Source organism: Corvus cornix, chromosome Z (genome assembly GCF_000738735.6).
Source record: "Corvus cornix cornix isolate S_Up_H32 chromosome Z, ASM73873v5, whole genome shotgun sequence".
Classification (NCBI taxonomy): domain Eukaryota; kingdom Metazoa; phylum Chordata; class Aves; order Passeriformes; family Corvidae; genus Corvus; species Corvus cornix.
Genome location: NC_046357.1, coordinates 49,776,100 through 50,027,494, shown reverse-complemented (window position 1 = coordinate 50,027,494; position 251,395 = coordinate 49,776,100). Strand labels below are relative to the sequence as shown.

Here is a 251,395-nt window from a genome sequence, read left to right as displayed (position 1 = left end):
TGTATAAAGTCCTGGTGTCTCAGAGGTGTCAGTGAACAAGAGGGAAAACAAGCACTGGCACAGACTGGGTGATGCCTGGGATGATCTGCCTGCAGCAGGGACTAGACCCAGTGCCTTAGAGGTGGCAGAAAGAAAAACACTTCCTGGGAAGAAGGTGGCATGTAGACTACACAGAACTGAACACACCAGGTTGGTGTGGGAGCCTAGACAGGCATGTGCACTGAAAGTGTTCAAGCTTTGGTTATGTGCTCTGGTAAAAAACAGAACAGTGAGTCTTGGGGGTATTTTGAAGGTTTTACTGCAGAAAGTGTAAAGGATGCATCCCATGCTCTTTTTGGTTCAGGATCCTAGCAGATTGGCCTGTAATATCTCTTGGACATGATCCAGATTTGAAATTATCAAGGCTTCACATAGTGTTGTAAGAAGATATTTGCAGAGATTTATTGAACTCTAAAACTGGAAATTGGGATGAGTAAGAATTACTAAATCTTCTTTCAGATCTTTCAGTGCATTTTAAAAACATTTGATTCATCTTTGTTCAGACATTGAAGACAGTATTTTCAGTGACTGTACTTCTTTCAAAACTATAATTTCAAAATCTGCCTCAAATGAACTATTGGCAAAAGAAGGAAATAATTTGATTCAGGTATCACATGCATCAGTATTGTTTTGACATGAAAACTTGGAGTTCTGGGCCTAAGGGAAAGTAGTGTGAGAACTGCTTTGAAAATACCAAATTACTGGTGAAGAGCAACGGTTGTACATCACTGAGCAAAACTCACACTAACAGCACATTAATGCTTGTTGAATACAAATGCATTAGATTATCTTTGCCCAGTTCAGACATGGACATGTAATTACTGTTTCTTAAGCAAATGCAAAATATCTGTAAGTTTTTGCATTTTATTTTTGTTGAAATAAATTATACAGTTAGACAAATACAGCTTTGCTGTCTCAAATTTTGACGAACTGCTAAACCTCTTTTGGCTCTCCAGAGAAAGCTTTCAAATTCTCCTTTAATTCCTGGGTTTGCTGACATGTAAATTTTGAATAATGACCTGCAGCTTCATTTCCTACAGTCTGATTTTAAGGGCTCTAAAGTCTTGTTCTTTCAAAGCACAAAGCATTTACTGACATGCTAATTCTTACCTTGGTTGAAGGAAGAAAAGTGGTTATTGTTGTAAAACATTATAAGCTCCCCTTCACACTTGGTCATATTCTTATATTCTTGTTTCCAACAGCATCAGTGACATTTCATTGCTTGGCTGTATTGGCATATCATATCTTCAAAGATCATGAATTCTCTCACATGATGGTAAAATAATGACAGAGCTTAATAATGCCTGCTGACCAGTAAGTATCATAGCATTTTGTGACCCTTTTATAGCTTATTTGACCAATGAAAATGAGTAATGGTTTGAGCCACTGTGCGGAAGATCCTTTTCTATGGAGCAGATAAACTGACCTGAGTAACAGTGATTTCAAGTAGGTGGGTGAACCACAGTGCTGCTGTCCAATACACTATTGATGGTGTTACATGAAGATAAACTAGTAAGATGCTTTTATCTGCAATTGCATAAATTGATTCCTAATTTCCACACAAATGAATCCGTTTTGTTGGATCTTCCCTTGGCCTTCTTAATTGTTGATCAGACCAAATTATATGCTGTGATTTTAACTGAAATAAACTGTTTAGATGATCCTTTCATCCCTTCATTATTTTGCTTCACAAGAGATAAAAGCTACTGGTCTGTTACAAATCAGATAGTGTTCATCTGTGTTCAGCTATGTATCCAGGAAGCACTTGTGCCTCTCACTGACAAGATTAGTTTTTTCTCTGTTGAGGTCAAAATATATCTCATGGTTATCCGATGTTTTCTCTGATTATTGAAATCATAGGAAGGCAATTTGGAGTCTGGAAGCATAACTGTCTTGACCGGTTCTAGTAAGATGATCACATTTTTAGAGCGCTTTTAACTTCTTGTCATCGGTGTTAAACATTAATTGCCCCTTTATGGTAATATAAAACATACATTCAAGGAAATGTGGATGAATGTAGTACCTGTCTCTGAGATGGATGTGCAGATCCACAGAGGCCAGCACAGGCAGCTGGCCTCTTCTGTAGAGTACTAGTTCTGGACTGGAAACACTGGGGCACCAGATCATCTCTTTTGGCATTCACTCTCTGATCATTCAGGACAAGGGAAGGGAGGAGTAAGCAGCACTCCTTAGACAGTGCTAACAAGATTGCTTGCATATGCTCTGTGTTGCAAGGGTTGTCCTATGAGGGTTAATATGAAGAGCTCCGCATATGAGTGAGCTGACTTTATTTCATTTAGTTCCCATCCACAGTTTCAGTAGGTGGGGCAGCTTTAATAAATTGCATTTCATGGGCAGCATGAGAATGCTGCACTTTTTCTGTCATGCACTTGTATTCTGCTTCGTTAAAAAAAGAAGAAAATAATCAGTTTAAGAAATTTTGCAGTTAATGTGTATAGTATGATGCCATGAAGATTTTTGCCTTTTCTTTTATACCCCTGTTATATCTTTTTACAACTTCTCTATTCTTAGTGCTTTTTCCCTACATTCTTGGACTTGTTTGTTCAGCTAGGAGACTAAACATTTTAGAAGCTCCGTAGGTAGGGGTTAGTGTGCCCCAGACCCCAAGGTCCTCTCCAGAACACATTCTGTAAACCAAGATAGAACCATCCAGGGGAAGGTTCCTTGGGGAGGGGGGGGCCTCATTCAAGCCTCTCGTTGGGGAATTTTTGATAGATATGCTAATTAGTAAAGACCTATAATGTTATACCTGATCTTTTGGGGGTGCATTGCGGTGTGCATTTTGGTGCATTCGACCTGGACGCAGTGCACCTAAGGAGCCTTAAAATAAATGCCAAGGTAAAATCCCTTTTTCCCTTCTAACCATGTTTGACTCTTGGTTTTAAGACCAGGAAAAGGCATCAGTTGCTGGCGACCACGAAGGTACCCTAAAGACCTTGAAACTCGCAGTCTTGGGTTGGAACACATCTTGCTTTGCCCCTCTCTCTGCCGGCAAATTACACAGGGGCTGGAGCAACGATCCAGGACTGTGACCAGGACTTTAGGACCCAGCACGGAAAGGAAGGTGAGTTAAAAGGGGACCGATATTACCGATATTACCAATATTTTGCCAGCACTAGGGAAGGAGATCTCCGAGGGGTTGGAAAGGTTGGGGGCAGAGAAGCCCATGGAAGGGGAAAGCTTAAACCTTTCCCCTGCAAACTGTGGAAAGGAGGGGATGCCCTCTGTGCAGTCCACAAGAGCCTAGAGGCTGCACCCTACACAGCCGCAGGAGTGGCTCAGAGGTTGGCTGGTTGGTTGGTTGGTTGGTTGGTTGGTTGGTTGGGATGTGGAGTGGCTGTGGGCTTGAATCCTGTTGAGACCAGTTTTTCGCATGCGCGCCTTTACTGTTTCCTAAAATGAGTTGCTTTTTAGTATTTTGAAGTGCTGTTTTGAGGTGTTTGTGTAGTAAGCTAGATAAACTGCCCAGGAAGTCGGAATTACGAGGCCAGATTGCAGGCTGAATTCCAGAGTTAAAAGCTTCCCTCTGGCAGAGTTTTCCTGTCTGTGAGCAAACATGGGTGGTGTTTTTTCAGATGAAAATGAGAAAATCCCTCCTAACAGCCCATTAGAGTTAATAATAAAACACTGGAAATGGCTGACAGAGCCGACACGTGAGAGTTAGACTGTCCACACGAGTTTGGCCGACTTTAAAATTGTCAAGGAAGTTGGCCTCGCTTTGGTAGTTTGGAAAATGATATCATTACTGATGGTAGAACTGAGATCATTACGTAGATTTGATGAATTAAGATATGCAGAGCTTTTTACTAGTATCTGAACAGAGAAGAAGCATTTGCGATAGAGAAGGACACTATGGAAGTGACTTTAAGAAAGAGGAGGGGAGGGAAAAAGCTGCAGCAAGCTAGCTCGCATACGAATACAAACAGAGAGATCAATATGACAGATGTGGATATGGTGGCACCAGCTTTGCGCGATGGGGGGGTCTCCCCCCCCGTTCAACCACCGGGAGAGCCCGCACAGGTGGGGGTGGGGCACAGAGGAGCGGGACAGCCGGTGGGGCAGAGGGTGGAGGGACGGCGGCTCCACCGCCTCCGCCGCTGGGGCAGCCCGCACACGTGGGGGATGGAGGAGCGGCGGTGCTGCCGCCTCTGCCGCTGTCCGAGCAGGGGCAGGGGAGGGAGCAGGCAGCCCGCTCCAAGCCAGCGGAGCGGCGCGGGGCCTCCCCCCCCCGCCAGCCTTGTCAGGGCGGAGGGCGGGCACGCCACCACCCCCTGACCACCCCAGAGGCGGAGAAGGTGGGGACTAGCCACCACCCCCTGACTTTTCCAGAGGCGGGGACAGGGGAGGGGAAGGGGTGGGCTGGCCACCTTTCCCCGCATACCCCGAACATGGAAGTGAAGGCAGAAAGGGGCGCGGGCAGTTCTGAGTGCCTTCCCCAGTGCGGTGAACTGCAAGTTTCCGAGCCAGAGACAGGAGGAGCCGCTCGCTCCCCCACCCTGCGGCGTGGCCAATGTTAAAGCAGACGGGATGGCCCCGACCCAGGAGGCTCTTGCAGAGCTCGGGATGGGAGAAGCTGCTTGCAGCCCCTGCCTCCCTACCCCTCCACTGCCGCAAAGAGCGAGGCAGTTCCTGATCAACATTCGGCTGGAACAATCTTTAATACCAATGAAGTAGGTTCAATTAAAAGCGAATGGGATGATTTTGATACAGATGGTTCTCACGGGGAGGGTGGTAGAAGAAGGGGCAGGGTAGCCCGAGAAGCTTTGAGAGCAGTCAGTCCCATCTCTAAACACACAAGGTCCAAAACAGATAAAGGGGGGGAGGAAGAACTTGTATTAGAAGCACCTCTGAGACAGGCTGTGGGAAATCAAGGAGTGATTTATATAAAAACACCGTTTTCCTTCGGAGAATTACAGCAGTGGAAAACTCAACTGGGAAGTACAGGGACAACCTGGAGAGAGTAGCTATGCTTGTAGAAATGGCCATAAAATCCCATAACCCAGTTTGGGGTGATCTAAATGTTATGCTAGATGAATTATTGGATAAAACAGAGAGAGAAATGGTCGACAAAGCTGCTATATTTGCTATAGAAACTTGAACTGCATCTGGGACTCTCCAAGGGCCAGTTAATGACATTTATCCCCTAGCGAGCCCTGGCTGGGATCCCAATGTCCCAGAACAGATGGAAAAGCTGAAGCGATACCAGAAATGGGTGGTTGTTGAGTTAACAACGTATTCTGTGTTAAATACTTTAAAAGGTAAACTGAGTCAAGACACTGTGGATGTGATTGGAGCTACAGGGGTAAGTGAAACAAGGCCTTTTCTCCAACCTTTAAAATTTGAATTGGGAAAACACTGGGTCATTCACTAGTTCCTGTATATGCCAAATTCCCCAATGCCATTATTGGGTAGAGATTTATTGGAAAAATTGGAAGCAGAAATTAAGTTTTCCAACGAGGGGGGAGTGAAAGTTATAATCCCAGAATCTAAAATTATCAAAGCAGCTGCTATACTTGTACAGGAATGCCATGGAAAAATTCCCAAAGAAGTCGAAGAGGCTGTCATTCAAATAGTGTGGGCCAGTGATTCTGCTGGGAGATCCAAAAAAGCTGAACCTGTGAGTATCACACTCAAAGCAGGGGCTACACCAGTAAGGCAAAGACAATATCCTCTGAAATTAGAAGCTCGCAAGGGATTAGTGCCTGTGATTGAAAAGTTTCTCAAATTTGGGTTGTTAGTAGAATGTGAATCCAGGTACAACACACCAATCTTGTCAGTAAAGAAAGCTGATGGTAAAAGCTACAGGTTGGTACAGGATTTGAGGGAGATTAACAAGATAACAGAGGACATACACCCAGTGGTAGCAAATCCTTACACACTTTTGGCAACACTAACAAATGAATTAGGGTGGTTCACTGTTTTAGATCTCAAGGATGCCTTTTTCTGCATTCCTGTGCATAAGAATAGCCAAGAACTCTTTGCTTTTGAGTGGGAGAATCCTGAAACAGGGAGGAAGACCCAGCTCACCTGGACAGTTTTACCACAAGGATTCAAAAACAGCCCAACCATATTCGGAAACCAGCTGGCAAAGGAGCTTGAGGACTGGAGGAAACAAGAACCAGGAGGAGCGGTTCTCCAGTATGTTGATGACATCTTGATAGCGGCCAAGACACGAGATGACTGCATGAAGCTCACTGTAAGTCTGCTGAACTTTTTGGGCCAAAGTGGGTATCGGGTCTCGAAAGAGAAGGCACAGGTTGCCAGGGAAACAGTAGTATACCTGGGCCTGGAAATTTTCCGTGGACATCGCCAACTCAGCAGAGAACGGAAGGAAGCCATCTGCCGACTTCCAGAGCCCCATGCTGTAAGGGAGATGCAGGCCTTCCTGGGAATGGTAGGTTGGTGTCGCCTGTGGATATCAAACTACGGTATACTGGTGAGACCTTTATATGAGGTCCTTAAAGCAGCTGAAAAGGGGACAATCATGTGGACAGAGAATGCCAGGGCTGCATTTAAACAGCTGAAACATTCCTTGATGTCAGCCCCAGCTCTGGGGCTGCCGGACCTGACTAAACCTTTTGAACTCTTTACACATGAGCGACTGAATGTTGCTCTGGGGGTACTGGCACAGCACCTTGGAGACCAGTGAAGAGCTGTGGCCTATTTTTCAAAACAACTAGACAATGTAGCCCAGGGTTGGCCAGGATGCTTGAAAGCTGTGGCAGCAACAGTCCTTCTGATACAGGAGGCCCATAAATTCACCCTTGGGCAGCACATTGTCGTGTATGTACCTCATGCAGTGATAAATGTGCCGGAGCAAAAGGGGGGACACTGGCTTTCCCCTAGCAGGATGCTCAAATACCAATCTGTGTTATTAGAACAGGATGATGTTACCCTAAAGACAACTTCTGTGGTAAACCCTGCGATGTTTTTATCATCTACATTACTTGACAGTGTGCCTGAGCATGTTTGTTTGCAGAGAATAGAGGAAACTTATTCCAGCAGACCAGACCTGAAAGATGTTCCTTTGAAAAATCCAGACTGGGAACTGTACACTGATGGGAGCAGCTTCATGAAAAATGGTACGAGGATGACCGGTTATGCTGTAACCACCTCAGATAAAATCATTGAGGCAAAAGCCTTGCCTCCAGATGTATCATCACAGAAGGCTGAACTCATTGCACTAACGAGAGCTCTAGAACTGAGTGAGGGGAAGAAGGTGAATGTAGGGACTGATTCCAAATATGCCTTCAGTGTTGTTCATGCCCACGGAGCCATTTGGAAGGAACGTGGCCTGCTGACTGCTCAAGGTAATGAAGTTAAGCATGCTAAACAAATTCTTGCACTTTTACAGAGCATTTGGAAGCCTACGTGTCATAGGTTAGCAAGCATAGTCCCGGAAGGGATGTCCTTGCTAAGGGGTGCTTACAGTTTCCTCTGGGAACTGATAGAACCTATCAGCTGGCCAGTTTGAATATGGACAATTCTTTAAGCCACTTAGAGTTGTGACCACCTCTGTGATCCACATTTAAGAATAGGCAAACTCGCCCTCCAAGCTCTCTCTTGTTTCCGGCACTGGCACAGGTGGCTGCAGGCCCCGTGTGGGGGCCAGCGGGCCCGGCCAGGCCCTGCTTGGGCCAGGCCGGGCCGGGCCACGGCCATCCTGGAGCCGATGGACCTGTTCCAGCCGTGGAACCCCCCCCACTGCCTTGCCGTGGGCAGCCGGAGCGGCTCGGCTCTCCCCCCTCTCCACTTCGATAAGAAAAATTCAACATTCCAGCTGCAAAGCTGCAAGGCCGAGGTGAGATTAACCCTTTTATTGCTGTGAAGAGCTGAAAACCCTAGGGAAGAGAGAGAGGAGATGCTTAAAGCTGAAATTCTGTTGTGAAGCTATGATATATCAGAGTATCCCGTTGTAATTCCATGAAGATATGGGGGGTGGAGTGTTCAGCTCGTGAGCAGAAGCACCTGCGCTGAGATAGGCAGATGCTGACGCAGCTGTAATTTCATGAGAAGTTTGGACAGGGAGAGATGGAAACGATGAGGACTTTTGCTCCAAACGGGAAAGGAGAAAACCTCAGTCCTTAGAGATGAACCTGATGAGGACTTTTGCTCCAAATGGGAAAGGAGAAAACCTCAGTTCCTAGAGATGCTCCCAGAGATAGTCCTAACAATGAAGATGAGGAAGACCCTTTGCTCCCAGGGAAGGAGAAGGGCCTCTGTTTTTGTTTCTGAACGGCTCAACCTTAAAATTGTACCCCAAAAAATTTCAAGAGTGGACCCTTGAACATGGGAAAACCAATTGCTATCGGTGTGTGACCTTGAACAAGCTGCAAGTTGGGGGAAGGGACTCACACGCAAGCAGAGAGACTCCTCTTCCTAAATGGACTGAACAATATTTGGAAGTGGGCGGCTGTCTCGTTGTGATAATGTTTTCATAGCATGAGCAAGAAGAGACTTCTCTTTCTAAATGGACTGAACAAGGTTGTTATGGCAGTGGTAAACAGACTGAACATCTGAAGGGTTGTCTCTTTACATTGTCAGTGGGAGAAGGGAGGAAGGTGGGGGGAGGAGGAGAGTTCTGAAGGTGGTATAATTTTTTTTTCTTTCCTCTTTTAGGTCTGTTAATAAACTTCTTTATATTCTTTCAAGTTTGGTGCCTGCTTTGCATTTCTCCTAATTCTTATCTCACAGAAGATAAACAGTAATGAGTATTTTGGACCAAACCACTACACTACGGAAGTGGCTATCATGCATTGCAAGGGTCATCAAAAAGGGAAAACAGCCCCTGAACTGGGAAATCGTTTTGCTGATGAAACAGCCAGGGGGATTGCAGAAAAAGGCATTTTTGCAGTGGTACCACAGAAAGAGATAGATTTATTTACCCCAAAAATATGATCAGAGGGATCACAAATTAATTAAGTTCCTTAAGGCTGAAATCAAAGAAGGTGGGTGGGCTGTTACCCAGTAGGACAATTTGTAGTTCCACCCCGATCCTTCGGGAAATAGCCCAGCGAGAGCATGAAAGTACCCACTGGGGAACAGAAAATCTTTTAAAACATTTGAGGAAAGTAGTGATAGGGAGAGGGATGACTGATACTGTACAATCTGTAACAAGCAAGTGTGAAACCTGCTGTAAAAACAACCCTGACACAAGCAAGAGACTTGTGTTAGGAGTGACAAAGACAGGAGATCTCCCAGGAGATTTCTGGCAAATAGATTTTGCTGAGATGCCACGCAAAGAGGGATGCAGGTATATACTGGTACTGGTTGACACCTTCAGTGGATGGCCTGAGGCTTTCCCCTGTCGCACCAACACAGCAAAAGCAGTAGTGAAAGCTTTGCTCAATCATATAATACCAAGATTTGGAGTTCCTTTGGGAATGTCATCAGATAGGGGACCACATTTTGTTGCAACAGTGGTTGGGGAAGTTAGCAGGATTTTGGGACTTACCTCTGACCTGTGCACACCATACAGGCCCCAGGCACATGATAAGGTTGAATGCATGAATAGGACCCTAAAAACCCAGATTTGCAAGAGACATCCATGACATGGGTTCAAGCCCTGCCTACAGCCTTGCTGAGAGTCCACATACAGCCAAGGCGAAGGGACAACATAAGTCCCTATGAAATATTATATGGCAGGCCATACCAGGTTCCACATATCCCAGGGGAAATTCATATGAGAGGTAAAAATGATTTGCAGAAATATTTAATGGCTCTGAGTTCCACTTTGCAGAAGTTCCAGAGATTCGTCGTGTTATCCAAACCAATAGGATTGGACGCACCTGCTCATCCATTCCAGCCTGGAGACTGGGTCTACATCAAGTGGTGGGACAGTGACCCCTTGCAAGCCAAGTGGAAGGGACCATTCCAAGTTTTGCTGACCACTTTTACTGTGGTCAAGGTTGCTGGCAAGGGACCGTGGATTCACTACTCCAGGGTGAAGAAAGCTTCTGCTCCCGAAATCACCGAGAAGACAGAGACTGATACAAATCAGAAGGATACAATTTAAACTGTTTTTTACATGTTTGCTGTTTGCCCTACCGGTAACCATGGTTCAGGGTTCACCCCATGATTTGCATAAGACTCTGGTCTAAAATGTGTCCCGGCTTCTTATGTGGACCAAAGTGGGAGAATTAAGAAAGATTTAGGTGAAATTTAGAAGGGAACTCAAATTCTACATGAAGTAGCTTCCAGAAATAACACCTTAAATTTGATAAAAATTTTGATACCCTCACCTCATGGTTACCAAACTAGGCCTGGGTAAAAGAAACATTTATAATAGCTGTAACTGTGGTTATTATCTGTGTAATAGCCTGTGGAGCAGCCTGTTGTGTAAACCGGTTCTGTGGGTAAAGAATAGAGTAGAGTAGAGACTAGACAAGGTAGAGTTTTGTTAGTCTCTAAAAAGGGGGAAATGATGCCATGAAGGTTTTTTTGCCTTTTCTTTTATACCCCTGTTATACCTTTTTTACAACTTCTGTATTCCTAGTGCTTTTTCCCTACATTCTTGGACTTGTTTGTTCAGCTAGGAGACTAAACATTTTAGAAACTTCGTAGCTAGGGATCAGTGTGCCCCAGACCCCAAGGTCCTCTCCAGAACACATTCTGTAAACCAAGATAGAACCATCCAGGGGAAGGTTCCTTGGGGGAGGGGGGGGGGTGGGGTGGGTGGCTCATTCAAGCCTCTCATTGGGGAATTTTTGATAGATATGCTAATTTAATGTTATACCCGATCTTTTGGGGGTGCATTGCAGTGTGCATTGCGGTGCATTTGACCTGGACGTAGTGCACCTAAGGAGCCTTAAAATAAATGCCAAGGTAAAATCCCTTTTTCCCTTCTAACCATGTTTGACTCGGTTTTAAGACCAGGAAAAGGCATCAGTAAGCATTTTAAATAAAATTTGCGTTCTTGTATTTGTTTCTAGTTTCAAAGTGTTTGTCACAGCCAATATCCTTATAGGCAGCAGAGAATGAATCTCAGTGAGGTCAGTGAAGGCCCGGGAGTGAGGAAAGGACCATGTTTCCTGTTCCATACACTCCTCCATGTTGAGCCCTGGGGAGCAGCTCAGGCTATGAGCCTTTGTTTGCACCTCAGACTGCCAGTTAGTTGAGCAGTCACTACCTCTGTCCTGGACAACAGTGTGTCAGGAACAAGTCAGAGATGCTGACTGTATTGGAAAAAACGTAAGCCAGACTAAATATTGCTAGCTTAGCTCTTCACTCTGGAAGGGATAAGAATATTTTCTTCATGCAAGCTGTAGTTCTGCCCAGATCTCCTCCATGTAAGGAATGAGGTCAGAGGAGTAGTGCTTTGTACATCAGATGAATCCCTGATACCTCTGTCAGGAGCCATGCCTTGTGATGGTGGGTCTCCACCATCTTCTGCCCTTCTAATTTCTAGCAAATTCCTGCCACTTCCAGCTCATACACAGCCTGGAGATAGGCATCACAGACACCAAGAACAAAAAAAGACCTTTCTCAAAGTGAGTTTCAAACTTGGGGTGGTAAGAAAACCTCAACAAAAACTTTACCCTACCTGGAACTATACTGAACACTGGCCTGAGAGAAGAGAAGGGATCCTCTTGGGAGCAGAGATGAAGCAAGAGAAGAGAAAGGTCTTTTTTTGTTCAGAAAAGATCTGTATGAGAAGAGAAGTAAAACAAGACCACACTTTCAGGATATTCCCTTTCAGGGGAATTATTCACCATTTGGCCATTTCTGGAGCAAACTCTGTTCAACTAATCAGTGATACAATTTATTCTTTGCAGCCAAACTACCTACATGAATAAAATTATCATTGTTTCCCCACATCATCGTTATGGATTGCAGCAAGCTAAAATATCCTTGGAACTGGATTTAGGGCAAAAGAAGTGAAGTACATCAGATAAATGTAGAAAAAAACCAAGGCTGTAAGTGTGAACTGATACCTTTGGAGCTGTGTTCACTCACTGTCTGACAGGATGAATGACAGCAATCCCAGTTTCTTAGGTAATCTGATACTAGAACATAATCTTAATAAAAACCCACCCTAATTAAAAAAGATACAAAGAGCCAAAAAGGAAAAGCATAGCAGAATCTCCCTTAAGCAAGAGAGCATAGTGTATCACTGAGGATGCTTGCAGTGAGGAGTTTTCTCAGTTCTTACTTGCAGCAGCACACACTGTGTGTAATCCTCATTGCAATATCCAGTGAGTGACTTGGAGTCCTTTTAATGTTCTCCTGCAACTGAACTGCATGTCCCCATATACAGTCAAATGTCATCCCTGGATCTACCCATTAAAATCTGTTTGGCAGCCTACTGATTGATTCCTTTGTAGTCAGAAGGACAGTCTGGAAGCTCTTCTGTATGTCAAGACAGAGGATACAAGGTCCTGAGTGACCTCAAGCACTGCTGGGCAGTGCTGCTCTTACCTGCTGCTACAAACCGCACCCAAATGGGAATGCAAAGCATCTCAGGTAATTTTAGTGTCTTTCTGTCTGAACAGACTGTGTTTGCTAGGATTGATGGACCAGGTTTTGGCTGGGTGAGTGTCTCTCTCAGCGCTGAAGTTGGTAAGTTTTAAGATCCATCTTGTGTCTGAGAACAGAGAAGTTTTAAATTAATATTTAGTTTAAATACTTAATATGAAAGAGAAGCCAAAGGTGGAGCTTATTCTGGTGCCTGGAGCAAAGTTCATGCTTTAACTACTATGTTAGACGAATAAAATCTACCCTTGAGTTCCTTCCTGATGGGCCTGGATATGAATGTGTAAAAGTATCTGAGCAAGAGGTCGTATCCCTGTGGTATAATGATATCAGCATGTTGGAAGAAAGGAAATCTCCTATTAATCAACCTTATTCCAGTGTGCAAGGTCACAAAGCATGAGCTTGGTACCTCATTCTGCATTTCATAGCCCTGTCTAAATCAAACCCAGGCTGCAGACATGCCCGTACTGTGTTACTTGGCAGAGTAGCCCCGTTGTCCTGTCTTCAGTCAAGTGATTTCAGTGGCTTCAAATGGGACAGAGCTTTCAGCTGCCATGTTAGCCCACTTCTGCATCCAAGGCATTAGTCCTTGAAAATGCAGCCCTTGAGAGCTCTGTCAACCTCCAGATAAAGCAACCATATCTCTTGTATGAAGAGATACAAGGGATCTTCTTACCACTTGTATGAAGATCTCCTCTACCTCTTGACTATCAATATATGTGTGTGTGTATGTTTTTATATATACACACACACACATACATATATATATGTTCAACAAATACTTAATATTACGGCGTCCCGCAGTGGTAGGGAGGAGAGGAGAGATCCAACAGGCAGGAATTGTGCAGCAAGATTGATTTATTTAATTATTTTACAAACTCTTTTATAGACTTTTTTCTTCATAGTCTAATTGGACAAAGGATCAGCCACCCCCTGGCGTGATTGGCTAAAATCCTAAAACATCCATTGTCAAAATATTTTTCTACTGTACCATAAACAAAGCTCTGCAAGGTTGCAGGTGTTCATAGTTTATAGAACTCTGCTAATCTCTTCCGTGAGAGAGAAAAGTATCTCATGGGACTGGAAAGAAGCAAGAAAAATTCTTGCTAGCGCAATATTGTATCCACAACTTAATGGCTTTGATTAAAAGCATTTTATGATTTCTTTACAGAATCCTTCTGATGACTTGGTGACCAGTCAAAGATGCAAAGATTTCTTTACATAATCTTTTCTCCTTATTTCTTCCTTTCTCCTTATATTTGTCCCATATTTAAAAGCTGATCCTTTACCCAGTCTGGGAATACAGTGCAGCAGTAATCCCCTGGTTTATGGACATAAGGATGAGGAAGAACAGGAAAACACAACTGTGGCAACCTGTAACAAGACTTTGTCTTCTAGGAAGAGCCTACTTGGAGAAAAAGAAAAAAAAAGAAGTTGATTTCCAAAGATTTAGATTAGATGATTTGAAATGGAATGGCTGTCCATGCCTCTCCCCAGTTCAAGTTAGCAGAAATCCCGCTGTTATGGGTCATACTAACAGCACATTATCTGAAAAATGCAGATACCTGTCGGTAGTCTCTAGTCTTTAATCCATCAGATTTCATGAACATGATCTCTGAGGACAGTTATAAGCCCAAGTAATAAAAGCGATGCATCCCACTAAGTCATAAACTGGAGTTCTGGTACTCCCTTGGATTTTGTGAAAACCTTCTTCCAAATTCACCAGTTTCTTCTTTGAACTCTTTGCTGATAGAGTCTATCTTTTACTGATTTTACCTTAGCTCACGGAGCTAACTGGTTTTGCTCACAGCTTTCCCTTCACTCTTTAAGTTGAATTTAATATTCTGCCGTGTTCTTTCCCTATTTGCTACACATGCATTCTGTCGACTTTTCAAAAGAAGGGTCAGGAGTTGCCGTTTTTCTGTCAAGAGTCCTCTGTTGGTGTGCACTTTTGAAGGACTCAGTACAAATCTTAAAGTCAGTAAAAAATCATTCACAAGTGGATTATACTGTGTAGAATTGCACTATTCATCACAATGACACTCAAGGTCACTCCTGGTGGTATGGGGAAGTGGTGAAATAAACCAGCTAAACAACTGAGAAGATCAGAAAACAGTAAGATACAGAAAAGAGGAACGGAAAGGAAAGGAAAGGAAAGGAAAGGAAAGGAAAGGAAAGGAAAGGAAAGGAAAGGAAAGGAAAGGAAAGGAAAGGAAAAAGGAAAACATCTCTGGATCCTTGGACACATGAAGTGCATTTCTAATCCACCTTTATTAGCTAATCAGTCCTGCTATGAAAGAAATGTTTCCCTTGCTACTTTAAGTGATCATGTAAACTTTCACTCTACAGATGTTTTGCTGCATTAGCAAGAAGATCTTTCTGTTATCGGTGAGTACAGTCTGTTTATTTGAGTACACAGTGGTTTTCAGTCCACTTTTGAAAAGCAAATAGGTTTGAGAATGTCCTAGGCAATATGCAACAGCCTTATAAATTAATTTTACTATCTATAAGGAATGATGTTCAAAAGTACAGAAGGCTGAAAACATTGATGTTTCAGAAATATCAAAATTTGAAGCAGATTTTTATAATCAGAACAAAAAGGCCAGCATGAAACAGCATGGCAAAAACCACTCAGAGTCTTGTCTACAAATCTGATGAGATTTATGATCTGCAGTCCTGGCCCATGCATTTTTGCAATGCTGAAAAAGCAAACACAAGGTAATGGAAAACAATTATGAGTCATTCCTTTACTTCAGAGGTGATTAATGTGACACGGTCAAGTTAAATCCTCCGAAGAGACATCAGGTATGTTTTCCACTGATGGGTTTTGTAAGCATGGGTTTGATATTCTTGCACAGGAGATTTTAATTTCCTGCTAAAAGATATGGTTCATGATCAAAACCAAAAATATATATAAATACTAGCTGCTGAGCTTGTAAGACTGATGGTTTTCTTATCAGCAAATGATAAGAACACAGCACATCTTTAGTTTTATGATACAAGTAACTGTGAAGTACCAAAAGCATGCAGAACTGAATTGAAATATTCTAATCGACTATGCTGCAAAGGATCTAATAGCATCTCATCAGACTACCATATTCCAGGTCTGTGTGTGCTCTCAGTTTAAAAACTGAAAGTATTTGTTGCTTTAAGTGAAAGACAGAGTGGCACTCAGAAATACAGGCTACAAAAAGGATGAACTCAAAAATACAGAGGTCCTTAGAAATGCTGCCAAATGAAACTGTCTAAAGCCCAAATCCACCCACCTGGATTGTCACTTTGTCACCGTGCTTGCAAGCATTATTGAACCCTCATCTGGCTCCCTGAGCGTATTTGCAAGCTTACTGGTGTGGCTGCAGAGGGCACAAAGTTACCTCACTAGTTTCTCTTGGCACATGTCACTTAAGGTGCTAATCCAAGAGCTCAAGACTGTCTTTCATCCAGTTTGTCTCCAATTTCTAATGGGAAACATGTTGTGTGGATGCTTTGCCATTACTCCCATCACTTCAGTCCTAAAACACCTCCATTCAGACTCACGATTCCAGTTTTGAGTGTGCTAAGTTAGCCCAGCTCTTCTATTGCCTTTCTCAGTTTTCAGCAAATCAGTAGTTGGAGCAGCCTCTCCTTTGGACGGGAGCTGAGCCCAGAGGTTCCCTCCAGTGTAACTGAGCCTACTTTTATGGATGGGCTGGAGGGAAGTGTTTTGCAGAGGTTACTTCAAATTTTGTTTTCCCTTACCTGTCATCAGGATGTCAGCTCCCAACTTAACTCGCATCCTATTTCCGTGTTCAGAAAGGCAGAGATTGGTTATTTGAAACTAATTTTTGATGTATTTAGTGCAGTTACATTCCTCTAAGGTCACAAAATCAGGTACTGTCCTACCACTCAAAGCCTGAAGTGAATGTGTTTCTTGGGATATGAATGCCACCCATGCAAAGTCTGTTCACTCCTTGTTTCCCTCCATTTCCTTAATATCACACAGGTGAACTCAGAGCTGTGTACATCCACATCCACAGATGTGTCCCGGTTCATCATCCCTCTGCAGAGGGATATATCTGTATTGAATTAACCATTTGCAGAAGTATTTAGCACTTTTATGGTCAGTTTGTTCCTAGGGAAATACTGGAAAAGCTCAGTGATCTCAGTGTTTACCTGACACTTAATGAACACATTTTTGGACACAATCATTTTGGCATTTGGAAAGGGATGACTCATTTAATAATAAATTTTTAAGAGCACTTCAGCAGCTTGTTCCCACCTGATCACCTCTGAGTTTATCATTCGTTGCATCTTTTCCCCCTCCACTTTTCACAGTGCATCTTCATTTCCACATTTATTTTCTTTTCCCAGATTTCACCCATAGCTACCTATATCCATACTCAGCATACAGAAACGTGTAGTGGCTGCTCAGACTTCAAAGGGTCAATGTTATTCCGTTCTGTGTGGCAGATGAGCTGATGTCCTCCAGGAGCTGGATTTAGGGTTTGGTGGCCCTGGAAAGGCGAGAGCTGAGCAAGCAGGTGGGGCTCGGCTCCTTCTGGCATCATTCTGTCATGTGGACTGCAGTACTGTGACTCCTGCTTAAACCCCTGCTAAAAGCCTTTGTTTATCTTGTAGGTAAATTCCTTTTCCAAGTCACCATTTCTCAGATTGCTCTCTGACACCTACTTGTTCTTCCCCATGGAGAGCTTCTGATACTAAATTTCTCTCAGTCAAAGCATATAATTTAGTACATTCTTTACACCAACCCTGAGTTTAGCGTGTCTTCACCTTTACTTGTTCTCACATTACTCATTTACAGAGATAGTTCTTATTTTCTATCAGAATTATTTTTCAGGAACACATAGTGTGACAGGTCTCTGAGGATTAAATTCCTAGGTAGTCTTCCAAGGATTCCTGGTTTCCCAGTTCTGTGTTGTAAATAAACACCAATATGCTAATCAGATTTTTTCTCAGGTCTATGTTAATCTCAGCTCTTGGGCAATGATTTCTTGCTTTGTCGGGAAAGTGTGAGGTGGGTGAGTATGTCCTCCTTTATTCACCCAACTATTTCTCTTATCTGTTGTTTTTAGCATCCAGACAGCATAACTGGAGTTTTTTCCTATCTTCATTTCTCTTTGTTGTGTTTTTGGTTTTTTTTGTGGTGTGGGTTCTTGTTTCTGTGTGTGGCTTTTTTTTTCTCCTGTTTTTTTGGGGGGACTTTTTTATCAGCTTTTGGTGTTACTATTTATACAACCTGTATTCTTAACTTTGATCTGATTGTTAGGAAGTTTGCTCTCTTTATGCAGGATCCCAAGTATCAGATGTTAGACTGTACTTAGTCCTCTAGTACTGCTCTGTTACACTGAAGGTCCATAAAAGAGGAATTGCTTTAAATGTGCTGCCCACTAAAGATAAAGATAGCTCTTAATTCACCTTTTTCCTGAGAGACATCTTCTGGCTGCGAAACCTTTTACAAGGATATAAAGGGATAGGGAGTTTCTCATAAAAGAGAGGCCAAAGGCTGTTTGAACTAAAGCTTAGCCACATGGACTTTCAGTCTCAAAGATTTTTGCTTCTCCTTGCAAAGGCCTGAAATAAAGTCAAAGGATGAAGCTGAATCTTGAATTTATAGACACATGATTACTCACAACTTGTGGACAGAACTACTGAATGTGCCCCTTGTTGATGAAGTTTGAAGGTGCCCAAGAAGCATCCATCTGATGGGATGTCCAGGCAGGATAGCTTTTATGCTTGAAGAGTGTTCGGAAGTACTTTGGCACAGATCTAGGCTTCTGGTTTGTTTTGTTTTTTTTTTTTTTTGAAGGGCAGATTGTGCTCACTTAAATTGTTTTTTATATCTTTTCAAATTGATATGAATTCATAACCTTAGTCCTTGGGGTCTGTTGCTGATTTGGAGTTGGGAGTGGGGTCAGAAAGATAGAGAATTTTTATTTGAGTGGAGTTCATTTCACCACAAAGTGCTGTCAAATTATTTATCAAGTGTCACATATATGAGGTGAAAAGAACTTTAGTGTTTCAGGGATCTGGCAATATCTAAAAGGGTGACAGAAAGGTAATAAATTGGACAGGGAACTAAACTATTACAGGATCTTGTCTACTGCCTCTGTTAAGATCCATTTAAAAGGCATTTAAAGCATTGCCAGCTTAAATAGATGCAATACTTGCTCACATCCCCTGTTGGATCCAGAAAGTTAAATGGTCAGATGAGGTTGGAGGCAGATGAAAAATTATTTGCTGCTTTGAATTCCATCAACCTTCATCTGTGGAGTTATCTTAACCCATTGTAAAAACCTTAAAAGTCAGTATGTGACAGTGGTGTCTAGTAATGTAAGTAAAAAAGAAGAAGAGGATCTATTCTCTGACAGTAATAAAATCCACATGCAAGGCAGTACTTATTCTTTGTTCCATAAAAGCCAGATAGTCAAAGCACAGCTTCAGTGTCTGCCTCATTAGCTAAAATGGAACCTAAATTGAAAGGGAAATAAAGTGTTTGTTTGTTTTGGTACATCTTTTAATATAGATAATCTTTTCAAGGGAAATCAACCAAGCGGGCTGGCTTTTGGAGAGTGGATATCTGAAAGGAATAGCACTTCCCAAGACTTCTGTTTTAAAATCATGCCTCTCCTTGAATACTGTAAAAGTAGCTAATTGTAACTGATAGTAAAAATAAATAATTGTGTAAGAATTTATGTTGTTACAATATGAATAAGATTATGGCCCTTAAATTCAGTTGAGATCCAGATTTGTTATGTAGAGCCCATTAATGCATTATTAATTAATTATATAGTTAATGCATTATTAATGATCTGTTTTTAATAGTGTTTGTTATGTCTTTTGAATCCAGTTTTTTCCTAATTAGGGAACCTGGGGTGCTGCCACATAGGATTTCTTGAGGAAAGGATATCCAATGTCTGTTCCACAGCAAATGAAAATAAAAAATGGGAACACAGGCAGGTCAAAGCAGTGGTGTGCAGAGATACCTGGGCTAGGTGGGGTGCTGAAGTAGCCGCAGAAGATCAGCCCACTGCACAGGCTAATATATTTTGCTTCTCAGCAGAGTTGTGTAGACGGATGGATAAACATGGAAACACTACAGAAGCAGGTGCAGGTAGCTCTGCATAGCCCTGCAGTGGGCCATGAAGATGTTTTCTGTTATTGCAATGTAATAAGAACCCTTTTCTGAAATAGTTTCCTCTGCTGTGATGATGTAGGGTTCACTTAGTCTTGGCAGTCTGGAAGATGTTGAAACAAAAATATTATTTTAGCTAAAATAATGGTTTAAGATCACAAATTTGGAGACCAGTGGTGACAAATGATTCATTTTAAACTTTAAAAGAATCATTTGTATTCTTCTCCCTCTCATCTTCTGGCTTCATCTTCCAGTACTTTGTAAATAATTTTAAAGCAATTTCCGTTTTCTTTTCTTATATAACTGGTCACTCGTACAGGATTCAGGGTGCTGTGTGGAGCAGTTTTTATTTGCACTTGATTTTATCTGACTTGTAATTTTTTTATACTTTCTTTAACTTTTGGGATAGGATTGCCTGTACAATGACAGAGTAAGGCAGTCTAGATTCTGAAAGGGGCCTGTGGGTACTACTCTCCTGTGAACTGAAATAATTCTGGTTTGCACTGAGACTGCTTACTTATTTGTCAAGCTTCCAGGAGGGAAGTGGCAGAAGCAAATGCTCTGACTGCTGAACTGCAGCTGGGTGCTATTCGTCAGGATAATGTCATGCTAAGAACTGCCACAGAAGCTCACTCTGAAGGTGACTCCTATACCCATTATTTCCAAAAGTAGCACTGTCATCATTTCTGTCTGGACCATACACACACGGCAAAGAAAAATTAAGGTGGGTGTCGGCTGTCAGAAGACTTTTAAGTATATCTCTTAAATATACTTAAAGAAGAAAACTTTCAGCTGTTTCAGACTTCTGCTGGCTGTGTTTGTATGTCTGCAAGCCAGATTTTGCCCACACTAGCCAGTGACTTAGAAACCACCTATCTGAAGCCTGTAAGGCAAAAGAGAAATCTCCAGCAGAAGTGATTGAAGTCCCACCCAGAATTTATTCCCGGGTTCCTGGGCTGATGCATTATGCTCTTCCTCAGAGGGAATCTGAAAAGCAGTTATCTGCTTTATAGACCAGTATAAGGTAAGTCTGCAATGTTTAGCAGATGTGGTGTTTGGAGTAAAGACTTCCTGCTGTGATATCTGGTTAGTCACTGTACATTTAACCAGCAATCTGTAGGGTGCTTGCATAACTACTTATGCTTATCTGGAATGGGAAGAATAACAGCTCTATTTCTCTCACTCTTATCTGTTACCCCTGTATAAACCTGCAGGCTAATACATGGAAAGAAGCTAAGTTAGAAATGCAGATGAAAAAGTGCAGGAGTTCTTCCAAAAGGCTTTTTTTCCCTCTCGATCTATTTTTAAAAAAACTTTTGTCCTGGAGAGGGGCTGATGTGCATTGTCAGTGAAATTGCACCTCTCAGCATTGAACAGGAACATGGAGGAGGCTCATCTGTCATGTTCCTCAAACATCACAGTGAAAAGATGATGTACAGTTGCCTTGGCCATCAGAGGGAAGGGATGCGTTTCATGCTCTGTAACTCATGGGCAGCTGACAAGGTTAAAAACATGGTTTCAAATCTGCCAAGTTAGATTACAGATTCGATACTCACTTTAAATTTTTAATCCAGAGTTTTGACAGAACTTCCTTCAGAACTTTGCTATGAACATCCTTCAGACTTGTTACACAGTCTGGCAGCTTGAGTGAGACACTACCCTGTCACTTGAGGTCATGGGTACATTAGGCAGAGCAATGAAGGAGTATGTATATTTTTTTGGTCTGTATTGACTCTGTTGGGATGTTTGCTTTCTGTTCTATAAGCATTCTTTTGATCCAGTCTCAGCTGCATTTTCTTGTATAATATAAAGATCAGAAAGCTGACTCGTACTCAGATTCTTTGTTGGAAGAAGATTACCCAGGTTGTTTCAGAACTTCCAGAAATTAGACTCATTCCATTTGTTTCTTCTCAGAACAGATGGTGGAGTAGAATTTGAATCACTGAAGTGATAGTGGGAGAGAAGTTACAGTGGGGAGAAAAAAAGGGAATTGAAGTGAAACTTTTCACACTTTCCTTTTTTTTGCTGATTCCCAGCTTTTGTTTTTATATGAAGAGTTTAATAGATCTAGCTTTCATATTTGTCTCCATTATTCAGAGAACTATAAAATCAGATGGATAAAATCGAGGATATTCTGTACTTTCACTAGATACTAAATGGATACTCCTAAAGCATTAGACTTTCACCTCATGACTTGAGTTCAGATCTATTTTAGTGGGCTGTTCCCTTCTTTGTGTACATTCCCTGAACTGACAGAGCTAAAATCAGAATTAATTCTCCCACTCTTTAAAATGAGATGGATGTATGAATTTAGCATGGAGTCTGAAGAAGGCACTTCAAAGCCACCATCACTACTAAAACTGAAGCCCTGGATGAGAACTCAGTCTATTTCTGAATCATCCCTTTAAATTATTTCTGTGGAGACTTTTTAAATTTATGCTTCTGTATTGTCTGCAGTTGTAGAATCACAGACCAGGCTAACCCAAGAAAATAGCTGGCACAGGGCAGTCACGGAGATGGAGGACTGCACTCTGGATACCAGTAGAAAAGGCAAAGCTGAACCCTAAGCTTCTCTCTGCTGGGTCTGATTTCCTTTTATCAGTGGCCCTTGTACATGGCACAGAATATCCTGAGAGAATACATGAATTACTGTGCCTTGAGCCTCTGTGCCTGCAGCTCTCTCACTGACACCAACAAAAAACCAGAAATGCATTGCTCCAGATTAGATGAATGAGAGACTTCCCCATCCCCCACTCCATAAACCAGTAAATGTAGTGGGATTTTTTTGTTGTTGTTGGCTTCTCTAATTTCTGTTGTATTGAATCGCTCCTCTTAATGTACCATGCACAGAGCTGCAGAGGGCTGAGAGCTCACATCCCCTGTGCAGGAGGCTACAAGCTCCTGCCTTCAAACACGTTGTGGGTGGGCTCTGCAGGCTGACCGGACATTCACTACATATGTATTGTTTTCTTCCTCTTTTGTTCACGTCTCAGTCTGCTCTCTCTGCTATTATGTGCCAAACCTCAGTGCCTCAGGCTCCCAGTGAGTATCACCTCACCCCTGCAAGGGTCTCTTAAGAAGCTGGCTGGGATACTTGTAGCATAGGCACTCGATACAAGGTTAGACTGGATTTTTATCTTCCTTCACTTGATCTGTCTTGACTTACATCTGTGCTTTAAGCTGTGCTTCTGGGTCACTTAAGTAGCACTGGGGTTGTTAATTAAGCTTGTCAAACTGTTGTCTGGGGTAAGAAGTCTAAACATGGTTAAAAAAAAATCTATAAGCTTCCAGGGACAGATTGAAAAAAGCACTTACAGAAAGTGCCTAAATGGAGAGATGTGAATAGCCCTATAGACTTCAGTGGGATTATGGATGCAATTAAAATTACACCTGTGATAAAATACCTGGCTGCACTGAAGTCTAGTCAGGGGTTTCTCAGAGCTTCAGCCGTCCTTCTGCAGCCCAAAGCCCTGGGTGGTTTCCAGGGGCTCATCTGCAGCCCCAGTGTGGTGCAAATGCTAACGGCCATGCTGTGCCATCGGCCTCCCCAGCAGCCAGATTTCATTTCAGAAACCACAGATCTAGGCTGGGAGGCAGACAAAGGTGAGAGCATGGCTTTGCACGTGTCTCTTCTCTTTTTCTGGTGGATGAGCAGCACTACCAGACTTGCTGGCTCAGTGACCTGTGATGCACTGGCAGATGCAGCCTCAGGGCTTCAGATCTGAGTTAGCCATGCTCGTCCCTTGCCACTCTTCCCAGTGATTTTCTGGCAGGGAAGAAAAGCGAGTTAGATTGATGCACTTTTAGGCAGCATTCATGCTAGCTTCAGGAAACACAGTTGTGGTCAGTTTTATCTCAGTGCCATCCAGTACATGAAACAGCATAAAGAAAGAAGCATAAAATGCAGAATAGTAAGAGGAAAATGTAGTAACACAAAAAAGGGCGAATTCAGAGAAGGACTATAATAGAAACATAAAAATAAAGGTGTCACAATTCATCACTGTGAAGGTAAAAAGGTGAAATTATTTAGTTTAACCCATTGCATACTGCTCACATGATTTTCCACCTCTCAGATATTTCAGATTGCTTTTCAACCTCTTTTCAAGCACTTCTAATGATAAAACATCAATTACAAGGCTGTTATCACATTGCTCTTATGGTTAAAGTTCCTTATTGCATTATTGAAATGCTTCAGCATACCATTGCCACCTTAAATACCCATGGTGCATTAAACTGTAGGTGTTTGTGGGTTACTGTAAATGTCTCTGCAAATAAAGGCTTAAACAGCTCTCTGTTGATTCCCTAATTTAGTTATCAGAAACCCTGCCTCCTCCTCCTCCTCCTGCCTCTGGTCTCTCTGATTCCACACAACCTCATTAGCTACTAACCTTTAAATGCTCCCCCTGCCCCTCCAGCTCCAGAGCACTCTCCATTAAAAGAGACAGAGCACGCAGTTGGAAGCTTTTAGCAAAGAGATGAAATTATGCCTTCAACTTCCCTAGGTTTCATTTCCGCTTAACAAAAAATCAGCCTGAAGACACTGGAGTCTTTCTAGGGATCTTGTCATGAGCAGTGGGGCATCTCAGGTGCCTGTGGTTGGACTGTTAATGGCAATCCCAGATGGTCATTTAGGAGACCCAGGGCTTGGCTTTTCCACTGAACAACTCAGTTCTTCTGAGTATACTGTCTGCTCCTCTGTTCAGAACTGTGAATCATCTCTGTGGAGCCTGATCTAAGACCCCTACTTCACAGGCATTTCCTCAACATCTAAGGCAAGGACTTAGTCCTACTTGATATTTTTTAAATCAATATTTCATTAAGCAATGCTTTTATGGCATTTCAGCATTCATCTACAGTAATTAATATAAGCCTTTTATCTGTGTAAATCAAAACACTTTGGGAAAGTTGGAGTGCATAGAAACTCTGTATTAAAGATGAAGAAATATGAATCATGCAGAGGGATTATGTACTTTGCCCAATTGCCCGACCAATTAACAGATTAAGTCTTAATCCAGTTCCATATCCACAGGGCCATGCTGCCAGATTTTATCTCCTAAATGTAAAATATTCTACATCTGAAAAAAACTAATCAAGTTAATGACACAGGCACTTTGAAATTCAAGCAATACTTACTTTTAATTAACTTAACAAAAAAATTAGTTTGATTAGGGCGTTTTTCAGAAATATCTGTATTTCAACCCAGTGTAAGATTTTCAGTTAATGACATGTTTAACACTCAACTGTTTGGCAACATGGTTAATTTTCCTTATTTTAATGTTTCACTCTGGTTGTCTGCACATGCAACTGGGAGAGAAGTCTGTGTCACAGAGAAGCCTTATTTCTAAGGTGTTTCATCACCAAGACATAAGTGAAGAATACAAGTGGAAAGCAATGTTTACACAAACTTGATGTTCTCTGATTTCCCTGTCCTTTTTTTTTCCAGGGGGTTAGCAGCTTTCCATTTCATAGCAGGAAAACAACCAAACCAGAGGGACTTCACCTACACAAATGCATTTGTGAGATAATTATTCAGCTGATATTACAGAGCTTAAAAACTCTCAGACATCATGGTCTCTGAAGACTGAATTCATTATATCTTAAACAAGACAGGATTCTCCTTTGGGAATTTTCTGTCTGCCTGTTTTTCTTGTATATATATATATAGTTTATCTGCTTAGGAATGAGGCAAGGAGAATAGATCAGCTCAAATCTGTTGATACTTTTGACACTTTATTTTTTTCTTAATAAAAAAAGAGAAAAATAAAAAAGTTGCTTGTTATTAGAAATATAACCTACTTCTCATTATGTAGGCAGGCACATGCTTCTCTCCTCAGCTGAGACACGAGGCCCTATTCTTAGCTCCACTTTCATTTACGTTGTGCCTTGAGGCAAGATGCACAGGATATAACAGCTCTGCAGCTATGACTGGTTTAAACTATGCAAAATTAGAGCTCTCTCTAACATTACAGGCAATTTTAAGGGTATGCAGAAGGATGTTAGAAACCTGTTATAGAAACCCTATCCAAAGATATGTAACCCTGACAAGCAAGAAAGGAATATTAAAAATATTTGGAAATATTTGAATGCAGTCACTCAGAGGGGCACAGAACCAGCCTGCTGCTTCATCCTTGTGGCAGCTGAGAAGCGGGAAATGTTTGCAGTAAAGGGTCAGCTCCCCAGTGGATTGAGCTTATTTGGTTTCACTGTTGTTGATTTGCACAAACTGACAAACTAGACAGATTTGACAAATTGACAGACTCAGAGCATTCACCTGTGATGGATGCAGTCAACCTCCTTAACCAAACTAACAGTGGTTCGGTACAAACTCCAAAGAAGGTAAAGATCTGGGCCATAGGCAAGACAAAATCTCCCCCAGGGAACCCACAAAGGGGCAGAGTGACCCAGGGAGCATCAGTGCACATGAACTTGGAACACCAATCATGCTGTTGATGCAACCGTAGCAGGTGGTTTTCCCAAGACTCATATGTGTGGGTACAAGGAGTCTCATGCTTACCTTTCCAGCTGTATGCCCTTGAACTGTGAGCCAGCTGCTTTATCCCATAACTATGACAGCCTAATTGAGCTCTCCCTGCTAGGCTCTCCCTGCATAAGTGTGATCCCCACTGGAGCTGGGATGCCTCTCAAGGTTTGAGATTCTTTAGCTGAGATTGAGAAAGCCTTCCTTACCCAAGGCAGAGAGATCCCTTCTTTGCAACAGATCCTTGGTAAGTGGCTGATAGCACGCTAAATTAATGCTAATGAAATCATGTAATTGAATCCTTTAGATACAAACAATTGTCCAAGTCTGAGATTAAGACTGGCCCTAGCTGCAGCTAGGCTTCATCATGAGTTTAGAAAGCAAGGGGGTCCACTCTGAGCCTCATGACTCAAGGGGAGAGCCTCCCGCACCCTGTTGCATCTTTGCAACTCTAAATGGATTCTAACTTGATTTGCCTTTGTGTGTTTCATCCATGTGGTAGGTAATAGAGTGAACCTTGCCACTGAACTTCGTTAATGCACATTTTTATAAAGTTGTATTAAACCCGTTTTTGCTAATATCTTTGATGGTGATTCCTTGAGTGACCCTAAATTATTAATTTGTGACATCACCACTTGTTATTTCTCCACTGTTGCTTCAGCACTACCTATTACTCCTTTCTCTAAGACCTGCACCTTACCTACACCTCCCGTCTCTGTACATGGGTGAAAGGGAAGCGGGCTAAAAACTGTCCTGGGAATAATGCCTTCATTATCCCAAAAAAGTCCAAATTAGTTCACAAACATCATAGATTATTTGGCTCTTGGTAAAAGAGTCAATCTTCCCGGTGAAAATTCTGTCCCATATTGTTCTTCACTCGACCCCCAAGATGTTGAGCAGAAGAAACAGTATGGAGACAGTTCTTATTCAAATCCTGAAAAGTAGGTGTCAACTTGCCTGGCCATGGCTTTGCAGTCCATCCTACAATATCCAAACCAGCGGTTTGCCTTGCGGAACTTAGCTAGTTACCGCTTGTGTCTGGGAAGTGTTCTCGGGAGGTGAAGTCCTGGTTGCTTTGGCCTGGGATATGTGCGGGAGACATCGTCCTGCTGGTGGCGAGGCCAGGCTGCATTGTGGAGGTGCAATCTGTTCCACCTTACACCACAGTGAACATCTGTTGTCTTTGGAAGCTGTATATTTCTTCCTAGCCCAAAATGGGTGGCAAGATCCTTCTCCCTCCTTGTGAACTTCTTGAAGATTCCCTTGAAGCCCCTGAGCAGAGGAGCAGCTCCTCCAGGTGCCTTGAGGGGGCCTCGTCCCATTTTGGGGGGAAGACAAGGAGTGAGAGGAAATTATTTGTTTCTCTTTCTCCCTCACCACCTCTCCAAGTGTGCTACGGACACATGGGGAGGGCATGGATGGTTTGGCATCAGTCCCCTCAGGCACAGCTGCTCCAGAGCTTGGCACAAGGCTGGGAGCAGTGGCCATGGCTTGAAATACTGACTGGTTCAGCACTGGTGCCAGCAGCAGTTATTCTAGTTCCTAGCTTAGGGATTTGGAAATAATTTCCCCCAGGTGAGGACTCTGGCAAACAGGGGTTTTAGGCCTTTAAATTACAGGCATCTGCAATTTGAGTGTTGGGTGTGTAAAGAGTTGGAGGCGACTTGATCTGTGACCATGTAAATCAGAGGGCTGATTAAGCCAGTGGCATATGTCTCCATGAGGAAAGACTCTGGCTTCAAATCAGTATCCCTGGCTGTTACTGAGAGTGAAGATAAAGCATTGATTTCATCACCACAACAAGGTTTTCAGCAATTAGAGCTATTGGCATGTCTTGCAGCTGGTGCTGTAGCAAAACTGCCAAGATCTGGACATTTCCCTCCTCTGGATAACAATGATAGATAAAGATGTAACTTCATAACTGACCAGGCGGGGATTTGTATGCTCACTGGGCTTTGTTCACAATGTTTCCTTGCGCAGCACAAAATCGTCATCTGTTGTCTGCTTGCTCTTTTCCTTGTTATGCCTGAAGATCTACCTATGCCATACTAATACCCTGCACCAAAAAGCTGCAAACAGAACCAGTGCCATTTCTGCTGCCAGGGCATATACACACAGCCTGGAGCATTTATGTGGGACAAGTCAGTGACTTGACATGGCTATGTGATGACAAAGACATCATCAGACCTTCCTTCCCCTGGATTTCATGTCTTCATCTCTTACTGAAAGCACTTAAGTAAAACCTGGCTGCTGTGGTGTCTTAGATTCATTACATAGTAGCTCTCCCCTTCTATGTTAGCTCAATGCCAAGACTGCTAAATGGTGTTGGAGGAAGCATTCCACTACAAATTCTTTATTTGGGACATTCTCTGACAGGTCAGAAAAACTAAAATACCCTTTGGTAGCATAGGTGCAGGGTCAAAGCTGAGCTACCAGGTGAGCTGGTATTGATGTACCTCACGGCTTTTTTAGGTTGGTGGTTCCAGAGTCTGTTTTGGATGCTGAAAATAGCTGTGCTGCTGCAAAAGTGCAGTCTTCAGGAAGTAATTTTATAAACATTAGAGTGGCTCTGCTGTGAAAAATAATCCAGGAAAAGGGGTGGTGAAGGGTATTTATTGTTTTTATTGTATTTATTGTTTTTAATAACTGGTTGGGATCCTTATGTGAGGCTGTGTCTTCTGCATCATTCTGCACTGTCCCTGGTAAAGGAAATGTGAAAGCTGATGAAATAGAGAAAACCTTTTTCTCTTTCTCTTGCTCTCAATGGTGTCAGTTTTACGCAACTAGAAAGCAGAAGGCAGTAAGAATCTATTTCAGTCACCTGAAGTCAGCAGAAGCGACAATTCACAGAGTGAGCAGGTTCATTATGTGAGAAGGTGCTGCATTTGCAGTCAGTTTTCAGTGTGGAATTTCACCATGATTTCTCACTCACAGGAACACATGACTGTTTGGAAGAAAGACATTCATTTTCTCCCCCAGGAGTAACAACTGTCCAGATGCAGGGAGGTAACTGCCAAGGACCTGACTGCTAGTCTGTGGTGGTTTTTAGGTAAGGCCCCTTTACCGCTTGCTAACCCTCCCAAACTGGAACTCAGTCCCCAGACTTGGCTGGGCAGAAGTTGTCTCTGGTACGAGGATTCCCTGAAAACTGTAAGTGAGATGCCACCAGAACGGTGCAGCATCTTCCCCATCATGACCCATCCCTGCATGTCCCTGATCAGTAAGAAGACCCTCTATCTTCCTTGCATGTTTTGTCTCAAATATGATGGAACTACTCAGTTTTCAAAAAGGGAAACTCCAAGATAGTCTTTATGAATTTGGGGCTGCCCAAAAGGGGAAGGGGTCTGTCTTGGGTAAGAACAGTTGTAATTAGCCTGAATCATGAGTTCAAACCAAGCTGGACTCATTCTCTTTGTCTAAATAATACGGCCATGCTGACAGTTCCCACCTGGACAGTGTAACTGAAAAACAGAAGTTGAAATTAAATTGATTGCTGTCTTTTGTGCTGTGTGTTCTGTTAAGGCACTCAGCTCTTCTTACCAGTTGCTGCCATCTCTTCACATGCCAATGGCATTTTGCTCTGCTCTGGTAATGCTTCAACTCCTTCCTGCAGACCCCTCTCCCTTGGGCAACTCCCATGAAGAATTGGACTGCTCAGGATGGAAGTTATGAGAAGCAGGAAATTGATTAGCACTGTCAGGCAAACCCCATCCTCCAAAATGCACGTGGCCTACAGGCAGAGGTGGAATGCAACACCAGCGCTGGGTTTGTGCTGTCTGTCCCCTCACCCACCAACATCCAGTTCAGTCCTCGGGAACCAGACCCCAGCCTGGACTGCAGCAACATGGGCTCCCTTCCCTCTCTTACGCACAACTGAGGTGTCATTTCCCCTGCTCACATCCATTCTGCAACAGTGGCGATCACTGGGGAGCACAAATGTATCATTGTTTCCATAGAGCCATGGGATACTCCAGGAAAAAAGAAATCATAGGCTGGTGCCCTGGGAAAAATTTCCAAATTAGACTTCAAAGCTGGATTGGGTAGGGCCGCTGGCAATGACTGCTGGAAAATAAAAAGGTGTTCTGTTTCCTTGTATGTGTAGCTCAAAGTGCTGCATCTTGGATAGTAATTACATTCATCCAGGTTATTTTACTATTCCTCAGGAAAAAAAAATTAAATTCCTTAAAAATATGTTTTGTGTTCTAATCTGGCAGTGTGGCTTTCCTGAAAAGAGGCAGTTAGCTCCAATTTATTTTCAGCAATTCATTGTAAAACAGTTGTGGGGCTTTTTCCCCCTCACAACCAATCAAAGTGGTCAAAAAATAAGTCAGTCCTCGGAATTAGTTATTGGAATTAGTCTTGACTTCACATGTTTTTAGGCCTAATTAAATATTCATATTAGGTCACTCTTAATTGTCATTTTGTCATTAAAAACATTAAGGTTTAGTAAGTGATTTTTTAATTAACTATTCTATGCAAATGCTTCTGTCAAAACTTAATTGTAATTTTCCTTGTAGTTTATTTATGGCACCTCTATAGCATTGAATGTTACATCTGAATTGACCAGGTTTTATATTTGCTCTTATTATTCTTCATAGAATCACAGAATCATAGGATGATTGGAAGGGACCTTAGGGTTCATCTTGTTCCAACTCCTCTGCCATGGACAGGAACACCTCACACTAGACCAGGCAGCTCAAAGCTCTATCCAGTCTGGCTTTGAACACTTCCAGGGATGAGCATCCTCCTCTTCTCTGGGTGTCCTGTACTGGTGCCTCACCACCCTCACAGTAAAGAATTGCTTCCTAATATCTTACCTAGGTTTCCCCTCTTTCAGTTTGTACCCATTACTCCTTGTCCTGTCACTACAGTTCCTGATCAAGAGTCCCTCCAGCTTCCCTGCAGGCCCCTGCAGATACTGCAAGGTTGCCATGAGGTCTCCATGCAACCTTCCCTTCTCCAGGCTGAACAGCCCCAACTCTCTCAGCCTGGCTTTGTAGGGGATGTGCTTCAGTCCCTTTCTTGACTTCATGCCCCTCCTCTGGACTTTCTCCAACAGTTCCATGTCCTCCTTATGTTGGGGACACCAGAACTGGACGCAGCAGATGGGGTCTCACCAGAGAGAGGGGCAGAATCCCCTCCCTCGCCCTGCTGCCCATGTTGCTTTGGGTGCAGCTCAGGATACATTTGGTTTCCTGGGCTTTCTGGGCTGCTCCCCAGTGCCTCATCCACCAGCAAACCCAAGTCTTTCTCTGCAGGGCTGCTCTCAATTACTTCTCCACCCAACCTGTAGTTGTGCCTGGGATTGCCAGATGCTATTATACCTCGATAATGAGCCTGGTGGGAAAGCCTGGTGAATATGAGATAAATAGGTCATGTATATATTGTCAAGACTGAAGCTGAGAAATAGCTAATTAGACTTTTTCTCCTTTGCTAAAAATTGCTGTAAATTTATTGTTTTATCCTGGACAATAGTTGGTACCCTTCTTAAAAACAATGCTAGCTGAACTCAGTATGGTTTGACTTGGTGAAGAAATAGAGTGTAGGGTGAGAGGAGAACTTACAAAAACTGAAGCATTCTTCAGCTTGGTAGAAAAGTGAAAGGCTGCAAAATTTATAGTACTGTACTGACCATGGTCCACTGCTGCTTCATTCATAAATATCTATATTCTATGTGGTTTTCAAGCAGAAACAAACCTTTGCATGAGTTAGATCTCATTGGACTAGCAGCCAAATTAACTTTAGAGTTCTCAGACCAAAAATAAATATTTTTTTGAAGGAAGCTGAGGAAAATGCACCACTTATTGCCATTGAGCATCTTGACACCAGTTCAGATTTCAAGCTGGCTATCCACTCAGAAGAAGATATATTTGTTTAAAATTAAACATGCCAAGAATTAGACTTCAAGGGGAACAAGGCGAGTTTGTTGTTTCCACACTGGAAATGTCTATGTCTGCACCAGTGAATTTTGGCTCCCTATATTTCCTACTTAAATTAATTGCTAACCATGCTAAAATAGAGCAATTAGGGCCTGAAAGCTCTGATGCAGTGGTTCTTGGTGAGGGAACTGGGGAGTGGGACAGGGGAGGGAAGGGTAACTAGCGGCAAACCAGCCTTTATTGGAGGTAGAAAAATAACAGGAATGCAAGAGAGCTTGGGAAAATGAGGTCTGGTCTTTTAGTGAGCAGACTGTTGGGCTCAGATACAAAAGTTTGCTGTGTGAAAACCTGGGATTATGCAGTGGGATGAGGGAGACGAGCCTTGCCCCAGCACGTCTCTCGCAGCTGCGATGGACGTTGCTGCTTGAGAGGTATCTGCCAGGATGGTATCTGTCATGTCTGTGTTTACAACAGGATTAGAAACACCCATTTTAAGGGGTCTGCAAATCAACTGGAAAAATTGGCTCGGATCAGGAGCCTGGCTGACAAAGCTATGCTCTTAAAGCAATTGTAAAAAAAACAGATCATCTGCTTTTCAAATCACAGCAGGAGAGCAAACAAATGGGCCTATTTTCTGGTTTATTTTTTTCATTTCCCTGGTTGTGATTGCATAATACTGGATATTTTATATATTTTAAATTAAACCATTGACTGTTGTTAATTAAAATTTGAGATATGTGAGAAAGAAGTGTGAATATATTTAGTAAAAAATAAACGGATTGATACTACAGTGTAAGCTTTTATAAATGTGGAGCTATATTTTGGTGTTGTAGCCAGATTGCAATATAGTATCAAGGTCAACGTAATTTGAAAACATCCAAATAGATTTGGAGCAGGAATGGGTGGGTGAAACACTATTCCCAGGGTATTTGGAAGACCACAGTAGATAATAATGATGATCTCTCTGGCCTTAAAATGCACCTTCTCTGAAGCCTGCCTTCCCTTGCAGAGACCCCTGCAGCCCCAGAGGGCTGGCTGGGTCTCTGGCAGGGTGTGTCATGCAGAGCAGCTCCCCTCTCCCCTACTGCCACGGTGCTGACCCACAGCGGGGCATCGGGAGCAGCCCTCTGCAGCCCCGATCCTCACCCAGGCACAGGGACTCCCCTGGTCCTGTCAGCACCCTGCAGGGGATGTGGGCCACGGGAGACAGCGAGCCTGGTGAAGCCAGGTCCCAGTGCCCCGGTGTGCTGGTGCCCAGGCCTGGGACTGCAGCTGAGCTCGTGCCCTCCACCTTGGCCATTGCTGTGCTCTGTGAGTCCAACATCCCTGGATCACCAAAGGGCTGGATGTGCCCCTCAGGACGTTCATAGTGTTATCTTTCCCTGAGCATGCACTGGGCTGGGTGGTGGGGTGGGAACAGCATAGAGTGCTGCCCAGCTGGCATTACAGCTCCTGCTGCAACTGCATGTGGGGCAAACACCCTTGTGAATATGCACTTGTATTTCCAGCAAAAGAGATATCTGTAACTTGGTTGTTTGTGAATGAGCAATCTCTTTGCTCATTTAAATTGTCTGTGTGAGACCTCAGGTGGGCTCTGGTGGAATGTCTGTATTCCAACAGGGTCTCCTGATACGGCTGGGTGCCTGCAGATGGATGTGCTTGTGAGTGAAGTCTCCTGGCAGCGTAGCAGATCACTCAATTCTTTGGTTTGATTTGGTTGCCTTTGGCACAGTGGAAGTACAGGAGGCTGCAGCTTGTGGTGTAGCAATAGCAAGAAAGTCTCAGAGGGCCACTTATCTGTGAACTGAGCACAACTTGTGCCATTACTAGCAGCAGTGAAATATGGGACCTTGAAACAAAGCCTGCTGTTTCTCCCAGTTGTTGGCTGAGGCCTGTTTGTACAGGGAGAAGAATGGCAGCATCAAATGAGCAGGATTACTGAGGAAGAAAACATAGCAACAGCACAGCCTTGTCACTTAGTAACAAGGTAGAATTATGATGAAGAAGGAGGGAACATATATAAATAAAATATTCAGGAATATACATATTCATTAAAATGATACCCAGAAAACAGAAAGAAGAAGGGCAATAGCTAAGCATCTAAAAATATTCTTTAATGAAAAAGAATTTTAAATATCTGTCTCTGCTGTTCAGAGCTCTGTGATGATATTACCTTCCCACATGAAGCTATGCTATTTCAGGTTCCCCTGGTTTCCTCCCCCCATCTCCTCACCTCGACTATAAGAGAAGTCTGACAGATGAGCTTGAAAGGGTTGCTTTTTGTTCCCAGACATGTGTTGCTGGTTTATTATCCTTACTGTGTCTATGTGAGTAATGTTCTTTGTGTCGCCATGCCCAGTGCTGATGAATACACAGTGATATATTTCAGCTCTAAATGGCATCCCAATTAATTTGCCTGCTACAATCACTTGCTGTGGGACCAAGAGCATGTTCATTGTTTTGATTGCTTTCCTTACCTCCTGGATCAGAAGAGCAGAAGATGAAAAAACAATGCTAGTAACTAAATAAAACTCTTCCTGTCCTTTCCACACCTCTACACTTAAATTTATTCATAAGATGTCGTCTTTAATTCAGGAAAAATAAAAAAGCCAACAAAGAAAATCCAAGCCCAAAATCAAAACCTCAGTGATCCAAAATTCAAACCACTTTCACAGAACAAAGAGTGAGAGCTTGGAAGCAGTTGCAAAACAAGATCTTGTGTTATTAGATGTTGTTCTTCTACCTTGCATATTTAATCAAATGCCCAAGTCTGTTCCCACATGAAGTGAAAGATTAATCATTGCACTTATAAATCATTCTCCTCATCTCCCTTTCATTTGCACTGAAGGTGCTCTCCGGTCTTTCAGCACTGTAGAAGCTGCTACCCCTTATCTCCAGCTTTGCATTTTCTAAGGGCTGAAGTTGGGATTGCAAGTAAATGTTAAACAGTCACCTTTATTCCTTATTTTATGTATGGTAAACTGATCACAGGGCTTTTGTCTTCAATCCTCTGCTTTTAATAAATATTTTACTTTCCACTCCTGAAACACTTGTTATGAATTTTCATGAGCAACTTCACAAAATCTTCTTAACATCTCTCCACATGAACAGGGGCTTCAAAAGCACTGTGCTGGCCAGGCAAGGGTCATCTTGTATCTGGTTTTTCTCTCTCCAGTCGAGTACTTTCAGGGATTCAATGGAACATTTAACATAAAGAAAGGTGTTGTTCCAGGCTCCATTCATCTCTGTCAATAACAAATGTTTGACATGACTTGAGGCTACATGATGTGCTTGTGTAGCAGATAGTTTTGGTAGATTCCTAAGATAAAAATTGCTCCTGTTTGGGAAATACTCAAAAGAATTCACATTTGTATTTGGATGTGTACCAAGATCACATTTGGTGTTTTCCATCTGAAATTTTCATAGTAAACTTAGCAGCATGTATTTGAAGTATAGATGCATTTAAAGCTTATCTGATGTATAAATATTAATGTGATCATTTTGTCTGTGCAGCACCTGTCCATGGTTCATAGAGGTGATGAGGAGCTACTGGGGCAAATAAATGACCCTCATGTGAAAAGATCCACTGGCAGACAGCAATGCCATTGTCAAAAAGCTGAACAAATTCTTTGCATGCATTGGCGTTCACTATGATGGGGACGCTGTGAATGGGGAGGGAGTCTGAGGAACCACCTCAAATGGAGGTGTTGGGAAAAGGCATGTTAGGACAAATTGATAAACTAAACATTAACAAATTCTCAGTACCAGATGGTGTTTACACAGGAGTCCTGAAAAACACACACCACAAATAAGAATTTTCTGAATTGCTAACTATGTGTAATCTGGCACTACTATCAGCTCTGGGTTTAGAGGGAGGGAAGAGGGAACATGACGCCAGATTTTGAACAGGGCTTCAGGAGTGATCCTGGGAAGTAATGGTCAGTCAAAGATTTCACGGGTAGTGGTCAGATTTGGTTGGAAGTTTGAGAAGAAACACAGGTGTGGAGAGGAAGGTCAGGCTTGACAGCCACAAGATTTCTCAGAAGGATATAATGACCATACACATTGTGCTTGTTCAGGCTGTGTAGCTTTCAACATGGCCTTAAGGGAGCAAGAAGGGCTCATAACAAATGACACTTACTATGGAACAGGAGAGTTTACTTATGGGCTAAACCCCAGAAAAAGGAGGGTTGGAAGAAACAGGCACCTCATACATGAGGAGGAGGTCCTACAGACACAAGACCTGGGTCTGATGTTCAGCATCTTCCTAAGTGGCCTGGAGAAGGTGATACAAGCAAATAGTGACCATGTTTACAACTGATGAAATATTATTCAGGATGACCAAAACTAGTGTTGACTCCAAAAAGCCACTGGAATAGTTCACTGCACTAAAATGAAATTCTGTGTTAGGGCTGTCAGGGAAAAAGTGACTACTTATATAAAATCATGATCTCTTAACTCAGGAGAAAAGTGAAAGACAGCTTGAGTCATTGTGGAATGTTTGCTAAAAGCATCCAAGCACTGCTCAGTGGGCAAGCTGGCTGTTGGATCTGGAGTGGAGGCAGAGAAGTGCTTTTTCCTGTGGTGCAGAATTGCATTTTTGCTTCTCCATATTGGGGATGCCAGAGTACCCGTGGGGGGTGGGGTGGGAGTTATCTGAAGGAAGAAGACTATGGGGAGCAAGTTAAACCAGGCAGCATGGCTACACCTTCTGGCACAGCCATGTCTCAAACTGGCAGGAGCACAGGAGCAAGGCAGAGGCACTTGCCCTGTTCCAATAGCCCCTCTGAAACCCTCATTGCAAGCCTTAGATGGCTCTGTTTCTTGGGATAAATGGGACTTTGGTATGACATTTTTCAAGGCAATACCAAATTGCTTTCAAGGGTTTGAGATGGGTTTGAGTTGAGTTATTACACTCAGGAGAATAGAAGCATGCTGGTGGTGGGTAGGATGTCTGTCACAGCTTACACCTGTAGCTGGGCAGTTATGGTTGAGACATACCTAACCAGCTCCTAATCAGAGGGGTTTTTTTTTTTTTTTGCCAGGACTTGTTTTATGTGCTGGTATTTGAACTTTGATTAGGTGTACTCAAAGGTGTCCTGTCTTATCTTACTTCATTCCCTGTCTGAAAATAACATTGTTTGCTTCCCCTGGAGAAGTAGGACTTGGCTCTCTGGTGTCCTAAAATTGCCTGCAAGAAGAAAAAATAAAGACCAAAATGAACAATGTATGTAGCTGCTTTTACCAATTATTCTGTATATGATTTATTGCCTGATTTTCAAGACATGAAGAAAGCTGTTAATGAGAATATATTGGATGGATTACCTTATTGTTTTTATCCTGGTGACTTCCTCTTTTTATCATGTGGGAGAGCAGTGGATTTGCATCTATTTGGCATTTGAAATGTTCTGGCTTTGGCTGATCTGCTGCTCTTTGCAGTACGATCCAGACTAAGAAAAGCCCATTTCAGTTCTTAGGACAGGTGCAAGATTAAGCATCAAGCATCTCATTTCTGAAATTGCTTGTGATTGTTGTCTCCTCCACAAATGTCTGCATAGCTAGCAATTAACTGCATCCAGAGATCAAATGTTAAATTGTCTCAGACAGAAATTGCTATATCAGAGCTTAGTGCTACTTGTACTGTACTTTAACAATCAGGCACTTCCACTGATCTTTCTTTGTCTGAAGGTGAAATAACAGGCTGGGCTCACTCTGCTGCTGAGAGAACAGAAAGGGAAAGAAACTGACGTGGTGAGTTGGGGAGAAGCACAGGTTTTATGGTCCTGAGATTGTAACACCACAGGAAAACGTTGCTGTTTTCTCTGTAGGGCTAGAAGAGTGAGAGAGGGCTCCTCACTGGACTTGCAGATGTGGCCTTGACCGAAGTGCCACAGCTGCCTCCCTCCTGCATGATGGTGGGGGAAGCCCTGCACTGGCTCCCCTCTGGTGTGGTGTGGAGCCTGGGGCTGGCCATCTCCTGGCAAGACAGGAGGTGACAGCTCCATCCACCCAGCTGGGGGAAGATGGGACCCAGCAGGGAGAGAAGGCCTGAGTGTGGCCCCCCTCATGCTGCAGGCAATGTGGGCTCAGGGAAGCAGAGGGCTCCGTGCCTTGGCGACTTTTTTCCTGTGATTTGCAGAGAAGCTCCTGATGTCTTCACCCTTAATTGCCTTAATTAGTCCATTATCCTCCTCCAGGGGAATTTTCCGCAGAAAGAGAAGATGTCATTCCTTGAAACGTTTTACTGGTAGACCAAAAACTCCACTGTCAGCTTTTTTCTTTTATTTTTACTATATTCTAAGTGGAGCTATCGTGTTGACAATTTAGCATCTAATCCTATTGCTCTAATTCAGTCATTTGCCTGTGCATTAGGATAAGAATGATTTGCATAACAGCCTTCAGTCTTCTGTTTAGCAACAAAATATTTTGATTTTTGCTTAAGTGGGATCAAACTGCGAACAGGCTGGAGAGTGATCCCAGGGGACCTGCACTGATTCTGGCACTGCTGGGGAAGCTGTGGCTGCTCCACTTCCCTGCCGGCTGCCTTGCAGGGAGCTGGGGCCTTCTGGCAAACGTCCCTTCTTGGGAAATCTGAAAAAAGAAGAGGAAAATGTCTTGCTTGCCCTAGTCATGAGTGGTTATATTCCACTTGCCTGTATTTATCACTTTCTGCAGCACTGATAAGGATTGTTTTAGCAAGTCAGCCTTTATGTGCTGTTTTCCTTCCTTGGAGCAGAAGAGGTTTGTAAATGAGTTGTAAACCTTCCACTGGACTGGCAGGACTGATAGTTTTTTGCCTACAGGAAGACAGTCCCCGAAGAGATATATACACCGGATTTTCCTGGTGAGAGCTGGAATTGTTCATTCCCTGTTTGAAGACTGGAGGGCTTGGCATGGCCAGAGTTGCTGTAGGTACCCCCAGAAGCCCCTTACCGAGCTGTGAATGCCCCTGCCCTGTTGCCCAAACAGTCCTGCTCCCACATGCTAAAGCACAGCCCTCATCCCATGCTTCCTGTACAGTGCTTTGTAATTCTGAGATGTCATTCTTCCAGTTCACCCCATTTAGTCTCTTCTGCTAGGCATTTTTATTTTGTTTAGCGGCTAGATTTTATACATGGACTGCTCTGTAGAAATTTGTTTCCTGTGGCTGGCAGATAGCATTTGCCCAATTGATTAAGTATCCTGACTTACAAAGGTAGAACTGCCATATGTGACTGTAGGTACCTGAAAAGTTGTAACCCCCTGCGGCAGATCATTAACTTCAGATCAATAGGAAAATCACTTTCCCCCCCCCCTTTTTGTAATATCTTTTTTTTCCCCAGTGTCCAGATGCTTCTCAGGGAGGTGTTTTCAGAGAGAGCTATCATTCCTCTAAGACAAAATTGCATTATCAAAGTACTTCTGCTGGTAGTACTATGAAAACGCTGAAATGAAATGTGAATTTAGACATTAAAGACATCCTTAATAAATGAGGTAGATTTCTTCAACCTCTCCTCTTTTGAATTGTACTTCTTTTCCTGGGACAGAATATGGAGATAAAGAAATGTTTCTACAAAGAGCATGTTTTTACAACCCTCCCTCAGCTTTGGTGCATATCCTCCTGAGGAGGACTGTGGGATCATACCATTTGCAGATGTCCATGTCATGTGATGTTCTCCATTGTATTTTAACATATATCTTTTTATTAGGATGTGATCTATCTATTTAGTTAAAATTACTACTCTGTGAGGGGAAAAAACTGTGAACATTTTAATTTTCCAGAGGCTGTTGATAGCCTGGGGTTTGTTTGTTGGAAGAATGTATTTCAATGTTTTCTCCTCTTTCCTGCTAAATTATATGCAAACACTCCTTCTGAAGGTAAGCAAAGTCCATTTTTCATTTTGAAGATAATGCTGGGCTGTCCCTGTCTGCATGTCACCTCTTCCACGAATTTCCCCAGTCCTCTTTTAGCATCTCCCTGTGCTGTGAGGTGGAGGTAGTGGTAGGAGCAGCTGACCCATCCTGTGGCTGGGCACCCTGGAGAAGGGAGGTTGGCTCAGGGGCTCAGGGACTGCCCAATCCTGGCGTGGTGTAGAGGGTTTGGAGCTTTACTGCATTGCTGGCTCCCACAGTGCTCCTGGATGAGGGGAGGAACAGAGAAAGTGGTAGGTCTCTTATGAACTGCTGGATGTTTACAATGAGTTCTGTAGCATTTATTACCTCTGTCTCTCATTTATTACCGCTGCACTTTCAGACACAGGAACTGGCATGCTTGGACAGTGGGGAAGCCACTCCTGCAGTAGGTTTGGGTCACTATGGCACTGATCCTGCTCATTGCACAGCCACCGCCAATGGCATGTGTTAATACAGCTCAGTTTCTTGGATGGGAAGCATCCAGGTCCCAACGGTGTCCCAAGCTCAGGCCGTTGTCTGCATTACATAATTCATTCCTGTTAATGGGTCATGCTATCTTTCTTCTGCACTAGAACCTACTCAGAAAGAAAAAGTGGTCCCCCTGGTTCACAAAGGGTTAATATTTTCAGTCCCAGGCCCTTTATTTTTATTTTATTTTCATAGCCTTAGTCAATACCATAAAGTCCCCAAATCCCTGGCAGTCTTTACCACAGAGATAACCACACAATGAGCCTATCTGCACATCACAAAGAGCCGACAGTAAATTTACAAGTACTCCGTGGGATATGGGGCCTCGTTGCTGATAACCAGCTTTGGCATTGAATAGGAGCTGTACACTTATGCCTTCTTTGTTGTGTTACGTTTTTCCCTGCAGATAGCAGCTCATTGTGGGAAAAGGCAAGGACTGCTGCTGGAGCACACTCAGCGCCCTTGAAAACACATCTGTACTCTGTCTCAGCTCTCCTGCCCAGTTTAGTCAGCACTGGTGTTTGTTTCTCTTTCTCTTTTTGTGCCTTCTCTCCCTTGTCTCTGCTAATAATTTCACAAATTCTATCTTATGGGGCAGAGATAATTTCTATTGAAACTGGCTGAGTTGCACAAATTTTGAGGTGTTGTTCCATGGTACTCTGGTTTTAATCTGTGTTGATGTTAAGAGCCTCTTCTCTGCTGAATGCTTGCTGGGGTATGAAGCATCTGCTTAGCTGTTATGTAAAGAAACATATTTATTAGGTAGTTAGTGTGATCACATAATCTTGACAGACACCAGTGGCTGCAGTCACAGTTCCATACTTTGTGAAGCGGGAGGATATATAAGCAGGGAGGCAGCAAAGCAAAAGTGGGCACATTTCTGCTGCTGAAGAACACCTTGTCAGGATTGTTTCCAAAGTCTTTTTTCTGGAAAAAAAACCATAGGGTCATTAGCTATCTGTGACAACAACAACTGAGGCAGGGGTGGAGTGACCACTCTGTGTCCAGTGCTTCTGAGCTGGACAGGCACAGGGCAGGGTTGCAGGTGATGCAGTGTCCAGGACAGGGGCAAACGACAGGTCTGGTCTGCTGGAGAAAGGTGCAAAAGACCCTCAACCATCTTAGCTAGTGGGAAATGATGATGTCCACGTAGGAGGTGGGGGCGGAGCAGGGGCATGAATCATTCCACAGAATGGCCAAGTCTGGATGGAGTTTTTCTGGGGAAACAGGGGATTCCAAGGAAGTATAGTGAGGATGATGGTCAAGAGGAGTTTCAGAGCATCCTTGTTGAGGCGTTCAGCAGTGAGTGGCTCCTTCAGGCTGATTCCTTAGGTTTTAACTTTTATATTTTTCAAATTCTATACTGCTTAGTGTGTGACTCTGAAGTTTCTTGCAGCCTGTTAATTTCTGCTCTCTCATGCTAGGTAGACATAACAAAGCCTCCCCGGACCTGCTCTCCAAGGACACCCAGACCATCCTAGGCCCAAAAAGTATAAACCAAAGAGGCTCTAAGGGGGGCAAGCAGAGGGGAAATTACATCATTAAACGGAAGCTTTAACTGGAGAATCAACCCTGATGTGCCAATGAACCAAACCTATAAAAGTGTGAAGAACTCATGACCTGTCATCCATCTTGGGATCCATCTTGGCAGTAGCCTCTGGCTCCCCAGGGGGTACCTTTGAAGGTGTTTCAAATAAATACCCACCTTTATTCCCTTATTCCTGTCTAGTCTCTGTTTCTAGAAGGCCTCTTAAGGCATCAAGGCACAGTTGGTGACCAACAGGCTGTGTCAACTGGTTACTGCCCTTGAATAGAAATGTTTCAATCCCTTGTGCTGTTCAAACTGCAGCAGAGTTGATTTCAAACGTACACAATTCTTAGCAAGGTGTGTGCAGGAATGGGCAGGGACAGGGAGGAATGTGTATGGAGAGATAGATCCCTGCACATGCATTATCGGCAGGACTCCCTCTGCCTGCAAGGCCCAGCACTGGTGAGTGGTGGGGCCTGTCGGGAATCAATTCCACTGGAACAAATCCGAGAGATTCTGAGCTAATTGTGCACAATTGCCCCCAGGGGAGGAATTTCCTCAAAGCATTTCAGCACAGAGCTGATGAAGGCCACAGGCTTGCTTTGTTTCCCCCATCCAGGCAGGAGCCAGAGGCTGTCACCCGCAGATCTCTGGGTTCACTTTGCCCACAAGACTCCAGTCCAGAAATTGGAATAATCTGCACTTGTGGGAGAAGTGCAGGCTAGAAATCTCCCTAAGCATTTCAGTCATGCAAAACTGTCACCTTTGATTTTCAGAAGGCTGCTACCCCCTTACCATCTGCTCCTGGTGCCACTTCCCTCCCTGGAGACACCCAACAAAATAATAATACGGATTTTTGCATGTGAGGCTGGAGATGATAAATAGCAATCCTTCCCACAGCAGCGGCACAGTATGTGAAGCGCAGTCTGTAACATTAGACTATAGGAGGCTCAAGAGAGACAGAAGCAATGCCCTGCACTTCCTTGTTGCCCAGCTTGTCCTAACGAAAATCCCAGTGCTCCAGCAATGTGGAAATTCTGCTGTGCTTGTGGTCTGTTTCCCCAAAGAAAAATGATGGCAGGAAAGGCTGAGCTACCTGCCAGCTCTGAGGAAAGTGGTTGCTTATGGAGAACAGGCTGAAAAATAGTTTTCTTTCTGTTTCTTCCATTTCTTAATGACCTCTGTTATACTGTCAAGACTTGCAGTGATTTGGAACCTTGGTGTCAGGCAGGCCAGCTAAATCTGTTGACTGGTTTATATACATATCCAAAGTGTTGTCCACCCACATGATGCAGGCAATTCCTATAAGGAAAGTATGAGCCACTTCTTTGGGCCAATTCCTCTATTTAAATATTTCTGTATCACCTGAATTCCCAGTATGCATTGCCAGCATTTCTGAGGTTTCTGGAAGGGATAACATCAGCAATGAATAATTACAGAGAAAATCCAAGCCTATCTATGGATTTTTTCTAAATTATTCAAGGATGCAAGAGTGTTTCATGCAGCATGAGTGAGCTCTGAAACTGTGCATAGGTGAACCTACCAACATGATGGAGTAATGGTGTACAGAGCTTTTGGAGGAGTTGCTCCTCTTAACCTGTCACATTTGATGATGAGAAGGCAAAAATATTTTCAATTTCTTTTTCACTTCGCTGGTGGTTTAAAACAAGACAACCCACCACCCTAAGATACTTTTTCTGTGCTCCCCTGTCATGACAGAGGGATGAAACTGGAATACCTCAAACAGATGTATTAAATAGTCTCTCTCCTGTCACATGGCAGTCAGAGATGACATCCAATTCTTTCCTCACACACCATATTAATCTCTTTCTGAATTTGGAATTAATTGTAATAACCTGACAGAGCTCTAGAGATTTCTGAAAAATAAATCAAATCTGTTGTCAGTTTGCTCTGAATTTTCCATGTCTCTAGTGCCTGTTGAAGAGAAACCTTTTAAGTATGTTGTAATCTGCTATTAGACATTTCTCAAATTAGCATTTTCTGTAGCATCATGTGTGAATTAGAGTTCTGTTGATACTTATTTTTGTACTAAGCTGGTTATGTGATACATTAGGTGCATGCCATTGTGTCCATTAGCATGGATTTATTTTCAGCAAGTAAAATGTAAGCAGTTTAAAGGATTTTGCTAGCTGGTGATGTTCACTTTGGTATGCATGGATGGATAGTGAAGAAGGCGTCTTTTCATTTAAACGTGATACCCTTTGGATAGGTCTTAATTTGCTTCACTCTGTTTACAGGGTGTAAATTCATCTATAAGTAATTCTTCTGCCAATCAAATCCTCTTTGCAGCACAAAACCACGTAATGAAATAATAGTAGTTTCAGTAAATTTATGTTAAAATTAGCACTCTAATTTCTAACATATCTTAATACCTTACAAATATTAAGACATTTATGATAGGGTTATTGATAGGGTTTGTGATTTTCAGGTGTCACACTTCATGCCATTTTTTTCCACACTTCCACTTCTACCCTTCCAATAACACGTGCAATTGTTCTAGAGAATGTTACAAACACATCACAGGAGGATCTGTACTCTCAGTTCACCCGCCACATGCTGGGTAATAGCATCAAAACAGCCTAATCTTGTGGAAGCAAACTGACTTTCTGTTTAGAGCAATATTTACAGAGACGTGAGAACTGCAGCCAGCACTCTCACCACTTGTGCAAGGATGACCATTCTGCTGTCTCTAGTTCCTCCCCTCCAGCAATTTCGGCTCTGTCCTCCAAGTTTTACCCAGTGAAGCACCAAGAAGGGGGCTTTCCAGCTTTTTGAGCCTTGTGCACGTTTGTGCTGTGTTGCACAGAAAGCTGCTGTGGGAAGGCAAGCTCATGGTGCCGAGTGGCTGACAGCCACTGTGCCGGGCTACAAGCCAGCACTGAGCTATACATGTCTATCCCACACAGTTACTGAAGTTTGAGTGCATCAGTGGACATATGGACTAGTTTCAAATTTTAGGTGCAAGTAGGGAGAGGCACAGCATTTGGAGAGGTGAATGCTTTGGGGGTCAGGATGTGCCCTCTTCTTTAACTAAATGAGTAGCTGATTAACTGACCAAGTCCACAAGACAGTGCTTGGCCTTGCAAAACCTTGTTTGTTCCTCTGGCAAGACGAACAATGTTTGTTTTGATTACAGGGTGGCAGGACTACCTCAGGAACACATTACAGGGAGGAGGAAAAGAGGCACAGATGTATCAAAGGGAAGGTCAAAGAACTTGCTTGGAAGCGATTGACTGTAGGGGTTCCTGTGTTTTATCAAAGTTGCGTGCTCTCCAGCCAGCTCTGGAGAAAGGCCAGAAGAGAGGGAGAAACACAGAGACCCTTCATATTTTTACTAGCTTAATCTTAAGCATGGTTTTTCTTTCTTTACCTATGTCTTCAAAAGAATAAACTATCCCATCTGTTCTGAAGGTTGTGATTAAATGTTTCTGCATTCATGCAGCTTGATTTAAGAATGGTGTGAAAGTAATTGGACAGTGAGGTCTCTTCCAGCAAAGTGCTGCCAAATCCATCCTGTGATGAAGCAGCATCTATCTCCCCTCTCTGTGGCTTTTGCTTGCTCCCCTTCACATTATCAGGTTTCAGGAGGGAGCAATGTCTCTCCCTGAGTGTGGTACCCAGGAAGGCTTTGCCAGCTCCCCATGTGTGTGTCATGGCATTGCTTGACCACAGGAGCTTGCCCAAGGTGAAAACAGTGAGTTTCCTCGGTTGACAGACTCAGGAAAACCAACCCTGGCAGGAATCTCAGCTTGTGGCTTGATGATATGCCTGTGCCTTGCACCAGCTCCTCTAGATGCTCAGGAGACCCTTGCTGTAGGAGTGTCTGTCCTCCTATTTGGCTGGGGATGTGTGTGGGCCCACATAAGAATCCAGTCACCATACAAGCAGCTGATGAAAAGATGTTATTTATCATGAGGTAGAGGTCAAAACTGCACCAGCTTTGGCAGAGCAGTGCTCACAGTTTGATCTGAGGAATGTATCATTTTCCTTTCAGAAGAATCTCTCAGTGCATATGTTATCTGCTATGTCACCTAGTAGTTGTCATTGGTGAGATAAAACTGAGGTTTGCTGTGGAGTGGGTGAAATGAGAGTCATAAAAGCAAGTGATGGACCCAAGGTGGAAGGTGAGACCCTGTGGGGCGGGTGGGAGAGGATCCCTGCAGCACTCAACAGCCTTTAGGAGTCACTGCCTGGAGCTGATGGAATGTTGGGAAATGACACCTACAGACTGTACAACACCTACTCTGGGATGTTCACAGGGTGGCTGTGAGGATGGACAGGTCTTATGACTGAGGAATCAGAGACAGAGGAAGAGGTATCAAGGATGAGTGAGAAGGAACAAGCCTTGGAAAGCAGGGGATAAGGGATAATAGGAGGTAAGGGATAAAAGGGGACAGATGTACTTGAACAGGAATGGCAAGTACACTTTTCAGAGTTGATTGACTCTTCTGCTTGCTTGTGCATGCATGTGCTCTCAGTGCCAGCTGTGGGAGCCAGGCCATGGTCAAGAGGTCACCTGCCCGACTAGGATCCTGGCACCTGGGAGGACACAATGTGTACAGTTCTCCTTGGTGACTTGTGTGTGTTTGTGTGTGTTTGTGCACAAGAAGCTCTGAATACCAGGAGCTGGAGTAGGGCTGGGGTTTGTAAGGCAGACAAGGAGGCTTGGGGTCCAGGATCAGCTACAGCAGAGACTGCCTAAGGCCACTTGCTGGAAGGAGAGAAGAACCATGATCAGGCCACATGCATGCTTCCCATTTAGATGAGCACTCTATGTGTGTTAGGAAGCTCAGCCTTGCTGCTGGGTGGATCTGGGGATGCAGAGCAGCAGCAGCCTCACATCTGTCAAGCATCTCTTCAGCAACTCTGAGCACTGGGATTATTCAGTAATTCACTGATTACCTGAATATTGGAGTAGGGATCATGCTTATCAGTGCTGCTGCAAGGAGGCTGAAAGTCTGGATTAACATTCCATGTAACATTGACAGTAGAGATATGGACTGAAAAAAAATAGGATATAACTCAATCGGGGTGAATCTGAAGTATAACACATAAGAAATAAACCAGCTGCACTAACAACAGTGGGTGAAAATATAGATTTAAATGGAAATAGACAGCAGTACACAGACACGGTATTAAGTGACAGCCCACCTGCCTACAGCACATGAATGGGACTGTAAGGTGGTGTAGTGGTTTGGTTCAAAATATCCATTACTTACTTATTTTCCTTCTGTGAGATAAGAATTAGGAGAAAGCAAGGCAGGCACAAAACTTAAAAGAATAGAAAGAAATTTATTAACAGAACTAAAAAGAAAAAAAAAGTAAGAGTCAGACTAAACCTTCAGAACACTTCTCTTCCCCCACCTTTCTCTCTTCTCCCACTGACAATGTAAAAAGACAACCCTTGAGATTTTTTCAGTCAGTTTACCATCTCTATAATAATCTTTTTCAGTTCACTTAGGGAGAGGAGTCTCTCTTGCTCATGCTGTGGAGACATCTCCACAAAGAAGTTCTCTCATGGCTTCAATGTCACAACGAGACAGCCGCCTGGGATGGTTCTCTGCTTGCATGTGAAAGGCCCTTCCCTTGACTTACAGCTTCCCCCACAACTGCTTTTGAGGGTCCAATCTTTAGCTAATGGGGTACCATTTTAAGAATGAGCTGTTCAACAGCAAAGGTTCTCTTATCTCTGGGAGCATCTTCATCTCTAGGAACAGAGGTCTTCCCTGGGAGCAAGGGTCTTCATCACTTTCATCTCTCTCTGTTCAAGCTTCTCGTCAAATCACAGCTACTTCAACATTTGCTTGTTTCAGCACAGATACTTTAGCTCACAATTGCAGTTTGAACGCTCCAGTCCCCATACTTTCATGAAATTACAACGGGTACTCTGATGTATCATAGTCCACCACCATAGCTTTACAACAGAATTTCAGCTTCTAGGTTTGAAGCATCTCCTCTTTCTCCTTCCTCAGGGTTTCAGCTCTTCCTTCTTCACTGACTTTGTGTCTTTATGGTGTTTTCTTCACGTGCCTTCTCCTTTCCTCCTCCTCTGAGTCGGGAGAGGATTGATGTCTGCAGGCTTCATCTGTTCTGGAGGAAACTTACAGCACTAAAAGGGTTCATCTCACCCGGGCCCCACAGCTGGAATTCGCCTCTCGCTGTTTCTCGCATGATCGTTGCCGGGCAGCGGCCTCAGATGAATTTCGGCCGCCCTGGGTGAGGGCCGGCCCGGCCGAGCCGCGCTGCTGGCCCGGCCCGCCCGGAGCGGGGCCGCGGCTGGAACAGGGCTCCGAGGCTCCGGGGTGGCTGTGTCCCGGCCGGCCCGGCCCGCACTGAGGGCTGCGCCCGGTGTCCAGCGAGCAGAAGCGGCTGAGAGATCTCGGCCAAGATGCGCCACAGCCGACCCGGCCCCGCTGGGCCGCGCTGCGGGCCCCCAGCTACCTGTTCAAAAGCCAGAAGCAAGAGACGTTTCCCGGTTTTGTTTGTTCTTAAATGTGGATCACAGAGGCGTGTCAAGCTTCTTAAGTGGCTTTAAAAAGTTGCCAATATTCAAACTAGCCAGTTAATTGGTTCTATTGGGTCTGGAGGAAGATGCAAGCACCTCTTTGCAAAAGAATCGCTTCTGTGGCTATTGGAGCCCTCCTTAACTGAAAACCCAAACTATGCTAAACAATGACAGGTGGCAAGGAGATACGATACACATTTTCTGCTTCACACAAAAAAGTTCCTCAGACTACTGGGTGCAATTTTGGACACTGCGTCACAAAAAGAGGGTACCTTACTTGCTTAGAGCCAAGAGGATGGTGGGAGTAGCATAGGAAGCTAGAAAGCATGAAAAAAATTTGAACAAACTGTGCTTCTTTAGCCAGAGAAAAAAACTCCCACTGGAGATAGGATAACCTTGAATCAAAACCAAGTTGTGGTAAAGGGGCTGCTTGCACTTGATGTTCTTGGACAGGCAAGAAATGCTGCCAGGAGAGACATGGAGATCCTGGAGCAGGTCCAGCAGAGAGCTGCTATCAAATCTGGTCAGAGCTATCAGAGCTGGTCAAAGGTCTAGAGTACCTCTCTTACCAGGAAAGGCTGAGAGAGTTGGTCCTGTTCAGCCTCAAAATGAGAAAACAGAGATGAGACCTCATCAATGTCTCTAAGTATCTACAGGGGGGGTGCCAAGAGCATGGACAAGACTCTGATTGATAGTGCCCAGCAATAGGACAGGAGGAAATGGGCAGAAACTGATGCACAGGAAGTTCCATCTGAATATAAAGAAGAATTTATGGTGCAAGTGACCATGCGCTGGAACAGGTTGCCCAGAGAGGAGTTTCCCTCACAAAATATACTCAAGAAATATCTGGACACAATCCTGTGCTCTGTGATGACCCTGCTTGAGCAGGGCGGTTGGACCAGATGACCCACTGTGGTCCCTTCCAACCTGACCCATTCTGTGATTCTGTAAACCATAACAGAAGAACCACAGAACCACAGAGGAGGACAGATGAGGCTGTGGAGCTGGCTGCCAGTCCACAGGGCTGGTGGGGTCTCCAGTGCCCCAGGGTTGGTGCCATCAGGTAGGCACCTACTAGAGGTGGCCCTGGCACACAGCACCCCTCACAACCTAGTGTCCTCTGTGGACACCTTGAAGAGGTCACATTCCCCAGTCTGTGCATGCCATTGCTGGGAACACAGGCCAGGGTTTCCTATCTTCACCAGCAGAAACGTACAGACCACAGTGAGATGAGTGCTGGAAAGCACCAGGCCTCCCAGGCTCACCCAGCTCTGGGCTCACTGTCAACTGAAAGTCATGCTTCCCTCTAAAACTCTGCCGACCTGATGCTGTGTGGGAAACAAAGGGCTATTGAAAGCTGCTACTAGAAACAGATGAATACAGAAAAGTGTTGCCTCCAGGCTTAGTATATAGGTCAGGTAAAAAGTACAGTTACTAACCCTTTGTAAATAAGTAATTAGGGCACTTAATGTAATTGAGTAGCATAATGAATAGTAGCAATAGAAATGAATTGCAAAACGCTCCTGTCCTTCAGAGAAATGCATAGGTACGCAAAAAGCATTTGCTGGTATATGTTACTGTGTTTGTGAGTGAGAGTAGTTATCAGAGAGACAGAAAGAAATCTTAGGTTTTCCACTCCGGTGTCGTGCTGGGGCAGATTTAGTTCCAGCAATACACTTTACAGTATTTTGTTACAAGAACTATCAAAGGTGGGTGAAATATATACTTTTTAGACTCAGGTCCAAGAGGCTCAGTGGGTGTAGGCTGACAGAGCGCTGCTGAAGGCAGCAGGGGTGTGCCAAGTTACGCTGCCTGAATTAGCTAATGCACACCCAGGACAGCACATCCTGCTGGGCCCTGCCAGCCTCTGCGAGCTCAGCAGATTTTGTCATCAGTTGGAAGAGTCGGTGGCAGGTTTTGGCTGTCTTGCCTCCACCTCCCCCTCCGCCACCACCCTGCCTTTCAGTTTCTTGCTGGCTCTGTCCCCTGGCCCTGTAATGAGGTAGCATCTCCCTGGCTCAAAAGGTGTTGTTATGAGTCAGTCTGTTAAAAATATCATGAAGTGACTGGGTATCACAAGGAGAAAAACCCTTTAATTATCTAATGTTAGGCTATTGGAAGCTGTTCCTGGATATCAGAGGGCTAGATATATCTGAACTTCTGTAGGCTGAAGTGTGAAGATACGGTTTCTGGCATATAATTAATGTTTATAGAAGTTTCATAGACATAGCTCCTGAATTACTATGAGACTCAAATATTCATGAAGTATAACCCTAAGGGAAGCAGAGTATCTGGATATTTAGCCACTCCACATTTTCTTTAATTAAAAATTACCTTTTTTCCCATTAATATTTCATGTCCTGTGCTTGCTGAAGGCCTAATTCAGTTGCTCTTCAACTGTATAGCACACTGTTCATGCTTAACTGTGGTCAGCCCTGCTTGAGGAAGGATGGGGAGTTTGATCCCAATAGTGTCCCTCTGGTGAAAAACCAGAAGACAGTCCTTCTACCTGCAGAGAGGTCATAGCTGGTGTTACCTCTCAGGCCTGGGCCCTACCTCTTGCACACCTGTGATGTGCTCACCAAGCCTTCATATACTCCAGAGCCCAGGATGTTGGTCCTGACAATGATCAAGAATACCTGAAGAGAGTTGGCAGTATAGTATGTTTGTATTTTATGTGCTCATTTTTAATATGGTTCCCTCGGGTGACTTATATATTTCTAATTTATTTTATGTATAATCTTCTGTGCAAACTACAATTACAGATTTCTGTACTGCCCAACAATGCAGTTGTAAAGCACAACAGTAAATAATATCTGAGTGAGCGAGAATACATGTTTTCAGATTTGAAAAGAGATGGGGAGTCAATCAGGCATGTAAATGTATTTAATCTTCATAAAGGAACTTGTGCTCCAGAAGGATTTTACCAGTTTCTCCTTTACTAGGGTTTCTCCTTTAGGCTACAGAGGATCAAAACTACCTGGAGTCCTGGGCTGTAGCCAGGTTGCAAGCAGTCATCCCACACCACCATCTATCCAAGGGAAGGAGCAGAAGAGACTCAGTGTAGAGCAGGATATAAAAGAGCTGCAATGTAGAGCAGAAAACCTTCCCCTGCTGAGTCTTTCCTTCCTCCAAGGTGCAGTCTCATTGCTGTGAGTGGTCTGCAAAAGAACATTGCTCACCCTGGTCTCTTTGCTCTGGTTTCTAACATCTTATCGGGTGTCTGAGTGCAGCAGCTCAAGTTGCAAAGAAGGGGGAACACTCAAGACAGTGTTAAGAGTAGCTATGCATGCACATAAATCATGCATGTGAGTCCTGAACCATATATGGAACTGCAGAAGACCAAAAAAATCAATTCCTACAGTTCAAATAATGAGACTCTTCTATTTTTAAAAAATATCTAGGTTAGCTAAGATTTATTTGAAACAATCTTAAAAGACAAATAAAATCATATGATGAAATAAAATTAAGCCTGCTAAATGGAACAGCATTTGGGAAATAGCCTGTTTTATAAAACAAAAGGGTGGATAATTCCTCTCTGACGCATAATATTGGTCTAACAGGAAAGACTCACTCAGTTTAACAAAGAGCTAATTCAATATATTTGTGAATACAAGTAGGGTTGTTTCATGGATGTTTTCAAAGGAATTAGTACTTTTTTCTTTCTTGAACTTTTAGCTGAATGTGGGCTGAAGTATTTCAGGACTAGGTTAAACATAGTTTAAAATGTCCCTTTTTAAAGCTCTCCATCCCCTAGGTTTTTGCTGTCATGTCTTTCTGCTTCTAAGTAATTGAGAAATCTTTGAACTGCTTTTGTTATGTGGTTTGTTTGTGTGCTTTTATAGGTTAAAAGCCTCTGCATTCACATTTAACTGTGCGGGAAATGTATTATTTTCCCTGAAATAAGCTTAGACAAATGCTTTCTGTTCTCCCAAGCCTGGAGTCCCTCAGGTATTTTACGCTTTAAATAATCCTTCCGAATGGATGAAAAATGCCTTGTAACTTCCTAGCCAGCAGGGCTGGTGAGGTAGTCTGGTGGGATTTAGGCATAGTAGTTTTCTCTTGACCTGTGCCCTGTTCTTGGGTTCTCAAGGACAGGAGAGGATGGTATCCTGGCACTTTGTAGGAGCCACTGCTGATGCTGTGGGGCTTTGAGCACTGCCACCATGTGTGTTTAGACATCTTCTTCCTGGCCATCTTCTGCTTTGTTTTTTCTCCATACACTAAGACACCCCAAAAGACAGATGATGATCCTTCTCATAAGCCCAGCTGCTTTCCATCCCCCCTGACTTCTGCCATCCCTGGAGTGCTCTTGGTGAGCAGCCCTACAAAGTGTTTCCCTCCTGCAAGGAGAGTGCAGGCCTGTCCAGGCAGGTGGCAAAACACACTCAGCCCCTCTGGGGACTGGAGATCTGGTTACAAGAACCACGTAAATCCCCAGATTTTCTTATCGCTCTGGCCACAGCTGTCTGTGCTTGCTCTTTCCCTCCCCCCCAGCCCATGGGATGGAGATGAGGGATGTGAGGCGGGTGGTGGGGGGCTGTGAGCCCACGTGTGCCTGCCCAGTGATGGTGGGGGCAGTGCAGGGATGCACGCATTAACAACACGGCTGCTGTAAGGAGGGCTTTGCTTTTCCAGTGAGTTAGCCCAGACAGTGTGATTCGATGCAGAAAGCTGTGCCTCACCTAACCTCATGCTTTATTAGGCTATTTCCCAGAGCGGCTGTGCATGGTTAAACAGACTTTGAACCCTATTACGTGACCTTTCAGGTCCTTGCCTGCCAATTGAGTTGCTTCCCACATGCTACTCTCCCCATTTACAGCTAGCACCAGACCTTGCCCTCTTCGTAAAGTATCATGTGTGTGACCTACTGCCATTTTAAGTGGAGCTTGGCTGTTACCAGCTATCCCTACACATATTCCTCTTTTACTGAGAGATCAGGCAAAACCAGATGTGTTCACAACTTGCTTTTTCTGTTCCTTCCCCTAAGTAGCCTAAATCCTAAAGCCAGGATTTTCCTCCTTGTACTGATAAATAGATGTACTGATGAAGAGAGATTATTGTTTGCAAATAGGTCCTACTGTGCTTAATTTGCCTGTCACCAGTGCATAACACTCTTTCTAAATTCAAGGCTGTCCCTAGGGGCTGGCTGGGGGCAAAAAGCCATAGTGCTTTATTTCCTTCATGTCTGTCCCCAGAATAATCAGGTTATAGGTATTTGCTCCCAATATGCAAAAGCATGGAAAGAATAAAAGCTAAGAAACTGCTAGGGACCCATCCTCCTCTGCCTGGGTAGTCTCCACTTCACTGTGGCATTCCCTGGGGCTCCTGTGCTAGGAATCAACCATGGTTTGTATGCTTTGCATTTCCTAAGGGTTGAAGTTTGTGTTATAAGATCCTTCATGCTCTGCTGCAATTTACAGGTTAAGTAATAATAGGATAATTATTTGGTGTTGCTTATTCTTCCTATTAACATGTGTTGAGGTTTAACCCCAGGCAGCAGCCAAGCCCCACACAGGTGCTCATTCACTATCCCACCAGCAGGATCAGGAAGAGAATCAGAAGGCTAAAAGCTTAGAAAATTCATGCATGGGTTGAGATAAAAACAGTTTAATAGGGATAGAAAAGCTGCACACACAAACAAAGCAAACCAAGGGTTTAATTCACTGCTTCCCATGGCATCTCCAGGAGAGCTGGGCCCCATCACACATAACAGTGACTTGGGAAGACAAACACCATCACTTCAAATTCTCCGCCATCACTTCATGTTCTCTTCCTTCCTCCTTCTTCCCCCCACTTTAAGCACTGACCATGATGTCACATAGTTGGGAATATCCCTTTGGTCAGTTGGGCTCACCTGTCCTGGCTGTGTCTCCTCCCAGCCTCCCATGCACAGCCAGCCCTCTTGCCAGCGGGGCACAACTAACAGCAGAAAAGGCCTTGGCTCTGTGCAAGCCCTGCTCAGCAGTAACAAAAACATCTCTGTGTTATCAGCCCTGTGTTCAGCGCAAATCCAAAACACAGCCCCACACCAGCCACTTGGGAAGAAAGTTACCTCTACCCCAGCCGCAACCACCACAGCATGAACACAGTCAATCAAAAAGACCTAAGCAAACAAAGTCCTTTAATGTGAGAAAATTAGATGAAAATTACATCAATTGTACTGTTTTCAGTGAGTCTGGAAAAGGAATCAAAGAATATTTTAGATATTTAGGGGTTTTACCTCCGAAAAGCAAAAGGAAGAAGGCCCACAGTCATGTTTATAGCTTTTTTTTTTTTTGCACATCTACAAGATGTTAATGGTAAGTGAAAATACTGTTGATTTGAGGACAAGTAGGAATATTTTTTCTGTTCTGATATCTGGTTTATTTGAGATACACAACAAATGCCAAAAGAAAGCAATTTTTCATAAGGAAAATTCCTGTTGAGGGATGTGCAGTATTTATTCTTTTGACCATGATCACTCTTTGTACTCAAGCATGTTAGAAGATAAAAGTCAAGAGCACTTTTGCCTACTGTTCTGACGTATATCATTGCTTGTCCACCCCACAAAATGTTTGGTGTGTCAGAAGGGCACATATATCCCACTCTTGGATCCTCTTGGCATTGTTTGTAGTGGAGGAAACAGTTTTTCTGTGTGATGAAAGCAGAGCAAACTGGTGTTTGCATCATTGTGCCATTATTGCCTTGTTTTCTTGTGATGAAACAAGTCCAAGGTTCACCTGCTTATCAGTGCTGTCAAAATTGCCTTTTAAGGGATGATATTTTTTCCTTTCTTCTTTTTTTTTTTTTTTTTCAGCTGCATGTTTTGGGAAGGGGGAACATGAATACCGTGGTTCCTTTGGGTCTGAAATGTCCTGGTACACTCCCAGCCCTTTCGGCAGACACTGCTGCCACAGCTGGGGACTGGAGCTGCAGCTTTCTGTTTTTTGAGGAGCCCTCCTGTCCAAAGAAGAAGGCTGAGTCTCTGCCTTGTTTTACATGAGCTGACACAATTAGGTTGTGTGGTTGAAGAAGCTTCAAATGTAAAGTTTTACATAAATAAAACATAATAAAAAAAATCAACAAAAACCCTTTTAATGACAAAGGTAATTGTGACTTGCAAATGAAGAAATGCTTTACAAGTTGCTGAAAACTAGTATTGTGTTTTAAAAAACAACTTGATTGCATAAACTTCCTTAAAAGCTGTTTTTTTGTTCAGTGCCATGGCTGCAAAGACAGCTTGGGGGCAAGGCTGAGGGCAGGGAAAGCAGGTGCTGCTTTTGACTTGGCTGCTGATGGAATATAAAACCTGAACTAAGTCACTTCATCTCTGTTTTGCCTTCCACCTCCTTGGATTTCTGACCTTGGTGGGTGCCTCTTTGATATAAGCTACATCTCAGCAGAGCCCTGCACATTTTAATTCTTGATAATTAAGTGATCTCAGTGTGGCCCCTGGTAAATCACAGACTATTAAATTGTCTGGTGGTCTCCCTGCTCATCCCTCAGATGAAGGAAGGTGCTGGGGAGGCTGAGCCACCTCACACCCCTAAGGCCACATCCCAGCAGCCAAAGAGCATGCAGCCCATGCTTTGCATGGTGCAGAGGTGTTGGGACATTGCTGTGACATCCCTGGTAGCCGAATTCTGTCCTTCAACAAGGTCAAAAACCACCCCACTTCCTCTTCTGCATGCACTGACCAAGACCGCCACCTCTGTGTTTTTCTACAGAGACACAGCTCTCACTACCTCCCTTCAAGCTGAGGTGCAGACTGAGCCCATATGGCATGTGGGAGCCAACCTTTCCCTGCATCCCACCTGAATTACCCAGTTAGGGTGGTAGGTTCCTGCAAACCCAAAAAATCCCTGAGATGTGGCATTCAGCTCAGCTCATTCAGCAGCCACAAGCCTGTCCTGCTCACTGTTCCATGCTGGGTGACCAGTACAGGCATCTTCAGACATCTTGTTGAAGTTTGTATCTTCTTTTGGAATATTGATTGAAAACATATTAAATAAGGGTGGCCCAAGACTCAGTCCCGTGAGAACCCTGCTGGATCTAGCCCCATTAGTAATCATACTTTAGGATTTACCAGAGATCCAGTTTGAATTTATCTTCATGCACAATTTATGCAATATTGTTTTGGAACCAAAACATCCATGTCTAGAACTTAGTGGTGTTTGAAAAATCATTGAATGATAGAACGGCTTGGGGTGGAAGGACCTTAAAGGTGGGAACCTTAGCATAAACCAGAACTTGGTCTCAAGGCAAGATTTTTTCCATGCTCTTAAGACTCTCAGAAAGATATATGAACATAAATATGGCAAGTGGTTGTACCATATCTGCTAAAAGTCACAGTGGTCTATGCAGTGTTTGGAGGCCAACTAGCAGGTGAAAGTTCACTGCTTCTACCATTTTTTTGTTTCTTGTTCTTGTTGTCTTTCTGGCTACTCTTTGGTATTGGTGATGATATGACTTAGGAGATGCTGAAGGCTTGAAGAATACTGATGTCAGCCTGACCAGGGACATTCAAGACAGGAAATGTGTTGCCCATGGACAGGGCGAATGAGGCAGCACAGCCAGCTGTGATGGCCGGTGCAGGATGCACAGGGCAGTGGGGGACATGCGAGGTGTGAGGACTTGCACAGGGGCACTGGGAGCCTGCAGATGGTGTGAGAACAGTGCAGAAAGAGGAGCATAGCCCTTCCTTGTCTGTCTTATACTTACAGCGTAATTAGGATCACATAAATGCCACTGCTGTTAACAACCATGGTGATGACTGTTGTATCAGAAAAATCCCCCTGCCGTCTGCCTCCCAGGTGTTTGCACTTACATATCACTTCCCATTAAAATGGTCTGCAGCAAGTGCCGGGGGTGTCAGAGCTGGGTGATGAAATTGAATTAGTTTGAATAACTGAATAAGTTTTAGATCTTGGACTGACAGCTTGTTCATATAGATCTTAACTGCCCAGCAGCATAATTTGCATTACCCAGGCATGGCTGTTCAGAGCGGCAGGGCTGTACACGGCTGGTGCTTGCTTTTAACCTCACTGCTGTCAGGAACCCTGCCTAGCAGAGACACTCAAGTGAGAGAGACACAGCCTCAAACAGAGTAATTGCAAATAATCCTTCCTTCCTTCCTTCCTTCCTTCCTTCCTTCCTTCCGAATTCCTTCCTTCCGAATTCCTTCCGAATTCCTTCCTTCCGAATTCCTTCCTTCCGAATTCCTTCCTTCCTTCCTTCCTTCCTTCCTTTCTTCCTTCCTAATTCCTTCCTTCCTTCCTTCCTTCCTTCCTTCCTTCCGAATTCCTTCCTTCCTTCCTTCCTTCCTTCCTTCCTTCCTTCCTTCCTTCCTTCCTTCCTTCCTTCCTTCCTTCCTTCCTTCCTTCCTTCCGAATTCCTTCCTTCCGAATTCCTTCCTTCCTTCCTTCCTTCCTTCCTTCCTTCCTTCCTTCCTTCCTTCCTTCCTTCCTTCCTTCCTAATTCCTTCCTTCCTTCCTTCCTTCCTTCCTTCCTTCCTTCCTTCCTTCCTTCCTTCCTTCCTTCCTTCCTTCCTTCCGAATTCCTTCCTTCCTTCCGAATTCCTTCCTTCCTTCCTTCCTTCCTTCCGAATTCCTTCCCTCCTTCCCTCCTTCCCTGCAACAGGGAAGTGTGCAAATTACTGCAGAAAACAGCATATATTCTGATTCTGCCTGATCCTGCACAGCACAGGCACAATGCTGAGGAGGGGGAAGTTTCATAAAGGCCTTTTGTATATCTCGTTCTGAAATCTGGCATCAGCAGATGAAATGAAGACTGAGCAAGCAGATTTTGAAGAAATATTTAATAATTTATGATGTACTTGGCACTTGCATAGCACCTTTCATCCATGGTTCTTAAAAGACTTCAGAGATGTCAATAAATGATACAAACAGAATAATGTCTTATTATAATAAAGCCATTTTGCATGTTCATAAAGAGGCAGAAATTGCATTTCTAGAAGAATGAACTGTTTTATGTATAACCAAAAAACAGGGAGTCTGTAAGAAAGTGGGACATGAAAGTAGAAAACTTAGTTTCCATCTTCCTTGTAAACTTTTGGAGGAAATACAAAGCTTTAAGCAGAATAATAATAAAAAAATACCTTCTTTACTGGCATTTATTACCCACAGTGCTTGTAAGGCCTACATTTGTCCTCCTGCTCAGTACCCTGTCAGCTGAAGGGGTTTTACCTCTCAATAAAGCAGAAAACTGAAGCCTCCGTGATTAGGCTCACCTGGAAATATTTTTCTTTTATATGTTACCAATAAATAAGAAATTGTTTGTAAAGCCTTTTTTCCCCAAAGGCAAAACAAGTAATGGATGACCACAAAAATCAGAGGCACCATAACCTGAGTCTCCTCTGGAGTTTCATTTTGTTTTATGATTACATTATTCCTCTCCATCATCCAAAGTATACATGGACATATTAGATTAGCTTAGTAGGTGTATGAGCTTTTGCAGCTAAAATTTCCAAAAGCCCTTTCAACTTGTGACAGTTAGGCTTTAATGAGGCATAAAGAAACACAGAGAGGAGAAGTCTGAGACTCAGAGCATGGTACTATCCAGCAGTGTCTGCTACCCAGCAGGACTGGTCTCACTTGGTGCTGCTGTACCCTATAGAAATGTCCTTTAGCTGATGGTAAATACACCAGAAGTTCATCAAGTGGCAGTGTGGTGGATGTATCTATGAAGGTGGGTTCAAAAAAAGTCCAAAAATTTCCAAATGGCCTTCAGTGAGATTTTGTGACTATTTTACTGTAATTTTTTACCCAGAGGGTAATAAAAGCACCTGACTCTGGCTTGTGCATGCTAGTACTTCACATTGAATTAAATGAAAGCTAAGAAATTAAATGGAACTATTCAGAAGGAAAATTCTTTAATGTACATAGCCCTTCAAAATAGAATGTTACATGAAGTACTTACCATTAAAAACATTGTTATTCACCAGCACCTACCACATAGTGGCATCTGAGATATTATTCTGATATGCTATTCTAAACAGTCGGGTTAACTGTGGTTTCTTGGAAAATGCATGGGTTTTAATTGCAGTAACATTACCTGCATTAATGGACGGGGTAGGATGTGGGTAAATGTGTACTCCTGCTTTGGGCTGTCCAGTGTTTTCTGCTGCAAGAGGCTGTTTGCTGCTGTTTATGCATCACCAGGCTTTGTCCAGCAGGAACACAGTGGCCTGAGCCAGGTGAGTGTTTTGAACTGATGCTGCTGTGGAAGTGCCACGACCAGGGGGCTGTGCAGCCATGGTGAAGCAGCTCCTCTCTGCCCCATCTGAAAGCCTCAAACACATTCTCATTTTAAAGTTTCAGATGTACTTTGCAGCAGTGCAAAGTTTTTGAATGTAGTGGGGGATTAAGGTGATGTTACGCCAGTGAAAATCCTTTTCACACTGACTAAAACACACACGTGATCTGAATAAGTTTGGTGGCATCTGACAACAACTCTTGATGGTCTTATATGCAGACAGACAACCTTTTATGTATTTCACCATGTAGCTTTGTGTAGGCTATGCCCAGCCACTGCCCTGGAGGGATGTCTGCTGAGATAAGGAGACGGAGCAATCTCCCAGCAGGAGCGCCCCTGGGAAGGCAGTTAATTTTCAGTTACGGGTGAGAAGAAGACAGACCCAGAATCCTCTGGGAGACCCTATGCAGATCCTTTGTAACCCATTGGCCCTTACCCTCTGACACCCACCCCCTGTATCCCTATAAAGCTAGCCCTCTGCCCCTACGAGACAGAGAGAGTCCGTCCCTGGCCTCCCCTTTGTCGGGCCAATAAAGCTGTCTCGTGCGGAACAGCTACACGGGCCTCTCGTCTCTGCCTGGTCTGGCCTGGAGGCTGCCCTGCAGAGCTGAGCTGAAATCACAAGCTGATAATCACTAAAGAGCTGACAGCTTCTGCATGGGCCCTCCTCGCTAGCAGCTGACGGAAGACACCAGGCCTCAGGAAGGCGATTCCTTTTGGGACCATCTCTCCGGACTGGTCACGTCTTCCTCAGTCAGAGCTACTGACCCCTCACTAGCTGTAATAGCTTTGCATTCCACTTTTGCTTTCCTGGCACTTTGCCTCTCTTTCTTTATGTTTTATTTGGCTCAATTCTTGCTTCAGTTATAGAAATCTGCTTTCATTTTTAATGTAAACACATAGGGTATTAAAAAACCCCCATAAAAATATACAAATACCTGATGTTAGAGAGCCAGGCTCTTTTCAGTGGTGTGCAGTGACAGGACAAGCACCAGTGGACACACACTGAAATACAGGAAATTCAGCTTAAACATAAGAAACTATTTTTTACCGTGGAGGCAATCTAATGCTGGAATAGGTTGCTGAAACAGGCTGTGGTGTTTCCATCCATGGAAATGCTTGAAATGCAAGTGGACATAGTCCTGGGCAGCCAGCTCTAGTTGACATTGCTTGAGCAGGGGAATTGGTCGGGATGGCATTTACAGGTGCCTTCCATCCTCAGCTGTCCTGTGAGGCCTGTGAAAACATCTGGTTTCTGTAACATGCACAAATATATGTTAAAAATGATGACTTCATTATGTGGTCTGGGAACCTGGGTTTATCTCAGCCAGTCCATGCTGCTGCTCAGAAGAGTTTGGCTGACCTGTGTTGGGGGGGTGTTTCAGCTCTCCAGTGCTTCCTCTCTGGCACAGCCATGGCCACAGGAGGGACTGAAAACATCCTGAGATGAGAGGAAGGAGGAAAAGGATATGGTTCAACTCCAAGTTGTTGGGATTGAAGATCTTCCAGGTCTCCTTGGCAGACCTGCTGTTCAGGGATGGCAAGCACCCTCCTCCCCTGTGCCAGTGCTGAGGGGCACATATGACAGGAAAAGAGAGCAGGAAAAGAAAGGCATTGCCATGTGCATCATGCCGGTCATGCTGTCGACTTCTGGGTCCTGTTCTGCAGGACCTTCCCTCCATTCTTTAGCCAGGAGCACAGAACAGCCCTAGGAAAGGGACAGCAGCTGAAAAAGCTGTAGGTAGTAGCTGGCACTAGCTTTCACTTAAAATAAAAATAAACACACACAAACCCTCCACAAATAAATGGAGAGAAAGGCTAAGTGAAGAACATCAAGCTGGTTTGACAGCCGCAGTACAGCTGATGACTGATTAGAGAGGTATCTTCACCTAGGCCCAATTACAATCAAGTGTTTAATTGCTTCTGGCCAGCATCAGCCCCCTGGGCAGGAGGCAGCTGGTTGCCTGCAGTCCTCATTCCCCAGAGGAGTAGGGGAAAAACTTTTCTGGCTCTGTGGATTGTTTGTCTTTGGCACAATTTGGAAACAAATCACTCATCATTTTTATTGCTCTAAATATTACACAGTTATTTTTCCTTTAAGTGAGGTTACCTTTAATTAGCAGCATGAGTGAAATCATACCCTCTATCTTAAATTACTTAAATTTTGTCTCATTGGGTTATTTATTTTTTGTGGGAAGGTAGCAGATTTTCTAACACCATCTACTCCTACCCTACTCATTGAAGAAGGCTGCTGCTGCAAGTCCCCCAGCCCCTGACATTTCTTCCTCCTGTGACTCTGCCCTTCATACTTCATTTCTGTGGGAGAGGTGAGGTCTCTGAGACTACTGGGCAGCTTGCTGTGCCTCACCCCAGCAGCAGTGCTTCCCTGCTTGCATCCACCACAGCCAGGATGCAGTATACTGGGGCAGCTTTGCAAACCCCCACTGCTGTGAACAGGTTACATGTTGCTGTACCAAGAGCTGAATATTGGCAGTTAATTTGTCACATAATCTCAAGATGAGTATTCTTTTTAATAGACATAAAATATATTTAAGAGAAGCTTAATATATCATTAATATAATGTAAATATATCTTTAATATCTTTAATATCAATGTAAACTACATGAGTATTTATATCTATATTATTGCATATATTTTCAGATATATGTCTGTCAATCAATCAATCAATCAGTAAAGTTGGAGTTTTATGATCAATTCACTGTAGGAAAGTGAATTGAAAGCAGAAGTTCCTTGGTGCTGGAGGCATCCCGTTTTCCTTCCTGTGCCTTGGCAGCAGGATGTGCTGTGAGCACCCAGGCAGTGCCAAGGGCAGGGCAGGAGCTGTGTGGAGCTGTAGCTGCAGGTGGAAACACACCTCACCAGAGAAGGCAGTGGGGGGCTCTGTGGACCCCTCCTTGGAACAGATGGTCCGTGGCCCTCACCCCCTAGGGCAGCAGGCTGCTTTCCTTCCTGCTCTCACACCAGCAGCTTCTCCTCTTATTCTTCTTCCATGCTGTGGGAAGGTTCAGTTTTGTTCCTGGGTTTTTTTGCTTGAAAGAGGAATACCCATGTGCCTGCCTTGTTTGGAATTTCTTCACAAAAGAGAATTCTTTTCCATTCAACTCCCTTTCCTTTTATTTTCTGTTTCTGCCACCAGACTCTCCAGGCTTCTGGAGTTGTGCCTTTCCTCAAACCTGCCAGTTATGCCGGGCAATTCAGAGGAGAATGTATGTGACAGTGACCTGGGACCTTGTGACTGCCCCTGTCCCTGCTGTTGGTTTGCAGGTAGCCTGGGACAAAATGGCTTCAGTCCTTACTTTGCCTGCTTGTAAAATGGGTCATCCAGCCTACTCTCCTGCATCAAAGTAGTCCCAGTAGGGCACGTAGCAATATAAGAGGGAAAGGAGAGAGAAAAAAAGGATTTAAAAGGAAACAGCCTGAATTAAGCCCATTTTGAAATACCTGAAGGTTCCCTGTGTTCTCCAGATCAGGTTGAATGATCTGTGGATGCAGACAGACTTCCAGGCTAGAAGGGAGCAAAGACTACTTTTGTGTAACCACCACAAAGGACTGGGAGCATCCTTGCCACTGGCTGATCCTTGTAAGCCATACCCCTTCCTGCAGCTTCCACAGCACCTGTGTTTTGCAGTGCCAGCCACAGGAATGGCAGTGGCACTCAGGTGTTCCCCTTCTCATGAGGTGAAGGTCCCACAGACATGCCAAATCTATCTAAAGCACTGCCTGGATGATCTGAGCTAGTGGGGCAGCTTTTCATTTCCATCGTTAAAGCAACGGGGAAAGGCCACATACGTCTTTACCTAGGTCAGGGGAGAGTTTGTCCTTTCTCTTATATGACATAGTCACAGAATCCAAATATGAAAAATTAGTTTTTATTGCTTTTACACCAACTCTAACTATAAATAAAGTCCTCTCCATCATTAGAGCAGCTAGTAGTTCAATCTTCAGGTAGACTTGTTTTTCGTACTTTCATTAAAAAATTAGGATGAACAAAAAAACTGCTACTGAGTTGCATTTGTTATACAAAATGGCATGCTCATTTAAAAGCAAATACTCTGGAGACTACTTAGTTTTCTGTCAGTCAGCCTAATTAATGCATTCATATTCTGTTTATCAAGTGAGATCTTGTATCAGCTATATTTATGGGTGAGATGGGACTGTCTAAACAATCTGTATTGAGCTGGTTACACTGGGAGACAGAACCAGAACTGCAGCCTGTTCAGCTCCAGACTCCTCCATTTCAGAAAGCCCCTTCTTGAAAGTCAGGTTTCCCTTCACTGACTAATATTTGGTATGGCTTATAGAAATAAGTGTGTTTATCTGCATAGCGTTTTTAAACTCTAAATGCAGGTGTACTAGAGTTAGGAGATACTTAAGCACACAAGTTACACTAAAGGAGAGCTCTTTGAATGTAGATGTGAATTATTTAAATCTTCGGTAACTGGGCACTCTGAATAAAGTGTTTATGACAGTAAGGAAGCGGGATGCATTTCTATTCAGAAAGTGTTTATATAACTGTGGTGCATCAATGTGGGCTTAATTACCTGCTGATCTCAAACATGAAATCTCAGTTAAATGCATTTTAATCCTATTAGTACAACAGAGCCAGTACAGCAGAGGATGAACAAAACAGTGCTACAGGCTGCAGCAGCCAAGCCCTATTCCTTTGTCCTTGGTGTTTCCAACACACCATGGGTACAGCTACTGGATGCGACACAGAGTAACCGATACGTCCATTTAGTGGGACATGAACAAGGAGAGTGGAAGCAGGCCCTGAGTCTGCAATTTACCTTCACAGGCATGGCATGGCCTTATGCCTGTTCAGCTCTGTCAGGTAGCTCCTTTAGATTTACTGGCTTGGTGGGCAGTTGTTCTCATGGAGTATCAACTGCTGTCTGGCCTGGGTTAGTTTAGAAGAAGCTCAGTACCATTCTTAATGTGGTTAGCAATGTGGTTTCTTCAGGAGGGGCCTTGTGGCCCTGCCCAGAAAAGCTGTCATTCTGTTCCAGTTTTAAAACAGGGAGCTCACTGGATGGAATTGTGCTTCAAGTCAACTGTTTCCGGGCCAGCATCTGTGTTGCCAGCAGGAATGCACTCCAACTCTTCCAGAGAGCACATCTGGATCCAAATGCTGCTCTCTCCACTACCTGACAAATTCAGGAGTTCACCAAAGTTCACATTTCTGCACCAACAGTAAATTTCAGCTCTTTGCTCACCTGCTGCTTCGACTATTCTGTGCTAATAAAGATGAGTTAAACTCTCAGGACTGTTCTGTGAGTTTTCCCCCATTTGTCAGTTAGCTGCAGCACAGAAATTCTCCAGGATTTCGCAGGACCAGAGACAAATACATCACCATGCGCACTCCAGCTTGCCACTGTCCCAGACTTTGCTTGAGGAACAAAGGACCATCCTCTGCAACAAGGTAGTAAAACTGAGCAGCTGGAGTGGGGAGGCAGCAGTAAAGGATCAGTGCACTGGGTGTGTGCTTTCCAAAGATTCAGTCTGGTTAACTCGGGGAGGTTTGTTGGCTGAGGTTGATGGAGACTGTCATCTATGAATGACACTGCTTAAATTAAGTGCAACTGTTTCTGAAATACCTGTTTGCCCTTTCTCCAAACTAGGCAAATGGAGCCCTAGCATCTAAATCATATCCCCAGCCAATGGTCTGTTGCAAAGCAACTGCTTGTAAAATACCCTGCAAGAAATGGGGTGTGCCTTTGCTTCAAGCCATGCTGGGGCTTTGGTCCTGTCTGTCTGGCTCTGCTGCCTTGCATTCAGTGTTGTAGTGCTTCTGCTCTCAGGCCAGTATGCTTTTGTAACTGGACATAGTGCTGGGCAGAATTGCATGGGTCACAGCTGGAAGGATGACAGACACAGCAGGAGCACTGCACAGGGTCATGTATTGTCTAGCTAAGGACTTCAGCATAGTGGGGTGTTGAGAACAGCTGTGGCTGGGGAAAGGGTTTTATACATCAACATTTCTGCAGTCTTTGCCATGTACAGGAAGTGCATGTAATGGTATGTCACTATTAGTATCTATGACAGTAGGAGAGATGATGAAAGGGAATGCAGCCAGGTAAATTCAGCTACCTCTTGTTTGGATAAACAGCTGAGTTGCCCCAGTTAGGAACTTTGCATTTCTGGGGACACACTGCTTACACATAGGGAAGTGCTTGTCTCAGATGGGTGGATTATTAGCCTTTAATTAAGGAAGATCAGACACATGTCCAGATGTCTGAATAGCTTTGAAAAGCTTTGCAGTCTGTGGATATCTGCTTTAATCCCATAAATTTTTGTTGTGTGGTATAGGCTCCACACAGATGAGAAACTGCACTGGATCAGGCATGAGGACTATCTGAAACCTGAAATTTGGCTCTCAGCATTTTCAGTCATTGTTTTTTCTTTATTGTGAAACCACAGTGCTACAGATGAAAGGACTTGGTTTCTATCAACATTTTTCTTTTCTGTTTAGAGAAGAGATTTGATTATCAAAGAGGAAAATGTCCTTCAGACTGTGGGTTGCTGTGGTATGGGCCTGTTCTGTTCCTGTGAAACCATCAAAAGGTAAAATTGGCCAGCAATACCATACACCACACCAAGAAAAGAGAAAAAAAAGAGGGTCAGGAGAAACACACACTAGCGCACACAAGTCCTTGAACTTCCACAAAGAGATATCATGTTACATTTTGCAGTGTTACCTAGGAAACCATTTTAGTGTAAAAGGAACTCTTTGTCTCCTGCTCTTTGTAAAATTGTTTGAACCACCATATCTCGTAAAAGGTTGCTTCACAGACAATTTATGCAGCATTTAATAAAAGCTCAATCTGCAGTTTGCTGCACCATAAGAAGCAATATTTCTATCAGCAGTCTGAACACTTTAAATTGTATTTGCTGAGAATTGATAAGATTATGTCATAATTTCCAAAAGTCAGAGAAACAAAATATTCTAGTTGTCTTTTTCCTTTTTTCTGACATGGAATGTCTTTCTCTAGCAGCAAGGCTGTGTATATATTTAAAAAAACACAAAGAACACCACCCCCCCCCACCCCCTCGCCAAAAGGCAGAAATTGCTTTAGGAAGCTCTTATCAGCACCTTTTTACTGACATGTTCGCTGAAGCAAAAGTACATTTTGGTTTCTGTTCCTTTGAACACAGAAGAGGCTTGAACAGGATTTCCGCAATCACAGCTCTCACTCCCCGGTGTGGGCCATTGTGTGGCGGTGCCTACGTGCTGATGTGTGCCACCTGCTAGTCCAAATCCAGCAAAGGATTTGGAACAAAGGGCTTATCTGCCTGAACTACCTGTGCCTGTCACTCAGGCTGGGCTTCCCCCAAACAGGGCAGGTTCTCAGCTGGTGCTGGTGGGGGATTTGCTGTGTAGGAGGGGCAGCCTGCTTGCTCTGGAGGGTGCAACCATCCCAGTCCCACTCTGCAGAGAGGGTGAAAACCCTGAATACTAGGGCAGGGCTTGCAGGCCAGAGAAAGAGATGGGTTTCCACTGAGGTCTTTGCCAGTTATTGTCTGTTATTTATCATCTCTCTTTAAATCCAGCACACAATGTCTGCTATTTCATCTTAAGGAGGATAAATGTGAGGACTCCCAGGGCCACCATGGCTGCCAGCAGGCTGTCCTGTGCTTCCCCAGCACTTTGTTTAAAGAGCTGACCTAATGAGTTTTGCTCCCTCCTGTAGTCCCTGTCATTTACAGTTGCTATAATTTCCTGTCATAGCTACTTTTTTCCTCCGCCACCTCCTTATGATATTGCAGGATTCATCTGTAAGGCTGATGTGCTCTGACTGCAGCATGCTAGATTTGTCTTCGTCTTAATATATTATTTATGATGCTATTATTCCTTGCAGTGGACTGCCTGCCACGCTCTGTATACAGTTGCTGGTCTTCCAAAGCATCATGGCCAGCCAAAGAAAACACTGATATAATTGAATTAACAGTGGTTCTGTTAGCCTTAATAGAGTTTGTCATGAAACACTAAGCAGATGTGACAATGATCTTGGTTAGTCATATTTTTGTCCCTACTCCTAGACAAGGTAACTGTTAGCCAGATCAGTGGGGAGGATAATTCTCCTTTGCTGATCAGTAATTGCGCTTACCCAGACATGTGGCAATCACTTTGGACTGATGGCTGAAATAAGCCAGGGACTTGAATAGCAGAAAGTTTTATATTCTGACAATAAACTTGGCTAATTAAAACAAGATGCAGATGGTACTGCCACCTAGCAATTTTCACCTCACTGACTCCAATTATAGCCTTTCCCTACTGACTTACACTGTTTAAATTACATTCAGGGGATAGATGACTATTTACCTGTTTCTATTCATACAAAGATGTCTAACACATCATTGTTCTGCACAAGGCATGTGAAGATGGACTTAGTACTTATTCTGAAAAGTGTCTTCACTTTTTATAAGAAAGGGAAAAAAGTAATAAAAAAGACTACTTAGAGACTCATTAGCAGACACATGCATCAGCAGGAAGCATATGAATATTACACACACAATGCGTCTTTCTAACACTTGTTCATTGGAGCAGGTGCCATACTTCTGGGAAATTAACTTTAATTGGATAAATAGAAAACTGGCCGTAACTAAGATAGTCTAACTGACTTTCTTAGCTTATTATTTTCGTTAGACACTCTGAAATGCTTGATGTTGATCCCTTGGGTGACTTTCACTGCTCAGAGTAAACGTTTACAAGGAAAGGGTTAGACAATTGGTCATCAAGAATGAGTTAGGTTTGCTTGATCTTGCCTCAGTGCAGCAGGGTGGATAAGACTACCACTTGAGCTCCTCCACATTGCTTTAAACAAGCTTTAGAAACAGGCTTTAGGGAGCAAAAATCCGTGCCTAATCCCGCGAGAGAACATCCTGCTAGTTCTGTGGCAGAAGAATGATCTGGAATTGCATCCCCAAAACTACTCTGGCCATCATCTGGACCATGTGTTGTGGTTAATGCTGATGCATTACTGTTATGGCACTTTATTCTGGCAACCCTTTCCATGCAAACCAGCCACGTGTATTGCCATCCTGCTAGCAGCAAAAGTGCACTGAACTGAGCATGCTTTTCCCAATCGCCTAATTTTTTTCACATGAGGAGCTTTCAGGTGCAAAATATTTCCTGATGTAGAGCTGCAGTGGGGCAGGACTTGCACTTATCTTTGAAATCACACTTGTGGAGTTTGAAAATGTATGTCTGTTGGAGGGAGAGGGGAAGAACTGGGCAGTGGACCAGGATTTATTTACAGAGACCCATTGTTTTGAGTTATTCAGCTGGGTTCCATTCTGTGTAAAAATACGTATGCAAATTAATGCTGATAGGAAAGGAACTTCCATGCATCCTCGATGACATGCTAAATGAGGTCAATGTGAGTACCATTAATAAGATGAGTAAGATGACACTAACTTGAGTGAAGTGCTCAAAGCATCCTTGCTTTCTCTTGGCTTTCCTGTTTGTCCTGTTCAGCCCCAGGGAGCTTCTGCACTGTGGCACCAGAAGCCCCTGTAGGGGACCGATCTCATGATTCAAACAGAGAGTGAGTAGCTCAGTGGTCTCCTCCCCTGCCAAAAGCCACCACAGTGGCACTGCTTCTTCTGGGTGGGGAGCTGTGGGTTCTCAGTGGAGGGACCATTCCTTGGCAGGGTGCTGCTCTGGGTGCCTGCGCTCTGCTTGGCTGGCCAAGACTGCACCAGGGCAACATGTTTCCTTCAGTTCCTCTCCTAATCCCTCCTGCCCAGCAGACGGCAAGACAGGTCTCTGTCAGAGGATCTGTGCATTCCATCTGGGAGTACACCTTTGGGGAAGTGTTGCAAGGGAATAGTGCTTTAAGGGGCTAAGTTCAAATCTCCCTTTGGCAGAAGGTTTTGGACATGAGCAGAGCAGTTACAGACCCCGAATAGCTGGTGCATCAGGGCACCTTCTTGCTGTCCCTCCTTTATGCCTGTGTTTTACATGGACTTTCCTTTCACTGGCAAGAGATGGAGGAGCTGTGCAAAACGAGACATCCAGCACCACTGCTGGGCATTCTTGGGCCCTTTTCTCCAGGCTTATCATTGTTTATAGGGGAACGTTTATATTAATTTTAAAATAGAGGTATATTAATCTTTGAATAGCTTCTGTAGGTGCTGCTGATACGAAGCATTTTAGACAACTATAGACAAAGGAATTTCACAAAGGATTGGCTGCAGGACTGAAAATTATACAGGTCCCTAAGCACCTGGAGAGCTTTTGCTTTCCCATTTGCTGCAGCTCTGGGAGCGTGCAGGTCAAACGCAGCAGAGAGGAGCACTGTGTGACATGTGCAATGTCCTCCGTCCCCAGGCTAGAGAGTCCCTCAGCATTACTCGCAGCACGCCCCAGTCCTGGTAGACATCCTCCCTGCGTGCACACCACACATCTGGAGGCCAGTGTGCCCAGCTTGAAGGGATCCTGCATGGGGAAAAAAACAGGCAAGTATGTGGGCAAGGCACTGAAAAATGATGTCTGCAATGCTCTGCATTTGCATGCCACATACATGGCACATATCAGGAAGGCAATAGGTCCTGAACAGGGTGTACTGGCAGGGCAGAAAAGCCCATATATGATCTGAGCAAGGGTAAATTACTGGATTAGATCCCTTGTTTCTATGGGGTCACACGGTTACAATGCCTACTCCTCTCACAAAACAAGTCCACTAAACCTAGTAATGGACATAACCAATGTTTATTTGTACCATAGTTAGTGGCTGTGCATAAGTGATCCCATTACACAAAATCAGGGTGTAGAATCACATATGTTTTAATGAATCTCAGGACTAGGTAGATTTTACACTCTTTTGTTATTATGTGTTTATTACTATTTTCTTGCAGAATAAGTCTCAGAAAACATCCTCTAAATCAGGCCTGTGAAGCACAACAGATTTATGCCTGCTGAAGGAAAATACAGGGTACTCTGTTATTAATATGTAAAGTCTGGAGATGAAGTAACATCTGTATGATGGTCTACTTTGGTGGACCACGTGTTCTTAAATCCCAGCCTTCCTCTTTTTAACTATTAAGTCTGTCATAAATATTTGATGACGAACAAGCTTATAAAAGAAAATGCAAAATATGAATAGAGGGAGAGCAAGTGTGTGATTTAATTTTTAATTAATTACCAGCATCTAAAGTCCATCTTCTGTAACAGGCAGAAAGTAACAAATTTCTTCCTCACTGTAACCTGATCTAAATGATGAACATTGCATTTATTTGTATTTTTTAAAGGAAAAGGATAAATCATCATAGAAACAACAGAACCAGGAAACAAGGTAGAACAGTCTGGTTTTATTACCATATGTAATCAAGAGCTTTTATTTCCCATCTCTCCTCCTTTTTCTTTTTCTTTCCTGCCTTTTTTTTTTTTTCTTTTACAACCGACATTAAGTTGTGAATCATATGTTAGGGGGATGTGGAAATGAAGGGAAACTGGTGACATCACAATACTTTACAACTTTACAACAAATGAGAGTCTGAATTTGTTGCATCTACCAGTGTATAGCAAGGGTGGAAAGCAAAGGCACACATAGGTTCATGAACCCCTCAAAACAGAGGGTGGAAGGGAACTGGGGTTGGGAAAGGATGAAAACAAAAGACCCACCGAATACAAAATGAACATTTCGAGGTCAACCCAGTAACTGCGCTGTATGTTGTGAAGGCAGGTCGCTGCACAAGCTGTTGCCATGATTATCCATCTCTATATTTTGGGAGAACGCTTTGAGGGATAATATCAAGGGAACCCTGCTTCAGGGGCTTGGAGCTTGGTAAAAACATTGTTAGTTGGTTCTTTTTAAAAAAAAAAACCTTGCTACCTACTGTTTTCAAAGGGTTTTCAGTTTGTTTTTATTAAAACAACAACATTGCTTTGGATACAGATCTATCTACTCCAGTCTGCATAGTTCACTACGGGTGAACAAAACTGTTTCATAAAAGAAGCCATGATGAAATGAAAGAACATGCAAGCACCCTTGTTACACACTTTGGTGTAGACCATCCAGACTTTATATATACCATCTATAAGCTAGTGGACTTAAAGTCTGTCTTTTCAATCATTCAGAAACAGAACCAAAACCCTGAAAAACAAATGGAAGTATAAAATTTTAAAAAACAAATTGAAACAGAAACAACCACCTTACTCAAACATACTGTTCAGTAGATATATATATATATATATATATAAAAAGCTTAGAAGCGATCCCCATCATTTTTCTACAGTATGTTGACACAGTTATTGTAACAGATTAAAAACACAGCTACGTTTTTGCATAAACTGAAAGACTGGAAAGGAACTTACACGCCTGCGCACACACACACGCACAAACCTGTGCGTGCGCACACTCCCACGCTAGCTACATGCACAGTCACACCAAAGAAACAAAAGAAAAAAACCCCACGTTTTTCCCCAAAGAAGTATATGCAGCATCCTTCTGGAGCAGCAGGTAGCTACAGCAGGAGCCTGCCTGCCTGTCCTAGCTCCATGTGCCCTGCATGCTGCAGGATGTGCGGCTGGGCTTTCTGCAGGGCTTGGCCCCTCTCACCAGTGCTGTCCCCTGCCAGGGGACATACCAGCTCCATGGACAAGGGTGTTAGTCATTTTCCTGCTGCCAGTGAGAATGATCTCCACGCTGACATGCTGTAAAGGGGGAGCGGGAGGTGGGGGAAGGCAGAACCCCCAGCATGGTGCCTTGGGAGCATCACTGCCTGTGGATGGTTTAGAGAGAGGACTTGGCACAGCTAGAAAGTCAAATTGGAGGGTATGGTGCTAGCCTAATTTCTTTAGGGATGTGGGGTTACGACAATAACCACCACATTCTTCTTTCAATGTCTTTACTCCAGTTTTTGAAGGGGCTTGGAGGAGGAAGGATCAATAAATATTTGCATTACTCAAAGGGGAAAAAGAAAAAGGTTTTACATACTACAGCTCACAAATATACACAACTGAGGGTGTAAGGCACAAATTTACATGTGGAAGAAAACAGGCTATTCACAGATATATTCCCACGAAAAACCCGTGTGATAAGACCATAATTTATGCATGGTAACAGCCGGCATATTAGCTAGTTCACACTGTTTGAGGATTTTGTTTGCCGTCTCACATGCAAGGTGAAATGAGATGGCACATCACAAGCTGGTGCCTTCACAGAAAGTATTAGCTACTGACAAAGCCATGTTGATAGCAATGGTGCACAGATGTGCAGCTTTTAAGTTTCGCTTGCAGTTGCTTTAGAAGTTATGAACTCGCGGTATTTGTTGCTGTCTTAGGTCAGAGGCCCAGCCAGCTAATTAGCTGAGAGACTTAAATAGATATCCCCTTTTTTTTTCAGCTAACCAGGCAGTCCAGGCACAAAGTTCAGAAATCCAGCTCCAACTAATCTAACTCAGTGAATTTCTTGGAAAAATAAAAGAGTTCTAATTACTCCAGTTAATGGGTTTCACGTTAAATAGGTATAACTTTCAAGGTACTTCTCTGAAAAGCTGCTCATGGGATGATAATGCAGGTCAGTTCCTTAGGAAAAACAAAAGTTGAACAATAAATAAGAGGAGTTACTCATGTTAACAGTCACATGTTATTCATTAAAAGAGAAGGGTAGCAGAAACCTATGTTGTAGTTTGCCCAACCTGGCATTTAACTGCTGTGACCAAATGGCTGTAACACTGAAGGGCATCATTTCACAGTACCTGCTAGTAGTAAACTTCTGCCATTGTTAAGTCAGAGTTAGCTTTATCAATTGGTTTTTTTTCTTTTTTTTTCTTCCTTCTTTTTTTAAAATTTTTTTTTCTTTTTTTACGTTTGTGTGTTTTTTACATTTGTTTTGCTTTTCAGAGCACTCTTTCCCAGTTCAGGAATGCACTGTGCAGTTGGGGGCAGGGGGTGAAATGTCACAGTCATTTTCACCTGTGTGCTTTTGGCTCAATGTTTGTGATGGAGGATTAGTCTTTTGAGCAAAGAACTGGCAGGTTGTAGGGGTGAATCCTGCAATTACAAACCTTCAACCATGGGTCATATGGCTCGGGTTTAAAAAAATATTCCACTTTTCCCAGAGAGCAGAAATCCAACACATCTTCAGCTTGCAACAACTATCTTCTCAGAGGAGCGAGTGATAACAGTTGCAGAACACTGGCTTCCAAGGGCAACTTCTGTGTAATTGCCATCCTCCTCCCGCTCCCCCTCCCCCCTCTGATTATGTACATGCATCGTTGGGCTTCATGGATGTGGAAAGCGGAGCAAAGGAAGGTTTGGGAGGTACGTCTGGCTTTAGCGAGGGCGTGCGTTTCAAGCCTGACCTCGTCAGTGAGTTGTAGGCAGTGAGACTTGGCTGCCGGGATACAGTCACAGCCTGTGCCTGAGCAGCGTGGACCTGTATGGAGTCCACTCGCTGCGGGGCCGGCGGTGGGTTGTCACCCCGGCTGAAGCTCTGATTGCGGGAGAGGTGGGACGAGTTGGAGGAGTTAGTGTTGTTTCTTTTGAGGGTTGATGCCTGATGACTTCTCGTGAGGGAGTTTGTGGGGTAGCTTCTCTTGTAGTCCACGTTGTAAGCAGAAGAGTGCATCTCCAGCCGCTTGCTCAGGCCGCTCTGTGACAGCGAGGCACCCGGGGGCCCCAGGGATGCCTCCCGCTGGGGGACTTTCGGTGGCATGCTGTCAAGATTTTCCACCAGGTTAACTCCGTGGCTGGGGCTTTTGCTGCTGAGGTGGTCCTTGATAGTTTTGTACTCAAGGGTGGCATTCTGGTCCTCCACAGACATCTGAGCCCCATCGCTCATTTTTGGCTGGTCAACATACTCATGCTGGTAACCTTGCTGGGCTATGGGCAGGACCACAACACTGGGGATGTGGCTGGGAGAAGCCCTGAGCGGTAGGTCAGTTGGGATCACTGGTGATGCCATTGAGGGGATATCTTTTGTGCAGGCATTGATGAGGTTCTGGTTTCTCTCCCATTCCCTACTGCCTCGGCTGGGCTTTCTCTTCTGTTGCAGGGTTGGGGTGGACTCAGGGGTTGGCAGGGCAGCCAGGTCCAGATGGTGCTGGTCAGCTTTGATTAGCATCTTGGCAGTGCTGCCTGGGGTAGTCAGCTTGCCATTGTGCATCAGAGGTGTGAGGATAGCTTCAGGCTTTGGCTCCTTGGACTGAGCATCCCCAAAGAGGCCACTGAGCTTGGAAACACTGCTCATGGAGCCACGGCGGGAGTGGGTCAGCTCCTTCTCCTTCCTCTGCACAGCAGCCATGTCTCTGCGGCGGTGGTCGCAGATGCAGTACACTATGATTCCCGAAAAGACGGCCCCCATGACAAAAGCAAGAATAACAGCAATGGCCAACAGGGTGACTGGCACCAGCTGATCATGACCTTTCAGGTAACTCTCGCGAATCACTCCTGCAATAGACAGCATACAGTGGTTAAACAAACTAAGGACGAATGAGGAGCGGGGAGGTGGGGGAGGCTACTTATCATTAACTACTTTATTCAAAGGCATGCCCCTGGGAGGTTGGTTTGTGTTTTGCAGGGTGATTTTGTTTATCAGCTTGCTGATAAAATTTGGAGACATACTGTACCTGCCAGCTACATCTTCCATGTGCAGCCTTCAGCTTTCAGTACAGCTTTCAGATCTGGAGCTGAAGACTACAAAGTTCAGGAAGGGAAAGGGAATTCACTTGCAGGACAAATACAATTGGTTTGAAATCCTGGCCCTGGGCAATTCACACTGACTTCAGCAGATCAGAGCTATTAGCTCTCCTCCTCTGACATATTGCTCATTGCTGACCTTCCTCTTTCTGATCTCACCTAGGCTAATACCATCTTATTTTTGTAAGTAATCATCTTATTTATGGTAAGTAATTCTCATTGAAAAGCCTTTAAAGGGAGGAGAGGAGATAGAACCTCAGCGAATACCAGAGAAGTGTATTCCACATTGTTTAAGGCTTCTTTCTCTCTCTTCATTCTGTTTTCTCTGTCATGTGTTTTATAAGTCAGTGTCACATGCCTGAGCTTCAGAAGGATGCTTGAGTAACTATGAAAGAGCAGAGTGTTGAAATTTATTGAGCCTGCTAGATGACTGTCCTTGCTATTTTAATTTTAAAAGCTCTCTCTTTTCTGAACACATGAATAGGTTGACCTCTGTGCTGAAGCCTATGCTTTCTTTTCTAAAACACCTGACTGAGTGCCTTATCCTATGGTTCTGTGCTGTGGTCAGAGGTCACTGTCAAATCCCACTTGGCCATCCAAGCACCACTGTCTGAGGAAGTGTCTTTGGCAGAGTGCACCTCCTCCATCTGAAGTCCCTAATGCAGCATTAATGAATACTCTGAATTTCTGAAGAAAGTCAGTTTTTTTCTGTTATAGGCACCAGGCCAGCAGCACTAATGAAACACAAGCAAAAAGCCTGTAGTATGTTTTTTTTCATTTCTGGTTTTGTTCTTACTGCTTACAAGGAGCAGCCACAGTTTGACAAGGAACTAAAGGAACATCTCTCCCATCTCTTCTTCCAGAGAGGGCCCGAGTGCCAGGGGATTAAAAGCTCCACAGGGGATTAAAAGCTCAAAGGAAATGTAATACTTGTCCTTATTACAGAAGAGACAGCAAGGCAGAGAATACAACTCCAAGGCTCTCACAAGACTTTATGAAGACACAAAACTTTCACATTGTAAATCAACTTCTAAAATAAGGTCTTTTCATATGTTTTGTACAGAAGGTATTTACAATGCAGAATTAGAACCAAAATACCTCTCACCAAACTATCTTAAAAGAATACTTAAAAGTTGCCACTATCTCACAGAAGCCTTTGTTAAGTATTCTGGATAGATATAGTATTGTTCACATTTTTCTGTTCCAAGTTAACTGCAGCATTTAGGTGGAAAAGGGATATTTGTTTACAAGAGATGAACTTCATATATAAAAGCAAAACAGCTCCTGAAATCATAAGCACCTGCATGTGACATCACAGCTGGGTGCCACAGAAATTATTGTGCTACGACAACACAAAGGATTATGATTTCACAAGGAGAATAAATAGCAAGAGCAGATGATCACTTAAGAAAATAAGAATCCGGCATTCATATAAATATCCTAATAGTAAAATGTAAAGGCAGGAAAGTAAAACTCAGAAAACAACATAAAATTAGAAACAATCTTCAAATTAAGTGTTTCTAAGAGAACCCTTTTTTAAAGCCCAGCAGCTTCTTCAAAGGCAGATTCTACTATTCTTTGTCATCAGCACTTAACAAGCAGCAGTAAAACCTAGTTCTGTAATTTAAATCCACGTACAAAATTGCTATATGTAGAAGCACAGTCTAGTGGTTACAGCACAGTCAGCAGGAACTATATTTCACTGCAAACGTGTTGGTCTCCTGTGGTCCTTCACCTGCTGATATTCACATGCCAGACTCTGCAGCATTTTGAGGCCAAATTTACTTAAACTTGTAAAACTGTTTGCAGTGATTAACTGGAGAATCAGATACAGTCTTAAATGGATGGGAAGAATGGTCACAAAGTTAAGAAAGGCTTTGCCTTAAAAATCTGATTTAATAGATTTCTATGCAGAGACTTCTCAGGCATGTCCCTTTGAGCACTTGTCCAATGTGTCTTGCATGGAAAAAACTCAAAATCCCTGCTCAGTGCCTACCTAAGGGTGTAAGTACCTACAGTCAAAGCCAGCATGGGTCCGTGAAAGGAAAGTCATATCTTACTATCGTATCTTACTTTTTTCACTGAAAGGGTGGTCAGTCATTCAAACAAGCTCCTATGGAAGTGGTGGAATGATCATCCCTGAAAGTGTTCAAAAAGCATGTTAATGTGCCACTTGGGAACATGGTTTAGAAGAGATCATGGTGGTGCTAGGTTAAAGGTTGAACTTGATCTCAGAGGTCTTTTCCAACCTAAATTGTTCTATGATACTATGATTCTAACATTCTTTTATATATAGGCTGGCAGCAAGATGCTGGAGTGCAGCCCTGTGGGAAGGGAAATGGCATTTTTGGTTTATGGTAAGCTCAATATGACTCAACTATGTGCCCTGGTGGAAGAAAGGGCCAACCATATACAAATATTGGAATGTGCCCAGAGGAGTACAACAGAACTGGGGAAAAGACTACAGGGCATCAGTGATGAGGAATGGCTGAAAATACATATTTTTTTCAGCTTAGAGGAGACCTCATTGCTATCTAAAACTTCCTCATGATGAGGAGTGGAGGGGAAAGTGCTGCTCCCTCTCTCAGGTATCTGGTGATAGGATGAAAGGGAATACCTCAAAACTCATGTCCATGCCTGACATTTCCTACTGGCTGAGGGAAACTTCAAGTTCTGCACTCTCAGTCTTTTGCTTTAGGCTAAGTCCTACTCTGTCAGTGATAGCCTTCAGCACAAAACTGCATCACTGCATACAAAAGCAATGTGAAATCTTCAGTTTTAGGTTATCAATAAGTATCAAAACATTAGCACTCACATTACAAAATTGCTACACAGTCCAGACTGAGTGACCCTTTGTGCTCATGAAAGGGGTAGTTGAAATGAAGTGCACCCTGCAGATGTTTTATACACAGAAATTTATGACTGTCTTAAAACAGCCTGATTCCAGCTATTTCCCCTTGAACTCAAACCTTTCTGATGTTTATTACGTTTTCTACACTAAAAGATATTTAACATTAGTGGCTTTGCTCTAGGCAGGCAGATCTTCTCTGGACACAGTGTCAGGTTAATATATAGTTTATTTTTTATCAGGGATCGCTTCCATGTGTCATTAGTTATGCAAGCAATCCCACTAACTTAAATGTAAATAAAATAAAATAGGCAAGATTTGACCCTGCATCAATGTCTGTGGAATAGGTAAAACCAAGCAATAAAAAAGTAGGAGAAATGCTCAGCATCCTACTGTCATGACCACAGGGTGGGTGGGGGTGGTCTGGAATTTAATATGATATAGGCTGATAATGGTGGTTGTTGTCTATCAACATATTCAAACCTTAACATCAGCAGTAACTGCCTGCACAGTCTGGGATGAGTAAGGAAGTGTGTGATCCCAATCATGTCAAGTTTGAGGGGAACTTACAGACTTCATTGTGTGTGCTTTTACTTATCCTGCAATTCTTAAAGAACCGCACAGTCCACATGGCAAGTCCAGCATCCTTCATTTGCACTCATTATTCAAGGAATTAAAATGAATGGAAAAAATAATCAGAAAAATCTAGGGTCTACGTTTTTGAAAGACAAGTAAAGTATTTGGACTCCCAGCTTTGAGGAAATACTTGCTATTAAAAAATCTTACAGCTATTTATTATCTGACATAGTTTTAAGACATTATGTACTGGAAAACTGACTGGCCTGGCTTCATAGAACCAGACTGTAAAATATGTCTGATATAAGTATCATCATATTGTACTTATTTAATAATACAGTTATTATTCTAAATTAAATACTTTTAAAGTGTTATGTCTAAACTTTCCTGTTTGCAACATATCATTTACAAAACTGAAAAGACTTTGCTTATTTCATTTTAAGTGGTCTGAATCCATACTCCTGACTATTTTCTCTAGTGTATGGAGACCTATCACTTTGGGTAACAACAAACTATTCTTTTGAAAGGGATAGTTTTGACAGAAATACCTATATAAACATTGTACTCCAGAGACGTGTGATGGTAAAAATAAATCAAACCCAAAAATGTTACAAAGACATAGATGACATCAAATATGTGCACCTCCAAAGATCGTATCTTACATGTCATGTCACTAATGCCACAAATATGCTGACACTGACCTCTCTGAAGTCTTCCATTTAAGTCAAGCTCTCTCCCTTACAAATCACAGCTGAGCTTACAACTTCAGGGTCTTCCTCCCTGTGATGAAGTATTACTTCTGGCTACTAAAAGAGCCAGTCTAGTCACCTGATATTCTCCCTTTTCCATGGCTATTCCGATTCCCATAGACAACCTGATCCTTCCACCTCCATTAACTTTCTGTAATTTCATCCCACATCCTTTTGTCTGCATCTCCTAACATTGCCATTCATTTTCTCAGTCAGTATACCCTGTGCTGTAGCAGTCTGGAACACGCAAGCAAAATCACCTCTTCTTACTCATCTAATGAAAGAGAAGACCTGATATGGTATTGTGTTATTCTGCTATGCATAATTAATTCCTTCTTCCAGCAGAGCTTCTAGGTAAGGTACACAGTTTGGGCTGGCTGGTTGGTAAAGAAGACATTTAGAAGAATGTTTTCAGACCTCCAAAGTGATTCAATTCTGAAATGAGCTAGTGTGTGTACAAATCACAAGTAGAGCACTGATCTAACTAAAGGTAGTTGGGGAATGACCAAGGAGACATTACATTTTATGTCAATAATACTTATTCTTTTGTTAAAGTTCTGGAAGATGTGAAAAGCAGACTTGTGGAATGTCTCTGGGTAAAAATAATACAGAAAAGACCAGAGGTTATACAAAGATATAGGTCACTTGTATGCTAGATTATCATAAGCAAGAAGGTGAGCCTCCTTCTTTTCACCAATTAACAAAAGTATTCAGGCTTTTGGACAGTACATATGCTAAAAAAAACAAGTTAAAAAGCAAGATGTGCAGAGTGCTGAAAAGAGTACTGTATGAAGATGCTGATGAAGCTATTCTGGAGATGCTCTGCTCCTTCTAATTCTAATAGGAAAGAAGTTCCAAGGGCAGAAATGTAATTAAGATGAAATAATCACAAAGGAATAGAGTTCATAATTCTAAGGAATACATGGCATGTGCATAACTTGTGCATAATAAGAATAATGAATATCAACATAAAAAACTTCATTAAAGGAGGATAGATAAGGGAAGACATGGAGAATGAATTATTTACTCCTTTTCCTGCTGCAATTTTCAACAAAAATTCCCACTCTGATCTGCGATCAGAAATGTAACAAAGTTAGGGAGTAAGTGTTGACCATGATAGAGAAAAGAAGTAAACCTATTTAAATAATACACATTTTTGAATTGTCTTAAGAAATTTGTCCCAAACTGCTTAACTAGCCAAAGCAATTTCTAGACACAGTAAGGTATCTTGGACAACACTGGAGGAAGTACAAGCATAAAGAGCCCTGGAAAAGGACAAGTATATTACATGCCTTTGTGAATAGCCAAAGGGTGGACCCAACCAAACACAGACCTGCCAGCACAATCTTTAGAATGGAGATGACACTAGTACAAGTAATAAAACAATCAATTTCAAAGTAATTAAGAAGGAAAAAAAAAGGAAAGCAATTTTTCCAATAGTAAATTCCATTAAAAAAGACAGATTTCCTTGCTTGGCAGGATAAATGGCTTACTTTTTGTGGGGAAGGAGTAAGTATGATAGCCTTTGACTTCTCTAAAGTCTTTGACTTATCTTCTTAGAAGTAAATGAAAGCGAGCTACAACCTGCTAAAAAGCTGCAGTTGCACAGTGCTGACCAAAGGTTTCCCTGGAAAGAGATCTGAAGTAAGGTGTCTGTCTCAGGAGAACAGCAATTAACAGAAATCTGCAGAAAGGACACCTCCACTCCAGAGGCCCAGCAAAAGCTGTGTCCTTTTAGCACGTGCAGCATAAAAAGAAACATCTCATGATGAAGGCACATTTCCTTGTCTCACCTGCGATACCTGTGTGACAGGAATGGCAGAATATCAAGAAAAGCCCCACAATCACAATCCTTTCAGTTCTGGCGTATGCTTTGCAGTGAGTACAAACTGAAATTCCAGCTTGTAATCCTCACAACTGGTCGATGAATGAAAACAAACAGCAAATGACTTCCAAGTTTGAATAGCTTGATGGGAAGCTGTTTTAGTGATACAAGAGTTTGGATGCTACCTTCTTCCACAACTAGGCTGAAGTTGGTGAGGATAACTCAAAGGACAGAGCCATATCTGGTCTGCCACTGCAAGTTCCGGTGCGTGAATAACAGCTACCTGTCCTGAAAAGTAACACCTTTCAGTCTGAGCACTGCAGTTTGCTGTAGTGTGGAGACAAAGAAATGATTTATGGCTGGGAGCAGTGTACCCTGAGCAATGAGAAGACCACATGCCACGTGCACCACGATCGCTTTGTGATCAGATCTGCAGGGAGCTGTCACTGTCTGTCTTTCCAAAGTTGCCTGTAACAGTTGGTAAAGTAATAACCCAAAATGGTGATACACATGAAACTTGAAACACTGAAGTGGGAAATGAAGAATGATGTTTTGGGAGGGAAATGAGGGAATAACTATCAGGAAATAAGGTAATATTTATCTCCTGACCACATATTAAGAGCAGTTGAGGAGTGAGTGCCATTGCTGTGTTAAATGTCACCTCTCTAAATGGGAATGAGCCCACTTCTATCTCCAACAGCTACAAAATCACTTGAGACTTTCCACAGAACAAGTCATTGTTACAGAAAGGCATAATGATTTCTTTACTATTGTTATTTAAGGGAAAACTCAGCAGTTAATTTCATTCTTCAGTACAAGCTTCTCTGTCAGATGTACATCTCCCTCTCCTTAGGCTTGCAAGAAACACTGGTAAAAAAACTCATTATGAATGGAGGTTTTTATGGGCTTCAGAATACCTTTTAAAAATACCACTGAATAGGTTTTCAACTTGTGTCTCTAGTTGTTAGAAATGTGTTTACAGGTAGTCTCATGCTGCTTGAAGGCTATTTCGGACTGGTAAATCCCTGCAGGTATTAACAAGCTTTCTTCCCCTTTTTTAACTAGCAATAATAGTTTTTAAAAAATAAAAAAAACCAAAAACAAAAACAAAAAAAACAAACAAAAAAACCAAACAAAAAAAACCCCAGACAAATTTAGACTGAACTCTGAGATTTCAGTGACAAAAAAATAGAGGAATGACCAAAGTCTACCCTGCACTTCTGAGATCTTATCTCATGTTTTCCCGAAGGAATAATTTCAAGATTTGACATAAACCAACCACACTATTATCCCAATGATTTGGTGTTTAAAATAATTGCTTTGTTGTAAACAGTAGCAAGGCTTTTTCTTCATCTTTGTCCTGGCTGCAAGGACTCATTGTGCTGACTCAGTGCAACACTACCCAGTACCCATTTTTCTGGACTCTTGGTGTCACCAGCTAGAAAAAACCCAGCTCAAACATTCATAGTTAAAGCTGCTGGAAAATGCTTTTCCCCTGCCTTCCCTCTCAGTAAAACTATATTGTTGACTTGTAAAGGTCTGCAACTCTTAAGTTTTGCATGACTGTGTTGAGAAGAGCAATCCATCTCCTCTCTTATGCCACTCTAGGGCTCTGAAAGTCAGTTGCCTGAGCTAGTAGTCTGAGGTATCCAGCAAAGAAAAAGTGGGTGCATGCAGTTGGAGAGAGAATGAATTTGTTAAAGAAAAAACCTTCAGCTACAAGAAACCTGGGGATCATTGGAAGTGTGAAGAGAAATCATACTTCAGAACTATGAAAACAAAATCAGTATATATAATGTAACTGAAGTAACATGCAACAAAGCCCTGGAAAAGATCTAAGCAATCTGATCAGCTATAGTGGCCTCTGTTAGGGTTTTCTGGCCCCTTATCAGACCTATTTCAGAAACAATCCCTCCAAGACAGGTTTATCAGCTGATCTTTAACAGTGGTTTAATTTCTCCTTTCAGCTGGTTCATCGTTATATCATTTCTCTCCACTTTCCACGAATGACTGCCAACATGACTCTCTATAGAAAAAAAGATGGTTTTCAAAAAGAAGGGAGATCAACATGTCCATATGAGATAACTTGTGACTCTTGCAGCAACATTTTCAGAACGGATTTCAATTATCTGTTTATAGTTCGATTATGACCCTGCAATCCAATTTTTCTGCATGCCACAGTGGCCATACAAAACTCACATCATGGCCTTTTGAATTCACACTTGTGAATTTTGAAACAAGAGATTATTATAGATGGAGATTACAAAATCTGAACCAGAAAATTCATGCTCAGGTAACTTCCACCCACACTGGAGTGAAGGGGAGGCAAGACCTGAAAAAGACTGGAATAGCCAGCTCTTAAACCTTTTTAAAGTGTGTTACTTCTGACTTGTAAATGAACCAGTTTATTAAGTTTGCAGGTATGGGAGAAGGTTTGTTTGACACAACCTCCTGCATATGTAATATAACAAAGGTCATTACAGTCCTGAAGCCAGCCCAATTTTGTTTGTCCCAGAGGCTAAGCTCAGGGCCAGCTCTTTCAGTAGAAAGCATTTGACAACCTTTCTCCCACTGGCAGGTGGTACGCAGTGGCTGATCATTTTGAACTTTCCTGATTTCAGTACTTTCCTTCACCTCTCACCCTTTCCCACTGAGTGATGATAATTTTAGATGCCTTTGCACGATGGAGAGTAAGCAGACACATCAGGTCGTTTAAAAAAAAAATCACAGGCGTTCACAGTAGTTAAAAACAAGATGTATAAAATCCAAATGTCAAGGAAAATTAATTCTTTTGTAGCTTGTCTTGGCAGAGACAAACTTTATGCTGCTTTGCATCTTAAAACACAAATTTCCTTTAAAGTCTGCAGCATTTCCTCTAATGACGTAAGAAACCTCAGTGCACATTCTGGGACCTTTCTACTATGCCTGGGATAAGCTTAAACACATACAGCTGCTCTTTATTAGCTTACTTCAGGGGATCTTTCACAGCTGGGTTAAAATAGATTTACATATGTTTGGCTGCATATGCATGATTTCAGGGCTCCAGAGAAGTTGTTGTAGCCTGCAAAGTGAATCTCTAATCTTCACAGTTCCCATTTCACTGCATGGAGCTCCTCTGATGGCACAGAACAAGTGTGTGTTTCTTTTTTTTCCGTTTTTTTTTCCTTTTCCTGATGCAGGCATTATGTATTCTGAGCAGCCCAGTGCCTTTCTGGAAGCAGTTTTTATGAACAGTGTCAAGGAAAAAGAAGCTGTCGCTGAGAAATTCTGTGGCTTTTCCTCTCCTTTTATACAGCCTGTTTTGAACTATGGCCTTTCTGCACAACAGGAAAAAGTAAAGCTTGCAGAATGTCAACATAGGCAGCTCTGCTTAGCAGGCTGAAGCTCAAAGCAGCCTTATGGTAGAATTTGGGTTAAATTTCAAATACTGCATATAATCTAAAAGCAAAAATTGTTTCCTCGTCAGCTCTGATCTTCTTTAAAGACACAAAAATGTAAATGCTAATTTTGAGCTAGTGGTGCAAATGAACACATCACAGCTGAACAAACAAAAGAGTAATCTATTAAACATTTAAAGACAAATAGTAAGACAGTACCCTATATTTCCTATTCCCTGAGGCCCCTGGAAATCATAACTAAATCGTTGAACAACTATGCGACCAAGCCAACAGTGTTTATTCATGCACATAGACTGTGTTTCTTAGGGACAGTCCTTCTGCCCACAGCTGGGCTGCTGGAGCATGTCAGGAACGTGGCTGGATCCCTTGTTAGCTCTGCCTTTGTACAGAGGGAGGACGAAACCTCTTGTGTCATTAAAATGCCATCATTGTATATTGCATGACAGAAAGCAAACACTGTGGATTAACTCTTCATTTCTCCTCCACTCATGAATACAGCAGGTGTAGTCAAAAGGCCTAGACTTCAGAAGTAAAACATGCCCCTGCCAGGGATACTGAGAAGACTGCTTCTTCCAGGAAGACTTGCAGGTGTTGTAGGCAAAAAATAGATTATACATGTCACTAGGTTTACCATTTCCCTTTGTACTTGCAGTCCCATTGCCTCATCTGCCTTTGAATACATTAAGTGACTGAGGAATTGTGATGAGTTTGAAACACTGGCTGTAACAGTTAGCAAGACTAATTTTACTGTTAGTTCTTCTTCGATATCTTACTACTCTTCAAGTATAAATATCAGAACCCTTCTTTCCTCTGTTACATTAATTCAAATCCATAGTATGTCCAGTAAAGCAAGCATAGTTACTCCAGCCACATCCTGAGGTAAAAGATAGCATTTCCCTGATGGACTTCACGTCTGGATGCTGCTATGATCTCACTTAATTTTCTTAATTTACCTAATTTTCTTAATTTCCAGTGGTACCTTCTTTCATGCATTTTTCTGTCTTATTTATAGTTCTCTGCTTTTTTGTAAACCTAATTATTTTTACCACCTCCCTACCTTGCAGATGCTGTGTGTACATTAATACTTTAATGCCATAATCTCACTGATGTTTCCTGTGTACATTTTTTAACATGCTCAGTAATTACTATGGCCAGTCTGCTTCCCTGAATGAGGTGAAAGTGCAGCTTTATCTCAGAGGACATACTTCGGCAAGCAGATGCCTGCCCCAGCTCCATTAAAGCTGTCCTGAGTCCAGCAGTAATCTAACTATGGTAGTGTGGGTAAACAAGTGTCCTCTCCAACCTACATTCAAATCCCATACAGACACCCTCTCAATTGTCCAGCAGCAGGCCAGGCAGACATACCTGTCTGCTTTACCAAACATCTCACAAACAGCAGTGTTGCTGCAAATAACAACTTCCCCGGCCTTCCAATCAGTTCTGGTACTGGGTCAAATTTAACTTTACTAGAGTAATTTGTCCAGTTTCTGCTCATGCTCTTACGTCAACCCAGCATTTTCCAGTGCTGCAGGAAAACCAGGGAGCTTACACAGCTAGTTAGTCAACATGAAGGTAGCTCCTGTAACAAGGAACATGACTGGCTTTTTCACATTTGTAGACTAGCTCTCAAGACATGTTTACTGATCTACAGATACACAGACTTCCACATAAGAGGTTAAAACCTCATTTCTTTTCCTAGCATTGGAACCCTATCAATTTTTATCATGATCTCTTTTCACTTGGTGACATATAGTTATTCTCCTCTTTTCTAAACACAGTGTAGGTGAGATCAAAACTTTCAGGGAAGCACAGCTGATGTTATCAAGTTGTCTTGCCATGAGCAAGTAGAGATAAACTCTACTGTCTTTCCAGGTCTTGATGCTGGGTATATGAAAGTAGCTGCTGATTTGATATTAGTAATTTAGTTCAATGAGTGTGAACTTCACACTGAGATACGAAAAAAACCCTGTGTACACGAAATTAATTGGTCTTACTGGATGAGTACCTCAGGACCTTGCCTGTTGCTGGTCATATTTAGCCAAAAAACATATAAAGTGCTGCAGAACTGTAAGATTTCTTTAACTGAATAGAGACCCCTGTTTTGCGGAAATAAAGCTGAATGCTGTCTGTAAAAAAAGAGCAGTGCTCTGTATGTTCCTTGTTATGAGCCATGATTGCACAAACCTCTGGGCAGGCTGTGGTGAATGCAGGGGGTTCAGTGTGGACAGCAGGCAGATGAATGGACAGAGGGCACTCCTGCACCGTGCCCTCCTTTGAGAGGCTCATTCAGCAGTGACTACACATGGAGAATTGCTGAACTGTTTGATGGGAGCTATAAGCTGGTAGCAGGAATTAAATTTCTCTAGCAACCATGGGCTCAATGTCACTACTGATGGCCTTTTCTGCACCACTTGGTAAGGTCACGTCCTTAAAAAGTGGGCATCCTTAAAAACCAGCAGTACTCAGTGTCCACCCAACATTGTGGCTGCTGTCGCACTCATCCTGCTTGCTTCCAAACAGGAACTCAGTATTGATTTAAGAATAAAAATACACCTATTTAAAGAATAAGAAAACACCTAGAATATATGCGCTTCTAGAAAGACTTTTGGAATTATTTCAAATGAAGGCTTTGGTCAGATGTTTCTTCACAAGCCTAAATTGTCTGTCTGTGCTGGTACTGTTTGCGTTCAGCAACTGCAGATCTTTCAGGCTCTCCAAAAATACCCCTCTGTCTCTTTCTACAAGAACATGATAGTGGATAGCAGTAGCTTTGTAGGGCTTAAAAAATGTGCCTGCTTTCCCCCTAACCTCCTTTTTTTATATAACAGCTACTCTTTTATTTTCTACCACAATTGTGGGTAAGATGGGATGGAACATGAACAAGATGGCATATTATTGACAGCATCCAGCTGGTGTTATTTTCCAATTAAAAAATCCTTGATGGGCATATGAAGAACTGTCTAAGTTATGCCCAATTGTGACAATGCTATCAAGCTGCACCTTCAGCTAAGATTTTATTTCACAGAAGATAAGCAATCTTTGGTTGCTGGTAGAAGAACAACAGTTTAATATCCTGGCTAACATAAAGTTGGTGATGAATGTGCTGTTAGCCATTTCCAAATGTTTGCTGTATTGTATAGCTGTGCCAGAAATGCTTCTTAATGCTTCCTGAGAAACTACTCTATAAACTGCCCTAAGCCCTTCTAATGCCATTGGAACTGTTAAAATATGCTTCAGCAGGGACCCTGACTTACTTTGCTCTGCTGGAGCAGGGAGAGCTGTTAGACTATCAGCTGGTGGTTTAAGAACACCAATGCTCAGTGTACACAGAATTGTTTGTGTATTTAGTTGCCTAACTGTGACAAGTCTCTTCTGGGCATGAGGGACTGAGATTTTAAAAAAAAACCTTACAGCTTTGCCAACAAAACTCTTTTTTTTGCTCACAGGGATGTTAGGATGCACATTCTTGATACAATGGTAAATTTGCACTATCTGCTTCAAAACTTCTCAATAGAGTGCCCTTAAGACACTTTTTTGGCAACATGAGAATAACAACATATCTTTTCCCTATCCTCTCTCTCAGCTACTGGCACAATCTTAGTACATGATTAAAGTCTAGCAAAAGTAATAGCAATGGTAACTGGATATCGGAGACTATAGTGCCTCACTAAATGAGTTTGAAGGAACACCTGCCTAAATACCTGACTAAACGAAGGAAATTCAGAGGAACAACTGCTTTCCAGACAAAATGGCATTTGTTATCTGTACTTAATGTTCAATAAAACTGAGATTGCAAAACCTAAATTATGCCTCTCCAGGTTTTTCATTTTTTAATTAACTACATCCTGTTGATCAGTAAGCACCAGCCCATGTTGACACAAAGAATTAAGCGTGCCTTTTTTACAGTCAAAGAAAACTAATAAAAATGGAAAAGTTATTTGGGATGCTTCCTACATAATTAAAGAGATGTTGATAACCATTAACTAGAAGTTAATGTGTATGAGAAAAATGTAGGTGGTGCTTCTTACAGGGCAAGTAATTAAACAGTTGACTGTTTACAGACCATATTAAAAGTGCTCTGAACCAGGACTGTGAATGTTTAGGTCACTGTAAAATTACTACATTACATCTGAGCTATTAATTAATACACTTTTTGAAACTAGGCACATCCTATATGAGAAAAATGAATTATTCAAGTATCTTTAACAGCATATTGACATTTTAATTGTACACTGGCATAAACAACATTAAAAGGTGCTTTAAATGTCTTTCAGCTACTAGGTTTTCTGCTATTAAATCCCTTTGAACGCAAAGCAGTTTCAAAAATGTCTTGTTTAAAGGGCTAGACTGCGCTCTCAATTCAGCATCTTTATATGGCACAACATCAATATAAACATCACAAAAATGAAATTGGGTGTTACTCAACATCCTGTCCACCAACTATGCTTTGCTATTTCTAGATAGAGTAGTGGCTCTGTGGAGCAAGCACACCCTACAGCGAGTTCCCAGCTCTTGATAAATATGTCAGTGCTACAAAGGTCACACAGGAGCACGAGGCAGTCTGTGTTCCTCCACTGAGCTATCCTCTCCGGGTGACAGTGGATGAATGCAGCTGGGGATCTGGCCCCTCACACAATAGCTCTAGTGCCCTGAAACCTGAGCAGCTGCCTTGACAAATTAGGCGTGGCCTCTTTTATTGAAAAAGCACATCAGGGTCCTGGGGCAATGACAGCTTTCCCCTCTTTTAGTAAGTCAAGCTCGTACTGCTCATTGCAGCCTGGAAACGGATAGCCTGACTTGAAATCTATGCAGGTGGACAATTACAGGTCAAGGATACCTGCTGTTTCCAGAAGCCACACTTGACATTTGATGATATCTATTTTAAAATTCACCATTCTTTTATCTGTAGGATCTACTAATTTGGGAGCAGAGAAGCTCTGTTTTCATAACCAGGGGTTGCACATCAACACAACCTCTTCTGTTATCAATGATGTAATTTTTTTTTTTGGCTACTAAACAGCAAATGGCTCTTGGTTCTAATCTTGCCACTCAACATTTCCAGTTCTGCTAGTTAAATCTGAAATCTGTACTGTTAGTGAAACGTAGAAATGTTTTGAGTTCTGAAAATGTTAAGTGAGTGCACCAGTGCTGAAGTATAGGCATTTCTTTAAGTGTGGCACAGGCAGTTGGTGTGTGCTGGAATATACCCCACCATTATTTTGATTTCCTCATCCTTCCCTGTCTTTTGCAGTTAAATTTGTTCCTTTCCTTACACTTTCAGATGGCTGCTATAGAAAATCTGTGACGAAATGAGCTGTAGCTTTCCTTATATAAAGTTTGAAATGAAGACTTAGTCACAAAGAAGGCACACTGAATCACTGCCCCGTACTCTATTATAACCCCATGTTTGACTAAAATTGGCTTAAGGATGTGGCCCTGCTCAGGGACTTAGCTCCTGACATCTTTATTGAATGCCTTGTCTCTGCTCTGTCTCTTAACTCTTGTTCTCAGGGAAACTTAGAAAAACATCAGAAAAACAAGTCTGAAGAAAGTCTGTTGTCAGAAACATCCTTCCAGCATTCTTATTTCATGAATTTTATATACAATTTCCATTTTATTAATTAGCATCTACTTTTCTACTGTCACTGTTTGAACTTGAGGATGTTATCTGAGATGATTAGCTGTCTTTAGCCCTGGGAGCAAACAGCTCATACATGCAAGACAGAACAGAAGAAGGATCAATGTCATTTCTCTGGACAAGCCTGGTGTGTTCCCTTAATCCTGACTGCACAGCCCTCCTGGTGCGTGTCACAGGATACCAGTGATTCCAGTGTGGTGAGATCATCAATCTTCTGGCATGTTTGTGAGTTATTAGACTGGTCTAGTGACTTAGGTATCTGGCCACTAAAAACTATGCTGGGAAATTTGGTCCCACATAACTACTAACAATGGCTTTCTGGTGTTTATCTGATACAGTGCTGAAACAGTGCTCCACAGTAGGTATGCTGGGATTAGTTTATGAGACATTCAGTTCCTGGACAAGTTGCTCATTAGAGGCATTTTAGGCAAATATAGGGTTGGTTGTTTGTTCTAAAAAAAATATTTTTTTAAAAATTTCAACTAAGCAACCAGTATATAAATAAGGCCTCCCTCTGGAAACAGGGATGTTTACAATAAGCTGAGGCTAATTTACTTAAGAACATTTCAGAAAAAAATCTATGGATTTTTGTTTAGTACAGACTCATCCAACCAACCTCTGTTTTCATCCTAATGGGAAAAGTCGGTACGTTTTAATCTAGATGTGGCTCTATACAAGTTTAAATGGACTATGTCATCTTGTCTACGTAAAATCACTTTGTGAACCACTACAGCTCTGAGTAACCACACCTCTCACTCCAAATCTCAGCCACATGCTACAGAATCATAGACAAAATCAGAGCAAATTCTCTACTCCCTTTCTCACAACATTCTTTTACTAGACTATGGGCAGAAGACTTAAAAGTATAGTAAATGAAGGATCTGGTCTGATTCAATCTTAATTGTTTCCTCAGCGCTTGAAACTTAGTGATCTGCAAAGTACTTGTAATTGTTTTATGTTTGTGCATACAATGGTTTGAGATATGGGAATGAATAGCAGTGTTTGCATAGTTTCCCCCAGAAGCACATGCTTTGGGTGAATACATCTCTTCCCAATCCCATCCTTCTCCCACAAGCCTTACACTTGTTTCAGCATCAATCAGTTCCTTCTGACCGTGTCAGGATGATGTCACCGATGAAATACAGAGTATTTGCTTCACCTTGACACCTTGAAAGTCCAAGCCCTTCCACTCAGACCTGCAAATACTGACTCAAAACCTAAGTTTTGACATATTTTGTGCCACTTTAATTCCTCATCTGATTTATTACATAATGCCAACAAGATAATAACATTCCTCTGTTTTCTCTGACATAGAAACTGCTTTGAATCTTTTAGATCCTGGTACATATTACCATATAAAAATATTTTTTTGTAAAAATATACTCTGCAAATGTACTTCTTGGTGCAAAACTCAGCTCTCCTGTGATGAATATTAATTGTTTAACTTATGCAAAAAAAAAAAAGAAGAAATTTATGCAAAAAAAAAAGTCTGAAGCTTTGTTTTGCCACAGATTTTTTTCCCCACTCATTTCATGTCTACTTGTAAAGTATCTTGTTATATCAGCACTTTACATTCTTTATCATAACTGTACCTGAAGTTTCTTATAATTTTGTCTCACTGCAGCAGAATCTGCCTGAACATTTGCAGACTCTCCAGAGACAAGCATTGTCAGCACTTGGCAAATCTTTCAAGTAGTGATAATCACAGTAAAATTTAGTAACACTGCCACTTGTGTACAATATGAAGTATCTTCTGGAGGCAGGTTTTAAAAGGCACAGCTCTTGGGCTCCCCAAGAGCACAGCCCTCTCCAAATAGAGGAGTTGACTATTGCTAATGATTTACCAGAGAAAGAGCTGCAGTAATTAATAATAATAATACAGATTATACATTCTATAAAATAATAGGTGCTACCAGATACTGTCTCTAAAGCAGCACTCCTGATATCCAAATAAACTAGCAACTCTTAACTCTGTAAACTGTGTTCATCACGTCCCACTTCTAATCAGTTTTTTACATTTGTTACATGGATATCAACAAAAGCCTTGTTAAGGAAAGGAGATACCACCTCACAATCTTTCCCTAATGAGTGCTGAGACAAGTAAGAATACAAGCATTAAAGACTGCTAAGCACTACAATTTTGTCGTTCAGTGCCCAGCTCAGCCACTTCCATCTGAATGCTGTGAAGAAGGAGCTGTAGCAGAGCCACAAAATCATAACCTGAATTTTCAACCAATTTATCAAAACTGTGATTAAAAGGCAGGTTCTAGGCAATTAGGGAATAAATGAGAAAACCGAGCTGTTGGCTACATTTGCACTAATGAACCCTGTACTAGAGAAGCATGAGGCATTTCTGAATGGAGGCAGGAAGGACAGAAGGCAGCAGAGAAGGGCAGCAGGGTAGTGAGAGACAGGGCCAGCTACTCTTGAAGAAAATCACTTTGTTTTCTTCATGGAGGCCTGTCGAACAGCCATACATCTCTACTCCCCCCTTTGTTAGTAGGACGACTACAGAGGGACGCAGCACTACGGCACTACTGGGGTGTAGAGGGTAAAGCCTTGGAGTGCTCCACAGCAGGAGCTTCATGACTCCGACTGCGGAGGGAGGAAGACCAAGTACAATGGCAGCAGGGGGGAGGGTTAGACAGCAAGGTTAGGGAAACTGTTTCAACAAAGGTGAGAAACACACAATTAAATTAACACTAAAACACAGCAAGAAAGAAAACAAAACATAAACATACTCTAGAACATGTGCTGTTCTTTTGGCTTTTTTTTTGGTTTGGTTTGATTTAGTTTTCTGGGGAGATGGGAGGAGAATAGGAAAGAGGGTTGTAACTTGCCAAATCAGAGCTTTTTTTTTTTTTTGCCTGCAATAGAAAGGGCAGATTCCTTAATGGCCAAAATGAAAATGCCAGTGGGATGGCAATGCACAATTCCCACTCTATGGGTTGCACTACACATTTTCATCTTGGCAAGAAATGTGATGTAGTTCAGAAACAACAGTCCCAGAGTATATTTAGCTACTAAAGCTGTGGCACACAAATGTCACATTCCCATGAGTCAACCCTTTTAAAGAACCCCGTCTTCACACCCCCACAGATATTCCCCAAGATGCCTGCACTGAATTAAAAGTGAAGCATATGGATGGATGTGACATCATCAAAGCAACCATGCTACAGTAAAGAAAACAGCAAGTGGATTCTATACAATTAGTACAATCAGTAAGGAGCCATTTGTGAGCACAGAAAAAGAAAGAAAACACTGCTCAAAGGAATAGACACAACCAATGAAGAAAAACACAAAGCACCTTGCAAAACAAGGAGAAAATATTAAAAAAAAATTTTCTTTGTGAATGTGTGAAAGCAAAAGAAATCACAGCAAAAGTGGAAACAAAATCTTGATAAAAGGATTGTAAGTGTAACATTTCTTGATTAAACTTTGTGTAAGAACTCTTTGCTTTGCCCTTTTGAAACAACAAACCAACAGAATTTTGGAGCTAACTGGCTCTGACTGGGCAAGGCAAGGAGTAACAGCACACTAGTAGATGGTAATGGTAAACAACCATGCGGTCACCTCTGCCGCCATTGTTTTGGTGTGTGTAGACTGCTTCCAGCTTTGTCAATATTCATAACTAGGCACCAAAGAATGCATGATATTTAAATGACCCTGTCAAGTGCTTATAAGGCTCTTTGGTAACCATGACTCCCTGGGGAGGGAAGTATTGAATGTAAGCCACTTCATCAGCCAGTGAATTGAAGCAAAAATTACTAGAATCCAACAGCCATACATTTATTAATATTTTCACTGCATGCTTTTCTGAAAGCTGCTAGTGGCATACAAGATGCTTTTAAGAGCTAGCTTTCCATCTATTAAGCATTGCTTTTCAGAAGACTTGTGAAGCAGGGACTCACACATAACAAATAAAGTGCCATTAAAATGCATACACATCTCTGCATTCCTCTGGGTACATAAAGGGGCAGATCTTCCCCTTTTGGTGGTTTCTGACACCACTCTCCTGTCTAGAAGCAGCAGAGGAGCTGTGTTCAAGGATCCATCCCTCTATCCCTCCCTTCCTTCCTTCTGTCCGTCCGTCCGTCCATCTCCCCCTTTCAGGGTGGACAAGAGAAAGATACCACTTATTTTCAGAAGTGGGAACACTGGATTTTCTAAGAAATGTCCCCTTGAATGAAGTATTTTGTATAACAGGTGTTACTAACCGATTGGACAGAGAAAGAAAAGATCCTCATTTTTTGGCTGTCAGCATTATCATTGACATTGTTGAGAGGAAAGAAGAGTGCTAGGTAAATCACATGCCATCTTTAGGAGGGCATGCAGGTTTATATGCCTTCCCTCTGCTACGTAAGTGATACCCAGAAACCACTTTTGCTCAATTGCCTTTCTACAACTGAAGAGCAAGGGATGAGGAATTAAAAAATGAAGATGGTATCTCAAACTCAGCTTAAACTGGAATTAGGAGTGTGATGTTTCATCTTCCTTGCTGTCAGTCCCTTGCACCTGAAATGATGGTTTTGAGTCTGAGTACTGCAGCCACCTGCATTTCCTCCTCTGCCAAGGCTCAGCAGCCCACAGGTCTGCAGAGTGCAAAGAGGCTCTGTGCTTAACACACAAGTAAGACTGATCAGGTTCTAGAAATTCATTTTTTTTAGTTTACATTTTGCAGTTATTCTCCCAGAATGTCTACAGGGTTAAGCTCTAAGAAAAACAATTGTTCAAACAGGGGCAGTTTTTCCCTTTTTCTATAGGAAAAGCTAATTAGCTGGGAGGTGGGGGACAAGTTCACATCCTCTGCCTGTGGGAATTTAAATCTTCATATTCAATTTCCTGCCAATAAGCCTAAAAGCCAAGGATACTAGATTAATGCTTTCCATGGTATCTCAAGAAATTTTACTGTATCTCGCGCCTAATTTGACTGACCTCCTCAGCTGGAAAAGTGCTTCAGGCTTTGTCTCTGCTGGGCCAGCCAGGTGACGCCCATTGCCTTTATGGTTAGGAACTGTGAGGGCTCTTTGAGGTCAGTCCTGGGGAGTTCCATGAGAAACCCTGGATACCCCTGGACTGTGGGAGGCATTGTGTATCTGGGGCTGTCATGAATAACAGGCACTGAGGTCACAGTCTGGGTCCAGACCACCAGCAGCTGTCGTGCAGCTCTGCTGAAGACTGTTCTGTGATGTTAATGTGCTCATCACACCCCCTGCTGAAAGCCTCCACAGCTAATGCAGAGAATTCAAGATTCAGTGGGTCAGATGGGGGGGAAGGAATATGATTTAGTAACCTACTAGTTTGGGCAGACAATGGAAAGCATCAGGTCTCGCATGCCAGTAGCTTCTCTAGGAACAGCTGATGCTTTTGTCTAATGAGTTTTTCATATAAAATGCATGAACAATAGAGACTGGAATCCACATTTCAATTAATATTTTAAGTGTTTTATATCAAGTATTCCTAGCAGAAAGAACTGAACTTGTGTGTTCCTGCCCCTGGTGAGCGCCCTAACCACTCAGCAAGTGAGTTTTGCTCATACTCATCTTCCTTCTGACACACTGAGTACTTAATTAGTCCACACAGAGCAAAACATCTTCAACAGAACAGAGATTGAAAGAAGAGATCTAAGAACACCCTGGAGAAGAATAACAAGGATTCAGATCTCTCTAGGCAGTGGAGCTATTTGAACCTAATTCCCCTGTTTGAAAGGGACCATTTTAAAGTCTCTGAGATACAGATTAAAAGGAGCTGGAAGAATGATCAGGGTCAAGATACAATGATGGGCAACACCATCTTTACATAGGAGAAAAGGTTCCTCTTCTCTATGTTCAAGCAGCAAATTTTGGCAATTCTCTGCCTAATTCCCTGTATGTCTGGCAAAGGGGAAGTGGAGGCCAAAGGACAGGGTTTGTATTAGACGCCTGTGCTTCAGCACTGGTCTGAGCACTGTGAAATGACACCTAAATCCCAACCTTTTGGTGTGTGAAAAACAAAACATAGAATCTCTCCACACGAGCAGTCATTTACGCAACATTTAATGTACGCTAATGATTCTAAAAGGTATTTTATGCTCGGGTCTCACTGAAGACAGTGGGACTGAGGCCCAGTGACTAGGGCTACTCCCAGTTCTTCAATTGTTAAACTAGAGCAGGCTGTCATTATCTATATTGGTATACGGGACCTGATGGTCACCAGCCCAAGTGAGCTGATAGGTGATGTCAAAGTGGCAGCAGTCTGGGCTGCAGTGATCATGCACCAGTGGATTTCACAGTCCTCAGGCACGTGGGTCAGGCAGAGAGTAAAGCCAGGACCCTGCATTTTAGAAAAGCAAACTTTCAGCTCTCTCAGGGAGGTCAGGAGGGCCCCCTGGGAAACTGCCCTCAAGGACAAGGGAGCAGATCTTTAAGGATATCTCCCAAGAGGGAAGAGTGAAACCCAGGTGAAAGAAATTGGAGAAGGAAGACAAGAGATTGGATGGCTATATTGGGACCTGCAAGCTGAACTAAGGGGCGAAAAGGAAATGCACAGGTGGTGGAAAAAGGGACAAGTATCATGGGAACAGTATAGGAACACAGTCTGGCTGTGTAAGGATGAGGTCAGGAAGGGAAAAGGTAGGTTGAAGAAGGCATGCTCCACCTGGTGAGCAAGGCTGGCAAACTGCAGTGGATGAGGAGAAGGCTGAGGTACTCAACAACTTTTTTGCCTCAGTCTTCACTTGCAACCTCTCTTCTCACCCCTCTCAAGTGTACGGTTCACAAGACAATGCCTGGGGGAACAAAGTCCCTCCCACTGTAAGGGAAAATCAGGTTTGGGACCACTTGAAGAACCTGAACATACCTAAGTCTATGGAATGTGACGAGGTGTATCCCAGAGTCCCAGCAATTGGCTGATTTAATTACCAAGCCACTTTTCATGATATTTGAAAAGCGTGGCAGTCAGGTGAAGTCACAGGAAAAAGGGAAACATTGTACCCATCTTAAAAAAAGGTAGAAAGAAGGAGCCTGGGAACTCCCAACTTGTCAGTCCCATTATCTCTGTGCCTGGGAAGATCATGGAACATACCTTCCTAGAAGCTCTGCTAAGGAACATGGAGGACAGTGAGGTGTTTAAGACAGCCAGCATGGCTGCACCAAGGGAAAGTGTTGCCTGACCAACCTGGTAGAGAGACTCCATCAGCAGACAAGGAAAGAGTATGTAATTTATCTGGAATTTTGTAAAGCCTTTGACATGGTCCCACACAACATCCTTCTCTCTAAATTGGAGAGAGATGGATTTGATGGGTGGACAATTTAATGGATAAGGAATTCACTGGACAGCCTTATCTAGAGGATAGTCATCAATGGCTTGATATCTGAATGGAGATCAGTGACAAGTGGTATCCCGTAGGGGTCAATTTTGGGACCGGTATCTTCATCAATGACATAGTGGCTTTGAGTGAACCTTCAGCAAGATTGCAGATGACATCAAGCTGTGTGCTGTGACTGATGCACCTGAAGGACAGGATGCCATCAAGAGGGACCTGGACAAGATTGAGAAGTATGCCAATAGGAGCCTCGAGGTTTAACAAGGCCAAGTGGAAAGTACCTAAGTCAGGGCAACTCCCAGCCCAGAAAGCCAAATGTATCCCGGGCTGCATCCAAAGCAGCTTCGCCAGCAGGCTGAGGAAGAGGTCTCTGCCCCTCTGCTCTGTTCATGTGAGACCCCACCTGGAGTGCTGTGTCCAGCTCTGGGGTCTCCAGCACAGAAAAGACATGGACCATGAAGATGATCAGAGGGCTGGAGCACCCCGGTCCTGTGAAGACAGGCTGAGAGAGCTGGGGTTGTTCAGGCTGAGGAAGAGAAGGCTCTGGGAAGATGTTACAGCAGCCTTCCAGTACCTAAAGGGGGATATATCAAGGCTGGAGAGAGACTTTTTACAAGGGCACGTAGTGATAGGACAAGGGGTAAAGACTGAAAGGGGGCAGGTTTAAATTAGATATTAGGAAGAAATTCTTTACTCTGAGGGTGGTGAAGCACTGCAACAGTTTGCCCAGAATTGTTGATGGCCCATCCCTGAAAGTGTTCAAGGCCAGGTTGAACAGGGCTTGGAGCAACCTGGTCAAGTGGAAAGTGTTCCTGGTCATGGCAGGGGGGTTGGAACAAGATAATCTTTAAGGTGCCTTCCAAGTCAAAGCTCTTCATGATTCTATGGTGTTGAGAGATGGAAATAATGTGAAATTAACTGAGAACTGCTGTGCTGCCCTGGGAATACAGAGAAAGGCAATATAAAAACTCATCCTTAAGAACAATAGGAAGCCATGGCTATTGCTTTGTCAGAGAACAGGGCAGATCAAATTTAGAGAGAGCTAAATCTCCTCTGTTTCCCTCATTCCCATACACATGCACAAAAATCTCTATAAAGGCATACACTTTATTTGCTTTGTGTGGTTTTCTCAGGCAGTGAATTATCTAGGACTGAATCTAAGATTGGCTGTTTAGTTTCAGACTTTACGATAAGCTTTTAATTATAGCACAGGAGTTTCATTACATGTTACTCTGAGCCAGCTGGAAGCAGTTACACTTTAGTCCTCCTCCCCCTCCCTCCTCACCACAGGATGTCATTTCCAAGGCCTTACCCTTCTTGTCTTGATGATTATGGGATGAAACTGCCACATATGGATCTGTATTTTCAGATGAACCAAGCGGATCCTTCCAATCCAGCATGCGTCCCCTAGCATCATAACCCTGTCGAGCGCGAGAGTCAGAAGTGGTGGTGCTTGGGACTAGGGAACTGGAGTGTCCTGTTTACATTATAAATACAGGTAGGGAAGACAAGTCTCATTAGTCACTTACCACGCTACCTCCCCATGCTCAGGAATGTATGCACTGCTCTGCTTCTGTGATGGGTGAACATCCTGTCTTAGGCTGAGCAATGTTTCAAAAGTCCTTCAAAACATGACTCCAAAGAAAGGGGATTTGAACCTTCCAGATCAGGGTGCTAAGAGGTGCTGCCACTGGGCTGGCAGTTCTGTGCTTCTCAACAAATGCATATGAAAGAGGGTAAGCACACGTCATCGAAGTCAAGCATCTTTTGGCTGGATTCAGTACATATGCCTGACTCAAACTGAAGTGTCAGCCCATGCTGTCTGGTACTGGCTCAGTCAAAAAGCAAATAAAAAATCAATTTAAAACAGAACAACGTCTAAAATGGCTGAAACTCAGTGGGAACGCCAGAAGAACTACAAAATGGTGACATCATGAGGCACTCTACCCTCATGCCCTCCAGGGGAATGAAGGACTTCCTAACACCAGTGTGTTCACTCTGCAGCATTCCTCTCCAGTTGGGAAATGTCCTGGGCCAGCTTGCACCATCCCTATTGGTCCTTTCTGAGCTGATGGTACAAAATGGCTCTGAAACAAGCACAAGGCTGAACACCATTTCTGCTCAGAGTGACAGTGCAGACAATGCCTCACCCCATGGATCTGCCCAAGAACCCATGGCTCCAGCAGCAGCTGAGACTGATGTCTCACATGCCTTTTTTCCATTACAAATGCTCTAGACATTTTTACTGCTGTCCTGAACTGATCAGCTTCTCACATATCATATATACCCCAACAAACAGCACATTCACAGAATGTGCCCCACTGGAAATACTGCACAATTTGAAAGGTAGTTTGGCGGGGACAGCAGCGTGTTTGTAGACTCAAACATTCTTTGCAGCTAGATCTGAGAAGGACATCAGCACCTAAAATGCTTGAGATGCTTGGGGTCTAACTGTCTCTGAAAGACAGCTCCCACCTGGACTTCCCAGTGACTCAGCTGCTTTGGGGAGAGGGCACCAAATGCCATCCACACGACAGCATTTTGACCTCAAAACCATTCTGAAAGTTTCCTTTCAGTACATGTGCCAAAGTGAGTTATTTTCATCAGGACTCAAGGAATTCTGGGCCTCCTTAATTTGATGTGGAGTAACTATGTCCCATTACCTACTTTTTTTAAAGAGCCCATTAAAAGAGGGATTTTTGACACATGCTCAAACACAAACTAACAGAATTGGATTATTCACAAACAGAATGGCATATAACTCTTTTTCTTCAGATAATGCCAGACAGACTGACAGCAGCCCTCCTTTCTCCTGTCTCCTTTTGAACAGCCCAGCGAATTAATTTTCCTTCCCTAGATGAATCTCCCTTGGAGAGGAGTCCAATCACCTGGCTACAGGCTGCCCTCTCCCTGCTCCTTCCCTTGATCTTGCTTCACTGCTCAGAAAAATAATTTGAGACTCACTGGGGCAGAGACAGATAAACACAAGGAGCTGAAATTTAAAGCCTCACAGAGAAGGCACAGGGTTGGGCAGGTAGAGCCTGTGCTTCTGTAGTTTATTTTAAACAGCTACTGGCTAAGCACAAAGCTTTTGAAAGCTGCATCTCAAAAAGGCTGTTTTAAATGGCTTCTAAAGCCATGCAGCCCTCACTCTCAGAAGTGTAGAGAGAGATGATGAACCTAGATCCTCAATTCCACTTCAACAATCAAAAATCTAAATGTTGGCCACCAATCTCCCCAAGCTTTTTGATGCACCCACATGCTTCATTTTGTCCAGCCCTTTTACCAGCGGTGTTGAACTACTGATGACGTCAGCAAAATGCTGCAACTTCTATTAAGATGCTGTTACGATTTAAAGAAGTCCTGTTGAATATTAATGATTTTAAATTTAAAAAAAAAAAAAAAGAAAGCCTGTGCTCCTCTGTAAGTTTTGGAGGAGCCCTTTTGATTTACTGCGCCAAATTATATATGGGAGCATTTTGGACTATGTTTTGCATAGGACATGGACACAACATGAACTCCCTTAACTTGTATGCTTAGAAAGAAAAATTGGTTAAATTTATAGTGCTCTCACCATGAAGCCAACCTTCAACTACAGCTGATTGTTAACTGATTTAGCTCTGGATGTCAGTCTGAAGACTTACACTGAAAAGGGCAGTGGATTATTTTTTACCCTCTCATGGTAGAAAGTGAGGTTTCTCCCAGCCATCTTTCTTTAAAATAGCAAATTAAATTTGTTTTGTAAAGACAGAGCTTTGAATGTTGACCAAATAGAAAAGAGAAGCCAGACATTATCCTCTTTTAAAAGGTTTCCATAAGCCACAGCATGGCTGGGAATATTGGTAACACACAGATAGACGGCAATGAACTCCAATCCAAACGTGTTGCCTGCTCCACAGCAGTCCTGCACCAGGACAGTTTGTGTCCAAAGGGACAGGCAGAGGTCCAGCAACTGAAAACACACTCCCTCTTGAAGCAAGAATATGCTGGATCCTGAAAGCGTTCACTCCAACACTATTTTACGCTTGTCAACTCCTGTGCTCATCCCCAAGAAACAAGACAAATAATAGGGCAGAGAACAGGCTAGAAAACAGAAATTATGGAATTTTCATGTTTTCTTTTTCTAAGGAGTAAACCACAGTGCAAGCATTCATGGGGTTCCAGTCTTCAAGTTAATGCCCCATTCAGCAACAATAGTAATGTGTACAGTATTTGGTCAGCTTACAAATAGTGCTGCACGCAGCATAAGAAAGCAATTAGTCATTGCTTGATAAAGAGGTAAAAGAGAAGAAAATCTTGCCAAGTAGCAATCATATTTTATGCCTGTGTTTGATATGCATTTATATGCCTATATCTCTTTCCAAACACTTGCACTTTTAAGTGTGCTTAAAGGAGGGATTCCAAGGAAAAGCTGTAAGTATGGTTAAAGAAAAACATTTCATAATACAGTAATCTAGAGGAAGTATATGCCTAAGGGACACATTTTCTGGGGAAAAAAACCGGATTTCTTGAACCGTATGTTGCCAATACACAGAGAACTTCCTGGTAATGGAAGGCGAAGGCTTTGTGAAGATATTAATGTGTACCAGATGGTCACTAGGTAGAGAGGGGTTCCACACAAATGCAAGAAATCAGCCTATTCTCTCTATTACCAATGTATTAGTCTAATACCCACTGAGAAGCAAGCTTACACAGCTAATTGAGATAAACTTTCTTCCATTTGATTTTGAGGAAGCAGGGCAGGAGCAGATTAAACCTTAATAGCCTGTCCTAGTTGTGTTAGACCTGTATTTTTCAAACACTTACCATAGGCAGTGATCCTGCTCCTGTAAGCAGTATCACAGTGTCCTGTAGGTGCCTGAATAGCCAGTCCCACTGGGTGAATTTCACTTCTGAGCAGAGTGGCACCACAAATGTATGAGCTACTTAAGTTTCTCTCAAAAACAGAGAAAAGACTGAAGTGGCAGGCAACCCAGTCCTGGCCCTCTCACACACAGCCATTATCAAGCCTTTACAATGCGCTGTATAGTTTGCAATGTGTAGTGGGCCTTTTTTTCCCATTACACCATTTTTTGCCACTCTGACTTGCAAATAAGCTTTGTTGAAATTTAACGAGGCTTTAGCCCATCTGAGATGTGGCCAGTACCTCTGTGTTAATAACGGTTAATACAAAAACATCTGAAAAAACAATTCTGCCTTTGTTTTAAAACAAAGCTTTTGAATAACTGTATGCATAGTGCTTTTCAAATGTCTCTGTTTAAAGAAAACATGTAAAAATCAAACAGACACACTCTAAAAAAATCTGGTTTAGGTGCTTCCATTATTTGCAAAAACTTTTCATTTGGAGTGCTGTAATCAAGTAACAGAGGCAGAGTAAAAGCACTTTGTGTCTACAAGCACAGATAACCATTCAAAAAGGCTGCACTTCTCTAACTATAGCTTGTTCTGAAGTGCACTTGTAAAATGTAAAGAGGTTTTTTTTTCAGGTTTAAAACAAAGACAGAGATTCAATACTATCAGTATTTGACAGTTACTCTAATATGCACAGTCATTAGAATCTCAGAAGTTAAGATATCTGCACGCTATCCTATTAACAGCTATAGCAACCTAATTAGACAATTAGAGGGAAAAGTTAAATCAGTACTATAGAGAGAGAGAGAGGACTATGGCTAGGGGGTAATATAAGGGCCCAATTCACTAAGAATTGATGTTTCCAAAGGTAATTGAAGCTGCTTAGAATTTTGCAGAGGTATCCAGCTTAATCTCCTTGTTTAAATATGTGGCTCTTGCATAATTTCTCTCTGACTTTCTGCATCCAGACTGTCAGTCTGCTATCCTCTCCTTGGGTGTCACTTGAGTCACCTATGTGGACTTTGCACTTGTTTGCAACTGATAATGTGAGACTGCCTTAGGAAGAGAGGCCATGTGCCAAACTTAGGAGGAGGCTGGTGCCAAGAACACAAAGATTAAGGGCTTGGTTCTCCTTTCATTCACACTGCTAGATTGGCAGTAAGTCTGTTGAAGGAGGGTGATTTATAGTGGAGTAAATGAAGAGAATCAGGCCTTATGACTTCTTTTGGAAGTTTAGATGACTTTGGATATATTTAGCCCACTGAATCCAGCAGAGCTCTGAGCATTCACTTGGTTGGTATTCTGGTATATCCCAGTGTTCTGAGGCCTCATCCATTACAACATACCATTTACTTTTGCATTAAACTGTGCTCAGTAACATCAAATTAGACCATCCATAACATTTTTGTTTTTTCAAGAAAAAGAATTACTCAGACCAGTTACTACAGTTGGCAAACATGAACATGTTTACTGAGACTGTTTTACTAGCTCATCCTAGAATTTTTGCACTCCTGATGTGGAAGATCAATAGAGGAGACAAGTGGTAGGTGAAAAGAAAGCCCAACTGCAATAATATAAGAATAGGTATTTTAACTAAACCCATAAAAGGAGGAGCTGACTTGCATGGAGACCATGTTATTAGGATGTACCTGAGAGGAGTCAATGAAATAATCTGTAAAAGACTGGGCATGAATGAGAACCCATGTTAATGCTGGGTCAGTGTTTCTCCATTGCACCTGTCTGTAAGGTCCTACTTTAAAAGCTGGGTTCATTTATGGAGTCTGTCTTTGGCCTTGACATGCCTGGACAGTAAAATGTACTCTCTTTTGTTAACTGTGCTCTCTTGGACTTCAGCTTTCGTCATTCTGCTGCTCACTTGAAAAACTCTTCTGCTTTCTTGGTCAGATTAAAATATCAGTTTTTACTAAAGTACCTACTAATACTCTAGCTGGCAGGATCCAAACCGTAGTTCCACAGCTATAACTGCAGACTATGAATTCTCTTAGAAGCAGGAAATCTAGAACATTTCTGGCACATCAGCACTATGCCCAAAGCCACTCTCTTTATCTTTACATTCAGCAGTATGGATTTGATTGTTACTCTTCTTTAATTACTGCTCCATGCATTGGAAATACAGCGATTTTACAATGAAAGAAAGTATAAAATGTATATGCAGATGAAACTGTCAGTCTTCCATACACTAGAAAGTCTCAACTTGCCTTTGATTTTGTACATTCCCTCCACTGGTTTTCATTACCATACTTTCAAATAAGTTTCACCTGCACATTTTTCATTTCCTGGTAATAAAAAGCAAGGGGAATTTGTCTGTATTTTTACAAATGCTGAACAGCATTACTGTCCCTCCAGTTATTTATATTCTGCTGTACTGAGTTGTCATTGGTTTGGTCTTACACCTACATATTCTGCAGGCACGAGATGAAAGGATCAAATAAAAGTTCATCACAACTTCACATTAACCTACCTCTTGCTATGTTCAGCCCAAAGTGTGGTGAATTTGATCCAGCCCTAATGAACTGCTAGTCTTGTATGGCCTGAAAGCAACTTCACAAGAAAGCTTCCACCCCAGATGGAATTTTGCCATTGATTTCACTGGCAGCAATACCACACATCCTCTTAGCTTGTGAGTACTTGTCTTTGTTCAGGATGTCTATAAGAAAAGCTATTGCAGTATATGTCTAGGTTTGAATTTAAAGGGATTATTTATTCTGCATTTATTCCTCATGAAGACATTTACTCTTCACTCCAAGAACCAGCGTAATCCATTTCCAAATGTGCAGAACAAAGTGGTAGAAAGCACTGTGAGCACAGAGTAACAGCTGCCTCATGGGAACCTGCTACTCTAGGCTTGCAGAAATGATCCTCTTCAGGTAACTTAATTTGCTATCTGAACTTGAATGGACAACATAAATGACTCACCCTAGAAGTGACAAGAACCTTCAGGAATTGAGGCATAATCCAGTCTCAACCCACATGGGCAAAAGGCTAATTTTCCTTATGAGAGATCTTTCTGTAACCCAGGGATAGTTCTGCTGCTTTCCCTAAGGTATCTGACTAGCTGCTGTAGCTGTAGTGACACCAGCCTGGACAGCTCATGAGTATGATATGAACTACTATCTTGTTTCTCCTGGTGAACAGGTAAGATGCATCACCGTACCCAAGTGTTTCTTTGAGTGTTCAGGTGAAGCATGCTCTTAATCATGACTGCTGGCATGCCATTAAAATAGGCCATATCTGAATTTAATTCAATGGAGACAGTTTTGAGGGAAGACAAGAAAAGAGAGATTAAAAATTGTAGGGACCCAGAGTGCCAAGAATATTTCTCTGCCTGTTTTTAAGGGTTCTTACCCCCCTGAACAACACTGTTTTTACCTCCAACCTTGGAAAAAATTACCAATGATCAGACAGGAACTAGAAAATACAGTGGTGTGAATTAGGTGATAGACTACTATGTAAGATTGTCACAGGGTGAAAAATTTATAGAGGTTTTGGGCTACTCTTTGTAGTAAATAGATAAGAGTAAAAAATATCAAAATGGAGGATTGTTGTTGTTCTCTAAACCTTCTTCTCCTTCTTCTACTACTCCATGTTCTGCAGTAAAAGTAGTTTGGAATGACTGGATAGAGAATTCCGCAGTTCCTGGCTGTGTTACTGAATAATTGGTAGGAAAGTGAAAATAATGTACGTTTTTAGTAACTATTGGTCAAATTATCTTTAAAAGGCCGTGTAAATCTTGATAATTAGAGACTTCTCTCCTGCTTTCTGTGCTCTATGCTCTACCTGGGTCACGCTAGTGGCTCTGTTCCTCTGGTAAGACTTAATAAACAACTATCTGGCAGCATTGAAACTCAAGGAAAAGTCTCAGTTTATCTTTGAAACTCCTCGCAAGGACTTTTAGAAAATTCTCTCCCATCAGGAGGGATTTGATTTATGGCACGGTTCAGTGTCATAAAATCAAGAGGTAAGACTCAATCCTAGTTGTGATTAGTGAATCGGGCCCTCAAAACCAAGACAAAACAAGTAAAATAGGGCAAAAACTATTTGAGTACAGAAACTACTAGCTGACACAAGGATTTGGGGAGAATTTTTAAAAACACTCATAAACTGACCATACACTGTGTAGTAAGACATTTCATGATCAGGTGAAGCAGTTGAAATGTCTATGAACAAAATAAATTGGGAAGAAATATTAAATATAACAAAAGTATGAAAATATTTAAAAGTTTAGTAAAAAGTGATTCCTCCAAAATGGATTTGCTGTCAATAAATAATGAAACTAAGAACTTCCTTACCATTCAGGGCTACGAAGGAATCTGAAAGAAAAATAACAGGGGAAAAATCATTATTTCTATCTTGTTTTTTCTTTTAAGTAGTTTGCTGCTACTAACCATTAATGTTTCAGCTGGTATTTATAAATGTGTGAATTTTACACTAAGGACCCAGGCAAAACTAATATTCATACATACCCACAAACAATGTCTGGCTTTGAAAGTGTTCATGACTGGCTCTGTACAGGAGATATGGGAGTGGGAGGACCAGTGCCCTCCCTGCTTTCCTTGCAAGTCCTAGTCTAAGGCAAAGCATTGCAGGGGAGGCAGCCAGCAATGTGAGTCAATGAGGACAAAACTCAGGTGACCCAAGACCACATGAAGTAATAAGATCAGCTGGGTTAGCAGGGAATGAAATCTACCCCTGTGCAGTGTCAAGGGTCAATGCATCATTCAGGGCTAAAGAGGGATTTAAGCAGGGTAGGGGCTTTGTTGCTCTCTGCACAGAAGCAGATCTCTGTCCATGAGCACAATGTGCTGCTCCTGAATAATTTCCTACCCTTCTTTTATATGCAACTGATATCAGCTCCACTCCACTCCTGACTAACCTATTTGCCCAAGGAGAGCAGAACTGGTTGAAAATGTCAAAGATACATTTTGGTGCTAACCCATTTTGCAGGGGAACAGGGGGAGGCCTATGTGTACACCTCCTTCAAAAATCTTTTTACACCTCCTTCAAAAATATTTGAGACAGTCTATATTACCCTGTCTTAGGACAGAGACTGAAATCCTTGTACTCCTTCATGCACAGTGATCACAGGAATTAATGGCTCTTAAATAAGGATGCACAAGGCATGAGAAGGCTCTGGCTTTCTCCAGAGCAGCTGGCCCACACTGTGTCCCATGACAGTCTAGCCCTCTGTTATTTTCCTCTGTATTGCAGAAGTAATGACTCTCTCACTGTACGTTGATTCCTCAGCTTCATCTGTTTTACTGCATCAGTGCAAATTACACTGAAAAGAATGAAAGTCTTGATTTCATGAGGTTTATAAATAATATTTGGAGATCAGAATTACATCAATCTCAGTGAGAACATTTGTAACAAGAGCTGTCCTGAACACAGACATTGGTATTCTTGAAGGCTCAGAAGTCAGCATGCGAAGTTTCTTTGCATGCAGTGCAAACTATGCACTTTTAAGCATTTCAGTACAAAACTGTAAATGTTTAAAGACTGTGTTTAAACTTCCAGCTCACGCTGTCAGTACTTAAGGTTTACCATTAAAATTTCTTAGGCAATGCCAATAGTACCTGACCCTTAATACCACAAGGTTGTCCAGACTGTATGTAAAATTCCCTAAGACTCACAAACTAAGAAGTTGCCATTTCTTGATCTGGATCCAAAATCGAAGATATATTTCACTGTCTCACAGTGCTGCATGGGAATGTAGTGCAAGTCACAGACTACACCAAGAAACCAAGCCACTTCTGTACATCTATGTAAACAACCCAACCACCATGGCTAATAAAGACAATGACCCCAATTCATTATGCCATTGCTGTAATCAATATCCTCTAGAGCTGAGCTTTTCTCATTATGTAACCACTCTGAAGTCCGATGTTTGTATAAATCACGTGAACTGGGCTATTTTCCTCAAACATATTTAAACAACCATTCTTCTTCTGAACCTGCATCATTAACTATATTGCTGTCTCTGTTGTGGCTTATGTTGCTACAAAAGAATGCCTGACAGGTACTGGTGATTTGAGGCATTCAGAAGGATACTGTGACACACGGTAAACAGAGGTAAAAGCTTTGCTTACTTTGGCAGTCACCCAGGCCATCTGTATTGCCACGTTCTACGTCCTGTTCAAATCCCAGTCTAAATAATAGAAAGAAACAAAACAGTATGAATAACAACAGTCATAGGCATAACCAGAAAGAAATTATCATGTGTTCAATTGAAATAAATCCCTGCTGTGAAACTGGCTATTTCTTTGAAAATTCCACACAAAGGCTGAAAAACTGCAACATCCACGTTTGAGCTATTCATCACTGTTTAATGATTTCTTGGCTTCTGATGATACTTTATATTACTACTTTTTAAAAATCCACTGCATGCCTCATTACCAAGGGAAAAAAAGACTTGCGTTTTTTAAACTGTTAAATATATAATGTTATTGGGAGCAACTGTAACCCTACCTTAACCTTTGCACAGAGCAGACCATGTGCACTGGCACTTTGGTGGGAGAAGGAAGCCAACCCATGGGGCAGGTACTGTGCTCGAGGAAGACAACCTGCATTTCAGCAATCACTTAGGTATGACACTGGATGAGGCTGCAAGGCATAAGGTCCATCCCTCAAAAGGTGTTCCCTTTAACACAGGGGGTTCTACTGACAAACACATGTTTTTCTAGCTGACGAGCTCAGCTTATTCTCCTAACCTCTCTCTGTGATTTTGGATAACTATTGAAGCTGTTCTTCCAACTTCCTGTGTGGTCAAAGGTGAATGACAAGAACCTTGGAAAACTTCCAAATACAAGGCCTTGTCTATATTCGTATCCTGCCCTTGAGGCATAATTACCCTTGCAGACAACTCATTCTAACTCTGTGTTCTTAAAACACCTGTTCAACTGTCAGCTACTCCAGGAGGGCACCTAACATCTCTACCTCCTGTTGGCTTGCTTAAAACCTCACCAGATATCATCACAGCTGATCTGGATCCCCTTCCTAAGCACTGGACAGAACATAAGCTGCCTTGCTCACTTTTTGACTCCATCACTGCAAGCTGCACAGCCTCTGTCTTGATGGATCTATTGATGAAAGTGGGAGCTGCTTTTAAAAGTGAGGTATGGAAGTCCCCTGCAACTTGCCATGGAAGTTGAAGAAGTCTCAAATGCTTTTGGAGTAATGAAAAACTGATGTGGACACAGGTGCGTTTTAACATTACCCTACCAAATGTCAAATCAGGAACAGCCCACACTTTTGTAGTCAAGCATATACAGACACATACGGCTATAGCATCTCCAGACAAAATAATTTGAATTGAAATAGCAAATTAAGAACAAGACAGAAGCACAGGGATTGTAACTTGTCCATTATATACTGAGGACCTGTACAGAAGCAGGGTTAAGTGGTATCAGATGTGGGACTGGCTGTCAGGGCTCTGTGATGTCTGCGCTACACTTCCACTACTACCATGAGGAGTATAGCTGTATACCTCAGAATGGGCAGTCATGTGGTGTGTCAGAAGTGGCCAAGAAATGTGAGCTCTGAAGTGGGTATGGTCCCTGTAACCTTCACAGACTTTCATTATCATAAAATAATTAAATTCTACTGCTAAGCAAGGGGAGATCCAGCACTTCTCTAAACCCGTTTTAAGCCCTTACTGTGCTCTGTGATTCCTCTTAGTAATGCACAGTAAATTAGAAGGACTGGTTTTGTTTTCAGTGGACAAATTACTTCAGTAATTTAATTTGGATTCTATTGCCTCTTTAATCAGCTGTAATGGCTCCAGTGCAGGCTGGTCCAGACATATCCATCCAATTCGCTCCTTTCAATAATATGCAGACCTTAATACAGCTCTTTCAATTTCTTCTTCCTCCTCTTTCAGCAGTTACCAATCAGCTGACAGTTCACATCAAAAAAATTTGTGAGACATTTCGGAGGCGAATGCAAATAAGGTAGAAACAAACACTTCCCACATTTTTCCCTCTCTAAAAGCCCCGTGTTTCAAATAGCTTTGCCCAAGACTGCCTGGCACCACTGCCAGAGTTCCACAACCCGTCCAGCCAGAGCCCTTACTCACTTGGAGCCAAGGACCAGCTGCGTGCACACCCCGCTTTCCTTCACCCATCCGCAGTACGGGTCTCTGGACGCTATGCAGGCCCTTGGGAGAGAAGAGCACAAACTGGCATTCATGAGTGCTCCAGCTTCCCCCCTGCACAGGCCTCTGACAGCCACCACAAAACACATACTTTTTGCATTTTCCGTGGCGCTCGCAACGTCCCAGGGGAACCTTGATGACACAGGTGGAGAAGGCGACGTACAGGGCGCTGCTGGGCTTGTCAAGCTGCATGCCCATGATCCGCTTGTCCTCCAAGCCATCATAGCTGCACCTGGTTTGGAGAAAAGTGAGATGTGGTTACGAGTGTGCTCTGCTGGGAAACCAGGGGAAACCTTAATGATCCCCCAGGCTGAAAAAAAATCACAAAAAACTGCCGAATAATCTGCAAGAAAGGTAGAATTGAATAAGTCAAGGAAAAAGAACACAAAACAGCCACTAAAACCACTGATAGACATGTAAGCAAGTACTAAAAATGCATGGGATAGTTAAGAATTGGAGAGAGACAGCACACCAGAGAAGCTTCTGACGGCCCTTCATTTTTGTGTTTATTCTTCTCCAGCACTCAAAGTAGCTGAAATTTCTGCATGATTATGGCTCACTTCAAAGTCCCCTTAGGCATATTTGAGGAAGACTGAAATGTGGAAAATTTCTCTTGGAGAGCAGCTTGCTGCTTGTTGAGTTATTTGGAGAGGAATCAGGGATTTTTATAGGATTAGAAAATTAATCTTCCTTTCTAGAACTTCACTTTTAATTACCCATCAGCTGCTGCATAGGATGGACTATTTTCTACACATACTGAATAAAAAAATCTTATTGCAATGTAGAGACTGATAAGCAGACATCCCCTCCCTAAGCAATTTAAAATTACTCAAAAAACTTGGCTTCTCTAACTACTTCCCTTTCCATGGGACAAGTTATTCTCTGGGAAATCAGAAGTTCAAAGTCACCCATACAGGAGTACAAAGAACCAGATACACACTTTTCAGGATTGTAAACATTGATCTCCTCCAGGAAAAGGCTGTCATTTAGGAAACCAGTGTTTCCCATCCGTGCCAAGAACTTCAGGATGATTCCCTTCTCTGACCCCAAGAAAACCACAGTGTAGTTCTGATACGGCCCAGCAGCAGAGTCAACAGCAATTTTGGTCAGGCGATATCTAAAATGATAGAGCATTTTCACAGATAAATCACAGAGATAATCACAGAATTGTCATTTATTTAATTCCCTTCTTCACATCAGATAAGTGTATGGTAGACTTCTAGCAACCATAAAACACATTTAAGCACTTTTCCTACCTGACTATAAATCAACACAGACTGTACCAATTTGGCTCTTCAGGTGTTCAGGAATTTTCACGTGTTTGCATGCCCACATGTCCAATAGCTAGATACAGAAGTGTCTAGAAGTTCAGAAAGTGGAAGGGGTGCTAAGAGTCTGAGGGCATTCAGGAATTATCTGTCCAAAAGCCTGGTGATTTCTTCAGACAGGGATAGAGAATCAGCACAGTGAACTGTTTTAAAATTTCAAGCTCTGTTGCGTTAAAAGCAGCTGAACTAGGTTCAACTTTTTTTTTGTCAGGGAAAGCTGTGTCAGTGCACTACAACAGTGAGATGCTAAACACCATTTTACCTCACTAAAAATAATCACAAAACTACCACCAAGCAACTTCAGTGCTGAGGTGATATCAAATCCTGGGATGGCACAATTTATGGAAAACAAGTACTGGTGATTTGGTACCAGTTAGATGGTGCTGCCTATCAAAGGGAAGCACTGTGGAGCTTGCTGTTCCCGTCTTTGGTTGGAGCTACAGAACCTGACATAAAAACCTGACAGAAAATACATTACTAAAACTAAGTCAGACCCTTCCAGAGCTAACTGCCCAACACAATACTCTACCCTTGTTCAGAGGAAGAGATGAAAATACGGCAAAAGTTAGTCACATTATTCCGTTCACAGCTGGACAGTAGATAAGTAGTATAGTGACCACAGCAGAGTGGGAATGTATTTTGATAGGAAGGGGATGGTGTATTTAACACTTGCTGATTTATGAGTTTTTGTTCAAATCTGTTATTATTTTTTCTTGTTGCCATAGAAAGTATGGAGACTATGAGATTCCTCCTGCCTGTATGCTTCTGCAAACATTAAAGCTTACCAGTACATAACCTGACAGACATCTACGTATCCTGTGAACATATCCTGGCAGACATGTTTGTATCCTGTGTACTTATTCCTGAGTTGTCTGCTGATCCTTGCCCAAAGTTTTTACAGAGCTGTCTCAAACACTGAGCGATAAGCCAACAGACGGGTAAACCCTCCCTGCACAGCATTTCCTGCAACATCCATTTTCAGCATGGTGTGGCTGGAAAGGACTGAGGTCTTTCCTATCTTGAAAGCTGCTCAGGGAGTTCCGCAGCATCTGCTCAGCTCTGTCACCATTCCTAGCTGGATTCATGCCCAGGATACCAAGGACATTTACAGAGTTGGAGGGTATTTGAAGCAAGGCTATTAGCACAGCTTGACAGCTACAGCGAGGACAAGAGTTCACTTGGTGGTACATACCTGACCATTGTTCTCAGGAACCAGGGTCGATTGACAATGGAAGGTACAGCCTCGTCCATCAGTGGATGTGTTTTGATGAAGTTCAGAGTATCATCTGGGAACTCATTAGATGTTACATATTTTTCTAATGATGTAGAGCCAGCACAGCAGCCAGGCCTATGTAAAACAAGAGAGTAAAGCCAGAAAACTTACTTGACATTGAGGGCAAGCTTCCCTTTGTGATGAAGCTCTCATTGAAATGTGACACACTTTACAGGAGTTTAACATGGAGGAGGATTGAGAAGTATAGTGGACTTGCTCAGCCCCTCAAGGGAAGTCTAAAATCCTGCTCTATCATTCAAAAGGACTTCATGTGTCACTTAAGAGCACAGTAATTTTTTCATCAGGAGTGTTACACACAGAGTTTGTAATTTATCCATTCATATGGAACATAATTGCTGCATGAGTGCATTTGGCTTGATGCTTCCCACTGGCACAGTTCTGATCTGTGACTTGCCTAGCTGACTGCTCTTTCCTGGAATAAAAGCAGTCCCTATAATACAGAAGGAAGTTAATTTTTTTAACAGGTGTGAGAGAATACCACTTTCAGTCATGTCTGATAGAAAACAGACTATTGGAGAAGACAAACCTGATAGCATCCACGTAAACACCAGTTTTACCCTTTGTTCAATTTGGATGAGATGATATAAGAATGGTAGCACACTGAGGACTTTCACTGAAAAGTTATCTGTCATTCTTTGACAACCTAAATGCAAATCTGCTCACACTATTTCTAAAACCTACCCTGCTCCTCCTAGGCGGTAGCGCAATTTTCTTGCCTGGACATGCCATCTCTCAAAGGAAGCAGCAAAACAAGCAAATGTTTTGCTTGTTAATATCGTGTAGGTCATTTTCTCCAATAAAAGGTCCATTTAATCCCATTTTCTAGAGCACTACGATTCTTCAAACCTTTGAGCCAGTGTGAGATGGGAAGGTGAAAGATGGACCATTCACTCATAAACACACTGCATCATCCAATTTTCATCTATTCTGATGTGGGTAAAGGCACGGACATCAAGAGCAATGTCAACTTGAACAAATACAGGACTGGTCCTATCATCTGTGCTGCTCAGATTTAGATAAATATTCAAGCATTAAGTAACTAAATCTTGTATGGGAAGGTAGCATAGGATTTGAAGGAGCTAGCTGTGTCAACAAGTCTGGTCCCACAAGAGCTCAGCAAGGAACATTACATGCAGACAATGTGTGCTCTTGTCTCTTCATATCCAAAATACTTCAGCTGTCTTGTAACTGCACGTAGAACTAGCAATAGATGGAAAGAAGGAGAAACCAAGGACACCACCGGTTTCCTAGGTCCTTGCAAGGGCATTGACCCATCAGGCAACATTCCCAGAGAACCTGAGGGAGCAGCCTGCACCTTCTGGCACTGTGGTGTCTACGGTTTCTGTGTATCTAATCTGGAGGCCTATTTACTCCTAAATCCTAATAGCATGATTGGATTAATCCTGTTTTAATCTCAAAACTGGTTTAGTCGAGTCAACATAAATCCAAGCAAACCCTGCTGTCTGGCCAAACAGGGAAGCAGCACCCCTGAAGGGCTCTGGTAGGTTTCTGAGAAATGTTAGGACCAATAGGGGCAGTAATGTTTCTGCACCATACTGAGATACCCAAGTAAGAATGACCTTATATCAAAGGTGCCTGTCATGTACTTCACTGTGAGTTAGAGGAAATTATTATTTCTATTAAGCAGATTTATGGCCAAATGTTATGTGAAACACTGTTCACTATTCATTTCCCATTGTCTCCTTCAGGCTCAGGAAGAGCAATATTATCCCATCTTCATTGTAACAGTTAACCTGCTGTTGGCTCATCCCAAACTCACAATGCAACTTTCTCTTCCTCTTTCCCACTGAAAGTGATTTCGCCTTATTCTTTTCCCCTTCCCAGCCAATATATCTCAGTAAGGTCCAAACAAATGACTTTGGAGCCCTCATGCAGCTTTGCACTCCCAAGGCAAGCTATTATGTCAACAACTTGTTTGAAACACAAAATGAAGAAGAAAATCCTGCAACACTGCTAGAAGCTGCATTACTAGGGCTTAGACTGAAAACAGACACAGAATTTACCAGATTTTCCAGTCATCTCTAGGCTCTTCTCTTGAGTGACAACTTCAGAATAAAGATGGCACAGGGATTCTACACTTGGTAAATCCAAAACATGATGGGCCAAATTTGGATTAGGCAGAAGCTCAGTGTCCACCATGGCTCTTCATAGAATCATAGGATATCCTGAGCTGGAACCGACCCATAAGGATCACTGAAGTCCAGCTCCAGCCCCCGCACAGGACACCCCAAGAATCACACCATGTGCCATGAGTGTTTTCCAAAAGCTTCTTGAGCTCCATCAGGCCTGATGCTGTGATCACTGCCCTGGGGAGCCTGTTCCAGTGCCCAGCCACCCTCCGGGTGAAGAACCTTCTTCTACTGTCCGACCTAAACCTCCCCTGACACAACTTCCGGCCATTCCCTTGGGCCCTGTCACTGGTCTCCACAGAGAAGAGATCAGTGTCTGCCCTTCCTCTTCCCCTCATGAGGAAGTTGTAGATTGCGATGAGGTTGTAGATTGTGACTCCTCCAGGCAAGCCAAGCGACCTCAGACACTCTTCACATGGTTTCTGCTCTAAGCCCTTCATCATCTTTGTAGCCCTCTTTTGGATGCCTCCTAATACCTTTAGATCCTTCTTATATTGTGGTGCTCAGCAATGCAAAGAGTACTTCAGATGTTTTTTTCTTTTGAAATTATTTAAGATATCGCAAGCAATGTAAAACATGTACTAAAGTGGTAAAGCTTAAGTGAGATAAATGAATTTATCTATATACATATCAATATCTCAGAGCAAAATGCCATTGGTGTAAATGAGTTAAAAAGTGTCTGTCAACAGCAACTTGTATGAAATGATACTTGTAAGAAATATGAAGAGTGTAGTAGAGGAGATGCATGCAAACACATGGAAGCAGGGAAAACAACTCATAGGAGGAATGAAGTAAACTGAATCTCCAGTTTGGTGGAATGCTCTTTTTTTCTCTCCATAATGCATCCACTGTGGCATTTAAACTGCATGTTAATCATAGAACAGCAAACTGCAGAACTGGTGCAGGTTTTGTAATGAGATACGTCCATTACTGAACCAATTTGCAATGTGTAACTCACACCACTCTTAAGTGATTACTCTGACCAAGTGGATGCTGGCCTGATTTATGTTACACAAATCTCATTTAAGTGGAAAAAATCTCAACTGCATAGTTTAGATCCAAATTCAATTCAACTTTTACTTTACTGCTGCAACATGTATGATTGTATCTGCACCTTACAAGGCTGTTCAAATTATCAAAAAAACTTTGTAGCCTGCATAAATGAACAGAACAATATCACTATACATGAAACATACCTGGGCTTGGGCACTCGTTCATCCGGAACTGGTGTCCATGTGGAATCTGGAGACTTTTGTTCTTTAAACCTCCCAGTAAACACATTGGCAATGTCAAGCATGTCATAGGCACAGACTGCAGAGCCAGGGATGCTGCAAAGTGACATTTCCCAGAAATTGTTACTCATTCTGCAGTTATGCATAAAACCTTGAGTGAAAAATATGCTCTGTAGAAGTCTTCCTGTCACAGGTTACTCAATTCTGAACTCTGAATCTGGTACCGACGGGAAAAGCCAGCCCCATGGAAAAGCCGGAATACCAATCAGCAGGCAGCTCCTGCCAAGAGAATTTAATTCAAAGCCTCTACAGAAAGAAGTAATTGCAATAATCTTGAAGAAGGGAAAGAATCTGTGAAACTCTGGCTATCACTGGCAATGCATGAGGAGTAATGGCCAGTCTCATTCAGAACCCATTACTTGGAAATTCTAAGTCACAACATCTCTCAGTACCAACTCTTGTAGTCCCTGCCATGCCTCAAAACCACACCACAGACAGTTCAGAAGTTGGTTCTAATCAAACTGGAAGTGTGCTGCAATGTGCCATTGACCTGGCTTTTACATGTAATTTGTTCATGCTCCCACAGCCTGACATCCACAAAGGGCTCCCAGTGAAAAGGAGTTAACTATGCTCAGGAATTTGCTCTACTCAATGAAATGTAAAGAGCTTACAGAAACAAATTTGATGTTTATTTTAAGATCATAGCATTGCAAATTTCAACTTTTTGAATACTTGCATGCAACTGCATGACAGCATTGTCCAAACATAGCTATATTCTTACCTACATACTTTCTGAAAGGCTTATGGGTTTACCATGGTCAGTCGCTTGGAAGTATGAAATATTCATTTATCACTCATTCCTTTTTTTTTGTACGTGAACTACTGTATTTGTGTCTGACTTCCATCACTTAATTTTATTGGGTAAATAGCATGAACCCAGCTGGCTGAGGCTTTCAATACTGCTCTTAGCTAGTAGGTTATTACACATCAAAGAAAAAATGTAGGAACTATAATACTGTTACAGAGGATTAAGCTAAACTCCTAAAGGTATATAAATTGATAAAAAAACAACCCTTTGAATAGTAAAAAATTTCAAAATGCTTTTTACTGAAGAAAAACAACAAGTAGGGAGACAGTACAGTAGTCTTACTTTGATCTCCACAGGTTTGTCTTTTTATATGGAAGGAAACTTTAAAGCTCTTTATTAATTGATACTACACAGCAGGAGTTTTAAAAGGAGGCAGCCATACTTATGTTGATATAAGAGATGGTCAAGGATTTATTTGGACACACAGAGGACCTCTAGAAGACAGCTCAAGATCCACTCCAGCTAGAATATTTTGCACATTGCTGAATTAAGTCCTAAAGAAAAAAAACAACCATAAAATCTTGGGGTGTGTTACACACAACTGAAAGTGCTGACACCCACGCTCAACACACAACTACACACTGGTGGAGGCATTGCCATGGTGAAAGGACTGCAACATCTTTTACTCTGGAGGGTGGCAGATTGCAGGATGGAGCACTGTGGGTCACAGCCAAGGAGGTCCAAGCCACCTCTAAACTATTGGACTAAAGCTCATCACTAGCTTCTGCCCAAGTGACCTCTGATGAGACTGAGGAATCTCTTTCACTTCACTCTAGAAGGAAATTTTGTTCCAGAGACCAAGGGTATTTCTTGCAACTTTACTTTAGTGGAGGAGGAATGGGAGAGATGGTTCCATGTCAAAAGTAGGTTTCATAGAACTACAGAATCACAGAACATCCTGAATTGGAAGTGACTCACAAGGGTCACTGAAGTCCAGCTTCTCCTGCACAGGACACCCGAAGAATCGTACCATGTGCCTGATAGCATTGTCCAGGTGGTCCTTGATCTCTGTCAGGCTTGGTCCTGTGACTACTTTCCTGGGGAGCCTGTTTAGTGCCCAACCACCCTCTGGGTGAAGAACCTTTTCCAAATATCCAGACTAAACCTCTATGACTCAGCTTCCTTGAGTCCTCTTAGAGGTCACCAGAGAGCAGAGATTAGTTCCTGCCCCTCCTCTTCACCTCATGAGGAAGCTCTGAACTGCTGTGAGGTCTTCCCTCAGTCTTATCTTCTCCAGGCTGAACAAACCAAGTGGCCTCATTCACTCCTCATATGACTTCCCCTCAAGCCCTTCACCATCTTTGTAGCTCCCCTTTGGATGCTCTCCAATACCTTCAGATCCTTCTAATACTGTGGCACCCAAAGCTGCCCCCAGCACTTGAGGTGATGCTTTCCCAGTGCAGAGCAGAGCGGGACAATCCCCTCCCTTGCCCAGCTGGCGATGCTGGGCCTGATGTCCCCCAGGACACACTTGGCCCTCCTGGCTGCCAGGTCTGCTAATAAGCTGTCTCCAAGAAGATATGCCTTCCTGTCATCTTCAGTGTCTGGCAAAACCTTGAGCCTACAAAATAGTATTTTTCTTTTTACACCAAGTACTTAGATTTTAAAATGCTTAAGGAAAAGAATTATTCATGACACACCACAGAAAATACTAGCAGAGTGGGAGGACAATCTCAATTTTGAGATAATTGTGAGACACAATCTATTTTCTGATGTTGCATCTCTATTTGTTCACCTGTTTTTACTATGCCAGATTGCATGAAAAGAGATCATTTTAGTTTAAGCCTGTATTCCCTATTGGTGGCATAATTATTGCACTGCAGTTCCTATTGTTTTGATGTCAAAAGCAGTGATTATAGATTACAGGCCCAGGCTTACTCGCATCTGAAGTCAGTCCTGGCTTTGACCAGAGGTGGCAAGGGTACAGCAAAACTAAATGAATTTCATCAATAAAATTCCTCTTTCAGCTCAAATGTTACTCTGTGAAACTGCGATATATTTTGTAATTAGAATGCTACTATTTTTTAAATTTCTCTGGGAGTTCACAATAATTAGATACAGTTATTCTTCTAATAACTTCCAGAGAAACATGCTATAAAAGTGTAAATCTCTACAGATGAACGGATGCTTTTGGATAACCATGCAAACAATGTTTTGGGTTAAACACAGAAGGTGTTCTGGGGACCCTCCTTTCCAGCAAGCAAGACCTTGGTTCTCCTGGGAGAGTCAGGGGGCAGCAGGGTCAATGCAGGGTCAAGGATCAAGCAAGAGTTACCAGGGATGCATGAAATAAAGAGAAAGAGATAACGCGGTTCTTGGAGGTTTAGATATAAACAGGACAGACTCAGTCCTTTCTTTCTGAGGAAAAAATACCGTATTTTCTCTTTGGAATAATACTTTGCAAGTTACAAGCTGCAACACTTCTTGGTGGTTAGTGTGAACTATTCCCATAAAGAAAAGTATGTCTGAGGAATGTGTCCAGATAGTAAATGAGTGAAAGCTGCTCCAAGTCATCAGGTATGAAATGCAGTAAGCAATACCAGGGTACCTTGAAATTAAACACAAACTATCGGTAAGCACAGAGTACATAAAAATTACATTGTACGAGCAATCACTTCTTGTGCTTGCATAAAGTAAAAAGAAAGTGCAATGGAAAGCAAAACACAAAGGTAAAAGGTAAAAGGTTAAAGGTTATTGTGACTATTACCTATTATATGGAGTGGAGAATGTTGCTAAAACAACATCCCGGCCATTGAAATGGATAACATCTGTAACTGACTGCAGTATGTTAAAGTAGAAGTGTGAGTCGCCAGGAACTGAGCAGTTCAACCGAGCCTTGAGAAAGGAAGTCCACTGTTTTTCCAGCACTCGCTGAGATCCTCCCATGTCATTTTTGCAAACCTGGGCCACCCTCGGGAAAACCACCTGGAAGGAATAGAGCAAAAATAATGGAGAAAATTAAGTGTTTGCTTGAACTAAAGACTTTGTTGGAATACTGCTTTTAAAACACTTGGAATAACACAGCAAGGCGCTTAATTTAATACCACTTTTCTATAATCTGTGACAAATAAGAAACAGAAAAATTAGGCTTTGGAACAGTGTGCTATGAAAGATAAGACTGTGGCATTTACTATACAGCCATAAATCCTTCAGGAGATCTGTTCTCAACCCATATAAAACTTATTTCCATACAGACTGCTTAGCTTTCTATTTCCCCAAACAAAAGCACATTTCATATTCACAATCCCTGCAACCCACACTGCTGCTCAGATTCTTGTGTTTTCAGCACTTGAAAACTATGCAAATCTTGCTCGGCTTTTATTCCTGCTCTTCACCTTCGTGACCTTGGTCAGCTTTTCTGACTGCTTAGTCAGAGAGCTATTGTGAAATTAGCAAAAATGCAGAAAGCGTTTAATTATTCTTTGCAGAATGGCAGAGAACAAAATTCCTACCCATGTTTACTCAGCACTCTAATTCATATTTCTTACATAAAAATTTCTTCCTGCTTTGGAATCCATTTTTAACAATTATCTACTATGCTGAACTAACTACATTAGCCTTGTGCTTTTTATAATTTCAGAAAAGAGACTCCAGCATACACCATCACTGTAAGAAACCACACAGTTTCCTTTCAAGACAGTGCAATGTTTCACTCCAGCCAACCTTTTGGCTTGAGCAATAGGAATCTTCTCAAAATGCTGACCTTGTCATCATGATTTATGGTTCTCATTTCAAGGTCACTCGTAACAGCATTGGTCCAAGAATAGCGTAAGTTTTCCTCCTCCTGAATCTGACAAAATCATTCAAGGCAATGTGTTCGCCCTTACCTTTCCCATGCTGTTGTACTCCACTGCTATTTCCCGGAAGAAGAAGTATATGTAATTGCCATAGTCAACTGCCTGAACAAAGTACGGTTCTAGAAGAAAACAACAACCCAAGACATCTGATTTAGGCACCACGTACAGGATCCAGCATGCACAGAGAAGCCAAATACATTCACACTTAACATCCAGAGGTGAAATGTCTGCATTTGACAAACTTGATCAGTTTTCAGAATGAACAAATCACTGCCAGAAAAGAATCACTGTCTGGGGACAGGAGAGCTGGGAACAAGTCTGTGCAACATCACTGCAGGGTAGTTAAGTCTCTGCCACTAATACGTCTGCCCTGCATGGAGTAAGAGGAAAGGTAAACAGGCATTTATAACTGTATGCCTGAGGGGTCCAAGCAGTGCTCTTTATGGCATGCAGGCTGTGAGCTGAGGGAATAACAAACCACGTAACTGTTTCTGCCCACACGTGTCTGTAGCAGCAAGCAAAGTGGGACAGCTAAAGTTGACACCTGGCAAAACATTTCTGCATGCAGAAAAATACTTGAAACTATGGCTTTGCTCTCTGTTAAAATCACTCCAAATGCTAACAATTCTTAACACCTACATGAAGATAAACAGCACGGTCCTTAACAATGAGGGCATTTACAGCACAGAAATTGCCTAATTCAATGGCAGCAATACAATCCTTAAGAACCGTAACAGAAAGGCTTTGTGCAATATCCCCATAATTTTAGTTTCATTAATGAATCTTAACATTACAGGACAAACCTTCTATACTTCATAAAGCCTTGATTGTTACCTAACAGCGCTGTGGCAGGAATATTTTCAAACACAGCCCAAGTACACAGAGCCCTGCAAGGTCCAACTTTTACATCCAACAGATGTAAACTGGTGGATTTCAGCTTGGAAAGCTCACTGTAATACATATTCTGATATACCCAGCTCACAGCTTCTGTCAGGTCCAGTAACTTTGGGTCAGGAGAAGAGTGAAAGAGATAAACAGATCAGTGTAAGCAAGAGATGTAATCTACTTCCTTCTTTCTGCCAGAAAGCATTGGTGAAATGACATGACAAAGAGGTCTGTCAGAAATCCAAGACTCCTCAGAGATGCTGCTTTTTTCTCCTTGTTTGTTTATCTACCTTTCAACCACTTGGAGTCATGTTTAACTGTCCGCAGGGTTGGGCTGTCTCCAAGGCTCCGGTATATTACTGCATCTATTGCAAGGAAGTCGGTCACTGTGGCAGAATACAGTTTTCCCTCTGGGGAGGAAGGAAAGAAGAAACAAGGGGGGAGGAGCATTAGAAATAATAAAATTGCCTTCTCTCATCAGTCACATGAGAAGGGGGGAAACAAAACCATCACAGTCTACTTAGGAACACTGAAGGAAGGCAAAAATCCAGCTAGGTAAATGGAACTGAGTACTGAACAAGCAAGTCACTCACCACTTTGCAAAATGGTAATTTCAGAGGGCTGCTATAGGAGAAAATAACCTTATGGAATAATTCTTCCTTGTCTTAGGTATGTCACACTGAACTACTCTATCCAGTCACATGTTCCTAGTTAAATGCTCAGAAATTCTGCCTAGGTATGTCAACAAAACAAGCATAACAGAACTCTTAGTTTTAACTGGGAGTGCAAACCAGACAGGGCTTGAAGACTGTGAGCTAATTGACACTTATGAAAATTTCTCCCCTTGAGAGCACTTCTGCTCTGTCAGAGATCACTAACAAAAAATTAAATAGCATGCTGGGAGCCATGCTGAAACAGGAATGCAAAGAGATGGGGGAGGATTGCCCATCAATATTTCTTTTCTAGCATGTATTTTAGGCATTTCCTGCATGCATTATGCATTCCTCTCTCCTAAAGAATGGAGGAGAAGTGATAAGAAAGGGCCTACAAAATGGCACCCAAAGGACAACCAAAACAAACAAAACTATAAGGACATAAAAGCATAAGCCTCAGCAACATTTTTAAATTTAATTTTTTGTCTAATCTGTTTGCAGGTCATGGTAACTGTACAGGACTGTTGTCATGTGTGAGATAGGTCTTGGAACATGCTGTCTGCTAGAACCACAAGCACTGCAGCACGAGCACACCAACTTGTGTCTCTATTGTGTCTGCATAAAAATCAGAATTGTCTACATCTCCTTCGACAGAAATGATGTTGGTGCCTTAAAGGCACCAGCACTGAGGACATACCCAGGACAAAGCAGAGAGGCTTCTATTGGTCAAGCACTCCTCACTATACTTTAACCCAACATTTAATTTAAGACTGAGAGGGAATCTCATTAATGCATAGGACTATCTCAAAGGCAGCTGCCAAGAGGATGGTGCCAGACTCTTTTCAGCGGTGCCCTGTGACAGGACAGGCCGTAAACTAAAACACAAGAAGATCCACCTCAATACAAGGAAGGATTTCTTTACATTGAGGGTGGCAGAGCACTGGAACAGGCTTCCCCCAGAGGTTGTGGAGTCTCCGTCTCTGGAGACATTCAAACCCCACCTGGGCACATTCCTCTGTCACTTGCTGTAGGTGACCCTGCCTTGGCAAGGGGGGTTGGGCTGGATGATTTCCAGAGCTGCCTTCCAACCCTAACAACTCTGTGAGTCTGTGAATTTCAGCTCCAGATTTAAAGTTCAGACTGTTTTTTATTAGGAGGACTGTATGCTTTGTTCTGACTTACGCAATTCTTGTCCTTATTTGGCTACCTAAGAATGATAATTTTTTCTTAGCAAAACAGAAAAAATATTTACAGCATGCCTTCCCTCCCCCCCATCCCCCAAATTCAAAATAGAATAAAAAGCTGAATTGTTTAGATAGAGATGTCTGAACTCATGTTAATACAGCCACATATTTATTTTCTTTCCTGCCAAGTTCCTGTGACCAACTACAATTCACACATATCAGCTGCAATAGCTGCAGGCTGCAAGAAGAGCCATATTCATGTAAGTGCATCCAACAAACTCAGATGACCTGGATTAGTGCCCTAAACTGTTCTGAAACTGTTTTTCACTGCACTCTGAAAAGTTAGCACAGGTATCAATACGTATGACACATAAAACAGTGATTTTCTGAAGCCAGAAGATTTATGGGGCATATTCTACAAATATTTATTTGAATTGTATCAAATTTATTCTGAATCACCATGAGGGAGCATGATCCTTTCTATAAATATTCTCTTTACTTTCAAATAATGTGAGGGTTTCTTCAGCAACAAAGCCGGAGTCATCTTACTGAACTTCATCTGCATTCAAAGTGAATGTTTACAGTGGGCTGGTCATAAATGCTTTCTTGGCCAGTACAGTGAGAAAGACCCTTCTGAAAGGTCATTCAGACTGCACTAAGGATAGGGAGTCTGAGATATACGGGAAAAATGTTTCTCTGAAGGTGTTTCTCTTTTTCCATGCTTTATGAATTACCTGCTACAATTAGAGAATTTCTACTATATATTCCTGTGACTGTAATTAAGAAATCACATAATACCACTATCATCATCACCATTATCTTTGAAACAAAAGGACCTATTTATTTACACTATAAAGAGTTAAAAAAAAATTGAAATAAAAAAAATTGAAATAAAATCTCTCCTTTGTGAGGCAGATGATGATACCTCTAACAGAGTAGTACTTAAGAGAGCCCTTTGGGTATAGACCCATTTGAGAATGGCTGAAATACTTGCACATTCTCAATCTTCAGAGAAATAGCTTAAGTATTTCCATGTAAGCACCCAGGCTCTGCTTTATAGCATCACACCTGCTGAAGAGGACTCACATTACCATGGATGACTTCTTTATTATCTTCACCACCTATCTTACAGCTAGATCTAGGAAAAGATCAGCAGGATTCACACTAAGAGAAGTTCAATAAAGAAACAATTTAATCAGGAAGTCATGAAGAGATAGACAAAAATACCACACAACCAACAGCCAAAATTAACCTCATTTATAAGATCTCACTTTTTCTAACTATTATAGTACAAATCAGAGCTAACACTGTTCTCCTGCATGCAGCATAAATTACCACTGACCAATAAAGTTCTCTCCTTTGTCTACAGCAGCTCGTAAGACCATATTAAGATGTTTTCAGGTTAAAAAAAAAAATCCCCTTCCCCTTCCTCCTAGATCTAGAAAAGGGCATGCCACAGCATTTTCCCTAACTTCCTGTTATTATGAATATATCCTGCTTAATTCTTATTAAAGCTTACACAAGCTTTGACTTCCTTTGACGTTCATAGAAGCTGGATGCAGCCAGAAATGGTGCCTTACACTGGCCATATTATCAAGAATACAGGAAATACTGAAATATTGATCCAGGAAACTGAGGCTTCATGCAATGTTGATGATAGTGAGCTCCAGAGATAGGAAGGCTTTTTTGCTAGGGATTTCCTTATGCCCCCTATTTTTAGTCACTGTTCACTCCCCTTGACACCTTTTAGATTTAGGCATTCTGGGCTCAAGCAAGAGGCACAGCGTTCTCACAAGCCTGGACTGCAGAACAAAAAGTAAAAACTTTGTTTCTGTCATTTTACCTGCAAACAATGCAACGTTGGCATGCTTTGCATCATAGGGGCACCTGGCCATTCCACTGAATTCTTCTTCCAGGTACTCCAAGGTATCCATCTGAAAAATGAAAGGGAGCTCCTCAGATAGAGAAACAAAACTTCTCACCCAGAATGAGGCTTATGACAGTGTTTCCTCTTGTCAGAGCAGAGGAGAAGGCCCTTTCTCTAACTTTACTCCTGACTATGAACTAAAAACCTGACAAGAATCATAGTAATAAATAAAAGGAGTCTGAAAAAAGTATGCCCAGTAAGTCAGGAATTCTTTCGGAGCTAATCACTCTCACCTTGACACATTTTACAAAAGTCTTCAGTCTATATTTTATCTGTACACAAGTTTTGTGTTTTGAACTTTAGCAGGCTATGTGGTGTGTGGTTCTGGCAAGGCTCCAAAATTTATCCTCAACAGTGACCCAACAGAAGCGCTCTTAGACACAGAAAAGACTGCAAACCACAGCAGTCAGAAGAAACAACACTAGGACAATTATCTCTGTGTGCATTTTTCTCCCCCAAGTTCAGAGATCCTTCTGCTCTAGTCTCAACAATCGTGCTCTCTTCCTTGATTTGCATATTCAGAAAGATGCTCCTCAAGTTTCACTATATCAGTTGAGGTCTGTGTCACAGAGAAATCCTCTTAACATCAGGCAAGAATTAGTCGGTGCAGGAATTGTAAATTCTGAGGCTTATATGTAACTCCTGGGAAATAAATTCACCCTGGGCACTGATAATGACACAAATATACAGATTGACTATACATGAAGTTCAAGCAGGTTTAGTGAGCTAAGGGAGAATCGTACACCTCTTACCTCTTTAAGATTCTTATACTACTTTATTTTGGGAATAAGAACCTTTGTAGCATATTCAGGTTACTTGTCCAGCTCATACCGTATAGATCACATACAGTAAAAATTCACAGAGCATGAAAAATAAGCCACATCACCCCATCAACAACTTAAATCAACTTTTAATTCATATGTTACAGCTTCTAAGTCCCTCGGTGTATGATTTGGCATCATTTGTTTTCTGTCATATACTCTTCCTGGTCAAAATCCAGTCTGAGGGGAGTTAGTTGTGTTTACTCAAAGTCTGAAAAGCATTTCATGTGATAGTGAGAGGAAATGAGTTACAGTCCTGAGTAACTTTTCCTGCACCAAGCTCCACACCCTGGGCTCATCCTCACAACCATTGGCATGCTTAAGGGACAGCCTTGCTTTCTGTTTGGCACGTTTAGTTCTCTCTCTGTATAATGAAGAAATACATGGAGGAAAAGCCAGGGCAGGTGTTACAGAGGGATCATTATCCAGCCCTGCATCACGGGGAATGAAAATTCTGGAGTAAGGGTGAGGAAGCCATTTATATGCCTCACATGAGGATGCCAAAGAAATCGGTAGTTGTATCTAAAAGACAACTTCCTAGCAAGGGGACTGGCTGAGATTTGTTAGCCTCATTAATGGCATTCAGAGAAAAAAAATTACAAACTGTACTAGAAGACGAAATACAGCCCTGAGAGATCAAGAAGCTTCATTGCATACTAGGAGCAGGCAAGGAAAGAAAGAATAAAATAAACAGCTGTTAACAGAGCAGCTAACTGTACCTCACAGTTACCATGACAGGCTTGTATTCTTACTCAAATTTGGTTCTTCCTCCACTGACTGGAAGAAAATGCTACCCTGCTCTTCTCTCCCATGTTTTCTAAACTGCAGCCAATATAGTGGCTAAATGAGGTAAAGTAGCATTGCACAAAAATCAAGGAAGAGCAGCAGACACAGTGAATACCACTGGGGAAGTAGTTTTCCTGGATGTTAACGTCTTTATTCTGTTTTTTTACTGTAACTCTGAACCCAAAAACTGAATGAGAATTGTGATTTTGTCAGGAGCAGCATTAGTAAAACTGATTTTTATTTTTCCAGAAAAAAGATGAGAAATGACTTGTGGGACATAACAGTGCCTAGAAAAGCAGAACCTGGATGTCAAATGCCTAAACAAATTCATTTTGAAGCTACTCCAGAGACATCCAGTGTTGGGAGTCATATCACAATACAGTGGTGAAAGCCTAAAAAAATGGCAAATATTTGAATGAAGGGGTCCTGTTGGGATGCAGATTACTGAGACACACTATGCCAAAGGAATAAATTGGCTTCAGGGCATAATGTCAAGAATGCATGGACCAGCACAGTTTTCTACACTGCTCTAGATAACGTTTTGGCTTTGCAGATCCCCAGCTAGTGAGGAATACCTCACTGTTCTGCTGTATTGTTCCTTGTGGAGATTTGCTCTTCAAACATTTCCACAGCACACAATCCCATAGGATCTCCTCAGTGTCCCTATCCAGGGGACTCACAAGAAACTCAGGTTTTGCTTGCATGGCCTGAAGCATCCTGAGAACTGGTTTTGAGATTGAGAACAGTACAACATAAATTTAAAAACATGCTACTCAGAACCAATAACCCCCAATATTAGTCTATGACTTGATGTGGGTGTCAGTGGCAAGCTGAGGAACTTTCTCAGGAGTGACTACATCCACAAGCAAGGATCTGAAGGACTCCGCGCCTATGGAGGACAATGTAAAGTGGCAATAGTCTTGATGTGCAGGAGTTGCAAAGAACTACGTCTTTAGTCTGAGATATTCTCAGAAACCCAATCAACATTGAACTTGGCAGCACTGAAATAAGTCAGGATAAATGTTTCAGAGTTGAGTGGTGCACAGTTGAATGACAACCTCGTGCTGCTGCCAACATAGTCACAATAAATCCAACCAAAAGACAAGGCATAAGGGAAATCCCAGAAACAGATTACATACCTTGTAGTTTCTGCAAGAAGGGTTGAATGCATTCGTTCCGCAGATAAACAGTGTATCCTCATTTCTTTTTAGGAGAACCTTAATAAAGTTATGACATTCATCCTGAAGAAAAATAATAAAATCTATTTCAACTACTGAATTTTGGGCATCTGTTTTTATGTTTAAGCCGTGATATTTCATTGTCAGGTTTAAAATTAAATTGGCTGGTACCAAATTGGCTGTGATATTCTGGCCGTATTTTGTCTATGTTTAACTGACAATGAGCAAGTTCTAATTAATTTATATTCTAGTGGTTTAAAAATTACAAAGAACTGAAAATACAGCATTCGTATCACAGGTCTTAGTTTGCTGTTGTTGACAAAGGTGAATTTTGTTTGAAAACTGTTGCTTTCCTCAAGAGTGAAAAGTCTGATCTTTTTGTCACCCATGTTGCTGTCACACAGTGACATCACCACCACTATATACTGGCATAAAGTATCTGTAACTAGAAGGGGAAGTAGATGTAAGTAATCAAAGAGTCTGCATCTAATTATGATACTACTTGTGCCAGTCATAGGTTACAGTAGGGCAAAACTGCTGTGAGAAATAGTCCTTCTACAACAACCACACACTTGTGCTTTCTGATGCTTTGCCTGAACTCAGTAAATTCCCACAGGGTTATGGACAGCAGCACTTGGCTTTTGAAGCAATGGTAAGCAAAATCAGTAAGCATTGTCACCTTCTCAATGCCTTAAGTATTTCAGGGTATTGCTGTGGTTTCTGTCGTAATATTTTACCACTTTCAAAGTCAACTATTTTTGCAAATTAAAGCCTTCAGTAAGTTGATGGAAAAGGCAATTACTGGTAAGAAGTGAATGGCATGATCCATTCCACATCACAGTCAGCAGCCTGAGATAATAGTGATGCAACTAAAGTGGCAGTTGCAGAAGAAATGAAAATTGCCTACCTTATGTTTTCCCTTCATTCTGCATGTGTCTACATCAGCTTGTCTAGATTTCCATGTCAATTTCTGCAAGATTCAAGAAAAATCAATTAGAACTCAGAGGTTTTTTACTTTTGATTTCAGAAGTAGAAATCCCTTAGAGGAAACTAGCTTTTGAACATACATATATTGGAAGTTTTTTGCACTCTTTCTTCATGATTAATTCACCACAACAATGAAAGTTCAGTGATGTGGAGTGTTCATTTGATTTTGTTTTGCCACCAATTCATGAGACTGGAAACCCATTCCTCTTTTTTTAAAGCCCAAACTAACAGAATTCAACAATAGGCCAACTTTGAAAACCGTGTACTTTTCTTAAAAGTACTAGATATTCTCTTCTTTTAATTAATATTGCTTACAAATCAGAATTATCATTTACGGACTATGAACCTTCACTGGATTCTAAATGAAATATGCAGTCTCAAAGACGACATTTTAGATCTGGAAAGAAATCAAATCCAGGTAATTCTTACCACTTCAATTCATCTAACAAGCTCAAAGAGTTTTCCACCTGTCAAGACATATCTGACTTTATCTGCTAACAGTCTTCCTCCAGAACATTTACAGGTAAATCCCAGCCATGATTTTTTTTTGAGATGAGTTTCAAAAAAGGTCAAATGTGGAAGGCTTATTAATTATAATAAGACTTTGTTTAAAATCATGTGGGCTAAGATGGTATCACCTTAGACACTATTGCCATGATAGTTCTCACAGTGTTCTTGATGAGTAAACTGAGGGGTCCAAGCTGAAAGAGTAACCATGAATGTTTATTTCCATTATAAGCCTAGGCCCTCACTCTTTGATGAGTAAAAAGTTCATCTTCAGCATCATTCACAGTTATAATGAAGCACTGTCCCCTCCTCCAGTGGAATTCATCCAATGCCCAAATTTGTATGATCTTCTGCTGGACCAAGGCTGTGTTTAACATATTTACACAATATGAATACACTGCAAAGGAGCTGAAGGGAGATTATTTTCAGTATGTTCATGTTAATATACAATACAGTAATGTAGACAAAGCCTTTCTTAGTTTGAATGCAACTTCCCATGGAGATAATGTGAATACATCTACAAAATGACGTTACAGTGAGATTTTATTTAGTCAGTTCTTGCATGAGTGAAAAAAATTTGTGCGCATGTAAATATGTAACTTGCTTTTTGTGATGGAAGTTTCAGTAGATGTAATTGGGATAGTATAGCTGTTATAGAAAACTGCTGCATATAAATGAAGAGATGTTTGACAGATGTTTCATCAGGGACCTCACCGTATTTCAGTACAGATTGCTTATCAGCCCAGCTAAATCACTTATCAGAAATTCACAGAGGACAAGATTGCTATTCTAGCTCTCCCCAAATATGATTAGCAATACCATCTTACTTGCTTATTATAGTTTTACAGCAGTGCTGGCAAGTTCTTTAAAACAATGTCATCATCCTATTTTATCCTAGCTTGTTCTAGTGTCCTTGGTTTCTGGGTGATGATAAAAGCTACTTACTTTGCTAAAATAAATTTCTTCTGTATGTGATGTGTCCATATCAACAGTATAAATATGGTCCCTGTAAACAAAAGGAAATGAAGTCAAATGGAGTAGTCAGACAGTTCATTTTCTGTAAGAGACCTATCTGTCACCAGATAATCCACAATCCACTTACAAAAAATCACAGGTCTTACTAGGAAACATTCCTGGCAGCATCTCCTGCTTCTCCCACAAAAGCATTTTCACATATAAACTGTTTGCCTTCCCATCAAAAAAAAAAAAAAGGTGCTACAAAACTTCGGAATAAGGTTCTTTCCCAAAAGCAATTATTTGAACAAATGAGATTTGGGAAAGTAGATGAGTCTCACATGATTTCTGCTCTATCAGTCATACAGCAGATTCCACAATCTAGCATGCAGATGTTTTTCTGTATCTTGAAATCAGCTGCAATAGCTTTTAGGCAGCCTTTGCCAGATTCCTGGGCTAGCAGTCACTGAGTCACATTTAGCCATTCAGGGTTAAAAAGAGGCTAATCTTTTCTTTTTACTTTTTTCTCCCTTTCCCTTTCCCATTCCCATTTCCCATTTCCCTTTTCCTTTCCTTTTCCTTTCCTTTTCCTTTCTTTTTTCCCTTTTAATTATATGTCTAACCTTAGCTGTTATAATTTGATTGACAATATGGTAGACAAAAGGCTGACAGACAAAAAACTATTCCCAGAAATCATTCTTCTTTTCACACACTGCTGGCCAAACTAAACTGTAAAATACTTCTCTGAAAAATGTTCCCACTTTTTTTCTTGCATTTACTTTCCTATTTTCCTGAGAACCTGTCCCTCTCTACAATTAGCTGCGAATCTCTTATTGGAAAGAAGAAATAGACACAGGTATTCAGGTAAAGAGATATTTTTAGACATTCTTCTCCATGTAAGCTGAGAACAAGGATAGCTCTGTACAGAACTCAAAAGTTGAAAAAACTCACCAACCCACAACACTGTAGTAACCAGCACATCAAACTGGGACTGACACCTCATTTTTCCTTGAAATAAAATTGGATTTTTTTCAACATGCAGGAAGCTGCACAGCTGATGCAAGATCCACGGCACTGGAGGGGTTTGCTAAAAGCACTATACAGGCTGTTTCCATTTTAGAAATCCCTGTTCTGAAGGTTGGCTTCATTTTATTGGGTTTTGGGGAAACAGTGCTAGTCTCTTTAAATAAGGTAAAAAAAAAAAAAGAAGGAATACTGCTACAAGAGAAGTAACACCTCTCAGGTGGGGAAAAGAGGCAGCACTGTGGTAGGGAGCTGGCTTTTAAAAATTTGTCTCCTGTGGAGCTTGAGGCTGTTTGCTTTGTAAGATGCCAAATCGAGGAGTTGACGGGTTTTCTTCTCCTCCAGACTGTAAAACCAGAACTGTCATTTACTTCCAAGATTGGTTTAATACTTCAGTTTGTTATTTGCCTGACTTCAGTTACAGAGCAGTGGTCAGGGTTGGTTCTGGAATAAAATTATCTATTAGTACAATATCAGCTTCATAGATTACGTCATGGTTCCCCTTTTATGTGCATTGCTCTTTATTGCTGTCACTCCTCCTATATAAAAGGGGGGGGGGAAAAAATCTCTTGAATTGCAAATGAAGTGCGGGTAGACCTCTAAAAGCCTTCTTCCTGTACAGCTCTTGGTTTTAATCATCAGCCTCCCTTTCCAGAGGTTATAATTTTTCTTTTTCAACAAGACAATTAGAAAATACAGCGGTGGTGCTCAGAACGAGTAGGGTTATTTAGTTTCACTCTCAATAAAACAGCCTTCAGAAGACTTTCTGGTTCAAGAAAGGGTTCAAAGGAAACTCAGATGCTAAGTTACGGGATTATTGGAAAGAAGGTTAGCATCAGGAAAATTACATATAATTTTCTCATGCCACAGATGAAACACAGTTGCTGACAGTGTCAGGAGAGAGCGAAAGAACTGTCAAATTCAGAGGAGGACTCCCTAATCACAGAAAATGTGGGATTGTCCTCTCCCTCCTTTTCCCGCTGCTGCCCAACTCCTACTATCTACTAGCTGTGGTATGTGTACAGTTTGCTGCTAATTAAGTTATTCTAACACAAATTTACTTAATCCTAGAGCTTACATTTCTCCCACCTCCAGTCAGCAGAACGGAGTTTTGTTGCCATGGCACAATCTTGTCGAGGAAGGGAATTTAAATAATGCCACCGGCTGTGCACGACCCTTGGCGCTTGGCGCATGGTTTGGAAACATGTAACTGCAAATGAGGAGCGAGCCATCCTAGCCCCTGCTCCTCATCTGTTCCCTTCATATGCACGGGGTGGCAGGTAATGTGAACAAAAGCTGCCACTGCACGAGACAATGGGAGGAGGAGACATAGCAAACTTAGAAAAGGGTGTGTGTGCCTGGGTGTGGGTGAGCTCGAGAGAGATGGCGTGCGAGTATCCTTCCCATGAGAAAAAAGACGACAGAGCTGGTCCTTTGAGACTGGAAGCCAGATATTCAGACAGTAAAGCTTTATGGCCTCTGGCTGAGTTACTCTGATTTATATTGGCTGCGTATCTCTGCCTGATAATATGAAATAATGCCTTTCTGCAGCGACACAAAACTTTATTTGGTAATAGCTAATACAGGAGTCATGTATCCCATGTGACAAAACAAGTAGCGAACTGACAGAAATTTTAGTCTATGCCAGTTTCCCATTAATAAAATGTTAGCACTTCTCAAATCTGAGTTTCTGCTGCACTGAAACTGTCTGCAAAAGTCAACACTGGATCTTCTAAAATAAGCAAACAAAAAAAACCCCAACCTAAAATAAAAACTTTCAATATTTAACCATTTGTTTTGATTGTTTTTTCAGATAACTGGTAAAACATAAACTTAGGATCACTATATTTCAATGTCTAAAAAAGCATGAGAGCAATATCTCATATAACAGACCTAAGACTTATGTTAGCTACAGTTTTCAATGAATCTTGTTACAAAAGTCTTCGGCAAACATCTTTGATTGTGTACAAATTTGCTTTCAATCTCTAGATTTACTACTGCCTCTGAAGGAGATGCAGTATTTGGGTTACAAACTTTCATTTACACTAGATACTGAAGGATGACTCATTTTCTGAAGTTTGTTACTTAAAGATAAAAATTATCTTTGAATTTTAACTTGTATCACACAGCCTTGTCAGACCAGGAGGGACTTTATTCAGCAACAAGGAGGGGAGAAAGAATACGTCAAAGAGGTTTTGAGTTACCAAAGGGAAAAAAGTGTAAGAAGATTTTTTTCGTGCTTGTGTAAGTAGAAAACAGACCAGGTCTTTATTCTTTTTTGTAGGTCACACAACCCTAGGACTATATAAGCACTCTCATTGTAGCAAGTTGTTTTACACAAATAGGGAAGAATGCATATTCACATACTAGTACACGTTATCCCCCAAACATTAGCATTCTTCATATAATTTGTGCACACAGTGGTTTCATATCCCAGAACCATTCTCTGGGTTTTCCTGCTGTAATGCCAGTTGCTTGGGCACTGTGACAGTCTAATTGCATCAATCTCAGTCTGAGAACAAACTAGGAAAACAGCAGAACAAAATCTGCAAAGCAGATTTACCACCGTCTCACTGCAAATAATTTCCTAATTTAAAGGAAAACAAGTAAGGAAAGCAAAGGGAGCTCAGCTATGAAAAGGAGGAAATCCTGCCACCACCTTTCAAACTTACTCAACCCTCTGCCCTGCCCCACTCATTATCCCACTAAACACAGCAAAAATACTAATGTCTGAACTCAGGCAAAGCGCAGGGCTTTGCCACTTGCTGCAGGGCTGACCTCTCCTTGTGCCCTATGACCAACACCACCGCAGCTCCTGTGGAAGGATACTTGCTCTCTGCCTGGACTGGATGCAAGGTCTTGGCGTGAGAACCCTGAGCTCTGCCAGCCAGACCCCATGCAGAGCAGGGTATGCAAGGAGCCCGGGGAAGCTGTGATTATCCAGAGCAGCTGCGATGGCTGGGTAGGGGAACAGGTGTGCTCTTCTAGCAGCCAGGGACTGAGAATGTCACTCAGTGACCATGCTGGTGTAATGCAATTACCAATTACGTGGTGCCGCATGGAGATCCACAGGGAGCTTTCCCCCACAGGACACATCTGACCACCCAGAAGATGGGGAGTGGCTGCTTGCGAGGAAAGCCAGGCAGCTCCCAGCGGCTGCCAAGGGCTTTGCAGACAGGGCTGGTGGTGAGAGGCTGCCTGTTCAGCAGCTGTTCCCCTTCACTCCTGGCCATCCCACCCACCACTTCTCCCATCTGCAGCAACAGCCTGGTTTTATGTGGCACATGTGGAAAGGTGCGTATTTTTCCAATGGAGGACCAGAAAACAGGCAGAAAACAAGCTGCTACTTGAGAGGCAGCTTGCAGGGAGGTCCCAAACAGAATCTGGGTCCAAGAGCTCCTAAACTGGACTACCCACCCTTGCTAATCAGTACCACCCACCCTTGCTAATCTGGACTCATCTTGCACTCATTTTACATCTCTAATGTAATTCCCACTCTAAGATCCTCAATCTTCTTTGCTAACAACAGGTAGGGAGATGAAGTGTTAATATCTGATCTGTGCCAGGTTGGCAGCTGTGTAATGGGTGTAGCTCCATTGAGGCCGACAGTGCAAGATGAGCTAGGCAAACTGAATGGGTGGCTCTATGTGCAATTTTATAAAAAGAGGTGCTCATGTCTGCACAGTATAGCTCTCCAAGCAAGACACTAAATTCAATTAACCTTTCAGAATCATGTTTGCTTCTTTTTTTGGTCTTAAGGTATTAAAAACATGCCTAAATCAGCAAAATTGCATTCTAATAACACTTATCAAAAAATGCATTTGTGCACAGAAGAATTATACTCTAAAATTTGTCATTTTTGGTGAGCTCAGGCGGAATAAAAGGATGAGGATGGAACTGCTTTTCCACGGAACTAAGTTATTTCTCTGGCAACTTCCCTCTTGCAGGTTTCAAAGGAAGGCAGACGCATGCAGTCCTAAAACACAGGTGTAGCATATCACAAAACTTTGGCTGACCTCCTAGCAAGGTTTCTAATATGCCTTTCTAACAGGCTGCAAAACTCTCTCTGAGTGTAACAGTCCTAAAACTAATGTGTCCATCGGAGAAAAACTCAGAATATTCCTTGTCTTCTCCTTCCTCCTCTTAAAGCAGTAAGAGAGGATTGGTGAAGCAGGAGATTACTGACCTAGCAGCAACGTAGAGGGTCCTGTTCATGACCATGACAAGCTGGATGTCCAGCCGGTGCCTCTGTGTGGTGTTCCGCCCTGGTTTGTGACCCACAAACACCGGATACTGTCTTGTATCTGTAGGAAGGAAAAAAATCAACAGGGTCAAAAGAGAATAACAAACTGAAATTGTGCTAACATGAAGCACCGAGTGGCCCAGCTATAGCCAAAACCTGTGGTTTCTGTTGTGTTCTGGAAGCACACCCTGAGGCTGGAAGGCATGAGCACAGAGAGCTGGAGAGTTCTTCAAGGTTACAGTCCTTGCAGCTGCAAAGGTGAAAGTCATCACCTTTGTAGAAGACAAAAACTGTGAGTTGTTTTAAGTATAAATCTGTTCTGGAGCTCTTGGCACACAGGTATATGGCACTTTCTCACAGTTTTTCTTTCACTGCTTGCAGAGCTTAAATGCTTGCTCCTGGCTGCCAAAGCACGTCTATCAGGACAAAGCTGTCCCACAGTGGCCCATCAATCACCACCATGACTGGACTGGTAGTGGCTAAAGCAAAAGCCTTGGCTCCCCTTGGTTCAAACTGCCAGTTCCTTGGGTTTTCTACAGGACTGGACTGCTGTCACAGAGCAGCTGCGGGGATTTCTGAGAAATGGTGGGAAATCACCACTTGAACTTATGAAGTGAAAGTCACTGCACATTATTTTGGCAACTAGTCTGATGCTCCAGTCCCGGCAACTGGACAGTAATACTGATTGGAATCCCTGTACTGGGCTTATGCTATCAACAACTCAGCTTCCTCCCCACCTCTACCAGTCACCCAGAGCATTTATTGTCTATTCTCAATATTTTTTTGGGTGAGAACTCAGCATACACAGGGTGTTCCACTGCTCCTCAGATAAGTGTACAACCTGTAGCAACAGGGAACACTTCTGATCAGGGCCACTTCACATTCACACACATCATATGATCATGGCATCCAGGTGCACAAACAAGGAGCTAATTAAGTAAATAAAAAGACAGAAGACAGGAGGAGGATGATCCTCTGATGAGCATTATCACTGCAGAACTGCTGCAAGTGCATGTTAGACAGGGCTGACAAGCATCTAGCTATGCCTTTTCCCCATAAATTTTTCCCAGAAAATTGCAGCTCTTTGAGGGAGTCTATTTCTTTAGAAACTCATCTACTGCTTCAGTGTTTTCAGCTATTGTCTCCTAAAAGCATTGTACCTGTTAAGCTTGGCCAAAGTATTGATTCATAGCATGGCTTCAGCAAAGCACCTCAAAGCACCATGTGCCAGAAAGTCTGGTGACAAAACTGGTCAGAAAAAGGAACTTCTCTCCGAACCAGATGCTGAGACCTCTTGAAGAAATAAATTAAGACACCAGGCAGGATTTACATGCAGAAGTTTAATCCTTCTGACCATGTCCTACATGCAAAATGCCAAGTTTAACTGTCAGGCTATTTTCTGTTCAGTAATGTTTCCTCTGTGACTCATGGATCTGGAACAAACTGGGGGCATTCATGTCCACTTCAGCATGCCATGCTGCAGAGGAAAAATTATCCCATGTTCTATTTCTCCAAAAGGATCAAGGCTGGCACATTTTTGCAAGAATGATTAGCACTACCCTTATAGAGTGTGAAAATGTTGGTGCTGAAGATCCAGTGGTCACACTAACCATGTTTCACCTGGGTTCACTTCAGAGCAGTTCCTCCCTGTTCTTGTATCCCAGTTGTCTATTAACATTTGCAGCACATCAGGTGTGTCCTGGAGTCTTGTCTTTCAGATTGGTGTTACACATGACAGACAAGTTTATGGGTGCCAAGGTCATTACAAAGCACAGTAAACATGGACAATTTAAAAACCAAATTCCTGAACAAAAAGAGAATTGAACACAAGCCTGCTCTTGGCTGACTTGCTACACCCTAGCAAGAGTAGGGAGAGGCCCAGATGCTAAACATCCTTATAAACATCTGAAACTTTGAAGAATTTTCTTCGCAATAATCACAACTGCGCTGAAACAAATGTGAAAGAATCAGTTAAGTCAAGCCTGATGTCCAGAGTAAAATGCACAGAAAGCTCTCCACCTGTTTAGCCAGCAAATTTCAATATGACTTGCAGCTGTTGGTGTTACACTAGATTTTGGAGAGTTAGCCAATCTCTACTGGTAAGAAAAGGGAGAGCTTCTGTCATAAAAGATTCTTTGTCTTGATTTGGTTTTTAGCTACAATTCTGGCTTGGGAAAAAAATGCCTAATGCTCAAGCAGAATCCATCTGAGCTTAAAGAAGTAAGTTCAATTATTTGTATCAGATTAACGAATCATAAGACCATGTGAAAAGTCATGTTCCTAAATTAGTATCTGAGAACGTAAGTGGCTGATATGGGTGAAATCAAGAAAAATCAACTTTATCCACTGCAACTGTAGTAAAATAATGTTGATTTGACGTCCCCTGATCAGTATTAAATGAAGTCCTCTGGCCTCCTCATACTTACAGTTGCCATGCGAAATACTGATAGGCTCAGAATCTTCTGGGAAACCAGCCCCAGCAAAATGTAGCAGTGTGAAATATAGCAGCAAGGCTTCTGACCTCATAGTAGTTCAGCTGTGAGGCTTCACTTCTTCACTTCACCCTGTGGAAGACAAACAAGAGTTTAAGTGCCTTCTGTTGAACCAGAGCTTCAAAGAGTCTGTGAAAAGTAGAGGGAGCTGTCCTCCTCAAGCCTCTCACTGAGGAGGAAAGGCCTGAGGAGACATGCTGTGTTTCTAGGCAGGAACTGCCCTGCAAAGCCAGTTATTATTCAGCCCATGCCCCAGCAGGGCCACATCTTGCTTAAGGACAGATTTAAGGACCTGTGTGTTACAAAAAAATTTCTGCTTCTGCTGCTTATTATGCAATGAAGATGCTTCATCTCCTGCACTGATCAACAGCTGACAAGTTTTCCAAGAAATATTTTATTTTCCCCTTCTTTGGCTAACATAATTAGATGCTGACATGATGACACACACCATAAATAAAAAAACCCCCACACTACATTATTCTGGTTAAAAAGAGATTAAGAGTTATACTACAGGACTGATTCATACCCTGCAGAGTTGTGAATCAAGTGAAGAAACACTGAGACAACTTGATGGAGCATTCAGAACATGTCATTGGGCTTTACCATAAAAATATACACCCATAAATTTAGGTGTCGTAAAACCAATACCCAACTTGTGATAAAATAAGGAAGAAAAGAACTGTCTAAATCCAGCATTTTTTTCCCTGTGTTCCATTAATGCATTCATTCATTCATTCATTCATTCAGATTTCATGTACAAAAATATCCCTAAATCTTAAAGATAAAAGGAACCACTGAGGTCTTTGGATACAGTGAAAGAAAACAGCACATAATACAGTAAATACTTCATAATTCTCAGGCAAATTTCACAAAGACATTGATCTGTAGGGGAAACCAGTGCAAAAGTGGGGTTTTCTTTTCATCCCTTCCAGAATTTCAAACCTTTGATGCTGCCTGCTAAAGATTCCTTTTGAACAAAGCTATTTTACAGTGGTCTGTCAGTCATTCAAGATTCATGGGCAGAAAGTCAAACTTCATAACCTACATAGTCTTTGAAACTTAATCTGGCAAACAAAGTGCTAACTTGCCCTTCTGCAGCACTATTTAATATTAGATACCTGTGTCTCCTGTCTTGATGCCAAAAAAAGCATTAGCAAGTCTTAAATGTTGGATTCCTCATTTTTTAACCAATTGAAAAATGTCACAATAATTAATTTGCCTCATCAGATGCTGGTTTTCAAATAAAATTTCAGTTCCTATAAATGGTTTGGAAGGGGGGATCTGTTGCAGGGGGATAGAGTCCATAACGACTACTGATTTATTACACTTTCTGTTAGTCTATTATTATTTCAACATGCAAATTGGAAATTTGGCTGATTCTCTATTTCTATTAACAAAATAACTGAGAGACCAAGTTAGACCAAGACTAGGAAAAGAAAAATAATGTAAGGCAATGACTGACACCTTAACTTAACAAAGTGTTAGATAGATGGCAAAGGATAAAAACAGCACAAACAAATGCAACACAATGCAGACACTGTCTGTTTTACCTTATAGGAGAATGCATACTAAAAGATAGTACATACAAGCCCCAAGAGAAGCATTTCCATCTAGCACTGGTTAGGCCAATAGCTCTGTATGATTACTGACACAGCTATGTCTGCCTGCAGACACTTTCTCTATGCATTTCCTCCATTTCTCTCTTTAGTCACCTCTTACATTTTCTTCTGACTGTTAGCTCTCTGGCATAGGACCCATTTCTTTCTATTTGTTGTCATTTGGGGCCCTTTGGAATGCCCAAAGAAGAAATAAGCAGCAGAAGTAAATAGCATGCTTGGAAAAACAGTTTCCCTCAAAAGGTTTTAATGAAAAACAAGATACACACATTAAAGGGGCTAATTCCTTTATCTCTACGTAATTTTTCAAAATGTCACTTTGCTGGTTTAAAAATTTTGCCCTTGGAAGTACACTGCAAAATGACAAAACAAAATGCCTTACTACACAAATTGATTGAAATTATTTTCTCCTTGAAACTGCTACAATCCAATGTACAAATCTTTTCTGAAATGTACATGAGCAAAAACAGTTTAACGGGAAGAACTTAGGAAGCAATCCAGTTCTTCCACTTAAACGGTATTCATCCACAGTATCAGTCTGCAGGCTAACAATTCAAACCACTTGGCTCACAGTGAGACTCTGGAGCATAAGAATAGCTGCTTTCTGTTACTCCCTATCAGCACACAATTCACTATCTAACAAGGAGTGTCCTGTGAGGAAAGCATCACAGTATGGCAGACGCAGCTCTGCCACTCCCCTTTAGAACCTGAAAAACTTTCCCCATGGGTGATTCTGCACCATCAGTCTCTACTGCTCATTCAGACGTGTGTGCTGCTCTGTGTAAATCTGTATGGGAGAAAGCTTCCAGGAAAATGAACAATGCCCAACAAGCTTACTTTGTGATTTCATGTGCATGCTATTGGGCCAGATCTGCTTTCTTTTACCTGGGAAAAAAACCCCAAACTGGCAAATGAACTGACATAGATTGGTAGGTTTATAAGCATATGAAATTCTCTCTCCTTCTTAAGGGGATTCTTTTGGGCAAGAAAAGAGGGAGAAGAGAGGAAAAAAGCATAATTCTCTGTTGCTCTGGTACCAACATAGCTCAAATTCACAAGATGTGCATGCAAAATATCTACTTTGACATGTCAGTGATTCAAATGGACTACACGTGTATCAGTGTCTGTGCCAATAAGTTGACACTGAGGAAGACTAAGCTGCATCCAAAGGCAGCTTTTTATTCAGAGGTAATTATTCAAACATATTGCCACTTCTGCAATTCTTACAATGGCAGAAAGAGCCATACTGTTTCAGTGGGATTTCAGAGAAGTGTGGATTCAAGAAGGTCACACTTATTTTTAGTACAATTTTCTTTCTGGTTGGACCCCTGGGAGTGATGCAAATGTTCTCACTTGCAACTGTGCTGAAACTACTTGCTAATCAAAAGTGCTTGTGAACGCAGTGTCTGATGAAGACAAGTAGTTAGACAGTGGTGCCAACTGAGTACAGGCACTGTCTCAAAATAAAAGTTTCGCAAACATCAATGAAGAGCTCTCCATCCTTCATGGAGAGATGTGAACTGCAACCCAATCTGGCCTGCGCTGAGGCATACTGGTTGAGAGAGAACCGGGCCTGAGAACTCCAGTTCTCCTAGTCCGAAACATTGTTATTCTAGTTGAAGGAAGCTACCGGTGACAAGAAGAGTGAGTTTTGATGGTCTTTTACTATCAAGCACGCTATTAAAATACAGCCCTGCAAGTTTTTAAGAGCATGTTTTATAATCTATGTCTAATCCAGTGACTTGTAGTCATTGACTTGGCAGAGTAGATTAGATTTCTTCCAAGCTTCAAAAAACCCACAAATAATCTGCTTTTTGCATTCTTAAACCAAGGTAAATAGGAATTTTTTGGAACATACATTACTGCTCTGATTCTTCTTTCTGAAGATGATGTTTCAAATACCTATGTAAGACATCTTGTTCTGGCCACTTGTGTGTTCCCTCCTTTTTGTCTTATTATAATTAAATATAAACAAACCACATGATCTCTTAATGTATATAGAAATCAAAGTTTTGCCTTCTGAGGTGGAAGAGATTTCTCTGTTTGTGCACTTCAGCCCAAAGATGAATCACTTCTAAGTAGTATGTTTGGATACTAGCACAATATAGTTGCTATTACTGTTATTTTTACTTAGTCAAAGTCTATGTATACATGTACATATACATATACATATACATATACCACCCACATATACATGCTTGGCATAGGATAATTTACTTTTGTAAAATTCATGCTGTTGGCATGAAGGAGTTTCTGAAGCCAAGAAAGTAATTATCATTTCAAAACAAGGAGAAAAGTCTAATTTTCCTGTGCCAAGTGCCTTCCACAATGGCTATCCGTGGCTATTCAAGCCAACAAGAAGCCACCATGACAAGCTTTGCTTTTTGCTGCCTGGTATTTTCAGCATTTACAACAGTCTGGGTGGACATGCATATAGAATATCTGCTTGGCTAGGCAAAGAATTATGTGGTTCTTGCCCTAATACCCTAGTAGGAAGGTTATTCTATCTACAGCTTGTTTGTTCCAGAAGGGTTACACAAATCCAGTGAAAAATCTAAACAGATGAGCGAACTTCCAGGTAAACTCCACAAAAGTGCAAGGCCAGATTTGATCCTGAGAGCAAATTCAACAGCAATAGCAATGACTGCATAGGCACATCTTTAATGAAAGGGATGCCCTTTCATGTTAGAAAACCTCCCATCTTATAGCTTCGACCTCACTGTACATTCAGCTAATCCCAGAGTAACTCCAAGAAAAAATCAAAGTATGCAACCATGAATTTTCCCATGGCACAGTAAAACTGCTCTGTAATGAACAGATCTTGTTATATTCATTTATTACAAAACTTCTTTCTACTATGATCGGTTGTGTTCATACACAACAGCTGCACTTCAATCCACAAATTATTAAGCTTAATGTGAGAATCACCAGAAAAGATTCCATGGTCTGTGTTATGCATGAAGCAAGGCCAGGAAACCTACTGGCCCTAAAAACTTGCGACTGTCTTCAACAAACTCTTTCATTTCTACAAATATGTACAAATAATTTATTCTTCAAAAAGACAGTCCAGCAAGAAGGTACAGCATTTAACCAAACACTGAGGAAACTAAAACTAAAGCCAGATGAATTTGAACTACTGCATAAAGAAAAGTGAACAACAGGGAAAGCAGCAGCCTACATGAACTGGTCCTGGAAATACTCAGCAAATAGCCCTTAGAATCATAACCATCAAAAGCAAAAGTACCATTAAAAAGCAGGGAAGAACAGAGGTTAAAAGACTGGAGATTCTTCTGTGGTAAGAGCTTTAAAGGCACACAGGTGATTTAGGAGCCCACGTCCTACTTCAGTGTCTCATCAAAGCAGACTCACAGAGCAAGATCTGCCCATACATAAAAAGCAGGTATTGACCTACACAGCACATGTCTTGCCGCGCTGAAGGCAGAGCACACAAACCAGTTGGCCAACCTGCCTGCTGTTCCCTGCTATGGTACAGATTTGCCATGAGATGCTGGCAAGCATCCTTCAACTCCTTTGGCTAAGCCTTTGGAAACCTCTGAGTGGAAAACACCATCACTGCTATTTACCCTTTTAAATTCACAGCTCCTGGAAAGGGAAAGACAAGAGTTCTGCGCAAGTCAGAGGAAGGAATTAGGAGTAATGCAACAACAACAGCAAAAGAGAGGAATACAACCTGAAGGCTGCAGCTTCCAGAGAATGAGGAAAGTTAGGCTGGCACAGCAGAGCTGTTCAGGAGAGCATCCTTTGTCTATGCCTGTCTGTGTGGTGTGTTAGCTGCGGCTCAAACACCTCGCATGGCTGCACCAGGCAGCAGAAGGGCTTGTGCAAAATGCCTGCTCTGAGTGGTGCCAAGGGGATCAGACAGATATGAGTGAACAGAAGCTCAGCAGGTGCTTGGGAAGCTCAAGAGAGATGAGGCACAAGTGGCTATCAGCAAGACACAGCATGGAGTGCCAGACATTGTAACTGAATTGGCAATGGCAGGACAGTGCCTGGGATGGACAGCTTCTTCACCCGTATTGTCCTTTCTCTACCAATTGCTGCTCAGTCACCTGAATGGTGCTGCAGGTGGCTACAGAGACTCAATGCCAGCTCCATGCCCATCATCACTACCAACTTCCAACATCTTTTTGTGACTGATGGTGCAGCCATCATTCATCTTTCCTCTCCTGTTCTGCTCCTGTTGTCTCTACAGCTGGCCATACATTTCATGTGGCCAAAAAAGCACTCTTGCACTCCAGGTAGCTGGCCCTTATGCCAGAGAGACTGGTGCATGAATGCATTGGTGTAATCACCTGAACTCCTTCAGGTGTCATAGTAACAAGGGATTGCTCCTGAACACTGGTGAGGGCAGAGAGGCAGTGCCTAAGGGAAGCCCACACCTGTCTGGCAACACTGTGGACCCTAAATTATGTGAATGAAGCACCACTCTCTCCCATTTGTGCATATCAAAAAGTTCTCCCTGACTACAAGAGTACTGCATGGGTGCCCTCTGCTATACATGCTTTACTAGCATTATAATTGAATTCAGTACTGCTTACTCATTGCCCAGCTGCTGTGGGCTGCATGCCAGGCATGACTATCAGGCCCAAGGGAAAGAAACCAGTAAGAGCGATTTTGCCACATATAGTAAGCAACAGTACCTACCTTCATTAAAAAGAATAATATGGACTTCATTACTAGTTTAATGAAACACAAATACACGGGCCATGCAGATTTCCTCACAACGACTTGCAAAAATGCATCTAAAATAAAATTTTGGCCCAAATACAAAGTATTTTCACGCAAGTTTCAGGGGTACTTGCTTATTTTGTTCAGGTTTACACAAACCTGAGCCTATACCAACTGTTCTCTCCCCTCATTTGCACCTTTACAAAGCCATACCCCATGCACAATAGTGTCACCTATGATATGTGGCATCACTACCTCCTGCCTCAGTAAGCGATAAACTGAAAAGATCTGGAGAACCCCCAGGCAGCAGTGATGAGCCTCAGCCTGTCAAACGGGAGTAGCAGGTGTCAAGTCAGTAGGCAAAACTCAGCATGCTTAATGCCGGCAACCTGTCCTCTCAAGATCCACATTGCTGCTCCTGCCAGTGCAGCGCAAGAAGAAAATGTGAAGAACAAATGGAGGCCTAAATAGAAGAAACCCTCTGCTGACCTGAGTGAGACATCTCTGATGACTGCAGCGTTAATAGGATGCTGCTGCTCAGAGGGGAAACAGTCAGATGGAAGATGAACATCCCCCAGATGGAATGAGAAGCATCTCAGGCCTATCGATTTTGGTTGTAACCTTTACTGTAAACAGTCCACGGGGGCCTCATCAGCCACCTGTTCAGTGATATTTGCATTGAAATATAGAGCCAACGCAAATGAGAAAATGGCCACAGTTCCTTGCTAAAGCATCTGCTCCAGCAAGATGCATCTATCTGTGCATCACCAGCAGCAGCACAGGTACAGGTTGTAAAGGAAGGGGTAACGCAGTGGCACTAGCTCTCTCACACGGCTCTGAAACAACAAATGCTCCACTTGTCATGATGTTGATGGTGGTGGTAGTGATATTATATCATGCAATATTTCACTTTCTAATAATTGCTCAGTTTTATACTGAATTCAGGCTTGCCAAAACTGGGAGGAAAGCCATCTGTGCCTGGAGGATGACTGCCAGAAACATTTGCAATTTTATTTTGGGGTTATAAACCTGCAGAATGGAACAAAGGCAATGCCTAAATAACCTCTTTCACTCAACACCCCCAATCATACAGAGCAATAGACCTAAACTCTGGAACAGCTTGGTCAGTCATTACAAAGATGTCTTTATTATTTTTAAAAGTCTCACTCATTTAAGAAATAAAAATAGCTTTATTGATTATTTGTGGGACTTCAGCAAAACTGTCAAGATTCTGAATTGATTTGAGAGCTAAATGTAGCAATCACTGCCTTTTGACAGGAGAGAACACCACCTCTAATATATACTTTGCTGTTTCATCTCAGCATGCTTAATAGAAAATAGATACACTACCAGCAACACCATTACTCTCTCCAACACTCATTTTGCCTGGGAAATATCAGTGCCAGTCAACTGACCTTCTATTCCCTAATCTGATGGAGGGAATAAAAATTATGTAGCTGCAGGTGACCCAAAGCTGTAGTGGGAGAAAAATGTGCCCTCCCTTGTTTTCTTCTCCTTTTGGACAGCAAAGGTAAAACACAAAGTCTGGTATGTTTTCACAACAACATTTACAAATGTCACCAATTAAAAGTTACACATGGTCCTGCAAGCATTGTCTCAGCTGCCACATGAACATTGCAAGTGCATGTAGTGATAGGACAAGGGGAAATGGCTTCAAACTGGGAGGGTGCTGAGGCACTGGAACAGGCTGCCCAGAGAAATTGTGGAGGTTCTACTGCTGGAAGTGCTCAGTATCGGGTTGGATGGTTCTTTGAGCAACCTGGTCTAGTAGGAGTTGGAACTAGATGATCTTTAAGGCCCCTTCCAATCTAAACAATTTCATGATTCTATGATTTTAATATCACCATGGTTAAAGCTCAGTGTAATCACAAATAACTCTCCTTTGCTTTTTGTTAATGCAAGAAACACTCAAGCACTTAAATATGAACCCTGGCTATATTCTTCAGGACACTTGTCCCATTCACTTGAAATTAAAGTGTCTATGTTCTAATGTGATGGAACAGTAGAGAAATGCAAATCCTCACATTTAAGTCAGCTGTTAATCAGAGCACACCGCTTAGCTGTTGTGCAATTTGACCAGTTCTGCCCCTAATCCATTTATGCAAAAATTGACTCATTTAACCTGCCGTGATTTACTTGAAGAGAAATAGCAAATTTTGTTGGGTTATTTTTCCAAATGGCAACCAATCAACTTTGTCATGAAGTGATTGATAGCACATCAAACTACATACCTACCCTAAAATGTGAATGAAATCTACTGTAGTACTTCAAATAGTCAAGAACCTTACCATTTACATAATATTTACTCCAGCAGTGGAAAATGCACTACCCGAAAGTGACAGTCACCACTGCAGAGTGCACCATTTGATCCACACAGCAATAGTCTAGCCATAGCAGGAAAACTCAGGCCAAACCTCAACATCATATTCTGGGCAGGGAGGCTCAGCACAAGGACACAGTGTGGTCAAGCAATCCAAGTTAAGACAGGCAGAAAACAGGGAGAGGCTTTTCCTTCTGGAAACCTGGCAAAGTCTTCAAGAAAAATTATGTTTGTCCCTGGCAGATAAAAAAAAAAAATCCAGATGAGCAAAGAGTTCTCAGTATGTATTTATAATTTTATCCCCTAATTTGTTTATGAATTAGTTATGTCAAGTTTCTCTATAACTTACAGAAAAGCATTAAAGAAAAGCATGAAATAGACTACCACAAAAATGCAAAGTGTCAAAAAATGAAAAATGTCCACAAAACAAATGTAATCCCTAAGAGAAAATTTTAAATTAGTTGTGGATAGACACAGGTAGAAGAGAAAACCAGAAGACTCCGAGTACTAAGAAAACAAAAACTAACTGGGAACATTGCCTCTTAGCATCACCTCTGAAATCTCTCTCCCTCAGACAACCATCCACTGCCATGGGCCCATACAGTCACAGACATTCACCCAAATTTAAAAGGCTCACATCACAGGAAAGGTTTTCTTGTTAAAACTTTAGAGTGATTTCATAGATCTCTATCTTTCATGATTACTCTTCATTGCCAATGTTTTTTTGCTGGTATTTTTGGAAGCTTTAAACGAGTAGAATAAATCTGACTCTGAGACAGAAAATCCATCTAGCTTGCTTTTCCTCTGAGATGAGCACGATGCTTACAACAATCTAGCACCTGCAGCTTGCTAGTAATTGCTAGTTGCAAGTGTCAGACTCTGAGCTTTGCTCTGTCTAGATTCCCATGCCCAGTAAATTCCCAAATTTTAAATCATATAAAATCCAAGCAGCTTTATGGACAAATTAATACTAGAAAGTACCCTATCCTCAAGAATGAGTAAAGAGATCAGCTCAATATGCCAGCATGACATATTTTCCATTCTTCTCTTCTTACCACCACTTCAGAGTTACGAAGAAGACAGAAGGCATAGCAAGAAGTCAACAGATACCTAAGAAAAATACTATTTCCAGGATAGTGCTCAGACAAATGTTACTGTATGCTAACCTGGACATAAGGCTAAATACTGTAATTGAGTATATTTTAAAGAAAAACACTATATGCAGATATAATCAATAAACCTCCGAATATAAAAAAAAAAATCACAATTCCTGTAGCTAATAGAATAGTTTAAGATAATTTTAATTACTGAGGATCTCTTATTCAGAGGAAACATCAAATAGCTGATGTGATTGCATTGGCAAACTTAAAATTGAGGTGGTGTGGGTCAGAAAAAGTAAGAAAAGAGATTGCAGTTAGAGTACGATGAGCCCTTGCACCACAGAAATACACTACTGACACACATTCACCCACACACTGAAGAATACAAGCATCCTTACACATTTGTTCACACCTGCTTCTTAGCACAGCATGAGGGAATTAGAGCAGCATAGAAGTCAAAGCAGCATTGACAAATGCCTGTAGTACAAGCTACAAAAGCAGTAGCTCTGTTATTATTTGCTTTGCTTCTTTGGACAAGCTGTGGAGAAAAAGGTTCAGTGTACCAAGAGAGAACAAGCCCACTGAGTATGACTGCCTGAATGGGGCATGATGGATGAGCTTCCTTGCAGATAGGAAAAACCTCTAATCCATTCTCCGGCTCATTGCTAGAGCGAGGCAAAGTCATTCTCTTCTTCTGCGGGAAATAACCTCTGCCTTTTCGATACCACGTGCAGGGCTTTGCAAAGCACAATCCAGACTGTCACCCAGATGAGACCGCAGCCTGTTTCCAGGTCCCACACTAGGGGAGGCTCAGCTATGCAGCCCAAAACCCCAAAGCAAGACAAAGATGTTTCTATATTGCTTGTGCTTCCTATGGCTATTTTAGGAATGATTGCATGCATTCAGGTTCCAACAACGAATAATGAGAGACACAGAAAGAGAAGTCATTTTCATGGCACCAGCACTCAGCTAGTGACTGAAACTGAAACACTTCTAATATTCCAGATAATTTTATAGAGCTGAAAAAACCTACTCTGTGTGTAACAGACAGATTGCAAGCATCATCTCAGCAATGAAATAACATCCACCAGCACCAGGATGGGAAGACTTGCTCTGGGGTTCACTGATGAAAGTTTGACTCTAACCAAAATACCAAGGCTTTCTCAGACAAACAAGGACCTGTTCCCAAACCTCGTCCTCCCCCACACCCTGCAACTTCAGCCTGTAATGGTGGGTGACACAGGAAAAGCAATGATTCATTAGCTGACTGCATTTAAATGAATTCAGCAAAACTGCTTCATGAGTAGCAACACACAGTTAAGGGTTTTTAACAAGCCTGCCAGGTGTTTTTTAACCCAAATGAATCCTTCCTAGCTTGCCTGACAGAACTGAAATTCCTGTGCAGGAACAAGGAAGGTGACTGCATAGCTGACAAACTGCTGCTGTTATTTCTTACCACTGCTTATGCGATTTATATCAAATGCTGCAGAGAGAGTTTCCTCTAATTCTAGGTTGGCCTCCATAATGTGGACATCGAACTGATCAGCTGCCAGGAGCTGATCAACAGCCAAGACCTAAGTTCCTGCCAGCATTTAGAAGGAAATAAATGCACAAAAGACATTAGTCCAGAGAATCAAATTACTTTTCAATGAGACTCAAGGCTGTATGCACGGACCGTGCTGAGCTCACTGGGAAAGACTGAGGAGATCCAGGCAGGCATCAAGGTGTGGTGTTCTCAACTGGACTCCAATCTGGCATCCCCCCCTTGCCCACAAGTATGACCCAAGTCTTACAGGCTGCGCTTGCCTGCACAGTCACAGAGCAGTGACTCTCAAGCTTGCAGCACAGTCACACAGCACTTACAACTAAAGGGCATCGGCTTGTTTTTGTTTATGCCAGTGAAAATGCTGACACTGACATCTGCTAGATTGTGGAGCACTGATTCCCACTGGACTTCAGAAGGACCTGTAGCTGCTTTACAGCTTGTACCACCTGCATCAGCTCATGCATGAGGTTGCTTTACCTATTTATAAGCCTTCCAGTTACAGAGAATTGTATATATATAACACTTTCATCCTCATAAAGTACACATACTCAGATGAAGACTCAGTTAAATTCTGCTAACTTTACATGGGTTTTGGACCAAGTCTCCCATTTAATTTCAGGAAATGGAAATAACCACATCCAAATTCCCTGTGAAATTTGAGGTTATACCTAGTCTTTTAAAAGAAGAAATTATTATTTTGCTTTGCATTCTTACTCTCTTAAAGAAAGTAAATCAGATGGTCTTGACCATGTTCCACCGTATCACTTTTTGTTAAAATTTTCTGTAAGCAATCCAAAACAGAATTATTCTTGTGGTAAACATCACTACACCAGCTTGAAGCAAAAGAGATTCTTTGCACATGAGTGCCCCTACATTCAACATACACTTGTGAAGAAGTCAATTTTGCAGTGTCTATGACCATATATATTCATAACTTCTGGTACCCTGAACAACACGAATAATGCCAAAAAAGTGTACTCTGATGGCTCAATAGTAATAGATTTTTTGGAAGATTTCTCTATTAAATAACTTGCTGCAACAAAGAGATCTGAAGAACACAATTTCAGGCACTTACCCTCTTCTGATTGAAAAATGTGACTTTGAAAGAAAACACTTAACCAACAAAATCTTTTCTGGAAGCTCTGAAGGACCCTGTCACCTGACACCTCAGGATGGTTAGCACCAGCTTTTTCTAGACACCAGCAACAGAGGTACCTTGATGAGACAGACCAAAGCTTCCAAATGCTCTCACAAAGCTTTCAAAAAGGAGAAAGACTTTTACTTAGTTCACTTACCAGCAAGCTATGCCTACTGCATGTGAAGTCAGAAAAATGTCCAGCCACTGAACAAACAGCACTCTGAGAACATGCCAAAGAAAATTTTATTTAAAAAAACCCCAACATATGAATATTGAATGTGTTCTCACATGTTTAAAGCACAGAGGAAAAAAGGTGGGAATTTATTGATAATTTACCTCATTGAATACCAATGCCTACCATAACATCACTCCCCCATGCAGAGCTAGAAAGCAATTTTTTCTGCCAGAAAAGTACCATGCCTTTTTTCCTCTGGGATCCTAAAAGTATTACTTGCTGTCCCAGGCAGGAAGAAAACAACCTGCACAGTTGTGCATGGAGGGGCATCTGCACAGGAGGGGCAACACAAACCTATGACTAGCAAGACGAAGTTGTGAACTGGCAATGCTCCACAGTAAACTGCTTCTATAAAGAATGCGACTAGTTTGTGAGGCTGAAAACTCTGATGCCTCCATGATAAAGGCTGTGAAGAATGCTTGTATGTTTCCTTTCTGAATCCTAAGGAGCTCCCCACAATCCCTTCCCTTCCCAGCACTGACATGTAGGGTCTCTCTCTCTCGTAAAAGGACTTGGCTTTCCTTACACAAGAACAGATTCGGCTTTCCTAACACTGGAATAGGTTACTCCCCTTCTTCACACACATCCTTACGTTCCCCAAAAGCTGAGAACATTATTTCTGCTGCAGGCTCATGGGGACAGATTGTATCTTCCCTCCTTTTTTGGACAGCTTAAAGAAGATTGCTGGTGCTTCCCATAAATAAAAAGCTAGCACTTGATGTTCAAAGGATGACTAAACTTGGAATATATCTTTTAATGTACATTTTAATAAAGCTGACTCGTGACTCAATTTCTCTTAGCTGAATGTTGGTAAGCTCCAAAGGCAGGTATTAGACAGAAAAAACAAAGAGATGTGGTAGCTTTCTCCACATCTGGTACTGGACAATGAAGAAGATGGAGAGCAAGCTCCTTCTTCCTGGAGTCCGCCAGGCATATTACTTCTTTTTCTGCCATGGAGACAGACCGACTCCCACACTCTTTCTCTGTCAGCAGAGCTAGGCATCCTCCTTTCCCTTGACCTCCCAAAGATAACTGTTTCCCTCAGCCTGGAACAAAGTGAGTTGCCCTGTTGTGTGTTCCCCAGGGGTGGGACACAGTCATCCAGAAGAATTTTGCCTGACTGGAAATGAAAATGAGGACAGAAATCTTTTCACCACAACTTACGCTTCAATCTCTTCTCTTGCTCTGCACGCGCAGAAGTACACAAGGTCAAGCATATTAAGACAAAAATTCTAAGCCATGCATCCCTTGTAAGGTCCTCCTGCCCAGTTCTCAAGTAGGATTAATTGCACTGTGTGAACCAACACACACAAACTGAAAAAAACTGTTGTTTCCAATATGCCGCTTTCAAGGTATTTATAATGCAAACATAGACAAAAGGTATGCTCTCTTTTATGACAAGCCTGAAATAAAGCAGCTCTAATTAGCAAAACCAGATATGGCGTCTGAGGTAGCACAGTTTGCAGAGCAAGGATAAGAAACCTCTCCTTTGGTCTTATTCAGCAGCAAGCAGACTTATGCCCTTCCTTCTTACAACTTTTTCTCTTTGACTCTGCGAATAGATCTATCTGTACAATAGATGGATGAATTGATGATTTCCCACAATAGCAATTTGATTACTGATTGCTACTTTGTCACAAACCAACCACACATCATCTACAGTCAAGCAATGTCCTGCATCATCCGAACAAAACTGTGCACTACACAGCCCTTCAGTGCTATCATTTCTATTGCCGGCTGGACCTTCCTATAAACTAGTGGACTGTAAATTACTTTTTGTCTGCCTTTGCTGAAAAAATAAAGTTTTGGCTACAACCCATATGGCAAAATACTGCTTGAGATTAAAACAGTGCTACCAATAGAAAGAAAAAAGGAATACCTCCACCAGCAGATATTATTGTACTGGAGTTCCTTTTGGTTACTCTTTCCTCAACTTGTGTTTTATTTCAAGAATGCTATGTGCTGTGCAATTTTTATTAAAAAGGCATTGTCTTGAAAAGTTGTCCACATACACAACACACACATGCGTGGGTGAAGGAGATTTTTAAAAATTTTTACAGGTACCAGAGAAGCTGTTCCCAACTGCAATTCTTCTGATTCAAATACATAAGTCTTCTTTGGCCCCATTTTTAATCTAAGCAAACATTTTAGTTACTAAACTGCAAAAATACTGAGAGCATTCCTACAGCATAACAGCATCCATAACTGATTTCCAACACCCCAAACTTCTCACATCAACATTTTGGGATCAAATGAATACATTCAACTGTTGACCTCCAGCCCAGTACCAAGTCCTTAAAAACTGAATCATGCACACATGCACACAGATGGGATGCATTCCCTAAGATAGAGGAGCTATTGCTCGCAGTTTCAGTGGGGACACGGCTTTGGAGCACAGTTTTGCACTTCAAGGAGCACAAACATGATGATTCATCTCACTGAGAAAATACTAAACTCAAAATCATGCATTTTTTTCGTTTTTCCATCGTTACCAACTGGTCTGTCAGAGCGACATTTTTTCTAGTTATACGTACAAAAGTCACACAAATAACAGAAGAGTTGTTACTGAATCTTTTCCTAGTCAGATTTTAGAAAAACACTAATGTTTGAGAAATCCTGCTCAGGATCTGGGAACAGACTACAGAATTAACCACTCAGTCTTGCTTCAGTACCAAGAAGAATGATGCCCCACATATTTCAGTTGTCTTATGAAAGATTTCCATCATTCTGTCCAATCAATCAAGTTAAGTTATATTTAATGTCTAGATTCAAACATCTTGGCTTAACCAGAATAATCTAATCATCACAACAAATTCACATTTAAAAGCAAACCTCAGTCACAATCTCTTGGACAAACTGAAGGTTTAATGTGCAAACAATTATCAGATTATACAACTAAAAGAATACGTTTCACTAGCAAGTAATTAAGTTTAAATTCCAGTGTAATGAGAAGGAAGATAGCGAACATTACTGCTCAGAAAGAGAGAAAACAAGAAAGAAGGAGAGAAAGAGAGAAAGAAAGAGAGAAAGCAAGAAAGAAAGAAAAGAAGAAAGAAAGACAAAAAATCAGTATTGAACGACGAGAGTGTCATGAGCACCAGGGACAAAACAGAAGAACAAGAACAGCCATCTCAGCACATTACAGCTTTCTGCTAAAGCCACAGCCAGATCTGGTACAATATAAATGGCAGCAGCACTTCCCTTGGGACTGCAATGTTGTGTGAAGCTTCACGCAAAACACTTCACTGATGTCTCTTTGGGACCAGAGGAGGCTAAAGGTCTTTTTTAGCTAACTGCTCTAATCCTCCCATCACCTCCTCCCAAACCAACACTTACCGTCTTCTTCAAAAACAGCAGTAGTTAAAAGCCTAACTATGCACTGCTTCAAGGATCTCACACTTGGTAAAGCTCTGGAAGTTTCATTTCTACTAAAAATAAACTTCATAAAGCTTACTAGTCTGTATTTTTGGTATCCAAAAGCAATGAAGGCTCCTGAGAGACTAGCAGGTATCCCTGAAAAAAGGAATAAACACCACCACACCTCAGTCTTGCATTGCTTACCACTTACTCCTCCCCTCCCCCTTATTTTGCTGACAGCAAGATGGACAATACATGAAAATTTGATTCTCGGTAAGCTGAGTAATGCAAATTAGCTTAATGAAATAGATGACTTTGTGTATGTCCCTTTGATACTGATTAAGCTCAAGTATCCACTCAGCTAATGACTAAAGCAATACCATGAGAGCTCTTGTGGAGGTGTCATAGCTATACTTTTTTTTTCAGTAGCTCTTTGCTCAGCATTTATTTCTATCTCAATCCCCCTGTCCAGGCCAGCCTCCAAAGAGCAGGCAGGAGCAGTCAACAGCTTAAGACATGAGTGACGTAACATAAAAATCTGCAGTTACTTTACACAGCTTGGGCCTCAACATAAAAAGGAGATATGCCTTTGTGCCTCCAGTTTTCAAAGCAGATTACCAGTGTGCTGCAAGGGGCTGCTTTGACTCTGTAATTATAGCCATCTTAATAATGATCTGCTCCATGGCTGCCTACTGCTGGTGCCCAGACAGTTTAATCACTATGCATTCAGCTGTAGAGAACTAGCTATCCTTCCTGTCATTTGAAATATGGGACATGTTGTGTGAAGGCGGTGTAAACGAGCTTCCCCTGAACTAGCTGGCAAATACACTTTCACCATTTAAAGCCCAAATTATAAAATAGACCAGTAAAAGGGATAATGCATTGCCTCTTGCTACAAAAAATGCTTCACCTCTGCTGCACTAGATGAACAGTCACTCCTACCAAGCCCATACATATATTATTCATTGAGCACCAGCTGTGTGCTTGGCACTGTACAGACACAGAGAGATGTGCTCCTCACTCCTGGGAAGCTTTTACAGTCTAAAGTACTGGAGTTTGGCATTCATTCTGCCTGTAGAAATCCCATTGACTTCACTATGGGGAGCAGTTGCAGAAGCAGGTATTATGGCATTTGTAGAGCCAGTGTAGTATCAACTGAGAGGTACAGTGAGAGGTAACATTCAAGCTGTGTTCCTACAGGAGCTGTGTTTTAGGCCCTGAGGAAACTACTGTGAAGACTGACACTGAGGGGTTGGAATGTACTAGAACATATCATGCAAAAGCAAAAAGATGATGCAGTGTCCCAAATCCCCTTTGTGCTGATGCTGGCTGCATCTGCCCACACCCCACTGCTGTGTGGTTGCTGTCTTAGTATTTTCTCATACTATAATGCTTTCAAGGCAATCCTGATCCAGTAACATCCAGTGATGGACGAAACAATACCCTATATCCTCCAGTGCTGGGGATTTGCAAGCACTCGTAGCCAAACACTACATGCAGGCCCAGCATGAGTGAGAATGAGGCATGAATCACCACCACAACATCCAAAACATATTTTAGACTTGAAATGAAATCCTACTCTCAGACTTGTACAAAGATTTCCACAATGAAGAATATAAGTGGCTGAAAGTACAGTTCTATTTACATGTGGTGGATGGAAGAACCTGGAAAAGAAATGGGGAAGAGCAAGAGCAAAGAGGGGAAAAAAGGAAGCAGACCTGAGTGCAGGCACTGGGAAGAAGAGAACAAATACTGTGAAAACTGGGAGCTGGAAGTTCAGGCAGGTGAAACAGGCTAAGAAGGGAGAGCTGTTATGGCACCTGGACATGTAGGGAGATAAAAGATTGGCAAGTGGGAGAAAGCAAAAAATAAAAAGGTGAGAAGGGTCTTTCAAAATTAAATAGCTGTAAAAAGGCTGTGAGGCAAAAGGACAGATGCAGGTGTATGTAATAGGATCTCTAGAAATGAAGGAATGCAACTATTAGCAAAGGGAGAAGAAAGAGAAAAGATTCAGAGGATTCCTAAGAAAATGGAAATGAGAAAAGGACATCAGCTGGATGGAAGGAATCAAAGAAATAAGAAAGCACATTGTTTAAGGCTGTTGTCGTGTATCACACTCCTTTTCATTTGGAGTGTGTGCTTGGAAATTTGGTCTCTCGGGTCTGTGATATTTTTGTTTCTTTACTAACACATCAACTTTTTAAACTCACAGAAGTGTTCAGAGAGAGAAAAGGACAGAAGGAAGTCTTCTGTGTATTGACTGATGCCACGTAGCACAGGAGGCAATGATGTTGTCTTCCCAGCAGCTGGCTCCCAGGAAAGCTGTGGGTATGAATATGATGGCTATGTCAAAACACAGTTCATGGTTTGTGTCTTGTGCCTCACTACAAGATAAAAGACAACTCCCCAACACTTCTGTCAGCATCTTGCTGATCACAAGCCATCTAAATACATTAAAATACATTAAAAACCTTCCTAAATGCACTCTTGAGTCCAGTGTATCTGACATTCAGAATCAGCAATCACTGCATTTGTCTCAGAGATGAAATTTAATTACAAAGGAAGGGGAAAGTAGTATTTAGATCATGGGTGAGAAGACATGTAGTCCACCAAACAGCATTCTTATATCTACACTGAAAAACCTGGAGACTTACTGAGCCAAGGGAACTTTGCCTATGCAAACTGTCCTTATGCTTCAGAGATGAAGGATTTGGTGACTGGGCCCAGCCCCCTGTGTGTATCCATGCGTGCGTTGATTTATATAGTAATCGTGTCTGTCGCCTGTAGCACTGGGACTTGTTATAAAAACACAGGAAAACATCCTCCTGCCCAGCACTACCATAAACCTCAGTCAGCAGCTTCCTTGGACTGGACTGACAAATGGCCCACAAGGAGGAAGAAAAGAATTCTAATCCTCAAGGTACAAGAGAGAAGAGCAAGACGAGAGGGACAGAAGTGGGGGAGAAGGAGAGGCAGAGTGAAGGGAACCTTCATGAAATAAGAGAGACTGGATATATACAGTAAGCCCAACACAATATGTACCTAACCTGCCTCATGAGAGTTGAGTGGGTGAATCTAACTGGAATAGACCTCTATTTTCATACAGCTGCAAAGAAGCATGCTTCCCATGAAACCATCATAAAACCCTCATCTTCAGGGTTGATTTAAAAATTGTAACTCAGCTGTTGCAATTTGTATCGGACTTGAATTTGGCAACCCCAGACATCAAGTCAATTCAAACTGAGAAGGGGACATACAATGCTCCGTTTTACAGCCTGAAATCGTACTTTCAAGGGTTTAAAATGTTTTCTACACCACTACAAAGTGAATACAAAGTATTAGGTTAGTTTTTAAAATGCAAGTTTAGTTTAGTTCTCAATAGTCTGTAGAAAGATTGAAAAGATCCACTTGGAAATACAGAAAATTCAGAATTTTTATTCTCAAAAAAACCCAGCCCCCTGACCCCCCAAAAAACCCAAACCAACAAACAAAGCACAGATATTTAAGACAAGAACATGTAAGTCCTTTGATAGTGGTATGTCACTTAACAGCCAGCCATGCTGTTATCAAACTCATTGCTTGTTTGCATACAGTCATTCATTAATTTCCATGCTTTTAAAAAAAATTGTGTCATATTCTAATGGGGTTGTATCTCCAACACAAGGCACAAAAGTTAGTATCCCACATGGCAAAGATCAGGAGCTGTGCACTCTTACACTTTCAAACTGTTAAAAATATGCAAACTGTGTGTCTGGATCCTGAAAAACATAGGCAGATGAAGCTGCCATTTTATTTAATAGAGTCAGTGGGAGCGTAGCCAGCAAGTCAGACCTTATGAAATTAATATTCTGCACTAGCTAGGCTGTGAGTTTATGTTATAGGATGTGTTGGGCAGCGTGAAACACAACATACCAAATTCAGCCTCACACAACCTTACAGCAGGAACGTTCTGTTTGTTTATATGGAAACGTTACTACTAAACAAGCACTGGAACCACTGAAGTCTGGCTGTTAGGAATTTGTGTCCTGATGCTGATGTCTTTAAAAGGCTAGTTAGCCACACACACACTTTCCCTCTCTGAAGCCACTCTTTCACCTTCTTGCCTGATTCTGAGAGAAGCCTTGGAAAATAACTATCTTGCAGGCTGAGCTAAGTAAACCCGAAAATTCACAAGTTACTGGGAGCTGACAACCACCTATACACAGACAATGTGATCACACATGCCTTGTTCCTTTAGGATGTCAGGCTAAAAATACAGCCATTTGCATTAATTACTAAGAAGAATTTTAGCTCTGAACTACAGTGGGAATTGTACCCTTAGTTGCACAGAGACAAATTTAGGGATGGAGGATGAATGAGGCTGAGCTATCTCTGATCCCCCTCTCTTGCAGATTTCAGACACTTCCTTCACCCTGTCCTGACACAGTTGTTTGTGCTTAATTTTAATTTCCTGTTAACTCATAAGCAAACAAAGCACCCTCTCCACTAGCTCTGCAATCCCGGCTTGGCTGACTTTAAATAGATAAGGCTGACCAGATACTGGCCATCAGCTCAGCAAAGAAAGAGCCATTGTGTGAGAGACCCGCAGTCGCCGCCAGGGACCCAGACAGCACACTGCCCATCACAGCCTCACTGCCAGCGTTGAAGAGGTGGTTTTGGAAGACAAGAAACATGGACCTTTATCACATCGGGAAAAGGGTCATGATGCAAAAATCGCAGAACAGATGCTGGCAAGTAGACAAAAATTTGTTATGTATTTACAAGGATTGTAATGGGAAAGGTACAGGCAGAGTAAATACCTCAGTCCTCCACACAGAGATGTGGCAGATCTCCAAGCCCAGCTTCTCCCGAAAAACTCAATGTGTCAGTGTTACCTGCAGGTACTACTTCAGTGTCAACAGCAAGATGTTCTCAGCAGCAGAATAACAGCTGCACAATAGGAGCAGCAACTGAATGGTTGAACAGCTCTTTTTACAGGCATGGTGTGACAAAAACCTGGTGTTCTTTTGTGCTTCACAAAGCCCCTACTTTGCTGACTCCAAGTTCAAATCTCACGGGCTATTAGGAAAAGGAAGAAGGACAATGCATTAACATGCATGGTAGAAAAGAATGTGCTCTATTCTGGAAACCAAGCCTGCACTAGAAGCTGTGTTATGTCCTAAATACCAAGGCAGAAGCTGCTTTCATGTCAATAAAAAGGTATGTATTTTGGCATGCAAGGATCGTACATTTTGTCAAGTGTAACTCAAGCTTGATTTTCATGATGAGGTGCTAAACTGAGGGTTTTCCCCTCACTAGTGCTCCCCAACAGGGACAAACACGGGAGATACAAAGCTATCACCAATTGGTGGTCTTAGAATTTATTTTTTAAAGGTTGGGAAATGTGTGATTTTTACCAGTTCCCAATTTTTTCTCCCCAAAGAATAAATCAGCCAAATAACTGATAGGTGAAACTCCCTTAAGATTGCTTAGTCGAACCCTGTTAGCAGACAGCTAAGCCACTGCTGACTAATTTGAATTGCCCTTGAGGAACAAGAAGCAAAACAAAATAAAGCATCAGAAAATAAAAGCAGAGCAGGACAGGAGTGGCTCTTCAAAGTGGAAAGAGAGTAGCAAAAAGAAATATCAGGTCTCAAAAGTTCCAAAAGTTTTTGTTTGTGGATGTTATTTTTGTTTGTTTGGTTTTTTTTTTTTTTGGTAGGATTTTGTTTTTGTGTGTGTGTGGGTTTTTTTTTTAATTTTTTTGGGTTTTTTTTTTTTTTTTTTTGAGTGGTGGGGGGGCAGCTCTTTAATATTCTCCTCTTAACATTCAAAGCCAACTTCTACCCAGGAGTGGGATGCCAGGTAGATGTGCTGAGCAATATATGGGAGATTCACCTGCAGCCACCTGTCCACCAGCACATTATCTCATCTTTGGGTCCCCCTGTCCCAATCTCACTTATGACTTTGCTGAGAATTCCAGGATTGCCCAAGACCTATGTTTACATATTTGCAAATCAGTGTTGCAATGTAGTACCTGCTTCACAAGGAAGTTACAAGCTTCCATTAATTCCTATAATGTACTTCAAGACAGTCAAATAAAGGATGCCAGGCAAGAGTATGATAATGTTATTGTGCCTTGGGAATCCTTCCCTTTCCTAGCTGGCACAATTCTACATTTTACCCGGTTAATTTTAATCTCTCTTAGCCCTTGGGCTACAGTTTATTGCTCTGTCTCTAAACTGAGGCAAAAAACCTCTTTGCAAATATATTTCTACGAGCAAAGCTGAGTCAGTGTCAAAGTTTTGAGTGTAAACTACAGGAATTCAAACATGCCAAACTGACAGTAACACGAAAACTCAGTTGCCTCAACTCTGCTGCAAAAACTCTTTACGGAGCTCACTAAAAGATGACAAAGTGCTTGAAGGTCAACAATTGCTTTTGTGCCATATGGGCTGAAGGCTGAGCATCCCTGTGAACACTTGCAGAGATTTGGGGGTGGGGACAGGTGCAGGTGCAGGCTGTAGTGAGAAAAAACCCAGCAGTAAAGGAAAGCTTGAATTACATGCTGGCCTTGGTGAAGCAAACTACTAATTAACTGAAATTAGCTGAGTTTAAAAATCATGAACTTGTTGGAAGTGAAACCAGATAATGCAGTCCTTCTGTCTATCAGTCATACAAAAACAAGGTGTTCATTTTGAGAAGAAAAAGAACAACTGCAAAGAGATTTCACTTGAAAGCCATGATATTCTGAATAAATAATTTGTATGACCATACATAGAAGGATGACACAAATCATGCAACACATACATTATACAACTATATATACTAAAAATATAGTTGAAGTAACTGCTAGAAAGATTGCCATGGACATAGGAAAGGGTTAATTATTATGTACTGAAGATGATAATCCAGCCACATAACTTTTGTCTTCCAGCACTTAACAAATTATTGTCATTACAAGTTCAAACACTGTAGTAGTTCTAGCACACTTGCTGCTGTCTTACATGTGGCTGGATATCTAGGACAGGAAAAGCTCTAAATTCTGCTAGCTGCAAAGAAGATTGAATTATCCACACGGGAATTCTCCTGTGTAGCTGTATCACACCCTTGTTCCCATGTTTTTTTTTCTTTCTGCAACCCCCATTAGAAAATTAGTGCTCTCTTATTTCAGTGAGTTATTTCACTTTCCAGGTTTCATAAAATCCCTCCAGTCTCAAGGAGAGCATTTAAAAATGTGCAACAAACCCTACTGTGGTGCAACGCAGAAAGTGCTTTTGATGGTCCAGAGACTCTGAGGACAATCTCAGCCCTCACTGATGTTTATTCACTGACATGGTGCTCCTTTCAGCAGACCAAAACAAAGGACTTCAAGCTTCAGTTTACCAGAGGATATGCAGTCTGCTAGTCCCAGCAAAGGATACCATGCTAGCAGTAGTGAAACCTATGTAGGAACTCTCCCTGTTTAAATTCTCCTCTGCAGCAAAATTCCACATTAGGGTCATCCCACTAAAGTAAAAGATTCTTTCCTAACTGCCACCAGGTTGACTCATACTAAATAATGGTATTGGATTCAGTGGTATAATTCCTGACTTCCTCTGCTGTGAGAATGAAATAAGTTACAACATGCTTTTTACCAGAATTCAATGGACAGCTAAACTCCATGGTTGCCATCAGAACCCATACGTTTTTAGCCTTTGCAGTGCTTAATAACATGGTTTTTACTAAGCAAGCTGTGGTCTTTCCTCCTGAAATAATAAATAATATATTTAATGCATATTGTCTACTGCCCTCACACTTCAATTTTTTTGCTGTTTTTCTCTTTGCCTAATGAATTGAAAAGCCTGATTTAAAAATGGCTAAGGAGAACAGGTAAGTTCAAGTTTGAAGAATTCTTGTTTTCAAAAGTCGCACTCATGAAGGTCGTGGCATTTCCCACATCAAAGAACTTTCAGAATACCTTAATTTCACCTTTTTTTTTTTTTTCTGACAGGATTTGTATTTCATTCTTTGCTCCTTAAAAAGCTCAGTTGTCCAGTTACAAGGCTCCTTTCCCTTTTTGCACTCACATTTGTTGACTCAACTTGTGATGAATAATCAACACGTTAAAACAAGCTGATAAATTTGAGTTTCCATAGATCCCAGCACTGTGACTAGAGACCTGTTTGAGCCTATGTGGTACTTTTGTTTATTTGAAGATTATAATAAGTTGTGCAGATGAAATAAGGGGAAAAGCATATGCCTTCACCTTCTAGCAAGAAGTTCATTTGAAGGCAATTAAGGTGACGACAGGTTTGAAAGAGTGCCAGCTGCAACTGGCGCAACTTTAGAATATGAGAAGGTGTGCTTCTTATTTTTTTCTGGCCAGACCTGAGCAACTGTATCCTGGATACACTCCTTGTTAATGTACTGAAACAACCCTTGTCACTAGGGATTCCAGCTGGACTGTTCTGGGATTCACTTGCAAGCTGAACTTGGGACATCAAAGGTGATTGGACTCTTCCAGATTTTCTCATCCTCCATTTCCCTTTCCATTTTGAGAATTTGTTTTCAGTTGAAGGATTACCTCCATCTCTGCTTTCACCTTTGTTCGTCATTAAAATGAACAGAAGAAACTGCAAGCTATGTACATACCAGAGTTAGTATAAAAACGTTTAAACTACTACAGGCTTTCCAAACCAGGAAGTAGCATATACTGCTCTTAGATACACACAACTGATGTGTGCACTGGTACTTCTTCTGAATTCCAGCTTTCAGAGCAGCAGAGAAGGCAGCCTTGATCCACATGTGAGAAGAGATGGATCTGCATCAGAGGCAGTTCTGTCTGCTGCCAGTTCAGAGGTCTGAGAGCACAGACAGGGAGTAATGAAGGGCACCCCTGCTGTTTCATCCCCAGATAAATCTACACGTTCAGAACAGTCTGCCAAGAACCTGGAACAAAATCACAGTTAGTGAGAGTTTTTCCACTGACCTCACAAGAACAAGTATTGGTGTCTTGCTGTGAGGCTCACACTCATACTGACGCGACCAGGAAAGCACCCATTTTTCCTTAAGATGAAGAACAGCAAAGCACCCATTCTTTTAAGATGAGGATATGATGATGGATATTTCTGCCTATTTTGTACATAAAGTCCATAACAAAAGCTGAAAAGGATGCAAGTTTAGCAGCTAATCATGTAGTTAGATCTACAGATGATTGGTTCCACTGACACTCATTCCCAAGCACACACCATAGCTAACATTTTCTGTTGCTGCAAGAATAGGCATCATTAAAAACCATTTAACTATCAAAACAGCTCTGCTAGTGATGATTATTTTTGTATTAGCAGGTTAATTATCAAATTATTTTCAATGATACAGAAAAATGAACACAAGTCTTTTCCTTCAACGTAAGAGTAAATTTTTGGTTTAGTGGTAGTTGCTGGTGTTGGGAAAAATTAAGAACAAGCTGCAACTGGAACTCCAGCTGAAATCCTGAACCCCATCCACATTGTGTTCACATTTGCATAAATAATGCTTCATTTCTATGCTGGGCTTATTATTTTCAAAGTAAGTGTGTTTATTAATACGATGTAGGGATCAATCAGCAAATAAATTATCTTCTTCTCAGGGATCTCCTAAACTCAGAGGATTCAGGTTTTCCTCAAAGACTGATTCTACAATGGCTCAAAGAGCCTGAAGATCAGACCTCTTAAGATGTTATCACATACTAGAAGACAAGGGCAAATAATCAAGAGGTAAAGAGTCAAAATTTAAGCAAAAAATAGAAGAAGGAGAAGGCATCACTGCAATCAAGATGTAGAGAGAAACGCAGTTGAAGTTACAGAGGGAAAAGGAGAAGGCTTGAAATATGAAACCTTCAGAGGAAGAAATGATTTGGTTGAACTGCAGTAAATATTAGAAGCTTATACTGAGATACTGAGAAAAGTCAAGACAATTGAAGAAAGATGTAAATTCAAAGGTAATTCTTAAAACATACTAATCTTCCAAAGCATGCAGAGTTAAGACTCCTTCAGAATAAGATCATTCATGCAGGGGTCAAGGCAGTTTAATTAAAACCTAGTTGTACATAATGAGTCTTACCTATCTGTGTCCTGGAGAATAAGCACATGGTGACATACAGAAATGGAGATATAAGAAAATAAGACACAGAGGAAATAAGAGACCTGAAAATATAAGAGACCTGAAAAGTCTGTTTGGCAAAATAATGGTGAGACTCCATCCTAGCCAATGAGATCCTCATCTTCTGACAACCTGTACCCAGTTTCTCCAAAACCTGCATATGCATTGCTGGTAAATTGTAAAGGTTTGTTCTGCAGGTTCAGGAAGAGATTACATCCTAGAAGGTTCCTGTGGATGTGAAGATCACATAGCCTGCTGTGACTAATCAGCTGGATATCCTGTGCATTACTACAGGAAATAATGAAAAGCAGCAGAGGCATTTCAAGTAAGAGCACAGGATATTTCACCTCCCCTGTTCCTGTTATTTTAAAATTTAGCTTAGAAGGTAAGAGCACAGAACTTTGACACAAAATGAACTGTTCCTTCACACACAAACCTGCTTCCCATCTCAATCCTGCCACCAGAAATTTGCAAGTACCACAAATTCCTTTCCAGCCACCCATGTGACACCTGGACACACAAGTTGTTTCTCTTGCTCCTTTCAGACAAAATTTTTGTGATTTTTTTTGGTACTGTAAACTACAAGACCTCACTGAACAAATAAAACAAAAGTTCCTTCTCTCAAGCAACTTGTGGAATTCTCCGATAAGGATATGGCCAGTACAAACAACTGCCTGATGTGGGGTAACTCTTTCCACCATTTCCAGCCAGTCATGTCTGGAGTCTCTATTTACCCTGATAGAAGAGGGCTCCAGACCTATCAGCAGAGAATTCAGTCCTGTGGAGTGCAGGTGTTGTACTCCACAAGGCATGCAAGAATGCTGAAGTCTACTGTAATTAGTTTCCAAATTCAGTCTGGCAGTTTAGTATGACTTATGTGCAATAAGTAACGAAAACAAAAAAATGTGTCCTAAAATTAAAGAGAGTTGAAAATGAAAACAAAGCTAAGAAATATTTCCTTATCCCTTCTTGTTTCACAATGAAGAACTATTTCTGCTTTTGAACTACAAATCATCAACAGCACTTTTTTGTCCAGCTCATAGAGGTTTTTTGGTTCAGCCCCTTTCAGCATTGTCATCTGGGCTCTGAGGGTAAACTGGACACAGATCTCTGCAGCTGAGCTGCAACGAGATTATTTTCAGAAAGAGAACTGTCTGATGTTGGCACAGAGCTGCCAGGTTGTGTCCTTAACGATTGCTTCCCAAAACACCACAATACGGGAAATAAAGCAGGGAGAGAGGCTGTGAACAATGCCTCTTTGTGTCCTACCGATTTCCAGGAATAGTATGGCCGGCCCCAGGCTGTGACACTGTTTTCACACACCTCTCCCCAGCACATCCCTGAGCCAGGCTTTCATAACCAAGGGCTGCTCTAAGGGGCCGTCACTCCACGTGCCAGGTTCCTGCGGGCTTCTGCCACTCTCGGGAATCTTACAGGCTATTATGAGCAATGGGAACTTTCTTCTAGAGAGTCTGCAGTCAAGGTCTATAGCTTCCCCTGCTCCTTTCAAATCTTGAAAATTACAGTATTGTTACTTCTCTAAGGAAGGAGTTTCAGAGCACTGAAAATTAGCTTTGTGAGGCTGGGTTGAATAATACCTTCTAACCACTGTGAATTCCAGCAGGAAATTAATTCCCACTAACTGACTTTATTTCGTAAGTGTTCATACACTACAATGGTTGGCTGCAAAAATGGTTTCTACAGGAACTGAAGAGGTAAGTTTTTTTCAATGACAATTATCAAATATTTGGTTTTCTTGTAATGAACAGAAATACCATTTAGCATCATATTAATGTATCTACTTTATCTGGGGACTATATCTTGTATGTTGAAAAAGTGCAAAATCTTAATATCCCTAACATCCATAAATCTATCTGATTAATTTCTGAACATTATCAGGAAATACCTATGTTTATGGTTTTTATAGTCCTTTTCAACTTCTCTACAGAAATACTCTGGTCAATGAGTTAATTTCCTGAAATATTCCATAGGACCAACAAGCACAGCTTTGTGTGAGCTTCATATATAATGTAAAACAACAGTGAGCCTACATCAAACAAGGGAGTGAGTGTATTAGAAGACTCTGAAAAGCAATTTTTAGACTCTGGCAGAGCCTTGTGCTGACAGAGCCACAAAGGTTCTGCACAAAATCCCCAAGTGACTACTGGTAAAGCTCTGCACACTGAGCTGTGATGATGCTCCTCCTATTCCTGCACTCTAATGCCTACATGCAGTGGGGTAAAAATACTTTTCCTTGTCAGCTTGCACTACAGGAGCACCTTGCTGCTGTGGGCACGGGGCTGCTGCAAGTTCATTCACCAGACAAATTTACTACACTAATTCCCAGCTCTTCAGCAGTTTGTTTTAGTGGTGTCATTGCTAGATTGCTATTTTTTTTTTTTTAAGGGTAACCTGCAGATGATACTTCTTTTCCCAGTGATAGGCTGACTACTGATGACAAATTTCTTGTAAAAATGTCAAGAATCTAACTGCAATGTCACCTGTCTCATATTCTAGATGAGCAGTAAAAAACAATTTTGTGAGTGTCATGGTGTTCCCAATTTCCTTCTTGTGCTGCCTGAATTTTTATTGCACTCCTGAATTTTTAAAGTTATTCTAAGAGTTTCTTCTCAGAAGTACAGACTCACAAAAAGACTCCTTGAACTTAAGACGCTTTTTCTTGGTTTATTTTTCCTTTAAATATGCAAAGCAGATGCAGATGTCTGCTTGCATCTTTCAACCATCTGCTTTAATAACTAGCTACAGGATGGACTCTACACTGACCTTGTTTTCCAGTCTCTGAGTATATGGATAAAGCTGTTTAAAACATGATTTAAATCCAACGACTGACTTGCAAAAAGCAGGCCTGGAGTCTGAAGGCACACTATTAGTTTCACACACTGTCTGCTCAAAGGGAATGTCTCCTTTTTTACATACCTGACAATGAGTGAACAGTAACATCAAAGTTTATAAACTCTTTATTTCTTTATTCACCAAGTGATCTTTTGTTTTAAGACGCAGTTGACAAAGACATACACTTTTTTGAAGATAACCCAAGAATCACTAGAAGATTACTTGCCAGCTAATACAATGGATATTTATATCTTTAACGAAAAGTTCTCCTGTGTGCCAGTTTTGCTAACCCGTATAATTTTTCATCACAAGGCTATATAACATTGGGTATTTTCTTTGATGGTCTGGCTTCTGAAATGAAGATATTAAATTAATTTTTCAGGAGTAAGAGAACTCTTTGGTCCCTTGAGACATGTTGCAAGCTTCCCTATTTCATCATTTTGAATATCTGATCAGGAAAGCTTGGTAACACCATGTCTCTTCACATTTCCAGAGACTCCAGAAAAACAACACTCCTATGAATGTTACAAAAGACTTTGTGATGTATTTTATCACCACTCATCAGAGACCCAGGTTAAGGAATTCAAACCACTGATAGAAACGAGCTTTCTGAGTACCACTTCTTGCAGACAGAAGTGAGCTTGTTCTGGCCTGGAGCAGAGTTCAGTGCAACCCAGCAGAGCCCATAGAGGGGTGGAGCGGGTTGGGGTGCCAGCACCAGATGGGCTGATTCCACCTGATGCCAGTGGTTTGTGGGGATTTTGCATCAACAGAAGTTGCAGAATCCATTTAAAGAAAAGACCGTTGGTGCCTATCCTTGTAAGCAAAAAGTACAGGTCTGTGTGGCCTGCCCTGCCCTTCGAAAGCATCCTGCACCTTACAGTGCCATCAGGACTCCTTGAATATTCAGCAGTTCTGAAAGTCATGACACCTTTCTTAAGCCTCCACAAGTGCAAATTAAGCTAAACCATAAGAGCAAACCCCTGGAGAAAATAAACCCCTTTATTCGTAAGAGAGGAAAAATTATCAAACACATCTCCAGTATGACATTCCCTTCAGCATTAACCTTTATTATTGAACAAAATAATAAAATCTACAGCTCCCTAGTATTTCCATTAAGAATACAGAGCAAACAATTAATAGTGAACCTCTCCACATCCCTATATAGAAAAGAATATTCTTCTCTGTTTTGAAATAACTGGACAATATTTTTAGTGGTCAGCACCAAGCCATGATCACTGAAGAGATCAGAATCAAAATAACTGTAGGCACAGTGCCTTCCCTGCCAGTCCAGTTTTCCCATGTACAGGTAGAAAATACATCTCAGATAACTAACACACATTCCTCTTCTGCATAGTTGCACAAAGAAAAATTATTTAGCCATAGTTCCATTTTACTTTACAAAGCCTAGATCAGTCCTCATACACACTGAATATTAATGAACTACCAAGAAATAGAAAGCTCATCCTATAGAGCATACACATACCCTTCAACACCTTTCACAGATTTTAATGTCTTCAGATTTTCATAATCTCAATGCAATTTATTCCTAATGCCAATTTCTGAATTTGCAACTTCCTCACAGGGAAGACACAAAGGTAAGTACCACTTGTTTCCATCTAATCTCTGCAAATGCACCATCGAGCCTGATGGTTGCCACAAACTCAGCAACACTTGTGAGGATTGGCAAAAGGTTAAAAATGGATCTACTCCCTCAGGTATTACTGGATACTGCTAGACCTGCAGCCATTTAATCCTTAGTCTTGAAATTAGCATCATGAGGTTAACTGTGGGAAGTCAGTCATTACTAATGCTATAGGGAATGTCCATGGAAATTACTGTGTTACCAAGGTGGCTGATGGGTACTTCAAATTTCCCTTTATTATTTGTTGCCTGTTTCCAGCAAAGAGCTAGAGTAGTAACACTGTATTTTTTTCATTCCGTCTGCATACAGAACTTCACCAGTAAATCTTTAGCTGAACAGCAGACAAAGGCACATGTCCAAATTTCTATATACCATCAGAACACTGGAATGGAGATACTGGCCATTATGACCAGAAGTTCACGTACCTTGCTATCCCATCTTCAGCAACAATCATGAACAAGCCTCCAGAAAAGAGCCAAGAACAGAAGCATTACTGAATGCTTGTAGCACTTCACAAATTTAAACTGTCTTATGGCTTTGTGCCATTTTCTACATATTTTTGTGAATATACAAATTTAGTGCTTTAGCTACCTCACGTCTGTCTACAGAGGTGGATAAAGAAGGGAAGAAAGGAAAAATCTGTAACTAATTAAAAATTCTAAACCTCAAAATGACCCAGTCTGAGGGGTTTTTTAATGCACATTAATGCTATACTTCTGGTACCTATGTAAGTCACATGGCTAGGAGTCATGTTTCTCCTAGGAGGTACGGAAATCTCTGTCTCTGCATACTGCAGAGCACTGATGCTTGATAGGGAGCAGTGAGTGAGCAGATACAAATCACCTGGGGGTCCAGCCATCTGCCTCTCACCCTACCAGATCAGAGGATCTCAGCTTCAAACCTATTTCCTGCCTCAGCAAAAAAAATGTGCTTTACCCTTGGCAAATGTACATCCAGGTGGGACACTCTTAATTTGCTGGGTAAAAAGTCAACCTTCCTATCCCAGACTGGGTTGGTTGTTTGTTTGTTTGGGGGTTTTCTCCTGTAAGAAAATGCCATCCGCCCAAACTATTCAAAAAGGCTGAAATTGCCAAAAGTAATCTTGGAGAAGAATTAGGAAGTAGATGTAAGGTGGTAATAAACGTTATTTAACTTCTGACTGTCATTCATCATAGATGTCACTGAGCACATGTGGCATACAAAAAAAACATTAAAAAAGGCCCTTCCCACGCGGCTTTTTTTTTTTTTTTCTTTTTCTGAATTGTAAGTTTGGTCTGGGTTACGTTTTACTTTTTTCTTTTTTTCCCCCTTTTTAATTTTTTTTAAATTATATTGCATTATCTGGCTTAGAAGGAACAAAACAGTATTTTACAAACTTTATTTCAATGTTGATAAAACATAATACAAACTCAGCAATTGCTTACCATATCTCTTCCCTCAAGACCACCCTGAAATCCTAAACAAGTCAAAAGGGCCATACTGAGAATAAATATCAAAGACATTGCCAAATATGCCTTTCTATTTAATTAGCAGCCAAGCTCATTAGCAGAAGAGCTGTATAGGAGAGTTTGCCTGCAGCCCTTGCTGACATCAAGGACTGCAGAGAAGTAGGTTGCAGTCACAGATGCAGAAAGCCAGCCAGTGCTGGCAGCAACAGCAGTAGATGGCAGAGCTGGGGACAGGGATGTCTGTCCTCTGATGCAGGTGTAACTCTGCAGCACACTCTGACGAGAAGTGAGATTTGGCATCTTTGGGGGGCACCCAAGCAATGGATTCACCAGCATAGAGCTCAAGTGGCAGAGCACACCCCTGTTCCCCAGGTGGGAACATTTTCTGCATGCGGGAGGAATGGGTGGGAAAGACAGCCCTTGTGTACAGCATGCGGATGCTTGTCTTGTCCCACAGAGCACCACACGGTCAATAAACCAACACAGTCACGAGTGGTAAACAAACACTACCATCAGAAAACATATGCAATATCTGTGTGTGCGGGAGGGGATGACTGTCTGCACCTAGTCTGCACAGTGAAAGGGAATAGCTCACAATGCAGCCTCGGCAGCCTGCTTCTGGGTCAAACAGCCTGTCACTGAGCAGCACCATTTTTTACTTGGCTAGATTTTAGTACTTTTTCAGCACAAAGCAGCTAATACTCACAGAGTGCTCCAGGAACTGAAAAGACTATTTTTCTGAGCTAAAGGCAGTTCATTGCAGCCTCTCCAAGAAGGAGCGTGTCCACGTTATTATTGCTGGGCTGTTGTTGAGGACATCTTAGCTCAAAATACCAATGAAATCTTCATTTACAACAATTTGAGGATTTCTTCAACCCTTTTCTATTGAGAAAATAAAATCTGGGGGACTTGTGTAGTCACAGCTGTTACTAATCAAATTTATTTAAGAGAGTAATGTGAAACAGCATGTTTGCGCAAGTTCATAATCACAGCAGAATTAAATCATTTTTACAGAGCATTTATTTGAAACGTTCTGTACACAAACTTTGAATATGGCAGAGAATATTTCCCTTACAGTTTAGGTTTGATTCCATTCCTGGAAACCACTATAAAACCCCTGCTCACTTGTGGTAGGGTTATTTATTTATGCTCAGTTTTAGTTTTAAGACCTGTGACAAACACCAGATTGCTCACGTTCGTCACGACACAGGCAGAGTCACTACACATCCTGCCCTGCCTCCTGGTACTACCCTGCCAGCATAACACACTCCTGGCTCACTCTGGAGCAGCCTGCTCAGCAGGTTTCCCCTCTGTAGGCATCCAGGTCTGGAGCTGGAAAAGGGGCTTTGAACATCACATGCCTCCCGGCCCATCTGCAGTTACAGCCACAGTGTCACAGTCACTTCTTAAAATGATGATCCTTGCATCAGTGTTACTCTTCCCTTACTGCAAAGATCAGCCCTGTACTGGTTGTCTGTACAAAGACAAGTCCTGATCATCTTGGCAAGAATTTTGGATCCAGCAGAGACCTGGAGGCCTCCTGCTTCCAGAGCCACTAGTTTCTCCCTTTCCCTTCCCCACCCACAAATCCCCTCTTTTAAAAAAACACATGCTGCTAATTTTTAAAGGGGTATAATATACCAAAATCTAACTTTTAGGGCTTTTAGCCTCGGTGTTCACCAGACTTTTTCTTCTCCAGTAAGTCTACTAACTGTTTTCCTGAACTGTGTCAGGTGCAAGGACTTTTTTAAAGGAAGCTTTACTAGTTCAGTGGAAACTGGCCAAAAGCCATGAACTGGTTCCAGGCAGCTGACCGGCCAGCTGCAACAGGTGATGCCAATGCCCTTTCCTCATGGCTGAAACATGCCAACTCACCACAGGCCTGGCAAGAGGATCACACAGCCTGTTAGCAACTTCCCTTGAAACACACATATTTGTAAAGCCTCCTTCCACCTCTTTGCCCAAGCCTTAGTACAACTAAGTTGCTTACTGTCCTTGTTTTTAATGTCTCTTATCTCTGCATTGCTGTGTGTCAACCTTTTTTCCCCACAGAAAAAAATCACTTCTCCAAGCCAATCTCTCAAAATCCTTGGCAGTGATGGAAAACTTTCTTTACCAATAGCTTGTGAGAGAAGTTGGAGTCTCGTGAGATTTCTGAGGGCAAGGAGAAACGTGGGGATGGAGAAGAATCACATCCGGGTTTTTTTGCTCCCCCACCCACCAAATTCTATGTGAATGGCAGAGAAATCAGGCAGAGAGACAAATGATGTCACTTCATCTCCCATGTGCCATCTGTTTTTTCCACTCCAAGCTTCTTATATACTTTAGATGGTGACAGCTCATCAGAAAGGAATCATCCCACAGCATACTGCTGTTTTGTAAGGCAGAGAGCATTTCTACCCTGCCCTCCTCTCCTCTGTTTTGGCACTTCAGCTACTCCTCTGTACCAGCCCTGACTATATACCTACACCTACTCCCTTAATCCACCTCTTTTGAGAAATCTTCCACTTCTCAGCCTTGACCTTACAGCTACTTTCCTTGCCTCCTATAACCATTTTTTCCTTAAAAGTTACTCTAACATATCTCTGTTTGTCCCATGACTTGTGGGGGAAGTTGGGAGCTAGCAAGAGCAGTATGGCACCACAGCTGCATCCACTCATAATTTCAAGGTTTTTGGGTTTCTTGTTGACTTAGTCTTTATGTTATTTTTTCAAAGACAGTATTTTTGAGAGATTACACACAACAAAAGCACTGATATGACTCCATAAATTCAACTTCAACTTAATTAGCTGGAAGCATCTGTAAGAAACAACTTTCTCATTATTAAAATACTTTGAAGATTCAGTCAAAAAAAAAAAAAAAGTGGTCAAGATAAAGTGGTATCTCAACTGGGACCATCTTAGTGGTTTTATTATGGAGGAAAAAAAATCCGCAAATTATTCATTGCTTGCAATCTCTCTTGCAAGCTCAGAGAGCAGGCATTAACCTGACACGTAAACTTTTACAAATATTATTAGCACTTCAAAGACACCACAAATATTGAAGTAGATAAATTCTCTATTACTTATTCTCCTCCGATATATCCTTAAGCAGGACAACACAGGTTGTCATCTTCTGCCTGCTGAGTTATGGCTGATAATATGCATTAGGTATGATGTATTCGGTTCAAGGAAAGGGCTTCATTTTAACTGATAAAAAGTGAGAATTTTTCCTGCAATTAAGGGAGACATCTTGTCCTTAATTTTCTATTTAGACCTGTAGGTTCCAGAAATATGTTTCATCTTTTTGTATTCCACACTATAACATAAAGTTGCAATGGAGTTTTAAGCACGGAATAACGGCAGTGACTCTACGACATCCTAATATTTTCTAAGTCTACAACATGGCCAAAGACACTGACTCTGTTTCACACTGTTTAACCTGTTGATGTCAATGGAAATACCCTGTATATTCTTGGGAAGTCACAGTTTCCATTATGAGTGTGTTATAACATTTTACGGACCATTCCACTTATTTCTTAAAAGAGAACCAGTCTAACTAGTTAGTATGAGCCACCTAGTCACTCGGTGGCACTTGTGTTTCCTTCTATCTGGTTTCACCACACTGTTGCAGAAAGCACTTTTCCTTCTCTCAATCAGCAAGACCTAAGCTGGAGGTGGCAGTGGGTCGTCTATGGAGCTAGGGCTGCTAAGGCACCACTCTCAGAAGGATGGCTTGGTGCTACAACACATCCTTCATGTCTTGTGTTTGTTGTCCCAAAAATCCCACCCACTCTCCAACCTCCCTACTTCCCAGGCTATTCAGTGAATATTAAGACGGTCATGGGACAGATAGCTTGAGCCTGTGGTTCGCACTGAGACAAACTGGCTTCCAGACTTGTCTTCTTCACACCTGAAGTTATGAGCCTGCACAAAGTAGAGATCTAAATAAACGAACGCCTAGTCTGCAAAGTTTGGTTTACCATAAGGTAACAAGTGTGAGTGAAGAAATCAGGAAACATCTTTAGTTGTAGATACATTTCCATGCATCACCAATGCATTTCCTGCACAACATCTTCATGATGTACCCAGGAAGAGAAAGTTAAGAGTATTTTATAATTCATTTGGCACATCTGATTTATTTGTGTATACATTTGATTTGTATCTGTAAAATGTCTCTAGACATTTTAGTCATGACACACTGAGATACGAAAAGCTTGCTAGTTTTTTAAAAAAAGTGAGACCTGATCAGATGAGACTGAAGAACTAAGAGCTTTCTTTGTTAACACATCGCCTTCCTTTTACACACAATGCCTGCTGCTTGATAGCAGCTTTCTACTCAAGGTTCTGCCTAAAAACGCCTGCGGGCTTGCAGATCTAGGACTTGAGGCATGGATTGAGTGGTGGACAAAGGTGTGAACTGGGGTCAGAAGCAAGCATCTGTCCATAGGGCAATTGAAGGATGCAAATACAAACATGCCACATTTTCAGAAAGGTTCTCTCCAGATACAAACCCCCTGGCAAAATAGATTTGGGGAGGGACACAGTAGACACACACAAGTTTAAAGCCACAAGAGGTCTAAAATCAACATGTGTGACCACAGGCATCCTGATCAGCCAGCTGTGTCCTTCTGATTTCTCAGCCTGTGCGGACCTGAAATCAGCAGGACTGGGAGGAGAATTACACACGTGTATTTTGCTTTGAAGTAAAAAAACTACCAACCAGCCAAATAAACAAACAAAACCCCAAAACATGCTAACCTCTGCAAGTCCTTTTTGTTAAGACTTGAACACCTGGGTTTGAGTCCTTAATGCATAAATAACTCTTAGATGCCTAAATAAAAAACCTTTCAAAATCTGCATTTTACTCTCTCTGGATTCATAATGACTATTGTTAAGAAAATGAAGACTGAAAGATGTTATGTCTCAAGCAAGACATAAATTAAATGGTTTGAAATAAGCCCTGAGTTCTCATGGGACTGACCTGAGGTAAAATTTCCTATCCAAATGCACAGTATTTCTCAAGAAAAAAATAATAAAAAAATTAACTGGAAAATTGAAAGTTAAAATGACCTTTGATTTGTGGATCAAGCCAATTTTTAGCTGATTTTAAAATCACTTTTAAAATAATTACTTGAATTACTATTTATTTTTTTCTAAACACTGGGACAACACACAGCTGCTGCAGTCTATTTTTCTGCATCTTGCAAAAACTTTAGATAATTCTGGAAGCTCTTTAAACATGAGAGAATATTTAAATACTCTTTTGAGCTACAGAAAATATACTTCATATGAACAAGGGGATGTGGTCGAATTACTGCCAGAAATTACTAAATGGCTTGCAGCAATATCTATGCTTCTGTTTGAAGAGGAGAAAAAAAATGTTTAAAGTACATGGAATTCTCCTCTCCTCTCCTCTCCTCTCCTCTCCTCTCCTTTCCCCCAACTAATTTGCCTTAACCTAATCTCTGCTTTTAGCCTCCCTTCCCTATGAGTATTGAACAATAAAGCAGTAACAGAAAAGAAGCCCCAGATAGAACAAGTGAATGTTAATCTGGCACAGCCATTGTTTCTGCTCAGTGCAAATTGCATTATTTTGTGTTCAGTTGCTTGCATTTGTATATTTTGACTGTCTTATCTATGCTGTAGGGCTGAGCAAAGTGGCACACCCACTGAAACCAAACACGAATTTATTTTCTGTAAAAGCAGGGCTGAGACATGAAAGCTGTGAAGGAATCTTGTTAGCAATTCTCTGTGTAGGCAGCATGTTTCACTTTAATCATATGCATTACAGCTTCTCCCCATCGCTTCAAATTCACTCCTAGAGCTTTTCTGCACATCAGTTTGGCTAACCCACTTTCTGATGTTTCTGCCTCTGTATAGGAAAGCTGAAAACCATACTCCTTTTTACACCGCAAACAAAACAGCAAGACAACGCACACGCACGCACACACAGAGGCAAAATCAGTGCCTTTGAAGTGCACGGCTCATGCCTATCATTCCGTGGTTCTGCTCCATGTTTTCCGCTACTCCGCTGTCTCCCGGACGGCTGAGGCGCCTGCACGGAGCTGCTCAAACACAAGAGGGCAGGCGACATGCGAAGGAAAGCGCCGCGCATCGCAAACAGCCGACCTTGAACAGGCTCTCGGCAAACTTCAGAAATTAGACAAGCGCTTCTCACATCCAGCATAACAATGTATGTGACCCAGCTCTTCTTCTATTTCTCCAGTCATTACACTATTAGTTACAGCTGTACTTCTGCATTACAAACTGTGTCAAAAAGCGAATGTTCTTACTCTCTTGAAACCTGCAGCAATTTCTAAGGCCACTCTAACAGGAAGAAAAGTTACTTTCCTTCTTTCCGAGACTTGACGTGCAGCCTAGTGAAAATGCGACAGATTCTCTCTCAGTGTGTTCCACCCGCTGAATTATTTAAGGCTCTCCCCACCATAAATGTATTTCGGTAAATGTGTTCGTTCTTACACAACCCTGCTATTTAAATGTGGGTAGTTGTTAGAGCAGGCTGTCATACGACGACTGTCTAGAAGTAGGCAGTGCAGCTGCGAAGTAGCACACCAGCCCCCCTACTAACACGTTCTCTGCTGGTTTACTGTTGAAAAATTTCCAGTACTTGAATCTTTGAAGCTAAAATACCAATTCAATATACAGATCCTTTGCAGTCCCATGCCCTCTTGATAGTTTTGATATTTTTATTTATTATTATTGGTATTTTGAGCTTGTGAGTTAAGTTCCTAAGAAAAATAATCAGCAATTAATAACTCCTAATGAAGTCAGCAAGCTTTATGTCACCAATACGAACAACCCAGAGGTTAGCTCTTTTAGACAAACTCCATGCCTAGTAAAATAAGCATGGAGATACAATCTGAAGCAAAACTGTGCCCTCATTTTTCTGTTTGATGGTAATGGATCAAAAATTAGATCCTGCCCACCTGTATTTTCTTGTCTCCACCCAGCTCCTCTTCATTTATACACATAAGCAATGTAATTGGTTCAGATGACATGTTCATGTAAACTAAGGACATTCATTGGAATAGACAGATCTGGAGCCTGGCACAAAGAAGGAGGTGAGGAGTAGTCCTTCTGAAAATGCAGTGGTTACACATCTGTGTAGATATTCTAGGTTTTGAGTTTTTTTACTGTGACAATGTGACAACAATGAATTCTTTTATCTGCTTCAATCTAAAACAGATTACTGACCATTTATGGAAGAAAATAAAAAAAGGTCTAATGAATTGATTTGATATTGAAAGTTAATTCAGTGCAAGGGTTCTCACATACCCGTTCTCTGACATCAGCAGACATTATATAGTCTACATTTTCCACCCCTTTGCAGAGCATCACCAGCATTTAGTTGTACCAACATGTTACCAGCAAGGTCCTGGCTGAATTGTCCCTCTCACATAAACAACACTTGAGTTGGGTGTTATGTCTTTGGTGGTTTGTTTGTTTTTTGCAGCTGATGTTATCTCCACGATTTCAGCTACACAAGAGAGATTATGACAAAGATTAACACAATCAAAAACAGTTACAAATGAAAAGGCGCATTGAAAAGCAATTAAAATTCAGGTGTCAGAAAACTTCCTCTAATCCACAGGCTGCCTTATATTTTCAAAGTTTTTCTCTGATAGGCACTTTAACACGTGTATGTAGTACTCTTAAAAATGTTTTGACAAATAAAACCTGCAGTTTTCTCACAGTCATCCAGTCACCAGCCTTCATGTCACACCTTCAGGCCATTAGCTCCAGGTTGGCTAAATTTGCCTTTTGGACTACATGTGTTGTTGAACAAGAACAGGATCTCTTTTGTTTTGTTTTTATCTTGGGAAAGGAAGTGTTCTGGCAGCATGTCTAGGTCTTACGCGTAGAACAGGATAAAGCAAAAAAGATGACACCACCCTGAAATATATGCATCTCGTGATAGAATTAATCAGTTTCTGAACACGATGAACTTCCCTGCAACAGAATTAAAAGGAAACACCTTGCAGATAATAATGAAAAAGTGTGGTAGCTAATGCAAAAATCTTTCCTTTTCCCAGAGCAGATCTTTAAGGATTTAGTTCTTAATTTCTTTTTAAAGAAGAACAAAATCCTATTCCAAATCAAGAGTAATTTCACTGGGTGAAAAAAAAAGCATTCTAAAGCATCACTACAATAAAGTTTGTCTTCTTACTTCTTCATAAAACTTGACCTAACTCTCCACTTAAAGTTCTTCCTAAAAACAAACAGAAAAACCCAACCAACCCAGACCCCAAAACAAAACAAAAATTCTGAACAATGCAAATCTAGAAAACGAAGTTCTACTGCATGGACACAGTTCTTAAAAGATATGTTACATAATCACCCTCATATAACAGACTACAGCAAATTTTAAAAAATCAATTTAACTATGATAGTTTCTGATTTAATATGGTTTGGATCAGTAAGTCGTAATTGGAAAAGCTGTACATTTGTAATTAATGAGCACAAATTATTCAGAAGTGGAATGGGTTGAATGCCATTAGAAGTTTATACACATGGTACCAAGTTCTGTTCATACAGAAAATTAAATTCCAAAGCTGATTTTAATGCACGATGCCCTTTTTTCATTAGAGAGCTCTGATGAAAAGCCAGTAATATAAAGACTATTATGACTTCAGGTCATAACCCGAAGTTCAAGACTGCAGTTGAACAGCCTCTAATCCTCTCCATGTAATAAAAAAGGCATTTTTGAATCAAATACTAGGCTGCATTTAGCCATGCTCATGGCGTGAAGTACCACTCGAGAAAGATAATCCCGCGGGATTCAGCCTCTGCTTTACCATCAGGCGGCAGACACCAGGCTGTGCCCTGCGTGCGGAGCATCTGTCGGAAAAGGCATGTCATCCCATCCTTTTCTTTGCTGTGGTGTTTTGGGACAGGATTCCCACGCAAACCCAGGCATGCAGGCTAGGGCTGCAGCTGCCCTCCATCATTCCTCCCCATCCACCCTCTCCAAAGCACCAGTGGAATGGGTGTGCTCCGCCTACACCCGCTGACCAGCTGCAGGCACTGGGGGAGCTTTGAGGCTGAACAGGACACAGTTCTCCGCTCTCAGCTCTGTTCATAAACACACAGCCCAAGACAAGCATCAACCTTCCAGGAATGTTCAGGTGGTAAGATGCTATCGAACATGTGTGAGACTTGCAAAGGAAATGCTGTGACATTGCTTAAACGACACAAACGCAACCATTACTTTCCCAGAAATTATTATTTTCTTTTCTTGATAAGATCAGCACATTTGATGCTAAAATTCAGCTGTTCGGGGATGCAGAAGAATCTTCATTATCAACCATAAATAAACTGAAAGAAAAATATTCCCAGGGAAGTGGCTGAGTCACCAACTCAGGTATTTAAAAGATACATAGAGGTATATAAAAGACGTGTAGATGTAGCATTTAGGTACCTGGTTTAGTGGTGGACTTAGCAGTGTTAGATTAAGGGTTGGACTCAATGATCTTCAAGGACCTTTCCAACCTAAATGATTTTGTCATTGTATACTGAACTCTAAATGAAGTAAGGGCTTGTTGATGGGTGTTGAGTAGAAATTCCTTTTAACCCTCCAACAGGAACCAGACTGGTCCTTTATACTGAGTACTGACTAATTACTCACTTCTCTGTTTTTGGAGGCAAAAAATAAATAGCAAGCAAAAAACCACACCCCACCAGTGTTAAAGAAGGTACAATGTTCCTTATAGAACTGCTTAAATTAATTTCTGTGCCGGGGGATTCTACACCTAACCTGAAACTAAATGGAATATAATAAATTCTGAGGAAAAAAAAGACAATGGAATTTATACATCTACAGGTTTTGACCCAAGATATTTCCTCACGGTTACAATTTTCTTACTCAATCACCACCTTCCTTCCAAAAGGAAACACAAAATTACAGGGGCATATTATTCTGTCAGTCTAATAGAGACATACACATTGTGAGTTTACCAGCAAAAAGACTGGGATTAATTTTATGCAAAATATGTGTATACAACACAGATCCAGAAGATTATAAACCAGAAAATTCCATACAATGTGAAAGTATAAAATTACAAATACAGATTTAGTGTGCATCTACCATGAAGTGAAACTTTAAAATTAATGTAAAAATTTTGGACTTTAATTGGTTAAATTCGTAGAGTTCCTGAGGATTACCTATTATAGGCACATGTTCTCAATCTGCTTGTTAATGTCACAAAGAAAATTGACAAGAATGGGTAGTAAAGTCCCAAGGTGAAGCTTTAAAACTAATCTTTGAGTGCAAACTAACCATCTGAAAGCAAAATTAAGTGGCTATTTTCCTGATTAATTCCAACGATACAGAATTCTTTGATCTCAACTACACATATTTTTAACATTATACTTTGATTTGAATAGTCAAGACTGGATTTTTTTTTTGTAAACAAGCTACATAGGAAGTTTATCTGTGCTAGTGCTTCTTTAGAACTGAAGGGATACCACATAATTCTGGAGACATTAAAATGCAAAAGAATCGGTATTTAAATATCTGATGAAACATGTGGTTACTATCACTCACACAGAAGTGAGGAAGATTTTTTTTCTCAATGGGAAAAGAAAAAGGAAACCATGATTTGCTTACTGAAATACGTTTTTGCATTATTTTATATTATGCATAACAGACAAATCAATTAATATTGAGCACTACATTGACAAGTCAGTCTTCCAGCTACTTTCCTGTCTGACATATATACTACTTCACCGTTTTTCTCATTCATCAAAAAAGCTATTTCTAACTTCTCACAGCTCTGCATTTCTGAAAGTATGTATGTTTTAATGCTGGGTTTATGAACAAACATTGAAACATCATTGAAAAAATACTGCCAGTGCCAACATAGCACTAAAAGAGCTTTAGTTCTGTCTGAAAAAAATAATTTCCCATTTTCTACTTTGTAATTTGAGCTGTTCTGCAGCTAACAAAAAGGTTCTTATTGTCTTATTAAATTTAAGGTAGCAATAAACATTAACCCAGTCTCAAACATGACATCATACCATATGTAGCTAGGTTGAAAGGGAATGTAAAACAAATTACCTGGACTGCTTAAGAAACCCTAAACGCCCTAATTTACCCAACCATTTATCAGAAAAACTAATGAAAAGCCTTTTTTGTTCTTGCAATGGATAAAGGTAGCCATTAGTCTCTGAAGTGTAAGATTTTACCAGCAAGACAAAACAAAAAGCAAATCTTGGGAGTAAATATCAGCTGGACATTCACATAACGAGGTCCAGAGAGACATATCCAGAAGTTTCTGCTTTTAATCCAACTCTGAATAATATTGGATGCTGTTCTCTGTTCCTTCAGAGCTCTTCTCCTGCCAAAATAACTGCAAGGCTTGCAAGTCCGAATGTATCGTAAGCCTTTCCCAAGGCACCCCAACACTATCTGAGGCACTGAAACTATGGCAACCGAATAAGAAAGCAGCTTCCATGATTAATAGATGAAGATCCCAGCGACAGTGCCTTGCTAGGCCATAATTCAGGAATGCAGGAGGAATTAGCATAGAATCCATCTCAATCTACCAATAAAAAGTAGATTTTGAAAGGCATCAACAAAAACACATTTTTTTCCTGCAGAAAAAAAACCCCAACCCCACAAAAAACCCAAACAAAAAACCCCTATGGAACTATAAACTGTTCAAAATCTCATTAACATTTCAATGAATGGCTGCCTCAAGAGCAAGTAATGGATAAATGTTCACGAACAATGGTGAAGGAAGCAACATAGGAAATTTTCTACTCAACTATAAAAGCCATATGAGGAATACTCAATATATAGAACATCTGAGTGAAACTGAGCAGCCACAGATAGGAAAGTACAAATAATGTTTGCTGCAGTCAGGAATATAGTTGGATGCAGTTTTTCCCATTGTGTTGGGAATTCCTGTGGGAGAGTACTTTTCCATCTGCTGGACTGGAACACCTGACCATATCTATTATATACTCTACACATTTTCATTATTAGAAGATCCCTAAGTCTCTCAGGGTCATTGCAAAATCAAAGGAATACCCTTTCTTTTTAAGCACATAATGAAACTTCTGCTATTACTGCCAGTAAAAATACTAGTAGAGTGGTCTTCATTCAACAAGATGTTCACAGACTGAGGTGCATAACAAAAATATTGTTTATTTATTTCCATTTTCATAATCATTAAGTTTTCACTGAAGGCAACTGGTTACAGAGATCATAAAAATATAAGAATGCTTTTTTTTTTTTGGCCTGCTTCATGGCAGTGGTATAATGCTGCAGTCAAGGCATGGCTCTACCTGGGAAGGATGAGGGTGATGACACCAAAGGCCTCTCCTGAGGACAGCACCCATGCTGCCCTGTCACATAGGTGCAGCAATGCTGTGCATCTGCCCCTGGAAACTCTTTAGCTTCAGAACTGCAGACATATTGCAAAAGTGTACAGCTGTGGAAAGTTCCTCAGTAGCAGTTTTCCTCAGTAGCTAAAGAAAACCAAAACAACAAACCAAAATCCCACCACCAACAAAAATGGCATGGAGTAGTCCATGATCTATACATTTCAAGTATGTAATATAAATACTCATAGAAGTGCCTATTATTAACAATACTTTTAAAGGAAAGGTCATCACTGAATGTAGTGAATTACCATATGTCTTCACTCTAAAGATATAGCAACTGGCAGCTCTGTTAATAGCTGGTTTATCTTCTTCATTTTACATCTCTATTTCAGCCACTAAAGAAACAATTTGGGGCTTGGGGAAAAATTTTTTTCTTTCAAAAATAACTCTGTATTCACATCAAGCATATTACACCTCTCCTTTGGGCTGATAAATAACTACAGTAGTATACTAGAAAAGACTTCACAAGATTTTGCAGCAAATTACAGGAAAATTCATCCAGGGTTTTTCTCACCTTCTTCTTCCTTTTCTGAAAGCTGGGGTTTTTGGGTTTTGTTTGGTTTTTTTTTTTAAAGTGAATTCTACTTTTTTTTTTAAACTATAGCCAGAGTTAAACTTTAGATTTCAGAAGGCGTAAGGCTGGCAGCCTCATTAATGTTCATCTGGTGCATGAAAGCTGAGAACATGATTATTTTATGGGGGGAAGCATTGATCTCTTATCCCCTTCCCTATTTCCAGTGCTAGCAGCCTTTATAAGAAATGACAAAACCTGCAAATGTCTCTATGTATGCCTGTCTTTCAGAGAACCCCTCCTAAGACTTCCAGAATACCTGATTTTGTACTTCTTTTCTATTTTTTTTCTCCCTCCATTCCCATACCACATTTAATTTTGAATCCTTTCACATCTTCCAGAGGCTAAGACGAAATAGGCAAACTAGAAGCTTGGGAACTCCACAAGACACACAGGAGCTGCAATACCTAAAATTGTAACACAGTAGGTGGCACTCTTCCCTTTAAAACCTAAAGCTGTGTCTTGGAGATGTGCTGCCATATTGACATGTTGGAATCAAGACCCAAAACCAAATCATCCATCACCATGGATAACTAAAGATCTCTTAACAGTGCAGAAACACAAGCACTCAGTTATTTCCATGGCCATGGGTAACACAGCACATAAAGAAAATAGAGATATACAAACTTTGCTCTGCCAGGTTTGTGCTTGAACTGGAGTAGTCCACTTTTATCTTCACAGACCCTAAACACATCTAAGCTGTTCCTCACTCAGAGGACTGATGCAACAGGCCAAACCCAAAAATATTCCTTTAGAGACCTGTCAGGCTCAGGTCCAGGCTTTCCCCCAGCAGCTTGTTTCTGCGTTAGAATCCTGTTCATGGTTGCTGTACACTGTTGATCAGCAGTCAGACTCTGTGCTACTGACTCTATTTTACTGCCAAAATGTCTTGCCCACCTCAGAATAATCCTGATGCTCAGAATTCACGAGCATAAAATGTTTAAATGGTCACCAGTAAAAAGCATTGCTTAATACTCTTATTTTTCTGTTGTCCTTTCAAACAAAGCTTGTCACAATTTGTTGGATGTGACTTGCTCCATGACACACAGATGTAGGTCTGACTTAACATTAAGGATCCATCCAGACCAAATGTACTCACAGGATAGCTTCAGGCCCTTAACAAGTATTGATTCCCAGCAGAGAACAGTATTTTCAGTTTGGGGCTTAAACACACAAAAAAGTCCCTATTTAAGTAGTACGTCAGCAAATGCATTACTCTCAGAAAATTACTCTGGCAGCCAAGGCTTTCCTGGGTCAGCAAAGCTCACCGGGGTGAGTGAGGCTGCAAAAGATGAGGGCTAAAGATTTACTTCATCGATAAGTGAATAGTAGGAGGTCAAATATTGCAGCATCTGTGTCAAATTAGGATAGTGAAAACTTCTGGTTTGGTATGGTTCAACTTCTCTAGCATATGCTGCATCTAATATAATTTCAATGTTGTTTTCCAGAATTTACTGGCTTGTTTGTTTTCAGCACTCTGCTATAGCATATGGGAATCAGGTACTACACACAAAACATTTGTTTCAGTAGTATAACAATGTGTTCTTGCAAACAAGTTGGATGTGAGACATGTATTAGCTCAGGTCAATTTAATCCTAAAACATTTTATGTCACCCCTGCTGTAAACCATGTGAGCTCCTTTCATGTGTATTTATGTATGACTCTTCAAAACAAGATGACAAATTTCCTCTTCCCTTCACAAAACATGCACAAGCAAGTTCACAATCACCTACTTCCTTTCTAATGCAAACAATTCTAGTCTGGATTTATCAAAGGTCATTAATTTGATCCCTGTGCTTCCCTTTTTCTTTTTCATTTTTAAAATTCTTTTCAAAAATTTAATGAAGGCAACTCCTCATTCTTAGCCTGATCCACCTCCTTCAGTCTTAAACACGGGTAACTGCAATCTTCTATTTACAAACATAGAGAAGTGACTATGGCTAATTTCACTTCCATCTTCAAGCAGCTAGAAATGTTAACTAGCCATTTTCCTCATAGATGTCAGTTTTCAATTATTTTTTGGTTCAAGTAGTATGAGTTCAGTTGATAAGGCTGGTTTGCTATTAAGTAAGAACACACAGTTTTCAAGTAGACTAATTCAGAACACATAGAACACCTGTGACTACATAATTTGTAGCCCCTGAAAGCATTCACCCGTGCTTCAAGCATTTGATGCCTAGTACATGAAAAGCAAATGTTGCAAATATACATTACAGTATTACTTACTATTTTAAATTTTGTTTAGCATTTAGACAGATATCTCATCTGGCATTGTTGCTCCTGTACTAAGCTTCCATGAATGCCAGAGATTTTCTCTAGTGAAGAGTGGTGGAGAACGGAAACCAACTTTTTTATGTATATGAAATTATTTGGCTTTAAAGAGAGCTAGTTCTCTCTGTCCTGTAACTTATGAGAAGCTACCATATTAAAACCAGGCTCCTATTACATAAAAGGATACCCTAGACAGTGAAACACCTTGGCAACTATACTTCTCTTATAGTGACAAACCTTCTCCATCCTACTGAATCACGTACTTGCTTTCAACCATGTTCAAGGCAATTCCACAAAGAAAGAGATTTGCTGGAGCAAATCACAATACATAATCACAATATTCATCACAGTACACCAGAACAATCTCATTAAAAAAAAAAAAAAAAGCTAACCACAGGAAGATCATTTTGCTTTTCTAATCTGAAAACAAACAGCAAAAGAAACCCTGAACATGGTAACAGCTGCATAAATCTTACCATGAGAGGAATGCTATAAAATATCAATGAATTTTGAGTGAATTTTGTATCAAAAGAACCTGACTCTACCAGACCTTGTCATACTGACATCAAAGGATTTAATCACCAAGTAAAGATTACTTGGATGAGAATGGTTTAGTTGATGACACCTAACTTAGATGAATGCACACCAAAAGCAGTCACTGAATTAATTGTTGCAAAGACAGTGGGGCAAATCACACCTTTAGCTACTATCTTTGAGATTAAGTTAGTAATTAATATCGTTGCTGGATAATACAAAACAAATTAGCTGAATCTAGGTCAAATAATAAGCCACTTCGTGCAGGCTGTGACAGAAAATGGTTGTGGACACTTAGCACTTCGTTATTTACAACACCTGCATGCTGTGTGTGCGCCTACAGAAAATAAAGCATTCACCTTGCTTGCAGCGCCAGGAATTAGTATCTTTTACAATTTATCACAGCTAACTAAAGCCTTTATTTTTTCCTGTTCTATCAGTGAAATAATTTTCTGCAGCAGCTAAACATCCGTGCTGCACAGACGCTGGCACAAATGTGCATGTTTACAAACTTCAAAAGCAGCAATTAGCTCGGTAGAGGAACAGGAGAACAAATTACCCCTGAACAAGCGGTCAAGGTTAGAAAAAGACAGAGCCATTTGCCTAAAGAAAATCCAGCAGTTACCGCCTTGCCACTCACCCTGGGATGAGGCAGGCAGGAGAGAAGCGGTGGCGACGGGCAGAGGGGCATCTCCACTGCAACTGACCGGGCTGCAGCCTCAGCCCCGCTTCCCCCGCCAGACGCACGCCGTCCGGTCCACCCCCCGGAAACGCCTCCCGCGGACAAGCCAGGCAGTCAGGCACGAAGAAAGGGGAGGTAGGACGGCCAAGCCCTCGCAAAAAGCAGGTACTTTTTTCACGCGTGGTGGAGACCCAAACTTTTCACTGCCCCCACTGGCGGCGGAGCGAGGGGCGGTGCTGACCCTCGGCCGCCCCAGGGGCTGCCCGAACCCCCGCCACCGCCCCTCCTGCCTCGGCGCCGTGTCGCCAGCGCACCGCAGACGGAGGCACAGCCTCCTAACGCACCCTGCCCTCAGCTGGGAGCCTTCCCTCCCTGTGCAGATACGGGGACAGGGTGAGGGGGTGTGTGTGTGTGTGTGTGTGTGTGTGTGTGCGTGCAGGGTGAAATTCCTTCCCTGCTCAGCATACCTTCCCCTCAGCATCACCCTGTTCCCTGCTCAGCATCATCCCGTCATCCCGTCCCCTCCTCGGCATCCCTCCCCTCAGCATCCGCGGCACGAAGGAGCCCCGCTCCCGGTCCCCGCCCGGCCTCCCCGCGGGCCCCAGCGGTCCGCGGCGGCGCGGGGCGTTTGCGGGGCGCCGCGTCGCCAGCCCGCAGCCCCTCCTGGAAGACCAGTCCTGCTACTCCCCATTAAAAAAAACTTTGTCTTTTCCGCCGTTTCTCCCGTCTGGCCCAGAGCCCAAGGGCGGTGAGGGGCTGAAGGAGCGACAGGGAGAGTGCTTGGCGGAGGGAGAAGAGATGGACTGCCTCGCACGGCTTCCCGCCCACCGGGCCGCCCCGGAGGGGTCCGGCCTTCCCCAGCCCGTCTGCTTACGCTCCCCAGCCAAGGAGAAGCGGCTTGGCAGAGCCACCGACCTGCGGGGGAAAGAGGCTTGAGGCGCCAGGGAGAAAGGGGCGGGGAGCATCCCTACTCCAGAGCCACCCTTCGTGGGACTGGGGGACGGCGGCCGGCAGCCCACCTTTGCCGGGGCCAGGGCGGAGAGGAAGGCGGCTACTGTTCGTGGGGAGCGGGCAGGGAGGTGAGCCCACGGCCGCAGCCCATGATCGCGAACAAAGCCCCCGGCAGCGCCTAGGGCTGCTCCACGGAAGAAGTTCCTCGATTCCCGGCCACTTCTCCCAAAAAAGCAGCGCCAGCCTTGGAGAAAAACAACAAATAAATACATGGGCCGCGACCCAACTACACCGCGGGAACAGTAGAGACGGCGGGGTTACGCCTCTACACGGAGCGCCCACATAGTTCTTGTAACAAAGACCACACCACCCAGCCCCACACGATGCCCGGCGGCGCCGGGGTACGCGCCCGGCGGCCTCGGCCCCGGCCGCGGCGTCCCGCGGCTGCCCAGCTCCCCACACGGTGTCCCGGCGGGCGCGACCCTCTGCCAGCTGGGTTCGGGGATGGGAGGCGAGGAGCCCCAGCACGGCGCATGCAAGCCGTGCCAAGGGCTAGAGGAGGGAGGATAACATGTTAGGCAATTGGGGGAAGGGGGGGGGGGGGAAGAAAAAGAGGGGGGAAATGAAAAAAACGAAAAGAAAGACGAAGCCACGAGATGCCGGGAAAGTGACAACAGCAAGCGCAGCGTGTGCACTTGCGGGCGGCTCTCCTCCTCCCTAGGCGCTGCAAACGATGTCGAGACAGAAGGCAGCAGCCTGCCTCAAACCACACACCACCCTCGCTCCTTCCGAGCCTGCCGGGCGATTCGGGAGTCTTCCCTTCCGAGCAATCGCAGAACATAAGGTAGGGGTACGGACAGGGGGGTACTGTACCTTTTCGGTGCATGTATCTGGGCAGCTAGAGGACAACTAGCTGATGTAGTGTCCCATTTAGTAATCCATTTTAGGGGATCTCTCTGGGAAACTGGAGCCACTCTCTCCTTTGCAATCCTTTGTCATTACTACATGAGTACTTCCCAGGGGATGGTATATTTAATATTTCTACTTTCTGAATTGCAAAAGCAATTTGTTCATTTCCAATGATGGGCGAAGAGGGGAGTGATCAGGGAGAAGAATTCAAAAAAAAAGAAAAAGAAAAAAAAATGCCTTAGCAACTCCTCTCCAGACCCAAATTCCACTACGGTTCCACTCCAGTAAGTCCCCTTCAGTCGCGCCTTGGGAGGTAAGTCATTTCGGGGTCTCCTGGTCCCTCTCTACCAAAAGTGCTCCCGGTGTGACGGCTGCTTCAGGAGAACTCCGAGGCTGGAGGCACTCGCTGTGCCACGGCAGGAAAGCGTAGTCGCTGCTCGCCTCGAGCTGCCGGGCATTGGACTGTGCGCGGCGAAGACGTGGGAGCCGCTGCCTCTCTCTCTGTCCCTGTGTCCCGCTGCTCTCCCGCCGCTGCCTCTCCGTCTCCCGCCGCCCGCCCGCTGCCCCCGGGACGCGGCTCCGCCGGCGGAGGCGGAGACAAAGCCGGGACTGGAGCGCGGCGGGCGGGCGGGCGCGCCCCGCACCCCGCCCCGCCCCGCCCCTCCCGCCGCGGGCGGGGCACGCGCGGCAGCACCGCCCTGCGGGGGCGGGGCCGGGGCGGGGTCGCGGCGGCGCCGGGCGAGGCGTGAGGGACCCCCGGGGGGCGGCCGCGCTCCGGCGCTCGCTGTCGGCGGCGCTGCTGCCAGCGACACCTCGGGGCTGCTACCGAGCGTCACCGGGCTTATGTCGAGCAGGTGGCTGCGGAGGGGACCGGCCGCCCCCGGCCCTCGCCCGTCCCCTCGGAGCTGTCGCCGCCTCCAACCATCACTGTGGTTCCGCGCCGGCAGGGCGCGGAAAGGCGGCGAGGGGCGCGGGACGGCCGCGGGCGGCCGGAGTATGCTGCGCCGCCCGCGGCAGCGGCGAGAGCACGGTGCGGGACGGGGGCAGCCCCCCGAAGGACTCGCCGCTTCTCCGCGGGATCCGGGGCTGCGGCGGGGCTCGGGGCGGCAGCGAAGCCCCGCGCGTGGGGCTGGGAGGGGCTGTACCCCCTTGGGCGCATCCCGCGCGTCCCCTGGGGGAGCGGAGACTGAGGCCGCAGGTGGGCGGCGTGGCCATCCGCTTATCGCCTTTCCGCCTTACCACTGTCTCAATCCCGCCTCGGTGGTCGCTAGCTGCGCTAATCCCTGTCTAGGAGTCGATCCAGCCGGGAGCAGGAGCAAGCGGCGCTAATACATTAATCCCCCCTCTCCCCGTCCCCGCGCCGAGGCCCCCCGCCGCTGCCGCCGGCGGTAATCCCCCCGTCCCGGCCGCGGGGCGCTGCGGGGGCTGCGCTGGGCACCGCTCCCCACCCGCCGCGCCGGGAGCCCTGCGCCGCCCCCGCCCGCCGCGCTCCCGGGTCGGCGTCGCCGCGGGCGGGAGGCGCGGAGCCTCAGCCGCGCCGGCAGACACCGCCGGGGCGCTCAGCCCCAGCCCGCGGGCTTCCCGCCGGGGGCCCCAGCCGCTCGCCCCTGAATCCGGCCCTCCGCGCCCCTGTGCTTCCCGCTTTCCCCGGCCCCCCACTCCTCCCGCGCCCCGCTGACCTCTCAGAGCATCAGGGCTGGGACGTCCTGCGGACGCCCTGAACTGTGGGAGCGGGCTACGCTGTAAACCCTGCAAAATAGCTCCAAGTAGGTGAGATGAAAATCCGCGTGCTCATTTCTTCGACGGCAACATAGGATTCCTCGAGTTTTAACAGTGATTTCCACCCTCTAGATATCACCGGAGTTAAGGCTGCGGAGAGCCTTTAGTTGTTTCAGCATGAAGGTATCTTGTTTCCAGGGGATTCATTTGCATGTGCAATTGCTTTAACATGATTTATGCTTTTTTTTCTAACCAGATAAGTGAAAGGACAGAATGCAACTAGGAGAATTGCTGTCAGGTCACGAAGTGTGGCATTAAAATGAAAATAATTACTTGTTTATGGCAGCTGGTTTTTTTCTGCCTTTTTTTTTTTTTTTTTTTTTTTTTTTTTTTTTTTGCAGATAATGAAAGGACTCTAAGACACTGGTTTTTGGTTCTGTATTTGATTTGGGTTCTAAAATTAACCACACATCCGTTCAATTTCTAGTTGTTAGATTACAAGGGAAAACCTTCATCTGTGTCAAGGAAAAGTTTCTTCTTTCCTTTCTGTCAGTTTAAACTGAATGTATACTTAGGGTAATTTTATGACCAAAGGATCTGAGACCTAATATATATTTTCTTTCTTACTTTCCCTGAAAATCTAAAACAGAAGTGAGTTCTGCACCAAACAGAGTAATTGCTGGGGACAGATAAATTTTAGTGAAACAAACTTATCCTGGATCTGAAAGCAATTAGAGAAACTCAACTGGTATAAATAATTTCTGGGTACCCAAGCGTGTGTCAGGGGGGTAAACCAGATGGATGTACCTTGATTTGCCAAGACCCCTAACCCCATTTCCACAAAGAGGCCCTCAATCATATCATGGCACTTCTTCCTCTGTCAGGAAATGAGATCAGAGACTGAACATAGTCAGGATTTGTGGGGAATACCCATTTCAGAATAGCTAAGGCTGACATTTGATCATTACATTATGTTCAATCACTACATACATTTTGAGGTGTTCAAAACTGCCACCAACTTTGTTGTGGGTTTGAACTGTAAGCAGATATAAGTTTGGTCTTTACTGTGTGCTTCAGATACTTCACAAATATTTCCACAATACTGAGCGGTTTATTTTACACTTGCGTTTCTTCATTAATCAAAAAAGGCTCTCTGACAGAGAATATTTTCCCATCCTATATTTAGGCTTTTGAAAAATACAGACCAGATTTTTATACAATAAAAGTTCTGGAAGAAGCAACACTAAAAAAATCCTATTTTCTAGATACTGGTACTAGCTAAGGCATCAATTACTAGAAGTTTTATATTCATGGGTTTTTACAAAATTGTTTTTCATTCATCCATTTCCTTTCCCTGTCTTTGATTTCCAAGTCTGCACTGCCTAACTTCAGTTAAATCATGCACTGTAGTCCTTTTCCATTTAGCCCTCTGCAAAAATGACACCCAGCTCTTCTGTCCTTCATTGCCACTTGTTTTACTCTACAGACTCTGAAGTGTCTTCATGGCTTGAAACCCCACCCTCATTTCTTTTACCTGACTCCCTGTTCCCTTTCTCACTCACTACTCAATCCAATAAATTATTCTCCTGATTTTTTCTCTCCCACCAAGTTTTCTAGGCTATTTTTGTGGAACTTTAATGTCAATCTCAATTCTTCATGCTGTCAGATTTTCTGAAAACAGAGACACAAACTTACTTGTTTCGCCTAGACTAGTTAACAATTGTGGGCTACTCACATGGGCTTGGGGAAGGGAATTATTACCCTTAATGGTGGGAAAAGGCATATTTTTTTTCACTGGCTGCTTTTTGGCAGCTGCAGCAGTAGAGTGTGGTGGATTTTCCAGTCAGGAATTCTTGGTGAGGTCTCCATGGAGCTGTGCATTTTAAAATCCTTATCTGAACAATTCCCACAGGCTGTAGAGAACTTCTACAACACCTTCCAACCCCTTTGCAAAGTAGGTCTTTATCAAAGATTTGATGTTAGTTCAAGTGAAAATGTTACCTCTACTCCTCCTTCCTAATCACATGTGAAATATGTTTGTGAGACACCTGGCCTGTATGGGGGAAGGGCATTTGGGTCTCCTTCCCTGGCAGCAACTGCCCCTTTTAGTTGGGATGTTCAGAATTTGATGCTACTTTGTGTGCTGAGCCCCACATTGTATAATATATATTTTCTACTGTCCTATCTTCCCAGAGCCATGTGATTGTAGGAACAGCATTCTGTAATACACACCTCTCAGGAGCTGGGGTACTGTAGTGGTGCAATGGCACCTTGTTGAGCTCATCCCCGTTCACTACCTTCCTACACCAGAACATTGAACATGTATGCCGTATATATGCAACATTGCGTGATTCCAGTTGTTACTATTAGATTCAGTTCAGCTTGTTCTTGCCACTATTTCAAAAGTTCAAAGTGCAGCAGAGTTTTACATTGCCAAGAAACAGCGCAAATGGCAGAGCTGAGGACTTTGGCAGCTGTCTGGGAAATACTAGGGGGTTTTGCCCCAAGGAAGGTATGAGATAGTTTTGATGTCCACGAGGCACTTTAAGCCTGTAATCTTAGGAGTGCTTGTACTCCTTTTTCCTCTTTCCTACTTTAACATCAGAGGAGATGCTTTTACCTGTGGAGATATATTTCACCACAAATAAAAAACAAAATGTTGAGTGCAAGCACATCTTAATATAAAATAAGTGTTGACTTCTTTAATCTTATAGCAATACTGAAATCTCATCAAACTGCAAATATGATATTTGTCAAGACAAGATTATTGAATGCCTGGCAAAGTAATTACTCCTACACAGAGAAAAGTAAGATCTTTCTTTTAACCACTTCAGGGGAATTCATCAAACTCCGAAAATGTGGTTGAAAGTGGGGAGATTTTTTTATCAGCTCATAGCTGTACTTAGTGCAGCTAAAGGAAACAAGACTTGTAAAAAGCAGAACATACCCAATTCCCAGCCTCTTAGTGTAAAGTCGCAACAGGTCTTTTGCCCAATTAACTTGTGCAGAGTCAGGCTCATAGTTTAAAAGTATGAATGCTAGACATTTTATGTCTCTTTCTGAACATGTAAAATGAGATGAGATTAAGAGTAATGAGGTTCCTCCATGGATGTGATTTTTAATGGTTGGTGAATCCTTGCAAAATTCTTTCTGTGAATAAGGACCTTACCAGAAATGCCACATTTTTAGGTTGCTGGATGGCATATATGGGTTTGCTTTTCTTAATCGCTTGCTTCAGACATCTTCCAAGTGGGTATTCAGATGACTGTAGCTGGGATGTGCTCAACAAGGAGCACCCAGAGTATTCAAAGTTCAGCGAAGTAGTTTGAAATATTCACTGGAAATACCAGTGAAAATTTTGCCTCTGCTGGGAACCCAGAGTGTCTCTGTGCCAGTTCTGTGCAGGTTGGTCTTTACAACTATGGAGGATTTTGGAAGGCAAACAAGGCTTCAGAGCAGATGTTTTATGCAGGAGGCTGCCCTGGTCAGCTCCTGCTCTGCTGTGCCAGAAAAATCAGCAGAAATTCATGTTGCACTGTGAGCAACATTCGCATGTCACTGTGTCATCTAGTTCCCAGAAGAGGAGAGTGTTACATTATGGTGAAATAAGGAGAGAAAACTGTGGATAGTGGCTGGACCATATGGTGAAGGGAGTGGCTCCCTGTTAAAAAACCAGAGAAAACAACAGAGCATGTAAGATCAATATGGGAAAGTGATGCAGAATTTAACAGTTGTTAAAACCAACAGAAAATTGCAGTGATTCATTATCAAATTACTCTAAACACACATGGGCCAAATCCTCCTGTTTAACATAATCTTATTAATGGTAGTGCATCCGTAACAATCTCACCTGCTAATGTGTTTTGTAAAATTTCACTAGGAAGGGATTTTATGGTAATTTTAAACTAGCCTGGAGAACTCCACAACGGGCATATAACTGATCTGTTGTATTCCGTAGGCACTTAAGTTCAAGTCACTAGAAAAATTATTTGCTATTGAACTCTATTGGATTTTCCATAAAGGGAAACTTAATTTCTTCACACGTTGGATGTTGATGATCTCACATTAGTCTCTTGTAGTTAGACTCTCTAAGAGGAAAATTAATTGGAAACTATAGAGAGAGCATCTGAAGAGAGTTTTCAAGGTTTCTTTCCCCTCAGTTTTGCTATGGGAGAAGACAGCATGCTCCTCACTTACTTAATGGTGATTTTATTTCAAGTAATGTGCTCTGTTTTTAGTTCACTCTTTCAGAAGATCCACACCCCCAGCTGTTCCACATTGTTCTTAGGTATTGCACTCTTTTTGAGTACAATGAGGAATTGAACAGAATAAAATGTTTCTCTCAGCTGCTGTTTCTCTGTATGATTAAGGTTTGATGCTAACTACTGAGTTGTCTGGACAGTAAGTGAAGAAGTCTCTCTCTTTGAAGGACTCTCTGAAAACTTGTAGAATGTATTTTGATTGAAAAGTTAAGTTGAATTCATAGCTTTCTTGAGGCAAATCCTCTGTTCTCATCAGGATTCCTTCAAATCAGGCTTGATCAAGAGCTTAAGGAAAACAGTGAAGAAAGATTTATTTTTGGCTTTGCCTATGTTCTTGCAGTAGATAAATGGGTTCAAAGTGAAACATTGCAGTGGCTCCCCAAAAAAACAATGAACATTTCATATCTATGTGTGGTAACTAAGTGTAAAATTATCATAATTGAACAGACAGCTCTGAAACAAGTAAATAGTATAATAAAAATGTTTTAAATACAATTACTACACCAAACTGAGAGCAAACCAAATTTTGAATAATAAAAAGTAGTTAGTTTAATAAGTCAAAATCATTACTTTCAGTGTCCCTTCAGCTGAACTGAGCTTAGGAACACTCAGTAAATGGAATTGCCAGGCAATACAATATTACCAAATAGAAACTGTTAATGGTTTCAGTATTGGAAATAAAGAGGTTTTATTCCATCCTCCTACCCAACACACACATACACAATTCATAACACTAACTCTCATCCAGCTTTTCTTTTCTTTTTTTAACCCTCAAACTGATGACAGGGAGTAGAAGAAAGGGTTTGCAACTGACAAAAGAGGAAGGAGTAGGACAGAGGGGAAAAGAGGAGCCAAGATAAAATGGAAGAGTCTGGAAGATGGCTCCAGCTGAGAGGATTTGTGAGTATGCAGTGGGCAAGAAGGAGGACAACCAGAGGGGAGTGATGGAGGAAGGTGATAAGTAGAAAGAGGACCAAAGAGAGTGGAAAGCAAATAATCTGTATGTGCAGCAGAAGATTAGCAAGATAAAATAAAGCAGGGAAGGAAGAATGGAATTGGTTAGACCTTTACCATTGAGCAGCTGATTGACAACTACCTTTTTAGTCAGGTTTTATCCTTCTATCCTGAAAGATTACTGAACTAAAACAACACAAAATGAGAGACAGAGTAGCTCTAGGTTTACACTTGCTTTTAAACAATATGAATATTTTTGCATACTAAATGAGGAATTGATGTCAAGCACATTATGGCCTGCTAAGATACAGAGGAGTGCCTGAAAATGTGTTAAAAGACATGACACAGTCTTTGGGAAGAAGCTGTGTCCTGCTTTTGGCAAAGCAGTTTTCATCAGTGTCAGCTACCTCCTAATAGACTCTGATGAACTATTTGGACCCAATTCTGTGTGGAAAAAGCACACAGTATAACCAGGAAATAACAGTGCTCCAGGACATGGGATCAGTCTAGAAAGGCAGCAGCTTGACAGGCTTCATCTCTGGGTGGGCTGGATGGAGATTGGTTCCTCTTGGCTCACAGCTGTGAGCAAGGTGAGATCAGCAGGTGAAAGGAAACATGTCTTTCACATCCTCTCTGTGCACCTTCCCTTGCCAAGGCTGGTTTAATGTCCCTGGTCTCTCCCAGAGAAGAGCAGAAATTTATTTGTCTCAAATCGAAAACATGGGATGAGTCATAAGTTTGTAACACAGTGTGGTTTTTATGGGTTGCAGTGGGGAATTGATGAGGTCTCTTGAGTGATTTCTGAGAATGCTGTCTAGCAAAGATATTCAGGAAAAAGACCAGAAATTTATATTTTCCTTCGTCTGCTTGTCCGTAATGCCTTTTCCTAAGAGGAAAACGGACCAGATGGTGTTTCTAGCTCTAGTTCCATTAGTGGTGTAGAAAGAGCTCTCTTTTGGCTTTTGGTATTATGTTAGGTGAAGGAAAGTAATAAGAATTCTGGAGATACACATTTGGTAGTCTGGATTTTTACAGATAATTATCTGTACTCTGCCAATGGTACCTGTATTCAAAGGAGTTTGACTCAGTAAGAAGTCACGCTGAAGCTCATACAAGTACGTGAAGAGTTAGATGTTTCTTACTGTGTGCAGATGTGATAGCCTCTGGCCCATCTGAGGATGATGATGAGAGGTGCAACCCCTCCCTTCCTCCCTCCTTCCAGGCTCCAGGTAGTCTGGAGTTTCCTGGTGATTGTTAGAGCTGAAAAGCATTTGCTAATGAAGCCTGCACTATTAACAGGGAACAAGGGAAGGAGAGCAGAGACTTCCTGTGTTTGCTCATTCCTGGCAATCATTACCTATCTGCTGCTCCCAACTGTGACTCTCCCAGGTAAATCACAGCCTAGACATTCCACTCCTGCCTAACTGAGTTTCAGTCACTCTGCTGCCCTGATATTAGTGCAACAAAATTGAGAGGAAGTGAGTGAAAGCCTTTTGGAAGGTTAGTCACTGTTTCAACATAAAGGACAAAGAGGCCACGCAGAAACTGACTGCTGGGAGAAATCTGTTTAACTCACCGTGAAAAGAGGGTTTCCACTGTTTGAAGATGCATATTTGATTTCTGACTCAAACCGTTGTACTTCCCGTAAACCACCATACCAAACTTTTTACCAGTCTTTTAGCGTGTACTTACCCGTGCATGTGTGGAAGTTTAGTAGATAAAGAAGAATACCTCATACTAGGAGAAATGCAAGACTATGCATAAAGAAGAAGAAATGTGGAGGAAGACATCAGCTTTCACGCAATAAAGCACAGGCATCCTCATTTATGTGCCATCAGTAATGAAACTCCCACTATCTGAAAAACAAATTAACATTATTGCCCAGGGTGTCATTTATAGCAATATTCTTGGTGACTAACTCTTTATTTGGTCTGTCCTAAAGACACATTGTTCCTCACTTTTGGCAAGAACTTCCTGTGGATGTGTCTTGGATTATACTTTCAGCCCTGTGTGGAATATGCATTACTATTCACAGAAAATCAGCAGAAAACATATGTGCATTTTAATATCTACTTACACACTATGTCAAAGACACAAATAAAACTTGATGTTAGAGTATTAAATTTTTGCTTGGGCCTGTGTTCAATTGAAATCTTTAAGTTGGATGTTCAGTTAAATAAAAATCAAAGTATATTTATAAACGTGCTATGTTTGATGTGGGCTAAAGTGCTTGGGGAAAAGAAGTGGACTTAGAGAAGTCTTTGGGAGTTTCATCACTGACTTTCATGGGACCCAAACATCACTCAAAAGATAAAATTGGTAACATTAACCAGTTTGTAACCATGCCTCCTAACTCTGTGAAAACAAAAAACTAGCGAAACCATAAGTGTAAAATAGAATTAAAAACACCTGCTGGGCATTAAACTGTAAAGTCTGGTTCAAGTCTTGGTCTCACTTGAATCAGTGGCCAAACTGTAGCTGACCTCAGTGTAATGAGACAGCAGTTTTCAAGCTCAAGTCCTGATTTTGGTGTTGTCTTTGCATGTCAGATAAGACATTCAAACCCCACATTTCCCACTATCTACTTTATGCTAATTAAATGAATATATAATTCATACCTCTTGAGAACTGTTTTCACAGTGACTTTAACTGTACTAATTGCTGTCAGGCCAGTGTCTGACACAACAACAGGTAATTGTGGGTTTTGTTTGTTTGTTTGTTTGTTTGCTTGTTTGTTTTGGTTTTGTTTTGTTTGGTATTCATGTGGTTCTTTTTTGGTTTGGCCTGTTCAGAATTTAAAAGTGGACAGGACTGCAGCCAAAAATACTCCTTGGTTATCCTTAAATTGTCAGAGTTACTTGTAAGTAGAGGGCTTGCAATGAAAACTCTACAGTGACCTTAGTGATGGTGGCAGATTATAATATGCATGTTGCTAAGAGGTCTGGTTAATGAATGTCAGTAGGATTAGAAAATTATGAGTGCGCTTTTTAAGGTTGCCATGCTGTGATAGATTTTTATCACTGAGAACAATGAAAGGTGAACAGTAATCTATGGACACTGCCTCTTTCTTTTGTCCAGAAATCAGCACCGTCTCTTATTAATTAAATTGAATACAGAACAATATAAATCTCTCAGTGCTTATTCCACTCATTTCATACATCCTAATGAGGATGAGCTTCTGAAGCTGGTGGTTGGAATCATTTATTCAGTGGTGGGAAAAATAACATCAGGATTCAGACCCCCTGCTGACTTTGCACACTGTTGTGCTAGATTTATATTGGCCTACTAATAAGTAACTGAATATATTAAATGAGACGCTCGTCACTGCAAGAGTTACAAGGGACTCCTTGTTTTTCTTCCTTGTGTATTCTTTGGTGAGGAGATTAGGGGAGATGGGCCCATTATGTAAGTCTCTCCTCTTGGTATTTCATCCACCAGTTCAAAGCCCTCTTTTCCAAACAGAAACTATGCCAAAGCTCTCATCAATCATTAAAAGTCCCAGCAGTTACAAACTCACTGATTTTGATGTGAAGTGCAACAGTCCTCCTGCTTTTCTTTCACATAAGAAAGTGAATCACACTACGCTTAGCAGTTCAAACTCTACATTGCACAGTATGCGTGATTAGTGAAGAGGGAAAATACAGGGCATTCAGCAGCCAAAGAAATGTCTCTTTAGAGCTCCTCTTTGGTAGGAAATACAATGAAAAAAGCAAGCTGGGTATTCCAGTGCTGCATATGTAGCTGCAAAAAAAAAAAAAGATCTGGGTGAGTCCTGTATATCCACATCTAGTTTTTAACTAATAGACCCAAATTCCCAGCCTTCTAAATGCAGGATGGGAAAACAGTGTGCTGCCAGACAGGAGTTTCTGTTACAAACTTAAAATACAGCAATATGATCATGCTCTGTAGGAAATGCCCTATGTTCACTTGATGAAGTTTGATAGGGAAGCATTGAATAAAGTAGTGAATGGCAACTGACAGTAAATGAGGATTTTTAAAAATCTGTGACTGCTGTATTTATTATGTCTATCAGTTGTTAGAAGACAGGCAAAACTTATCAGATATTTAGATCAGTAGACTGATCCCTTCTATAGAGGAGTTTACAGTGTGACATGGAAAACTCAATTAGCCTTATTAGCTTAGCTTGTGTAACTGCACAGGTAATTAAGTGTTGCCACCTCTGTGAAAAGGCCCATCTGAACTATGTGGCTGTACACAAGAGTGGGAGGCACTTTTATTGTTTTTACAAGCAAATTAGCAGGAGGAAGACAACATTTTCTGAAGAAGAAGTAATATACTGGATGCAGATTGGTGCAAGTGGGACTTCTATGTAACCATTATCGCCAAACCGGCTGAACAATTAACTTTTTTTTGGATGAGTTGAAGAAGGAGTTCCAGGACACAATTAACGGCATTCAAGTTATATGACTGGAATACCAGGACTGAATTAGTGTAGGGGTGAATGAGGGAATAAAAAAATATAGCGGAGACTAAATACACTCTTTTCCTTATTTGCATTTTGTGTGGCAATACATACGTGAAACTCGGTAAAAGATTTTAATATATGTTCCAGTTGACTTTGCACTGTATGTATCACCCTCTGGAAAAAAAAAAATCCATTTTGCCATGCTTCTTGGTTGCTATGTTTTCTTCCATCTGACAGCTCTACCTATTTTGTGAATGGAGCCACTCTTGCTTTTGAAGTTGTAATTTGTCTTGGAAGAACTGCCTGGGAAGCATGCTTTTATTGTTAGATCTTGAATCAGGGTGGGGCTTGTTAGTCACCTCTGAACCTATGGCTAAATCACAAATAGTATCTTCTATCTCAGGAACTGAACATTTCAACAACAGCACTTTCTTTAGAACTTATAGCCTGTATAATGCTAGTGTCTGTAAATAGTAACTATGAAGTTTACATTTGGAAGAATTTGATGAAATATAGACAGCAGTCAAAATAATTTTGCTATAGTGATAGGAGCAAGATGTAGAAATTTTATACAGAGTGGGTCTTACCTCATTGAATTTACCTCCCTCATCTCACAGATTTAAAAAAAAAATCCTAATATTTTCCCCATTTTTATTGCTAGGTCTTAGGATCACAGGTTTTATGTGTGTTTAATATACAGAGGAGACACTTAGTAATAGATTATTAGTCAAGCCCGTGACCTCTTTGTTTTGGCTTCAGTAGCTGCAGGACAAAGTCTCTGTAACACATCAGTTATAGGCCCACGAGAAAAGAAATAAATTCAAGAAACCTATGTCACTTACAGTCTGTTTGCTAAATATGGACATAAAGCCTTAAGATCTTTTAGTTCACCAATCCTTTGCAGTCTTAAGGGTCAGTTGCCCTATGTATTTACTGGAAGTATCTCTGAGTACATCCCCAAAGTTTGGGCAGGAGGAAAGAGTCAGCTGTATGGATGAGGTAGAGATGGAAGTTGCTATGGTAAGTCTGTGAGAAGTTTTTGGAGCCTGACGATCTTCTCTGGATGATATCCAGCCTTGGGATGCAAATTTTCCTGGCTGCAGTTTCCAGCATTCAGAGTCTAAAATTATGACAGATACGTAGTGCTTTAAGCTACTTCCTACTCAAATGTCTGATTCCTGGACTTCTGGACCACATCTAAAATTAAACCATTGCTTGCTGAAGATTATCATCCATTCTCTGCTAAAGAGTGTTCGCTAAAACTGCATGCGTTATCATTAATCACTTACAGTTGCAAATCTTCTACATCCATGCACTATTTACCTTTTGCATTGTGAATATATTGAGGAAAAATTATGTGTAGGGATTTGTTCAGCAAAATATCTTGTGCGAATGGCACAGAGTACACAGAGGACAGTTAGGTGGGGTCAGATGCAGAAAGGGATGCTGGCATCTAGCATGTACTTAAGATACCATATCCACGTTTTAACCTCTGTTTGTGACTCTACTTCTAAAGTAAGGGACTTAAGTAGCCACTGACTATTGCCAGTTATCTCTGTATTGTTTAAACGCGGATTTAAGTCACAGTGTTGTCTTGAACGAACAAATCATGCTTGAGAGGGGTCACACATAAAGAAATAAACTTACAAATGCTGGAATTCTGTCACTTACATCAGGAGTACTATAAAAGAACGACTGAATAGCAAAGCTGGGCCCAGCCCAATGCAAGTTTCCATAAAAGAATAAATCTATTCAGATAAACAGCCTCAATCAATTTCTGAAACTCGAATATGTTGTAATCATTCTGAAGCCAATTTTTATATGGATTTGAATCCATTAAATTCCTTGGCATTATTCCTTTTTTCCACTTCTAGTGATACACATTATATTATTAGTGTCTCTTATTGGAGAACTGCTCAATTCTGTCTGCCTCCTTCTATTTTATGTACAAATACTATATGATATCCAGGAGATGTCTTCTGTGTCTGATAGAAATTCTTAATGCATTACAGTGTGAGTGAATTCACCTGTTTATTCAAGCAGTGCACAAATGTCACTGAGCTGGTTTACATCTCTCCCTTGGCAGCTGGTTTCTGCCCTCTCAACACTCATACACCTCCTAGAAGAATGAGAGGCAGCTCTTGTCACGGCCCTCATCTTATTTCTCCTTTCATCAGGGAGCTGTAAGAACACACCTGTGGGCATGACCAATAGGCCTCACAGGGGGTGAGGAGTTTAATCTTCATGACATGTGTTGTTTCAAGCAGTGCTAGAAGTTGGGATGCTGAGGCTGTTCCTCGCTCTGGTCATTTGGATATGACCACAAGGTAAGCACGCTGATCTCCAGAAAATAATTTTTAACTGCAGCTAGTAGCAAAACACTGTCAAAATTACAAGGGATTTAGCAATTTTTCTGAAGGAAACATTTAAAGGGCCTTGTTAAATCAAACATTCCCATCTACCTCTAGAGGCATTCCTGTCCCAGGTCTGCAATGTTTGGTTACACTTCTATTGTTTGATGTAGAGCCTTAGATCTTCAATTAATATGCAATTCAGTGTTCACTGGGACAATGGCAGGATCTACTCAGCATTCTGGCAGCCTGTGAACAGATAAACTCTAACCTTTGCCAAATACAAAGGATGATAAAAGCAGAACTCACTTTTTTCAGCTGAATTAAAATACGCTGCCAATGTCTTTGTAGTCCTCATCTTTTTTCCTGCTTTATTGTGGTAACCTTCAGCTGGCATTGCATAGCACCTATAAAATACATACTGCAGAATTAGAATTAAATAGAGTTGCAGCAGCAAGCAGAAAACCAGAGACATTGAGTTTGCTCTTAAACGGTTTTCATCCCTTAGATTAAAAGTGTAAAATATGTTGGTAGATTACGCTAGGCTGTCTCTGAAAACAGGTAATGCCATAGCAGTTTACCTTAAAATACTATTAAGTTCAGTGGGGCGCGATTTCACTGAGGTTGTTACATGGGAGTAGGTTGAGATAGCATGTGCCTGTCTAAGGGCTGAGATGTTGAAAAAGTTGAGTCCAAAACTGTATGAAATCCTGTATTCCTTTAAATTATTTGAAAGTTAAGAGTGCTGTTTTCTGCAAAGAAGAAAAAATTTAAGGTTATTTTTTACCTTCAGTACTACCAGTCAGTAGACAGAGGCAGAAAAAACCCACACCCGAAAGCAAAAAGAAAGACCTAAAATACATTCAAGAATTGTAGGTTTGCATCTTATGAAAGCCTCTGTGTGTGATTTGACAGTTCATGACTATATCTCAGGGTTGAGATAGAGTCCTGTGTAAAAGAGGACAGCATATTTATGATTACTTTTGTTTCTTTTTTGCAGACTTGGGGAAAAAGAAGAAGTTCCCATGACATGCTATTTTTAGTCACTCACAAAATCACTGCAGTTCTATATTTCTCCTGCTTAGTGCAAGTGTTTTGTCTCCAAAATATTTTCAGAAAGAATAGGTGTGAAAGACTCCCATGTGCCTCTTCAAAAAATGCTTTATCTGCTTTAGACAAATCAAGTGTTAGGGCTTTGCCAGCCTGACATGTCTATATTGAAACGTATTAAAGTGAGAATCACAGGAACAGCTCCCCTAGAAGATCGAAGAGGGTGATAATCCAGGTGAGCTGCAGAAAGCTGACTTGGGAGACCTGGGGTTGGCACTGGGTGATGGATGGAGTACTTAAAAAGTCGAGTGATTAACCACAGTCATTTGAGACTGTGCATCCAAAGGATAACACAGTGTGGGTTACAGCCTGGGTAAGGAGGTCTGGAGGCTCAGGGGTGAAGAGAGGAAAACTTCACACGCTCTGCTTCAAATTGAATGGAGTTTTCTTTTGTTGGGAGGGCCTTTAGCATTGATGTCATTGCAGTGGCAGCTTCGTTCATCCAGTAGTGTGGGGACTGGTCTGCTCAATGGCTCAGACAAGGCTCAGGTTCAATCCTCTCCTGTCTCTGAGAAGGCTCAGAGCTTGGAGTGCTGCTGCCTCTGACACATGGCTGGGCTGTGAGGCAGAGCTACTCCAAGCTTTGTGACACTGTTCCACTGCATGTGACCAAATTGAAGCCGTTGCACCGAGACGGCGGTAAGGCTGACAAGATATGAACACGGAGATGGATCACCTTGGAATGTTGACAGTGCTGCAAGAGATGCCATGTGAAATTCTTATCAGGGGGATGGGAGAGCTGACTTCCAGTGGGCACACATATCACCAACCCATGAAATTAAAAGGGGCATGGGTACTGTTGATATTTCTTGGTTTTCTGAAGCCTACATTGGAGATTGCCTGTTTAGCTTTAGGTTTGGGGCTTTTTAAAGTAAAAAATGATTTAGCAAGTTTGTAACTAGTTTCAGGACTATTAAATCAGGGTTATGGCTTGAATAAATGGGCTCCTCACTGGTTTCAAGAGAAAAAAGATACATCTGGACACAGTTCTTTTATTGTCTACTTCCCTTGAGGTGGTCATCAGAAATCAGAACATCAGAAATCATTCTATGTGGAAATCTCTTTAAAGATATAGCCTATATTCAGTTATTTCACTGCCCCAAAAAAAAAGAATTCATATGAAAAAACATGTTAGGGTTATTTTTAGTCCTAAGGTATGTATTAAGATGCTATTGCATCCCTAGTTATCTTACAGAAATACTGGCAGTAAGGGGAGTGAAGTTCACATCAAGTATCCATGATCAGAGATGGGATGAGTTAAATCACTGACCATTTAATTCTGTTCACCTTTCCTCTGTAGATCAGCTGCTTTAATTTCCTGCATTTGATTTCTCCAGTGATTTTAAATTAGCTGCTCTACAACTTAAGAAAAGGGCCAGATTGTCCAGTTTTCAAGTGAGTTTGCTGACCAGAAGAATCTCTTAAGAGGTTCACAGTAAATCCAGTGGCACAGTACATTTTGTTTAAGTGCTTGTCATTAAAGGTTGGAGTGCACAGTAGACGTGAAAAGAGTTTGGAAGACTGATTCAAGTAGTAGCATTATTTTACACATGAGTGCATCAAGAGAGAACTTAGAAGGTGATAAGAAAAAATTGCAACCATGGAAAAATGATCAATTCACATTTTCATGTCTTTTTAATTAACTTGACTTCTTTTTAGTCTCTGTCATTTACGCATAGCTAGTAAGTCATACCTTGGGTCCCACTGCTTTGATAAATGGAATGAGGAATTAATTTATAGTGGTTGATTTTGCTTATATAATAATTATATCCCTGAAACTGGGAAAAACCCAAAAACTGGTTGACTGATATGAACATATTTGACATCCACTGAGCGTCTTTTTCTTTTCCCTTGGTTTGCAGTGTCTGAAATTAGTTACTGAGCACTATCTTTTCAGCTTCTTCCTTAAGAAATCTTTTTGATAAAGCTGTGAAGTCTCCAGTATAAAGCTTTACTCACAGAACCAGCACAAATCCTCCAATCCAACATCACGCGTTTTCACTGATGCTGACAATTTCTGGCACAAGCCTGTGTACTCAAGACACTCTAAATCCCTACACAGCACAGCACTGCAGAGCACAGCACATTACTGCTTGGAGGCGCTTAAGCTGTTGTTCTGGTGATTTAAACGATGGGTTGCTAGCGGGACAGGCTTGACATATCCTCACAGGCAAAAATTTCCTTCCCCTTCTCAGTCCATTGGCTCTGTTGACTGTTATTTTTTACACCTACCCAATGCTACTGCAAAGCTTGCCTTCTCCTTCAGGCTTGTGAGAGTGATGTGAGCAGCACAAGCAGCCACAGCAGCAGCCACAGACAGAACCACATCAGAACTGACACCACAGCCAATGGTTTTCACAGCAATGCATTGAAGCTGCACTTTCTGTCCCCCCAGTGGAGCTTGGGGGGGAGCTGTCTGCTGCTAATAAGTTGCTCTTTCCCCCCCTCAACCACTGCTTCTCCTGCCCTTTGAATGACCATTGTCTTCTTTTTTTCTCTCTACTCTCCCGCTCATTCTCTCTCTTTTGCTCTCTCTTTCTCCTGGTACATTTCCACATGTGTGAATACACAATTTTCTATTACAACCCCTCTTATCTACCTTTCTCTGATGGTGTGTTATTACTGTTGCTGTCCTTATTTAATAAGATATGCATTAAATATTTCCTTATTAGTTCAACACTTCTCCCAGTAGAGCCCTACGCTTGATGGGAAACACTGAAGAAATTGGTGCCTAATGCCATATATTTGTGTATATGTTTTATATAGTGGCAATTATGGAACTAAAAGAACCTTGCTTTGTATCTAGACGCATAATCTGATTGATGCTTCAGAGTATGAATTTTTACCACATGACAAAATGTTAAGAGCTTAAAGACTGCAAAACGGGTGGAATTATAAACCAAAAGAAATAAAAATAAATTTCCCTCAACAGGTTCACAACCCTTCTGTTTTCTGAAAAAAGTAGTGCAGGATAATACACCTGTCTGTGCTTCAGCTTATAACAGAATTATTGTTCATCATCTCTGTCTGACACAATTCCCTGCTTTGCAGCATTTGGTTCATCCAGTGAGTCTGTAAGTAAAACCAAATGATTCAGTTGGACAGACCTTAAAAAAAAAAAGAGCTACTTTTGCCATGATGTCCCATTCTTTCTTGCTGTCCAATGTGGATATATGACGTACTGTATGTGTCTGTCTAATGGATACTTTGCACAACCTAAAACAATTTTCAAAAGCCGCTTTTTTGTGTCTTGTAGAGCAATGCTGGTTCGGCAGGGATTATAGTGGTAAAGCTTGATATACTAGGAGTCCTTATCAGAGATTTTGTCCTCATATAAGAGTCTTAAAATGGGAGTTACCCTGTTATGGGATACTAATAATGACTAGGTGCTTGGGAGGTGTTTATGGAGGGTGAGCTAGATCTGGGGAATTAATGAAGAGATGCAGATTTTCAAAGGCTGAATATCAGGAACTGGTTTTATAGGCAATGGTACACCTATTATAAATCTTTTGAAACAGGAGCCTGTATACAGCTAAGGGAAGTGTAGAAGGTGTTGAATAGGAGCCAAGAATAAACCTCGCACAAATAGCTCCAATAATGAATAAGAATATCAGATGAAACTTAATCTTTTTTTTTATGGATATTAGCTCTGAAAATTAATTAGAGAATCTCCTATTATGGTCTTCTGTTCTCAGATCTAAAGTGTAATTTTTTCATTTTATAGTTACTGACAAGGGCAATTGCCTGAAAGAGACAAACAGAACAGAGATAGTTTGCAACAGAATGGATCATGAAGAGAGAAGATACACATAAATGGTATGTTTCTATATTCTGATTAAAAAAAATTCATCATAACAAGAAAATCTAATAGTTCAAGATCCAAAAATTAGTCATCTATATGCTTGTCTTCAAGGCTCTAAATATGTCTTAAGAAATATCTGAAGTTATAGCTTCAGATATTGTCTTTAAAAGTAAAATATTTATATTAAAAAGTCAATGCTTTTTCATAGATACAGATATTTGGATATTTTGAAGACTTGAAAAACATATCATAAAAGAACTTGCTTTTATCTCTGAGGTGTCTTGTGAGTGCTGAGATTAAATAATCACCATCACAATTTTAGTTTGCTGAATACCAATCATAAGCATTTCCCATTCTTTATTCAGTTTTACTTACAACATCATCAGTCAGATTCCAAATAATTGGGGGTTTTTGTCTCCTTAAGCTAAGACCAAAAAATTACATGGCTGTGAACTGTGAACGGAAAAAATGAGGGACAGGTGCTTTTGGGAACGGGTATGAACACAGAAGTGAGATGAAAAAGCTCACCCATGTGTCCTGAAATGCTGTAAACTTATGCTGTAGCTTTCATGGGATGAGCACCTGCAATTAGGTAAGGCATTAAGGGTCATAGTTCTGACCCCTTTATTTCAATTCCTTCTATTGAAAGTGCAGGAGATTTGCAAATGTTTGTGTAGAAATGAGGGACAGTAAAGCACTGGTGGCAGAAAACCTGTCTCTCTCAGCCAAGCGGCGCAAAGAGGCTGCTCTTGCTGTGCTGCAGTCCCCATGTGAGCTGGCTTAACACAAGTGTTGGGTTGCACTGATGCAGCTATGCCAGCATAACCCATGTAAACCCATCCCCCAGAGCCTGCCCAGGCTCCCATACAGACGTGGCCTTGCTGTTTTTGTGATCTATGTTTGCTGACAGCTTGGGAGGACAAAGCAGATGCAGTCTTTGAAACAGAGACCTTCACAGAGCACAGCTTGTTCAAGGATCCTCCCTCTTTCTGGGCCCAGTTCTGTTAGCAAACCCTGGCTGCATTCTCAGTGAATGCATGCCTGTACAACACAAAACCTGTGTTGTAACAGTGGTTTTAGATGCTTACTGGGGAAACTGGGGAGAAAGACAATTTATTTGACCATTTGGAACTAGAAGGAATATAGATCTTAGAAGTCATTCTAAAGGATGGTCTTTAAGATGGTCTTGTATTCACTGCTCTGCAGACCCCAGGCATGGTATCAGTAAGTTTAATAAGGCAGGCAGTTTTTACAGTTAGGTGAATCTCCTGATAAGTAAGGTCACAGTTACAGGGTTCACAATCCTCGAGTTCAAAAAGGTTAGAAATCTAGTTCCCCTGACAGTTCCAGAAAGCATTCTTACTCTCTGCCTAGCAAAACAGATGGTCTTACCTCCATATAAGCCTTCCACTGATTCAGACAGAGAGCTGAACAATGCCATGTGAGTAGGGAGATTGCTTCAACAATTAAGAAGGAGAAAGGTATTCCCTCAAGAATTTTGGCAGGAGGCAGTTGCAAAAGGTCCAGGTATCTTGCAAGGAACTTTGTGCTTCATGCAAAAGTTCTGAGATCAGTACTTACATTTCTGTAAATCATCTAGCCAGACATTTTGAAGTTATCTATCTCCGTAATAGCTACACTTTTTTTTTCTTTCCAGGAGGATGGTGTGGTGGGGAGGAGGAAGGTCTAAAATAGTGTTTCCTTTTAAATTTGAGGAATGAGAAAGTTTGCATGATATTTTGTGAAACATAAGGGCAAAGCGATAGATACTCCTTCAAGAAAATAAATAGATTAGGTGCAATTGCCCAACACAATATATATTACCAATTAACAGCAGCATTAAACCATTCCAAACAAAATCATTAATTTCTCTTTAATTTGCAGCATTAGTTTGGTGTCCTTATTTTTTAGAGACTGTGAAGCCAATAAATTTCCAGACATACAGTGTTTTGCTATCCAGTCCAATGCACATAAAGTAAAATATAAATACAGACCACTTAGTTCAATAGGCAAAGAGATTTCACTAAGAGAAAGCAAAATAGCGGGAGATTTTTTTTAGTAGAATTTGCACAAAGCTAGCTGGCTTTGTACCAGTGTGATTTGACATCTGCAGCAGTAGTGGAGCTAGTGACAGGAAATGACCAGGTGCTTGACAGTTTCTGTTGGCTGCATCAGGTTGTCTTCCTGTAGGATGCAGCTGTTCACGTATTCTTTAGTGAAAGCAGATGGAAAATTCATGTAGCTAATTGGTACTACTGACATGGGAGTCAAAGAAATGTTGTTACTTTTTTTTTTCCCCTTTGACTCCCTTTTCTTCATGCCGAGTATTAACATTCCAGATGGGGAACATTAAATTATGTAGAATTTCAAACAGAAAATGTTTTTAAGATGATGAAAAATGTTCATAAAATAAATAAAGGCTGCTGAAGCAAGGACACATGCTATCTATTTATTCAATTAGTAATAAAGTCCTTGTGGTATTCTTAAAGAACTGTGGAGGCTCTGACTGAAACAGTCATTATTTTTGAGATACCGCTGTTGGATGAAGGGAAAATAAAATTCCCAAATTGAGTTGTGGAACAATGCTGCTTTGTAGATGCAGAGGTGCTGGTACTAAAGCTTTGTATAAATATGCATGATGAAGTATTTGTACGATTCTTTCTTGGTAGGACCCTAAGAGATTATTTTAAACTGCTGAGTTGAAAGTAAGACAGATTGCTTGATTACACTTTCTGAGTAAATATGAATTTATAAAAAATTAATCTTAATTCATATACTGTGTCTGAGAGTTATTTATAATGCCTTCTTCTGCTTTAATATGCAGGAATATTAAGAGTAGTTCTAGAAATAAAAGGATGTGACTTGTCTACCTTTCCATATGACATAAATACCCAAAAATATTAATACTTTTTGTTTTCTCAAAATGTCTTGAGTTTTGATTTCCTATAGATTCCTACAAACAGAAACAGAAATTTGTGGAAAGCTTGGGACCCAACAAAGGCCTCTATTAACAGTAAAAGTAACAAATTTTAGTGTAAATGCTGCCTTAGCTTAAAATGCTGGCAACTGACGGACACATGAGACTTCCTTTCTTTAACAACCACTTTTAGTGTCATCATTTTTCATGCAAAAGCAAAATATTTCAGTGTACTAGTTGAACTGATAAGACCGGCTTTTTTAATGCCCCTGTTTGTTTTCCTCCCTGTTCAGTCAAAATAAAATTGCATAGAATTCAAACAGAAAACGAAATCCTTATTTTTTGCTGTTTTACCTCGTGCTTAAGCCCAGGGAGAAAAACCAAACAGCTTCATTATTCAACAAACCACTTGATTAAAATATTAGCTTTACTTACATGCTGTATATTTCTTCTAATTACTGGGAATCAGCATCAAAAACATTACATTATCTTAGAAAACATAACTCATTTACAGCTGGGGGATCTGCATTGTTCCCCTGAGAAATCCGCAATGAAGCAACCTGAGTTTTTTTAACCTTAGTGAAAGGGTGTCTTAATGACCTTTTCCTGCCTTCCCCCACCAAATATGTTGGCCACCCCTCTGCAAGAGAGGTGTGTAATAACAGGACAGGACAAGGCAATGAGTAGGAATTGCAGCATTTTCTTCTAGAGTTTTCTTGGACTGCAGCTCTTCCTCCAAAACCTCTGCACAGCCTAGGCTTACATTACTTTGATATGTTCCTGGGAATAAAGGAGCAATTCCAGCATTACACTTCCCAGGGATGAGGGAATGGATGCAATAAATGACTGGGAGACCTCTAGACAAATGTACATCTTATTGGGGATCTCCACAGATCTTAGAGGTTTAGCGACCATTTCCTGCAGGTGAGCAAACCATGCAGTGTGAAAACCCTGGTGAGGTGTGAAAACCCTGGTGAGCCAGCAGAACCACAGGGACAATTAGCTGGTGTAAAGTCAGAGTGAAGTTCTCGGGCAGGTCAGTACAATGCTGGTATTATTGAAAGTGCTGGTGGCTTGGCACAGAGTTTTAGCAGGGTTTCATGCTACATTTCAAAGATTAATCAAACTTGCTGTCCCATCTTTGGATGTGAAGCAGGCCTGTGAATTTCTGGAAATGTAATTCCACTTAAGATTTTTATCTTTTGCATTATTTTTTGGTTTACTTTGGCTAAAACTAGAAAAAAAGCCCAAAAAAAGCAGAACAGTTACAGAAAGGGGAAAAAAAAGGTAACCAAAGCCGGGAATAATGTGACAAATACACTTTGTAGAAACAGAAAGAGTGATCTGATTTCAGCAAAATGGAGCACACCCCACCCCCTCACAATGGATGGACTTTTAATCAGAGACAGGAATCATCAGTCGTCAAACAAGGACTAGTTTTTGACTACACATACATTAAGCTGCATTAAAAACTGAAAGTTGTTGGGGAGGGCAGATAGTCCAAGCACACAAAGCAGCTGTGCTACAAGCACAGTAGTAAGTCCGGTAGCCTGTGCAGCATCACAGTAATGCTGTGAGGATGTTACTGATATCTAATTGTCACTTTCACAGACTGGGGATGAGTAGCATTAAATACCATTGGGAGAAAAAGCTGGCCTTCCTTCCTTCCTTCCTTCCTTCCTTCCTTCCTTCCTTCCTTCCTTCCTTCCTTCCTTCCTTCCTTCCTTCCCTTCTTTTCCTCTTGTTTCCCAGGAGAAGCAGTTTAGAAGTGCAATACCTCACGGGCTGCCTCATTGACTGGCATGCTGGAAAGCAACATATGGCACCAGACATCCTGCAGTGCAGTTTTGGACTGATGTAACTGAATGAACAGTCTGAATATAGGTCACTGTAATCAAATTCCTTTAAGTTATTCATACCTTGAAAATCTGCAATTGGAATTTAGAGCAGACAGTCTGCCTTATTCTTCCCACAAGGTGTATTTTACATTAAACAGTCATTTGATAAAATGTCTGATGTCAATACACAGGGACTAGTTTTAGTATGACAGATGGACACATTCACACTCAGTATCTGTCCCCACTTTGCTTTGATATATTCAACAGCAAGTGGATCCACAACAGGAAAACCCGAGAATAAAGAAGTCCCTCTCTTACCAGGGCAGGTGACAGAAGAGGAGGGGAGGATCTGGGATCAGATACACATTTTGGGATCCTCTCAAGTAGGGAGGAAAACTGAAATATATTTTCCCTAAGCAGCAGGAGCAGTGGTGTATCCTCTCCATCGTCTGACACACTTGGGGGCAGCGCAATGGTCATGCTTTTTGCAGCACCCCATCTGGAAGATGTGCTCTCATAATTTGGATTGTATGAAGCCACTAGTTAAGATGTGGGTGGTTGAAATCAGTGGCGCTTACACTTGAGACAGACAGTGCTGCCAGGGCTTCCCAGTCATTTTAGGAATGACCAAACATTAGGCGTAAGTCAGTGTAATGCTGTAAACTTGAGATCTTTCCAGATTTAAGCAACAGCTGAGTGACTTTTCTAAGGACTGAAATTTATATTTACACAGCTAATGACTATCTTAGATCTCTAAAGGCTTTTCTGGATCCCAGCGTATGATCTGTGAGAGAGGAAGCATTTTTACAGTAGGGTTTTACACAGCGGAACACCAATCTGACCAGGATACTAGGAGGTACTTAGGCAAGTTGATAGAATTTCCTCAGTGCATGCAGTCAACAGCATGACTTGCAGACTATTTTTTTATTCTATTCTTTCAAAGAGGAATAGATTATTTTGTATTGTTATTAGATCTGAAGGAGAAGTAAAACTACATCTGAAAAGCAAAGCTATGGAAACTCACATCTGTTTTCAGGGCAGTAATGGCTCAGCTGTTTGAGATCTTCTACAGACTAGTTGTAAGTGAAGCTCAATCATAAACTTAATATGCTCATGCTCAAAGGAAGGTATGCTTAGACACACCTCTGGGATGATTTTCATCTAGCTTGCTTTTAGCGCTAGGGGAAGGTATTACAGAGTGGATTACTGCTATAATAAGGTTTTCTTATGGAGATTTAGAAGTTAATGTGCTTTATTAAAATATTCGTTAATGGTTTTCTCACATCAAATGTTGTGTATCACATTAATAATTTTAATTTTTTATGCTACACATATATTTTGAAATCTTAAACATTAATGAACATTCAGTCTCAAAGGTCAGTTTAAACTGAAACTGAACTTTCAGGACCAGCTCTCTATGCCGCTCATTACTACTGAATAATATGATATTGGTGTGAAAAAATGCGTATCTCTCTTCATGTACAGCAGTAATATTTGCAGGACTCATCTCACAACAGCAATTAACAATTTAGAAAGCATGAGCCCACTGTGTCAAAAGGGAGCCTCCAATAGTTGAGGGATAAATAATTTCACCCACTACCTTGCATTGCATCTGCACTTTCTGAAATGAAGCAACTTCCAGGTTGTTTGAGTAGACTCTTACAAGAGCATTAGTTTGAAGCAGGTAGGTGAACATGAAGTAATTTCTGTTTCCTAAGTCTTCATGACATCTGATGCATGCACACAGTAATATAGGGAGAAGAACAATTACACATTGCTGGTAATTCAAAGGCAGTGCAATCAATTGCCCTATAGCTGTGACATTTTTAGCATGTTCCCTCTCACTCTGTGCGTGGATATATGAATACCTCCATATTTGATGGATTACTTGGGGCTTTTCTTCAAAAAACATTGTTAACACCCCCCATCTCTTAATTAAGGAGTTATCATCATGAAAAATGACAGAGTTTTCTGTCTTGTAGTTTTCTATAGCTAAGAATACTTCAGCATTTATTTTGGAGTTAGGGACAGATGCTGTGTTTGCTAAGATGACTATTCTTGAATCTTCCTAAACACGTGTTGCTGAGCAAATGTAGTTTATGGATTTTAGAGCAGCATTGGTGAGCTCTCATGCTCCCATCCTGTGGTGAGCTCTCATGCTCCCATCCTGTGGTTAAACCTCATTTTTCATCTGTTATACTGAATGGTCTCCATTTTAAGAGGGAAGAGTTTTTCTTTGGCATGTGTTACACAGTACTAGGTGAAGGAGAGATCTTGTGGACCTATGTGATTTAAAAATTTCTTGCATGCTTATTTATACTTGGCAACCAAAACGGTCCTTTCTAGGTTCTTTCTGTGTTTCTACACCAAACTCAAATGGGCATCCTCTTTGATATCCTAAGGTGGGAAATCCTTCACGATCACATAATGAGGCCTCTATTGGCTGTTTGACATGCTTATTATGAAACGATAATCTTGTGGGGTGAAGCAGAGCTGCATGAAAGCTTAGATGAAACTAGCATAGTCTGGATGCTTTTCTGTATGTCAGCTTTCTCTCTTCAAACCTTTGTCCACCTCCAGTCTGAACTCCTGAAGAGAGCATTTCTCCTAAGCTTCTGAAGATGTTCATGCTCCTTACCCATTCCCATCTTTGACCTAAGTCGTGAAGACCTTGTTTTTTCTCATGTCAGAGCAAGCCTAACCTATTTGGAAAGATGAAACAAAGATATCACACAACATCACCTCTTCTCTTTTGGTTTTCAGGTTACTTTTTTCCCCATTTAATATTTGAATTTTACAAGGGAAATGACAGAAGAATACACTATGCAACATGAACTAGCATTAAGACCCATGGCAATGCATTTCAGCTGTATTCAGACACACAACCAAACTTGCAAATGTTTGTCCTAGTAGAAATCTTCATTGTGAGGTTCTCATTTACTATTTTACTGCTTTGCTCATCTGCAAAGAGAGAGCCCAGAACTAAATGTAGACCTGTTGGTCTAAGAGAGGCTGTGGATCTTCTTTCCAAGCCATAGACCCACTTAAAAATTAAACCACTTCTGAGAGAAAATTATAGTCCCTATCATTATATCATTGCAAGTTACTAACACAGAAACTCTCATGAAAAAAAAATCTGAACTCTCTCTTTTCACTTTTAGAATTAAAACCTTTATTTAAAACTAGAAAGTGATTAGTCATCAGAAACAGTACACCAATACCTAGTCTGGTTTGCTTTTTTATAATGTTTGACAGATTTTCTTAAAAGTCTTTAAAATTGGTCATCCTTTTCGTTCTGGAAAAACACAGCTGCTTTCCCACCTTTGAACACATCAGTATTTGACAGGCAGTGGGAATCCATGTCTTTGAAGAGGCTTTTACAGTCCTTGTCTGAGGCAAAGGTAAGTGTCAATTCCTCTGCAGAATTGTTCCTTACCCTAGTTGGTTTGTCCCTTTTCCCCAAAAGTGTCTTGCAGTTGCCTACTGTACCTATCTTTACTTCAAGGCCATTAAGACCACCTCTGGAGAAGGCATATACAGCCCTGTCCCCGAGAACTGCCAGCATTACGGACGTATATCTTGATGTGCCAGCTTTCTTCTTGCTCATCCATAGCAGGCTGCTGCTTCACTGGCTATAAACCAGCAATTTTCCTTCTAGTTCAGGCTTCACAAGAATTAACAGTAAAAATCAGCACTGGTTCTTTTAAAGACAACCTGTCTTCTGAAGGCTGCCATCGTATGCTTGCCATTGATGTCAGCCAAGCAAAGAATAAGACTCTAAAATGAGTTCAGTTGTTTTTAGGGTTCAGTAATATCTCTGTATCAAAAAATAATAAGCTTTTTACATCTGGAAATCAGTCTACCAAAGACTTTAAAATTAGAGTCCACGAACAGGGAGAGATAGATGGTTGCACCTGGACATGTGGCACAACACCTTTTGCATCTCTGTTTTCCTTGGCTTGGACTAGCCAGATTTTGCTTGACAGTGCAACTGAACCCTAATGATGCTGTTTATTTGTTTTCAAACAGTGGAGAAGGCACCTTCATAGAACTGGCACTCAGTACAGAGCTGCTGATCCACTTTGGGGTAGTGCATTCCCTATTATACTTATTGTTCTGCATTTATTCTATTGCCTGGTACTGTAATACACTGCTCTCTGTATGCTAATGGGATTTCATGGGGCTGCCATCACCAGCTTGATTTGTAACAGGAAGCCAGAACAATAAAGGCTTTGAGAAGAATAATGTGAGAAATGCATGCCTCTGTAGAGGGGCATCAATGCAAAATGAAAAACAACACTGTCTTCCATTGCTTGTTACTGCCATCTCATTTTCACCAGTAAATAACTAGTGCATTTCTCTCCACAATGAACACCAACAAAAGGAAGACAGCCTTTATCAACAATGGGCATACTATCGGAGGGGACAGAGAGGGCAGAATTCCTCTCAGGCATTCTGTACAGTCACCTGTGATTCCTCACTGCTCCCAAGACCACTGTGTTTAAAGAAGCTCCCTCAAATTTTACTTCACTGACAACCCACAACTTTCTATTAGAAAATTCACAAGGCATTAACAAAGGTTCTGGCAATTTAGGAGTAGGTTCTGATTAATGAACTCATGAAGAACTTCTAGTGAAGATGTTTTGTCTACTCCCATAATTCAAATGATAATCTGCATTTTGTAGAAGCAGAGTGTACAACAGTGCTGTTGACATCAGAGCAGCCAGCCAGCAGCAAGGTAAGGAGGCCTTAGGAAATGGTTTCTTAATTTTCAGTGGGCATACATTAACATGACATAAGTTGGTCCAAAGTTACTGGCTGTTTTCTAAGTCACTCAGTGTTCTTGCCTTTATTTGGAAATTCAAATAACTAAAAGAAGATAGGTATTTTTATTAATTTCTGTCTTATCTATTTGCATTTCAATTATGTTGTTATTTCAGTGCAAAAAACTACAGCAGGGGATGGAGAAAAACATTGGAAGAATGATTAACATGAAGTTATTTCCCTTGTTGAAGACCAGATTAACCTTTCAGGAGCCTTTGGCAGGCCACACATCAGGTGCCACCTGAAATATGAAAATAGAACCAGCTGGTGTGGCATGCATGCAGAGGCAGTGCAGAACGTATTATATGGCTCACAGGCTGCCAGGAAAAGGTTGCATTAATATGCAGAAACCAACATCATCCCAGAACAGTTCCTCAAAAATTTACATGGCCCTGGAGTCTTTTACTCTACTTTCCCCCTTGGAGTGCCACAGCTTTGGGGTGATGCAAAAAGTGGCTGTGATGCAAACCAATTGTTCTGGATGACAAGTGCTCCTGCTTGTGTCTGCCCCCAGCGATTCTCATGCTCTCTTATCTGCAGGTTGTGTGCTAGGCACTGCTCCAAAAAGCACTTTTACAGCACTATTTTTGTGTTTAGCTTGGGAATTAGTTTATTTAGCTTGGGAATTTCTTAGCTCAGGTACTATGCCATCCTTCTGTGTGCTGACTTCAGGAAGCTCAAGGAGCCAGGCATTAGCAAGAGGCAGCAGCTGTACCTGGTGCACATCCTCCAAGTGCCCATATGTCCAGAAGTGTCAGAATTTTTTGACCCAAGACATGCAGCTCACAAGCTAGCTCTGGTTTGCTAGAAGGGGGGGTCTGACTGAGATAAATACAACAGCATTTCTGAACAGTGCCTGTGTGTTAGTATATTAGCACGTAAATAAATAAAAAGTAATGAATAACTGGGAGAACAGTTCTGCCTCCTGTCACAATTAAGCATACTGGAAGACTGCTGAGGGTCCATGTGCTATTTCTGATAACAATGCAGTGTGTTGAGGTGTCTCATTTCTCATGTACTCTAGACAAGTGTGCACGGTAACAATAGCTGTAATCTACTGCAGTAGTTCTGCTGTGAAAGTAGTAAAAAACTGGCTATTTTGTGATGTATTTCTTCACTTAAGTGTGCTAGACGGGTTCTAAATTGATTTAAGTGTGACTTGGTTAAACTGTATTAAAATCTAAACTCCATTAAAATATTATCAATTGATGTGCCTTGCAGGAATTTTACTTCATGAACAAAACCATGGTTTAGAGATTTATCTCCTCTTTTCCTTGTCAGTCTCCTGGAATCTAGACTCCAATGAATGCATGAACAAATAATTCAAATCTGTGACTGTTTCATTGTTCTCCTCTTTATCTGTGATATCCCTGTAGGTTTTCTCCCTTTTCTGCATGACTGCGCAGATGTGCTTGACAGCTCACTGCCACAGACCTAGGAAACTTCTCTGATTTGGCAACGGTGTACAGAGAGGTAACAAATTTTGATGACAAAACCAAGGTGCTTAGGATGGCAATGATGGAGTTACCTGTGCAGAACTGTGGAAGAACTTTGTGGGACTATGGACTTGGGGATTAAAATTACAGATGAAATTTAACAAGATAATTACAGATGGATACACACAGGACATGGCCTTCCTCTCCTTTCCCCCATGAGTTCATAGGGAAAATATAAAATAAGTGGTCTGAGCTGACAGTAATGAGTCAGGACTTGGACTTGAGTTTGTAACAGAAAATTTCATGAAAAAATCTACTTAGTGGTCAAAAAAGCACACTAACTGTTGGGAAGTATTAGGAAAGAATACAGACAAAAGAATTTTACTATCATGTCAATCTGTAGTGGGTCTATTTTCTTTTGCTTTCAGAAAGTTGGTCTTTAGCAAATATCCAGAAAAGGACAAGTCAAGACAATTAGAGGAGATGGATCTTGCACACACTATAGGTAATTACATGGTAGGAATTCTTCACCATAGATTCCTGTGAAACCTAATATTTCACACCTAACATTTAATTTCATTTTTTAATGAAAATTGAACTAACTAATGGAAGGTGGATACCTGAAGCCTTCTAAAATGTGAAAAATCACCTCTGACTCAGGAACCCTACAAGCTGCAAGTTCTGAGAACCTTGAAAAGATTTAAGGGAGGAACAGCTGTATCCTTGCTTTGCTCTGAAGGCACCTCTCTAGGAGATAACTTTTGACCCATCTTAGGCCAGAAATTCTGACCAACTCAGGCAATTTTTATAATCATATGGTGTAAAATACATAAATAAACTTTCTAAAGCCCCTCCAGAGAAGGAGGGCACGGAGGTGACGGAAAGGCTTAGCTTTCTGCTTCTCTGGTTGTAATAAGGTTTTGAAAGTGTATAGGAACACGCATAAAGACTGAGATTCAAACTGGATGTAAACCACCAAAAATGTTTGAGGTTCTTTAGACAAGAATTGCTCTAAGTGACAAAAGTTGATTGAATATTGCAGTTCTAGTTTGGAATTATGAATCTTGTGTGTAATCTAAGTGTTTCTCTTCGAAAATATTAAGTAGTCCCAGACAATTTAGCTGACAGGGATTATTCAGGTGCTTGTCTTTAAGTGGGGGGAAAAAGTACACAATGAAGAAAGAATAAACACGTTGAAAGATGGACTTTTGAGTTGGATTTTTTTTTGTTTGTTTGTTTTGTGGGTTTTTTTTTAACTATTCACAGCTAAAATGAACTCAAGGCTGTGTTAATTTCATTGTCTCGTACTTGCACTTGCAGGGAATTTTGGTCTTCTGCCAATTTGTTTCCAAGTGATTTTTGGCCAGGAAATATTAATAAATAGAGCTCTAGTAATTGCATGTTCTTTTTTTTTTAAACCATGTATTCATGGGTAAGTTATTTTTAATGTACTAATTATTTATGTAGCTTCTATTTTCCACAGTATATAAAATTTTGCTTCAAGCCTGCAAAATTTAAAATACTGAGATCCTGAAAATAATAAATAATTTGCATAAAACTGAGAAGACAGTTTAAGAATTCTGTCAATGAAAAACATTTTTTCAAGGAACAAAGAATATTTTGCTATAGGTGCCTATTTTGGCACAGACTCTTTCTTCAGTGACTGTCTTGTAATGGACATCCCCCATTTTGGAAGGACAGTGGCTACAAAATCACCAAGACATCAGACGTTACTTTTGTCCTAGAGTTCCTGATACGTTTGAGTATGCATATAAAACATAAATCTAACAGAAACATGTCATATTGTCTACTTTGCTTTTATAAAATCTTACTTTCAAAAGTTCAAATATCTGAAAAAATCAGCGTTTCTATCGCAGTTAATCCTAACTGGAAGATCCACTTATCTGTGTCAAGATGAAAGCATGAACTATCCCAAATAAAGGGCTTTCATGGCTAAAGTAGAACCAGAGTGGAGCTACACCATGAAAGTGTAAGACTGAGGTCCATACATACTGTCTTTCAATTTTAGCCCTGGGCATATCCTTCTTTGACTTAAAAGAGCTCTGATTCAGAGATACTTTTGCAGCTCTCAGTGCTAAGCTCCGTGTTTCTGCCTGATACTATGCACGACTCCACCTATGTGCTACCCTCCAAATATATGTGACTCCTTGTTGTCAGGATCAGATTCTCATCTAAATGCTGGTGTGGTCAAATCGTTTTTCTCAGGAGAGAAAGGAGCAGCCACCACTCACTGGATAACAAAAGCATTCAGTCAACTTGTGGGAGACTTCGGTTCAGTCCTTCTCACAGCCTGAGAAAGCTTGCATGTAATTTCCCACTCCTGTGTATCCAAAGCAAAAAAGAAGAATGATAGTTGTCCTCATTTTCTTCCAGACTTTTAGTTAAGAGAAAGGATGCTGCAAGTTGCAACAGCAGAGCTCTTTGCTTGGTGAAAGCACAGGGTGCCTGTCTCTGCAGAGCACCACATCACCTCTTTGGGAGCTGAGGCATTCAGCACTGGAATGACATTGTTGTACGGTGGTGAGAAAGTTTCCCTGCTGTTACAAGGAGTAGGAAACAAGAAGTTACAGGGAAGGACAGGATGTCTTCCTCCCTCATTGCCTTCCAATAAAACACAAGTACAGTTTCAACTGCTTACTAAAGCTGGGCTCAGAGCTGGAGCATGGTGAGGGGCCTGCCTGCAGCCCTGACACTGGGTGTCACTGTGATTTCCTAATCACTTGCTCGATTTGCAAGATGTTCAGATTGTCCTCCCAAGGGATTTTGGCTCCATTGGCAGTATGTATGGGGCAGAAAACACCAAATTCAAAACTATGGATGCCGCTCCAGAGGCCTGCATGTTTCATATAATTTATTATATGGCCCGACTGGGTCATTTGTTACTCTACATACTGTATTAATTTGTGTTTTCTAAAAGCTCTCATATGAAATGCAATTTTATAGCTGAAGTGCCCTGCTCTGCTGTGTGGTCAGTGTGTTATCATTGTTGGATATGCATCACAAATGCATTTTTTTGTTTTTATTATCAAAACTACTTTACATAGAAATTTTAAAGAAAATGAACTAAAAGTAGAAAGGTACAGCTACTATGCTGTGGTCATCTTGTGTACCATAGTGCATCAATGGTATCTATAATCAACCAAACATTTCATTTACACCACAAGTGTTTGGTGAAATTGCACTTTTAAAGGGTACTGGTTGTTCAGATCTATGCAGTTGGCTCTTCTTTTGCTAATGTTTGAAAGAATTGAACTCAACTGACATAAATAGATATAAAAACAGTAAAAGAAGACATAAAATAAAGTTCATATATATCTGCACATGCCAATGAATATATTAGATCTAATACATTGTTCAGATACAAGACAGAGTTACCATGTCTATTATGCATCACTGATAAGTGATTTTAGGTATGGTTATTTAAAAGGTGAGGTAAAATGTCCTCCCTCATGAAAGCTGAAACTTACTATGTTACTGCATTTTACTGCATGGTTGAGTGTGTGAGTTTGTATGTGATGAGTTTTCCTCGTATGAATTATACTTGGTTCAATGTGCTAAGTGAGGGAAACGTGGGCTGTGGCCATCAAGGAGCTGACTCACACCAAGTGCTAGGACAGTTTGTGAGGAACCTGGGCTCACTTCGAACAAACTTCAGAGCACCTTATCTTCACTGCCACTTGGATCATTCAAGAACGATGACCAGTATAGTTATCACCTACACCTCCTTCTGTGAAGCTCTTCTTACAGAGGAAATACTGAAGGCATATTAAAGGCTAGGAGAGATAAATGTAAGGGATGACTGGAAAGCCATTTTCACTTCACATCCTGAGCCTCAGAAGGTATCCCAGGTTACAGGCAAAAGGAAACACCAGGCTACCTCTCTGTGCTAGGCTGGGGTTGAGAGGCTGTATTTAGTAACGAGACTGTCTTTGATACACCTAAAGTAAGCTGGAATTAGAGTACCATCAAACTCTGCAGTTACGTCATTGTAAATATTAAGTCCCTCTTAATTTAAGGAATATAAAAGATAATGCCCAGTAATTTAAAACTCTTCCCAATATTTCTCTCTTTAAATAATAAAAGGCCTGAAGAGAGACTGGCTGTTCCACACTGATGAAACAACCAGATATTGGTTTTGGCTGTAGCTGCTTTCATCCTTATGAAATACTCACCAAATAACTATTTCTGGATGTAATATCTCTGGAAAATCTCCACTCCATTGATTCTGAGCATGTGTGTATCTGTACAATCAGCACAAAGCACTGGTGCATCACTGTTCTGGGAGCAGTTTCCCACAGTGTGCACTGATACTGCTGTGCCTTGCTTTGGCTTTTTTTTTCTGGGTGTGAATCTGTATCCTTCTAGAAGTGCTAAATATATTAGTACAGAAGAATTAGAGGGCATTTTGTGATTTTGAAATCTAATGACAAAACTAAACAGCATGACAAAACGAAATCAGCACTTTGATGCCTGTGCTTTGAAAAAAGTTGGTTCTAAAAGGTTGGTGACTCTGGCAGAAGAAAGTCTTCCTTACAGAGGTAGCTGTCTATTGCTCCTATTACTTGAGTGGCATTTGACCATTTGATATGGCTGTTAATACAAGAGAAGATAAAATCATATGAGAATCTGTCCTTTAACACTATTCCCTCTGTGGTGAGTTCACCTTGACTAGTTTGTCAGCTGCCCACCAACATGCTAATCTTCTCTATCACTCTCTCTCCAACAACAGGACAGGGGGAGAAAATGTGCTGAAAAGTTCATGGGTAAAGCTAAGGCCAGGGAGGTCGCTTACTAATTACTGTCAGGAGCAAAATAGACTCCACTTGGAGAAATTAATGTAATACATCACCAGTTAATTATAACAGACTAATATAGTGAGAATTAAGAATAAAACTCAAACCCCTTTTTCTACCCTTCTTCCTAGGCTCAGCTTCTCTCCTGCTTTTTCTACCTCCTCCCTTCTAGCAGTATGGGAGGATGAGGAACAGGGGTTATTGTCAGTTCTTAGTGCTTCACCTCTGCCACTTCTTCCTCACACTCTTCCCTTTGTGGTCCTGGCCATGGGATACGGTCCTTCACAAATTGCTCCAGAGTAGGTCTTTCCCACAGGGTGTGGTTCTTCAAGAGTTTCTCCAGTATGGGTTCTTACCCTGGGGTGTAGCCATTCAGGAATGCCTGCCCCAGTGTGTGTTGCCTGCAGAGCCACATCTGCCAGAAACCCCCATCTTCCGTGGGCTGCAGCCTCCTTTAGGGCACATCCACCTGCTGCAACATCAGTTTCTTCAGGGGCTGCAGGGGGATCTCTGCTCTACCATGGACCTCCCCTGGCAGAGCTGCCTCACCGTGGGCTGTGCCATAGTCTGCTCTGGTACCAGCAGCACCTCTTCCTGCTCCTTCTTCACTGAACTTGATATCTGCAGGACTTTGCTCTCACATTTTCTCACTCTTCTCTCTCAGATGCTGTTGTGCAGCCTTTTTTACCACTCCTTAAATATGTCATTACAGAGGTGCCACCAACATCATGGACAAGCTTAGCTTTGGTCAGCAGCTGGCCCACTCCTTCTGTCCAGCATGGGGACACCTTCTAGGGTCTTCTCACAGAAGCCATCCTGTTACAACCCATCCATGAAGGCAAGGGTAACTGGGGTTCTTGTTAATAGATCCCCTGGGGTGGATTAGAGTGAAGTGACACTGAATGGCCTGTTTTTATGTATATATCTGTGTATTTATATATAAAATATATTTATACTGATTTTAGAGCAATCTTGTTTGCAGTGGAAAGGAGGTATGTAGCTATTTTTGGTTATTATCTATAGAAATCTAGCAATAGGAAAGTATAAAAACTAACACTTAAGAAAATACATAAGGAAAAGAAACAGAAAGGGTAAGAGTTGAAAGGTACACAGTCACCACCTGTGGATCCAGTGACAAGACTTGATTGTTTCAATTTCAATATCCATTGGGTGAAGTCACGGTCTCAGTCTTGATCTGTCTGGGGTGTGGGAAGGGCCTGAAACACAGAATTCAATGTGTCAATTAATATGGTCAGGTGGGAATGCCCAGGTACCTCCCCTAGGGCAGTTTAACACTGTTGCAACACTGTGTATCACAGCCAGACCTCTGGTGGGAGGCCCCAGGAATGAGTCTGGGGGGTCTTGGGAGGTCTTTGATGGTTTATGACTCCTCCTAACACATGGCAGCTGCCTCTCACGTTAGTGTAGTTGAGCCAGCTATGCCCCATCAGAAGGGATGAAAACCCTCAGGCCTACATGTGAATGTGAATGTCACGATAAATCCCCCAGGAGGTAGTTTTACACCTGAACCATCTGCGTGAGGGAGGACACTGGCATGATAAAAAGCACTACCCTATCTCCACAGGGTTGGTTTCTTTTTCCCCATCTGGCTCACAACCCATCCTGTTGCTAAGCAAAGACTGGTTTGCCATGGTCATCCTCTGGCGGTGGGTGTTCCTCCCTTCTGCACCTGGGCTGTCCTTACGCAGATCAGAGGTTTCACTGCACACCCAAACCCTCTCCTCCTCCCTTTCAGCTGCGGGTTGCAAACTGGCCTCAGCAAAGCACCCACTCTTTGGGTCACTGACCCTTAACATTCCTGTCTCTCACACACCCCTGTGGTCCACGTGCTACCAAAACCTCACCAGGTAACCCCAACAGACTCTAACACAGAAGTACACCATGGAAGGGAAAAGGAAGTACAACAGCATAAAGTCATGCATTACCAATGCAGGATGGCCATTTGTTCTATAACTGTGCTGTCATTTTGCATTTGACTTGTGTGGCCCAACCTTGACAGGAACCTCGTCTACACTGAAATTCAGACTTCATATTTTCATCAGAGGATAAAAGAGTATGCCCTACACATTTTAACATTTTGTTTCACACAGCAGGTTATGTTATGGCAGATATTTGCAATGAACATTCTAAATTGTGGCAGAAGAAATGGTCTGTAATTTATTATCCATTCCAGGAGCAATGCTGTCCTCCACCACAAAGAATTTCCTCACAGACCTCATTCTATGCATATATTCATCACATAATGTACCTATATTCCATATTAGATTTTAGGTCTATTTACCAAAGCATGTGCAAGGCTCATGTTTTCTCTTGCTCCTCTTTAAAACAGTGAATACATTATATATGGGTTCCAAGTCTCAAATCAAGCTCCTACAAGAACTCCAGAAAAACTTGTTTGCTGACTATCATGTTACTGTCATACTTTCCACCTTCCTAAAGTCACCTAATTGTCATGAATTACCAAATGAACACGTAATGCAGAAAGCTTAGCAATTTACTGTTTCCTCAATTAATCTGAACTTTTGTTTCAGATTGGTTCCTGTTTTCCAGTTCCCGAATTTTTAATGCACCATTTCTTACTGGAACACAAAGGTTTAACATCTCTCACACAAGACTCTTGGTGGCATTTTATCACTTGAGTGTTTCCCTCCCACCCCACATACTTTTCCTGTGTGCAGTCTGGGTGACTTTTTTTCCTTGCTCAATGGCACACACCACAGAAGTGGAAAGATTTGAAATATGAGTTCAGTTACAATTTAAACAGCAGTAATGGTACTGTATTACTTCAAGCTGGTTTCTGCACAGTTTTTTCACTGACTTAATTGCATGAAGTGGTGGTATGCTGGTGCATTCTCCTATAGCTAATCTTATAGTAAGGTATAAGGATACTTTCTGTACCTTTGGCTTACTGCTATTCTCTTCCAGGACCAGGTTCTGTGGGTTTACATACTTTTATATCAAACTGACTGCATCTGTCCTTGAGGGCAATGTTGCACTTTAATGGTATGGTTAAACACAACAACTTTTGTGTGTAGACAAACCCTCAGGGCTCAGACAGATGCTAAGTTTACTGCAGCTCAACGAGTTAGTGCACATCAGCAGAGCCACAGTAACCAATCATACACATGCATTTTGTCTGTCCCAAATGTGAGGTAAAAGGTAAGTGCTTACAACTCTCTTGCTGAGTCTCTCTTTTTTCTTACTTTAGACAATACTTGACATGGGATTAACTTCTGTACAAGCACAAAACAAGTCTGACTGAATCTAAAACATATAGGAGATCACTTTTTAAAAAGCTGAGGAGGACAGAACTTCCACGGGACAGAACTGATCCATTTAGAAACCAGTACTGGAGAAAAATAACTGAAAGTTGCCTTTAAAATGAATTTACTGACTTTTTCCTCCTGTAATTGACTTAAAGCCCTGGGTCTGGGATGCAAAATAGTTGCAGCATGAGGATGCTGTGACTCCAACCTGTACTTCTGGTGAGGGTGAGGGCGTCTCATTTGGTGCTTAGGCTTACATGGAGAGACAAAGCCTTTTTCCTCAATTTGTTCCTCAAATATATAGGTCATCAAAGCAATTTTAAAATCAATGTAAACTCTGAAAATGAGCCAGCACCCAGTCCCTCAAGATTACTGTGATGTGCTGAGACTGCTCGCTCTGACAGCAGCACTTTGCGGGCTCCAGAGTTTAGTCATCTTAATGCAGGAAGCCATAAAGTAAAGCAGTACAATTGTCTTACAGATCACCACTAGTGTACACCAGCTGTGATAGATTTGGCCTAACTCCATCTGTGTGTGATGCACCAAGACAGACGGGTCAAGTGTAACCTTGCCCACTCTTTGCAGACATGAGAGGTAACCTGCCCTCATGCAGCATGTTGAGGAAGGACCTCCTTACAGATACTTGTAGCATAAATGAGCAGCAGTTGTAGCACTAATGGCCTCTGAAACTTAGAATAGTTCTAATGGACCAGCAATGTGGATAAATAAACCCCCTTGCTGTAGAAACATGCCCTTAGACTGGTGTCATGCCAATTCTACTGCTGCAGAACCAGAACATACTTTCTCTAGCTGGCCCTAGTGTTATATCAGCTTTCCTTAAAATTAACCATAAATGTGCTTAGGACAAAAGACTCACAAAAATATTGGTTTTACACTCTCTCACTCTGCCTCATATTCAGGTTTCTGCTTAAAACCTTCTTCCCTAGCCCTCACTGTCCTGCCCTGTCACTGAGCTTAAAGGAAACAGTGAAGATAATTACTATCACTTGCAGTGGAGCCAGAACTGTGGGCTGCAGAGTTTTTTGGGGTTTTTTTTGTGTCTCTACTCACCAGGCCTGTTCTACATATTCTAGGAGGATCCTCTGATAGGGTATATTAAGAGCTGCTGACAGTCCCAAACTGAGATTACATGGCTAAAAAGTAATGGCACATCTTCAACATCCTGGGCTCACTGCTACTGTGCATTCCCAGTATACAATGCAGACATTTCTAGCCAGATTTTTCAATCAGTTGAGCCTATTTTTAAAGCATTTTAATTTTTCTTCTGTGTTTTTTTTCATATTTATGCATTCATACATTCTGAGTTACTAAAACTTTGTAATACATATTTATATGACAACTCCAAACATTATGATGCCTTGTTTAGAAGTTGAAAAATGCTGTTTTGAGGCTGAATTATCAGTATTACTCAGAAAATTACTTGACGATGTCATCTGAGGCTGACACATCATAGTAGTTATTCTTGCAGAGATGTAAGTCTGCTTAATAGGGACATTCAGTACTTCCTATTCTTCTTAAATATCAGGGAGCGGTTTTTTGCAATATAGCTGAGTGGGAATAAAGACAGTAGGGTAAATATGACAAAATGCAAACATGAAAGAAATATATATTGATTATGTGTACAAGCCTGCACAGTTGGAACCAAATATCAAAATAATTTCTAGCCTATCAGGCACATGTTTTGTGATGGACAACAAAACAAGTCTCACATGAAGTGACCACTTGATATCTTGACAATTATTTAGTGTCAGCATCAGTGTTGAAGCTGAAATGCATTAGTATCAAAAGTATAGAAGACTAGTTTCTACAAGAATAAAATCTGATCATTTTCATATGAGCCTAAATGACTTCAGGCAGGATTGTCACAGATATGGGAATAGAAATGAATTAATATTCAAAATTACACAGGGGCATGTGGGGATTATTTTGCAATAAAAATAATTTCAATTTATTAAAAAATTATAAGCATGAGAAACATTCCAGGCTAATGATGATCATTACCGGGCAAAAAAATGTGGCTGTTGATTTAGAATGAAATAATTTATGTGTAGTATATATTTACTCAGTCTTAATCAACATCACAGTAATATAAATCATTATTAAATATTCAGGTGAAAGCTTGAGGTCATGGAGGGCTCTGCTATATTCTCTTTCAAGAACTCAAGGGACAAACAGGGCAAATTATGGCAGATACAGTCATGCGCCGCTTCCCTTCTCCCCTCCTCTCCCCTCCCCACATGTCAATATATCCCTTGGGGACTCTTCCCACAGAAAAACAGCATGGCAGGTGCTGTCCACATCACTTCTCCGATTGCTGCGACCTCCAAGGCAGCAAGCATCAGGCAGGCCAGGTGGCAGCGCTGAAAGGAGCATCCCCTGCCCCAGTTCTGCTTCTAGGGCTGCTGGAGAAGGAAGAGTTCATCTGAGGTTTAGGAGGAAAAGAAATAAATGATATTTTTAAAAGAAAAACTGTAAAGATTTTCGCTGCTTTTAAAGGCAGGGGAAACCTTTTTTGCTAGTTTGGTCTTTCCGTGATAATAGAAAGCACAAGCCTGAGGGTGGTAGGAGGAAGAAAACATCCCGCTGCAGAATTATATAGGATAAAAATAAGGGCTTGAATCTGAAACCATGGCTCCTTTTGCCTCTTCTCCTACCTCCCAGAGAGAAATGGCCGAGTGCAGTAAGCAGAGCGAGTGTATCAGTTATAGCCACCAGAGAGCTGCCAGATGTCTGCTTCGCAATTGGAAAACAAGGGGAAAAAAAACCAGCCCAGCCCAGACACGGGGGCGGGGTGGTGGAATCTGATAGTTAGTATCAGAACCCAGGGAAAATTAGCTAATGTGTATGTCGGAACAAGAAATCCTCCCTTCCTTGCAATTACTCAAAATCTTGGCTTGCTGTTGAGAACGCATTTTAGAGCCTGGCATAATTAAGTGGAAAGCAGGAGCCAAAAGGGGAAAAGCAAACCGTTGAAAAGAAGAACTAAGAGACTAAAACCATTCCTCATTTACATATTTTGCCATAATTTCAACAAGTTCAGCCAAATTGCATTGGGCCAAATTGATACTGATATTAAGCAGCAGCAGCTCTACTGGCTTAAGAAGTCATTCTGGACATGTTCTGTAAAACTGAGCTCAGAATTTGGCCCAGTGTTTGAAGAGTATTTTGATCATATGTAAGTTTCCTGGTATTACAGAAGTGGAAGTTGCTGAAAAGCTTGTGGCTGAACCACCTTTCAGACTGCTGTCCTGTAGTGAGGAGCTATTTGTTCAGCAAGTACAGCTGGACTTCACCCCGGTTTTTCTCCTGTCTGGTGGCCATCAGTCCAGCCCCAGGAGTACAGAGCGACCTCACTTCATGTCCACATTGTGCTGACTTTTAACTTTATCTCACTGACTCCCAATTTAGTGCAGGAACTTGGAAGGTGGTGCAGTGCATCTGCATCCAATCCTGACACTGGCTGGGAGGGAGAGGAAGGAGGCTGGGCTCCCTCCTCTATCTACCAGCCAAGAGCTCCCCAGGGCTGCAAGAAGCCTTCTGTCTGTGTTGAGTTCTGCATTTAGCAAAGAGAGCTTGGTAGAGAGGAAACTCAGAGAAACTCCAGGTTTTCAGTGGGTCTGACCCCAGGTTTGGTTTCATAAACCTGATGTCAAAGCCAGCCAGAGCACTTTAGCAGTGCTTGGCCATGAGATTTAGAGGTTCTTATGAAAACTCCAAGAAACATTAAAAATAAAAAAAAGCCTACCTGCAAGATAGAACCCTTCATTTCACACAGCTGTATTTAAAAGTCTCATTGGACTGAATTCAAGCCTTACTACGAGAAACTGCATTCTTTAGATCCTTGTGCTGAAAAGGTTAAAAAAAAATCTTAACGAAGTTCTTTGCAATGAGAAAGATTTGCTCTTCACCCACTGATGGTTATAGCAGCTGAGAGTTAAAATTAAAGTTTAGTACTGGCATTTTTTCATTGCTGTTTTCAGTGGTAGAATGTGATTTCTTTCTGGTTTAGCAGCCTTTCATATTTGTTTAGAGAACTCAGAAGGGAAGTAACTTTTGAAATATTATAAATGGTTGACTTGTTGCATAACGTGTATTTTCCAGGCCCTTTGCTTGTTGTTGAGTATTGATGAGATATTACAACTGACAGAAATGTCTTTTCTTCAAGAACGGAAATGAATTAGTAAATGTGAAGTAAAAATGGTCCATTTTGTGGAAATCTTAGAAGGAGAGGGGAAGAGACAGACAGATGGTCTCACCAAGAACTAAGTATAAGCAGAAAGAATAAGATGTATTTTCATATTGCACAATGAAAGTTCTTCAGTCTCACAGAGTATTTAATGTTTGTGTTACTACTGGTTAAATGGACTTCTATTTTTTCATTCTTCTGGTCTGTATCCACTGAATTGTTATTTTTGTTCAGCTGCAGCTTCAGAGCATTTAGTGATCAAATCTCCCCATAGGATTTGTTTTTGCAAAGCCTAGAAGTCTAAGTAATTTTTCTTTATATATTTGGTGTAGTTTGGCTGTTGCTAGGTTAATGGGAGGGTTGCTTTTGTATTATTACTGTGCACATTAAAGAACAGGTATAGGATCTCTCATCTGGGGAATTAGTAAGTGAACTATTTTAGTCAAGATACAACTATTATGGGACCAAACTCTGCAGACAATCATCTGTGTCAAAAGGAATTGCAATGAGGGAAAGCTAGGAAAATTAAGAGGTTGGAATGTGGTCCAGCACACTTGAGAGGTAACACCCACATATGGAGGGCCTCCATCTGAAAACATGAAAAGCATCATCAGGCCTTTGCCCTCATGGCTGGAGGAGAGTGAGACCATGCTTCAAGTTTGAAGGTCCCAAAAGTATTCCCTCATTGCAAGGCCCTCCAGCTAATTACAGATAGACATGGGGAGTAAGTGGGCAAAGGCAAAAACATGGTAAAGCCCCATCTGTATTGTCATTCATGAAAGTAATTTATAAATATTCAGAGAACACAACTGTTTGCTCTTGTGTGCTCAAGGACCCCTAGAGTCCCTCTGGCTTGTGGGACTGTTACAGCTGAGAAGTCAACCTCCTTCTTGAAAGTTCCTCCTTGTGCAGTCACAAATGTCACCTGATGCTGGTCAAGACAAGAAGTTCTGGGAAGTAGATCCCTGCACCTTCCTCTCTCATTATTGCACTTACCTCTGAGAAAGGAGGAGAGCTCCAGCATCGCTCAGATTATTTCACAAAGCTTCTCTATAATTCTGTTATAATGCATTGTACAAACATGTAAGTCAAATGTTGCTACTTCATTTTAATGTGTAAAATTTCTCAAGCAATAGTTTGGATGAAACAGAAAGAATTTTAGGTTAATAACTGAAATCAGCATTAACTACAGGACTTTTCATTGTTCCTTTGACTGATGTCCCTAGTACCCACTGCTGTTCACAAGACAGGATACCTGAGTACAGAGAAGTATCCCTGTATAGCTTTCTCTATCATCCTATTTCTCAGGATGGTTGTGCAAATCTGCTTCCTACAATCAGATTTTCATAGATTTCATTCATAGATCAGATTTTCACAGAGCATAGAAGAACCTCTTCATTCAGATTACATGGAAATAAAGCTTCAAAAAGATACACCACACAAAATCAAACCTTTATCAATCATCTAATAAGTATTTTGCAGGATCTGTCCCAAACCATGGGATTCTCATTAGTTTAGGCAACTCAGGGAAGATGATCTCGGTTTTTAAACCCAGTTTTTAAACTGAATGTCATCTTTGAGTTCATTGATCCATTGAGCTTTCTGTGACTCCCATCTAAGCTTTAGAACTAGGTTCCTTTTCTGTAGAAGCACAGCAAAATGTTTTGGGGTCTGAGACAACATATACTTGGGATAATAAGGATGTCGTAGTTTTTAAGTTCTACTGGAGCCCACATTTAGACACAGACTTGTCTTCTCTTGAGTAGAAGGCAGATCTTTTCAACGATAGTGCTCTGAATTACCCTTCTGAAAAGTTGTCTCATTACAGAAGAAGTTAAGGCGTCTTTGCTGAACATCTAAATCACATGCTGATTTCCACCTTCAGGGCTGACAAGTGTGTAGACATGTAGAATCAGCTAAGTGAAATTGCGAGGAGCAGAGTAGCTCAGGTCCTCTGCCATACTCAGTAGACAACTATTCACACCTTCCAAAAGTTTTGGTATGCTGCTGGGAGGAATGTGGCTGAGCAGGATGGTCAGAAACAGTACGGGTGTGTGCTGGGCCAGGCTGGAAGCTGTTTTATTACCTCAGCAATTAGGGAAAGGCATATCTGCATAAGAAGGAGACATCATTCCACACTAGCTTCTTTTAATTGCTGCCCCAGCTCTCTGGTCAAAAGCAACTGGGCCTGGCTCCGGTGAAACAGTCTGCAACAAAGCTTAGAGCTGGCCATGGGCAGACTGTGCACATGGGCAGATGTGACAACCCCTGTGAGAGAGCTCTGGGGACAGAGACTGCCACAACGAGTAGAGGCAATGGCCTTGGCACAAGGGCTGCTCCCTGCAGCTGAACATGCTTCCCTCTCCACCAGCCTTTTTACCTTTAGGGGGCATTTAGCAGTGGCAGGACTGAGCTGCTGCTTCTGGAGGGAGCCAAGCAGCAGGCTGCTGAGCCTTCAAAAACAGGGCCCATGAAGGAGGAAAGAGGTAATGATGACTTTCCCATCTGCCATCCCTGCTGAGTCCTTCTCAAGTTCACAGCTCAGGGATAGGCAAAGTCAATCCAGTCTGGTAGAGGACTTCTCTCAATTCCCTCAGAGGATTAAGGGCTCCATTAAATCTGGACAAATTGAGGATCTGTCCAAGGAAGTTATTTGCTTTCCAATTGCATGTCAGCAAAATTTTCTTAGCATATACTACAGAGGAGACTTGATAAGCTAACAATTCCATGCCTCAGTGAGTGGGCTGGGAGAAATTCATGCTGTGGATCAATTCCCTGGCCATTCCTGGTAACTTCTGTACCCATCTGGAGAGATGAAGCACCAAAGGTTACAGTGGCATCTCCTTGTACTTGTAGGTGGAATTGCTTCTGCCCTTTCCCTATCTGTCTTCAGGCCAACAGGCTCAAAGCTGGAAAGTCAGGTAGGCATTGCTGGGAAGCCCTTAACTGTGCCCCAACACCCCTTCTATACCACAGACTTTGCTTCACTGGGGTTTAGTGTGAGCTGTTTGGCTGTGGTGGCTGCTGTAGTGACATCCCAGTGCCCTTAGGTGTGGGGAAAGGGCCGGTGGATCAGCAGGTTTGTGCAGAACACTGTCTCCTCAGAACTGGCAGTACTGGCAGCACTTCAAGTGTGGCGTGGAGCTGTAATTGGAACCATTTGTGGTAATAAAAATCCTCTTGCTATACATGTGTGTTGTATTTAGGATGTGCTTATGGAGTCATTGAGAGTTTTGTATTCAGCTAGGACTGGTCTCACAGGCAGCATGCACTAGTCCATGGAGGGTCTGTTCTAAACCCAGCTCTCTCCAGTGGTTTTAGATGAGGCTAAAAGAAATTTTCAACCTCTGTAGGCAAGAAGTGAAGAAAACCATATTGCATTAATTTTACACAAATTGCTCAATATGGAATTTGTCTACAGTAGGACAAAAGTCCTTCCTTTTGTGGAAAAAGCTACAGGACCACCAATGAACTCTATTTTACTACTCATGAAAAAAAATTAGCCCTGCTGTGCCGACCATAGTACTACAGCTGCCCTAGGCAAACAAGCACATCCATGTTTACAACTGGACAACCTTCTCCCACAGGCTTTTACACTGCTCTGGCAGTTCTGAGAAACATCATTATCTCACATCTATAGCTCCCATACAAGGAGGAAAAGTCACTGTTCAGTTTGTGTCTGTATGCTACATCTCTATGGATACCTCCAAAAACTGCTTGGAGGTTAAAAAAAAAAAAAAGATCAAGTGTTTATAATAGAAGAAATTGACAAAAATATTTAGTTTGCTATCTAAGAAGAAAAACAAAAAACCCACACATCCCTTCCAATTCTAAGGACACCATAAAATAATAACACAAGAGACTGATGTCTGAGACTGCAAGGTTATTGTTAATGGACTAGATTCCCAGGAATTTGTGCAATATTAAGGAATAAGATGATGGAACTTTTACTGCATGAGGTACCTGTTCTCTGAGATGTTAACAGTATCAAGGAGGAACATGCACTGTCACAAAAAAGTTCTTGTCCAAAGCCAGTGGCTGGTCCCAAGGAAATGAAGGCTTGTATGATTTCTACATGGGCATAAACCATGTAGACCATGGGCCCATGGGTGATGTCTGCATGTAGCTGCATTGGTGTCACTGAGATACTGAATGGGCAGACAGGTCTTCTCATACCTGAATGTTGGATGAAGTTGTGGAATTGGGATCCAAGTGGACAGGAAAGGTCATGAGAAGAAAAATAAAATGAACAGCTGCCTGCATGTTTTATTAGCCTGACTTCCTAAGAAAATAGGACTTGCATAACAGAATTACTTGCCCACTTGCTTTTTCTGTCCTGCCCTCAAATAACTTCTGATTCTGTTGGCTTATTTCAACTCAATTTATCAGAGAGGTATCAGCCTTAGATATATTCCATTCTGCCAGGTTTCATGAAAACTGGCAGCTAGACAGGGATAAGAGCTAAATAAGTACTCCAAATGAGGGGAGGGTTTCAGCATGAATTAAATAATTACCTGCTGTGTTTTGCCTGCCAGCTGGCCAGCCAACATGGCCAAATGACTTCAAGCCCATCAGCAAATCACTGAATCAGGCTTTTTTTCAGTTGGTGTTGAAAAGAACTGGAAAGGAGGTAAGAGATAAGTGTATGGTGCCTGAGGGGAGGTGTAGAAGTAAGAAACAAGAATTATTAAGGAGGGAATGGGGCAGGGGATACCTGGAGGAAGAGGTAGAAGCGTGGGCTGAGGCAGCCCTAGGAACAGAGCAAGGGGAACTGAGGTTACAGAGGTGAGAGAAGGCCATGGTGGAAGGACTGGGAGTTATTGCGGGGCAGGCAAGTGTGAACACAGTCTTCCTGAAATCAGTCCTAATTACTGCTGCTGCTCACAGGATGGCTTGTATATACAGAGTCTGTCATGAATACATTACTAGCCTACTTTCATAAGAGATCAACACCCCTACCTTTTGTGGATGTCAGAGGGAGTCATGGGTGCTCAACATCAGTAACTTTCAGGTGCTGTCAATATAATTTTAGTTAAATTTCCAACAGCTATACTTAACTGCCTTGCAGCATGAGAATTATTAGATCATTGCACCTTCTTATATCCATCACAGTAAAAGCAGATCTGCAGAGGGTATTAATTTATGTACACTGGTAAAAACAGAGAAAGAAACATACCATATAAACTGTCATCCTGATTACCAGAGGTCCACAGACTATATTGTTCTGCTAGATACTCAATTCTTATTCCCTCAATTGCTGTAAAACATATATATAGTTCAAATCAATTAAAAAGAAATGTTTGGGCAGAATCGATAACGTGTCAGCCACAGAAAGATTTAGCAGCCACAACTGAGTTGAAAACATTGCAGAATCTTAAGAGCTGATTCACACCTTATTCAAGTTTTATGTTGGAGTAACTTCAGTGAAGCATAAACTAGAGCAACAGAGAGATTGATAGTTTATATATAGTTTTATATAGTTTTTTTAATAAAGGCAACAGAATGAATGAGCCTGGCAAGAGACCTCCAGAAAGGACTTTATCCTCTGTGCTGTTGGTGAAATCTATTATCCTTTGAGGCAGCTGATCAGGCATCCCTATCAAGGCTTACACACTTAATTTTTGCTGCTTCTTTAGGAGATATGCAATCTTGTAAGTAACTTCAGAATTTTTAAACAGAATTGTACTGGAAAAAAATTGCTCAGGACTTGGAGACACCCACTACAATTTTGCCATCAATTAAGTTTGGACTATCCCTGAGCTACATCTGTCCCTTGCATAGAGTTCATCTCTGGTTACGTCTGAAAGATTCTTGACAGAGAGGACTTCTCCCAGATACTCGGATTATTGCTGTCATGTCATATACGTTATCACTTGTTTCACAGGTACAATATTTCTATCTTAGAATATTGACACTCAAACCTGCCTTCACCTTAATGTGTAGAAAGCTAGGCAGTATAGTTTGGTGTATTTTAAGGAACAATATGTTGTCATTTTCAGAAAATCCTGCTAGGGCTACATTTTTCAAAGGGCTTTGAGGGATGAAAAACTGAGTTATGAATAGCTCTCTATACACCTCTTTCTCTAATTATTTCAATTATACCTTTAATTACACACACAGAGGAGCAATTTTTCTGATTTACTCTTGTATTTTAATCGTGGTTGCAAATTCCTCCCATGGCTGAATTTTGAAAATGATCTGCGGCTGAAATTAGATCTGCCCATATTGTTTGATATGCTTGTATTACTCTCACAACTAAGAAGCTTCTTCCTTCAGAAATTTTACTCATTTAACAAGCTGTGGTGCCTGCTTTTTTGTTGAGAGAAAGTGTTTTGGTTTTTTTTCCCCCACTGGCTAAATTTCTCAGTGATATAGCTCAACACATAGTGTATGCAGTTAGCTAAGCATGGGAGTGCATGGGAGCTTGTTTTGAAGTCATCATCAACACATCATTCATTCAAAGTTTCTTCTGCGAAGACATCTTTGTTACCAGATACCAAATACAGAACTGTAATTTATGCTGTAGATTGTTTTGCAGGTAACATAAGTATGCATAGTTTTGTCAACATTTTAAGCAGCGTAATTGAACCACTCTGTGCCACAATGTTTGTCAGCAGGCATGCCACTCTGGTAACTTTTTACTATATAATCTAACATGCTGAAGCAACAGTGGTGATACTGGATTCTTCTTTGTTGGTCCTTATGTGTCTCAGAGAGTTGCAAGTGATGCAGGACTTCTCAAGGGAGATAAATATTAATACATACCCTTAATGTATGAGTAAGTTCTAGAAGGTGAGGTGTCATCCCTCCAGAGGCAGACCTGCTGATGGACAAATACGGTAAGAGAACCAGTGACTCAGTCTCCACTATCTTGTGTGATCTGCCTTAGTGTGCTGACTCCATTAAGGGAATGAAAAACAGACCGCAGGAGTGCAGCTCACTAAAGCTGCACCATCATCATTTTCAAAGTGACTAATGCCCTGGCAGAGCACGGGCCAATCTGGATCTCTATTAAGTTTTCACAGAAGAGATTATGATCTTTATTTATACCCAGTTTAGACTTCTGAAATTCTGAGGTATTCTTAGCAGTTCCTGCTTGAGAGTAAACAAAACCAGATACAGGTGTGGAGAGTGCAGCTGCACCAATATCTTTTAGGCAATTAGGAGGTTGATCAAGAGGCAGTGAGGTGTATCCTGGTGTGGATGCCCCACTAAGTGCCCTTAAAAAATTTAAATCAGTTGTGTTTACCCTGAAGCATTGCTATTCACAGGCTTCCAAGCCGGCTACAGCTGGGCTAAGAGCTAGAACTAAGATCCCTGGGAGTAGACTTAATTATTAATTTATTACTTTAGTGGAAAGACTGTCACAGATATACATGTGGATCTGATTTCTGTGCTGTCCACTGCCCACCAGCCATTAAAACATGCAATGCACTCCTTTGAGGAAGATGCAAATACAAGCTGACTTGATTTACCTAGCTCTGAAAAGTGAAGTTGAAGATATGGACCAGAATCTCAGCTCTCACAGACGTTCTCTGATTTATAACAGTCAAAGAGCTGGACACAAAGACACGTGCATGTGGATACATGAGCCCCTTACTGGAATATACTCACACACATAACTCTCAGCAAGTTTCTAATTGCATCTGTTGTTCCAAATGTCTGATTTTACACTCAGATTGCATTTTGAGAATCTTCCTGCTGCTGTTTAGTTATCCAAGTCCCCCATTCAGGCAAAAAGAAACAGTATCATATAATTTATCTAACTAAATGACAAATTTATTTGCAGTGAACTGTTTCTGAATGGGCCATAGATTAAAAAATGATTCATGTAACACATCATCAAAAGTATTTGCCGGCTTTTGAGAACGTAACTCCTGGTAGACAATATCTGAGCAGAAAAGAAGTAATATTTTCAAAATAGCTAAAAGTTTTTAAATCATTCATCATTCATGCCAAAAACATGCTTGTAGAAGACTTAAAAGAATGTACTTACTATAGGTCAAAAGTGCTTTAGAACCACAATTTAAAATTGTTTTAAACTTCTAAAGGACTTGCAGATACGAGGCTTCTTGTTTTCAAAAATATCTACTTTTCTGCTTTCAATGAAAGTTGGAGGTTTCTGAGTGTTGGAGATGTCCTGTGATTTTTATATGCTCTTTTTACCAGTCAGTGAATGGAATACTGAGTCTCTTGTGCTCTCCCAAATGCTCCTGCAGGCATTTGCTTATGCTGGTAAGTCTTGAGTTGTTTATTCATTGCAACCTGTTTGTGTATTTGAGGTCATATTTTGGTTTCTGAAACAATGTCTTCGCCATTTCTGAAGACTTTACCTCATGGCCAGGATTTTGAAAATAGCTCAACATTCACAAAATAGTTTCCTCATCACATTAAATACTGAGCTCTTTTGAAAACACAGGCAGAGGTACCATGCAGGAACTGTATTAAGTAGTGAATGCTCTTGAAAAATTCAGCTTCCATTTTGATGTGTGGCTTTTCTGAGAATGTTTGCCTTAGTAAGGAAGCTGAGTTCCTTCAAGTTTAATCATGTAAAGGGTTGTGTCTTAAAATTAATGGGAGACATAATGACAATCTTCCTTCTGGCTAACAAAAACGTAATCTTTTTAATGTCATGAGGTCATAGTGTTCATGATACAATGATCTGTATGTGTGTGGCTATGCTAGTCTAAGAGTGGTGGATGTTGGTCTTTTCACTTTCTAATTGTTTAATTATTTGTGTAATTGAACCAAAGAGCATCTTCTGTTTAATCTGAAGGCCTATTGTTGAGGAGTTACTCCGTAGTTTTTACATGGCTCTCAATAGGATGACTCACATAGTAAGTTACTCCCAGCTGTCGTGGCATACGACATGAGAAGAATTGTGCCTAGGGGGATTATTTTGTTAATTGTGCTTTGTATCAGATATAAACCCCATCTTCTGCAAACTACAGACTGCATGGAATTTACATAGAATTAAACTAGTCCCAGGAAATTTCACAATTAGTTTCATAGGACTTGCAGATATGACAGCTCCTGTTTGGTTAAAGACTAAGGGCAATTGTGTATGGCACTATACTGCATCTCATAGTTTCATTCAAGTTCAATGATATCCTGTTGGACTTTTTTTCCACACTATCTTCTTTTCCTTTTTAAATTTTTTCAGAAAACTTTACAAGAAATTTTTACAATCAGCAGATTTCCAGCACATGAGGGAGAGAAGAAGAAAGGCTCAGGTGTGGTGAGAGAGATTCCCATGCACTTACCCACACACTAATCTGAATTTTCAGCCAGTTTAAAATGAAAAATAATAATTTCCTAATAAATGAAACTTCTAATTTATGTGGTTACAAAAGGAAATTAGACAGAATGAAAAAAGTCACATCTAATCAGGACTTAAATAGATAATGGCTACCGGGTGTGTTGTGTGCTCCTCTTTTCAGCTCCAGGGAGTTAATATTTGTGGAGTGTTTCAGACATCAGAAAGTGAATGATTCATAGATGCAAAACCAGGGTGCCTAAACAATGTCTCAATCTTCACCCTGCTCACTGGTCCTCAGATGATGTTCTTGACTCTCCCTGCAGCTGCGCGGGTCTCTGCAGCTCCTGCCATGTGTCCCGGCTGCAGCAGGGACTTGGGGCTGCGCAACAAGCAGAGCAGTTTACAATTCATGAGTGGTGGAATATGCCTTGCCAAGAAGGCTGTTTTTGTTTCAGGCTGCCAAAGGATACTACTGGCTGAAGAGTGACTCTCTCTGAGCCAGACGCAAATATTCACTTGAACAATGAAATAAACAAATGACTATAAAATGTATTATCTGTTATATTGGAATATGTTGTAACATTTCACAGTCTAATTTTCTTTTCCATACCAGTAATGTATGGGGTATTAGCTCACATTCATGTCGTTTCATGAGGTACAGGACTAGAGTGCTACAGAAAGAGAAACTGGGGAGAAAAAAAGGCATGCTTTAAGCTCATGAAATGATGAAATGCCTGTATTGCTTGTAGTGTAAACAACACCCCCTTTTTTTCCATTATGTTATATGTCTTAGTACATAATCTGTCTTTAATTTTTTTTATTCAAATGGAAATAAGTATAATTAATATTGGTATTCAAAAAAAAATAAACTATAGCTTAAATAACACGGAATTACCAGCTCTAGAACAAGCTGGTGACAATCAAGCCAGTCAACCCGCTCCAGAGCAAAATACTCTGGTGTTTGCTAGGGTGTGTCTGAAGAAAGCCTCTGACATCTAAGTACTGTGGATTTTGATCCAAGACAAACATTTACAGTAAAACACATTTTTACATTGTCAGACAGATGTCATGCTAACACGATCCCCCGAACACTTTCAAAATCCAGTCCTACAGTTTTAGGATGAAATACCAAAGGAAGAGAGAAATGTAGAAATGCCAATGGAGCAAGATGAAAACATTTATTCACTTGTTTTGAATTTAGGCCTCTTTAGAATGCAAGCACGTAAAGGGGACGTTGTCTCATGCATGCCTGCTTGCAGGTTCCAGTAAGAAGCACTATGAACCTCAAGCTATACTAAATTACTCCTAAACTCTACTGAAAGAGGTGTTCCTCATAAGCACTACCTAAATTGTACAGTGCAGTTTCTCCTAACAAGAACTGTCTTTTTGGTAAGTATTTCTGCAGAGGACAGCACGTAATTTATGAGTGGGCCCTCAGACTCAATAATTTGCAGGGCAACATTAGTAATAGTCAGAAGTGCTTTCTAGGCCATAGGAGATACAGAAATGAAATTTCTCTTTTGCTGCGGGAAACTGCTGAACACATTATAGGTTAACAAAAGGAAAAGGCAGTAATAAATACGTTTGAAATCAGGAAAGATGCATCAAAATCTTGAATAGAATTAGCAATGCTGGCTAACTAGCTTGAAAATGTCACTAGCAGAGATTCTGATATGCTGGAGCTGCATGAGTGGAAACAGTAGAGGAAAGCAAGGTAAAATATTTTCAGCAACTAAGGTTTTATATTAGATGTAAAATAGTAAAATCTCAGTTTCTTGCCTCAATTTCTTAGTTTATAAAATGGAAATAATGGGACTTGCTCCCACCTCATGGGCAGTGCTTGAAGGTTGTTTTCAAGGAGAAAAAGTGGTAATATGATGTTAGTACTGAGGATGATGATGATTAGTAGTTTCAGTACATATTATTATCTAGCTTCAAAAAAATTAAAAAGGTACTCTTTCCATGAGCTGTGACTTTCAAAAGCCTGAAATCTTTATTTTAATAAAGCAAAGTTAATGGAATCAGTTTGAATGAATAGTATTTAGATATGCAAAATTCTACCTATGTAAATAACCCTGGTTCCAAAATTAAATCCTTGTGCAAGAATAAGGCTTCAGATACAGGTATTATGAGAAGCAGAGGTTAGCTGCAAAGCCAAATGCTCTTGCCTTTGTATGTTGAAATCTGCTTCCCACCTGAGCCATGCCACAGTTAAACAAAACAAAAACATATGTTGGATTTTGCTTAAGTGCAGCTCATTAAAAACTCTTACCCAGTTCTGCAGCCTGTGGTGCCTACAAGCCTTTAAAGTTCTCCTGATTGCAGGGAAGTCTGGTTTGCTGTGTGCTGAGCGTTTTGTAACCCTGGAACAGCTCTGATGCAAAATAATTCGACAAGAGCTACTGGAGCAAGTGGTTTCAACAGTTCAGGTGGGAATAGAATTTCCCCTCCCCCTGCTTCATCTCCTGAAGTTTTGCCACTGGGTCTTTTATTATCCTATGACATCTCACACAGAGATATGAAACTGATGTGAAAGCTTCTAAGTTTGAGCACAAAAACTTAACCAGAAGTAGTAACAGAAGTTAAGTAACTAATTACATGAGAAAAAGCTGCAGATTTGTTTGGTTTTCTCAGGTCAGGGCTCATTGTTTTTATTTTGTTTTTGTTTTTTGCGGTTTTTTTTTGCGTTTTTTTTTTCTTTTCCACAGTGAAAGAGAGAAAGCCAGGATTGAATTTAATTATTCAGTGACCCCAGGTGGCCTACACTTCTCCATGCCTGTTAGCCACTGAATGCTATCAGAACTGCTTAGCTGAAAGCTGCCTTTTGCATGTTGATGGGCATTGCAAATCCTCCTGCAGAGTTGTCTTTCATGTCAAGACAATATCAAGCGCAGCAAAACATCACCATATGTCCTTCTCTCCACTTCTCCCTGTGTTTTGCAGGTTGTATTCTCTTTCGCTGCAACTCGACAAATTTGCTTCCCTGGTGACGCGCGCGTGTGTGTGCGTGTTTGTGTGTGTGTTCACAATGTCATATTCAGAGGGGGTGGGGGTGGGGTGGAGGAGAAGCACAGTGCCTTTGCTCAAGATCCTCTTTTTTAGCTGAAGAGAATAGCCACATCTGCTGCTTTGTCCACAGACTGTCTACTCTAATTGTCAATTCCGGTTTTGATTTATTAATATTCACATCCTTAGATACAGAAATCCTTCTATCAGAGCAGATGAGTGACTATTTCCCACCTTTTTTCCCTCCTGATTCGAAAGTGTCATAGCATTCTTGTTTCTTGCCAGCAAGAATTAATCATGCCACAGAGCCTGATTCTTTGGGGAAGGAAGTTCCTAAAAGCTCCAAGGAAAAGATGGAGAGAAACAACCTTGGATTGCTTTAGAATCCTGTTATTAATCTGATCTAATTTTGGACATGAAAATTTTCTGCTAAGTCTAATTTAGTGTTACTACCAAAATTACAGATTAGAAGGAGGTGAAAAGAAATCCCACTTGGGAGCCTTTAAATGCTTCTACTGAAGTTGTGGTAAATTTTTTTCTGTCCATTTGACCGAAAAGTTAAATAATTTTGCCTTTTCTGGTATTGGTTGCCACATAAGGTACAGAATTTGGCATTTATGGCCTCAATCCATGCAGTCTTTAACAGAAAGATAGTAAAAATGAAATTAAGGAAAAGAGATAAATGCCAAAATCCTACGATGGCACATTTTGTAATTATCACATCTGCTGCAAAGCTCCTGAAAAATAGCTTTGGAATCTTGCCATGCTGCAAACAACTCACACAATGAAGGGGAGCAGCACAGTAAAGGACAATTGATAATGAGATTTTTAAATGGACTTTTAACCTTGTAGTAGGAGGTCTTACCATTCTATCTTTTGTTGTGGCTCCTTTTTGATTTTTATCTAAAAGAATATTTTCCCCTTTCGTGATGCACTCTGATGCCATATTTGGAAATGTGGCATGAAAACAAATTCATCAGTGACAAAAAGAATGGTGGAAAGGAGAGAAGACTAAAGAGAGAATTAATTCTTGAAGTTGCTGCCTTGGGAAAGCATCAGCTACTACTACTGATGGCCTTTGTCTTTTCATTCATCTTCTTCCCAGGGTTATAAACTCATTTTCAAGGTTTATTGGCATAAGGCACTGTGACTCTAGGAGCAACTTTGCCTTTTCTTATATGATGTTCAATGTGTGAATTGCTGCTAGCAGCACTATTTTGTGACTTATGAACATGCAATATAGTTATGTGCAGAAAAACATAGTTGAAACAAGTTGAATGCAACCTTGAAGGAAATTTGTGATCACAGACCTTGATCCTCAGATTACTTCTCTGTGGGGAAGCATGTATATTTGCACATGATTGCATGTTCAGAGCATCACTGCAAAGCATCTTTGTTCACAAATGGCTCATCAGTTCTTTGGTCTCATGCTTATAATTCCTTTCAAAGGCAAAAGATTGACAAGATAGTAAAAATAATAATTCACTCCAGTAAAAAATAATAATTCACTCCCCTAAAATAATCAGTTGTTTTCAGTAAATTTTTCAATACAGGACCTTTACTTTGTCTTTCCTAGTGCCACCATTTGGACACCATTAAGCATAGAATCACAGAATAGTTTGTTTTGGAAGGGACTCCAAAGATCATCTAGTGTCAGCCCCCAGCCTTGGGTGGGGATGCCTGCTGCAAGGCCAGATTACTCAGAGATCCATCCAGCCTGCCCTTTAACACTTCCAGGGATGGGGCATCCACAATTTCTCAGGAAAACCTTTTCCAGTGCTTCACCACCATCACAGTAAAGAATTTTTTGCTTATATCAATCTAAACCTACTGTCTCTCAGTTTAAAGCCATTCCCCCTTTTACTGTCACTGCACATCAGTGTAAAAGTCCCTCTCCAGCTTTCTTCTAGCCCCTTTGGGTACTGGAAGGCCGGTCTAAGTTCTCCCTGGAGCCTTCTCTTCTCCACTTGAACAACCATCTCTCTTACCTACTCTTTACAGGAGAGGTGTTCCAACCCTCCCTCCTGTGGACTTGCTCCGGGATATCCATGTCCTTCTTATGCTGGGCACCCCAGAGCTGGATACAGTACTCCAGATAGCGTAGAGTATTTACAAGAATGGAATAGAGGGGAAGAATCACCTTCCTTGCCTGGCTGGTTACTGTTCTGGGCTGTGAGCACACAACTGCCAAGACATGTTGAGCTTCTCATCACCCAGGCTGTTGTGCAGGATGTTGTGAAATGCTTTGTACAAGGCCAGGTAAATGTCACTGGTTGCTCTTCCCTTATCTACCAATGCTGTAACCCTGTAGTAAAAGGTCACCAAATTTGTCAGGCATGGTTTGTCATTAGTGAAGCCATGTGGGCTGTTACCAATACCCTGCTTAGTTTTCATCTGCCTTAGCATAATTTCTGCTCCGTTATCTTGTCGGGCACTGAGGTCAGACTGACTGGCCTGTAGCTCCCCATGTCTTCTTAAAAATGAGGGTAATATTTCCCCTTTTCCAGTCAGTGGGATCTTCACAGGACTGCCAAAACATCTCAAATGTAATTGACAGTGGCTTTAAGCCACTCATCAGATCCCAGGACCTTGTGCACTTTCAGGTTCCTTAGATGTTCTTGTATCTGATCCTCTCCTACAGTGGGCTCGGGGTCTTCATTCTTCCAATTCCTGCCTTTACCTTCTGCAATTTGGGTGGTGTGACTGGGAGAACTTGCTGGTGAACCTGGAGGCAAAAAAGTCATTGAGTACCTCAGCATTTTCCATGTTCTGGCTAATCAGGTCTCTTTCGTTCTGGAGAAGGCCCACATTTTTCCTAGTCTTCCTTTATCACCAGTGTACCTATAGAAGCTTTTCTTATTGCCCTTGATGTCCCCAGTCAGATTTAATTCTCTCTATTAGCTTTTCCAATCTAATCCCTGGGTATTCAGACAATCTCCCTATATTCCTCCCAGGCTGCTTGTTCTTGCTCCAAGTCTCTGTAGGCTTCCTTTAAGTGTTTGAATCTGTCCAGCAGCTCCATGTTCACCCGTGCACGCCTCCTAACATTTTCACCTGGCTTCCTCTTCATTGGGATGCTCCTGAGCCTGAAAGAGGTGATCCTTGGACATTAACCAGCTTTCCTGGGGTCTTCTTCCCTCCAGGGCTTTATCCCATGGCAGTCTACCAAGCAGATCCCTCTAAGCCAAGACAGCTCCCCCAAAGTCCAGGGCTTGCTTTGCCCCCTCCTCTCTGCCCTAAGGATCTCAACACCACCATTTCATGGTCACTGCAGCCCAGGCTGTCCTTGAGCTTCACATCCTGCACCAGCCCCACCTTCTCGGTGAGAACAAGGTCCAGCACAGCACCTCTCCTTGCTGGCCACTCTATCACTTGGAGAAGGAAGTTACCATCGAGGCATTCCAGGAAACTCCTGGGTTGCTTAATACCCTGCTGTGTTGTCCGTCCAAGAGATGATAGGGTGGCTGAAGTCCCCCATGAGGACCAGGGCTGTGAACACGAGGTAGTTCCTATATCCCTACGGATGACTCATGTCCCCTGTCCCTGCCATTCCTTTAATCCTGGCCCATAAGCTCTCAGTGAGCTTCTCATCCATCCCCAGGCAGAACTCCATGCACCCCAGCCAGTCTCTGACATAGAGGGTGACACCCTCTCCTCATCTCCCCTGCTAGTCCTTCCCACAGAGCCTGTATCTTTCCATTCCAACACTCCAGTCATAGAAGGCATCACACCATGTCCCTGTGAATACTTGAGGAAGTAAAGTACTTCTTTTTCACCAAGATTAGAAAAATTAAGCTGCTGGGAGTGGAAGGGCTGAGAAGGAGAAAAGTTATAGAAGGTATCAGCAGAAGGGCAGCAAAGGTTTATTAACGATATTATGTCTCCCATTATGAACATTTGTTTTCAGACCCCCTGTGTCACATAATTTTAATTAATTTTCCATGAACTGGGAAGAGAATGACTCTGTCTAATCAGAGAAAACTAGTAAACCTTCTAGGACAATTAAACCTTTGTTCTCCTAGGTGGAGAAGAAATGGACCATGCATGTTCCCCTTTTACTTCTACTGCTTCCAATAAAATGTTAGGAGTTATCACCTCCTTCTCTTCTATTAGTGACTACACTCTGAAAGAAAGGAGTGACTCCTGCTTCTTTCCCCAAAGCAAGAGGAATGGACCACAAGCCCTGGAAGGTGTGGAGTCTGTCTGTAGGGTAATATCACATTCACAATATCATATTCACTTGGGCATTCTAAGCCCTACAGAGAAGCTGGACTTCCTTTTTCCCCTATTGGTCCAATTTAGATACCTCCTTGTTCATGGGGTGGATGCTGCATCTTTCTGTGTTTGTCCTTGTGGATTTCCTCTTGCAATACCTACCTCAACACATGTTATTCAGGAGACCTGGCCAACTAGCTCATTATTTGGCAGGGTAGCCACACAATCTTTTGAGGTCAAAATACAAAATCCATTTCTCTTTGGTTCTGACATGAAATTTTGAGTTGTGCCTCAGAAAAGCCCAGGAAGAAGTAAACAACCCTAAGAAGAGAGCAAGGCTTTTACACTGAAAGCACCCAATAAGGCCTGGGGCAAGCCATGCAGTAAAGGGAAGGTAATATGGAAAAGCAGCAGTAAAGGGAAGAGAACACGGAAAAGCTGGTACAGTTGAGTACTGGTCTATCCACGAGCAATACAGGGACCAAGTGGAAAGCACTATGAGAGGATACACCTAACAGATTTATTATAGTGACCACACAGGTGAGAGACTGACAGCTGTTATTTCTGAATTTTGGGTCCTTGACTGTCCGACACAGAGTTTGGCATCAACCTAGTCTTGGTGTGATATTGTATACACAGCAGTTGCACATATGACCACCCCTCTGCCTTTGAAAACGGGATGGGAAAAAGTAGCATTTTGTGAAACAGAGAAAACCAAGTTCCAGTGTACAACATGGGCTACAGTTCTTCATGTGCTTCCCTTGTCCATCCCAGGACACCATTCAGCCCAGGAATATCACTGCAAGAACAGTTGCTGTGATTCCCTCTTTGAGATAACTACAAGCATAAAAGTTTCACACAATTTCAGACAAGTACTGGCATTTTTCTTCAGAAACCTCTGTACAGACCTGTTACATTTTTGACCCAAACCTTTCAATATAGATTTGTTCTCTGGATTTCATCTAAGGCATCTGAAGCTATTACTATTTCATATGTTGCAGTAATCTGCAATCAGTCTGTAGTAGATTTCTGTGAAGGAGATTTGGAAAACAACTGCTTCTGTATTGCGTTGGTCTCCTTCTATTAATATTTGGGACCAATTTGGCAATATTTTGAAATATGAATAAAATACTAATCTGCAGATTAAATACTAAGACGTACTTTGAGCTCAGTTGCACTACAATAAATCAGGTAGACCAAAGAACTGCTCAGTATCTATGCCATATAATTTAGATGAGAATCTGTCCAGTTCTTATACTCTTCTCTTGGAATTAAAGTTACTCTATTTTCTCTGACGGGATAACAATGATGTTCATGATAATCTGTCATACACAATTTCAAAGACCTTTTTTTCAAGCCTTTGCTCTTCCTGCAAATAAAATAAAAATAAATACCAGACTCCACTGCTTTTACAATGTACATATCCAAGGGGTTCCCACTTTTTAGCACACAGAGCAGAATTTGACGTCAACACAGAAATAAACCCAGAAATAAAAGAGAGCCCAGAGATCTTCAAATGCAAGGTTTGTTGGCTTTTCTTTTCCATCATCCAGAGGTGATATGGGAGACAATGACACTGTCTTGTCTTGCAGGCTTGTATGTAAGTACATGACAGGATACCATGGCTGCAATGCTGTGAGTGCAGAGAAGATTTAACTGTGAATTAACTGGGTTGATGCAGACTTAAAGTAGAATTTCTGTAGTTTCCCCTTATTTAATTATTAGTTACTATTTAGCTATTAGATTGGGCACAGGTGTGACAACATAAGGAGAAAATCTCAAGAGAAGTGGAAAAATGGGTATTTGATCAAACTCTGAATTGTTAGACTTTTGAGGCCAGATTTGGGGCTGTCTTCACACTCCAGACTCATGCAGGGTTTGCAAAAGAACTTTAGTCACTGACTGGGGCCTCCAGGCAGAACAGCAACATGAATAATAAATGGTAACAGCAGTCAAGCGACATAGGGGTTAATTCATAGCTCCATCTGTGGAGCCAGAGTTGCAAAATAAAATCAGAAAGTTCCATAGCTGTTGGTGCAGGAGGATTGTTTTCTGCTGTGATTGCTGTGGCAGCCTTTATTTTTCTCTTCTTCAGCTTTTTAATGGAAAATCCTAAAAGCTAATTTTTGAAGCTGGAGGCTTGGCAGAAAGACAGCAGAGAATGTTGCCCCATTCCCATCAAGTTGTTTCTTAGGAAACAGCTATAGGAGTACTTTGAGCTCAAGAAATGGCTGAACTTACAACATTAAACTGGAAAGCAAAAATCCTGGAATTAATTAGAGACACCTCTCTTGTTGCTTGTCTGCTGGAAACACTGAACACCTACATGCTAATGATGATGAATTTATGCTGCTAGACTACAGAGGAGAGGTGAAAACAAGGTCAGCTCATATATGGGACAGGACAGGAGACCCGTCCCTCTGCCTGTCAGACAGACATCTTGTCTTAATTCTGAGGGTGAAACTGTAGAAAATTTTCAGAAAATGCTCTCTTGTCTTATTCTTTTTTTTCTTTTCCACAAGAGAACCTTGTAATGGCATGGTCACATCACTGCTCCTAGGTAAACTGGCAATGATGCAGCACTAAAAATATGCTTGAAGTTATTTGCTGATAGGAGTGCTCAGGTGTCCAAATCTCAGCTCTTGTTCCAACATTAATTACTGAATTGTTCTTTTTAATGGGCCAAAGATAATGAGAAGGAGATGAGGAGTAAAAGGCTGAGGCTGTGTTTGGTTTTGGAAAACAGTTGTCATCATCACCATCATCTTCATCATCACCATCAGCATCAAGAAAAACTGTTCAAACTAGTCAGGTGAACCAAAAATTCAAATAAAGTAAGAAGTCTTCCTAACCCAAGGAACACAGATGAAGCTGACAAGTTCTGTAGAGCTGATGTTTTACACTGAATTATCTTTCCAGTGTGGTTAGCCCCTTTTGCCCACTAAGGATGCAAATCAGAGATGCTGGCACCAAAGTATTTCTGAAAATGGTGCATTCTTCTAGAGATGTGTCAGTAAAAAACTGCACCTATGACTGCATCTGTGACCTGCCTGGGCAGTTTGTAATTCCTTCCAACTGCCCCCAGAACAATTCAGTTCTGCTGGTTACCGTCTTGCTTCTGCCTTTCCCTTGGTCTCAAAGAGCAGGAAACAGCACAGACCATGCTGTACAGGAGCTGTGCAAGTACAATCTCACCTTCACCTATGTTACCACACCTACACTTTCTACAGAGTATTTCTAGAAAGTTAGAGACAGCTAACAGGAATATGGACAGTTGAGATAAGACAAGTTACCCTGGGCATATGTCACTGAGCATAAACGGGCCTGCTGCCCTTGCCATCCACTGCAAGAAAAAAGGGCCAGAGATAATAACACTCCTTCTCTCTGTGTTGCAGCTCATGATGCAAGTTGTTGCTTGGTGATTAAAGTAGTTCTCTGAACCTTTGCACTCCAGTTGGGGCTGGCATTTTCCCCAACCTCCTGCCCATCCGTGGCAGGTGGGGAGACCTGGCTGGGAAGGGGAGCAGATGGGCAGGAGCACTGTGGTTGCCAGGAGAGCCCACAGGGTAG

The 251,395-nt window shown here is 41.7% G+C and overlaps 1 protein-coding gene across 6 annotated transcripts; it reads right to left on the bottom strand.

The window, feature by feature from the left end:
- Window positions 1-60,754: 60,754 nt before the first annotated feature.
- Window positions 60,755-189,992, bottom strand: SEMA6A (semaphorin 6A). Of its 6 annotated transcripts, none has more exons than XM_039566543.1 (20): window positions 189,363-189,992; window positions 138,957-139,094; window positions 136,474-136,591; window positions 131,256-131,316; window positions 129,724-129,786; window positions 128,778-128,879; window positions 125,948-126,038; window positions 122,558-122,677; window positions 121,413-121,501; window positions 120,293-120,510; window positions 116,682-116,813; window positions 113,234-113,389; window positions 111,654-111,830; window positions 110,805-110,945; window positions 110,636-110,716; window positions 108,651-108,709; window positions 106,854-106,874; window positions 106,671-106,721; window positions 99,005-99,169; window positions 60,755-60,927 (listed from the first exon to the last, which is right to left on the bottom strand). In XM_039566543.1, the coding sequence occupies exons 2-20, from the start codon at window positions 139,054-139,056 to the stop codon at window positions 60,848-60,850; spliced, it is 2,025 nt and encodes a 674-aa protein (XP_039422477.1). In that variant the 5' UTR covers window positions 139,057-139,094; window positions 189,363-189,992; the 3' UTR covers window positions 60,755-60,847. The 6 variants fall into 6 exon arrangements, with proteins under 6 accessions (XP_039422477.1, XP_039422474.1, XP_010399574.1 ...); XM_039566540.1 differs by lacking the exon at window positions 60,755-60,927 and adding an exon at window positions 71,003-75,106 and having other exon boundaries at window positions 189,363-189,978; XM_010401272.4 differs by lacking the exons at window positions 60,755-60,927; window positions 189,363-189,992 and adding exons at window positions 71,003-75,106; window positions 187,497-187,546.
- Window positions 189,993-251,395: the final 61,403 nt, after the last annotated feature.

What these genes read in the sequence shown, in the direction of transcription:
- SEMA6A (XM_039566540.1), bottom strand. Translation starts at nt 139,056, where the DNA reads ATGAGGTCAGAAGCCTTGCTGCTATATTTCACACTGCTACATTTTGCT. An exon ending in AAGAAATTTATTTTAGCAAA is followed by an intron (nt 129,787 to 131,255) that starts GTAAGTAGCTTT and finishes TGAATCTTGCAG; the next exon opens with AAATTGACATGGAAATCTAG. An exon ending in CGCCACGGAAAATGCAAAAA is followed by an intron (nt 110,717 to 110,804) that starts GTATGTGTTTTG and finishes TTCTCTCCCAAG; the next exon opens with GGCCTGCATAGCGTCCAGAG.